Source organism: Larus michahellis, chromosome 6 (assembly GCF_964199755.1).
Source record: "Larus michahellis chromosome 6, bLarMic1.1, whole genome shotgun sequence".
NCBI lineage: Eukaryota > Metazoa > Chordata > Aves > Charadriiformes > Laridae > Larus > Larus michahellis.
The window spans coordinates 45490274-45778631 of NC_133901.1; the positions used below are offsets into that span (position 1 = coordinate 45490274).

The 288358-nt window shown below is 39.0% G+C and overlaps 2 protein-coding genes across 2 annotated transcripts; both read right to left on the reverse strand.

The window, feature by feature from the left end:
• Positions 1-815: 815 nt before the first annotated feature.
• CSGALNACT2 (chondroitin sulfate N-acetylgalactosaminyltransferase 2) lies at positions 816-35480 on the reverse strand. Its single transcript, XM_074590389.1, has 8 exons — positions 35355-35480; positions 17205-18456; positions 9575-9791; positions 8918-9019; positions 7256-7434; positions 5557-5651; positions 3978-4059; positions 816-2811 (listed from the first exon to the last, which is right to left on the reverse strand). Exons 2-8 carry the CDS (start codon positions 17866-17868, stop codon positions 2519-2521), a joined length of 1632 nt encoding a protein of 543 aa, XP_074446490.1. The 5' UTR covers positions 17869-18456; positions 35355-35480; the 3' UTR covers positions 816-2518.
• Positions 35481-49280: 13800 nt separating this feature from the next.
• On the reverse strand, positions 49281-134353 carry RET (ret proto-oncogene). The gene is made up of 20 exons (XM_074590388.1): positions 134162-134353; positions 88496-88747; positions 86550-86852; positions 85824-86065; positions 83901-84099; positions 83237-83436; positions 78651-78909; positions 77400-77525; positions 76429-76539; positions 72459-72578; positions 70263-70519; positions 68987-69134; positions 65102-65209; positions 63307-63521; positions 63083-63205; positions 60099-60169; positions 55984-56121; positions 54526-54625; positions 52722-52869; positions 49281-50802 (listed from the first exon to the last, which is right to left on the reverse strand). The coding sequence occupies exons 1-20, from the start codon at positions 134205-134207 to the stop codon at positions 50645-50647; spliced, it is 3324 nt and encodes a 1107-aa protein (XP_074446489.1). The 5' UTR covers positions 134208-134353; the 3' UTR covers positions 49281-50644.
• Between the last annotated feature and the right edge of the window lie 154005 nt (positions 134354-288358).

A 288358-nucleotide genomic window follows, 5' to 3' on the forward strand; every position in this document is an offset into this window, starting at 1 on the left:
ATTTCAAAGAGTTCTGACTTCCTTTTAACTCCAGTGTATTCGCTCCCATATTTTGGGAAGATGAACGGAAAACAGCGTTTCAAAAGTGGTTCCTGTTGACTGCATTCAGCTCCAGACTTCCCCGATTGTCTTCCAGCACCGACACCATAGGCAGTTTCTGATTGCACGGATGCGGACAGTTGACACTGTTCTCCTTCCTCACCATTGCTGATAAGCACAACCACTCAGTGGAAAATAGCAAAAGGTAAGAGATCTGGATATAAGCAGCAGCAGCCTGCTGTGTTTCCAAAACATGGAAACTAGGACAACCAGCTCCTTCTGGGGTAGTGGCTGAGTGCTCAGAGCTGAGCTGCAGCGATGCTCAACACCTCCGCACACCCTCCGTATCCATTTCTGTGCGTGCCAAGCAGTGGTGGCGTCAGCGAGAGGCGTTTTTGATGCTTATTCTCCTGCAGCAGAGCCAGGACAGCAGTAGTAGCTGAAGTTTTAAGGGCTAGAGTCTCAGCAGAAGGTCCCACTTTCATCCTTACCCCAAATCATCAATGCCAATGCATTTAATCTTTTCCTCACTGGTACCTTGTTTTTGTTAGGGGCCACCAAGATAAAATAAGACAACATCCGGTTTAAGCTTAGGTTGTCTGGGGAACTAACCGCACTTTTGTATCTGGTCTGGGGAGATACTCACTTGAAATGCAAAAATGAGCTGGTCAAACTTCTCACTGCAAATATTCTTACTTCATTCTGGCACGTCATCTGCCTCGTAAAATATCATTGTAAAAACTTATTTCAAAGAAACAGCTTAAAACAATTTCTAAAATGCAGAAATTCCATTTATTATATTGAGAACAACAATTGCAAGAAGTCTTGCAATGTGTTCTCTTCACTCTAAGTACAATACAGTACACTGTTCTCCACAATAAGTTACATAAAGGCAAATTTTATGTACATATAAAAAGGATCAGTGCCCAGAACCATTTGCACAGCATATCTGCTATTCAGAAATCAACAATTTAAATCTTTAGTTGCCTTCAGAATTCTTGAAGCAAACTGAATTCATAAACAGATCTTAATTACCTGGCTTGAGAAGGGTTTTCAACTAATTTCTAAATTCAGTGGAGACCATGCAAATGGTTTAACCACTGCATTAGCATTCTCAGCATTCATTCTATAAACAAATTATTAAAAATGAGGCATGCCATATGGTAGCATATAAGACAACATGGAGAAAAATGACCTGCCTGCATTTAAACTGCTTATGCATCCCGAAATACCCCAAAGGGAAGTAGCGACGTAGTAGTGCCATTGTACAAGGCACTAATGAGACCACAGCATAATTCTGCTTATGCATGCTCAAAAAAACCCAACCAACCAAAAAAAATGGAGGAAAAGAAAAAAAAAATCACCCTAAAACCCCTCAAACTGAAAAAGTGAAAAATAAGGCTACTAGGATAACCAGTGGAATGGAGAGCATTGTATGAAGACAGACTGTAATAGCACTTGCTTTTTCAGTCACTGAAACAGCTAAGAGTATATGACTGCCTTCCAAAAACACGTCAGGAAAATGACAGAAACAAAAAGAAAGCAGAAGGGCAATACTGGCATAACAGCAAATGGGCCTCTAATAAACTTATGTGGAAATGAAAAGATGGTTCCTCAACTTAACAGACGAGATGGACAGACAGGGCCTTTGAATATGGAGGAGTGGGGCCAAAACCTTTAAACAAACAAGTTTCATAGCACAGTTCAGTTTATAGAAGTTCTGTGATGTGGCATCTACTGTGGGAAAAAACCAGACCCAGAAATGCCCAACTGGAACGTTCCCAAATTTCTGATCCATCACCGAGATAAGATGGTGGTGCCTCTTTTGCAGTGTGAAATTACATTATATGCTCTAAAATTCCACTTTAAAAGATTTTCATTCCCGCTGCTTCACATGAATCATTCTACATTCGACCATGTGAATGTCTGTTAATAAGCAAATGTGGCACCAAGCCCTTGCTGTGAAATCAGCGACCTGAACAGTTGGCGTACCAGTCAGCACATCCCATATACCCTTCACGGTGAGATTCTTTTTCAGACCTTTCTCTTGTTTCTACAGTGGAGTGTAGGTATAGCATCCTTCTAAAGTCACAGCACGGTGAGCCATACAGACTGAAAATACTCAACCCAGAAGATGATTTAATTTAATTCTTAAAGTAATGCAAATATAAGAATTGAAATGTACCACGTGGAAAAGTGTCGAGTTGAACATTCCACTGATTTTTCCAATCGATACTGAACACATTCCTTGAACTACATACGCTTTCCAATTTATTTGAGGTGCTTAAACTTGCAAGATATGTAGGTAATAGCATATTAGTCAAAGAATTACTTGGAAAACAAATACAAGAACCGAAAACCCCCCTAAACTCTTCTTCACTGAAAAAGAGAGGCACTGCATTTTTAAGCTGAATTAAGGCTGTAAAATGATGCTGGTTCATTGTGAATTCGAAGTCATCAAATGTCACGGGGGTGACATTTAACCCACTGCTTCGCTGTTAGTCCTGTAAGCCTGCTTACGGAGGTGAGTCTCGATCTCCTCCCTGAAGACCAGCATCCCAAGGTGCGAGTGAGAGGCCTCGTTCATGGCTTTGGACTGGATACACATGCGATACTGCTCTGGAGTGAGTTCATCTGCACAATGCTTCTCGTGCCAGAGGTGAAAGAGACCAGGGACCGGTGTCCTGATGACGATAAGGTCACCATGCAAGTACTTTCTGTACAGGTGAACGTCCTCACCGCCCCAGCCTTTCACTTCCAAGTCAAACCCCCCTATAAAAACGACAGCAGAAAACATTATTTTGGCACATAAGCTAAACACAAGGCAAAAAGAGCAACGCTCCTTCTGTAACGTATTACCAAATCTGGTACAACATACCAGAAATTCTGAAGCAATTCACTTTAAGTTCTCCCTACCGAAGCATGGCAAATTGAGGGAGAGGAGCTTCAAGCGTAGCACATCCTCTGTGGTGGAAACCACCCAGGACACAGATCATGCGCTACTGGCTTCAGAGAGCCTCTTAGAACAGTGTCTCCAAATCACATTATGCATGACATCCCATGTGACAGCTGCAGAAAACTGTAGGCAAACCTCACTGGCTATGCTTTTTGGGTTATTTTTAGCAATCATAATGGATTTTAGCAGCTGGGAAATGAAGCAGTCATGCACCATATGAAAAGCCCTCTCTAAAAATGCCAGCAGTTGCTCCGTAGGTCACAACTCAAAAAGCTGGATTAAGGAAAGGAACCCGTTCCACCATTTTAAGTCCTCTTGCCTTTCCAGGACCGTAGTGAAAATCGACCCAGACTCACGCACAACTTCAAAACTCTAGAATTATGAAGTCTTCATTTAGCATATACCATACACATGGCAACGTGGCTGTTATTAGAAGTCAGCCTGCATTCAAGCCATTACACAGCACCCAGGGCTGCAGCCTTAACACCTCCTGGCAGACTATCTTCAAGATGGTCTTCCAAATTGCAGCACACCAAGCTGCTCTCAGTTTGAACAGCATGCCACAAGGGGGTGCCAAAGCGCATTTCTGAAGTCTCGCACAACTACGTTTGACTACTCAAAGTTATTTAAAAGAAAGAATTTGAATGCTTCTTGTCTACGTTACAGGTTTACTTGAGGGACGTGTTTCTTAATTTGCTTCAGACAGTCACAAAGTACAAAAAAAAAAGAAAAATTTTTTAGAAGTTCTAGAGTGGAAGTGTCGCTACTAAAATTACTGTGACTTTCAACAAACTCATCAGATGGGACATCAAAACCTAGAAAAACTAATTTATCTCATTGATCGAACTTATCAAGCAAGTCTGACTGCTGGGCTTGGGAAAATAACAAAAGAAATAAATGCATTACTTTCCCATTTTTAGATAAGAACAGAGAATCAGTTTTTAAACCACACAAAAAAAATTTTTTAACACTTCCATCTTACCAACAGTCAGAAAGTCTGTCCGATATTGACAAGTCATTCCAAAGCCAAAATCCCTCCAGAAACCTGAATCCTTCTTGTGTACCTGCAATTTTAAAACAGTATCATTCTGAAATGCAAAATACATCAAAGGAGGTGCACTGCACTTGGGTTTGTAGAAAGCTAAGCGCTTTCAACCATTCGCTCAGTGCAGGATACGGCATATAACGCTTCTAGTATGTCTGTGCCATGCACAGATGTGGGCTTCCTAATTACCTGCTGTTCACTTCACCCTTTGCCATCCATTCCAAACACTCACTCTCATTGCAGTTTCCACGTTTACCTTCTGCCACGCCACCCCTATTTTCCATTTATCTGCTCAGACCAAGCAGTAAATTTTTGGTAGTCTACTGCCAGATCATCTGTTCCTGATACTCCAATTCCTACCTGGTTTCTAAGACCACATTTGTCTCTTGTTCTGCTATGACAAGAAAAGTAAGTTTTGCGATTGAAATCAGCAACCATGAAATTGTTGGGAGTCAAAAAAGCAAACAGCAGAGCTGTCAGGCAGGAGCTTGCTCCTCCCTCAGCCATGCCCACCTGAGGCCATATGCTAAAGCTTCCCTCCTATTTTGAGTAGGATCCTTGCAAACAATGTCAGGGTGTAAGGGCTTTTATGTTTTTCTTTTCTTTTAGTAAGGCTGTGTTGCACTCTGCTTTCTCTCCTCCAAGCCTGTCTACCTCAGAAGTCCCAGCTGCAAAACCCAATTTCATTTATGCAGTCTCTTGAAAGAGTCAGGCTGGACATTAACCGTGGCCATTCCATCTACAGGCAAAGACCCAGAAATACAGTACTCCCTTCTTTCTGCTGAGTCCCAAATTATCCTTAAACCCATTCTCTTGAATGTTTGCAGGGTTTATTTGTTTATTATTTTGACTATAAGCTTCCCTGGAAGCAGTGTTTCTCATTCCAAAAGCAAGATGAAGTTAGCTGTGTAACAGCCAACGGCTCTGGCAGATGTTGGATGGCCAAGATAAAGAAACAATCTGCACAGAGCACAGCTGTCCACAGCACGGAAAAAGCAACTGATGAACCTCTCAGCCCACCTCGAGTTACATGGCACACTTGCTGCAACTGCCATTTGGCAGTTAGCAAAGACTCTCAATACTGAGGGAAGCTTATCAAGCACCATTCATAGTTTTTTTTTTTCCCTTTCACCACTTCTTTGTTTGCTGGGACATAAGACAGAAGCCGCTGCTATGTTATTACACTATCCTCCTAAAATACTGGCTTTCCAAGCCAGAATTAAACAATAGATAATTTGATTAATAGTACACTATTATTTTTTTAAAATCTCATTTGATTAATAGAACATAATTAATTTTTTTTAAATGTAGGTAGAACTCCAAGTTTACCTAAGAACAAGTCTTGTATTGTTTGATAAGCTTTTCTTCCAAGTGCTTTGCCCATAATGGAGAGAAAGTGTTTAGATATGCACTGCCAAAGGTCATAAGATATCCCAAACAGACTATAAAGTTACACTTACTTTTGTTTTAATACAAAGCACAACTAATTCTATCCAGAATAAATCACTCTGCTTACCAATTGTTGCTCCACAGGGGGTGGTATATCTTGATTGGCATAGACAATAGCAGGATTATAAAGGCTGAATACCACAGGATAAAAAACCTTTTTCCCTGCAAGTCAAAAGGTAATTGTTACTCACTGTGGGCATGCTTTCTGAAGCCAAAAGGAAACTAGAAATATTCCCTTTATGTAAAATATTAGCTATTAGCCATCTCGTGAAAACAAATAAATATAAGGTCTAACTGCTAAGATTTCCCATTTAGGTAGCCCATAACATCTAGCAGGGTAGAGCCCGCAGGATTAAAAAAAATACATATGTACACATATTTATATATACCCTATAGGTATACATTTATATGTAGTTATACATACTTATATGCATATAAAATATTATATATATCACAATATCACATTAGATGACAGTGAAAAATCCCTGCAATAATGGTATGCAGTAAAGCTAAAAAATACCAAGTCTGAGTAACACCTTGCATAGCTTGAGTTTTAGGAACTTGCCTCTCTCCATAAGCGTTTTAAAAGTGCATACATCCAGGATGTCCTGCAAGGGCGTTAAGCATCATGAGTATCCTGATTACGCTGTGACACCAATTCTATGCCTATTACAGAAGCCAGATAACTATTTTCCAAGTATCTCTTGCATTGTCAGTGCTGCAAAGGTTATCAATGACAGCCCACGAGAATAGTCAGTACCTTGATTTGGGCGTGAACTCTGAACATGTGAGACGCGTTTTCAGATCTCACTTGAAGCAAAGGTGACAAACTGTCAGTATGACTTGTCAAGCAGCCTCTCAAACTCCCTTCCTTGTGAAAGCTCACAAGACGCTTCTCTCCAAAGATTTTCCAATTATTTATAAAACTCGTTTCATGAAGTGCCAAGACAGAAATAAAAGAAAAGGCAGGAAATAGAATCCAAATATCTGGCTTATAGCAGATTTTCTTGCTTGTTTATTATGTGAAGAAAAAGTATCTATTCATTCCAAATTGACATTTGGAGAAAATGGTTTCTGGCTGCAACAAATCTGGAATAAGAGTAAGCATTAAAAAAAATAACCCAAACAAATGTTTGACAGGAGAAGGTCTTAACTAGCATGCCTGTTAACTCAAGGAAGCTTTACCCTTCTTGGCAGAAGCTTGTAGAACAAGCAAGCTTCATACAAACTTGAGAAAAATGGTCAGAAAATTTCAGATCTTGGGATGTAAATGTGGAACATTAGCCCAGTCTCTGTAAGGAGCACATCGTGTAGCTCTACTGAAAGCCATTTGTACACGATGCCTTGGCCATACAAGCATGAGAAGACATAAACCAAACTTGTTAGAGATTTCAGCAAAAATCTTCTTCCACTGTAAGTGCTACATTGAGTTTTGTTATACAAATTTACACGCAGCCTAGTTGCTAAAGCAATTAAACTGTCCATCTTTCTTTTAGACAGCCAAATCTTAAGAAACTGTGAAAGCTGTACTTACCGTGTAAGAAAGATGTGTTCTTCAAACAAGCTACACTAAGGCAAAAATTATTTCTAAGTACTATTGTCTTTTGTGCACACAGTATTTTCCGTTTTCCTAGGTGCATGACATTGAATAAGCTCCACCATTCAAGTTAGTTTTCTATATGCTCAACACAGGTCAGTTTAAACCGAATAAGACTACAAGACTCACTTACAGCAACTGTAAAGGAACATACTGTAAAAGAACATACCAGGCTCAGCATTTAAGCGACAACTGTTAAGGAACTCAGCTGTGAAATAAACATCAACATCACAGAAGAACATCAGGACCTCGCCCTTTTCCCAGGCTCTGGCGCCCATGTCAAGTCCCCGGCCTCGGTTAAATTCCTCATTGAGAGAGACGAGCGTGTAATTGTGGAAGTCAGTTTCTCTAGAAGAAAAACACAGCCAAACCCAAAATAAATCTGGAGGGTGAGGGGGCAGACGGGACCATTTATACTTTTTCAGCAGCATTCTACAGTAATTTCATTCCGGAAATTTTTTTTAAAAAAGTTATATCATCAGGATGAGAAAAAAAATAATCTTTTCCACTTAGCGCCTATTTTAAGTGTGAGAGTTTAGACATTGCAAAAAAGATGGACCTCAGTCTTACTTCATAACTTCACTTTGCCTTTAATCATTCAGACAGATTAAAAAGGCCTTTTGGCAACTGATGTGAATTAAAGTATTCTCTAAAATTACAATGCCATCTAAAATTTGTCTCCACAAACTAAGAAGTCCTGACTAATAGAGCAATATCTCCGTGGGAAGGGCAAATAGAAAGCCAGAGTCCTGGCACCACCGAACTCATGAGGCAAAGAACCACCTGTGTGGTGATGCCACCATAGCCCGGTCAGTTTGCTTCTCCTTGCTATTTCATACCAGTAGCACACATGCCTGTACTCATCCCAGGAGAGGGAAGGAGTAGCAAAGGGAGAAAGCAAATACATCCGGGGAACATCTTCAAGAAAAGTTAAGTGCCCACTTCAGAGATGCTTCAGAGGGCAATGCTCGCAGAGAACAGATTGAAGATACTCAATCGTAGCCCCACTGAGAAGATAAAGAACCAGATAAACACCCAGTGAGTTCGCAGCACTGAATCTGGCTCCACGCTGTGCGAAGAGGAGAACATCTCACAGGGAGCGAGGCAGGCGGCAGAGAGGCCTCAGAGGCAGAGAGGCGGCCGGCACCGGGCAAGCTGGATGGCAGGGAGGCTCTGCAGGAGGAAGGCAGAAGCACTCCTCCTCCCTTCCTAGGAGATGTCTGTGCACATCAGGCCAACTCGCCGTCACATGTTATATCTGCACTACTGTAGTGTTATTTGCTGAGACAGCCATGATGAAACAGTGTTTAAAGGTGTTTTATAGCAGAGGGCAAGTATGGGCCCAATTACCTAGTACCCAGAGGACAGAGGGCAAAGCTTAACTTCTCAGACTCAGCAGCCCAGCAGCCTACTTCGACTACATTTCTCTTCCTTATCATTAAATAAAACTGATTTTCTAGCGAAAGAGCTATTGAAATGTACATCCCAGCTCCAAAGAACTTTAACTCTGATCAATCTGTTAGCATGACTGAATGTTCACTGCAAAACTCACCCCTCTTGTTTTTCGGACTGTCAGAAAGAAACCTCAAAGCCACTGCTCTTAATCTTTTTTGGCCTGTAACTTGATTTTTAGTAGTCTTCAGGAGACTTTTGCAAGTTAAGCTGTAAAATGCCAACCAAAAAATGGTGCGCTGTAAATAAAGCTTACTTTCCCTATTAACCTGTAATGGACTATAAAATTATTCTTTTTATTACGTCATCCTTTTTAAAAGCCATTTTAAATGCCAATCAACATTGTTTGCATTGATTGATGTTGGATCAACGCACTTACCTTGCTACGGATTCTAAGATGCTTTTTACTTCTGACAGCCCATCTTGTCCAAAATACACCACTGTGAGGTGGACACGCTTATCCTGATGAATACACACATCCCTATAAGCACAAAGATAAGCTGATATCAATAACCACTTGCAACACAACAGAAGCTTCAGGTACTTAAAAGCTATTGCATTTAAAAGTATTCGCAGATCTAAGTATTCCAGTCAAACTTCAACTAGCTTCTAAAGAAAACAAAATAAAAAAAAAAAAAAAAAAAGGTTTTCAACTCTTCTTTCCCCATCTTTCCCATTTGAATCAGAAGGTTCCAATACTGTGTGTCTCATTCTAACACATTATTTTATAAACTGTAGCTCAAAAGCTGACACAAATACAAAAGTGATGTTCACCTGTGTCCAGGTTCACAGTGGCCCTGGCGTTCAGTCTAAAAGTTTGAGAATTTGGTCTGCAGTTTGAGAATCTCTTAAATCCTTTTAGAAGGAATATTTTCTCCATACAATTCGTTCAATTACCAACATCCCAAGGCAGTTGCACACACTGTTGGAATCATTATTTCTGTCGCAAATCCACCAGAACAGAAATTCATTTTGAAAAGGAAACAAAATACTGAAAATCAGCAATAGAGCTCACTATATAATTTCATGCACCTACCTAAAGTTTTGCATAAATTGTGCAAATGCCTCAGTTCTTCCAGCAAGAGGGACAATAATGTTAATGATTGATCTAGAAATATCGACCGTTTCACTCTTCACTTTCATGAGGGGTCCAAAAGGTCGGAACAAGGTGACATGCCTGTATTCCATGCCATCCATCTTCTTATAAAACAGCTCATACTGTGTCCCTTTATCTCTTTCTGTACGATAGTAACCTGAAGAATAAGTCACACAAGTAATTTGTAAAGTCAAAGATCTCAGCAATCATATTTCAGAAACACTGTTTTTCCTGAGAACTATAAAGAAATGAAAAAATAAAGCTTTGGGGGGAAAGCTTCTGGGTTTTTCCTAAAAATAAAAACATCCACAAACCACCGCCACCAATCACAATCACCCTCCTACCCTCTTACACCAGATCTGAAAAACCATCTCAAACAAACTCCAGCTTCTCCTACTTCTTAGATAGGTTTTATGGTCCTGCAGCAACTTCTCAGGCAGAATTAGGAGTTGAGTCTTCCCAACAAAAAGGGAATTCAACTATTCGCTATGGAAAAGGGTGGCTGAAATCTAATATTGCCTGTTCTAAAGCCCTTCAGTAAGGATCTTCCCTTGAGCTAGTCCACAGTAAAGGCTGAGATCATCTGGCCAGCGATCAACACAACACAAGCTGTGGGCAGAACAAATGACACAATAACTCGCTTGACAAAGCCCGTAACATCTGAAATTCGATATCTAAAAAAAATAATCTGTGCGATAAATGCTGGAATGCTTTAAAACTTTTCACTGCTGACCACTAGATACAGTCCTTTATCCCATAAATAAGGATAGTGGCATTTTACTGAAACTATGGTCCTCTAAAGACATAAGCAGAAGTTTTCTACATGGTTGTAACACTTTCAGAAAACAATACCAGTTCTCCATAAACAGGATTACCTATTTAGAGACATTTTACTCTTAATAGGTAAGGAAATCTATCCCCTTCAGAACAAATATTTAGGTTAGCTGATTGCTTTCATTTAAGGACCATCAAGGAAGCAAGTCAAGTCAACAGCCTCTCTTAAGTTTACACCACAAAGGAAAAGCCCAAGACTCATCTGTGGCTTTGACTGAACTGAGCTCTGTGTTGGTAACCAACCTGAGAGTATGAAATGACGACAGGAAAGATCCTCCAACAGAACTGCCCTATGTTCATCCCATCTCAGCTCTCCTCTCTCCCCCACAAGAAAAAGATATATCACAGTAAAGAAACATAAGGTTCACTATGAACCAAGTAACTTTCAGTTGAGCTGGCCACGCAGACCATTGAGAAAGTCAGCAACAGCTGCATACCCCAAAGTGCGATGCACACACCTGCCTTTACACCGCACAAGCAGTGTACTTCCCTTCACCTGGGTGGCCTGAACCACCTCTTCTCCTGCAAGCCAGGCACCGAGCAGCTACTGCAGCCCCGCTTCTGAAATCCTCTCCTGGCCTCCCACCCAGAAAGAAGATGGCGAGGGATGAGACAGATGAACTCGTCTGGTGACATAGAGGGTTGTCCTGTGCTCAGCACTGACACTGTCCTTTTTGGTACTGTTGTTTTTGCAACTGAAATCAGGAGGGCTCAAGGTATGTGAGCAGCCCTCAAAGAGCAGCTTGGTTTTGTCTAGCTCAGGAACAAGAAAGAAGTGATCTTACAGCTTGCAGGTGGGTACACCACCTTGCCCCAGATTTTTTCCTCTATATCGCAGGCTTACAAGAGAGTCCTTTCCCTGAAACTACCCAACCCCCTCCATGTTCCTTTGCTTCAGCTCCCCAAACCAAATCCAGTTTCATTCATTGATGTCCCCTCTTTTCCCTGTCCTATATCTGCGCAACGGCCTCTCTTTTACAACAAGCTCCCCGTCCCCCTCCAATATTCAGCTCTAACACACTCTTTCTTGCAGGTGCGTGGACTGGCAGACCCGACGGCAAGGGTGGATGGCCACCACCACACAGGGTCTGTGGGAGACAAGCTAGAAGTTAACAGTGACTGAATCTAACCTTTCAACTTGAATGCTTTTCACCCTTTCAACAAAGTTTTGCAATGCACTCCTTTAAGAGACAGAAATCCACATTTATTCCTTTGTGAACACAGAGATGCATAAAATATGCACCACACTTTAATGCTCGTGAAAAGCATGACAGTTTCAAATCAGTATTAATTACAAGTACTGAAAAGGATGTTAAAAATCAAACAATGGAAGTCCACAGTGCTGACTGCTAGGAGCAAAAAAAGTCTTAAATCCCTCTTGATCCTTTTCCAGTCCAACCCTTTCCGCCAAGTAGCCCAGCGCTGTAGCTTGAAAACAGCTTCTTAGTTACGGCAGCAGCTGATGCACCACAGTGCTTGCAGACCTTGCTCTCATGTGATATGCAAATACTTTGTGCTTGTACTCTTGCATAAAGTAACATTCAGTATTGTTTACTATATTCCTTTCTCTAGTATCCAATAGCTGTTTATAGATGAAATGACCGTTTACAATTTCAGTGAAGTTTCTAAAAAAACATGTCACAGTTGCCAATGGCTTATCTTTAATCAAAGGACAAGCTTAGATGTCAGTCTACAACAGAAGGTTGGCGTAGGACAGAAAAACTTACAGATTAAAGTAACTTCAAGAAAACCCCCTCTGCTGTAACTTCATAAATACCTTAATATGCAAGTCCAAATTTGAGTACTGCCTCACCAATTTTCAGTTGCTGGAATGTAAGATTCTAAACTTCTGAATCTCAACATCCTTGGGAGTTGGACTCAGTGATCCTTATAGGCCCCTTCCAACTCAAGATATTCTGTGATCCTACCAGCAAGCCACTTTTAAATATTATGTGCTCCTCCAGGTATTCTCCTTGCTATGAGCTAACCTCCACAGGAAATCTACTAATTTGAATACTTTTATGGGATTAAAACTTCTATACACAGAAGCCAGAATTGAGAACAACCAGAAAAAGAACCCACATCTGTTTTACTTCTTAGCGTATTCAGGTTTTTAACACTTGGGACTGACTCATGTAGTAAAAACCGCTATCTCACCTTCCAACTAGTGTTCACTGGCTGCCATCCAAAATAGAGCTCTCTAAGCAAAGAGGTAAAAAGCAGCAGAAATAATTTAACAGCTGTTATTCCTGGTCCATGAAGCTTTACTGCCTTTGCAGAAGTTCTGCTTCTCACCAAACAAATCAAGTCTTAGAAATTCTGGGGATCAATTACTATCAAAGCCAAAAAGTTGTTCTTCTATTGCCTCGAATACTATTACTTGTTTTACAACTACCAAGAAAGTATTTGGTCTATGGAATTTAAGACATAGGTCCCTTTTTTTTTTTTGGTGTATTAAAATTCACCATTGAAGTTCCCAGGACACTGGCCAGTTTCTAGTCCTACACAGGACATACTAAAAGGGGTGTTCGCATGGCAAACAGTCCACGCTGTTCTATACCTGGCAAGGACTCTGGAAGAGTTTTGACTTCAAGCTTGCTGCACCGGGATAAACAATTTTTACATGCCAAGGACATATTTTGGGTGGGGAGTCTTCCCTTGAGAGTCAGACCTAAAGATAGTTTATGGAGTTTGCCCAGTTCCAACTGGAAACACAGAAGCAAGAGAAGTGGACCCAAACAGCAGCACTCAAATTCCAGTAGACATTCAGGAACAAGACCTTTATTAGAGACTAGCTAATTGCTAATTAGCTGCTGAAACTGAAAATATGCTAATGCCTCTATTTTTCAAAGGTTAATTTTGAATGTCTGCCCAATGGAAGAGCTTTCAATTTCCTGATGAAATAAACCAGTTACACTGATGAAAGTAACCTAAATAAACCAGCTACACTGAGAGTAAAGTACAGATGTCCATGAAGGCTCCTCAATACATTTTGCATCACTATTCAAGATCTAATGTCTCAGGCTTCTGAAGAAAGGAGACAGACAGAGGTAATACTGCTGTGCTCTTCCCATGTTACTTATTCTCTGTCACTCAATATTATCAAACGCAGACCTCAAAGAAACCTATTTTTCATCAAGGACTATCTTAGAATGCTCAATTCAGCAGTTAGGCTCATTGTTTTTAGTCCTAGACCCCTTCATTTGTGAAAATACGTAATATTGCAACTTTTATCCTCTCTATAGGTGCTCTTCACCTATTTTTCTCATACCCTTGAGAGTTAGAAGATCTAATGGAAATCTTAAGAAAAAAAACTTCAAAGTGTTTCTCAAACAGCAACTGCAGAACAAGACTTTTTTAAGGTCAGGTTTTTGTTCTGTTTAATATTAGAGTCCTGTAAGTTTCATTTTGGGTTGCAGCAGAGCAAAAAAGGTAACAATAGAGCAAACAGAGCCCTGCAGAGCTGAGAAACTTGCTGGTTTTCTCTTCACTAGCACAGCAAGCCTTGAGAAAAAATAATTTGCAGCTTTCAGAAAGTATCTTTATAGTTGCAATACATATTTGCAAATCTTTTTTTGTAGTTTGGTGTTATCGTTCAAAGCTTGCCAATAGCCATGATGTGGCCTAATCCACCTAATCACAACTCCAAAACACATCTGGGTCACTCCTTTGTTTTGAAACACTTAAAAAAAGAGCATCAATTTGGATAACACTTGACCAGGTTGTCCCCTATCATGGCTACAGCATCCTTGCGCCACTGGTAGAAGGCAGAGTATCTTTGTGTAGAGACCACCGAGGCTGAGCACGCAGCAAAGGAGCTGCTTGAACAGTTAAATCAAGGGCAGAGAGCAAAAAACAGAGCAGCAACAATAAAGTTACCATCCACCAGCACGTATTTTGAAGTTTTTTGGCCCACGTGGTAGTAATTAGAGTAATAAAAATCAGTTGATTCAGACTACCATGTAAGAAAAAAATTCTTGGTGCTTTTACAGATCAAGACAGTGATAATCCACTGAGTGGGCAAAGACATGTGAGGTAAATGCTGGGGAAGAACTTCAGGCATTCAGTGGTGATGAAGAGATACCATTAGGTAAGGTAAAATTGTCTGTAAGAGAAAAGATTCTAAACTTATTTAAACAGCCACCTAATTCTCTAAAGATTTACTAATACAACTTAAAGTACATACCACAAAAGATTACATAGCTCAAGGTTTAGTCTGGTATTCCACAAGTCTAGAAAAAAAGCTGAAATAATTCCCAGAACCAAACATTTGCCTACATGAAAAGTTAACCTATGAGGTAGGAAGCTAGAACACTTCTAGAATAAAAATGCCTGTTTCTAGTTTAGCTCGTACTTGTGGCACAGTTCTGTGGATAAGTTTTTGTAGACAGATATGCGTTTAGTTTTAAAAAAAAAAATCCTGCATGTCAGCAAAATCAGTTCATCTATCTCAAGCATAAAATATGATGGTTATGTATTAACTAATGCAGAATCAGTTTTCTCTTTTGCCTCCCCCCAATAATCCATGCACCAAGTTTCTCAGCCCCGTTTTAATTCGGATAAAACACTAGTCTTAGTCCTAAATCACATATTAGAAAATAATCTTTAGCAATTGAAGAGGATACAGAACTTGTGACAAACTATTTGTTTTAACTCAAGCTGACTTAAACAAACTGTTTCTCTAAACAAGCAATGCTAATCCAGCAACAATTTAGTTGTGCTCTTAGGACATTTACAGGAACCGTTGTGACTCAGTAGATACACCAAGTCTGCTATGAAACTTGAACCCACCAGTTGATGATAGCTTAAGTACTTCCTAAATGGAAAGACATCAGCTTTCCAACTGCACTTGCACCAAAACAAGGACGATGCACAAGCTGCCAGCCCAGGTAGGGTGCTAGAGCCCAGTCACGGGGCTGCAGGGCGAGGGACCTGCAGGTACCACTGGAACCAGCTGGTTCCATTTCTCACCTCTAACTTTTGGAAAGACAGAAGGAAAAATAGAAGAGGTGGTATTATTCAGAAGCAGCTTTTTTGCTGGCCCAGTGTCTAAATTAGCCAGTAGTATTCTCACATACATGTAAACCAGAATACCCACACAACCCACAACTTCTGTTTGAAAGAAGACACTGCTATGTATCACTATGGCTAGTTGCTAACACGGCCATATGAGCTACAACATAAAAATACTTTCTTTTAAGTGCTGAGCATTTTTTCTACAGTTTCTACCTATGCTTGAAGAAGCTGCCTTTACAACAAAAGCAAACTAGTTCCACTTCCAAAACGAATTACCCATATACTGGTGTAAACAGAGGCAGAGGTGCAAGTACAGATCTAAGGTCCTACACCTCCTTGTTTTGTTGGAGGTCTGCAGTCATTAAAGGCAATACACTAAGAAAAATGAACAACTATTTCAGTGCTGGTAAAAAAAAAATAAATTGGTAGAGTACAAGCAGTACCTAAAACAGTAAAGGAAAAGCAGCTGCACGCTTAATATAAAAATAAAACAATTAAAAGACTGCAAGAATGACTACTTTCAGACAAAATAATATGGTTTTAAGTGAAAACTGTACCAAGAGGCTAACACTGTGCTGGCTGTGTTACACCAAGACAGTTGAATGGATTATACGCCCTGCCTCACCTTCTGGAACGAAGAAGAGTACTTGCATTAAACTTTAAGCACAGTAGCTGTTAAAAGCAGAGACTTTTTGTGCTATAGACCGATTACATCATCTTGGACTGAAAGAACTGATTATTTCAAGGCCAACGGTACCTTTCTCCAGCATGTGTTTGCTTAATAGTGCAGACATCAGTGCTGCTGAGATCCAGAATCCCTTTTACAGTAATGCTCTTACAACATGGTCCAACTTTTTTTTTTTTTTTAATGGCAGCATGAACTGTATTTAATAGTGTAAATACAAAAAAGAGGTACTAGGGCAGTTTTTGGTAATACTTATATCCATCAGCTATACCTTGAAATCCAGCTTCCATAGGAATGATCACTAATGCATCTTTTAAGGGTGTCACTAAATGTTGAAAGCATAACTGCTGTATTTGTTGTTAATAATAATGTGTCCTGTAATTAAATTTACAAGCACTGAATAGAGAACAAGAGAACAGTTCAAGGTTGCACAGCTAAGCAAACCCCATAACTAGCATACCATGAAGGGTCTATTCAGGACACCAAGTTCTTCAGCCTGACATGACCAGAACATGTTAGGACTACCAACGCTCCCTCTCCAATATAAGTATGCCAGCTCTACCGCAAGTCAAAAGCCTGAATATTAACTAAAAGTAGGACAGAGATGAACGAAGAAAAACCCTGTAGCTTCATACTGAATTGCTTAACTATGCTGGAACAAGAGAGATGAATCAGTTTCTCCCTCCCACTGCCACCAGTTTCACTGGAAGCCTTTCAGTTACTCAGTACCATAAGCAGTTGTCTCACGCTGACTTCAGCTACAATCAACTACGAATGCCTCAGTATTTTAAGCGGTTACAACTTCCCCTGTACACTTCTTGTGGTAAGCCCTTCTTCTGAAATGGATTTCTTGCTCCCTACTCAAAACACAATATAATGAAGCAGTAATACTCTCATAATTAGAAATAAAGGTTCTTACTTGGTAATTATGTTCAAGACTACATTCAAGTGGGTAAACCCCCTAAAAATACAAACACCATTAAATGCCCATTGTGACATTCTGTTAACAGGCTGGAAAGCATGTAATAGTCATACCTTCTATGAAATCATTTTCACTATACAGCTGCCTCTCTCCCACTCCATCATCTTCATCTTGTCCATCTTCTTCATCTGGATTATTGATAACTTCTAGGCCAGCCTCAATAACTTCCACCAATTCATCTCGTTTGTCTTTTCTAACAGGTTTCTCTTCTGGATGCCGAGTAAGCCCCATCTCCAACTGGAACACTTTCATGGACGTAAAGCTTTCAAAAGGAATGACGCCATATTCACTAGGCAGTTTGGCCCCCACGCTCACCTCAGCTTTGTCAATCTGGGAATGAAGAAACTCTAGGAGATCATTGGATGCTTGTTCTTTGGTGCTCTGGTAGTTCATACCATTGACCTTGGGGGTCTTTTTTTCCTGCAGGGATTTCAATTTATCACTCATTTCCTGAAGCTCTTGCTTTAACTGGGCAATCTGACGTTTCAGACTGGTAGCTCTGTTTTGATAATGCTCTTCTTGTTCCTGCAAGAGAGCTTGATAGTATTCTTTACCCATGTTTTCACCTACAACACCAGGTAGAGATCCATTCCCATCTGTTTGTGGAGCACACTCGAGCAAATACATGAGCAAGACTAAACTGAATAGTAAAGCAAGGCCCACTAACAGCCAACGAGTCCTGGCTTGAATTACTAAACTTCTTCTGGGCATTCTCATATTATTTCCGTTTCCAATCCAAAAAGATGACTTATCTGCTCATGCCTTCCAGGGAACATCACCCCAGAGTTCAAAGCTTAGAATGAAAGAGAAAGCATGACCATAATAGTTACTACAAGTTTTGATAAAGTAGATGATGAGCAGTTTTCAACCTTTGCCTTAATCGGGTGTCATTGCAGAGAGACAAATCTGAAGTTCCAATATCATCCATAACCATCAACTCTAAGTTTGGTTGACGCCATACAATTTGTTCAGGATTTCCTACCCGCCCAAAAAACCCCTGCAGAAGGGGAGGAAGATGGAAGACACCAGCAACAAGTCATATTTCCACTTCCTAATTCAACCCTAGTTGAAGGGTTTTAGCCTATCTGAAGTTCAGCGAGCAACGTCTGCAAAAGTCATTTTATAAACTTTGAATTGACAGCAATTTTTTTCCCCCACTACGTGTAAGTGAGAGCAGTCTACAGTTTAGCAACAGAAATTTTCATTGACTAGTCTGGCTTTTCCTCTGGCACTTGAGTATTTTATTCCAGTTCCCCCTCCTTTCCTCAGGATCTGCGGTTTGAGTCAGCAAAAAGATGACAGAACCTAAAATTAAAAGAAAGGTGCATATTAGAACTACAAAGCAGCCAGTCATTTGAAAAACACATGAAGAAAGCTGTAACACATGGATGCAAAGGATTGCTGGGGGAAGGGGTGGGAAAAGGAGAAAGAAAACATTATTTCTTTCCATTGCATTACCCATTAGCGATTCCCTTTGACATAGTGTCTGGAAAATAGCAGTATGGACAGTCTAATGAAATACATTTTTCACATAGCTAGCTAAAGCAGTAAGGGTTCTTCTAGTTTCATCAAGTCTTACTTGCTTTAACTCACCCATTCCTTCTTGGTTTTTTTGTTTTGTTTTCCTCTGTGGGAGGAAAAAACCACCAACAAAACCCATGCCCTTCCTACTCCTCTACAGTAAAAAAAATTCCAAGAACTATTTTGAAGCAGCAGCAGCTTGCATTTCCATTTGCTTTTACTTTAAGTAAGTATCTTTTAGGGAGTAATTATTCACTCATAAATAAAATACTGCAAATTTAAATATCAAAGGTCACAGACACAGCATTTCAGAACAGGTCAAATTCAACAGAAATTCAAACCCCAATTCTCGACTGATGAAAGGGAGCCTCAGACTATCCATTTACTAACATTTACACCTTTTGATTTGGTTCGGTGACTGTGAAGAGGCACTGACTGTTTGCATGGGTCACCCTCTCACACCATTGACCAAACCAGCTCGGAGGAGGAGACCAGGGAGAAACAGTTACGAAACAATAGTCAGCTAAACAGTTTATGGGCCTCTTCAATGACTGCACAAAGGGCTAAGCAGTAAGCTCAATGTGTGTTAGTCTACTTTCTAACAGTAATAAAATACTTTCATTTAAAACTTGTTTGTAGAAAATAAGTGAGGCTTATTAAAATTTATCCAGAGATCTATTAGCTCTACATCCATTTGGGCTTGTTGTGTACTTATTATTTGGGAGAAGTTCTGGGACTTGAGTAACTTCAGTTTAGTTTGAGTATGCTTATGTGATTAGAAAAAAAATGCCCCCTCCAATACTCCTTATTTATGGGTTGGACAGATTGTTGTCTAACGCCGCTCGCAGCCACAAACCCCATCTTCCTCCGTCTTTGCAAATAAGTGACGGTGCCACAATGCACTCCACCTGCTTACACCACCTTACAACGTTTCCCCCCCATTACATCCTTGCGACACTTCTCCTTTCCCATTTGGCTTCCAGCACCAGGATATTGCTTTAGTGAGAACCAGGTACCACGTATCAGTGGTATCATGATACTCAGCATCCTCATTTGCAAGAAAGCTCCAATAACAAGGCCTGAAAGATTAAGTAATTTATTCACACCACCACCACCAACGCCTGCGATGGCTGATCCTAAGTTTGTGTGCGTGTCATGCACATGAAGTCTTACAAGAGCTGCCCACTTTGGTGTTGTCCAGCTGAAGGCTACCGGACTGCTTGAAGCAGTTATTAGTATTTCTAGTGCCAAAGTCCCTGCCTATGACCCTGCTCATAAATAAATAATATCCATTATGTAGAAATTCTTAATACAGCAGCTTAAAGGCAGTAGATATCTGAAACTTAAGCTTTTTGAACTCATGTAAAGCTACCAGACACTTTGGTACAAAGTAAGCAACAGTTTTATCAACTGAATTCTAGATGACATTCTTTTAAGTCCAAGTAAGACAGAAATTAGTCACTCCTCGCTGCACAAACACATTATATAAATGCAAGTTAAACGCCTATAAAGAGTGATCAACACCAGATGTATCCTCAGACTATTGACCAGGGTCCAGATATGGTGAATCAAGGGAGACAGAAGAAAAAACCATCGACAGGATAAAACCATTTCACAGAAATGATGTAACATCATCCCGAACTTTCTTTAGTACAAAGTTGCCCATATGATGTTTTTGCACATTTCTCTCTGAATTCTTGTTCTGTTAGAAGGCAAGAGGTGAAGCCACAACTAATAACATAAAGAACCATATGTTTCTTTAAACCTAGATGAATGCTAGGCTGTCCTGAAGCCACTCCACACAGAAGCTGGCACATCTTAGATCAGTCAAGGCATGCTGAAGAAAGATCAATCTATCTGACTTGCATAAAATATTGACAAATCCAGTACCAAGTATTTTTCACTGCACAGACTTATTACTGCTGTCAAGAACAGCAGCAGTTTTTCATCGCTGTATACACAAACACAGCCACCATATCCCTGCAGAAATCAGGTTTTCAAGTAGAGATGCTTTTGGTACTGGGGACAGGGTAGGAAAGAAGGCTCACAGCTCAGTAGGACATGAAGAACCACGCTTTGTGTTTTTCCTTCAACTTTCTCCTCACTTTTATGGGATAACTCAAGAAAATGGAAGCATGTACTAGAAAGCAGGGGATAATATTTTTAGTTAAGACTGTCTTAAGAGATTATTTGGGCAACCAAGGTACAGCTCAGTGATGGTTTGCACAAGCGGCTACAAACCACTGCCAGATTTGGTTCATCGCTGAACCCCTAAGCTTAAAGCCACTTAAGTGGCACAACCTCCTACCACCATGGGCTTTAAACAATCACAAACTGTTAAGCGATAAATAGACACCCTGAAGCTGGGGCATTAGCCTAGTAGGCCTTTATTCAATTCTTGCTCTACCAGTAAGTTGCCTTGTGTTCAACTTTGATGAGTCACTAAGTTTCTTTAGGTCTCATTCATGCCTTAGAAGCAAGTGACAACAGATTTCCTGATGTGGTGTCAAGAGGACACAATGTACCAGGAGATTAAGGTTCCCTCAGACAATAGCAGGGGGCAATGAAAGAACAACTCTGTTCTTAATAACTTTCTTAACTGTGGCCAAGTGTACATCAGTATGGTAAGCATTGATTAAGAAAGTCAGCACGCCTCCACAGGGCCTCGCTGCTCACATTGCATCACCGATGCAAGAACAAAAGATTATGAATAACTGCAGATTTCCGAGCCTTCCTACTGGCACTTTACCTATTTACACTAGAGGGCTGTTTTCTGGAGAGCTGCCTTAAGGGGTGCTTAGAGATGAGAAACAACAGGCCGCTTCTGAAGCAATGGAAACTACAGGTGGTGGGCTGCAGAGAGCTTGCTGGTCCTTTTCCTCCCAGGCTCTAATTATTCCCTCATTAGTCAAAACCCTTTTTTAGTGAGCCAGTGACAATCCTATTAACAATGCAGCCTTTTTGCACAGAGATAGGCCTTGCTTATTTATCTTTGACAGTTTTTGTGCGACACCATAAAGAACAGGCATTTTCCACACTAGTTTCCCTGTGGCCTTTAAAGGCAAGGAATGTTTGTGCAACCAGTTATGTTAAAGAACATAAAAATTTTAAATTGCACCTGGAGAGCTGAAGAGGAAAATTAGTTTACTAAAGCAGTAGGGACTGAGCCAATTTGGACATCTCTTCCCCCCACCTTTTTTATCCCCTCCATTTTTCCCCACTTCTGATGAGAATGGTCATAATAAAGGAATCAGACACAGATTTCATCTTGTGTCCTTCACGGAGTGAGGGAAGCCACTAAGAATTTTAATTCTCATCCCATCAGAAAAGGAAGGTTTATGAGCCCTTTATTTCACCACCCTCTCTTTTCAGAAAAGTACTGGTTTCATGTATTTACAACCCAAATTTGATATGAATTAGGCCTGGCACAGCACTATTTTAGGAATTCCACTAACTACTCCCAGGCTGTAGAAGATGCGATTACAAGAGAAAGCAGGCTGTGAAACCTCAGAATTAGCAAAAGCACACAGGATCCCAACAATCACAATAGGAAAATTAATTCAGTGTCACACAATACATTCTGAAGTTTATGAAAAAGAACAGTCAGATTACCTGGAAATAAGTAATTGTGCAGACATCCCTAGGATCAGCATTTCAGTGTTTAAAGATTAAGTTCCAAATCTTCAAAGTCCACATGCTGATATTTCACTTTATTTCAATTCTTCGAAACAAGCCTATTTGCAATACTCCCTATGATCTCCAAAGAACAAGACATCTTATACAATGCTTAAAGGTTTGCAAGTTTTCCAGAAGCAACTGGTTGTTATTCTTTCTGCATTTCCAGGGCCTTATGTATATTCAACTATGGAAATGCTTCTGTTCCTTACAAAAGAGCTCATTGATTCTCTAAGCACAAGGGAACAGACCAGCATGCTAATTGAAAATGCTTTTAAATTTGTTTTTATTATATTAGCATTCTGTTTTGGTTCCTTGTTGCAAAGGATGAGTATGTCTTTCTAAAGAGGGGAAACATTCACACTTACAGCAGTGACCTAATTCCGTATGCACTTGCTTCATGCCAGACTGCACGGACATTCCTCATTTTTGCATGTTCTACTTCAGACATGTCCTTTTTGTTCAGCATGCCCTAGATGGTCATAGTTTCGCTGCTTATGAAATTCCAGCTGATTTTCATAGCTATTTTATTGTTCATAATTTCACCCAGATGCCACAGATATTCACTGTTTTAAACCCCCTCCACACACACACTTCTCTCCTTGGCAAGTTAAACAATGAAAACATAAGGTCCAATATCATCCCTTGGTTATTCCATCTTACTCTGAAGAAAAGTGTCACTGAAAACAGAACTGCTTATGAATGCCAGAGAAAGATTGCACACGGTTATTTTCTCGCTTGCTGAAACCAACACAAAGTTGGCCACTGTTGCTGTTGTCGACAATCTCTGCATAAACCCTAGAGTGAGAAATCTCAAACCATATTTTAGAGTACACAGAAACACATCAACTTGGCTTAGACAGTGTGCTGAGGTATAGCTTCAGAGAAGAGAAATACATTTGTTCAGAGCTTTATCATACAGTTCTAGCCAAAAAGAGTATCCAAGTCAGATTTTTCTGCTGTTGGGAAGGTTAATAGGGAAAAGCAAAAAAGAGAAAAAAATATCCAAGAGAAGAGTTAGAGGCCATAGTTCTCACTTTCCACAGAAAACTAATCTTTAGTCTAGTATCTCACCCTCATTGGACTGACTGTAAATAAAATGTTTTTATCACAATTCCACCATCTGATTTGCTTTCAGCTACAGCCTCCAGAGCACACAGGCACACGCATTGCTTCATGGGAGAGAAGATGAAAGCCACTGTCAATTTATGGAAACAAGATCTATTTCAATAAAACCAGCAGAAAAGCTAAAATAATCACAAGATATTTTTAGACCTTCCCGGTTTAATAATAAATCCTGAAGAATTTGAAAGTTGTGCTTATACACATTGTGACCACTAGCCATGGTAAATCAATCACATCAGGCAAAAGCAGCAGCTTATTATTTTCAACTTCTGCAAGTTTAGAGCATAACACACTTCCAGTTCATCACGACATGCAAGTTTAGCTTGTAAGCACAGAACTGCAGCTTTGCTACTCACATTATCTGACTGAGACGAAAGTGAATTTTTCTTCCACCTACCTCTTATGACTTACATCAAAATTTCCTTGTGTCCTCCTGTACCTTTGCAGCATTCCCATTGCATGGCATGCTACCTTGGCACGCTCACATGGACCAACCTGTATAGGGTAATACCCGCAAGGGCACACACCAGCACTCCTCAAACAGGACAGGGCAATTCTTACAAAAAGTTATTTTTCCACACATTGCAGACGTAAACCAGAAGTCCATGAGTTAAAAAAAAATAAAAAACCCAACAGCAAAAAAGACGGCCTCTGCCTTGGGAGACTAGGTGACAAAATCAGCTCTTCATCAGATCTAACTCAACTCCACAAAAAACCATGGTCCTTAATTCTTATAAACTTACCAGCTCAACCTGGCTGATAAATGAAAAACAGTTGAATTCAGCTTGTGTCCCTCTGTCACGCAGCAGACTCCAAGCAGTATCAGATATGCAGTCATCTGTGTTTCTGCAGCCAGCCTCACCTGGCTGCTCATCAACTAACAGCCAGGGAAAACGCTGAGCTATCAGTTTAGCACTGCTCCCATTCACTCACAGGTTGGGGGTTTTTGTCTCCCTCCACTTTCTTTGTTATAAACTCCCACTGGCAAACACTGCCAAAGCCAGAGTCCCACGGAGAGGGGCAGGGGGATGACAAGGACTGCACACTGATCACTGAGCATCTTCCCTCATTTTTAATTAAAGACACAGGGGAAAAAAAAAAAAACCAACCCACCACACAGCCAACACAAGAACTACTGCCTGCATTATACGCTCTCTACAACTACCCAAAAGGAGGTTGTGGCGAGATGGGAGTTGGTCTCTCCTCCCAGGTAACAAGTGATAGGACAAGAGGAAATGGCCTCAAGTCGTACCAGGGGAGGTTTAGATTGGATAACAGGAAAAAATTCTTCACCTAAAGGGTTATCAAGCATTGGAACAGGCTGCCCAGGGAAATGGTTGAGTTGCCACCCCTGGAGGTATTTAAAAGACATGTAGATGCAGTGCTGAGGGACATGGTTTAGTGGGTGGACTTGGCAGTGTTAGGTTTTTGTGGTTGGACTTGATGATCTTAAAGGTCTTTTCCAACCTAAATAATTCTATGCCTATGAACAGCATGTGATGAATTGTCAAATGCTTGAACACATCTGCAACAGGTAACTTCAGGCATTTGTTTAGTTCCTAAAGGGGAAGGAAGAAAATTCATGCCTCTGGCACAAGGATCATAGTAGTACTCAGAGTACAGCAGGGACTAGGAGTTCAGGCATAGGAACCTACAGGAAAAAGCTACTTCAGTGATGGGTGACAACAGTCACAGGATTTATTACTCAAAAAATAATATTCCCTATACAAATGGTTTATTTTACAAAAGTAACACTGTGTTTTTGCCAGTAGAAATGCTGTGCTCCAAAATAAAATTAAGACTACCCCTCCACAAGTTTCCACTGTCATATTAGAGATTCCAGTACACGGGGAAGATACAGGGTTTCTTATCTCCCTTGTTTCATGCAATAGATCAAACCACTCTCAATGCTAGAGAGAAACTTTATCAATAAGAAGTTCTGCCTTTTTGCAGGCTCCGATCCTGTTTGCACTAATTGCATCTTTTCAGGAGATGCAACTGAAGCGGCACACTTTATACCAACCTTCTTTAAGAAGAAAAGATCAAAAAGATTAGGTTTCATTTTAACAGTGGAGTTTAATCATCATAAGATTGAGTCTACCTATGTTTAGCCTATGAAGGTCAATCAAGCAGGTGTTGCTCTTTGCAGCCTTCCCAAACCCTCTCTTGAATTTCATCCTCAGTTTCAGCGAGTTCACTGCCATTTTTGTTTTTGTTTGTATTGTTTACAACACCAACACAGACCAGCAGGGCAGTGCGAAGGACCTGTCCTGCCCCGCACCACGTACCCCATCCCCACCCTGCGTACATGAGCAAAAGATAAATCAGATTGCCAAGCCGAAAGCACAGGAAATAATATGGGGTTTGTTGTCTCTGTCGTCAGTGCTACAGCTACCATCGCAGAGAAAGCAGGCAGCAGGTGAGATCCAACAACCTAGAAATGGTGATGGCTTTGCCAGAACAGGCCCTGGAGAAAGCAATCAATGCTGTCATCCTCAAATAAAGGAAACGTTAACTGTACTGAAACGGCTAAAATGCAATCCTTACGTAACCTACTGTGAAATGACAAGAAAAAAAAGGCCTTTTGCTGAAGTGGTTTTATCTTCCGTAAGTTAGAGAAGCAAGCAAATTATCGTCTGTCCCAGCACTTGTTGTTCCTACACAAAACTGAATCCATTACATGGTTAAGTGGATAAATGAAAGAACAACGTTATTCACAATATTTACTTTATACCTAATCCAAAGTAAGCAATGAGCTTATGAATAGGAGGCCTGCTTTGGCTTCGGTGAAGCCAGAGCAAGCCCATTTGTCTGGAAACTGCTGAATTGAAACTGGAACTTGAAACACAACCAGCTACACCTTAACTAATCTGGTCAGGATCATCCTATTTCAGATAAGGCCAGGAAATAAGAGTCAACTCATAGTCACTTTACTGTTTTTATGAAGAGACATCTGCTCGGCAAGAAAGAAGTTAGGTAAAATGTCCTCAGTAAGGCTAGCAGAAGGAGTTCTGTTTGTCTAATGGCTTGGTTTTAAATTATTATTGAGTAACTATGCCAAATGACACACTACCTTCGGCTTCCGTAAGATAAATAACTTTTCTATTTTACACATCTTTTCCTATAGTTTACGTTATTTAGCTTGCTGTAGGTACTATTCCCCTTTCTAAATTTGGCAAAAGCCCCACAAACTCCAAACTTAGAGAAGTAACTCTTCTTCCCCTTATTGTAAAGGAATGAAAGGAACAGCAGTATTATATGACTACGCTTATTTTGCCTACCCTATACATTGTTGAAGTTCAGCATAGAGATGGGAACAAAAGCACAAGTAGCTACCTCAGTTCAGTTATCAGGGAAGCACTTTCTACTAATTCCTAACATCTCATAAAAAATAAGTCACTTTTTACGTAACTAGTGATCCTAGCTCGGCTTTTATTTTCACTGATGCCATTTGCTATTCATTAAAAAAAAAAACCATACACTGAGAATGACTGAAATTGTCCATCATGGGAATGGCAGCAGACAAAAACAAAGAGCTGAAAATGATGTGGCTTTCCTGGCATTACTTCACCTAAGTACCACATCTAACTACGTTCGCAGAATCAAGTCGTCTTCTGTTTTCTCACTTCTCTCCAATTGTCATCTAATTCCCTACGCATGGAGATTGAGACAACGTAGTTACTGTACCCTGAGCATAGTGAAGATACATATGCCAATATACGTAAACTTCTGTGCTATTTTTAAAGGATAGTCATCACCCAAGTTCACACAGAGAGCCCGTGCACGATCTCCTGCTGTGGGAGGTAAGGAGAGAGGCCACGCGCCCAGCTTCCTTACACTTGTGAAGCACATCTGGAAATGCTGTAGGGCAAACCAGATCCCCTCTCAGGCTCTCAAAGGTACTAACAGGTGGGTGTCACATACAGATTTCTTATTTTACCCTATGAAAAGAAGAGATGAAAAAGGACAGTTCTTCGCCAGGGTGCTCTTTCTAACAGTTGTACAGATAATTAGCTAGCATTTTAAAAACAGTTGGAGACTTAATGCTGTGGAGGAGTTAGAATATTTTTTTTTCCTTTTCTGTAATTTTTCTATTGTAAGTGCTACACTGCTTTCAAGGAGATAAAAATCCAGGTTATGATGAAGCTGTAGCAGTTGAAGTGAAAATAGCAAGAAGCTGAATTCTGAAGTGCACCTGACTTGCTTAAAAAGACTTTCAGACTTACATTAATATCTGCCTTAAAAGCAGAAACATATAAAGGCAATTGATTTAAATTTCATAAAAAAGTTTCATTGAACAACTGTGCACCAAGTGCTACCACCGCAATGTTTTACTTAAAAGTTATGACTTATTGCCAAATTTGGGGGGGGGTACCCTGGACCAAGTAATATTTGCATAGAAATCTCTTCATCGCAAGCTTGAAGAGCAATAAAACTCCTGAAGTGACCACTGGAAGACATTTCTGTGCATTTTGTCCAACTGGTACTTTGGCTTGAGAGTTTTAAAATGCCTAAAACAAGTTTAAAATACAATTTGATACAGAAATCCTGAGAAAAATGCTGCCTTGAAAATCAATCACCCTAAAGTTTTTCTTAAATAAACTGAATAAGTTAGATTAAGTTCACATGTGGTATTCAAAACTGGGCTCACTTTGCTGTTCCTCAGCCCACAAATCTGAGATGGAAGGAGGAACAGACCCTACAAATATCTCTAGAATGGCTAAAAATCAGCATAGTAGTTTAGGTTCTGCTTTCAGCACGACGTATCAGCCATGAATGTCACCAGAAGTGAAAGCTGGATGCCAAACGATTGAGAAACATCTGGTGCATTCCAGAAGCACAGCTAGATTCACTTATGTCATCTGTAATTTTTCAATTTGACATTATAACTAAGCATTAACTTACTCTTAAAGGACTAGCAATACCAGGCTTCACTGAAAGCAGAGAAGCTAGCAGCTTGTCAGAAGTCTTTTTTTTTTTTCCTAAAGTTGCCTTGCATTGAAAAATACACCAGTATGAAAACTAGAAACCCCAAACACTCAATACTTTGCACTACCCTGCTCCATCTCTCTTAGTTTTGTTTTTCAAGTCCCTGAAGTCAGTCTTTGGACCACTCGGACCATCTTTCCTCCTCTTCTCTTCAGGAAGAGATGATCATGATTTAGGGGGGAGCCAAGCCAGGAGTTTCTGAAACCTCTGCCGAATTTTTGCAGGTTCCTTGTGCCATGCTTCCATTGTGCTCATATTGCACAATTTTATTTTATTTTTTTTCTAGCTTTGCTTCCCAGCAGGGACATAGGGGTTGTTACCACAGACACTTGTCACAAACTATTCAAAATGCCACATTTGACACACGGTCCTACGGCAGCAACTTGCATTATGCTGTTTGAACACTGGCTTCAAGTTTTGTTTGTTACCTTCTCCTCTTGTCCCTTCAGACAGTCAAAACCCCAACACACTTCCATCTAGGTAGGTGAAACTCTAATAGAAGCTCAGGACCTTGCACAACTAAGGAGCAATTCCCAAGGGTTAAACAAAAAAATAATTTCAAAGCCACTGGATTATGTCTGAAATCTGAAAAAAAAAACCCAACAAACCAAACAAAAGAAGCCATCTTAAAGAAACATGCTTAGTAGCACTTACTTAATAGCCAAATCTAATACAGCATTTTGGATGTTAAACTCAGTTCTGTTCCAAACCCTGGGAGCATTGGGGCAGAGTTTGCCCGGCCGGCACCAACCGCAACCACACGCGTCCTACTTTGCAAACTGTACATTTCTTCTTCAGAAGACTTCTATCCATATCAGGAGCTCCCAGATCACATGAAAGATGGACTAAACTCCTATTACTCAGCAGTCTTAATTTCCACTCCGCCAGAGCACCAGGAAGCCATGCAAGCCATCTGCTGCCCCTGGGGCTGTGAGTCCTATCAACAGCGCTGACAAGCCTCTTATGATTTTTGACACCGCTGCTTGGTGAAACCTTTAAGAGAAAGTGCTACCACAAGCCATCCACCCCCCAAAAAAAAGCTATCACCCAAAATGCTCTTCCAGGACAGATTTTATTAGCCCTCCACATAATTCCAAGGACTCCAAACCGTGCTTAAGACTAGCATTTTGTGCTACAGAACACATGCTTGTTTACCTCATTTCCTCCCCTTTAACGCAGCAGTGTACCCAACGAGCTTCTGTTGCTTCCTGTGCATTGCTGCTCAACTCCTGCCCTTGCAGCAGCAACACAAACGCATCCCAGAACTGTTGTTTAAGTATTATTTCTACTGTTTCTATAGAGAAGATACACATATGCAAACGCCAGACGCAGACTGGAGTAGCAGAAACTCTGCCTGGTTAGCTGCCTTGCTACAATTAACTGTCACACGTTAGATGTCACGGGATATGCCCACGCCACATGCAGACAGAACTCTCTGCAGCACCTCTGCACAGCAGCACCCTCACAGCTTCCTGCCACTACACACCTGTGAGCAGAAACTGTCCTTCCACGTCCTTCTCCTGCAACTGCCATCTGAAAAAGTATTAGGGCCCTTTTCCATAGAACAGTTTGGGTTGGAAGGGACCTTAAAAATCACCTTGTTCCAACCGCCCCTGCCATGGGCAGGGACATCTCTTCTAGACCAGGTTTCCCAAAGCCCCATCCAGCCTGGTCTTTTCCTTACAAGATTATCTGGGACTAGTCACCTTGGTTTCCAAGTCCTAGTATGTTAATACAAAACTAGCCTAGCTTTGTATCCAACTTTTTGAAGAACCTGGGTATCCTACATTTTTGATCTTTTTTGAAAGCACTGGGCTTGACAAAAACCATGATTAACAGTGCAGACACATTAACCTCCTTTTGTGGTTGATGTTCATTTGTCAAAGTTAAATACGAGAAGCAGGTATCTATACAGGGATTAAAAAAACCTAAGCTTTTTAGCAATTCTACTTGGAAATATTTAATAAGTGCAAGTATTGTATTTCTAAGTCTATCTTTAACTCCTAGCTATTCTACGTCGTATTGTTTTACCTTTGAACACGTGAGGAACAGTCTTGAGTTAAGTTCAGCTCAATAAGAGGACTGTTGCCTGTGACAGCCACTAAGTATGAGGCAGGACCCATCTCCAGAGGATTCATTAGGCATGAAAGAATTTTACTTCTGTTCTACAACTGCAATACCAGTTTCCTTTAATTGAAATTCCCTGCAGTAGGCTAGAGAAGAGTAAAATTAGTTCCCTTAGTTTTTTGGGGGAAACAAGTGCCAAATGTGCCTGCCCACCCAACCCTCTCGTGACATCAGTCCAGCCGCCCCCCAGCTGCCGCGACAGCCGTGCTGCTTCAGCTCTGCAACTTTTTTCTTTAGTCGCCTGTTGTGCACTTGCACTCAGACACCCACCGGCAAACGTTGTTACCCCTGCACCTATCCTTAGGTCATTTCTGGCCATAGTAGAGAAGCTGATGGGAAGACTCACTTTCAACACCAGGAGGACAGGTGCTGGTCTGGGCTTTCCAGACAGCTGCCCTAAAGTGACATCCCTACCAGAAAGCCCAGTACCATAAAGGAGAAGGATCCTCTTCCAGAAGCTGCTTCACCAGTGAAACAGCATGGCTTAGTACAGGGGAGGAAGAAAGGGCAAGAAAAATAGTGAGACAGACCTGCCCTTTGTCACCCACACACTCCACCGGTAAAAGACTTGTTCAATATGAAGGAGGAAGAAGGTGAAAGAAAAACACGGGCAGATCTGCCCTTTCTGCCACCCACCAACACAGCTGCCAACAGCAAGATCCTCAAATGCAGCTATTGAGCAGACATGCCCAGCCGCCACCGCAGGGCGGAGAGGCAGATGGGGTCCAGACCAAGAACTCCCCAGGACCATGGTGGGGGCAAAAGGAGGCGATTAGACCCAAGAGGAGCATGGTGCTGGAAGGCACACGTACTGCAGGCAGACACGAATGAGCAAACCGGCTAATCACGATAGTTATTTCTGATTACAGTTGGAGATGATTAAGAATGGCAGGAAATGGTTAGATTTAAAAAAAAAAAAAAACAAAAAAAAAAACTCCATGCATGATTTCCTCACACTACAGCTTCCTCGCCTCAAGTCATATTTGGATGCTCTGAACTTCGCTTTGAAACGCTGACACTCCATTGATGCTCTTTCCAAGGCTCACATTTGCACTCCCAGCACCTGTAGTGGCTTGCCAGCTTTATCAGCTCGCAAAGAGGAGTGTCAGAGCATTTGGTCTGTGAACAGGAAAAGTCTTAAAAAAAAAAACCAAAACAAAAAAAAACAGGCAAGGTAAAGCAGAGATCATTCCAAGATATTCTTCCCACCATACTCCACTCTGAAATAATTGTGGAGCGAGCGTCTCCTGGCAGCCTTACCACACACGGAAGAGAAGCAGCACGGACAGCCTCGCACCAGCATAGAAAGACTACGAGTTTCTCACACATATTTTAGAGTGCCATATTTTCATGTGCAGCAAAGTCTTCCAGGATTAGGAAAAAAGGCTCATTTTCCTTTCCCCTTGAACCTCTGATCTTTAGTGACTACATATAGCTTGCAATGATTATCTACTTACTCTTACTTTTTAAAAAAAAAAAAAAAGTAAGTGACCATCCAAGCCACCAATTTAGATGAGACACACAACAAGGTACAAGATACCCAAGAACTATTATGCTGTCTAACCCGTCTGTCTGCATTTTTAGGCATATGCAAGATACCCGCAGCTTTGCTGTAAAAATTTTTAAACAGGCTTAGATAAAAGCAGTAGCTACATGTACCTAAAAAAGGCCTCAGACAGTATCCTGTCCCACTTCTTTTGCACAAGACGACACTTAGGACAAGGAAGGCTGCAACTTGCAGTAGTGTTCTTGCCTTCAGAAAGATGTGTGTGTGTGTGTGTGTGTGTCCCCGAAAAGAGCTTCATAAAAATGAAATTAAGAGTATTAAAGTCACTGCACACTTTCAGCTATTTCTAATAAACAATAACATTAATGGAAGTGCTGGGCTTTTCTGATGATCATTCAAAATGAAACTGTTCTGGCAGACAGTGAAAAGTGCCCTTCTGCAAATTCTTCTTACAAGTTGTGGCTATAACTCAGAAGTAAAACTACATTCCCATTCCCTCACAAAGCACTACATTTCTGAACATCTTGTTGAGTTATGATTTCATTTTCCCATTTCCAGCATGAAGCTTGCAAGAACATAATTAGCTGCATAGAAAAAGCACAGCATTTTTTTTCTTTCTTATAAAAGCTATCATGCTCCTGAAACATTTTCTTTCCATTATGCCCTTTGAGAACCCTTTTTTAAAATACTTTTTTTTTTTTAAATGAAGTATTGTGCTTGAAATCCCTGTCTATTTGTGATTTTATTTTTCCAGAAACAAGATTATTATAGCCTCTTCCCATACTTTTTTTCTGTAGGGCTGGTCCTCTAAAAGGGCAGAAGACACATGAGCTAACTGAAAGCCAGGGCATTATCCGTTCCAGTGCCACCCAAATCCTTATCCAAAGCCTGAGTTTCATCCCACCTCCATGATCCTGCTTCAGCATTATTTAAAGAGAAAATACTGCCAGTCATGAAGCTTGCTTCACAATGACAGACTGTTTCAGAGCTAAGAAAAATATTGTGCAATTTGTCTTCTGCAGTCAAAAAATCCTGGCCTCATATTTCTCATACCCTCCCTCCCCCAGGTTTCGTTTTAACACTTTTAGAAGTTCAGGTCATTTCGGTGATGCTTTTTACAAAGAGGTCCACAGAACACTTCTGGCAGGCGCAAAAGTAGCAGATTGTGGTGCAGGGTAGAAATTGTTGTGCCAGATACACTTGTGGGTTTTCCTGGCAATGGACCACAGCTACTTATCGTTTAACTATGCCCTCAGATGATGTTTCTCACTGACTTGGGAAGACCCATATCCCGGGGCTGGAACTTAAAAGCAAAGAATCTAAATTCAAGAATAACTTGGTGCAACTTCAACCTTGATGCAGCAGCCTTAATGTTAGGTTTGGAGTTTTCTGTTTCTTTTGTTTTGTTTTCTTCCCCCTTTAAGCCTGAGGAAGGCACTAAAACAAAGTCATGGGACCAAGAAGGGAAAGAACTATTCACGATCAACTGATCCTAATCACACTGAAGATTTCATGAGTTTCCTCCAGGAACAGACAAGCTAAACAATTTCTATTTGTGCCGTACAGTCCTGTACTTCAAAATCATTGTTCTTCCTTCCATTATCAGCTTACTGATGGTTTAGGACAGTGGTGCTGTGCTGTAGCAACATTCAGTGTGGGTGTCCCGATCCTTACGATAAGGACTTACTGGCAAGAGTCTCCCATAAAAGCCTCAGGGTATAATTGATGCCCACAGCTAACACCCCATCCGCAAAACACATCTACCTCCATTGACAGCTACTGGGAATACTTCCAAGCCACTGTCTCTAACAGCGTTTGGGGACTCACTATTTAGGCTAATAAATAAAGGGAAGCCAGAAGTTTCCTTTAAACACACTGAAGCAGGATAGGAACTTTCAGCTAGTGCATGCTGGAAAAGAAGAAACTGTCTTACTTGCGGGCCCCAGCACTTACAGCAAAAAAAAAAAAGAGAATTTTTACTGTATGACCTTAAGCTTGAGGGATATTCACTCTGTGTTAAAACAGCCTCACTCCTTTTAGCAGCTCTTCTGTGTTACCCATCAGAGCAATAGAAGACACTTAGTGTCTTCATCCATCATCTACAAGCTTAGCAAGAAGAGATCGGTGTCTCAATTTCCGCCTGATAGAGGGATGGTGAAGAGGTGGAAAGAAAACACAAACAAACTACAAAACCACAGAATAAAGTAAACGTTCATTAAGCAGATCTGTGTTATACTTCACTGAAAACACCTAGTATTAAGTTTTTATATACTCAGCTTTAAAAACGGCCTTGTAAATTGCAACCCCCCTCCCCCCGTTTCTGCTTTGGTATTCCTCCTATACACGAGTTAGTTTTCAGGACTGGTGGTTTCCAGGACTGCTAACAATGACACAATTTTACTTTTGATGCTCACCACCAAAACGTTCCGACTGTCACAGTTCAGGACAGCACGGAATTGACTGAGCAGGAGCCCGGCTGACAAAGCGCAGCAGACGTAGGCCACTCGCCTAAATAGCCCCCTGAAAAGAATTAAGTGCCCTCTAATCATCCTTTCCTCTGTTTTCTGGGGGAGTTGGTGGCAGAACTGGGCTTTCTGGCGGTTTGCGCTATTTGGGCTGCCAGCGCCGGCCAGCCCGCGCCGCGCAGAGGGAGGTGACAGGCGGCCCGTCCCGGCCCGCTATCGCCGGTCGCGACACGACGGAGGGGGAGGCGGGAGCGGGGGGAGCAGCGGCGGTGCCTCCTGCGGGGAGACGCGGCCCCGCCGCGCCCCCAAACACGCACCTCCACCGCCTTCCCAGGCCACCCAACACAATGGAAACGCAGCCGCCAGCGGGAACAGCGATCAATTTTATTGTGGAGATAGCGCCAAGATAAAAAAAACAAAAAACAAAACAAAACCCCAAACCAAAACAATTAGGTTTGCGGGGCCCCCGCCACGAGGACGATTAGGAGCAGCTCAGATTAGCGATCCCATCCGCTTATCCCCCGGCAACGCCGCACGGCACCCCCCCTCCACGCCGCGGGCCGCCCCCGGCCCCGCAACGCTCAGCGCGGCCCGACCCGCTCCCGGCCGGCAGCCGGGGACGGACCCGCCGCGATGCCGCTGCCCGCCGGCTCCCGGAGCCGCTTCGCCCGGCGGCAGGGATGAGGCGGCGGCGCCGCCACGGCCGGGTGAGGGAAGGAGGCGGCGGGCGAGGCGCGCCGCGGGCCGGGGAGGGGAGCGGGAGGGCCGGAGGGGCGCGGCGCGGCCGTACTCACCGGGCGGGCCCCACCACCGAGCCGCGGCCCCACTTCCTGTGCGCTGCGAAACGAGCGGGCGGGCCCCTACCGCCGCCGCCACCGCCCTTAAAGGGGACGGCACCGGCCGCCCCCCACCGCCTCCGGGGCGGGACCGGCCTCCGCTACCGCCCCCCCGCCTCCGCCGCACGTGTGGCAGCCCCCGGGGGGGCCGGCGGGGCCCCGCGGCCTCCAGCACCTCGCACCCCGCCTCCCTCCGCGCGCCCTGAGGCCTGGCGCGCCCGGGGCCTCTCCGCCCGGCATCCCGCGGGTGGGCCCTGCTCGCCCTGAGGGGCTGTGGGCCCGCCGCGCTCGGCCTGTGGCGCTGCTCGGGCCCGGCAGGTGTGCGTAACCCTGGGGCGCAGCGTCCTCCTGTGCCGGGTCCTGCAGCTGGGCAGCCCCCGGCATCGGTGCGGGCTGGGGGAGAAGGGATCGAGAGCAGCCCGGACGAGAAGGGCTGGGGGGCGTTGGTGGGTGAGAAGCTGGACGTGAGCCAGCGATGTGCGCTCGCAGCCCAGAAAACCAACCGCATCCTGGGCTGCATCAAAAGCAGCGTGGCCGGCAGGGCGAGGGAGGGGATTCTGCCCCTCTGCTCCGCTCTGGGGAGACCCCACCTGGAGCACTGCGTCCAGCTCTGGGGCCCTCAGCACAGGAAAGACGTGGACCTGTTGGAACGGGTCCAGAGGAGGGACACAAAGATGATGAGAGGGCTGGAGCACCTCTGCTGTGAGGACAGGCTGAGAGAGATGGGGTTGTTCAGCCTGGAGAAAGAAGGCTCGGGGGAGACCTTGTTGCGGCCTTTCAATACCTGAAGGGGGCCTACAGGAAAGCTGGGGACAAATGTTTCAGCAGGGCCTATTGCGATAGGACAAGGGGTAATGGCTTTAAACTAAAAGAACATAGATTTAGACTAGATAGAAGGAAAACATTTTTTACAATGAGGGTGGTGAAACACTGTCACATGTTGCCCAGAGGTGGTAGATGCCCCATCCCGGGAAACATTCGAGGCCAGGTTGGACGGGGCTCTGAGCAAACTGATCTAGTGGAAGATGTCCCTGGCCATTGCAGGGGGTCGGACTAGATGGCCTTTCAGGGTCCCTCCCAACCCAAACTGTTCTATGACTCTGATTCTCTGGGTACAACCACAGCACTACACAAGTGCAGAGAGCAGCCGCTGCTGTGCCAGCCGTGGAGATGGCCAGCTAGCAGAGGTCTAGCAGCAGCGCAGTGAGGCCATTTTTTCAAATGTTAACAAAACTGTAGAATTGTGATGTAGCCCTTATGCTGGAGATGCAGGGTGTACAACAAGCGGAATTTAGTGATAATTATTTTCTTCTTACCCAAATATTTATGTACAGTTCTGTATTTCCAGAAGAATATTTCATTAGTTTTTAATTTAATTTTATTTTATTTTTCAGCAGGGCTTGACTTGAAAGGAAGCCAGGCTTAGTATCTCATGCACTTTTCAGCCATGTGCATGAGGGGTGGCCTTTAACAGCTTAAAAGGGTAAGATTAACAACAGCTTAGGAAGCGGGTGAGGTATTAATGGTCTTTCATAACTATTTATCAAATGTTTCTGGCCCTGCCCATCAAAAATGGAGTTACACGCATGCAAAAGCAAGTAAAGGCTTATTCTGTAAAAACCTGCACCCCCCACTTGACAGCACTCTGCTGATTTGCCCGTGACCACCCACCTGCCTAAAAGGTAGGCACTAAGTGCTTTACAGAGCGGACCCCCCAGTGGTTTCGGCAGCAGAGGCCATCTCCTCTGTCACGTTATTGCTCTTTCGAGGTCCGCACCCCACTCAGCACAGAGCAGCCCTTTGTCTTCAGGCAGATGGAAACCCGTTCATTCACAAATAGCTTCACCGCACAGCCTGGGAGGGGGCTGGGTGCCCAAGGGCCTGGTCTGTTCAGTCTAGATTTCAAGCCCTCAGAGAACAAAGGTCTTTCCAGGGAATACCTCAAATAAACAGTGATTTTAAATAGACAAGGTTTTTCCCTATGGACTGGGAACCCTCGTACTACTCCGCAGTCAGGCTCTGCTTTGCTGTGCTGGCCCATGAACAGGAAAAGCACACTTGGCTGGTGTGACCAGCCGTCCATGCGGGCACTATCCCGTCCTTTGAAGCTTTTCATGAGGCTGGATCATAAGAGTTAGGTATCCATCAAAAATATATTTGAAGACGCTCACGGAGAGTTACTGGAAAGTTTTAGATTTTCATGTATGCACTCCTGAAAGTAGGTAAATGTGGGTTCATTCTTTTTTTAAACCAGTATGTAAATACACTGCTATTTTAAACCTGACCTTGTGCGAAGTTTCAGTGTTGTGCATCACAGATGACTTACAGAGTACCCCTGAGCTCCTGCTTGTCTTCTGTGCTGTGGTAAATGGGTAGGTGTTTACTAGACGCCCGTGTTATTTTACTGATAGCGGAGACTGCAGTGTTCTGTAGACATAAAATTATTTGGAAGTACAAGAAGATAACAGAATGGAATTAACTGAAATTACTGATTTCATTTACTAATGCTAAAATGTAGATCTCAAACAAACTCTGACACCCACTGTTTGGTCTGTAGAGAGCAACCAGTCTCTGAATATCGTCCTTCAGGCTTCCCAGGTCCCTCTTTTCTGCACAAGAGCTCATTGCCACTGTGTGGGGAGATCTCTACAGTGCCTTACAGACTGTACACAGAATGCTTTTTCTTTTTCTTTAAGCACCAGTTTCCTCTATTTACCAGAGATCCTTCACTTCCAGAAAGATTTATTTTTTTCTTCAGATTAAGAGAAGGAAAGAAGAATAGGTTTCTTAAACTCTAGTAATAACAACTTGGGTATTCATAGTTGCCTTTGTATAAGAGGTCTACCAGGACAGGAAAAACAATGTTTTTGCAGTAATGTTGTGTATAACTTCCTGACTCTTCTGTCAGAATGAGCTATTCCCAGATTAGACATTCCTTCTTAACTCAGACCTATATTTATGCTGACAAATGTTGTAGTTCCTATTTGGTGTTAGTCTTACAGAGGAATTCCTGGGTCGTTTGTGAATAAAGCAGGCAATAAAACATTTAGCTAACGTCTGTGTTTTAAGACACAATTCATTTCAGCCTGGGGATTCTCCTTTGAGAGGTATTTGCAGACCTCCTAGCATCCAAAAGCAGTTAAGTGTGTGTATATATATATAGGTGACACAGCTTTGAATTTTATTAAAATATTATGATAGGATGATTATTTTAGAGACGGACTTTAAAAATGCTTTGCAAAACTTTGGTAAAGGCTGTTCTTAAATTGGTACAGCTAGGAGAAAGGAAGTGACTGGCAACAGCTGATTCGAAAGAGTTTTCCAGAACAGCATTAACTCCAGCCTTTAGTGGTTTTGGGGTTTTTTCTTTTCTTTTTTTTTTCTTGCCCTTTTTTTTTTTTTAAAGTGTATGTGTGGGCTGGAGGGGAAGAAACAATAGAAAAAAGAGAGAGGAGCTGATCTGAGAACATGAAGCCAAAGTGAAGGAGTAATGTAAATGAGACCAAAGGAAAAAAAAAGCAATCCTTCAACAGTGGGTATTTTTGTTCTCTTATCCTCTCGAGCTGAAATGAAATGTGTATGTGGAATAAGAAAAATGGTCTGTTATTTTGCCTGAAAATTCAGAGCTTTAATTGCCAAACAATAGTCATTAGTTTGCCTTGACACAGGGCTTTTTGTCAAATACCACAGCTCAGCCTTACCGATGGCACAATTCCAACACCATCCCATGTGAAAGCTGCTTTCTTTATCCTTGTTTTAATTGTTGCGAGTTATTTGTAACAGATATTGAACAACGCAACCAAAAGTATAAAGAATTTGCAATAGCCTGAAATAAACCATCCTACAGTATTTTAATCATCTTGTCTTGATTTATATTTTCTTTAAGCTTTTATTCTAAATTTTGAGCTTTTATTCTAAATTATATTCCATAATACTTTGTCGGTGGTCCTGTCCAAATACATCTTGTTGCTGTGGGCTATGAAATAAGGGGTCGTAGGAGCAGTGGCACGCTACAGTACAATTAACTTATGTCTGGCCTGGGAAATGCTGACCTCGGCCTCGGCTTCTGCTGACGACGCTGGAGCGTGAGCATCAGCCGGGTCACCGAAAGGCTGACCTAGGGCTGACTTTGTGTGGTACCTTTTTAATCGTTTTACCTTAATTGTTATCGTGGGGCATCTACAATGAGTATTAAAGGTGCCTGGAAGGTCGGGGTATTTTACTCCACTACTTTAGAGGCTGAAATAACCTCTTGACTTATGATAGGTTCAGGAGAGATGGTGCGTATGTAAACTCACTTTGTACCAACACACCGGAGCAAGCCCACCATGCAGTGATCTTCCTATACTTATTGTTACTGGTCCCTTTATTTTGCATTGTAGCGACATTGTTATTTTGGCAACGCTTAGACCTTTGGCCTCTACGTCTTTGAGTGTTGAAGGATTGCGTTTATTTATGTAGTGGTTTGGTATCAAATAAATACTAATTCTTTGGTATTATAACGTACTCAATTTTGGACCTAGAAGCATATAATTTGTAAAATGTTTGAGAAATGAACTGCTATAGATTGTTTTTTCCTGCTGTTTTGAGATCGCAGTTGCTAAATTACTTCCTTTCAGAAATTCCGGTTAGAAAACAGTCTGTACAGACTGTAACAACCACAGTATCAACCGACTTCAAATTTATAGAGAGTCCTTTCATACGTTAAAGCAGACTCACTAATTTTTATACTCATTCATGAAAATAGAAGACATTCCTTACTGGATAAGGTAATCAATACAATCACAGCTGTAAGTGAATGTAAATAAGATAAAATTTTATCTACTATTTGAAAAAGCTTTCTTCTAGTAACAAAAATGCTTATTATAGTCCACTCATTTTTTTTCTTTGAATAGTGATAATTTAGTTTAACTTTATCAATGGTATTGGCCTCTAGAAAAAGGTATGGAAGGATATACCAAAATTGTTCCAATATAGTCTCTTAAAATAACTTTTTCGTTTTGAAATCGATATATAGTCGCTGTTAGCAACAAGCGTTTGCTGAGCTCTTTGATGGCAGCAAATGGATCCCAGAAACACTAGTGCGCAAGAAGGGCGGGCGTCGCTTCGGTTTGTGGTGCAGAGGAAGGGGAAGGCAGATGGGGAGCTGCGTTCAGTGCCCAGGCTGGAGCAGGCAGCAGAGCCGAGAGCAGCAGGCAATATTCTGCAGCGGTACCTCATCATTTCTCCTGGCCACATGGCCTTATTTTTTCTGGCAGGCACAACGGGTCGTGTGCCCAGGGCTCCAGCGCTCACTTGCAACTGCACCAGGGTATCACATCAGACTAACCAGTAACAACACGTATGGAAAGTAATCCACCCATGTAGTGCTGGAACTCCATATTGGTTTATTTCTGACTATTCCAAGACACCTTTACTGTATAGCTTCTGTCTACTGACACCAAGAAGTGCTTTAGGCATTTTTCTAAAAAGAGAAGTCAATTTTGTCACAAATATATTGACTATAAAGCAGCTCTGAAAAAGTCCAAGTATCTGTATTCTGTACGTGGAATGGAAAACAAATTAGGAGAACTTTGACTAGAGAACTCAATATTATGTAAAACATATCAAAAATGACACATTCCTGCTTTTTTTTTTTCTTTCTCCAGTATTGCAGAACAGTAACCTGTTATAACTATAAAGTAATGTATTTAAAATCAGTCCTATTAAGTCACTTTTTAAACTGTAGATTCCACTGTCTAGGATGCAGAAAGAGAAATAAGTTAGATCATTCCATATATGAGATTTGAGCCAGACAATCTTTCATGACCACTCCTTGTCTGAGAAGATAACAGTATAAATTGTCAAGGTCTTTTGGTTGGTTATCTGGTTGTGTTCCTTTTTGTACTTGAAAACCTCATGCCCCAAAACTCAAGTTATGCAGATAAATATCTACATTAAATACAGTATCTTTATAGAGGGAAATATTTGGACTTCCGTAATCTCAGATTCTTCATGTTTTATACAAAATATTCAGTGTATCAGTATTTAATAGGCCTTAGTGCATAATCTGTTGTGCCCACTGGGCCTGTCCGGCAGTCCAAACCATGGAGAGGTACCATGTAGAGATGATCACCCCTGCTGATGAGTTAAGCAAACACTTAGTACAAAACCGTTGTTCATTTCTTTGTACAACACACAGGACCAGAGACAAACTTTGCATGTGTCCATTGCCTATACCATGTTGGCCTATTTTTGACAATATCCTTGTTCTCCACTCCAGTTTTAGGGTTTAACGTCTGTAGCGTTAGCTACAGGCTTGTCTGTAATAGCTCAAAAAAGTCTCCCTTCCTTTAAGTCCAAACTCCAGTCAGTTAGTTTATAAAATAAATTGTTTATTTTGTTTTTGGGATCACTTCCTGTTGCAAATACATCACTAAAATGCTTTTAAGTGCAATGTTTTACATATTTTAAACTATTCCTTCCATAAAATGACATGGAAATAACAATAAAATCACATTATGACTTTGATTTCATTAGTAGTACTTTACTATCAAGGACTGAAAAATTGTCGCAGTGTTGAAACAGCGTAAGACAGGGCTAAAGGGGGGTAGGATGTAAGGATGTACGCTGTTCCTTTGTCAAGAGGGAACACGCCTGGGTACCACAGAATACCAGTGGACAACCAGAAAGAAATACCATACCTCAACTGAGCAGTTGAAAATGCTGTGTTTAGTTTTCATGGAAATCGGCATCTCTTTCTGTGGTGCATAAAAACAGCAGCTGATTTTGAGAAACGTGTTAAAGCATGCTGTTGAGACTTCACTGTTATCATTATAAAACTAATTGATAAAGATGAACTGATTTGCAAAGTCAGGATCAAACATCACTGTGCTACCTATCTAACGGTCTCATAATGCTCCTCTAATTTTTTACTTGTAACAATTGTTTTATCTTTGTTAAGAAAAAGCTTTCCTAATAAGAATCTTGCAATGGCTCACATCTGTTGGTAAAATGGAGCTCCAAATCAAATTAATTCAAAGCAAGATTTTACATTAGAAATGCAATCACAGGACAGCTGAACAGCAAGACGCCTTGCAATTCACTTGAATTTGTTCCCACTTCTCCTCAAAAGCAAGGAAAATTTGTTCCTGCTTCTCCTTTCCTGCTCCTATTTTTAGAACTAGAATGACAAAGACCTGATCAGGCAGCCTGCGCCCCATTTAAATTAAGGAATATCAGGTTCAGAAGTATTTACTAGATGGAATTGAACGGTTATAAATGACATTTTTATTCCATTTTTATTGTCTTTTTAATTTAAACTTCAAGAATGTCAGTTACCTGTTCTTTGTGCTAGACAAGCAACCATTTGTGCTATTGTAAAAAATGGTTATATAAGTAATTACAAGTAATAGTATAAGTAATCTGTAGTTTAAGGCCTAGCTTTTCAAAACATTCATTTGACATTTTGTAATGTTAATAAACCATAATGGAGACTCAGTTAAGCAAGTCAAAATGATTCAATAACATTATTCCTGTTTGGTTAAAAAGTTGTCTCTGGTGACAGCTTGTTGCAACCTAATTTGATTGCGTACTTTATCTTTGTGCATGTAAAAATGGTGATGTCTTTCAGTATAAATTAAAATATCCTCAATAGTGTTTTTACAAAACGCCACATCATCTGTTTCTGCTCAGTATTTAACAACTTGTAACAGTTCATTTTAACAAATGATCCTGGAAGAGCAACACTGTGTGAGCTTTGCAACTGTAACGTTTTAAAATCAAAATCGTTGTAATCAGCATAAACTTAACTGCCTTTCTATTTGCCATGTCTGGACCAGGCCACAGTTCAGAAAGCCTCTCTGCACGGGAAAACCGGTTAAGTAAGTGTTTGAATGATTTCCTGACTCAAGGCTAAAAATCTCTCTCAATGATTTATACCCTGTAGCAGTAAGAATCATTCTTGTCTTCTGCTGTCAAATCAATCACTGACAGTCCTCACTGGACAAAAACTGTCTTGGAGAAGAGTGAACTCCGTTGGCTTCTTGCTGCAGCACTCTTGAAGCTGCATACACATTTAAAAAAAAATATCCTTTAAAGCTGGTATTTATCTCCATGGGCTTTTTCTGCATCTCACACTACAATGCTCTTCCAAACTTTTCAGTCACCCTAAGAAGATGAACCCATTACCAATTTTCTCCAGGGAGAAGAGCAGCCCTTTTGAGCAGCATCCTCGTCTCTCATATCAGCCTCTGCTTCCTTGGGATTCCACCCTTCTGCAATTTTCCTCCCCAACAGACGTAAGGTTCTAAAGAAGGTACTCCAAATCTCTTCCTTGTTCTTTTAGAATTTTTGTGAAATACTCTTGAATAAACAGGGACTATTCTTGTTATTGGCAGCAATTTGGTAAATAGGTAGGATCGGTGTATCCTACTGTTTTAGTGATTTGCATTGGGCTGTAGCTTGCTGCTTCAAAAAAATCTGAAAGAAGAGGAAGCGGAATTGTTATTTTTTCCCAAAAATAACTTTAAAATTTTGCTAAATATAGGCAAGGAAGATTCTTAGCAAACCAAATGCTTATAAGTACAGATTCATTTGATTTAGTTTTATTAAAAAATTTAAAATACTTCCATCCTTAGGCATAGTAAATTCAGACAGGAAATTGCATTGGCAGGGAGCTATGAAAATGGCACATGTTGCAAATGAAAATCAGTGCTCACATCAAACCCTTTCAACTACGATCATATCAGGAGGGAAAGCCCAGAATGGCTGAAAAATTATATAAGGGCTTTAAACAACTACTTACGTGACCTGTGGAATGCAGAAAAATCAGGCTGGAAACTGCAATGTTTGATTGATAGCCAGATCTAGGCTGAGTTTCTACAGGGATTAAAATCTGTGGCTGTATCACGGGCTAAAAAAATTCAAGTTGGGCAATCCAAAGTTTCTTGAGTTGTTCTAAATGAGCTGTGTACCAGCATAAGGCAGAAACTTGGGGAAATGCATTTGTGCTCCAACCAAACTTGCTTCGTTTGCGTCTGAACACAGACCGGATCTGTTTCGCATCTCTGAAGCCCCTAAAGATGCAGAAGGTTAATTTTGGCATCTCTAAGCCTTCCTTTTGTTGCTGGGAATTTGTTGAAATAAAAATCCAAACGTTTTTGGCTAGTGACAATTACACGTTTAGAGAGAACTGTGTAAACAGATTGGTTAACAGTGAGAACCCAGTGTTAGACGTGCCAAGGGGTTTTAACAGCTACAGCTTTCTGTGGGAGGAGATATTTCAGCTACAGCCCCACAGGATGATCTTAAAGGTCTTTTTCAACCTAAATGATTCTGTGATTCTATGACTCTATGTAAGGATAACTTTCTCTTTTCATAACAACCTCAGAGCTCTGGACATACGCAGTCACAAACCACGCTATGTGTATTAGGTACCAATCCTCTCCTAACGTCAGAGGGTACTCATACGTTAACGTCTCAGTTCAGATCAGGACTCTACCTTTGAAGTGAACCTCTGTTCCTTAATTTCAGATTGCTTTTTTTACATTGCAGGGTTTTTTACATTGCACTTCTCAGTGAGCCTCCCTGCGAGCCCTCACATGATACCTTCTGCACGGCCTGTGCCTGGGACACGGGACATTTGTCTTCTGCCTATTCTGTCTGCTCACAAGCTTCAAGACTGAGAATGTCAGGAACTCCATCCTGCAGAGTATGAATAGAAGAAGGAGCCCCATCTCGTCACCGTCTCAAATCCTTCTGTCCCTGCAGACTTCGGCATATGGCAGAGTCTCCTGTGGGGAAATCTGTGTCCCTAGCCAGATCAGATCAAACAGGGAGTAAGGGAATAGCAGGGTGACAGCAGAGAAGAAAGAGGCCACACATCTGCTCTTTGCAGTCATCTGTTGGCTCCTAGTCCAACAGATGTAGTGCTAGTGTGGCATGTAGTAACTCCACAACCACTTTTTGGCACCAGTGTTGCAAAAGATTGAAATCTTGTGTCCCTGCAGTATTCAATAATAAATTATTTTGCAAACATAATTCTAAAACTAAGGCCCTAGATGTGTTGGCTTACATTCTTTTCTGTCCTCCAGTTAGAAGAGATTATGAAATACCTAAAAACCTAGTCCCGCTACAATGGACATACTTTCCAGCAGGGGACCTCTGTTTCTCTTTTGGGACATGCCAACACATTTCTGAAGTTAAGAAATAATCATAATATCTGGTTCTGTTAATAACAATCTCTTGCAGAGAGCGTGAGAAAATGAAGCTTTTCCCCCTCAAGTGTGTAACTTTATGTTTTATTTGCATGTCATCTTGTAAATACAAGAGGAAACTTACACAAAATGCTGGGCAAACCTAACTTCCCCATGGGACTTCTGCAGGTACCGGGCTGACTGGACCTACCCCTTAACTGCAGACTAGGCAGGAACAGGGACTGCTTTTACCTTCACACCCTACTCACATTTTAAAGCACTGTATCTATGCGCAGACATATTCGGTAGTTCTGACCATGCAAATAGTGGTTCCTTCCACTACATCAATATTGTGATAAAATAAGCATCTTTTTATATTGAAATTTTGAGTCAAGATTTGCCTACTGGATATACTTTCTCTTCATTAAAATCAGTAGAGGTTTATCAGGGCCATAATGGGAGGTGACCTAGGTCAAAGCTGAGCGTCTTAGGAAAACCCAATCCATTTTTATATTCGGGAGCCAATAAAAAAAAAAGCCAAAACAAACAGAAACACCTACTGCAAACATCACTATTTATTCAAAATATGCACATTACTTGCTATCAGTGTAATGGTTTGAACGTCTACAAACTTCTGTGCTTAGATGATTAAATGGAATGCTTTTCTCATGGCAAGGTAAAAATGCACTTAAAACCAGTGATCTTATTTGTTAGTACACATTTGCTTATATTGGCAAAGATAGAATCAAACTCTCAGTCTCATACCTAATGACAATAATCATTACATTGTCATTGACTTCAGAAGTTACTGTTTTTTTTAACTACCTTCAACATTTCATTTCAGTTCTTTCCTTCTCTTTTCTAATAGAGAAACTTGGAAAGTTATTTCTTGACATGTAAAGTATAACTGCAATGCTCTTAAAATTGTTCATACCATTTCAGATTGGCCCGTAATCCATGTGAAACAGCTTCCAGATGAGATGAAGTTGCATTTTTATGAAATGTACCTTATTAGCCCGAAGTAAGGAGCTAATTATTTCAGATGAGCTTAAGAGGAGGTGAACTCGTCTGTACTCAGGTAGGCAAAACCTTTTTTCTTAATTTCAGAACGTTATCAGCAAAATGAACTTTTGTAACAGCTCAAAAAAATATGTTTTTATCAAGAAATTTGTTGTGCTGAGATACTATGCAACTCTTTATAAAAACCAGATAAAACAAAAAAATACACCATGAAAAAAGAGGAACTATTCACCTTCTCAAAATGCATTAAGAGTATATATCTGTCTATTACAACTAGAAGAGGCAGGTTGCTGTCCCGAAGAATTAAAAATGAGAAATAGATACGAAATGCAGCTTACATGAACAACTTATCTTTACTGAACAAATTGATAAATATTGAAAAATATTTAATTCACTGTCTCTTCTAGATATACATTAGAGACATATTTGTGCTTACCTGTCTTCTAGTGTCTAGTACCTGCTTCTAAATACTCCGTCTAGAAAGACAAGTTACAATATCGCGCTAGGGATGGATAGACATGGGCTATTGCTACTTTGTCCATATTTTGATATTATCTTTTGTACTGTTGCTAGCCAAGTGCTAGCAAATAAACTGCAAATGTTTATTAGTAATTTATTCATGGATGATCCCACTAATCTCAGAGGAGCTACTTAAATTGTAGGAAGTTAGATACAGTGGACCTGAAAAGCTTAGGTTTTCTTATTAAGATTTTATATACTTCTATACATCTTCAGGGAATCATAGGGTTCTTTTTGAGAAGGATAGCTTAGGCTGAGAAAGTCAAACCGTTCATCTCACTACAGACAAACTGCACCTTGTTTATGGGGAACGTTGCCTGGTGCTGCTGAACGCCGTCTCTACTATTTTGTTATAAATTTACCATTGTAGCTGCAGTGAGAGACACTGGAGTGGGCTGAGTTTTGAAACAAAGCATTTCAAAATGATAAGTAATTTTTTTTTAACTTTCAAAAGTTACAGTAGAAGGATCCTTTTTAGACAAATTTTGAGGCTTGTATTATTTATATAAGATTGATTATAAAACATCAAGGAATAGAAACTTGCTTTTAATGTACGTTTTTGAGAATTACTTAGGTCCAGTTGGGCATACCATAGAGATTTGTGCACGTTCTGCGTGACAAATTGTAGATAAAACCACATGATTTAAATATTATGTACCTCATATTCATGGGACAAGATTTTTAAAAAATTTGTGTTCTGTGAAACAGGCTTATGTCTGCAGACTAAACTGCAACCTCACAGTAGATTTTCTGAGTATCATACCTCTGGAAAAGTTTGTAGAAATTAATATTACAGTAACTTCCTTGTGCTGCTGTAATGACTGGAAGGATACATGAGATTCACCCTTCCCCCCTCTGTCACAACTCAAAGCACAGACCAGGTAAACTGTGTCATCTCTGCGGATATTCAGAAAAGGCTAGCAGATTTGGTTTAGAAAGTTATTGCCTCCAACCTGTACGTTTTGGTGAGTCATTTGTTCCCTTTGAATTCACTTTCGTGAGGGCAGCCAAGTGCGTAAGTATTTCTGGCACCGATGGAAATAATCATCTGCAGTATCACTTTTTTCCCACGTGGGAAGTACATTTACTCTCTAACGGGGCACTGAAACAAGACTGTCACCACCCTGACTAATGGCAACACAGAACAAACAGGAAACACTTCAAGGGAAATATTTGCAAAAATAGCATACCCAGAAGACATAAGAAGCTTTCGTATTATGAACAATTACTTGAAAGTAATAATCTATTTCTTACCAACATTCATGAGCAGGAAGGGAGTCAAAATTAGTTGGATTAGGAAACACTTGTTAAGAATTTGTCACTAAGCTGCACTTAATGCAGGTAGTTGTGTATGGCAACTATAATTATGAACTGTCTATTTATTTTATATGCAGAATCTATGTCTGGTAACATAGGTGACAATAACTGTTAGTGAAATTTTTCACAGGAATTAATGTCTGAAACAACATTGACTCATACTGGAAGTCTAAAATACACAGTACTTTCTGCATCCACTGGTTATTTTAGCATCACTTACTATCTCACTCACCTACTGCACAGCAACGTTGTCGCAGGGCTTTTCAGGTTAGAAACTGGGTACTTCACATCTCCCAGTTGAATATTGTTGCTGAAGATAGCTGGTGAAAAGAATTTCTTAGTTTAAGGAAGAATTAAAAAAAAAACCCAAACCAAAAATCTTGATGCCTTGATTGCTCATGGCAAATAAAGAATTCCCATTTACAGACATAAAATATGGGAAAAGGACTGGAAAAAGCAAGAAGTTACCGCAAGTTCCATTTTTCTCTTCTTTTTTCATAGTTCTCTCAATAGGAAAAAAAAGCCCATATAATGGGCTTAATTTTCAGTGCCATTTATTTTAAAGTATGCACTCTGACAGTTGTGTCGTGGCAGTGCAGATCACCATTATATCACAACTGAACCCCTTCTGTATACATAGCTGTATCTGTTTACTGCATATAAGCATTATACAACACAGCAAATGTTTGTACCAAGAAAAAGTCATTCTGTTTAGTGCTCGTCCACAACCAGGACAGGATCAGATATGATATCCAACAGTGAAGGTGTTTAAATTCCAACACAGCGCTTCATATCCCACTTTTTGTAAAATGAAAATCTGTGTTCAGGTTTTGGCAGTCTGACTCTCTTGTTTCTGAAATCACAGACTTTAATGGAAACATAAAGTTGATACACAAAACAACATCTGAAAACAGCTAAACTGGATCGTAAGTGACAGGAGCAAGCTTTGGTAGAATTGGATTATTTAGAGTAACCGTCACAACGCTAACAACGAGTCACTTGGGATTTACGTCCCAACATTTGTAGCAAACAAAAAGTTATCTTTAACCATATTAGATTACAAATAAAGACAAAAGTAGCGCTGATCATTTACTCTTCCACATAGAACACAACCCACAGTCTGATCGTTTTCCCAAATATAAGTCAGTGTTGTAAGCACAACATTTTTATATTTCACCTTAACAAATTCCGATGAGATCTTCCTTGTATAGTTTCATTACCACTAGAGTTTTGGACCAATTTTGCTGTGCAAGTGTTGTTTACTCATGACTTTCAAGGTAGTAGGTTTACTTGGAGTTATGTCATGGCAGTGTCCTGTGCATGGCAGTGTATCCAATTCAGAGCTGAGAGGAGGACTCCAACCCACTGAACATGACTGCAAACAAAATCTCTTTACTCGAATCCAATCTAAAAATGCTGTACAGTCTATTTTGAACTCAGAAGAGGAATTACAATTGTACAAGGTTGTACATTTTAAAATTAGTAAGATGTAGGTGATGGAAAGTAAATAGTGTCAGATGAACACTCTTGATTGCCATACAGCTTATCTTGTATCAAATTTATCTCCATTGTGCTAAAGGTACGAGAAGTTAAGACTAATAAGACAAACTCTCTTCTCATTAAGACAAGACAACACATTTTACAAGACTTCAAATCTTGAATCTCAAGTCCTCTCTTGAGTTAATGTTTGCTTCCAACCCAAGATACAGGCTTTGTTAGTGCCAAGATCATTGTAACACTTGTCATTTGACAGTCAGCTCAGTAACTTGGGTGCCTATTTCCCCCCTCCCTTCCATATATTGTTTGTGCTTCCTACTTAGATCAAGTGGTCGTACGCTAACAGCCACTATAAAGTAGCAGTTCAAGTACATTTTCCCATCCAAGAAAGCTGTAACACAGGATGGTTAGTCTAAAAACCAGCGAGAATGAAGTGAGAGGCCATTTGCAGTAAGAAGGTGCCAAATGGAACCATATGCAAAATGGCAATCTAGAAAGAAGTACTGGAACTACAACTCTTATCCCGCTTGACGTGTTTTCTGAAAGGGGAAATCACCAATTATAGTCTTCAGCATGAACAACACACTTTAGAAACTACCAATAAAAGGGTTTGCCAATTTAAAAGTTAGTTGTTGATTGTACAAAGAACGAGCCAATGGACTTTCCATTCTTTGCATCTCTGTTCCCCTCAGGAATCCATTACCTTTCACAAAGAAAATTCTAGCTATCAAACTTGTCCATAAATTTTGCCGCTGAGTGTGAAACCATCCAGTTAGCATATACACTATCATTTGCATATCTTGAAAACACAGAGTTAGTGCCATCGAATCTTGTGAGTGGAACGGGGCTCTCCTCAGGCCAGTTCGGGTATGACATGCCTAAAAATGAAAACAGATAATTTTTTCTGCACTGAAGAACCATAACTTCATGTGCAGACAGTAAGGCCCTTGGCAAAACTCCCTTCAATATTTTAAGCCAGTCCACTGGATTTTGTCCCAAATCAATTCATATAAATGATGTTTTGAAATCCCTGAAGCACAAATTCAGATGTAGGCAAAAACCCTGAAAAAATAAAGTGCTTACTTGATAAAAAATTGTGTGCGCGCACGCACATGTGCATAATAAAAAACTAGTAATTTTTCTTCTGATGAGCCTCCAACTTTCCATAATTTTCTTTTCTAACAATCACGTAGCAATATATTGCTTTGCAAGAGGAAGTTCTTGCTGTACAGGAAGTGCTCCAAGAATTAATAAACCTATTTGGGACAGGATCCAAAGTCCATTACAATGACTGAGAGTATTTCCATTTACTTAAATGGGCGCCTTTCCTTTGGCTTCAGTGAGGTTTTGGGGACACTCTCACACCCTCACCAGCGTTCCCTGCTTAATTTTAGGAAATCCCAGGAGCACAACTGAGTAAAGTCCAACACAGTCCTGAGCACTCTTGTCTCGATTCAGCGTTTAAACGTGTATTTCAGGCATGTAATTATTTGCATTGAGTCCAGTAACTGCTGCTCAGTTTAGGCACAAGCGAACACCAAAATGGAAGCAGAGCGCTCAGCACCATGTTGATCCAGCTGTACAAGCAGAGAATCATACCAGGGGCAAGATTTTCAAAACCAGAAATCTGATTTTGTTGCTTATTAAGCATTCGGCATCTGCCATCAACCTCGGTGGCAACTTTTTCTGTTACTGCATTCTTTTAACAATCTGGCCACTAAGTGCCCCAAAGCGAACGTGAGTTGGGGGAACCTATTAAAGAAAATGATAGCTAAGGTATAGATAAAAAAAATAGACCAAAGCCATGTTTTAATGGCAACTTTTAAGTTAAAAGATCCAACTTTTCAAAAGTCATACTGCTTGAAGAATGAAAAAAATATCTGTGATGTTAGTAAATGTCTAAAACCATGTAGAATATTTAATCAGGAGACAAAATGTAGGAGTTTTGGCAAGAACCATTTTTACTGTCCATCTCACCATCACAATATGAAAGCATATGTTCTTTTTAAAAACACTTGCTACATAATTCAATCAAGGCTTAGTACTGACATTTTTCATAATAAATCAAAGGACGTGAAAACAGCTGAGTGTATTTTCAAAATGCCCATTGTTAAGTCAATTTTCAAAGGACTTCACATGTTGATTTAGTTTGTATATAATACTTATATACAGTATTTCTACCCTCTGTATATAATACTCTGGTTTCATTCTATGATACATTAAATAGACATTTCAGCTCATGGATCCAGAATGCATTAACAGCAGCTGAAATTTAGAAATCCATCTTGACAAATGAAAAATGTTGCAGATGGGTCCTATCATTGAGCTATGGCAAAAAAACCAGTATTTAAAAAAAAAAAAGTCTATTGCTTAAATTAGAGGTGCAGAATCTAACATACTTTAAATGTTCCTAGCCTCCCCCAACAGGATAGTTAAATTAGATACTCATTAGCATTTTATATTTCCCCTGAGAATACTTCCCTGATCTTTTTTTTTTCTTTTACTGTATGATATCTAGTCATTTTACTTATTTTCACATCCTTTTAAAAACGTTTATTTTAAACACAGCTGCAAAATGACTAAAGGATGATCCTGATGCAAACTTTGACGTTTACCAAAAGAAAAAACAAACAAACAAACAAAAAAACCCAAAAGAAGCTTCCAAGCAAATTTTGATCGGCTTCATTCAGACAAGAAACACTGTAATGGGGTTACAGAGTCTGAGAACAGTGCAGAAGAAAAATCATTTTTTTTTTTTTGTGTTGCTAGAATCTAGTAAATGCATGTGAAATTCTACCATAGAGTTTGTTTTCAATCCATGTGGAAGGGAGGGTTCGAGGGAGGGGAGCATTATTACAGTCCACGAGTGGTGTCTCCTCTTCTGAGAGCCCATCATCATAAAGTAAGGAATCAGAAGGTGTGGAAGCCGCAAGATCTAAGTAGTCCTAAGAAGTGAACACAGAAAAAGCCGGGTTAACCTACATGGCAGTGTTGCTGCTTAGACATAAAGGCTAAACAAGCATCTGCTTTCTTGAAAACAAGCAACTACAGACCCCACGGCATTTGTCCTTTGATAGTACCTCTGGCACCTGAGGAGGCTCTCCCTGCCTGCCGCCATAGCATCTTGGGGAGTATCTGATTTGCCAGAACACGAGACGTGCTAGAGACATATTAATACTTCCCTTAATTCTGCACCTCAGTAAAATAACCAAGAAGTTAAAGGGCTGTGCTAACTGATTTATTTGACCTTCAATTTTTGTTATGCCTGATACATATGTATGCCTGAAATATATAGATACATAAGCGCGCTCAAAGGAGAAGGTACTCAGATCTTCTCATCATTTTACAAAAACTATTACATAAGCATGTATAAAATTAGCTGTGTAAATATTGCCAAAAAAAGCTTTTGCTGCTGCTGTTCGGCAGCTAAATATTTAGGTCAACCATAAGAATTCGTAGGTTTTCATCTACGCTGATGAACTGCTTTGATGCAAAAAACCAAATATGAAGCATTTTCAACTAGTCTAAAACATACTTTTTACTTTCAAAATGGCTTTTCCTTTGGAAATTTACTGAAATTAAACTTTAAAGAGGTAAAGTTACCCAGTTTTATATGCTGAAAAATCTTCAGAATTTTTCATTCAGAAAGGCAAGAAGAAAAATTACTAATTTCTCCAGCTCTATTTTGGATTTGCTTTGGTTTTAATTATGATGAAAATTTCAGAAAACTTGCCAACCTCTGTATGCCAAGTCTGGCACTGGACATGCAGATCATCTGCATACTGATTCCCAGCAGGTCTAAGTTAGTGGTTTAAGAGTCAGAGTGATTTAATGTACAGTCTAGACCTTTCACTTTGCCATTTTTAATTTAGAACTCATTTTTACATTCACATTCGGAATAAAATTGTTCCCATTTGTTTATTAGTCTTTTCTGCACCCAATGCAAATGCCATCACATTCTCAAATCTGGTAACAGTCGCCGTATTTCCTCTGTTTTTCATTTGTAACTGTCCCCTTCCCCTAACTAGTAGATTAAAAAACAAAAAGTTTATGTGCAAGTAGGTACGTATACATTTTATAAATATATGCAACTTGGACTTATTTTAGACCTCAGCATCCATTCTTTCAAATAAAGTCTATACGGAATTATAATAGTTTAAAAGTAACTCAGAATGGTGGAATCATATAGCTTTCGTATCTCTGTTGCTATCATGCTCTGTTGCTGATGCTAGCAGCATCATCTGCTGCTAAATCAGATTCAAGGAAATACTAGTTCTAGGCTTCCTAGGGTTATTTATTCAGGAGTGCAATTTAGGAGTAACTTTTCACAGTAATTTTTCTAATTTCTTTTTTTTTTTTAATTTAAGGCAGCTAGACAGATCTGCATTTAGGCATCTGCATTTAGGATTGAAGTGACCAAAGCCACTATGTAAAGTAGCACCGCTTTCAAAAACCTGAATGCATTTGGAAGAAATTAGATATTTAAGTGCTTCAAAATTTGATTAAAAGTAAATTACCTTTTATAAAAAAAATTTTAAAAATCATTACTTTTGTATATTCAAACTCAGATGATCACAAAACTCATGCTTTCCCACACTTACCCTACTCTTCACCATCATCTTCTCTAGTTCCTTGCTGATCTCAGCAAATGTTGGTCTTTTATCGGGTTCTTGCTTCCAACAGCGCAACATCAGGTTGTACCTGTGACCCGATGCAAGGTGAAAAAAAAAAATTATTAGAAGTGGGTCATGCTCCTGCTCAAATAATTTATAGCACTGAAGTTGAACTGTGGTATAAAGGCCATCCGCGAGTACATCAATCTCTGTTGTGTGTTCTGGTAAAATTCCCTTGAATCAACAACCGACATTAACAAAACGGGCTTTCATTTTTCTGAGTCTTTATGAGTTTAAATGATGCTGCACTTGGCTGTCCTTAAAGGACTGTAGTCTTAGGTTTCTTTCGTTATTTTCACTTTCTCAAAGGACCACCTCATGTGTAGGCAGCACACCAGATTTCTAACTGATTTTGTTTGCATATGACTTTGAATAAACTTGTATATCATCACTGATGTGCGTCTCCCAATCTGAAAAACTCTGATGTTATATCAGAAAGTAGAATTTTGTTCTTCATTTGTTTAAATTCTGAAAAGCTTCAGTAAACTTTTCTTCAAAGTAAAGCCTAACCTAAGACTACTTGCACAAACTAACATTCTTTTGATTACTTCTATTATTGTTATTTTGATTATAACTATTCTTATTTGGTCTTTAACTGCCTTCTATAGCACACAGCGTGGAAATGAAAGGGAGCAGAATTAAAAGCTTTATAGTTGAGTGAGTCTCAGACAGACATTGGCCAAGTTCTGGACGTGTAACTCTCTAACCTGCGCTGTTCATGTGAGTTTGCTAGCTCAAGTGTTCTCAGGATTAAGTAATCTAGTCACAAAAGTGCTCTAATTATGGAGATAGTTGGCTACAAGGACTACAGCGAGCTATTGAAAAGCACTGCATTTTTTTCCCTCATCCATGATCTCTCACTCTCTTACTTGAGGGGAGAATGCAATTTAAGAAAAATAGTCCTTAAAGTGGGCTCTCAAAGGTTGTCAGAAAAATTTCTGAGTAAAACAGAAAAAATCTAAACCAGTCAGAAAATCATGATGTGGCTTGAATAAGAAAAAAGAAACTCAGACATGGCCAACTTGCTTAACCTAATAATTATCAATGAAAAGTACTGAAACATTTTCTTGAATATTTCAGCAACCACTGTTTTTTATGAAATTCTCCTCCTCCCCCCACCCTCAAAAGCTTTTAATATTCAAACTTCTAATTGTTTGGCAAGTGTGTTATTCGATATCCTACAAATATTTCGGATGTAGCTGCAAGCATTCTGTTGCCAATTCTTTTCCTGCACTTTACTGTTCACTAATTTCATTACATTCTTTTGAGCGTTACAAACTTTGATTATACCTCTGAGATATACAGAATAGTATTTATGTGGTATTTATTTAAACATATTTATTCAAGAGATGTTTTTTGAATCTAATCAGATCAAGAGCTACTTACATTTCTTCACTGCAGTTTTCTGGCCTCTCCATTCTATAGCCTGTTTTTAGGAGATTAAAGAGTCTTTCGGGAGCAATACCTGGGTAGGGGTTGCCTCCCAAAGTTACAATCTCCCATAGCAAAACCCCAAATGACCACCTGAAAAAGACAAAATGAGCTTTTATTTAGAGTGGTAGGTTTCAAGACCTTAGTGTGCCCAACAAATCTCTTCCTAGTGTTTTCAGAACCCAACCAAATTCAAGACATTGCTGAGCCAGAGGGGCCGAACAGATGCATATATAGGGCCATCCTTGTTCCCAGATACTATTCACTAAAAAGATTAGCAACCAAGACAGTAGAGATAAGGGATACACCTCTTTTATCCAGAAAAGCAGAAAGAGAAAGTCCTTCCCATGGTGGCCCAGCCCAAAGGCTTGTTCCTCTTCTGTACAGTGCTCCTGGAGGTGCCTCTCTTCTTCCTTTGGCTACAGAGAGAGTCTGACCTCTCTGATTAGCCCTTATCCTCCTATTCAGAAAGGATTGTCTAAATTTACACAGCCTGGTTCAACCAGTTACCAAGGGACTGGTTTGCTGTCTTGACAGCAAAGGTTGTGTGTCTTTGTATGCAGAATGTGTTTATTTCAATCATAAGCAACACCTTTGATTTCACCTTATCTGTTGGGCCATTTCAGCAATTCAAGACTTAATTTTCGTCTTAGAGTTGATGGAAGAAGAGGAAAGAATTTACTCTGGAAATGCCAAATGCCTAAAATATAGTTTAACACAGAATGGAAGACAGAAGAAACTGTTTTCTGAAACAAACAGCAGAAATGGTGACTTTTTTAACCTACTTTCTCAACGAGCTCAAACAAAAAGACTTTGCTTAATGGGGTGGAAATATTTAGATGGATTAAATTAGTCCATTTTTGGAGGGAAGGTCAGGAGAAGAGAAGCAAAAATGTTTTTCCTTCCTTAGTGGAAAGCTTTTTTGAGACACAAAGAAGCTACAAATTACTCCGAATCTGCTCAACTGACAGAACTGCCAAAATTTAGATGATCAAAATGAAGCAAACCAGCCAACACTGTTTTACTCAAAGGGGATACTCAATGGGATGCATCTGGAAGCAAAATACATACAATTTATGACAAATGTTAGCTTTTGTGCTCTCATCATTGGGCAATTTCTGTGAAAACTCCACTTTTAAGAAGATTTTACTAAGTGTTACGCACCTAATGCCAAACCAAGCAGCAGTATCTGATTCCCTTTGAAAATTCCACCTCAAAATGTTAGCCACAAACCTCACCTCCTGTCTGACTACATTCCACCTGCGCTGCTCACATGTTAAAGAACGACTGAAACCCCCAAAATCCAGCAATAAAACTTACAAAATAGGCAGAGAAGCCAAAGTGAGTCTCATGCAGTCCTGAGTGGTATGCTGCCGTTTTGGTCCCTGATGCCATTCATTGAATTAATTTTTAATCACTCTGCACATTCTTGAAAGCTAATGAATATTTATAGCATTTTCATATACTTTATTAATATACGTCCTCATACCCTTTTTGAAGCCAATTATGCTCTGCCATCAGGTTACAATTCTGTCCATGATTAATTCAAATAAACTTCGTAGCGTGGCAGGTTTTATTTTTAAAATCCTCCTCTTCTGCTTAAGAGGAATTTATAGAATGTGAAAGGAGGGATCGGTTGAATAATTTCTTAATTAAAGTTGTTTAGTAAATGGGCATATTAGACTAGAATGCTGTAGAATGCTGCAATGCTTTCAAATCATTATACAAATGATTTGCTATGGGAGGAGAAATGGGAGGTGAAAAAATTCCCGTTGTGCTATGTTTATTGCTGAATAAAAATGTGAACAGAAAAAGCCAGGAAAGAAAAATATGTGAAGAGGAAGACAGGAGGCTAGCTTTCCACTGATGTCATCAACCTCTGAAGCAAAAAGGGATTTTGTAAACGCTGGCAAGTGGTACTGCTATTAAGCACTGCTAACCACTAACTACACAGAAAGGCTTTAGAAGGAAGAGGCTGGAAAATAGAAAACATGGAGTATCAGAAAAAAAAGAGCATATTGGAATGGTTGTTGAGTACATTAATATATATGGTCATCTAAAATATAACTGCATCACCAAAACCAACAAAGAATATTCATAAAGTAATATTTTCAGTGAGTGTAATTATCCTAAAATAACAATAAATGCTGCAAAGAAGTACTTCCTTTATCAGTTTGCTGCTGTTGGAACGGCATTCGTGGAACCTAGTGCTGGAGAGGATTTGCTTTGCAGTTCTCCATGTGTGTCTCAGTACTGTTCTAAATTAGGAGCTGCCATACACCACTCAGATTACTTCATGTATAATGACATGAACAGTGAAGGTGACCTCACCAGTGAGTCAAAGGCACTGTGTAAGCGTGCCAGATATTTAGACCTTTTATGCCGTTGTATTGAAGCGGACCTACAAAGCACAGTGCAGTGCTCTGGTAAAAATACCTGATGCATCTCCAAGAAAGCCGGTAAATCAGCATGGCTTTACACGGAGATACTAATCCAGATCTGGGAAGCAGTAAAGCTACGCACCCCCAGCGTGCCGTCCAGGGCTTGCTCGACGCCAGCTGGGCAATCTCTGCCTGGAGTTGTGTCACATGTACAAGAGACAGGCTCCTGGGCTTAATAGCAGCCCATCAGGAAAACAAACAGGGAGGAATGGTGTTGGATCCAGAAGATCAATCAACAATCAAAGAAAAGGCAGTTATATAACAAAACAATCTGTTCTGGCCCCAAACCATAGTGGCAAATCTGTTTTGCAGAAAATGAAGAAATTAAAAATACGCTAAGAAGTTTTTAAAAGAATTTTAACAATTATCTGTGAAAAGTCATTGTAGAGGAGCAGGTCAGCACAATGGATACTCTCAGGAGGATAAAAAGAGACGCAGAAAAACTTGTAGGCAAACCTTAGTAAAAGCGACATTCTCCCGAGAACTACCCCAATCTTTTTTCTTGTCTTACTCAAAGTGCAACAAAGTAAATGAAAATATTTTGGAAATTCATTTTGTAAGGAATTTCCAAGGCAAGCAAAATATTTTATTTCACTGAAACTGCTCAACCTGCAGAGAGAAGTGTAAAAAGTAAATGTAAATAATTTTAGAAGTACAAATCAAAAGGTTCCTACTTGCACATAGTGCTATTATCAAAGCGTTTGCCCCTAAAGTGAAATGTCATTGAGATTGGTATGTTTTACTCCATTTGAGTTTAATGAAATCATTACTTTAGTCAGATCCTCTTTCAGGGGCAACTTGGAAAGTATCAAATGCTAAAATGCTACCTAGCAGAAAATCAGGCATAAGTACTACTGCTTTTGCAGTCGCTTAGAGGTTTTTCTCGTAAATACATAGTACTTATTTACAGTGTCTGCCTGGTGACTAGTCACACGCATCAATCATCCCAGAGAGAAAGAAATGACAGTATCCTATTGAGTTAAATGTACACAAACACTCCTCTGCCTGGCTCCTTGCCCATCAGATGCGAAACAGCTTAGCTGTGGTAGCTTTGCCACCTTATCATCACAGGTGGGGAAAGAGCAGATCCATCTTCAAGATCTCTGTTTCCCTAATCATGCAAATGAACTTGCATCTTGGCACTGGAACTGGACTATTCCCCTAAGGTCTGAGCTGGCTGTCGTTAAAATTAATTGGAGTTTTGTCATTGATTTCAACAGGAGCGAGGCCAGGCATTAAATTTTCCTTCCCTTCTTCCCACCCCATCCCTCATCTGCCAGGAAGCGTTACAGACAATGTGATGAACACGAATTGGGAAGTTTGTACGACCATTATCTTTAGCAAAGACTAATAATTTGTGTCTATATATTCAAAGGCAACCATGTCACATGAACAGATCCAACCCTGGCTAATTTCAACAGGAATTATGTACCTAAGTACCTCTGATAATCTTTTCTTCAACACCAAAATTTTATGTATCACTGCCAGCTGGTGGTGTTATCCAGGCTGTGTTCTTCATGTCTCTCTGTAAGAGTAACACCTTTGGCTACGGTGTACCTTGTTGCGCTTCCTCCCTCATCTCCTTAAACAAGTACGTAAACCATAAAGAATGCAACAATTTACACTTACACATCACTTTGTGTTGTATAGATATGATCAAATAGGGACTCTATGGCCATCCATTTAACAGGTATCCGACCCTAGGAGGGAAAAAAAGCAACAATGCAATTACTGGTCAGAAAATTAAGTTTCCAAGTGGAAACCCAAGGTATTTGTCTTCAAAACTGTAACAGACACTCTGTCCACGCTCTAATATTTTCCAATGGTCTGAATGACAAGCATTGTCATTTCATAAGAAAAACCGTGAGAAGAGCATTTGTAAGAGTTTTTAAAAATCACTCATTCATTTCATTGCACAGACTTCAGTAATCTAATTATGTACAATAAAGTGTTGTGGGTTTTTTTTCCAGATGGTCACCAGTTTAAGTCAGATAAACTCAACTCTCCTCTTAACAAAGAGCTTCATCTAAAGAGTTATATTGCTCAAACATGAATGTCTGTCTTCTAACAGGATACATCCCATTGCTTTGGGGAAATGTGCAAATGCGAAAATGATGGGAGATGATGATTAAAGAGGAAGAGCTATCCATTTATATCAGGGATGATGCATAAATGGAAGCACCTAGATGCTAAGATACCTTTAGTTTTAGAACTGTACCTGGACAGTCATATTCAGTTACTGGTTACTAACTTGAATCTACAAGTAGCTACTTTCCACTGGCAGAAATTCACTGACAAAATCTAGAAATCTGCCCCAGATATTCATGAAAATCTAGGTTTGCAAAATTTCCAAGATGTTTCATAACCTTCACAGTATCACTAGCACTCATATGCCTTACTTCTTGTTCTCATGAAATTCATATATACATGCAACAACTGTTTCAGTAGGATTTGAAACTTATCCTTCTCTTCCTTCCTCTCAATTTTTTTTCTTTTCCCTGCTCCCCTATGCAAGCAGACAGATGCTTGTTAGGCTTTGAAGAATACTACGGCGATGAGTGTCTCAGAAGAGAAAATATCCATTCAGTACATCACCACGCCACCAAATAAAATGGAAGTGCCTTTATGTAAGTGCATCATTCTTAAAATACAGAGCAACTGGTATAGATCAATGTAAAACACGTACACCAGAAGACAGCTAAGTGAACATGGCAAAGCCCTTTTACATAAGATAATCTCTTCCAAAAGGTTTTTTTTCTTCACAACTTATTTTGACTTACAAAACGTTCACACAAACTGGCCTGAAAAAACAGGGAAAGCTAAACTGAAAATTCACAGTATTTATGGAAATCTTTTCGTTCAAATCTAAAATTTTCACACACAAAAATTTCTGTTGGCGACTCTTCCATATTAAGTCGTAGAGGGAACTGAACCAACACTACTCATCTCAGAAAGAGTCAACCGAAAAGTAGCGTTAGCGAATGTCACAGTCTGGCCTGGGACTGACTTGTAAAAGTTCTGCTGATGTCAGTGACAGGTGGACGCAAACAGGCAGAAAGCAGGAGTTGGCCTGCTGTATTTGACAGTATTTTTTACAAGAATAAGTAAACGACAAGCCTTAACTTATCTTCTTAGTCTCAAAGTTATTATGTTCAAGCATTTCTTTTCAGGGAAGTAGTGACGTGACTCAACAACTCGTCTTTCCATCAAATTCCCTTCGCACAGTCCAACAGGTGAAACGTTACCGTACGCTGAATCCTGCCACGAGCACTGCGAGCAGACAGAACTGTATCTAGGCGCCTGACAATAATTTACTGTGGCAGGCAAAATAGAATGGCTTTAAGTAACCTCTCGCAGGTAGCATTAGCTCCTAATCTACCCCGACCTCTGATGTACCATTTTGATTAAGATTTGGTATCGTTCATACGTTTGTCAGTATTTGTAGGAGGGCTTTGATTCAAATCTTGTCCATAGATGTGCTAATTTCTGAAGTTACACAGATATGCCAGTTCCTGAAATTAGGATCTTTATAGAAATTTTCTGAATTTTTTTCAACTCCTTGTGGTTTTTTGTTTATATTTTTAATTATAAATAGGAAAACAACAGAGAAAAATGATGGGGTTTTTTGTTTGTGATTTCAAGCAGCGTGATGACGAACTGGATAAATGAGAGGGCCCACATCTTTTAAAAATGGGCATCTCTCTACCTTTAAAAAGGTTAATAATTGAAAGCTTCTGCAATGAAAAAAGGTGTCATTCTTCTGTATTTACACTAACAAAACACATGGTATTTTTAAGCATCTTGTGTGAACTCTCTAGCCTTAAGAAAATGAAATAATTTATCACAGACTATTTGGCACATCGCTTTTAAAAAACAGCTGATCTCATCCTACTCTTTACACATTGTCTTGCAACTTTTCACAGGATCACAGAACCGCAGAGGGTGGGCTGGGACCTCACCCCTCTGCGCTCAGAGCAGGCTCAGCCACGGCAGGTTTCTGGAGACCATTTCCAGCCAGCCACTGAATATCTCCAGAGATGGAGATTCTCTGGGCAGCCTGTTCCAGTGTTCGATCACTGTTACAGTAAAAAAGTTTTTTCTTTTCTTTAAATGCAATTTCTCATATTTAAAATAGCACCCACTGCCTCTTGTCACTGGGCCACTCTGAGAAGAGCCTGGCTCTGTTGGCTTTATTCCCTCCCATCAGGTATTTATACACATTGATAAGATCCCCCTGAGCCCTCTTTTCTCCGGGCTAAACAAACTCAGCTCCATCAGCCTTTCCTTGCATGTCAGATGCTCTAAGGCCTTCATCATTGTAGCGACCCTTCTTCTACTTTTATTTACTTTTGCATATAAGAAATAAATCAGTTGTGTTGACAAGTCAACAAAAAGATGTGGAGGAAGTAATGGTGACTTAAATAGGATGTTGGTTTTTTTTTTAACACATAAATATATATTACTGTCCCTCTGATTAAGTTCATAATTTTGCTTCATTTTCATTTCTTTAAAATAGAATTATTCTAAGTTAATTACAAATAGCTATTATCTTTTTCTTCTGTGCCCAAGTCCTGCAGCCTAATTCCCACTACTGTTTTTAATATGCACTGTACCTTACTCCTCTTGACATATGAATCTTCTTCATATACATCACGGGAGAGGCCAAAATCGGAAATCTTCATTTTGCGCCCTTCTGCCACCAATACATTTCTGGCTGCTAAATCACGATGGACAAGCTTTTGGAAGAAACGAACAACAGTGATTATGCGTCTTGTGGAGGAACCAACTGCTGACATGTCCATCTATCACAAGGACGTGCACTGTTACACTGCCCTACCTTCATTTCTGCAAGGTACTGCATTCCCCGGGATATCTGCCACGCAAATGAGATCAGATCTCCCATTGTTAAGGCTCTCTCATCAGGGTTATCCAAATAACTTGAATTTCTGTTGCCATCACTACCCACGTAGCTGGGTCCTACTTTTCGACTTTCCCTGAGAAAACTGCGCAAGGAGCCATATTTAGCATATTCCACAATTAAATACAGCGGGCCTGAAATAAACAAACACACTGATAAGTAAGCAATTAATACATAATGATTTGATTTTATTTTTTAAAAAAAGTCTATTCTAATCAACACATTGTTTTGAACAGTCAGAGGCTCTAGGCACCTCTGGCCTTTACGTAAAAGGCACAGAACAGCCATGGAATCATAGAATATTTTTAGCTGACATCCTCTATGCAAAGTGAGTGAGTTTCAGCCTAAATCAAAGCAGAATTCAGCCTATTGTTACATTCCCTCATCTAGATAATCTGAGACTAGAAAAGAGACAACCTTCTTACATATCAGATCTGTGAAACAGGCCAACTTAGAGAAACTTAAAAAAAAATTAAAATCAAAATATTTTCGTGGAGCGTGTGATACTGAGCTCGCAAATCATCTACTAATTCCAGTGTTGTATTTAAGGTGCCTTTTCAGAGCGCTTAAAAACATTCTGACATTTCAATCCATTAGTTTCTCCTCCCCATTACCCACATGAATAATATCCACTCAGTGCTTTAATGCTAAATACACTTGTCTGCTGTATCAAAGCCCTCCCACCCCATACACTAATGAATTAACTTGATATTAATTAAAAGCCTGTGACTCAGGAACAATTCACTTCCTTTGGGATGAAAAAATACATTGTACTGAAAAGAAAAAAAAAATATATATCCCCTGCCCTGCTAGTTCATTACCTTACTAAGACTCAGAGATGACTCAGTCCTGAATTATTCTCTGTCTACAACTAAAAGTGCCACTTGCAACAGATCTGGGTGGGCAAACAAGGCAGGCCTTTGCCCAAGGTTGCAACATGCACGCTGTCATTTTAGGATGCATAATTGCAGATGCAAATGGAAGAGGATGTTGCGACGCAACTTCATTTAACATGAACAGAAATTATTCATACTAATTCCTGTGCACAACAGTGAAAATTTGCTTCATTGGCAGTTTATAATACATGCACCCAAAAATTCTCCCCCTTAAAATATAGGTTTCTAAGAGTGAGGGTTTTACCAAATATTTCACAAGAGGGAGACAACAGTTTTGTGACAGAGGAGGAGAACCAAGTATCAATCTAACTATCCAGCTACATTTTAACAAAAGGATCTGTAGCTGTCTTTTTTCTTTGGTTGGTTTTTTGGCGTTTTTTTTTTTCTCCCCAAAGGGAGATCTCCCTCCCTGGCTTAAGCCTCAAAGCATTGTTTTAGTACGGATAGCAACAACAATAATGGAATCCCCATTAAACTTTAAATATAACCCATATTTGAGAAGACTTACTGAGCATCAACATAATATAAAAATATATATCGATTGGAAGAGAACTGGTAGTAGATTTGTTAAATATAAATAGCTTCATAATCAAAATGTGTATTGAAGAAAACCACAGGAAGAATGCTTAGTTACACTGAATTAGCATTTCCCCTTCCCTTCAAACATTGGTTTTCTTATAGGTCTCTTGTTTCTTCAGCTGGCAGCAAATTTAAAAGGTGCTCAGCAATGATTAAGCAGTGGTCCAAACCCATCAAGAAACTGCTCTTTATTTCCTTGCTTGATGTTTTCATCTTAATAACGAGTTTCTAATATTTACCATCTTGACTGCACGCTCCATAAAGTTTGATGACATGAGGATGGTTCACCTGCTTCAAAAGGTTGAACTCTGAAAGTAGATCTCGCAGCTCGCTCTGGGAAGCATTTTCTGCAGAAAGTGTCCAAACACACAGTTGTGGTTAGGAAAGCATTACTCAAGAGTTCTCTACGTAAGTCTAAAGTATGAGATCAACTATTTCTCTTGGAATTAGCAACAGGTTGGAAAACTCCATACTTCCCCGCAGGAGAGAAATTCCCCCATCTCCACATTGATATCAGAACCAAGTGAATGGGACTGCTGCTGTTCTGGATCGTGACCTGCTACAGTCATCACTCTGCCCTGGTACAAATGGCTACAGAAAGAGTAGGTCAGCCAAGAATCAGGACCAGAGCCTGTAATGTCTTAAAAGATGCCCTGAAATTATTAAAAACCTTGACAAGTGTTCTAAAGCAATTTTTTAGGGTGAATCTTTGCAATCGAAGCTTCAGAAGCATATGAAAGCCAAGATTTTACGTTGATCAAACAAAAAAGACTCGCTGAGTTAACTCCCATGATATAGCCCTCCTCCTTCTGAATACATTTTCTGACAGAATAAAAATCCACTAATCTACTGGTTTACACTTGTAGCACACATCCAGGTTTAGCATTCAGAAGCTAAATGTACACTTCAGATTGATTTTACTGGGAGACTTGTATGCAGACTTCGCTGATGTCAGTGGGAATCGCATGACAATATATAGCCCCTAGAGGCTTTCTTAGCCTTTCAAGCATTTTGTTTTTGCAGAATTCTTCTAACAAACTTCCTCTTTGAACGCACTGAGGCTTGAAGGAAATCTTTAGTCATAAAGACACCATAGGTCAGAGATAACCCCTTTTCTACCTCATCCTTAATCTCTCTGACACATGGAACCTCCCTGGATAGTTCCTACGGAGTGTTATTACTGGTCAGTTGACAAGTATGTGGTCACCTTTACTTAAGGCTAATAAAAAACAAGCTCAGCTTCTGGCCTTTGGTACTGTATTGTATATTTTTCCATAAAGGCTGTAAGCACCAAAGGCTTTATTTACTTATCCATTTAAAATACGTGTGCTAATAGTTTGCCCTGGTCATGATAATTTTTTATTCTGTTCTACTATACGTTTTTATCTGCCATATATTATCTTATAGTCTGAACCTCCGCTTAGACTTCAGAGTCTTCTACCCGAGGGAGTACAAAATCGGATGGTCTCTCACCACTGATAGGGACTACAAAAAATATGCATTTATGTAAAACAAAAATGAGCAATATCAACTTAATGCCTCTGTGAAAGTCTTATTTTTCTAGCTCTGGAACCATGTAGCATGTGCAAGAACAGAACAAAGTTTGGCATGTACCATGCCTGTTTGTCTGCTGGAATAACAAACTTTGATAGGGCGCAAATGGAGACAATTAGCTCTGAAGCTTTATAGCCCTTGTTTTTTACAAATGGTGAATAATGTCTATTTACAGATTGGTTGGTATTTTCCCCTTTAATTTTATTGTAATGAGGGTATTCATATCATGCAGGAGGTCAGATTTAATTCATACAAGTAAAGCGGTAATAATGGGCTGAAAAAATTATCCCTCTGTTTCTTTAAATCTCCATCCATAGCTCCAAGATTATTTTGGCTCGGCTAATTAGTTACTGCTCCTTGTTCCCTCCCCAGTACGTGATGTTAAGTTGAGGAAGTAGGGGGAGTCCTGCCCTGATCTGTTCTTAACCAAGACTGTGCCCATCTACACAGCTCAGGCAGGAGACGTGTTTTATGCAGCAAGCAGGAGGCTTTTGCCATTAACATACTGCTATACATAACATTCCTTTTTAAAGATTAGGCAGCGTGGAGTCCCTAATACTTGGACAAATTACCCCCTTTGCATCTGTTACGGGGAAAGGACGGGTGGTGTTGGCCTAATAGCAAAATAACTGTCCTTTATGCTTTCTGACAGCATTATAGAGACCACTGTGGATTAATGCAATGTTTCTTATACTTGAGTTGTCATGTGTTAACAGTAAAGTTAAACCAGTAATGACAGATAAATATTTGCAGAATGACAGATGTTCTCCACAGCCAAGTTGGAAAATGGAATTTCAGGTGACTATCTGCAAGGTAATTTACATTACAAAGGGATTCATTAGAGCCTGAAGCATTACTGTAAATGTCAGATCAATTTATTTAAATAAGGTGCTTAAAATAAAGGGTTACTCCTTCGCATTATCAATTCTGTCAATTCTTTCTTTCATAATAGCTAGGGAAAGCTGAATATTAAATCATCTGCAAGTAAAAGCAACATTTTTTACCACTATGTCTTGGAATTTTAACTCATGTCGCATGTTGTTGAAGAAAATGTGCTAGAAAATCAGTGACATTAGGCGCACAACTAATTATGAAATGAACTGATTGCTAAGATTATTCTATTGATATGATATGCAGGTCGTTACTTGAGTATTACAAGTAATGGTTAACTAGTCTTCACTTCTGAGAAGACTTAGTTCCTAGATTTCCTCCATATGACCTGTTCTCCACTGAACCTCTTGCAATGCAGGCATGCACTTCGTAATGCATTTATTTCTCTGGTAAAATGATGGGATAATGCAGCATCTTTGCTCTCAAGCAGCAGATGATGTGTTGTTTGGGTTTTTTTAAAACCAACCTTGCGTATAATAGAAATGGTAATAAGTAGTATAACATTTTCCTATAATTGCATGTTTTTACTTATCAGCAGCAGTGAATGGATGAGGCCATTCAGCTAAGGCTGAAAGCCTTTAGCCCAGCTAAAGGAATCTTCTTGCATCCATAAGCCTTTCTGGCTGTTTCCCCTCTTTGTCTCATATATTCCTAAGCGCCTGATGTGTAGGGACTACACGCATGTATGAATTAGTACACAAGATAGTAGAGAAGGACACAATTTTCTTTTCATATCTATTTCATCTTTCGGGCTGTGGTGAATAAATAGCCTCCTGAAGGAACTGGTTTGAGCATTTCCACTGACTTCCTTCACTATCTTTGCATGTCTAGTGAAGGCTTTACTAGAAATCAGCCTCAGACATTAGTTATATAAAATCTATGCTCGTATATATAACTGTTAAGGTGGCAAAAGCCATGCATTACAACAGCATCCACTTGAAACGTACAGTAATACTGAAGACTTTCTACTACAGAGATCAAGCAAAAACATTAATTTTTTCAAGTTTTTCTTTCAGTACAATTTCTTTTTCTATATGGGAAAGAAGCAGGTATATTTGGGGCTGAAAACTACTGAACAGAGACAGGGACTCAAGGTCTCACTTTATCCTCTCAACGTTATCTAGGCATACTTTTTCTCCCCCAGCTTTAAAGTCTTGGGGAAAACTGAAGACACCAGAAGACAGCTATTCAAGCCAGTTTGGCAGAGCTCCTTGTAATTGAAAAGCAGATCAGAAAGCATAAAAATAGATGGACTTCTCAATCAGAAAAGTAACTTAAAAGGTCTATTATCTGTCTTGACACGATTATAACACATTTTATTTTAAAAGCTTTGACAAAGAAAACCGGGTAGAGAGAAAAAAAAAATAAATCAGAAAGCTTTAACAAGCCGTTGCAATATTTTCTCCAATGCCAAACAAAGTTATATATGTTTAAGTTAAGTCAGAGACTCCTTGCATATCATGAATTAGAATTTGTGGAAATTACTTTTTTGAAGAAATGTGATACTAGCTCCTAAAGTAAGAAATCTGTCAGAGTATAACAGAATGCCAGAAAAAATGGAGGCTGCGGCAATGGTCGGTTTTATCTGACCTTTTACTTTCACGCTAGCCCCTCTTAAAATCCATTCAGAGGTTACAACAATAGTTTTCAAATCATTTCAGACCCAGATGTGAATGTACCTTTCAGCATTTTCACTGCCACAGTGGTATAGCCAGCTCTTCCCTTGAGTCGGAATGCTGTTGCCTTAACGACCTTTCCAAATTCTCCTTCGCCAAGAGTCTTGCCCAGAACCAGGTTCTTCCGAGGGAATTCCCACTTTGGATCTTCCTGCAGGAGAGAAAAGGAACTGCATAAGATGAAGCAAGAAAAGGAGTGGCTAGCTGCACCCGAAGCGTTAACGTTCAATAGGAGAACATTCTTCAGGAATAGGTAGACTTGTTTGTACAATGTTTGCTTGCTCTTTTTATCAATATCAGTGTATTCCTATAAAAGCTTCTGAATATCTAGGTATTTTGAAAGTGTTTTTCCATTACCTTGAAATCCCCTAATTCAAAACAGGCTGTACATGTAGTCTATGGATAATGGATTATATTTACAGGTCTGGGAAATCGGATACAAATGAAACGTTAAGTGATACAGGATTCACTATGAATATGTGACCTTGGACTTCACAGAGAAGTAAATCGGTTTTACCCATGGAATAAGGCTTTCCCTTAAGAGTCCATCAGAGACAACAAACCTCCTCTTATGAAATTAGTATTGTTAAGCCTTACAGTTGCAAAAGGATGACAGAGGTACAAACCAGACAAGAAATTAAAGCAAACGGAGCACAAGGTCTGTGAAGACCTCAATATCTAACACCCACGTAGATTTCATGTTGCCACATACATCGTATAAAGCGGCAGTGTTTCTCTACCGTGTCGGTCCATGAAAACACACCAGCTGGCAGGCATCCTGGATGGTATGTGATTCCACACAGAAAAAACTAGATTAAAGGTACGATAGTGTGACTGGGAAAAAAATTCTTAAAACGTGGGTAAAACTCACACTCCAACTGACACCTACAGCCTGTTTTGTTTGAAACTCACCCTTATTGTGATACTGTGGTTTATCACAGAGACTACAAACCTACTGATTATTAGTATTTAATTGGACAAAGTAAAACCACAGTACTGTCAAATGTAGAGTTACAATTAGAAAAAAAAAGTTGGCTCAAATTAGTCCTAACGTTACATTATATTAAAACATAACAAAAATAGAATATATGGTTTATCCAGTTACTCATTAAGTATTTTCAGTTCCCTGCCTGTACACACAACTTCTGTTTTAGTTATTTGCGTTGCATATTTCTCTGAATAGATTGTATTTCCGTAACATTCTCTGCATGCATAAACAACATTCTTTAGAAATAAGACAGACACAGAAAAAGAGCATGCAAAATGACATCAGGCTTACTGGTATTTTAAAGGTGTCTACAGACACCTGGTTCTCCATGGAATCTAAAGAAGGCCGGCGGACGTTAGTGGAAGAATAACTGATGGGGTAGGACTGGGCTGGGCGCCGGAATGTCATTTCTGCAGAGGCAATAGGTGGCTTTGGAGAATTCTTGTGGTAACGATGGATGAAATAGGAGGAAAGCAGCACGGAGATGATGAAGGACAGCAGCACTGCCCCTGCTATCACAGTCTTGCACACCTCATCACATAGTTGCTCTGTGGACCAAGAGGAGCTTTTTAGAACTTTGCTTGTTGTCTGCTACTTCTGATTTGGCAGTGCACATGACACGCACAGGTGTGACAGAAACAGAACTCAAAATCACTTAAAAACCTAGAGGAAAACCTAATAGCTAATTCTCAATCAAATATGCTCACTGCACTTACCAATTCTTTTTTATTTTGGATACCAGCAGGTAATTTTTTGCCTAATTGCCTGTGTAAACGTAAGGATAGGTAAGCTTGACCTATATTCCTTATTTTTATAGACGTAGGCTACTTCTGACACTCTTCTTTAAGACCCAGCCAACCACATATTGATCTTCTGATACCACTTACCTCTCTGGAGACATATGACTGAATTTTGCTTGTGGAAAACAGTTTCCGTTACAGCCATTCAACCCATCAAATAAAATCTTCTTCAAATGTGAATTTAATTCATTATGTCAATTGTTAGACATTAAAGAATATTTACCTTCAACATTTTAGATTACAAGGAGACTTAGAATATTTCTGGCTTTGTATTTAACAAAATAATTATTTCTGAAAACATTGCCTAATGCTGCAACTGCTTCTTCAAGTAATATGCATTTTTTCCTCTCCGTTTACTTCCCCTTACTTCCCCTTTTGCAGAAGCACTTTTAGTGTCTTACTTTGGAAACTAAGTTTCTTTAAGCCTTTGTGCCCCTAGACAGCATACTGAGGGAGTTGCTTCCAGAAGAAACCAAGATCCAAAATACAGTCCTTGCACAATTGTTCATCAAGTAATCCTGACTTCAGATACATAGTTAACTTACATCTGCGACCTGTACCCCAGAAATAAGTGGAAATAGCACAATATCTTTCTAGAATTAAAAAGAAAAGAAAAAAAAAAAAAACAAAAGCAAGAAGCTTTATGTTTCCTCTTTTTCTTCTTATGCCTACAGAAAATTTACTCAGAAGAATAAACTGAGATATATTCCGAACAATTCAGTTTTAAAGGAGGTTGAACCTGAAAGGAGGGTATAGCAAGGTGGGGGTCGGTCTCTTCTCCCAAATAACAAGTGATAGGACAAGACGAAATGGCCTCAAGTTCACCGGGGAGGTTCAGATTGGATATTAGGAAAAATTTCTTCAATGAAAGGGTTATCAAGCATTGGAACAGGCTGCCCAGGGAAGTGGTGGAATCACCATCCCTGGAGGTATTTAAAAGATGAGTAGACGTGGTGCTGAGGGACATGGTTTAGTGGTGGTTTTGGCAGTGTTAGGTTGATGGTTGGACTCGATGATCTTAAAGGTGTTTTCCAACCTAAATGATTCTATGATTCTGTGATTCTAAAGATGCAAAATATTTCATGTTATTTTTGTTATTAGCAATGATAAAAATGTTTTCAGTTGTTTTTTTTCTTTTTGTTTTTTTTTTTTAGAAAACCCAAGCAGTATTTAATCCTTATCAATCTTTTTCAAACCATGTAGAACTTTTATGTTTAAACAAAGGCCAATGAAAAAAAAAGTAATCCATTCCTCCGCCTAAGACAATGGATGCTGGCTGGCTTTGACATTCTGAAGCTGAGATTTTCAAAAATGATTAGGAGGCTGGAGTTACTTGAAAGTAATAGAAGTTGTTATTCTAATTCTCCTAAGCTGTCTTTGCAAGTATCAGGTGAATCTCCCTGAAATGCAAATGCTGCTGGAAAACAAAGGACAACCAACCTGTTTGTCATGTAGTAATGGATAAAAAAGAATCTTTAGCCAAGGATAGAAATAACGCTCCTCTGGAAATTCTCAGGCTCCATAGTAGAAGTCAAAGTGACAGTTCTCAATTTTATATTAGCAGTCTCTGACCAAAGATATAGCTTATTAACATGCCCATAAGTTTAGATCGTTGTATATATACAGATGGTAGATACAAACAGAGGAAAAGATTAATATAAGAACAGCAGATATTGTTTAGACTTACCCGTGATATCATCTTTCTCACAATAACAGTTCTGTCTTGGGAAGCAGTAACAAATCCCGTGTCCTGACTTAATTCCAAGATTGCCAGTGCCTTTCCCATGACCACCAATAACGTTTCCACCTAATCAAATACAGACAGAAGCTAAGATTCTCACATACAGTCAAAGGAAAAAAAAAATACGGCTCAAAGTTTTCCCTGAGTTTATCCTTTGACAGGGCAGCACAGTATTGTGATAAAGACAGGGATTCCCGAGGATTTGGGAAGGGTCTAAATTCTGAAATTTCTAAGATTCTGAAATGAGAGAACCTTGGACTGCTTGAACATTAGCCCTGATTAGCAGCTATTTCCATTATGGAATTAAATTTATCTATAATAAAAATAAAATAGTTCTCTTTGCATTGCATAGTTGGGATACTTTCCTAATTTCATGTACCCCTTAAAACCTTATATAGAATCCCATTATTTAATGCCAAACATCTAGCTCAAACAATCATCTCATGGCTGTCCTGACTCAGTTCCCTCAAAAAGCATTACAGTTCTGTATCTGTGAGGTCATCTTACATTTTAAAATTCTCTCTAAAATACCTTCTCTAGTCTACTTATTTTAGTTTCTCTCCATCATTGTCTTAGGTATTTTTTTACGCATGAGATGATGTACAGTCCAGTGGTATAGGCCAGCGGTCTACAGACTTGAGTTCTGTTCCTGGTTCTGATGCCAATTTCCTCTTACCTTGGAAAAGTCAGCATACTGTTCTAGATATCATTTGTTTCATTATCAAATGGACATAACAATACTTAATCACGTCTGTGAAATGCCACGGGATAGTTTAGTGAGAGCACTAAGAGTAAGTGCCAAGTGCAAGTGATAAAAAAACTAAATCTTTCATTGTCTAAAAATGCATTGTTTAATAATAGGAAAAAAGTGCAGCAACTCATATAGAAGTACTCTTGATTTCAAGCAGGAATTCTTCATGCAGAATAACTGCAACTCTATTTTCAAGTAAATAACTTTTTTTCTGCATATATTATAAAAATGACCATTAGTTGTGACATTTTTCATTTATAAACTGCCTTTAATCACAGACAGCATCGTATAGACAGAAACCGATTGAGTTCTGCAAATTAGCTGCCTTTCAGAAAAATCATCTTGTCCTGGTCCCCATAAAGGGATTCAAATGACAAACAAGATGAAGTTGTTTTCAATATAGTCGTCTTTTTATTTCAACTAATTTTCCTCCATCCCATCTAAGTCGATAGTAGAATGAAAAACTTTCTTTTACACTTCTTTGGATGTGTAACATGAATTGAGGAAGAGGATATTTTTTGGCCACATGAAGGCAAACAGCCTTTCTTAGAAGAAGTGAAACGGGGACTTGAGTATTTAAGCGAAGTAGACAGATTTTGACCATCTTTCTAGAGAGGCCATATCTACTAAATTATATGCAGCTCAGCTGGTTAATTTTAGAAGAGACTCTGCTGAGTCAATGCTCCCTGAGCTGACACTTGTTGTTTGAAGAAGCATGGGTATTCCCAAAAATTCTTGATTAGCCAGCCAACTAATTGGCTGATTGACCAGCCAAATCTTGATTGACCAGCCAACTTTCTCTATTGTGAAAAGGCGATGAAATAAAAGTTTCCATCAGCCTCAGAAAAATCATACTTATTTATCTATATCTGCCTGTGTTTGAGGACCCAGTAGAAGGGGGGAAGCAGGGTTGAGTAAGCCCTGTTCCAAACTGTTCTTGAGCAAAGGATTTGAAGACAAAGGGTTTTGCAGAGCAAGGAAGGTTTTTACACAGCAAGGAGTACATTTTCACTGGAGGTGTACACTGGAAATGTGGAGCTTCCTATATGAATTCCAGAGACCCAAAAAAAAAAAAAATATTTTTCATCAATGCACTGCTGGTAGGGAAATTCCAAGAATTATCAATATTGTTTGAATTGTGTCATGTTTCACATGCACCTGTTTTAAATCATCAACTGCTTCCATTGCCTTGTGGTGGGAAAGAGCTTTCCCTGCTTCAAGATCATTTGGAAAAAGGAAAAACCGTGGCCCTATCCCACACGCCATGTAAAAAATACAGAAATTCAGAAAGTACAAACAGCGGTTGTTGCCCAAAACCAAAGATGACGTCCAACTATCAAAACAAAAACATGTAAAGCAAGGCAGAAACCGAAGCGCTATATATTATTTTTTTTCATTATGAGAAGGCCAAAGTTCAGAATAACCTACAAAGACCAATTATTTACAAATATTTAGCCAGATTCACACACTACAACAGCTCTGAAGCTGCTGCTTACTACAAGAAAGTCTCTTGCTTAGAATGCCATTAGGTTGCCTCTATTTGATAGGCACAGCCATGGCACCAGTTGTTTCAGCTGAGTGCCCTTGAATATAATATTCATAGTGTGAGCATGAGAAAGCAATTTTGGGACTCAAGTACGTAGCCATCATAGTGACAGATGAATTATAAAAATAAGTATTTTAGCAACTGTCTGTACTTAATGAATATCCTTATCTTAACGCATCTGGGGCTTTCTATTTATTGCTTGCCATTCCCAAAGACATGTCCCCTGCCAGTAAAAGCTGGTATAACGGTAACTCCTGCACCTCTGAGCTCCCAAAACACACTCATTTCTTTGCCTGTAAATACACTGCTTTTGGGCACCAGCCCAGGTTCTGAATTGCGTCAAATCATATATAAAATTATCCAACTCAGGCATTAAAAAGGCATACATAACATCTTGAAAGCTTGTCTTACTTGCCTGCTTCTATTATCCAATAAAACAGTATTTCTTTCAGGCTTCTGTTCAGCAAAACATTTGATGCTGCATACGTCGCACATTACATGTTTTAGCATCGTAGCCCCCGGCACAAATATTTCCACTTTTAGAATGACAACTGATTGCTGTTATTACCAATAAAGAATTCTTTTCAGATGATTAGAGAAGTTACTTGCGTTCACTTCAAGCATTTCTGCCACTTTAAGAATTGTTTATATGCACTCTAATGAAATAATTATCTTTGTGATAAAAGTAATTTACAATACACAGTCACATTCTTGCATGTAGGAAATACAAAGATGCCTCTTTATTTATTCATTTTATAGAAGAATGTAAGTCCCTGCCTGTAAGAAAACGCTACTTCCTCTAGGAATCCATTTTAACACGTAAACTCAGAGTATACAATGTCAGAGCCAGAAGAATTATTCAAAAAACATCTATGTCTTTTTTCCTGAATTAGATACTGATAGATATAAAGATCCACTTAAAAATTATCATTTCAATTGCTCAAGTGCAATACGCTGTTTTTCTAACCTTTATTTCTTCAGGGCGACTGTGAATTTGCACGTATGAGCAGATTTTGGAGTGGAATGTAGAAAGATGTGTTCAAGAAAAAACTCAAATGCATTTCAATTCTTCCTTCATAAATACTGTTTATATTAATCTCTGCCTGTATCTTTGACTAGATAAGGCATTGGATCATTTTGATGGTTATCTGTCAAATAAGGCCAGGTGCATTTAACCAAATGATCCTCCGTAAGCACATTTATTTTAAATTGAAATTTGCTTCTTCTTACTTGAACTGGAGTTCAGATAGGCATGGTTTCTATCATATTGTGCTAAAGTTTGGAAATAGGGCATTAACTTGCCTAAAACTCATACCTGTTTCAGGAAATACATCCACTGAAAAACACTACCTGTGAATTAACAAGGGGAGCAGAATGAGAATTACTGAGAAAACCTGATCTTTCCATCACTGTCAGCCAATAGGTGCTGGCTGACAGGCTTAAAAAAGAACAAGATTAGTCCCCATAACCTTAACTCCCTTGTATGATTCAAACGCAGGTATGACAATGCAGAGATGCTAAATATGTTGAGCTTGTAAAGGTATTTGGGATCGAGGAAGTGGAACCTGAACAGCAATCAGCGGTGACACAGAAAAGCCCATCCTAAAACATTTCCGTACTTGTGCAGTCCTGGGGGCACACAGCTGGATCTTTGTTCTCAATCGCATCACAGGTGCCATCCGGACAAGTCTTGATACTCGGGGTGCATGTGGAATAGTTTGTGGTGATCCCTGTAAACACAGAAACAGACAGCTGCCCAAACACGACAAGGCTTTGAAGGAAAGCTTTTTGCATCTTCTCAGCGCACATCGACACACCAAAGCCCAGGTTACTTTTCTTTTTAAAATAAACATCTATTAATATAATAAATACCATCTGCTAAAGTAACAGCTAAAAGCAATGTATATTTTTCACTACGTTTTCTGCTTCTGACAGCCCTTTGGGTATGTCACTTGCAGTTACAGTGAGCATTACTTGAAAAAGGGCTAGTTGACCATCTTGAGACTGAAGAGTGGCCTTCACAACTACGGATGTCTCTACACAATTTCACACATCTTGAAGGTTACAAGGAGTCGAAGAGAATTTGTGATATTCATGCAGTTTGAAGGGACGAGGGCAGAGAAGCACTGTTCTGGAGGTGTCAAGAGTACTGTTATCCGTCACACTGTTTTCCGTGCTACAGACCACAGAAAACAGAGACAACAGAGACACAGCTTGTGTGCTCACTGTCTGTGGGGACATACCTGCTCAGAGGCTCTTTGGTTTGTTCCAAACTCAATTCATGGTCGCAGAGATTATCTTGCGAGCCGTAAGTCACCTATTCCAGTTACACTGCTGCAAACCCAATTCACTACCTCGTGTTTCACATGTCTTGTTCAACATCACCAGGGACAAGATCAGGAATCACCATTCCAACTTTCCTTCCCAGCGCATGTTTTATTTGGGTACCATGATTAATTCTTTTAGTCCCAGCATCTCTGTAGTTTACTACACCATGTTGTCCAGCCAGAATAAATCAGTTTGTATCTATGGAAGTCAAATGCGCAATTATGACTAAACAGAAGCTTGATTTCGCACAACAGAAATGTACCTTTTCCACTCCCCTGTCTCCACTGGCATCTTCCTGTCAGCACTCCCAGACCACCACACTCTTCACATTCAGCACGGTGCTTGCTCACGGCACAAGAGTTAGGGCAGTCCTCCTCTTTTTTTAAAACTGTAGGGAAGAGTGTTTGCTGTCAGTGCAGGACAAGGGAGATGAATACATATGCAAGTCAGCTCAAATCGGAAGGAAAACTCCGTTCTTAGGAGTAGACAGGAAGGAAACAAAGATGAAGAAAAGAGAGAAAGACTGACTGACTCGACTATTGGTAAACTTAAATGAAAAGTCCAGGTGTTTCTCTTTTGTGAAATAGAAGACAAACACGATGGCACGGTTATCTTTGCTTGATAGCACACCGCCAATGCCTAGAAGTGTAGAAATGTGCTAACATACTGGTAAGAGAAAAATGGGGACCACAAGTACTTATGGCTTCATACAAAACTTAATCGAGGGGAAAAACTTAGTACTTGGGCTAATGCAGTAATAGCCCAAAGAGCAATAGCTAGGAATGCGTGATTTCAGGCAGCACAAGGCTCTTACAAAAAGAAAAGTCCACTGCAGACTTTTGGTTCTTCTGCCTCAACCTGTTCACTCTTGGCCTAGAAGTTGTGATACGATAGAAGGGAATGGAGGAAATTTTCAGGTAGAACTGTAAGGTTCTGCACAAAGTGCAATATGGTTTGGAGAGAAATGATTATTTACATTTCCCGTGTAATCCTCCTCTGCTGTGGCTGTTATAGAATATTTCTAACATTCTGCCCTTATGAAATTTTCAATAAAATGAAGTCAATACAATCGCTACATGAATGTTAAGCAAATAAATTTTTTAAAAAAGGAAAAATTGGAGTGAGAAGTGGGGGAAAGATGATTGGCTAAATATACCTAGGCCAGAGATTTGTGGTTTCATATAAACACACACTTTTTTTTTTTCCCCTTCCATAGGAATATGTGAAATACAAAATAAAGGTCACAGAGACACACAAAAAAGATTCTTCTAAATCAAATGTTATCACAAACATTAGGAATTGCATATGATATACCACGTTTCTGTGCATTAGTTCTTCAAACAAACATCTGCTACAGGCAGGTCTGATTCAGAACTCAAAAGGCAAACTTTGCAATCCGTATCTTGTAACTCAGACTCATTTTCATTGTTAACGCCATCAGTTTGGAGCTACCCTACTAATGCATCACCTAATACTCGTACCTCTTGTAAATCTAATTGACTCGAGTACTTACGAGTTCCTTCCAATACAATAGTGAGGAGGGTTTTGGTATGTTTCCTGCTCTGCTTGTCAGTAGCTTGAATAGTGTATTGTATTTCCTTGCATTCAGGTCTGCGTAGCACAGCGGAATCGTTCACATAAAGGCTTCCCCATTTGCCTTCTTGGCCTTGAACTATGCTGACAGGATAGCAGCTTCCGTTGGGGGACAGTAACTTGTAGGTGAAGTTCACACCATGGAATTTCATACAGTTTTCAATGCAGATTTTTCCTATCTAGACTCAAACACCAACAAAGAAATCACAGACAACAGAAACAAAACTATACATCAAAAATAGTCTGTGCTTACCAAAAATACGACCGTATTACACCTTGCAGAGTTCAACATTTATCTTGGGTTTATAGATTTGATATTCTGCTACCAATGCAGTATGTGAATGCTTCAAATATGGTTTATTCTCAGTAAAAACGAGAGGTAAAGTGTTACCATTGTCTTCAGACCAACAGTGGAAATACAAAAAGCCTTGACCCAGAGACTCAGCGATATTTGGTGCCTACTGCTGATGGTCAGCAGTGTTCAGTGAGAACAAGACCCTGTGATTTCGTAAAGTCTGAGTTCAGTCCCTGCTCTGTCCCAGTGAGAAAAACTTTGGTTTTGCTTGAGAAAGCAAACAGCTCAATGTGAACAAAGCTGAGACTCTTTTCAAAAAAGATAGAAATAGAAATTGCTAATACATAATTTTCCTACTATTACAGTTGAAATGTTTCTGGCCAGCAAAGTTGTCCAAAAGCATTAAAAGGAATAAGAACCTCATTGTTTCCCATTTGCAATTTTTTGAACGTTTTTATGTAAAAATTAAAATATGTTGGTTTGCCATATTTGAACTTCTGCCTGCCAGAATATCTATGCTAGAGCACTCTTCAGTGTGAAACAGTTTATCTAAGGAACATGGGAATGTAAAGCCCCGTCTCCTGTCCAGCTCCTATAGGAACTGATCCAAAGCTCACTTTGGTTTTTCCATTTACAAGAGTGGGATTCGGATCAGGTCCAGAGGCATTGGCTTTCCTTGCAGGGAAAACCACAATGTGAAGGGTGGGGTGTTATTTAAGGGAACTTGGTGACGGATTCTTTTCAAATGCTGCAGTTAAGATGTGTTTTCAAGTAACACCACTGCTGGTAAAAGCATATCTGCACATCTTGGTTTTAGCATTCTTTAATAAGAACATTAAAAAACAGAAAAAAAGTTTTTGTACTAAGACCTCTTCCTATGAACCTGGACTATCTAAAGTCATAGAGGAAGCTTTTGCAGTCCTAGAAGCATACTTTGTCATAAGATAGTCCCACGTCACCTAACTTACTCCCATTCACATCACGAACTGGTCACTTGGCACCATGGGCTGGGTTTTTTTGTGGGTTTTTGGGTGGCAGGATAACATACAAAGACTATTATAGCAATCAGAAACTAGTCCATTTCTTCCATGCTGTCTCCTCCACACAGCATGCTGGGACTGGCTGGAAGAAAAGGAAGTCAAGAAAAGACTTCAACTGTTCATAAACTGTCTAGACGCAAGGTCTACACAGATCCCTTCCAGAACCACATCATCTTAGCTTTGGTGCTGCATTGCAACTGGCAGTGTTTTGCAACTGCTTAGAGGGTGTTTCTTTGAGGCAGTAGGGGAACACAATGATGTTCTATGGCATGAACCTTTATATAGACTAAACTGTCCTTTCTGCCTACTCTGTCATAACTGCTTTTTCCAGGCACCTTTTTGATCAACAGAAATTTTCTGCAAAGGGGATGGAGAAGACCCCATAAATTCCAGGTGCCTGAAGAGCAGATTATCCTTAGAGTAGTGCACGGGCCAGTGTTGCCTTCTCTGTATAATTTGAGTAGAAACTAAAAATGCGCCCCTCAAGAAGTTTCTATGAGAAAGATGGGCTTTCTCTTTTTGCCTGCTTCCACTAGGTAAAGCCCAAGCTTGTCACTTTGCCCTGCACCGCAGGTCCTGCAGTCAGCACAGCTTTCCGATGCAGCAGAGCACAGCCCCAGGGGAAGGAGGTAGAAGCAGCCAGTTCCTCTTTCTCATGAGGAGGGTGAAAAAGAGCCTGGTAATCAGGACTGACATCAACATACAGGGGAGGAACCTACAAAGGTGCACTGGCAAGACACACAATAGTTAACACAGAAATACCATTATCAGAAATAGGAACGGAAAAATCCATCTTTTGAGCTCCAGAGTTTAATAAAGTCCGGATAAGGATAATGATAATGTTCCTCTTCACTGAATTTCAGGGACTTTTGGACATACAACCTCTCTAAAAATCTCAGCTGATGTTATTCATCATTTGTCTCAGTAAATGTCAATAGAGCTTTAAGTCCTTTGATAAGTTAAATGCCACTGGGCAAGCCTGTACCGTCAAGGCCATGCTTCTGTTATTCAATTCATTTAGCTGCTCAAATAGACAAATGGCATCAGCCCAGCAGTTAATCATTTCTTCACGCTCTTGTGTTTTCCTTAGGGCAAGAGACAGTTCAGCCTTCATATTGATTTGGCCCAGTACTTTTCCTCACTGCTCTGGCACATCACGGCTAATTACGCAGACGACTTTAATAATGTGAAGTGCTGAGGACTAAGCTGCTTCCATCGACTTGCGCTCCAACCCAAGCCCACTGTAAATTCAAACCCAGCCTCAGAAATAAGTGGATGACAGTAGCTGATCGAGACCATCTCCAGAGCCAGGATGAGTTTTGCATTTTGCTGGTCAGGAATCAGAACAAAATCTCTTTATGAATTTGTGCTTAGGCTGCACAAAGAGAGATCTCTTCCCACAGACTTGGACTCCGTCTTGCCAGAAACAGTTTTTGCTGCTACTGCTGCCACCCAGTGAAACTGCAGAGTTACTGGGAAGCACCATTGTTTCCAGAAACCCTAATATTCCCTTTCAGACGTTTGACTGTCCTGACAACATGCAAAACCAGCAGCTTTAAAAGTTAACTGGTTTTTTATTTGTTTCCTTTTTGGTTTTGCATTCTGGAACTAGATAACTATATACTCCCAAACTTCAAACAAATGTGTCCAGGCAATCAAGGGTATGCACAGATAAACATGGTTTAACCAAATTTAATTTGGAATTAATTAATTCATAAGATTATTGTATGCACCTATATGTAATATATATATATACACACACACACATAAAAATCAATTCATTCATATATATTCATTCACAAGTAACAGTTAAGTTTCCACACTTTTTAAAATCACAGTTATGTTCTGGCATACGTACAGTTGGGGCCCATTTCTAGATGCTAAGAGCTAGACTATGAGTATCTTACACATCTATGCTGTTATTTCTTTCAGGGGGAAACCCACTGATTTCATCCTATCTCCAGGCAAGAGTTTTTCCACACTGCTGAGAATAAAGCTTTCACAATCTGATGCTACGAAAAACCCAAACCTAACATCAAAAATACTGTGATCTGCACAAAAAGTACAGAATATGAAGTTTCTAATGGACTGCAATTTCAAAAGTTGCAGCACCAAGGCATCACAAAATGTCATAAAAAAGTAGCTTTTTGTAGAGAGCCCGCTGTGTGAGCACAACTTGGTATCTTTTTCTTATTTAGGATATTCAGTGCAGACTATGAGGAAAATGTCCTTTGACTAAGCAGTAGCATTTTTATTGGTCGCGTAAAGCCTGTTCCATACTCTGAAGAGCTATCAAGCCATAGTGCATTTCATCAGATAAAATATAAGAACACACAATATATCTAACTTTCGTTTTTCTTTCTTTTTACAATTAGCTAGGGGCTTAAAGATTAATAAAACTGAATACTTCCTTAGAAGTCTTCTAATGAATTGGTTTTCTCTGCAATTGGGATGATCATATTTTAGTCTCAATCCTCCTCTCTGCTACAAGTACAGCCGCAGTTTTATAGCTTTATTTAGTTATGAGGTATACTTTCCAGCAGCTCCCCCCAAATGGATCATCACTGATGTTTTTAATATTAATTTTCATAACATTAATTATATTGAACCAGTTCCTTATTAATGTACATGTTCCATAGGTATTACATTGTAATTTTCACCTGATTAATGTCAGTCTGTTCAGAAGTGTTTCTGGAAGGCATTATTAATGGCAATAGTAGTGATTAAGCTAAAATGAGGGTTAAATTAGGAAGCACATTAATTACTAACTAGCCATTATCAGGAGAAAAGCCATTAACATACTGGAATACGTAGAGCTGGGACAAATTTTGTTTTTCGCCTTTGATATTTTTCCAGTTATTTATGCCTAAGCCACTCATGGTTGCAAGGCCTTCTGTCTCTATTTCTCTCTATTAATACAATGTGTATATAATGTGTATTAATACAATGTAATATAATGTGTAGCCCCTCTTCTGCTCTGATGTGATGGGAGAGCTAGTGTCCAGTCTGCCTGCTATCTACTGCACCCAGCAACAGTCATATTGATAGGAGATTTTTCATTGATACTACTTAAAACAGCCACAACCAATGCTTTAACACATCTCGCCCCAGTGATCCGTCTACTAAGCTCCACCTCTAACACAGAGTGAGAGTAATTAACACAGTTCTTACTTGTGCAAAACGTTCAGCATTTCTGTTCACTGTGAACTGGTAAGTCATGTTTGGAAACTGAATGCTGACAGGGAGGATGGAGACATTGAAATGAAGCATCACCGATCTTTCTGGGCCATGAAATTCTGTGTCATTCACCAAAACATCCAACTGGAAGGAACGATGCTCTGTGACTGAAATGTTTTTATTCAGCACCAGTTCTACGAAAGAAAAGATTAGTCTGTTACCGACCCGCATCATCTGCAAATGTATATTTTGATACTGCAATCCCAACAAAATTATATCAAAATCATACATATCAAAGTTAAATCCTAACAGTAAACAGAAGGTAAATTAAATATGAAAGTATGCTCCTATGGAGTTACGCTCTGTGCCATTCAAGATGTTTGTAGAGGCCCTCTTCCTTTCTAACTGCCATGCTGAGAATCCTAAAGTCAGGACCTCTCGCCCAGTAATATACACGACATCATCCCGTACACTCCCTTATCCCAGAGATAAACAAACTCCATGTTTTCCATACCTGTTTAAAACGTGGCATTTGCTTAACTTGAAATTTCTCAGCTTGCTTTGGCTCAATATTTACCAAATGCTTCAAAAAGTTCAAGAGCTTATTGGTCAATTACTAACAAGCAACTTCTCCTTTATTTGAAGAAAGAGAGCTTACTGTACTCATGCCGAGTTCCCCTCACTTGGCTGCCATTTGGGCTGAAGTGGATTTCATCGAAGACGTGCTCTACTCGAAATGTTTCACTTATCCAGGGATCGTCGGTAATGATGGTTCCTGTGTATTTCTTTCTGCTTTCAGGGGGATAAACAGGTGTGGTGTCTGCATCATATACAGTTAGCGCTGCAAGGACAGTTCCCTAGAAGGAAATAACAAATGGCATTGCCGAATGACCTTGAAGCTTTCTTCCCCTGATACAAGTTAGGAGATTGAAATATGCATCAAATAAAACCTTACAACTTTCACTCAAGCCCACTTTCATTTACATTCATTTTAAACTTCAGGTCACCTATATTTCACACCTATTTGGATCTGAGTTAGAAGCTCAAAAGAACATGACACAGTGAAAAAGAACTCATCATGAAATCATTTGAGTCTATGTCTAAATGCAGCGCTAAACTTTTGAGGCAGGAAACGAGTGCACGTGCACAGCTGATTTTTTCTTTGGTTTTTGTTTTCCTTTTAAAAAAAATAAAAATCTATGTTATTCTACCATACTACTAAGAAAGCAGATAATATGTATGCTTAAAAGACAAGGCAATACATTCAGACAGGTCAAACTCATTCCTGAAGTGACAAAAGTGTCCTGGGTTGGCTGGCTTCTGCTTAGTCTACCTGGACACTGAAGCCACAAGGCCTTTAAAATTTTTATTAGCAATTCCGCTATTTCAAGTTCGATTAGTTACTAGAAAAGACTGAAAGTTTCCAAATATAATGCTTTTCTTTCCCCACTGCAAAATGACAGTGAAAATCACGATGTTCCGGACGCTTTGCAGGCACGTAATTTCAAAGAGAATATTTTACTTTATAAAACAGTTTTATGAGACCTTCACTTTCTATCATCCAGAGCTAATTCAAACTCCCAAGTTTCAAAATTTTCCAAAGTTAAAAGGAATTAGCTTATGACCAGGCAAATGTGGTGTGTTCGTAGGTGTCTTGTCAACACTTGCTCTAGTCGAGAGGTGGCAGCAAACTCCCAAAATAATTCTTTTCCCTTCAAGACACAAACGAGCAAAATATATTTCGAAGGGAAATTTGGCTGCAAAAAAAAAATGCTGCTGTTGTGAAACAGAAGTCCTCTCACAAAAAATGCATCATGTAGGCCCCAAAAGAAGTGCCGTCTCTATACCACTGACTTATAAAGGCTCCGGTGGGAAGAGCCGAAGAGCCCACCTGTGTACTTCCCTACCGTGGCAACGGCTGTACGCGTGCAGGGGACAGATACAAAAGGGGTTTGGGCCTCTTGAAAGATTGTTTTGGGGTGGTATGGGAAAAGTGGGAGGGCAACATCAAAGCAAGATCCCGGAGCTCTCACTTAACAACCTAACACTGGAAACTTTGCAAGTGCCATGTTTGTCTGCAACAGCCAGCCACTCCTCCTGCCTTTCTGTTAACTGGTACAGCATCCTCATAAATGTTCTGAATGTAGTTTTGATATCTTATATGGCTTTGCATATATGTGAAGGACACACACATACACCTGTTGTAACAACTGTCAATTTTAGTCACCTGGGAGAAGAAGCAACCCCTGTAACAAATACAGGGCAGAGCTCAGTATGGGGAGATACAGCGATCCTGGCCAGAGTCCTAGCAATGGTCCATCCACACCTCAGGAACTGCTAATGCGTCTTTACACTGTTTAAATCCTGACCCAAACTCTTCCTATGTTGGGATCTGAATGAAATATAACTCAGGGGAGAAGAACTCTACAGACTTGTCGTTTTACAATCACAGATCTGAAGAGCACGGTGTGATCACGTGCTTGATGCTGAGATCCATTGCCCAGAGCATGGCATTTCCCAATCGTCATGCCTCCCACCACTGCGCTCCCACTTCAGGGACTAGATAAAGGAGAACACTAACCTCTTTCCTGTTGAACTCCACGACAGCATCTGCAGTGTCAGTACCATTGGGAAGGAAGGGAGGAGAGTCATCTTCGTCTAACACGTTCACCAGGAAGGGCACCTCAACCTGCATTTCCCTGAGGCCCTCTCTCACGGTGCATTTGGCAATCAGCTCGTATCTCTCTCTCTCTTCTCGATCTAGGCGCTGCGTCACACTCACGCCGGTGGTGTTCTCATTGTATCGAAAGGGCATACCTTCAGCTGAAAAACATAGCCACAGTATAAATAGGGACAGTCACTTCCCATTGTAGGACTCTGGTAGCTTTCTTCTTTAATACCCTTGCAATCCAGTAAATCCATTTGGACATCATGATTGCATGATAAAAGGCGGGCTCAGAAGTGAAACAGAAGGAAATTGTGGGGCTATTTAGGGTAAGCAGAAAACACGGAATAGATGCCAAGATCCTACAGTCTAGAAGAAGCACAATTTAAAGCTCAGGATATTCCAAATCTGCTCTTAGCAGGTGCAAACTTCTAAAACCAATCTTTTTTCCTTGGGGAAGGAGATAGTCCTCCTTACCATCCTCTCTGCATATCTTAAAGGCAAAATCTTCAGGGTCAGTTCACATTTGCAATGGAATTTCCTTTATGGAATCAATCTAGAGGATCTACTACAAAAGAGATCTTAACAGTGCAGCTGCTTACATCTATTGCTGCTACGTGAGTGGCTCAGTTCCAGTTTTACCTGCCAGCAGTTTGTAGGAAATGCTGAGATTCTGACACAGATGATGAACTGAGGGTAACTGGAGCTGATGAAATGTGCCAGGTGGTTTATTCTCCTTGATGTGAAAGGAGAGATCCATTTCTGTGAAGCAAAGCTGCCTTGCTGTCAGGGAACTGCAAGCCGGTGCAGTAGCATTGATCAAGGAGAGGAAAATCGTGGGGCACTTGGGGCACGTAGCAGAGTCACATTCCTTCTCTTGGAAAGGGTGAGATGAAAGGAAGACATGCAGCCTCACCTTTGGTAATGGCATCCAGTTTCCTACAGCTTCAAAAAAACAATACCAGAAGAAATATTTTACAGAAGACATTTCTTTTACCTGTTTTGTGCTCTAGTCCATTATTCCACAAACAACCACAGTCCTATTATGTAATAAAACAATTCCTGAACCCGTCATCTGCTGGTTGGAAGACTTTAAATCTTAATCTCAACAACCCCAGTAAGACAAAATACTTCGCAGTGTGTGATACCACCAATTTTATATCGCAGAACCTCACAGAGCAGTATTGGCGTTGTGTCGCTAATACACTGACATAAAACAGGTCACTATCAGTAATCAGCTTTTTGATAGGACTGTTTTCTGGAGGGACTAGAGCAGAGTGGGGAGGCAGCAGGGAAAATGAATGTGCAAAATGGCAATAAATATTCAGGACAGTCGCACAACAACTGCTAACTCATTCGAGTCACAGTGTTCTGATAGTTTGTACCAGTTGAGGATATGCCCAAACTGTTTATGCTTAGCAGACAAATTGCTTCATCATTTTGAAATATGAAGAGCTGGTCAAAAGATAACATAGAAGTTAAAATCAACCTGTGGCATCTACTAATATAGCCTCAAGCCTTCATTATTTTGATTACCTTGCTTTGACTACAGACAGAATGATAGCAACAGATCTAACTCGCTTGAAAAGATGCTCTAGGTCACTTTGATCCACATGAACAAAACAAGACTCTCAAGTTCTGGATAGCTATTCTTCCTTTGTTCAGTTACAAAGAGCTATCTGATATTCATGAACAGTGAGTACCAAAAATGCAGCAAAAATGGGTGAGATATCAAGCACTCAGCACTTAAAAAATAAAGCAGTAAGTGTCTGAAGCTGAACATTTAAACATCAAGGCACCCAAGTCAAAGGGTAGTGTTGATATATGGCTCTTACAAACTCAAGGCAGTTACTACAGGCTCTCTCTCCAAAAGCAGAATTTCTGTAACTGATCACAGCGGTATGCCATTAACTCCTCACCCATTTCCTCCTCCACCATCTAATGATACCTAATTTCCTCATAGATCAAAATCACCAAAACCAATTTACTGCTAGAGCATAAAAGAAGGGGAAAAAACTGAGATAATTCATTTCTGTAGTTCAATAGTAAGCTTCTCTAACAAAGCCAAATCTCACGAGAGGGAGGAAGGTATACTTAACCATTTCTTCCAAGAGCTGTTTGGTGTTACACATGAATGTACTTTGTGAATCCACGTTACCAGAGTCTGAGGACCATTTAGATAAGAGTTTGAACTAATCTAAGTGCATTGGTCTGGGCACTAAGCGCCCAGCATTAACACAGTAGAATTGTCTTAATTTGCATTAGTAGATGAACAAACTGCAAATCTCAATGTAAAGCTGTGAATTATACAGCTGCAAAATGCGGAAAAAACATTTCAAGTAATGCAACTTTCCCACTGCATTGGAGTGCACGGTGTGAGCAACTGGATCTGTCCCAGGGCAGTGTTTGCTTTGGCACACGGTTCCCTGCATTTGCTGTGGGTTTCATTGCGTCTGGTTCCTCTTTTTAAAAGGGCAGATGTGTATTTTCTAAATTTGATGCTCATATACTGATGGATAAATCTCATGACCTGAATGTATTTTAACAACAGATACTTCAACAAGAAAAGCTAGTCTTCTCATACTTACACAGCATGTTAAAGTCCTCTCTATCCAGGCTTTTGCTGAGGTAGAGAAGTCCTGTTTTTTCTCTGATTTGAAACCAGTGATTTTCAAGGTGTCTTACTCGAGAAATGATGAGATTCTGGCACAGATGAAAGCGGGCCACTTCCCCGTGTGAATCCCTCAAGGCGTGGATGCGCAGGAGCGGCGTACCTGCTGGCTGATCAATGTAGACGTTCTCAAAGTACTCTTTCCTGGGGGAGTAGAGACCAAAGGCAGCTGCAAAGGAAGGCACACAAGAGGAGAGTTGCTCCCAGTTAAATGATGTTTGCACTGGCATTTTCTTAAGAGACACATTTCCAAAGAACCAAAGGCTTCATTCTCTAAGGATTAAAGAAGCATTTAAAAAGGTGTGGGAAAAGGCAGATGCTCATCTGGTGTAAATAAATATAGTTTTACTGCACTCAAGCCAGGACATGGCCACCAAAAATTTGGCCTATAGCTTATGTTCAAGTTACAAAATCATCTGCTTTTTGAAAGCAAAACTGCTTTGATGTAAACATGGCCCAGTTTAAGCAGAACGCTTAATGAAGCTCCACTGGCTGAATTTTACTTAAGTTCATATCTGGAGCTCTCAGCTGTAATTCCATTGTCTCACAGATGATATTCAAAGAAGGAAAAAGCCTTTGAGGAAATCACACACTTTAAAAGCCTAAACATGCTCTCTGTTGAGAGAAAACACAGAAATGTATCAATGGCTCGCACACTTTTCTTCTGACTCTGTAAAACCTCTCTCACATATGAGTCTTTTTGTGGCTCCCTCCCTTTCTAAACAGGCCAGCATGATACTTTCGGTAAAGAAATTGGGAGCTGTTTAAATAGAATTCACATAAAAGTCTTATAAGTATTTTAAATATCACAGATGGGAAAGCTGAGAACTGACTTGCCTGAAGCGGGGAGGGAAATGTACATTTATTTTTAATACAATGACTGCGACTGACTCATTGCTCTTCTCCGATCTTCTTCCCTGCTCTGGCATTGCAGACATGTACATTAGTAGGGCTCAACCGCCCCCTGATGCCTGTGTCTTCAGCTGATCTCATCTCACCAGGTCACTTCGCAATGGCCTCTCTACCCCTTTCCAATGCTTCCCTTCCAATTCTACTGCTTGCAAATACGATCAGAGTGAAATGCTTGACAAGCAAGGAAGGTACAAAGCGACGCTCATTGCACTCACGCGCACTGAAATACTCTGTCACTCTTGTACTTCACCTGCACTGACAGTCGATACTTACTCCATACTGCAGAATTTTGCATCATTTAATCTGATCTGATAAAGAGTGAGGCATATAAAAGGCTCATGCATCTGCTGAACAAATGAAAATAATAACAATTTCCATGTGTCACTAATACAAGACTATTTTAGCTTAAATCAAGCCAGATACAACTGGAAAGGAGGGTAATACAGCAGTAAAATTAGGGATATAATGCCAAAACATCTTCAAAATAGCATCAGGCTGTAGCACGTGTTTATTTTTTATTACTATTGGATCCATACACTGTTCTACTGAATGGAGAGGACCACAAACAAACTGTAAACAAGAGACCTCTAATTTCATTTGGAAATACCACAGAAACCACTGTACCTTGCAATGATTCACGACATCATCAGTATTCCTGGATGCAATTATATCCATGAGATTTACAGAGGCCCATTATTTTTTCTACATATACTTTGCAATATGTGAATAAAGTGGTAAAGTAATATAGTAGGTGAATTTGCTCCAAAGTAATTCATTCAAAGGGAAGCCAACAATAATCTTTTTGAGGTTTAGACAAGCATTAACTCCTGACATCCCCTGTCTGGAAAAAAATTATTACTTCTGATTCTGGTGCTATCACCATCTTTTTTGCACGTTAGATTCCTGAACATTCATAATAAATTTCAAATATTTTTCCAGTTCTTCTATCTGTCCTTTTTGAAGTGCAGGAAAACCTGGTGAATATGCACCGCTAGAAGTCCTAACAAACAGGTTCGTTAACAAGAGGGTGATATCCAAATAGCAAGTCCAGTCCCCGTGCAGCCAAGTAGATTTCCTTGAAGTATTTTCTATAAAATCCTGATTCTAGAATTATGAAAACTTCCTCACGAGAAATTCAACACTGAAAATTCACTGCTCAAGACTAAAAAAAAAAAAAAAAATGGCTTTTAACCCACTGATGCTTATAAATGAGGCCTATACAACATTAGCAATGAGACAGAGGAATATTTTACTAATTTCCTTATTTCTAAGACCGGAGTGAACAGTTCTAATGCAAGGGGTGCTGTGTGCTCAGCGTCACAAACACATCACACGGTGCAAGAACTCTGGCACCACAGCAGAGACATGAAATCACCTCCAGTAAAAGGAGTATATGGGAAGTAGAGTATACATAAACAGTGTGGATGTGTATAGTGTTAAACTGAAAAGAAAAGGGAAAAATGGAGCATTTTGAGTTGTAATTATTTATTTCCTCAGCTTAAGCAAGCGTGTTAATCTTTATATGCTTTGCTCTACAAAGCTGGGCCCACACTACATACATGCCAGCATGTACAGTCGCGTTTAACAAAGCACATGAATGATTACGACTGACATTGCCACTTAAATGTCCGAAACTTCACATGCAACTACACCTCAGCAGACGTCAGCATCCTGACCGCTCTGCATTTGAAGGAAAAAGTTAGTATTGAAGCTGCGGACTCTCTGAAATTCTTTGGCATGAGTTCACAGGAGCAGTCTTCTCCATTCTCAGAAAAAAGGGGGGGAAAATCCTGTAACATAAAAATTTGATTTCTCTGTAGATAACAGAAATGCAAACCAATGCTTTGTATTTTGAAAAGAGAGGACTCCTCCTTCATAAAATAATTCCGAACTTGTACCACTAATTAACAAGAAATATTTTTCACAAATATAAAGCCACTTGAAGAAATTATGAACAGCTGCTGTAAGAAATTTAAGTAGAAGCAAGATCTTTTACTACCTGATTCAAACCCAAAAGCTGATGAAACTAAATTCTGTCCATCAAAAGTGCGCATACTTCTATAGTAAGGGCAATACCTAAGAACAGTTTTAAGTGACACCAGTGGATCTGAAGTACGTTCATGTTTTACTTAGAAAACAAGTACTTCAAGTGAAGAGGCTTTACAACACTGTAGAAACTTAGATGGTAAAATCTAAAAAAAATAATAATAAAAAAAATATATATATATAAAAAAATTTAATTTAGCCATGTAACAAGATTCACCCAGTGCTGCTGATCTTGAAATTACTAGGATTTTGTAAAGTGGTTTGCGCCACTGTAACTCCATTTCAAGCACTGAAAGAGATGAGAGGTAGGCAACACGCTGCCCAGGTCACAACCACACTCTGCATATCAATCTTTGGAGGCTGATTTTGAAGGAGACCTTTGAAGTAGAAACGCAGCACCCACTTCTCTAAGCTGTGTTCATTCCTTTAAGCCCTAGTAAGTTAAAACCAGATTCAATAAACTTGCCATCTGGCAAGTATGCTGCAGGAGGAAGAGGTTCTAATCCTGGCCACAGTTCCTTGTGTCCTGAAAAAAAATAAAAATCAATTTTCAAGGACTTGTGCAAGCTTCCTATGGAAGCCAGATGGAGTTTTTATTGAATCTGCCATTTAAATAAAGAGGAATTGAGATGGTTACACTCAAAACTGGTGGTTAAAGTGCTTTTGCTTAGGAATTAAAAGCAAAGAAATATTTCATGTTACAACCTTGAAATACACCACGAGAAGGCTGTGTTGTGTAATATACATGAGTAACATAATATATGTGAGAAAGAAAGAGACTGAGTTATTGGAATATTTTGTAATCTCTGAATTATTTTTTTTTTAGAGGATGCTTCAGCTCTCTTCTATTCTACAATCAGTGCAGAAAACACGTCAGCCTCTGATGGATGAGCAATATTATGTGATAATAGAGTATCAGTAACATACAGAAGAGAAAAGTGATCACGTTTAAGCGGATGTAATGCTACTGACTAATAGCTCCTACAGGAAATAGATACAGTTATGACAGCAGTTTTCCAGTTCAGGGAGAGAAAGCAGATAAAATGAGAGTGGAGAAATGAGATTATATATACTTTGAAGCCTTCATGATCGCCTTTTGAAATAAGGCAATTTTTCATGCAGCTTTTTTCAGTCACGAATGATTAGGTAAATAATGCCTTTTTTGATACAAATTGCCTTTTTAGTACAAAACTTCTTGTAGAAAACTTCCTATGTTTTTAGTGCTTTTTACGCTTACCACTATAGATTTGAACAGCATTGGTGGACTACTCGTCACATACACTATTAAACCGGTTATAGCAACCATCAGCCATGGCGAGGAGAAACATAATTTAACTTTTTAGTCAGAAAACCAAGTGGTGTGAATTTTTTTTTTATGAGTGAAGAGGAAGACCTCACTGTGAAAGTCTCCCAAACAGCGTTTGCAACCGTCTTTCACGGTAAAAATCGCAGACTTCAGAAAATATGTTCTGAAGCAAATTATCCCAGTCACAAGATTTGCTCTGGGAAAGATGCACTTTGATAACTTGGAAACCACCTCAGGTCCATGCAGATGACTTGCAGAGTCTCAAAGTACACAGGAGATGGTGAGAAGAGAGGACAACCAGCACACGGCGGGGCCACTGCTCAGAAGCATCCTCTCACTCTGGTCCACAAGGCACAGGCCCCATCCACAACACCCTCTTCTAAAGAGAAGCCGGTGCAGGTTGTAGCAGCCAGAGAACGGCCGGTCAGCGAAACACAGCAACCAGCTCGCTCCTGAGCCTGGAATTGAGAACCTAAGAGCTAAACCCACAGAAACAGCGAAAGCAGGGCACTGTTCAAACTCAAGGCCCACCACCAAGCCAAACCACCTGCCCCAAGCTAAGCACGCAGGTGTCTTACATAGCTCAGAGTGAAAATCCCAAGCTTAAATGACCACTGCTTGGTTTAAGTTACACCATGTATTTGAACTAGAGGCCCGGTCTTGATTTAACAACTGAAATCTAGCATATCTCTCTAAAGTTATTTTGGGTTTCATTACTCATGTCATCCAAAAAACGTTTCTCTAACCTAAATGTTTGCTACCTTCCAGCTTCTTTTCACCAGATCATGTTTTAAGTTACGCTTTTTTCCACTAAATGAAAACCTTCGGAAATTTCATGGTGCCTGCTGGGTGACCATGCTGTAAAAACACAAGCACTGTGTTGTGTTTTTAAGAAAACATTTTAAAAAAATAATCAGCAAAATGGAAATGGAATGAGGGTTGGTTTTCATTCAGCCAGTAATACACACCTATATAACCCATGTCTCACACAAGTTAGTCAGAGCTCCCCAGATTTTGGAGGACAACACGACATTCTAGTTGAGACTAGAATGAACCTCAATGCAATCAAAATCCTTAATCAAGAACTGTCGTGCATCTCCAAGAAAAGGGGTATGCTTTTAATGCAATGATAGCACTATCATTGTAACATAGAGGATTTAACAACACAACAGATGAACATGGGAGTCTACTGTTAATAATCTCCCATTTGTTGCACAGCATCAGATTTCAACAAGCACTTATCTGGCACGGTTAGTTTTGTGTTCCCGAAATAATTATCTTTACTTTTGATGAGTAGCCATTATGTTCCATTACTAATATTAACATAGCCAATGTTTGATTCATCAGAGAATAAGAGCAGCAAGGCACTTGTATTTTTAAATTAAAGGACTTGCCCGCTTAATTCCCTTCTAGCCCCTATATAATTAAGAAATAAACTCGTCCTTATAAACCAAAAAGTCAGTAATTTAGAAAAAACAGTCACATAATGGAAAGGTAGCATGAAACAGCATAGCTGGAAACACTATGTGGACTGAACACACTGCAAGGTATTCAAGGCAATATCCACCATTTAACAGAGGCTGATCCATCCCAAAAGAATAAAGATGTTTTTGCCAGCAATTAGATGAACGTCTCTTCAGTCAGAGATAGTTTAACACAGAGAACAATCTCCACCTTACGCAGTGAATCGCTCCAACCTTTCCTTCGTAAATGAAGAATTCCTATCATTGCTATCCATCATTGCACTGGGACTCACTTAAACGGTAATCACCGAAGATGAACTATTTCCAATAGACCTGTCTGCGCATCACCAGAGATAACCACTCAGAGAACTAATATTCACCTGGTTAAAACATCACCACGGTTTAAACAAAGCACCCTGAAAAGCTATTTGAACATCTCTGAAAGGGACCCTGTCAACAAGGAACGGCTCTGGAGCTCAGCTGGTACCTGTGGTTCCCCGCAGAGCACCAGCTGACAGGTTCCTTTTTGAAGCCAGGGTGAGAGTTTCAGCGTCAGAAACGGCAGGCAGAGGACGACCTGGTGCCGGGCAGCACCGCTCACTCATCACCGCTCCCTGAGGTCCCTGGCTGACCAGGCGGTCACGGCACGAGACAGCCTGTGCCAGACAGGGACACAGCACCCAGGGGTGGTGGAGGGACCCCAGATCTGCTGTGCTCCTGCTACGCACCTGCACAGCCAGGCACCCGCCTACGCCAGCCTCCCCGGCCCTCCCGGGGATATACCCACTGCCCAGGGGAGACTGCTTCTTGCACAATCATAATTATTGGAAATTTCTCCTGGTTTTACCCAGAGAAGTCCAGTCAAATTCTGCCATCAGCTCAGTGAGCTCAGGCTGCAGCATGAGTGCCCAGGTATAACCCCCAGCGCATTCGAGAGTCACTAGAACAATGACAAATAGAAGAACTGGCAGACACTTAATTAACTAGCAAGCCATTAAAGCGGCTTAGCAGCATGACGTTACTTATTTTTAGGTGCGTTATTTTTAAGCTGATCATTACAGAAATTGTAACAGATGTGATATGAACCAGAGAACATAAAGAAACTGTACTGAAGGGAAAATGAAATTAATTTCTTTCCTATAAAGCTGCTTGTCTGGACCCCAGGATAGAGTGGATTGAGGAAAAAGATCACTGTGGAGCTTCATACCAGAATTTTCTGAAAGTATGCTCAAACTTTATGGGGCTGGATAATTGCTAAGTTTCACCTGTTGTGTACATTTAAATGTAGCACAAGTGTTAGAGAATGACGGAATGAATTTCAATAGCAGCAGTATCAGTGAAATACACGTGTTTTACAGAATATGATACTTCCAGAGGGAACAGGTCCTTACGAAGTGATGGTAAGCAGAAACAATACTTAGCTGGAATATATTCCAGACCTGTTAAACTGGTCTGCTTTAAGTTAATTGCCTCTCTTGTGATTTTCCTCACCAGATTCCCATGCTTATATTGAAAACAACTCTGAATTTAGACTGAAAACACAGAAATTAAGTAGGTACAAATACTAGATTAAAAAAAGCTCAATCACCTGTATTAACCTAGTTAGGAAAATGAGATCGAATTCCACAAGACATTAATAAGATAGACCTGGTAAAGCTGAAAGATGGATCAGACAAAAAGAAAGTTTGCTTCCTGTATCAAGCATTTTGAACATAAATTTTAAAAGCGTCAAGATCAAAGACAGACCCTAAATTTGTCAAAAAGAAAGTATTTCAATTTGATTTGTGGTAACTGTCAAGGTTTTCATTTTTGTCTCAATTCAAGAATGGAAAATCTGTACAGCACAGTATCTACCAGAGAACGGGACAACGCTTCTACTACAGCTCTACTCACTGCTTCACTGACGCCCAGTTCAGAGTGAGGGCCGCCCTGTGCCTCCACTCTCCTTTCACAGCCTGTACTTCTAGGTAGTTTTTAGAAACTCACTTTTTAACTTCAAGTGCAAAAAAATGCTGGAAGCTTCCTTTCTCTTGCTTTCTTATGGTTTGTTGGGATTTTTACTTTAGCAAGAAGGCGTTTTTGACACATCATTCTTCTAAATACCCGTGTTTACTAAAACTTAAACCATTCCTCATAGAAATTAACGTGCACAGAAAGCTTCCGCAAGAGAGTGCAGGGGTTTCTGAAAATTCTTCAGATGCTGATTCTGTCGCTCTTCCTTATTTATGTGATTAAATCACATAATTTCAGAGTTGGAAGGGACCTCTAGAGATCATCTAGTCCAACTCCCCTGCTAGAGCAGGATTGCCTAGAGCATGTTACTCAGGACTGTATCCAGGCGGGTCTTGAAAGTCTCCAGAGAAAGGGATTCCACAACCTCCCTGGGCAGCCTGTTCCAGTGCTCTGTCACCCTCACCGTAAAGAAGTTTTTCCTCATGCTCCTTTTTTAAAGTACGGTTTAATTGCTTGAGGATAACTGGATATAATTTTGCTCTGCAGGAGTACAGAGCTGAAATGTAAGACAGGGAAACTGACTGACTATGGAATTGCAGCACAAATTACATTAATAAATACTTAATAGAATTTATTTACATCTGGGTCAAATTTAGTGTATTTATAAGGCAGCATAAAAAAAATGAAGATGACATAATGTTTCATTTTTATACCACTCCAATTCAGCTCTGTACAGACACGATTGATCGTGTTCCATACTTCAGTATTTCCAACGACCTCTCCGTATTTTGCTTCCACAACTACTCCTGAGTTTACAAGCATCAGAGAAACGATCTCACACAGAGAGCCTGTGCTAAAAGCCGCAAAGCTCCAGGGTTTGTTGGGACTCCCTTACAGCACGTGACAGATAAAAATCTTCACCGGTAGAGTGTGTGTATGTACCTAGTTATGAAAGTATCAAGATTAAAATAAAATCCTAAAAAAAAAAAAATATTAGTTGGATTAAGAATTTGTGAAAATACACATGCATACGCACACAGAGCTGTATTTTCAACCTTTTATTATCTTTAAATAGTTCAGCTAGATAACCATCAGGACTACCTGGAGGTGACTCAGACTGTTTATACAGAAGCAAAAGGAGGCAGTTACACCACATTGTCTGTATAAGGGGCTCTCCATACAGCTCAGCTCAGCAGCCATCTTCAGGATCATAAAGCCCACAACTGTAAACATAAAAGAAATATCGATCCACAAATCCATAATGTCAAGACATTATTTCTTGTATTACCCGATCCTGAGGTAGCATCTATAGAAGCATCTAACAATTACACAAACAATAAAAGAAACAGGATTAACGACAGGCTCAAACCGTGTCCCCATGCATAAACTACGTAGCCTTTTCCAACTTTAATATGGAAGGCTAATTGGAAATATTTTAAACAATGATTTTTTTCATTTTTGCATGAGATAATGCAAATCATGTTTCTGTAAATAAATAGCACCTTATTCAGGATGAATCTGTCTAAAGCAAAAGGAACACTAAGAGAAATTAATTTTAAAAAATAGTATCTCAATTTTCAGAGATAGACAAAGTTTTCAGCATCAGAAAGCAGGAACCAACTCTCCTGAGACAGCTGTAAGTACTTCCCCATCACTGGAAACATCTTCTACAATCTTATGTACCACTTTTATCATTTTTTTTAAAGGTAAGTTGGAATAATAGTAGCTCATAACATGCCTTCTCTCGATATATTCCCGCCCCAGCAGGAACTGGATAGGGCTAGGGGCTAACCTAGCACTGCTGAGGACACACAAATAACAGATTCAAGTAATCAAAGCTTCATTTTGCATTTTAAATGGTCCTCCCTTCTACAGGTTTGTAGAAAGGGATGAGATTATCAAGAAGAAAGGCAAACTTGAGTGTAAATGTTGCAACATCATCTTCAAAAACCACCCAGCTCTGTCGTAGACCGGCTCTGCAGCCACTGGGTCTCCCTACTCTATCACTTTTTTTGAGTCATTTTCTTTTGCTTTCGCTAGTTTCAGTGAACTCTGACAAGCCAAAACATTCGAGGTTCATTCGTGTTGCTCATATTTCTGGCAAGTGGAATTACTGTGCATTATCTGACAAGAGATGCCTAGACAAGAAGGTGGACTCAGTCCGCTGTTTTATTTCTAATTTTTAAAATAAAGACCTGTTTTTCTATTCACCCTCTGTGTGCACTATGTGCCTTCTGGAATGTGTTTATGTATTACGTATATGCAGAGATTGCGATAATGAGAATATATACAGCGATGTATGTATCACTGTTCTGTGCTAAAACTGACACACTAGCTGTAAATCTCAAAACCATAAAATCCTCAATTAATAATGTAGTGACATACGAGTGCTCTAAACTCTTGTTACAATTTAATTAGCTTTCACATATATTCACTTCAACAGTGCTGAGCTCATATGCAAGGTAAACATCATAGCAGTGATTTGGAGAACAAGGTATTGACAGCTAAATACATTTCAATTTCACAAGAAATAAAACCAAATCACAAGACACTCTTATCTGTAGAAACTGTTCAGCATACTTAATAAGATGAAAGGATCCTTAAAGATAAAGACAAATAAGCTTAAATTCATTACCTTAGTCAAAAGGACATCAGTATCACAATGCATTTTCTACATTAAGATACAGATTTAGATCACTGTGCTGCTTCCTTAATAAATATAAAATACTAAATTTTCACAATCCCCAGTCATGAAAACGAAACAATTGACTGCTGATTTATGACAAATATTTGTATATGCACAAACTCCTGCATTCCATTACTACTTAAGCTCAAGTTTCCCCATCTCCTTTCCTCTAGCTGCACTTGATTCTGCATCATCAGAATGAACATGAGTCTTCCTGTCAATTATGACTAGATGGAGTCAGACATCAGGGATCACCTTCTGACAGCTCAGTGCAATTCCGATGCTACTGACCACAAACACCCCCAGCTATTTCCTATGCCGAAGCCATCTTCATAGGCCAAACACACTCAAGTGAAATATGTACCAATATTTCTCACAAATAGCTATTTTCCCCCCTCACCACCACTGGTTTGCAACAATGAAAAAAAGGTAACCCTTGGCCAAATGGTTAACAGTATCAGCGTGGAATAATAATTGGAGTGTCTAATTTTTCTTGATCAACAACAGCGGGCCCTCTACCCGCGTCACGGCAAGAGGGGTCTGATTTTCAGAGAAAAGGGGCACATGGCACCTTCTCGTCCTCTAGGGAGCGGACGACTTCACAGCATCTTGATCGATTATTACCTTGGATTCTCCACTGTTGTATTGCAAAACCTATTTTCTATATTTAGTGCAGACGTGTAAAAATTAGCCTGCTAGACCTTACGCAGTGACACAGGAAACAGCTCAGCCCGAGCTGTGTTTTAGTCATATCTAATATATCTAGCTTCCCTCATTTTCTCCAATTCCTGCAGCTCGTGAAAGAAAGAGAGCAGCATCATTACTGCCTTCCAGTAGGAGGCAATCAATGAAAACTTTTGCTGCTGGAGGTTGAAAATTTGCCAGAAAAATGGTAATGACATGAACGTCCACCTCTCACAAGAAAGTGCTCCGTTATTAAGAGCTGCTATTCTCTTTCCCAACACTCAAGGGAGCTATGAGCCTGCAATTCAATTTTCCAGTTCAGGAAGTGAAATCTCAGTGTAATTATGAGGTTATTTATTTATTTATTTAAAGTTTTGTTGTGAACTAACATACCATTTTGGTTTAGTTTATTATATTTTAGGCGTAGACTGTTATATTTTAGGTGATCTATGAAACAAAATGCAGAAGATAAGGTCTTGCCATTTTTAAATTTTTAATTTATATTATCTCCTTCTAAGAAATACACATATATACTTCCAACAAAAAAAGATGCAAAGACCTAAAATACTGTCATGACACGTCTGCATTTGAACCTCTAATTCCTTAAGACGCCCTGGTGGAGAATACATTTTCTTTAGTGCTTTTACAACACAAACCTGCTTTTAAAATAGTTTCATAAAAATCTATATTACATCTGCCATCTTAAAAAAAAAAAAACAAAACCTCAACCAACAAAGACAAGACATGACCCCCCACCCCGGCCCCATCCCAGCTGTGAACATCCCTGTTTAATAAAAGTGAAGAACTTTTCCTTTGGGGACTTTTAGTCATCACCGCACAGTAGCTAGTCATTATGCTGTTGTTTTAGAGCATAAGTGTTGTCAGCAAAAGGGCAGAAATTGTATTGACAAGGCTTGGAAACGGGCTGACATAACACTAATGATACACGTTTGACAACGATGGCTTTTCTAGACAGCTCTTCTCAACTAGTTTTCAGACAGACATGAACTACGCTGTATTCCTGTCAAGCTGTAGGAATGAACTAGGGAAGTCTAAAAGAAACTGTAATAAAAGCAGTAGTAAAATCTGGAATAGCAAGGGCCTTTACAGGAGTTTACAAAAGCCTTATTTTCTTTTAAGTGAACTTCTGGGCTCTAGCCCAGTCCCTTGCTACAGGGCATGTCAAACAATCCCACACTGCCAAACAAACACAGATACAAAACAATCCTCCTCTCATTATTAAAGACTGAATTTGCTTAACACATTTCATAGCTATTTCAATGCCTTTTTTACTTCAAAAACGTTTTTACTATAAAGTTAAATCTTTGCCCTATGTTTATATCCTCCATTGCCAATAGAGGAGAAGGCAATTCCTTTCTCTCTCTCACACAGTCACTTTTGATAAAGGTTTCACTAACTAGAAGGCAACAGCATTTCTGTTGGGTAACTTCTGATCACTTACTGTGTTGAATTATTAGCAGTTTCTACTACATCGAGGCCTGTACTGCGCCCTGGGTTGCACTGATGCGCACAGATAGCCCTTGATGTTGACATTTATTCCGAACTGTAAGACTTACCAGAGTAGTCATTCCGATCACACGTTTTTGATCTATCAACAAAGTGTAAGCGACAGTCCCAGAGTCAAAGAAAGTGCTGCTGTCGTTCGGCGACCAGCCCCTGGGCAACCCGACCCAAAAAGAATATTGAAGCACAAAGTTTATACATTCATATCTTTCTCAGACGCTGAAATGGATGCTTTCTCTCTGATGCTTTCTGCTCTGTTTTGAGGCTGAAAACACCTCCACTCGCAAAGCAGTAATCAGGTCTTGCTCCAGCCCAGTATTCTCCATGCATATTTTATCAAGGAATTTTGATTTTTCAACTCCTCTGCAAAGGTGCTTGCTGCACCATTTCATCAAGAGCTCAAGTTTTACATTTAAGCGTCAGCAAACCCACTCATCTCCTCTGCTTCCCCTCTTTCCTTATTGAGGCAGTAACATCCACAGGCTAAAAACTATAATGCATAACAAAAACAGAAGTTCAGATTTCAATTGAATACTACAGAAACGTAAATTCAAAGTCGCAGGTCTAGTCTCTCTGCTCAGCAATTCTTACCCGTGCCTTAAAAAACCCTCACCACAGCAAACACATCGGCATCAACACACCGAGCAGGGGTTTATGCCACGGCTAAGGCGCAAGTGCATTGACTTTTCCATGAAAGCTTTTCATGAAAAAGGGTTTCCCCGAAGCAGGAATAAATAGCTGTCTGGCTTGACGCTTTTTGTTGTAAAAACTTAACAGAGCTTAAACTTAAGGCATACACTTATTTATTCCCATTTTATCATCAATGATAACTATTACATTTCAAGCCAAAAAGAGAACAGAACATACAACCCTTTGTAACTTTCAGATTTCTTTCTACGCTTGCAGTAGGGTCTACCCTTCCTGTCACAAATCTTCTCTTCAGGACTTAAAACTGAAGCTAAACTTTCCAAAAATTTGTGAAGTCAGTGTGACAGAAAGAAAAGAAATGAAAAAAAAAAAACAACCTGCTGGGCAGAACTCTTGGGATTCTCATGCTATTCGGCATTAAAAAAATAACAGATTGTGAAATTTCAGGTAAAAAAAAATTCCAATTTGCAGTTGCAATTAAAAAAAAACCAAAAAAACGGAGAAAGGGAAGAAGGAGGAAATACAACAGGATCTCTGTAACATAATGAAATGTCCACAGCAAAATATTATCTGTATATCTTTGTATTCAAAACTTAAGCAAACCTCCAGAGATGATTCTTCTGGAAAAAGGCGTGACCTAAAGCATTGTTTGGTAACCTGAGCCTTACTGACAATACTGAAAACTCAGTTTCCGTTGTGACGTGGATCTGCACTGACTCTAAACACTATCACCATGCGTATGATGCAAAATGCACACAACAATTGACAAAGCTGGGTACCTAGGAAGTTTCTTGAACAATATTCTCCTAGTTTGGGGCTTCAGTATAAAAGGTCCACTGTATAAATCAATCTTCGTGTCTCAGAGGTTCAGCAATGAGCACTAATGCTATTTACCAGAGCATCAACTAACCACAGGTGTCAGTTTTTACATATATTTGGTACGCATTTCTTTTGCTGATGCACTAATATTTTTCGGAGTGAAGGACAGCAAAACGTACCGGACAGCTGCTCCCTTTTCTAATGAGACTTCAGCGTGAGAAACGTGACAGCAGAATTGCTTAAAACTATTTTGTGACTTTCCAATTGCTCTGCTCTGGAATGAGCATTGACAAGTTCTGCTGGCACTCGCTGGGAGTTCCCACACACCGGCTGGCAAAGATGAAAGCGGTCAGAAGGAAAATACGTAAGTGTCAGCCCCTTGCATATTTCTCCACTTTTAAAGCAATTACCAACTTAATAAACATTGATTTCAAGGGACAAGATCCTGGCTATAGGCTTGCATGAATCAGTCTGAAGGCAGTGCTGTTTCCAGTGACTATTCCCTAGTTTTTGTACGTTATTAGAAAGGGTCTGACCTCCCATATTTTTCCATGCACTGGAGCAGCTTTGCTCAGCTAGCTAATCCAATCATCTTGTGCGTTTGGAACAAAACATAGAATAAAAAACCCAAAGCCCTTGGTTTCTGATACAAAGGAACTTCCAGTGACACCTGGCACCCTCGGGCCACTCTGCCCATTCCTCTGGAGGTACTCTGTGTAGGGCCATCTCCAACTACTTCAGCATATCAGTTCCATTTAATGCTGCAAACACAGCAGTCCACTGAGAGACAGACAATTGTGGGAAGCAATTTAGATGAAAGGTATCTGATCTGCTCCAAAGGTGTCCTCCTCACTAACATTTTAACGGCGAGAATCACACATACAACATTTTAATGCTATGTAAAAAATAGAAATAAAATGTCAAGAGCACTGGAAGCACTGAGCCTGTAGCCCCATTTCCTGTAATGCAAACACAATCTCTCTCCCTTACTAACTGTGTGGCCTTCCATGTGCGCTTACGGACTTGCATATAAAACTGAGTGCTTCAGAAAGATGGAAGACAACTAATAGGTATCAGATGCTTAGTTACAGGGATCATAGTTAGCATTGAATTGAGGATGGAAATTTGGGTGACAATACAAAAGGGTAATAATCATAGGAGTAGACCTACTATTTGCCAACACTTTTGACTAATTTTCAAGCCCACGATCTCACCAGTCTTGCTGGAAGAGGAGAACCTTGAAAAGTCACTGACTGACGACTACGTCTCAGTAAAGGACACGCAGTAGGCTCAAAAGTTTACTTAAATGCTTCAAGCTTTAAGGATCAGGTGATTTTCGTCAGCAGTCTTGGCTCTTAGATTGGAAGTAGTTTGAGAAGCTGGGTAGAAGGTATAGGCTAATTGCGTGGGAGATACCACAGTTGGCACTGCTGTGCAAGCCTGTCCAAACTTCAGAAAGGAGAGCCTGGACATACAGCACTTCAGCTCTCCTCCTCAGAGCGCACAGGTTAAATGCACGTGTGAGTTCATGCTACTGTGTAAATAACACTGAGTCTTACGCTAAACTATAGACTCAGATCAACTGATAGTGCACGCATACTTTACGAAAACAGCTATTTTTAATCCAGTCACTGGTCTCATCCAAACTCACTGAGGTCAAGAACCCCACAGACTTCACCAGATTTGAGACTACAGGCAACACTTCGCAAATACTTGCAGACAGGATAAGACGACAAATTTTAGCGAATCCACAATGACAGAAATGTGTGACAGTATGGGTTACACCTAAGGAGAGAAAGATGTATGCTTGGGGACGGCTGCATAAAAATGTTTAGCCAGTGAGAAAATTAAGAATGAGAAAGTGCTACGTTTTAATAATTTATGCTAAGGAAAATATATTTAAAAGTCTCAGCTCCTACTCCCTGGGTAATGATATATGTTGTTTTAAACTTCTTTGTCCAGAGTTTAGGTTCACAATGGTATTCGGACTATTAGCACTATTCTAAGAGTATAATGTGTTGAATGCGTTTCTCCATAGCTGTAATTCAGTAATATTTTGTTTTTAAGGTTGAACAATATTCCCTTTTAAACCAAAATTAATGTAGCACATCGACTATAATTCTTCAATGATCCTCGTCCATTTGAATGAGCTCTACTTTACCAAAAAGCCCAGTGGAGTCAGTCAGTCTACATATCATTAAAACCACTATTTTTTATTGGATGCCATGAGGACTTTGTGAACCTACCCAACTCAAAGCTCTTTGGCTGACCCAGTTTTGCTAAAATACCACTTTTTACCGAAACCACATCGCTCTGATTCACAAAAGGGGAATGCCACATATATTTTTTGTTTTGTATTGTACTTTATACATTTGATTGGCAAACCTCAGAAAGGATCTTGCATGTTGCTGCAGTGATGATCAACAATGTAATTTTAAAATTAGATTTATTCATTACGGGTTTAATTCACTTTTCTCTGAATAAAGGCAGAGTAAATCAACTTATACAGCTGTATGAGCAAAATATAACTCTCTTCTGGAGCAAGAGACAGAGCGTAGAGTTATACAGCAGACCTCCATGGTCATAAAGCTAAGGTCCAAAATAGAATAGGCAACCTCTGTGGCCATATGGCTCAGATCCAGAGTAAAGTGGCTTGCTCACCTGCAGACTGTATCCATTTCCTCAGCATTACCCTAGTCACAGTAGACTGGTTCATTTTAGAGACACCTTGTCCATTTCTCAAGCACATCCAGTTATTGATATATTTCCCACTTTTGAAGGAAAACTGAGAAGGCACAAGCAGATGGCACTTGTTCAGAAACCGTTGTCTTGTACTATAGATTTTTAAAAACAGCGCATCAGAGAGTCACAGAATGCTTGAGGTTGGCAGGGACCTCTGGAGATCATCTGGTCCAACGCCCCTACTCAAGCAAGGCCACCTAGAGCCACTTGCCCTATTACTTAAGATAATCTCTTTTACCCTGAGCCCAAAATAATGCTAGCCAAAGACATTTTGATGACACATAGATGTTTACAGTCCTAATATTGTTCCCTAGATTTTTACCTTTGATTCAAGAAAATTTAAAAAGTTATACACAAGTGGAAGATGACCTTCCCTGAAACGTTTCATTTTACAAAATGAGAACCATCTGCCAAAGATGTAGCATCATGCTCAAATATTAAAAGTAGCAACTTTTTAATGCAGCTATGGATTTGATATTTATAAAAGCAAACATATATAAATAAAATCCACACTTAAAAACTATACACGCTAATAGAAATAGCACTGCATAGATCTTAATTATAGTCAGAAAAAAAAAATTAAATTGCTTCTTTAAACTGTAATCGTGTTTCTTCTGGAGCAATTTGGATTAAATCTGACTACTCTTAAGCATGCAGAACACCCTGTTTTCTAAAACAATTACTTTACCTTGGAAAGCTCATGAGTGAACCTGCTAGCTACCATTCAGCGTATCAATCACTACAGAGTCCAATGTTTAAAATACATAAACAAAGCAAAGACAAGATCAATACTGCTCATATTTCTATTCCGATTTAAACAATTCACACCTCAACACTTGAATTTCATACTGGTTACCCGCAGACTAGACTATGTACCAGCACATGCTCATTCATAAACATGAATACACACCCAGGAAAATCAAACAAAAGTAGTAACACGGATACACACAAACAGACTTTGAACCCTAACCTTTTGGCTACAATCAAGAACTGTTTAGCATAACCGCTAATATGCTATTTTCTAGATATTCATTTAGTGTGTACAGATTTTATATCCGAATGCACGGCTACATCCAGTGGACCTTACAAAATCATAATTTGTTTTTCCAATGTTAACTTTATAAAAGCCTTGTTTTTCTTATAGTTTCACACCCCTCCGAGCCTCCTGTGCAGCTTTATTTCCCAAGTTTTCTTTGAATTGGCACAAGATGGGCACCCGCAGCGCTCTGGAGCTCAGGCAAACAGAAAGCCTTCAATTTCCATCTGAACTGGGCTTCTAGCTATCGACAGATAAAAGTGAGTGAAACTGGATTGTTTCCTAAAACAATGCACCACAACGAAGCTTCCAGTTCTGCAAACACGGTTCATGTGGCTAAAGATAAGCCCGTGAGTGGTTTGCCTGAAGCGAAGGAAGTTACTCACATGCTCTGTGTTGAGCTTGTGCCTCGAGGCTCTGGGACCTCGGTGCCACAGACCTTTGCCACTATTGGCAATACCAGCAAAAGCGAGCTGGGTTTAAATCGACTCTGCCCAACAGAAAGGCTGTGTGGACAACCCCGACCTGGGGTGCCTAGCCCCATACAAAGGCACTCCAGTGCAAGTGAGAAGGGCAATTACCCATCCTTTCTCTCCTCCCTTTCTCTCCGATAGAGGCTGCCAGCCAAAGCTAGGAAAACTTCCCTGTTCTTTACAAGCTGCTGCTTGCACCCAGTCTATTACAAGAAGCCAAAATATCCTGAGTTGAAGATGATCATGGTTCCAGGGGATTTTCTGGCAGTTTTTCACTTGCCCTCAAAGTGCCACGTGTTCCCTGGGATAGGAAGGGCCAGCAGCCGGGGAAGCATGTGGAGCACTACAAGGCACTGCCAACTGCGAGTTAAAGCTTTACAGTTTCACTAGATCAAGCTCTCTGGGTATTATTTTACTGGGGCTGCAACCAAGAGACTCCAGTTCATTGGCACAACTGACAGGATTGATGAGATAGTGGCGCCGAGTTATTTGTTTGGGAGATACACGTGACTTGTCTATCTGCATGAAAAACGTATGCTAAGGTCTTTCAACGAGGACTACACGCAATGTATGATAAGAGAACAGATTGCTGTGTTACCTCTTCCACGATAATCGAGACAGATTGGCGAGCACAGACTCGGTCGATTGCACGTGTTTTTATTTTTTGCAATACCTCTGAAAACTGACAAAAGAAACACAGCAAAACCCCAATGAAAAGAGTTGATGGCTTTTGTATTTTGACATTACTTAACTATGCCTTTGGGATGATGAACTTTCTCACACATTTGATTGATGTAGCTAGCTTAACTGATTAATCAGTTTGCCTCCTAGCAGTTCCTTCCTGCTTATATCCAAGGAAACAGTCAATTAGGACTATAATTAATTCTTCCTCTCATGATGGGGTAAATTTGGAAGGTTGTGACCACATGAATGCAGGCAGTGCAGCTGGTTAATCTGCAACCCTGAGCCTCATGCTCCTAATGAACGAACTACAGCTCTTGTACTTCAAACAACAGACAAAACACCCAAATCCTCTACAGTCTGTTTGGATACCTACAAAATAGCACATGGAGGAAATGCAACATTTAATTGGGCAGTTGTACTGAAAAACTATGAATGTGCCTTTATGTCAAAGATGTATTAATGGAAAACTCAACAGAAACCATGAGAAACTACAAGACAAAACAAAATACTGGAAACTAGTAAACCAAGATGAAGCACATCCAACAGCTGGGTGCTCACAGCTAGAGAAATAGGAGTAAAACTTTTAGCTCAAAGATAACAATGGAAAACCTTATCTGGATATAACATAGATTCCCCATCATGACTTTTTTAAAATTTAAACTAGTTGTTCTAAAACAAACTCCACCGTGACAATAGACCTTGAAAAGCAGCCATTCATCCAGGGAAACTGCAACCACAGACTGTTCAAAAGTCAGGCTACGTAGCTATCACACACCTTTCTCACCTTCAAGTAGAAGTCTTCAGCAAACATCTAAGGAGGAATTCAGAGGATATTTTAGTAGGTTGAATGCGCTCTTATAATTTCCAATGATTTATCTGCATTGCAGTTCCATAACATTGACTCCAGAAAATACAGAGACCTCCTCCTCCAAGGTATCGTGAGTTTCGAGATTTTTTTAGGTAATTTTTGTGAAGTAGTTTTTGAAAACATGTTCTAAGCATCTAAAAATTATTCTGGTTGGGCAGATAATGTTAAGTTTATAATACTTCAAATAATATAATATATTGTTACATTGAGCATAATTTGCTACATAAATCTGGTAAAGGCAAGAGAGAGGCAGATTAGCAAACTAGTGGGAATAAGCTTCTGAAATTACAAGTGAGCTAAAAAGATGGCTTAATTAAAAATTTTTGGAATGAGTGAAGAGGTGATATTGAGTTCCATGTATACAAATTTGCTCTCAGAGTTACAGATCTGGATCAGACTTCAGACTGAGAGGTTTGGTTTCCTGCCCAGATCAGCTGCAGAGCAATTTCATGAAATTACCGCAATTCAAGAGAGAGACGTGAAAAATCTTAACCCCTGTTTTGCTTCAGCCTTAAAAAAAGGCTAAATTTGCATACACTTTAATTTGGGTCTGTACATCACTCCTCAGAAATTTCCAAATGGAAATATCATTATTAACTTAATCCAAGTCGGCATTACCTTCAGATGCTCAGCTCCACCCCCCTCCTTTTATTTTTTTAAATCCCAGAAAAGGAAAAATTGCTAACAAACGTACTAAGTAACGTAGTGGTTCCCTATTGCTCATCATTATTTACATGGAAACTGCAAATAGGTACTTAAAATAATGGTAATAGTGGGTTGGTAATTTGATCACAGATTCCAGATGATTTCCAATGTTTAAGGCTTTAACCACAATAAAGTTTGATTTATTATTACGTTTTCTCTATTTATTCTCCCATGAATGGAATAAAACTGTGTCACAAAGGAGCAGCTACGTAAGACAACAATGACCTTTTATTACCCTGCATGTGCATAAACATGTGCACCCAAAAAAGCACTGGATGTACTTTTAATTAAAATAATATTTTAAATAACCAATTTATTTTTTTTTTTTTTTTTTTCAAATAACCAAACAGATGTCCCAATGAAATTTGCCATTATTCTTTCCAGGAGGAGAGCAGCCCTGATTTTTCCAATAACTTTAACAGAATTCATTCCAGTTCTGCTTTCCTGGACAACGTACTAGGAAAAAACGGGAAACTGCTTTCCTGAACATTTCTTATGAGGAAAATACCATTAAATCAATCCTCATTGATACTGAGCAGGCAAGTGCCATATTCTGCATGCTGTTCTACTCAATGAATTTGGTTTTTATTTTTCTTAAAACTTTTAGGTGATTGCAAAGATTACAGTTCTAGCAGAATATCATACAAAAGATACTGTTGTACATTTCGGTGGCCACAAATACAAATCGTCAATTAGTATGCCTAAATAGGAAAGTGTCTGTGTGTCTAATCAGTATATACTACTTCAATATAACTATTCCCCAATTTTTCTATCTGTATTTTGCTATACATTCTTAAAAACATGGGAAGCATACTGCTGAACTCTTCCCCTTTTTTTTTGGTTTCAATCTCTGAAATAAATTTGTAATGACTACAAATTTGCCAGTTTTCCATGTAAGGGCAACTACTACAGCTGTTCACAGAACTGGGGAGAAAAAACACCAAAACAAAACAACAGTGAAACTGAAGTATTAAGATAACTTGTTGCTATTGGTTATATTATTAATGGGGGAAAAGAGGGTCAAAGTAAATGAATAATTTATTAGGATTTTTGTCAAGAAGATATGTGAGGTGCACTGGAGACATTCTAGTAGCAACCTAAGCACCTTAGAAAATGAAGGTATCCTACTAATACATGGCTGACAGGGACGTAAGCTGGGAGACTAGCAACTGAGTCCTGATTTTATCAGCACTTAGAAATAAAGGAAGTCTACCTCCTGTCAGGAAACACTGATCACTGTTCCAAGTCACTGAGCTAACAGAGAAGGCTTCAATAGTTTGGGAAGCAAAGCCTGGACTGGGCGCTCTAACAACTGGTTGAAAAAACACTTGCTTAGAGCAGCCTCCTGGATCATCCTGCACTGTCGTCTAGATCATTTCAGTTTCCTTTGGTTGCGTACGTTGTCAGGTGACTGGAAAAAAGGCAAATCTGAGCTTAAAAGTCATTCCTGCCCTGAGAATCCCCTCTAAGTATTCAGTAGACTACTTCTGTTCTCAAAGAAGTAACATTCTTTGAAAGACGGCTTGAAGGTTACTGAAAAATAAGGTTTCTGACAAGTGTCTGATGGGGTACTGCCACTTTGAGGATCAAAATATGCACAAAGAATCTCAGCGTCCAAGGTCTCCCAGTCCACATTTCCTCCTGCCTGAACCCCAACCGCATAAAATGATCAAATACTTTTCACGTCAACTGGATGAGTACTCCTACGGTTCAATAACATATGAACAGTAAGAAAAAAAAAAAAGTAGTCATGTTCGTTTACGCATTGATATTTGTTTGGTGGTGCAAACAAAGTTTTTAAATCCCCAGCATATGTCTTCCATCCCTTTTCACAGACCTTAAGCTCTTTTCACATCATCTGACTTAGGACAAGAAAAAGCATTTCCAATACTGTTGATAAATATTTCCTTGCCCAATCAGCAAAGCAGAGGAGAGTGAATGTGCAGTTCTACAACAGCTATAAGCTATTCTAAGATGCAAAAGGTTTCTGCCTTGCAGAAGGTTTTCATAGAATAATGCGCTCAAATTACGTGATGTGGTTTCTGTGTGGATTAGTGTTCCCGAGCCCTTAAAAACATAAACATGAAACAATATCTCCTCATTACAGAATCCCATCACTGTAGCACTAAAGTGGTTTCACCATGTTTTAATGTATTCCCACTTCCTCCTTGAGTTGTCAAGAATCTTATCCCCATTTTACACCTGGAGAACTGGGGCTTTGCTGGCAAAACTATGTCCATCAGGTAAAATCTCTAACACAGATGTGTCTTCAGTACAGACCTAATCCATCTACAATCTGTGCCTTTAAGGATATAATTTCCTTTGCAAAGAGGAGCTGGAAGTAGTAAGGGGGGTTATGATCCAAATACAAAGTTCCTCTCTAAGAGTGCTTTGCATTGACAGTCCTAATCGACTGCATACCAGCAGACCCTGGGGACTTAACCAAAACCACACACCCTGCTTTGTCACAGGCACCTCATTTAACTGAGGTCTAATAAATAATAGATTAAAGCCCTGGCCGCGATATCATCTATTCACTTGCTGTGATTCTTGTAAAATTGTACAAAAAGGATTTTCAAAAAAATAATTAAAAAAAAAGTCTCTTTATGAAAGCAGACACAAAGACTTAAAAACAACAACAAAAAAGCAAAGCATTAGAGCAGAACTTTGCTCAGATGCTATCTGCTAATGGCCAAGGCACGCTCTGCAGTGAGCGCCGCAGGCATCTCCTGAGCAGCTGGAGGAGATGCGAGCACCCTGCTCCCACGCAGCACATGGAAGTAACCCAGGGTCTGCAGGGTGCTGAGGGGCCCCAGAGGCTCTACTGGTCTAAGTGACCTGAGAGCAGGGCTGCAGCAGCGGATACTCAAGGACAAGGACTGCGGCGCATACTGCACAGCTCCCTGTCGTGCTGGGAACATCGTCCAATGCTGGCTTAAATTTCATGGATAAAGACAATGCAACCGTGGCGTTACTGAAATAGTTCTGAATTTGGCTCTTAGGTGTCCTTGAGTTCCAAGATTTTAACTAATTTTTTTGATGTTTATCCACAAAAATAAGAAGGGTCTGATACGAAATGATCATCGCAAACATCAGCAGCTGCTATGCAGAGATGCTACTGATATGGAGACAGCTGGGTACACATTTCTGCGGTCATTTCCTTGATGAATAGAGAGTGCACTGTTGCACATAAAAATGGTATTGTCAGCCTCTCTGAAAACGCTATAGGTTCAATCCTGATTTGAATGACCAAGACTTGTCTTTAAGAGACAGAAAGAGTCCAAAATCTGTCAGTCCTTGTCCTGCTGGCATTCCACTCCTAGGAAGACAACAGCTTTCACCAGCAACTCTCAAACCTTTAATACATGGATCTGATTCTGCAGAGGGGCCCAAATGACATGTCACTGGTGCACAGAGAACACGGGTTTTAAGAAGGATACCCGTTCAGCCAGCTAGGTTCTTGCTCCAGCAGGAGCCAGAAACACATGCCACAAACTAGGAAAACTGAACTGCTGTGTGCTCTGGGCAGGCGATCCAGGACAGTTGGCAAAACAACATAGGAGAGAAAGAGGAAATCTTCTCCTCAAAGGCTGACAGGAGAAGGGGCAAGACATGGGCATGCTGAAGCCTGCTCCTAAAATGTCATTATTCAAGAGGAAGTTAATGACTCTTCCCCTCATCCACAGGATGTGTGCTCCCCCCATACGCCATCATTTAAAGAATCAACTAGTACTAACTAAGCACGCTATTAGCTGTTGATATTTAATAATACAGGAACAGAAGCTACAGCCCTGGCCTTGCCAGGCCTCTTGATTAAGGGCAGCATTGTAACTAACAGTGCCTTTGGCACTTGGACAGTTTCAGGAGGTTAGTGCAAATTTCTGACAGGATTTGCACATCAGTGCTTCACTGAATCACCAACCAACCATTCTGGAACAAAAAAACTCCAAAACCCAACAAACCCTCCTCCCTGTGGTTTCAGAAATAAATAATGAAAATTATGAAACTTTCTCAGAAGGTATTGCTCCTGACCTTTAGATGTGGTAAAGAGCAGGGCAGGAGCTGCAAATCTCAGACAGTTTAATTTCTCCATTGTATCAGCAAAATTAATATTCCGTAATTGATATACTGGTGCCCCAATCAAAAGCCACCCGAGAATGATCGACACCTCACTACCCCAATGGCACAAAGAAGGAAACTATCAACACCACAGACAGCTGATGAAGAAAAACTTAGAGACACTTCTAAATTAAAGCAATCTAGGTCAGTAAATAGAAAAATCCCAGAGCAAGGAGACAGCAATTTCTTTTGGTAAAAGCTACATTTACACCCTGTACCACACTCCGAATACTTAAATCAGTTATGGATGTCTCGGCCCTCAGAAAACAAATCAAAAACAAACAAACAAAGAAATCCCCACAACCCTACAAAACCATTTCCACAAAAGTAACAATCCAAACTACAAAAATTTTGGAAGAAGATACCACCTGCATTAACCAACTACAAGCTTTTAAAGGTTGTAAAAATACAAGAGCAGATATACATGGAAATGTATAAGCAGATGCAAAACCAAGACCAAAACCTAGGAAAAGAGTTTTCCAAGCTTCCTTCGAGTGAGATGAATTAGACCGTGGAACAGTCCCGATTGCTTGGGACAGGTTGAACCAAGTTGGACAGAACACTGGAAATGCATACTACAGGGAAACTCTGAAACCAGATGCTCTCAAAGGTCCTTTCCGTCTTTAACATTTATTATTCTGCAACTAACAGGTCTAAATTGTTACACAATTACACAGTTTCCACATTTTCACTAGAACAAGGATGAGGTATTTGTCGTTGCAAAGCTGCTTCTCACAGGCAAGCCACAGTAGCTCAAAGAAATAAGATAAAACAGTCGCATGTCAGAGCTCTCCCGCTGAGTGCTTCAGTCTGAGCACTCAGTTTAGCAACATGAAGATGTTTATGCTGGCTGCAAAGAGGACTTCAAATGGCTTGTCTACAGAAATTACTTTAGAGGAATATTATACATGACATCATCCAACTACATTAAGTCAGTTCAATTACTGCTAATCAACTTAGAATATATCTGTGTAGTTATTTTTAGAGGTTTTACTGAGGTTTATTAGGAGAACATATTCTAGCATTCCCTTTATTAAGATGTCGTGATGTTCAGCTATTTTGAAAAAGGACAATTTGATTTTTATGCCTTTTGTGTAACATTTAGATTTTGCAACAGTTTTATCTTTTCTTACGCTCTGCAGGGTTAGTTTCTTCTGAGGACAAATGTCCATTGATTAACAATGGAAACACACTGGTTGCAGAGAATTTAATTAGGGGATATAGACTACAGATTGCCAGGTTTAACTATCCAGGAATTTTCTTCTCCCTTCACATTTGAAGCTCGAGGAAAACACTCAAAATCCTGAGAGCAGTTGCAGTTATGTTGCTTGTTTTCAGAGTTCAAAATAATGTTGTGCAAAGGACAGGAAAGTTCCCAGTAAATGCACGGGGACAGACAGTTTTATCTTCTGGATGCTACTGGGATGATGGGACTGCTGGTTTGTTTTTCTGAAGAGAAGCTTCAAGTTTACATCTGTGCCTTACGCAGGCAGAGTGCACACAGTGGACACAGAGCCCAGTCCTCGGGCGCTGCAATGGCTGAGGACGCTCCAGCTCTGTCCCTGCAGCGGGTGTCTCATGCGCCGGTGTCAGTCACCCGGTTGCGCGGGTGCTCCATGCCCCCCTGCCGGTGCTGCGGGGAGGGCAGCTGTGCCCAGAGCCCTGGCAGAGCAGACTCAGCACTACTATTTGCTGCTGTGTAAAAGATATTTAGCAGCACACCAGTATGGCTGACTCTTCTACTGTACAACCACTACATGGGAAAACTTCTCTTTAATTCTTTTGGGAGCAGGGAAGGGGAAACCTTTTCCAGCCTCTTCAGTCTTCTCTCTCGTACTCTTTCGAGTAAGTATATTTTAAAGTCATCTTCTGCTTACCTATTCCACATGGGTCTCGTCTCACCTTTCATGCCGTAATAAATCAGGAGTGAATCCATAAAAATAATATTAAGCTAACATTAGCAGAGTGAGGATAAGTTAAAGAGAAGGCAAGTTTAAAAAAAAAAAAAAGTCACCTACACACTCCCTACTTCCACGCTCTCTTTAGACTAGCTTTTATTACTTGACCAACATTTTTTAAGGGTCTGTTTTGCTTTCTGTACACATGTAACTCCTATTACTGTCAGTGGAAATTATGTGTGCACATCAGTAGCAAACCAGACTGTAGGATATTTAGCTCTCTAAGGTATCCATGTCCCTGTTACAGTCATGTTTCAGGAGAAAAGCCAACAAATGTATTTGGAATTCTGCCTTTAAACAAACACCATATTACAACAGGCACAACTACCGCCTGATTCTTCCGAATGGAGAAAATACCCAAGAGAGAACCCTACTTAAACCAATGAAAGAGTGAATTAACAGCATTTCTCTTTTTCCACCATTCCCACGATGCTGCAGCGTCTCACATGATGAAATTGATAAGAAATATCTCTATAAGAGAAACAAATAAAGACAAGGTTTTCCACTCAGCTCTATAATGAAACGGTTACAAATTTACAGCAATACTTGAAAATAGCAAACGAGAAAACTGTGATATTTAGTTACTAGAACTAAGAGTACTTTTTCATTCACATATGACAAAGAGCTTTTACAATATTGGAGCTCTGTCACCATAAATCGGAGGAGGACATAAAGGGTGCAATGGAAGAGATTTGGCCAAGAACTGAAACGACAAGAAAACCATTTTTCCTAACTCCTCATTTGACATTTGGTCCTCTGCAGCCTGTCAAGCGCTTCTTGACAAGCCAGTGCGATGCCCTACTTGGCATCCAGAATCCCAAGAGATCACGTAGGTTATTCTTTTCCACATAAAGAACCCTGATATGCAAAAGCTCTGACAATAACTTGTTTCTTCACAATCTTATTATTTTCCAAAGTATGAACAAACCTTCCTTCAGATACTTACACTAGTTTTCTTTCTAAGGCATTTATATTCATGTGGCTCTTAAGTGTTCCTCTACTTCTAAGGCTAAGAGTGAAAAACACACATTAGCATCATCATATTCATCATTGTATGCCTTAAAATCAGAGGAAAGCACTTGATTTCCAGTAAGAGCACGTCTTTTCATTCCACCGCTAATCATCTGACACTGCAGTGTTTTCCCTAAACCACACAATGTTTTTATTAAGAAATTAAATCTAATCACGAATGCGGGGATACGAACTACAGCGTCTTTGGGCGCAGACACTTGTCCTGCCCGGTTACATGCCATGGGACTATAAAAGCAATCATGGTTTCTAAAATTCTGTTTTTCCTCAATGAACTTACTGCTCTGTCTGCGCCAAATGAAATTCTGACAGGGTCTCAAAACCAACACAAAAGGTGAAATTGAACCTAATGAGAGTTTTGCAGCTGAAATCCACAAAGCTTGATCCTATCCAAAGTTATTTCACTTCTATCACAAGGCGAAAATTCGTAATAGACCTTAAGCTCCCTTTGAACACCTCTGTTTGTTTGAAAAAACAGACCCACATTAGCGGTATATTAGAAGTCGCAAATGCTAGTCTAGACATTACAGCTACAGCCTTCTCCTTTAATCTTTTCTGACTCATATATATCTGCATGGACCAGGTTGTGTTTGTCCACATAGTTTTCATGGTAATTTGAATATCTCAAAGACCCTGGCCCGAAAATTGCTCTATAAATATCCAGTGCATCAGTTTTACTTATAAAAGTGATTAATTGAAGAGTCTGAGCTGTTACTACCTTGAATAGGAAATAAAATGTCACTCGGCAAGCCATAAATCATGAAAGCTGCCAATAAAAAAATGCCTGAACCATACTACAAGTCAAAAGCATTCAAGCGTACTATCTGAAAAAAACAAGTACATCCTTGCAACAAAAAATATACTGATTACTTGTTTTATTAAACAGCTATAAACTTTTCAGACAGTAGCCAACTTTGTGCAAAATATCCTTCCTGGATTTATCATGGATAATAAATTTGTGGATGCAAACATTAAAAGATTTTTTAATTTTAATTTTTTTTTTTTAAGGAAGTGAGTCATAAGGATCGATCCAAGCCCTCTGAAGGCAGCAGAGCCTGTCATAATGTTTGGAAAAAACTTAAACTCTTTTTGGTGGATGGCTATCTTATTTCCTACTAGTTCATTTATTTATTTACTTTTTTTTTCTTAATCATTTAACATACTGGCATCCAAGAAGTTCTTGATTCTCAAGTAACATATTGACTTTGTAAGGAATAAGTGCAAAAAATTAATTAATTTAGTAAAATTTACTTGTAATGAAAATACATCTATCCTAACTGAAAGAGGGGAGATTTAGATTAGATACAAGGAAGAAATTCTTCACTGTGAGGGCAGTGAGACACTGGCACAGGTTGCCCAGAGAAGCTGTGGATGCCCCATCCCTGGAGGAGTTCAAGGCCAGGCTGGATGGGGCTTTGAGCAGCCTGGTCTAGTGGGAGGTGTCCCTGCCCAGGGCACAGGGGGTGGAACTGGATGATCCCTTTAAAGTCCCTTCCTACCCAAACCATTCTACGATTCTATAACGAGATTAATTTTGTCAAGCACGCTGTCAATTAGCTTGTAAAGAAATACGGGAAAATGAAAGCAGCCTTGCTGGCATATTGCATGGTTTTCCATAAGGTGTTTGTTAAACAGTGTAGCTATAGTGTGATAATGTTTTTCACTGTAAATCTGTTTATTTCATTAGTGGTTCGTTTCTCTATTTTCAATAAATCTCTTTTGCGTGTTGTAGCATAGGAAGAAAAACCACTTTAGTAAGGCAACTCCTACTCCGCTTTACAATAACTGTGGAGGGATGGCATTGAATATTTGCTTTATTTATCTTTGACAGAGCTTATATAGAGAAGTGTATAGCATGTTAAAATGTATGTTCACATTTTAACACACACAAGCTACCATGTTTCTCACTTTTTCACAGTAGGAATGATACACAACTATCATTAACAGAGTTTTCGATACATGGATCTAGCAGTTTTCTAATAAATCAAACAGCCTGATGAAGAAAGATATCTTAAGTTGCATTGTTCTCAGGAAATTAAAACTGGTTCATGGTACGTGATACGTATCAAGAGTTGTGAGTAATTATAATCATAGCCTAGCAAAAACAATCTACTTCATAATTTTTATAGTGTTCGTGACTGTCGTACCTAAATGCTGCCTAAGTAAATTACTTCGATACTCAAAGATTAAGAGTGAATGTAACAGAAGAATCTGGTCTTTGCCCCTGTCTTCAAACAGAGCCTCTCAGAACAGGTGGCTCTCTTTACATTTGTCTTGGACGCAGTGTTTTCTAAGGTTTTTAGGCGTGTTTGGAATGGTTTTGCTCCAGTCTAAAAGCAGCCTTTTCACCACTAAGTTTCCTCACGAGCAAACAGTCTGATCCTGAACTTCCATGTGCTCTATGCTCTCGCTCTTGCAAGATCTTGTTCAAGAAGAATACAGTAAATCAAGGGGTAATGCTTTTGGTCTAGACTGGGCCCTAACCTAGCAGGAATCTTTTCTTGATCCCACCCCCACATCCGCAGTAAACAACATCATTTCCCTGAAGCAGCTAATGACAACAGCAACAATCTGGCTGTCAAACAAAACAACTAGCTTTTGTGCATCAGAAGCGACCCCAGGTGATGAACAAGGAAGTATGGATGGAACTGTCACATGAAGAGAGCTAGATACAGCTTGTTTCTAAATATATTACCTCTCTGAAATATCCTTCTCTGCCTTGTTATTACATTAGATTTTCTTGCTCCTTTGCTGCAGCTGTCTTTAAAAGGAAAATTTTAAAAAAAGCAAACACAGGTGTTTACTCAAGGATCAATTCACCTGCTGTTCCACTGCTCCACCTGCCCCTGCCGCCTCAGTACCCGGCCCAGCCGTACAGCTGGGATGACTCATCTCCACAGGAGTACATTTTTAAATGATGCATTTTCTGGGGTTTGTTTCTGCAAAAGGACAAGGAAGGATAAAGACCTTTCTTTAATACCACATCACTTATGTACTTTGCATCTCTCTTTTACCTTTTCTGAAGCAGCAGAAGCACAGTGGTTGAATCCTTCAGGCATCTGAATGCCAGGCTAATGTGCAATTCGCCCCTTCGTAATGAAAGGCATCATAATTCAAGGGCATCTGCATCATCCTCCCCCAGATAACAATTTACTGAAGCAGCGAAATGGAAAGAGCTTTCAAAGTTTGTCGCAAAATTTCAGATCTGTGTTTGAATGGAGTTGATGGATTTCCAGAAGCCGAGTGGAGTGATCTGCTTTGAATTAGCCATTATCTTTTACATCCCTCCATGTTTCCTGTCATCACAAAAGAAGATGAGTTACCCTTTAACTTACTGTAGAATAATCTCTGACTACCAGCAAAGGAGTAGTTAATGCTATTGGCAAGGATGATTTAGGAGACAATTTCAAACCTCGGTTAACTATAAAAACAGAAGTCATACTAAAACAGCCTCACTCATCCTGCATACCGAGCACGAGGGAAGCAGGGTTTCATACCACAACTGTGGGGAGATGTGACAGTATGATGAGAAACAGTAGTTTCTTTTCCCACCACCTTCTCACTCGACAAACAGTCTACTATCCAGCTTTGCTGATAGGAATAGGTGTGAATCAACCGTTGCTAAAACATTATATATAAAGTATGACATCAGTGCCCAGAACTGTCCTGGCCCAGATCTGACAGGCCTAAGTGTACAAAGAGGAAATCCTCACCCTACACAGATCAATCAGATTAATCCTTACTTACAGATTTCTTATTTAAACAAATCAAGTCACCTGACAGCTGCACACAGACCAGACAAACCTTTAGTATTTGGAACAAAGCTTGATTCTAAATCATTTTCAAGCATATTTTTAAGCTTCCTATAATGAAAATGTCCATTGTTTCAGAGTTACTTTACAGTCCTCTTTATGTGCCCGAAGAACAGCAGCAAACAAATGCCCTCTAGTCAGTTAAGAGTCAGAAGGTTTTGTTTGCTTTCACTTTTTTTTTTTTTATTCCATTGGCTTGTTATTCTTACACCAATAAATATGTAATATGTACACTTAAGTTTTTTTCCCACACAAAACCAGTCCCCCCGCCCTCCCCCCCCCAAAAAAAAAAAAAGAAGAGGAGGGGCACCTGTGTGCTCAAAATTGTATAACAAAAACTTTGTTATGAAATATTGTCACCTACTATAGGGGTTCCCAGAATTTTATATTTCTCTATGTCCTTCAACCCTCATCCTCTTTTTTAGGACAATATGCATGTTTTTAATCAAGGTTTTAATTGCAAGCATTACTGAAATAGTTGTTTAATATGGCTTCTCGGATCTTTACTATGGTTGACAAGCCATCAGTCACATAAAGCTACTGATTCAAGAACCAGTGTTCAAAATGTAGCACCTTTTCCCATGGATATTCAGCAGCCACAGGCACGATACGGAAACACTGACATCAAAAGACAGACCACCATTTCTGGATCATGTATTGAACTCAACCATAATTTAAGAAGTACCACTACAGAGAGAGTAAAACCAAATAAAACTGCACATATTTATGTGTGGACTTGACAAGTTTACTCTTAATTTTATAATGAGAAATACAGACTCCTGCAAATGCAAAGAACCTCATATGCACCCAATTCTCCTCCAGCACTTACAAAATGACAGTAACATTATTTAGTAAGATAAAAATCAGCAAAACAGTCCATGTGGCGTATTTAATTTCCAGTATACTCATTTAATGTCAGTCTGCAACCTCCCACTTCATTTATTACCATACCACACCTTGTTATTGAAAAACAACCATAAATATTTAAAATAGAAGAGTCACTGCAAAATTTCTGTGTCTTACTCCGTTGGCAGGACCGCTAGATGGTCTTTGCCAAGGGCTTGAAGACCCTGTTAAATAGTCGCCTAATTCTGGCAGTGATCACGATGCCCATCACCGGCCATTTGTTTCCCACAACAATCCAAATGGGTAACTTGTTTATCCAGACAGCTCTACTAAAACGATCATCATGAGAGCGTTGCCAATGACCACATTTAAATTACTTTTGAAGACTTCAGTCCTAATGCTTCGTTGAGATAACTGGAGCAATCCCTCCTTTTTACAGCTTTTATTCCAAAATAATTTGCAAAGTCTGGAAGTTGTCACCAAATTTGGCTTTCGTTACTTGATGTTGGGAAAAGTTACAGTGGCAGAAGGAATGGAAACCAGTCTCAATGTGCTCTCCAGAAGCAAGTATAACATCTTAAAAAGAAAAAACACCGTTATTAATAATAGTGGCAATTTCATTCCTGTCTTAATTATTTTACAGTCTACAGGTTACCCGAAATCTAAAGGAAAAACCAATCTTCACTAAGTGATGCTAGAAAAGACTATGACCCCATTAAATGCACTGGTGAACCATTACATGAAAATCTTGCTCATTCTGCTTTTGACAGTACTTTCTGCATTGACAGTTTCCTGATTTCCCCTGCACTTTAATTTGTTTTCCCTCCTTAAGTAGACCTGACATTAGCAACAGAAAATAAACACGCATTTTTACACCAACTTTGCTGGAATTTCCCTAAGCAAGTAAGATAGGCACAGAAGCCAGACTCTAGTACCTGAATTAATTCATTACGTATTTTTAGTATCTTCTCTCATCAACAACTTTTTTTTAAGCTCGTTCTTTCTAAGCAGAGGTACATTTGGGGGCTTGGGTCAACCCTAGCTACATATGGGCTTTTAACAAAAAAAGGTACAGGCAAGTCTTGGCACAAAAAACTTCAGTGTTTTTAACAGTTTACGCAATATACTCCGTGATACACGGGTGTATCTGCATTTACTATCTAGTGGTCATAATAAAGTTGCTAAAAGGAAGTATTTGCTGTGAGAAGGGAAAGATGACGTGTTCTGCAGTTTCTTCAAGTCAACTCTGTGACAATAATGCTCCTTGCTATCTTTTTAATTAATGAAAAAATAGTTAAGGCTCAAGGTTTTCATTCTGTTGCCAGACTGGTGGTATTCAGAAGCTATTCAAAAGCTAGATGTGAAAAAAAATAAATATCCCAACAAAACCTTCCTCACAGACAAAAATCACACGTCTAAAAAAAAAAAAAAAAAAAAATCACGATGCTGTGACAGTGTCTGCAGTCTTTATCAGGATGTTTGGAAAGGTAATCACGAAGCCCAGTGCAATTTCATTTTCAACGGCAGTCTCACACATTTGTAAGTTTCTGTCCAAATGCCAGAAAAGGTGACAGGGTAATGATTCTGCTTTAAATCAAGACTAACTAGGATTGAATTCAGTCCTTGGAAAGGAGGAATAATAGTCTCTTTCTTCTTCATAGTGATTTCCTGCCTCTATCTTGCATTCAGAATGGCACACAACCTATTGTTATGCCATGCTGGCACATACAGAGTAAATGAAAATCTTCTCAGAAGGGGAAATAGGATAACATTATAGGATTGCACCATATTCCCCCTTAGTTTTATTTTGTAAAACACCTTATCAGTTCCTTCCATGAGACCAGTACTGCCAACCAACAGCAGTTAAATAGCTCATGCCCCAAACCCCATTTTAAATTAGACACATTTAAACGTAAACACTTAATTTTAAAATTATGCAGAATTACAATGAATGCATTATTGCAGTGAAAGGTACTAACTGCTAAACAGAACCAACAGTGAAAAAATACAAGCTGCAGGTCTTCAAAGATTAAAATCTAGCAATGTACTGCATTGATAAAAGGGAAACTAGAGAAGAATTATCAGCAGCAGAAGTCAAAGACAGATAAATGGTCCTGGCAATTGCAATTTAAGATTCAGGGTGGAAAATATTGACAGAAGAGTTATAATCCCAGCGCTGATTTTTTTCCATGGTCTTTCTGCTATCATTAAATTCTCATTTAATAAGAACTTCCTACCAAGCCATAAATCCAGTTTAACTCTTAAGAAAATGGATCCTCAAATCCTGTGTCTGCTTCGACAAACATTGTCACTCCCATGCATTTACTTCTCTGTCTGGAGAAAACAGCACTCCCTCTATTCTTCTGGGTGACAAGGTTAGGCCATACATATATAGACTTTCTCAAGGCCCTAATTGAAATGCTCAGTGCCAGCATGAAGTCCCCAACTCATTGCCTGGGATTTGAGAACGCTAAGCATAGTATTAGAACTTGATTTTTAAAAAGACAAAGACCACCACATATCAAATATATGCCTGGGGATATTCTGGAAACCAGAAACTCCAGAAGCTCATCTTGACATCAAAGGCATCTAGCTCCTGTCTATTCAGCTGTTGATGATTAACAATATAAGTATGTTGATATCAACTCTCAAATTGCGTTGACCACAGACTGAAGTTATCATGATCTCTTAAAGAGCCCTGATTGATCAAACACCAGGCATTAACTTCACCAGACGTACAAAGGTTGCATTTGTCCTATTTCTTACACCCTAAGCACAAAACCATAAGATGAAGTCAAAAGTTTCCAACAGAGCTCATCTAACTGACCCAAGGTAAGAGCGATTATACATAAGCAACATCAATACATCACTGTCCCATCTGTTCTTAAGATATCCCCAGTGACAGAAATCCCATGGTGACTGCAGACAACTGATTCCTGTAGCTCCCTGCTACCAAAATGCTTCCTGAATCTTACTGGCTATAACATAAGCCCCATGTGTCTTGTTTCCATCATTACTCCACTGTCACTATTACATCCATCTTTATAATACTTCTTCATAAACTGAAAATTTTGAAGTCTCTGCTCTCTGCTTTCTCAGTTGTCTTGTCTTTGCAAATAAATATTGCCAATCATTTCTATTTTTCTTCAAAAACAGCATTTCCTAAACTTCTTGTTATTATCCTTTGCATTCCAAGAAGTATCAAGGTCAAAACTGGATACTGCCAGGCATCATCAGAAAATAGGCCACTGGGACAGATGGACTTTTGCTGTGACTCCATGTGGTAATTCTTACATTATCACCACTACCAAGGATTAACAGAGGAAGAAAAAAAAAATCAAACATAAAAACCCCACTTTTGTCAGAGGGATTTTTTAGCAACAGAACATTTTATAAAATACAAGTCCTTGTTACCAGTCTCCTTATTACTCTGACACATGTAATACTATATTCAAGATAAACTGAGTTTGAGATTACCAACCTAAAGACTTAAATAATGTGCTTTTCCCTTATTGTCTCCTAGAATTTGTGCTGTCGACAGACAAATTCTGAAAGGCTACAGTAAAGAGTTGTATAGTTTCTTCTAATTTACTTTCTAAATGTCAGGTACTTAGGATGTCTATGCCATGATGCCAAGATTTCCCATGCAGAGACAAAGAACAGAATTTTTTGATAAAGTGAAAAATACTCACCTAACTGCATGATGCCAGGAGACAAAACTTTAATAAATTATTGTAAAAATTAGAAAAATACAAACAAAAATAGAGTCTGCGGCAGCCAGATTTAAAAAAGAAAAAGGAGGTGTGGGGAGCAAAAAAAGGCAAGAAGTAAAACCTTGAGCTTTCTATTCTTACTTATTTTCTTTAGGCATTTACTGCCCTGAAACTTTTGGTCTAGTTTTCATTAGACTAAAACCTAAGACAACAGAGAGTTAAATGAAGATCCTTTCTCCCAAAATAACAGGCTCGCTTAAATGCCTCGATATGATATAAACCAAGTAATTTTCCTTTTTTACAGAAGTTTTATGGGTGATCTATCACAATCTCTTACGATGATCCTGCTTGTTGTTGAATTTCCAGAAACTAAGTTTTAAATATTTGGGTTAGTTTCTCTCTTTCTCTCTCTTTTTTTTTCTTTAAATCCAAAAGAATCTGGAAAATGTATGTTATTATCTCTCTCTCTCCAAAAGCCCTTAGCAAAGCAATTTAGGAAAACTCTTCCAATCTTCACAGAGGCAAAAGTTTATCAAAAGCAATAAAAAAAGTTTATAAATAAAAAAGTTTATCAAAGCAATAAAAACTGTTTATAATGCTTTCTCATTCAGAGGATGTCGACAATGCTGAATTGAAATGTGCAATAAAATTTATTACAGCCATATTGTTCCCCCCTCATTACTTTAGAACTTGTATGTTCAAATCCAAAATTTAAACACTCACATTGCTTCTTTTTTTTCTTTTTTTCATAATAGGGATTGGGATGAGTCATTGCACAGAAAGCATCTTCCTCAGTCCTTTTTATTTCAATGACATCCACAGGTTCAACTAGAGAAACCTCTACCTTGAATTGCTCAGAAAGCAGTAACAGGCAATCAGAATTTCTTTATATTTGTTTCTGTACTTTTTTTCCAAAGACACTGTAACTATCAAAACCCAAATGGGCTACCCAGTACATAACTCACAGTTCAAAAGCAGCACAAGTGATCCAAAGTACCAGAGCACCAGAAATCGTTGCCAAACACCTACACTTCAAGGAAGCACCAAGCCTATAGAAAGGTTTAAGGGCAGATCTCACCTGGGCTAACTCAGTTAGACTATGAAGGCTACTCAGTAAAACTATCCAGTTAAATAAATTTACGTATACACATAACGCACAGAGAACTCTGTTCATGCTGGTCAGTGAAAAGTATCTCAAATATGTATCTTAATCACATTGAGAAAGTGGTCAGGAGCACTGTATGTAATCCTCAGATGACAAAGTAGGACAAAGATATCCCAATTAGCTCTAAACCGCTAGCCTAGATACTGTAAACTAACGCAACATGGAGCTCAGCACAAGCCAACCTCACCTACGCTCCCGAGTAATGAAATGAGCTGCTTCCAAACTAGCCCGATCTTTGTATTCTGCAGGCAGCAGCAGAAGTTTGAGATGTTACACTTACTTGTCACGCGTTACTCTCACAACAGGAAAACCTGCATTTCAGAGACATGGCAGTTGTTAGCCTAGGTACATGCAAGGAAAGGGGAACTTTACAGCAAAGGGTAGCAAAGAGAAATCTGGCAGCCGAATGTACTGCCACAGTTTTAACTTTGGGAAATTCTACGTGACTCTTTACAGGGCTTGGATTCAGCAGTCCCACTCTAAAATGCTTTGCTGATAGGGGATAAACCTAAGCATGTGCCTAAATACCCAAGTAGTTCAGAGCTGTGAGAAGGCTCTGTTAAAGTGCTTTACGAACTCATGTTCTTAATACTGGAGGTGCCAAAGCAGCACTTCGCTGTTGTTAATAATGAGCATTGGACACTTTCTCCAAAGGTCCTGTCAGAACTTCCCAGTTATCACAGCGCAATTTCACATGACAGTATCAGAACAGCCAATGCCTCTACCAAAATCCACTCTCATTCCCCTACTTACAATTTGAATTTTTAATTATTTTTTTATTCCCTGGAAAATAAACTTCTCCGTTTCCTAGTAAAATCAAAACTTTAAGCCTTTTCCTGATGAGAGTTTTTGAATCCTCTCCATTCCCCTCCCTGTTATTTAGATTTCATGAACAGCACCCTTTTGTCTTACAGTCTGCAGACCACAAAGCAATGGCAATGTAATTCAGAAATATTTTCATATAATATGCCAATGGCTGTTTTTATTCTTTGTAAAAGAAAGCCTGATTGCAGCCCTAGAATACATGCACATTTCAAACCTTCTCCTACTTTAAGATGACTGTCATAAATGTATGTATTAATCATTCTAAACTGGGCATTCACATCCAAATAGACATCATTCATTTAATAATAAAAAAAAAATTAAATCAGCTGTTTAAAGCCATGGGCTAAATTTCAGTAATCCATAGCTTTTCTTTGACCTTATGCTCCATTTTATTTGTATTAATCCAAATTCTTCCTCCCCTCCCGCCCTGTTCTGTGCAAAACAGCAGCAACACTGGTGGTCAGTATCTTCCTCCCAAACACGCAGCAGCAACACAAAGAGCCACTTTCCACGTGATGGGTAATTTCTGAGGCACATAGTGGCAGGGTGTGGTGACCATAACCAAGAGAGAATCAAATCCATTCTCACCAGTATTTTGCAAACCATTCATATTTCTTACATCTTCATTTCTCTCTGCAAATAAATACTTTTCAATGTCTACTTTTAGATAATAGGACATGGAAGGCCACCTTACCAACCAAGGCAAAAAACTCCAGAAGCCAATCAGTGTAGAAGTATCCTCTGAAGGCAGCCAAAGGGAGCTGCTCTGACCAATCTCAAAATCTCCGCTCTTGATGTAAGAAAGGTGTGGAAAAGAGCTACCTGCATTTATGCATCTACTCTTCACAAAAACAGAGAAACTTCTCTGTGTCTTTAAGCCACTGTGAGATTTAAGTCTCGCCTCAGCTTTGGAATGGCACTGACAGGACTAATGGATCCTGCTCCAATTCAGTGGCAAAACTAGTCTTTAAGGGGCTTCAGAGATATGTAAAATTCTGGTATACTGATGTCAATATGAGTTTTGCCATTTTTCACGTGAAAAGAACAGATAATGGAATCATCTATATCAAAAGACTTGGTGTCTCTGAATTAGAAGAAAAACCTAGATTTAATTTTATTATCCGAGAGTGAAATTTGTCTCACTTAGAAGAAAGCTATAATGGACACTATAAAAAACATCCATTACAGCAACACAAGCAACTTTGTTATGTCAGTTAAATATAATGTTTAATTAGTTTTCTAAATACATACACTGAAAAACCATTAGACAACCATTAGGAGTAATATACCCATTTTCTTTTTACGATCACCTGATTTAGTTAGGCAAATTCCTAAAGTAATTCAGTCAGTCAACATTTTTGGCACTCTTATCCCAGTAAAGTTTCCAATTCTCTTTTTTGACCGCAATCACAGCAATTTTCCCTTAAGCTCTAAAGCGCTGATCATCATTTCAGCAGATTTACGGAGCATCTCTTTTAGGTAAAAATGCACCTGGTATGTTTATGGTTCCATTTCAAGATCCAGAAATCTGAAATTATTCAGATATTTTTATGAAGTAATCTTTAAGAAAACAGTTTTCTGTTCCCCTTATGTGGGGGGGAAAAAAGACAAAACATCTGAAGAATAAGATGGCACTAGGTATCTTTGTGGTAGTTTTAAAAACAACTGAGCTCCAAGAGGAGCAAAATCCATCTGGCTATTCACAGCTCAGCTGACTTAATATTTTATTAACAAAAACTTTCTTAATAATGTTATTAGCTAGCAACATATCTACATGAAACTTGTCAAAAGGCTCATGATGACTTTGCCAAAACATTGTGGAAGTAGCCAACGTATCTCACTGATGAAGGACAAGATCCCATTGTAAAAATAAAGCCTCTGGACAGATTTTATTCTACAGCTACCTACAGCTTCTCTGATGCTGGTTTTTCTTGATACATCATCACTGTAGAAATTCAGTAAAGTTTTCCAGTGTATTTTCCCCACTGTGGCAGCTCCAGTATGCCCTGGGATGGGGTTTTGTGATATATAATCAACAAGGCGTATGCATATGACGTGCAAAGGAGAATGTTATCGATGGTGGTATTTTACAGAAAACTAAAAGACAGTGTGAGACAAAGAACAAATCTGTAGCACAGCTGTTAACTGAACTTGACTCCTGATCTAACCAAACTAATATGCAAACCTCAAATCTATTCTTCTCCTACAGTAATTGCTTTATTTATCCTTGCAATGCTTCAATTGTTTGCTTTCCAAAATGTAACCGAGAGATTTTTTAAAAAAATAGTAATTTAGAGAATAAACAACTCCAAAGTTTCTTTTGAATAATTTGGTGAATTTTTAAGCTCTGCTTCTGCCAAACCAAATGCAAGTAGAAAGTAAGAGCGAAGAGCAGACTCTGCACCAAGAACGTCCCTCAATCCTGAAAGAGCATACTACTAACATGCACCTTGGTCACGCAGGAATCGGCATCTGTGTTGAAGTTAAGTTTTGCAACATTACTAATACAAATGCATGCACCCAAGAAGCAGTGTCGGGCAGTTTGTCACATTTCAAAACCAAGAGACAATTCCAGTCAACCACCAGCGGGCACCACTCTCAGTTCTGCCAGAGAGCTGAAGGAAGCCAACATAGGAATAAAGCAAACCCTCTCCTCACCGCAGACAGACTCTGAGTGACCTCTACAGAAAAATACTCTCTAGAAAACACCAAGCTCCTATAGTATGGATTTTTTCCAACCCATAGCATGTTTGTGTTTGCTAGTTTGCAAACTTGCAAACTATCATGGGGGAGAGAGCAGCCCAGAAGGAGTGGAACTATGAATTCCTGTTTACTGCTAGTTTATCTCCTTAGTATGCATAAAACAGTACAGCTGCCAAATGAGGTACTGAGGAGAGAGCTGCTATTTGGTTTCCCTCAAACCAGTTACCTCAGTTCAAATCCTAAAAAGACTAGAATTAGCACTCTCCTCGTTACCAGCCTCAGCAGCGGTGCCAAGAATGCAAGTACAGCAACAAGCAAACAAATCCTTTCCCTCCTGCCAGGGGCCAAAGTCGGGGAGAGGGGAAGAAACAGAGATTAACAAAATACATGATTTCTCACCAGTTGTGTCTGTTGTTTCAATTAAAAAAAAAAAAAAAAAGGAAAAAAATTAAATACTATAATGTGACATACAGATGAAAAACAATGTGGGCATGCTACTACTGCATGCGCATCTTGTATTCAGGTGCTGAACCAACAGTCATACAAACTGACTGCTTACGTTAATACTACAAGAAATCTTGTCTGTTAATCAAAGCCTAATGAATGAGTTTCTTAGCATTAAAATGCTGGCTTTTTGTAATCTTCGTATTAATTTCCTTCATACGGTCTTTATGATAGTAACAGAAGCCACGAATGAAGCCAAAGACCAAGACTCCAACAAACTGACTGACGGAATTAATCAAGCCAGTACTGCATATTGCCCCAACGCACACCCTGAGAAGAAAGGCAGATAGGCAAATACAGGCATCCGAAGAACAGAAGGTAGAGCAAAAATAGCAATGGGAAGTAGAGGGAATTAAATATGACACAAATACGGATCCCATTAGCATGAGTTAAAAAACCCCAACACAGTACATTACTTTTTGTGAAACAGAAAATGCTGTAGGTTGTGAACTTCAGCACAAAAGCTTGTTCGTGGAGGAACCAGAAGATGGAGGACCTCGGTATAGGAATAAAGTGAGGAGAGACATTAAGCCTGGAGGGCCGCAGGGCACCCAGGCACCTTCCCTGGAACTCAGCAGGAGCGCTGGGCAGAGCCCCGTAGTCCATCCTGCGCAAGGGAAGCAGCAGCTTCACTGCGGGAGCAGGGGAGCGGAGGAGGGGGAGCGCGGCCTGGGGAACCGCCAGCATGTAAGGTACTGAATCTCTGAGCAGAGGAAAATAACAAAGTAGGAAAGAACTAAAGTGTCATAATTAATAGTCTTTTTCCCACCAAAAAGAGCAGCGAGGTTTGAAATTTCCTCATAACTTTTAGACCCTCTCCAAATAAGACACATAAGATCTAAGGAAGGGCCTTTCACTTTTCTCCACAGATTCCCTTTGCCTTTGCTCTATAGTCAGTTATAATCTAAACAAAGTAAAATGAAAATCCCGTATTGTCTGACCAGATCACTGCCAAAATGACAGGCACACAAACAAACTTATGTCTATCTTTAGGCCTAGTCCCTGACTCAAGTCAATGGTCCATGCTCCACCATTTGATGTGATCAGCACTGTTTTGATCTAAAGATGTTAGTGTACGGGTGATCTTGTTTTAGAAGAATCACATAGGTATTCTTTTCCTAGGGAAAACATCCATTTTCTACGACGAAATACAAATATTACGCAAAAATCTAAACTTTGGGGAGAAGAATGTCAATATTGGCACAGTTGGTTTCTAAAGACTGTCCTTGATCTGAAGGCATGAGTTGAGCCAGGAGTCCTTGTAAATTGTAACCAGGCAAAATAAAACATTAACAGTACCCCTAGCAGCATGAAAATACACTATAAGACTCGATCCCACACAGCACTTAAATGAATATCAGAACTAATACATTCATCAGTAGTTTCACATCACAGTCAATAAAATAGAAAAAAGTTTAAACAGCCTGTATTCAAGAGCTCATTTGTTGAAGTCGCATGTTTCCCTTCCGATTTTACAAAATACGCATAGTGTATTGCTTACAAAACTTTATTTTATTCACTGAAAGTAGATTACCTCTTCGAAAGTATTCCCTTTAATAACAAAAATTACTTTCCAGAGAAGACAACCCCACACCAAGCCTTTCCCACAGGCACTCTTTTCTACGCTTAACTGAACAAGGTCCCTCTCTTCTATCAATGAGCTGTCAGAAACAAATCAAAACTCCAGTGCCAAACAGCCATGCAGCGTACAGGTAAACACCCTGAAGCCCTACAATTAATAAGATGTAAAACTTCTGAAAAATATGTGTGCACGCTCCTTAATAAAAATCTGCATTTCTTTTAATTGATATTGATAAAAGAGACAGAAGTCTTAATTTGAAAAGAAACATTCCTTTTATTTTCTCTGTTTCTAGGCTGCCGCGTGTTAATACTGGTGCCTGCAGGAGACTCGCACAGTGCTTACGGTGCAAAAGCAGCAAGGCTGCAGCCTTTCTGCTTCACAACAAATGGTCCAGTGTGCTTTTCAAAGCCCAACAATACAAAAGAACCAGATCTAATCCTTTCAACTAACAGCACGCTCATCAGATTGATTAATGCGGCTCACTTGGTAAAAAGCAGTCTTATTCCAAGTTAGAGAAAACCTTTGGGTTAGTTGTGAGCATGTTTTAAGAACTAGTGCAGTTTAAAGCTTTCCAAAACCCCACAGAGTTAGATAAACCAAGGATGCACCAACAGGAGGCGAATGCACGGGTATCACTGGGTGGGAATCCTCTGCAGTGAGGCCTTGCGCAGGTGAGAGACATTCCTTCACAACACCCAGCGAGAGCAAAACGTGGTTGCCACTGAAGAGCCTCTGGCTTTCCCGCAGGATGGAGCCCACTGATGTTTCACTGCATTCCTCCCCCTGCAGGGACCGCAGCATCACACAGAAGACAAACATCCTGTTTCTGAACTGGAACTACACGCACACAGGGATTTTGCTAATACCTCCAAGACATAACAACTCATCTTTGCCCCTATTGTCAACTCAGCCTTTATTACATAAATAGGAATTAGCGTCACACATCTAAACAACGTGAAACAGTGGTCCTCCAGCAACAGACACCCATACAACAGTGCTAATATGCTAGACTTCTTGAAATAACTATGAATACAATTACCCTAAAGTGTGATCCTAAATGCATACAACTTTTCTTCCCCACAGTTTTAATAAAAATGAAGAGAAATCAAGTACTCTGCCTCACCAGTGAAAGCTGAGAGCATAAACAAAATTAATATTTGCAATTATAAGTATAAGCAAGTGGTATAAAAAAAAAAAAGTCTACTTGGCAGCCTATCCTACTCAAATAAATTAACTCCTATAATATTCCTCCAAGCTACGGACAGATCCAAGAGTTAACAATTTATGATCACATTTAATAATAAAAAGTCTTTCAAACTGATTTCCAGCTGCTTAGGTCTGACGCTTAAAGAAGCGTTTAGATAATCTGCCTCGAGTGGGAAGAACACACAGAGACAACTCCCTTTCCCACCCGTGACTTTCAGACTGAAATTCATATGAAATTATACAACTAGAAGTAAAAATCAAGCAATGGTCCAACTGAAAGGGGGACAATAAAGAAAAACAAGTAATCCCGTACGAGAAAGCAGCTCAGGAGTTCCCGGCACCAGTTAGTTCAGCGCGTGCAATAGCGCAATATTCTGGGGCATCACAGCATGAACAGGAGTAAGTTCATCTGTCCAGCTTAAACTGAAATCACTGAAAATCTTTTTTTGAGCAAATGCATGTGACTCATTTTGGCTAATGAAAACATACCCCTCAAACTGAAGAATTTCGGTAAATTACATTTCTCCTAATTGTGCCAAAAACATTAACGAAAATGGATTTGCCAAAGATAAAAGCAAAGTAAGCGTGATAGATCATCCATTAGCAATACAAGTATGGCTAATTCTTCCTGACAGTGAAATGACTTAGGATACAACACATTCTATTTTTTTAAGTAAGTGTTTAGACGGAGCATACTCCACGTATTTTATTCCCAAACATCCTAGGTTTGAGTACCAGCGAGTTTGTATGAACATCAGGCCTTAACAATAACGTACTAGGAAGAGAAAGAATAAGGGCAAATTGAAGTATTTTAGCATACTAAAAAAAAAAAGAAATAAAAGAGGCTTTATAATCTCTGCAAGTTAAAGAGAGTAGTTTAAGATGGTGTGAACTAATACAATTAATTTGAAACGAGAAAGAACAAGTTGCACATTTTACAGAGAATCACAAGTACAGAATTAATACTGTACTTCACTCTCTGTTATACCAACTAGTGAATTACTAGGCTGGTTTGGGGTTTGCTTTTTTTTCATAAATGCGTTTTTGGTATGCAAGGTGGTACTGCATTCTCAGGCAAACAACAACTTTGATTTCTTCACGTAAACATCAGAAATGCATTGGCAAACAAAGCCATATGGAAGAAAGAGAGATATAATGGATTTTCTGTTTGCTTTAGAAACTTGACATCTATGGATAGCATCATCTAAGTTGTGATGCAGTAACTTTTCGTATTTTGGTCATTTTCATTTATCAATCCAAACCTATTTTAATTTGATGATGCAAAAAGCTCTGTGAGGGGGACAACAGAGAAGGCATAACGTTTTATAAACTTAAAATAGGAATACACTTGAATATTCTTCCCTTTCACATCATAAATTTAAAGAACAAGGAAACTCACATCTGTTCTAACTTAGCCTAAGAGCTTAAAAAGAAGAAAAAAAAAAAGTATTAGGGTTATTTATATCTTGTTTGCATTTTGGGAGAGGTTTTCGGCGCCGGACCCAGCCGCCGGTGGCATCCATCACCTAAGCACCAGAAACTTCCCGCGGGGCCGGGCTTGGCGGTACTTACCCCCGCAGAGAAGGAGAACGCCCGCCGTCCGCCCCGCGGAGGGCATCTTCCCCCGCGCCAGGGCCGCTGCGGCCCCGCCTCGGCCGCCGGCGCTCCGGGCAGCACCGGGCGGGCTGCGGGCCGGTCCCCGCGGGCTCTCAGTCGGGCCGGCCCATGGCCCGCGGCGGCGGCAGCGGGCCGCGATGGGAGGCAGCAAACTGGACAGGGACGGGATGGACCGCGCCGGGATGCCTCCTCGGGATGCCCCTCTGCCGGCTCCTTCCCTCCGTCCTCCCGGGTCCCGCCCCGCCGCCACCGGCCGGGAAAAAGCGCCCTCGTCCCCTCAGCGGTGCCAGCGCCTCCTCGGGTTCTGCGGGGAGAAGCGAAGCCGAAGTCACGGGCGAAGCCGCGCCGCGCCTCGCCTGCCGCCCAGTCCCCCGCGCTGCCCGGGCGGCGGCACCGCCCGGCTCCGGCCAGCCCCCGGCCCCTCCTCCGCGCCCGGACGAGGCCGCCGGTCCACGATACCCGGGGCCGCCCCCGGCCGCCCCGCACTTGCCGCCCCGCCCCGCCCGCGGAGGGGGCGCGGAGGCAGCTCCGCCCCGAGCATCCCCCGCCGGCAAGGTGCGGGGGGCCGGGGCGGCTGGCAGCGGCAGCCCAGGGCCGCCCCCCGCGGGGTCCCGGGACAGCGGCCCGCCTCCCCCCGACCCCGCAGGGTGGCAGCGGGGTGCGGGCGGGAGGAGGAGGAAGCTGGGGGGGAGGAAGATACGCGAGCCGCGGAAACACACCAGGTGCGAGACAAAGCAGGGACAGGCGCTGCGGCACCAGGATGTATCCAAGTGGCCGCCTCCACCCCCCGCCCCAAACACATTAAACGTGTTGAATAATTAATCCTTGGGAGAGGAGACAATTTTTGCTTGATGGTAGGAGGATGCTGTAAGAGATGAGCGCTACCTGGCAGACAACCAAAGTAACCCGGAACGCAAGCATCCCGCTCAGCGGCCAAACGCCACTTTTAAACCGCAAGCGGGAAGGGGGGGGGAGGTAGAAATGAATCTAAGCAAGCCAAACCAAAAATACACTTTAACATTAGGTCGGGCTCGCTAAGAAAAGCGGTCCGAAAAAGCGGCCGCTAAGAAACAGCGCCCAGAGCATTTGGTGCGCCGCTGCCGGACCTGCCCCCGCCGCCGCTCGCCCCTCGCCTTCCCCCGGCCCCAGCCCCAGCAGCCACTCCGGTCCCCACGGCAGCCCCGGGACGGGGCGAGCGCAGCCCCGCAACACCCGCCGCCACCGCGCCCGCGCAGGCTCCGCGCTCCCCTGCGCCAGGCAGCAGCCCCCGCCCGCCCGGAGAGCCTGCACCGGCCCCTCGGCTTGAAGGAAAAGCCTGCCCCCTTCCCGTCACCTCTCCCCCCAGGGCACTTCAACCTGCTGGGGACATATTGTCCCGCTTCCCCACAGCTGATGTTGCCCCGACACAGCAGAGGTCTGGGAGCCAGGATTCAGACGCAGCTCAGCAGCTACAGCTCTCATCTTTGCCAGCCTTCGCACTTCGGAACGCCCAAGCAAGAGCAGGGAGACACGGTGGGATGATACCCAGTACGATCTCACCTAGCAAGAACTGCTATAGATTACTTAAATACAAATCAAATCTGAAATTCTCTCTAGTCTTAGAAGGACTCTGCTTAGAATATAACACTGTAAGAAGCAAAATAAAAGGAATTACCCAGTGGAACTGATAAAAGAACTAACCTATTTTAACTTTTCTGTTAGATCTCCATCAAACATTCCCATGTTCTTCATCAGGCTTGGGAAAACAATAAGTCAAGTGCAAGAATCTGAAGGGGTAATGATGAATTTGAGGTGAACACTAGTGACCACCATAAATTAATCACATTCGAAGCTGCCTGACAGTGTAGATCAAACTTTAGAATATTTACTCACATACACAAGTGTTTGTGGGGCTTTCACAGGTCCCTGATAATAGAGGGAACTGAGAAGCATATTTGGGATGTCTTCATAAACCAAGGGAAAGGCTATAGCAAAGAAAGGAACATGTAAAACGTTAACATTAAATCAATTCTTTGTGGAGAAATGTCTTACGTTAAGCTGAGCTTTATCTTAAATCATATTTAAAAGCTCGCACAGTATACAAATCAATATTGATGCCATCTAAAATACACCACTATCATCTGCACTGATAAATGCCAGTTTCCATCCAGGACAAAGTGACTTCTTGGAAGAATTTCAAGGACTTCCAATCTCTTCTGGCATCTCAGCAACCGAAGCCAAAGCTATACTCTTCTGCCAACTTCAGGCTCTGCTCCAGCGCATTAAAACTGGTTTTAGATGCCATCGTGTTCGTCATACAAGGAGCAGAAGGAAGGTCACCAGAATAATTTTTTCATTTGATTTCCAGGCTTTTAAGTTAAGCAGATTTATACGTTTTCAGAGGATCATAGCTTATGCACAGCACACATGGGAAAAAGTTGCCAACTTGGATGAGAAAGGAACGAAATATGAGTGTCTTTGCTGTTCCAGCTACTGTGACCACCACTCTAATGTTAATGTAGTCACCATCCTTCCTTGAGCTGTTCTCCTTTATGGTCTACAGTACACCGCAAGCCTTCAACAAGTGATGGTAGATTGAGGAAATACTGTTCATCCAGGAAACATAGCCTACCATACGGAAGACAAAAATAAATTAACTGCGCATCTCAGGAAACCCTGCAAAAGCCTAGCAAAATGGAGGCATTTTCAATTTTGACTCAGAATTCAAACTTCAGGGAGAAAAACTGAAATGCTCCCTGCCCAGCTTTGTTTCCACACCACTAAAGCAGCCCAACACAGACTGAGAGACATCTGCCCTTGAGTTACCAGAGGAATACAAGCCTACAACCACCTCCTCCTTCCAACAGCTAACTTCTGCTCCGATACGCATAAAATATACGTTCATGTCATTCACTTGATTTCTTTGCCTGAAAGCCTTTTGAAAACTGAATGAAAATCAGTGCTAGTAAATGGAGAATAAAAAACTAGGTGTCCTTAACTCTCCAGACAAGCTCAAGCTTTAGAGTCATCTGCCATCACTCTCCTAGCAAAAATACTTTGGAAATAAATTGATGCTTTCCTGTAGGCTGGTGCAATTGTGAAACTATGGCTCATACTCTTTTTTTTTTTTTTTCTGCTTTGAGTCATTCATTTGGCACAGCAGACTGAGCTATTAAATTATTATATTTTTTTCTTTTATAAAGGCACCCTGAGATGTCTTGATATGATAATGTTTCCTGAAACTGATGTTAATTAATAACTGTTTCTTGGTTTCATCAGAAGTCTTAGGTCATGCTCATTTAGCATCAGGGCAGGACTCTGTGATGTTCCACCTTTCCATGTTTACCAAACATGCAGAAACACTGAAATATTTTCATAGACAAAACTCCTCCTGGAACATTGCATTTGAGATCCAATTCTTAATTAGGTCTGGACTCAAACACTTTTTCCCTCATCCTATGAGGCTGATTGTTGTAGAGTCTGAAGTGCTATTGTTGATCATGTTAGGAAAAAAATTATAAAAATTGCTTATTAACATTTAACACTACTTTGTCATCAAACCATCAAGTCTTTTATAGTTACAGCTAGGATAGCATTGAACAGATACTCTTCCTCAGGTAGATCTAATCGTAAAAGGACAGATAAAATTTTGATCCTGACAATGATAAAGAATTTATCTGCATGGCATACGTAATTCAAGTTGTTATATACATGTTTTTCCACAATCTATGGGCTTTATCTTCTCATCCTTCTGTCTACTCCTTTCTTCACCACTTGTAACATACAGCTAACTTTTAAACTGTGCAATATCCACACCATCTATTTAATTTTTGTCCATTTGAAATCACCGATAGAGTTAAGAGCAGTGTGTTTTCCTGGAGTACTTGTCCAAAAAGTGCTATGAAATTGCCAGAAACAGCCATTACCATGAGAAAGCAGTAAACCCATGCTAAGGGATGTCTCCGTCGCAGCACCTAAAAAAGGGAACCAAGAAGAGATTTCTTTCATGTCAGGAGGAAAGAAATCATTCTTGTGGAGAAAGAATGCCACCAACTGTCCTGATCACACAAAGTTTAAGCAAGGGCTCAGCATTGTCCAATACATAGACTTCATGGCAAAAATGGGATTCTTGAGAAAACAGTGACAAGGGATTGGCATAAGTGAAGATGCTGTGTGAGGGAAAGCAGAACAGCAGATCATGAGCCTGGGCTAGACCAAGAAGAACCAAGATCCTTTGGTGACCTGACAAAGCTATCCCTCCTGTGAGCTGGCTGCCCCAGGGACTGCCCTCATCAGACTCCACTGCTGCTTCCTAGCAATAAGATTGTAAGTCCCTCCTACAAAGGGTAGTCTGTGACACTGTAAATATTATATAGAGCTTTTGAAAATACATTAATCCACAACAATGCCCAATTTCTGGCATTGGATTGTTTCACTGAAAGCATAAACATAAGTATCAAAACCATCGTGAAATCATAAATCATAGCCATCTGTTTTCTTGGGCATAACAGACCTCCATGCCTGATGCCATCAGAAGTCAGTAATAAAATAGTTCTCAAGCCATTGATTTATCTGAAATTTTCACCCGCTTGACTTTATCGCTGCAGTTTTATGTGAAGCACAGGATGACGACGCCAGAACACTTCCGTGCAAAGAGGAAACAATTTCTCCCAGTACTTCGGAACAACGGGTATTTTCTTCTTTCATTTCCACTAAGAAGCTCGTGTTGTCTTGCACCTGTCTGGTTACTTTAGCGCTCAAAACTAACAGAAAACTATATCTCAGTTCTTGTATTGTTGTTCTAAGGGTAGTCCTGGGAGGACCATGAATGATACCTATTCTATCAATTAAAAGGCATACGGCACGTATATTCACCGTGATGCATACTGACACTCAACTGTTGTACTTTCACTAACATGAGTTTCAAAACTCAGAGTCAAATCCAGATCTGCATTTTTTATACTATGGCGGACCAGCAGGATGACAAGACTGTGATTAAAACAGGATGTAAACCTCTCTGCAATGATGCGCGCTGCCCCATGCAATAGTCTGCAACATCGCAAGGCTGATGTGCACGTTTCAGGGCATCCTGCAGAGCTGCGCCGCAGTAATATCCCCCGGCCAGTATCAAGGACAGCAACAGGGCTGATGACTCATGATTATCTCATTTGCACAGACAATCCTTTTTGCCTGGAACCATACTATAACATAATCCCAACAGTTGTAACCCACAGGCACCTTGGCATTGAGGCTCAACATTTATTCCATTACTCAAGAGGCATTAATTTCCCTGAGGTATTAACAGACATTAGTATGATAAATCTCTCCACATCAGTATGAGCAGTAAAGTTCTTCCGAACTTTGAAGACCGGATTTTTCTAGCTTTTAAACAAACATTTTAAATCTGCCTGGAAACATTATGAACACGCACAAGCACATTCACACATCCCCCATCAGAATTTGAATGGTAGGGGGTAGATATTTTTCCAGAAGTTACAGTACAGCTAGTTAGAGAGATATATTGAAACTGGCAGCTGGTAAATTAAAACCAGCTAACAAAATATAAAACATCCTTTGTTGACTCTTCTCCAGGTCCGTTTCTAGTAGATAATGTACTGCCACGATCATAATGATAAAAAGGTTATTTTCATTCTTGTTTCTTAGAATTGAGTGTCAAATATAATAGCCCACCTGAGAGATGTGAAAGCTCAATTCCCTACTTATTCATAAAGAACTTACGGCCCAGTTACGGCCAAGGCAAGCTTCCTGCTCACTGCCCAGCTAAAGTACCCCCCACAGCGACCTGGGGGAGGTGAACCTGTTAGAGAGTGATTCTGTTCAATGTACAGTCAGATCCACCCACCATGGTTTACAACTTACCAAAATCATTTCTGAAGTATGTAGATGACCCTAAAAATCACTCCATTACCAACTCTAATAAAAACAGTGACAGCCAGATAAAACTGTGATAAATATTTGTGAACCTCAGCTTTGGGGTTTTTTTCTTCCTTAAATAGTACACTTGGCTGCAGAGAACTTGAAAACATGACTACAGTATACCCTACAGGTCTCAAACCGGAAGAGTAAGTCTAAGGAGTTTCAAATATGATAGTTTTAAAAATAAATAGTAGTGTAGAGAAACTAACTAAAAATATACAAATGCTTGGGGTTCAATATGAAATGTAGTTAAATCGGACTGACAAAACCATATCTTCCTTGAGCAGTATAAAATACGAGTTGCTTTAGGTTCAACAACTAAGCTCTGAAATCTTTCCAGCTTTACCTTTGCCACATTGCTAATGGGAAGAGGCGTCACTCTCCTTGCATAGACATCTCAGCGTGGGTGAGCTAAGAGACTTTCACGCCATGACACTCTTCCTGCAACCCACAGTAAGGTCTGGTACATGCCATAGTGTCACTGGCAACATCACCCATAATCACAGATGGGGTTCTGCCAGAGTCAGCAGTCTTCAGTCCTAACGGGATACCATGGTGGGAAGGAGGTGGCTGGAAAAGCACGGTAGCTGCTCACCTTAAAGAGTTCCCATACAGATCAAAAAATCCATGACGGAGCTTCTACAGGGCCAAGGGCGTGAGGCATGAAATCACAAATCATTCTGTCTCCCACAAAAGAAGCCACTGGCAGCAGAAGTGCTAGACCCTGCTGCTCCTGTGTATGATCTAGTACTGGAAAAAAAATTATGCACACACACACAAAAAGGTGCATCTTCTGTATCTTCTTCGTAACACAACAGCTTTATGGTAACAGCCGATAAAGTTCTCAGTTGTTGTAAACTTTCATAGGTTCAGAATAGAGCTATGGTAACTTCTATTACTGGGGGATTTGCCCCATTATCATAAGCAGAAACAGTGATCTGATAGTTTTCAGTCTTCTAAATCATCAGGTCAAATTCTACTAGGGAAGACCTGACAAAATCATGACCATTATTCAGTTATGAACATAAGCATGAAGGCACACTAAAGTTAATGAAGAGAAGATCACATTCAATGGAATAACAATTAATTTTGTCGCTATAGGAATTAGTATAAAAATATCAGATTCAGGACTTACAAGGGACTTCACCTCTAAGTTAACCTGTATTGGGTTAAATGATCTACATAATCTGATTTACTTTCAGCACCGTATGTTACTGAATTGTAATCATTAGAAACCAGGAAATACGATCCTGGGCTAATCCAAGAGATCTGGATTCACACTAAAATGTGTCTTTAAATATATGGTATTATGGTCATAAAAGAAAGCACTCAGTCAGGTCACACATCTTCATTCGCGCCATGGTTTATAGAGGCACGTTTTCCCCTGCATTCTATCGATCTAACAGGATGTGTTTTGCTATTACACGTGCACACAGTCTCTACATTTAAAGAACATTACATTAAAAATGAAATCAAGAGCTTGCCTGTGAGGAAATGTGAGAAGGGAGATTGCCCCATACATTTTTTATTTGCTCACTAATATGCCTTCTAAGTCTCATTCAGGAACAGCTAGAAGTCAGCGTCAGAAGTAGTGCCGGAACTTGTAAATTCCTGAAGTCCAGCCCAAAGATTTAACCTCAAAACAACATACCTGTAACAAACAGAGGACTCTGCTTTGTTCTTCCTGTGCATTCAGTAAGGCCCAAGACCTGTAAATGCAAGAATATACAATTACATATACTCTAACGAATACTCTGCACAAAGAAGGTGAACTCAAATCGTAAAGTTAAACTTTGTTCCTATTTTGAGTGCTTAATACTATACCACTGTCCTTGAATGTAAGCTTTTCCAGTTTGTCATTTCCTAAAATCTTTTTCAAAATCAAAATTTCAGGATTGCATCATATGGAGCCACCCTGAGTGCTGCAAAAGTTACCACAGGAGTTTAAATGGCTGAAAACAACCATTTCAAAGGAAAATAGCAGTCTGTTGGATCAGTTACTGTAGGTAGACTTGATATATTGTAAACATACAAGATGCTAAGCATATTAGTATAACCTGGTTTTCCTTAAAAACAAAACAAAACCAAACCCAAAACAACACCAACAACACTACCACAAAAGGAACAAAGAAGTGCCATCATTCACATCTGTCCCTTATCTTTGGAATTTGTTCATAATTTGATCTTAAAAAGGAGACTAGCTAGTTCTCAAAATCATCGTGACCAATAAAAAGAGAAGCAGATGCTAAGTCGCAGCCAGCACAGTAGAGATTCACCCCGAGACAAGAGGTCCCTGACCCTCTAAGATCCTGCACAGTCCTCAGGCTCTGTAGAGCAGAGAACACATTACAGACACATGGGCCACTCTGGGGTTTTAGCAGAAAGTCTTCAGAAAATGCTGGGTGTGCAAGTTCCTTTAGTTAGGGGCTTAACACACAGGCAGATGTGGGTTGATTTTCAAGGACATGAGAAAAATCCAGTCCTCTCTTCCCTTAGGTCCCTGTTCAAAATGCCTGGTTACGACAGGTTTTCAAAGTATACACTGAAAGAACATTTCCTACCATTTCTTTTAGAAAACACACGGTTACCTACATACAAGTGCAAAATACTGTATAAGTTGTATTTTGTGGAGAGGAGAGAGGGTCTCTGTTGCAGTTACCTATTATCTAAGCACAACAAGGCTTTGACTGCCTGTTCTCTAGTACAAACAGCAACAGCACGAGGTGACAAACTAGACTCTGCCTGTAATACACATATAAAACTAGTATAAAATTATAAGTGTTTTTTTGTCTTGGTTTTGCAAATCAAATAACCAAGGACAGTTTTATATTTATTCTTCCTGTTTTCAGATAGAAGAAACTGTATCTGTTTTAGTGAAATTACGCCTACCTTTACACACATGCATAGAAATAATATAAGCCCTTAGAAGTTCATTCTGCTATTCCTTTGTGTCTTGACTTCCATGAACTTGAAGAGTAGAAATCAGAGCCCAGGGGAGAGAGACAAGAGGAACTTTAAATGCCTAAAGCAGATAACCAAAAGTAGGTTACCATCATATTTTTAATTTATGCCTATTACAAGATGAGATGACAGTCATATATATGTCTCCTATTATCAATGGCTAGGCAGTTTCTCTTTTAAGTTAGCACAGTCAGTTCAGCTACTTAAAGTCTATTTCTATTTGTTTGGGCTGTGCACCATCCTGTATTTTAGCTCAGAGAAACTTGCCTTGCTTGGAAGGAAGGAAACAGTTTCATATTTCTGCCTCACAACTAAACGGTAACTCAGAGTAAGACAACACAGCTGTTTCAGTTTTGTCAGCAGGTACAGCAACGTTTAACACAAACTAAGAGCTCAGTGAATACAAGCAAGGCCGTACAGGTGGTGTTTGATGTGGGGCAATAGTTACGGAGCAGGCACACCACTCATTAATTGCAAGAGAAAATTTTGGAATATTGGCCTTACACTCTAACAAAACTTACGAGATACAATCTGAAATTATCTTTTTTTCTATTACACTTACTACACTAAGACATTGCTCAGTTAACACCTGGGAGAAACTGGTTTGACTGATCCAGGTAAACAGAAATCAGGTAAGTCAATGCTCTATCAACTTGCAATCAACATTTTTACAGCTCCAATATTTCTAAGTTAAACCAGACCTCTTTGGCCCTCCTATAATACATCTCATGTAAACTAGGCACAGCTGGGCTCTCCACCAATAAATCAACTGTTGAAGGAGTAACAAAATACATATAACTAAGGTACAGACAGGACAAAAGATTGCGATTGAAAGAGAAACCGTGCAGTGAACCTAAGAAGTCAATTTAGTGAGTCTTGACATGTTTCATCAACACATACCGAGGAAGTGCTCCCGTGGGGAAGGTGGTTTTGTCTTATTTTTTTTTTTATGTTGGTTCTCAGCGAATGCTTTGCATAAGGTATCTCTGAATGAAAGGGATGTCTGGTTTATTAAAAAGCTGTAATTCCTTTAACTACTGATGATGGAAACTGTAAGAAATAAAATCCTAGAGCAAAGAGCTGTAGGGATGTTGACATACAGGATGTCAGCTTCTGCAGCCAGGGAATACAGTCCCCTGTTACACTGGCAGGCTGGTTCTCCTACAGGTGCCCCAAGTTGTGGTGGGGCCACAGAAGCAGCCGGGACTGATAAGGACTTCCTATATAATATAGTGTGACTCCCTATATAATAGTTACTATCTATATATTATTTTGGAGGGAATATTAATTGCAGTCTACTGGGAAAATATTGTAGAGGTGTTGTACTTGCTTTTCTCAAGGGGTACTGTACATCTACACTGAAAAAATGCTTAATGTCAAACCAAATTAAACAAAGAATTACTTATTGATGGCACAAAAAAAATTACCTATCAGACACATAGCATACATATCTTTCTATGCCACTGGCCAGAAACACAGAAAAGTGCTGGCTAAGTGCACCTGGGACTGGTTTGATAGAGTCTTCTAAGAAGCTAGACAGGAAACTGCCTTTGTTGAATCTACCTTTGTTATTTTGCATGCCTAACACAGTAATTCTCAACAAGATTCGGCAGATAAGAGGACATGAAATTAAGCATTTTGCATTGAAGTGCAATGTTAGACATTAAGCTGACAGTCTTCAATACCCACCACCTAAGAAGCTAATAGGAAACAGTGTCAGAATAATTCACAAGATAGACATTCACAAGAAAGGGCCATAGATTAAGACTCTTTAACCTTGTTAAGTACACTAAGGAAACACTGGTTGTCACCTGCTGACATTTTGTTCAGCAGAAAACTGAAAACAAGAATGCCCGCTCTGTCAGAACTAATTTCCAAGTCACTGAGGACTTGAAGTAGTTTAAATAGACAGAAAATGACAAGAGGCTCTAGCCCAAACCAACTGGAACCACACTGTCAGAGCATGAAGTTTGTAATATTCAGTGCTGATGAGTTTCTGTTTAATAGCTTCTTCTAAGCTATTAAACAAAAATCCCAAATCACAACACAGAAATCATCTTAAAGGACTTACTGCCTTCAACATCTTCCATCTTGGATTTCAAGGCTTTAACATCACCTAACAGTGTTCCAACAGATCCTGAATTTGTTGGTGTTACCTTAGGAGTCTTGCTCTAGAATATGAATCAAACTATGCCGGATGTTTTCAGACAAAGTTATTTTGCTCTGTGCATTCATTGTGAATCCAATCCAGTCTTTCTAAATACATCCTGAAATGCCATTGTACCTGGGTTGGCAGCACATCTATCCCTTTAAACTTCCTGTGATTACCCATGAGATAGAATGCCCGAGAATAGTTTTCCCTCCAGTAAATGCCTGAAATAAGACTGAAAAGAAGTTTCTATTGATTATTGCCATAAGAAACCTGCAGTGACTTCATAAAGATGACTCAGAGCTTAGCTTAGGTAGGGTGACTTAATGTCGCTACAAAATCCTACATGAACAGGAATTCAGAATATCTCCACTATGTGATCACACTAAAAATTTGTCCTCTGAACTTTTCTTTTTTGTACTTCCAGCATCCTCCATGAACTTTGCGGTATTTTTCCTGCTTGTCTACATCTTATTGTACTTCTCTGTGTTATCCTCTCTCTGCTATATGAGTCTTCTGCTAACAACTGTTCAAGTGTTTCCCTGAAGACTGTATTCTATAGACACAAGGCCACCAAGGCTAACATGAGGCACTGGGAAGGGACCTTAACTAAGGACATGCATCATTGCATAACGAAGCAGTGAATGCCATCCAGCAGGACACCCTCAGGCAGGACATACTCAGTCCTTGTCAACGTCCTGTCCAACAGCCATCTTCCTACCACAAACATTGAGTAAAACATCAGGATTGACTTAAGGCTTCTTACCTGTATAGGGCCCACTAGGATCAGCTTCCTGATGAAGTTAGCGTCCCAGGTCCAAGTCATCTCCTAGGCTTTGGTACTGGGTGGCTGCAGACCAGCTGCAAGTCACAGAGCAGTGACAAAGTGGCTCAGAGCCTGCTGACAGAGCCCACAAGAGTGGCCTTGTTGCTCCGAGCTTCTCAGCATGCCTGGGAAAGTGGTTTGCTGCCACCCCGACCCAGTACAAATTGGCAAGGAGCTCACATATGGCTCACATCAGCCTGCAATCTACACAGTCAGCATCTAAAGCTAGCTCCAGGTGTTAGAGCCTGCAGCGTTTGGGGTAGGAGTGATGATCGAGTTTAAAGGCAAAGGGAACAGAGTCAGGAAATTCCTTTCCCAAACAGGATGTTTCACCTGTTCAAATGTTTATCCCCCAGCACAGCACGGAGACCTCAGCTCCGCAGTTAGGAGTAGAAAGGCTTTATCGGCTGCACTGGGCTTCAGCGGATAAACCCAGTGAGTTTGCCACCAGCCGGTTGAGGCTCAGAGCCTGGCTGAGGCAGCTGTGCGGCATCTCCACTGTGTGAGTAGACGTGCTCTGAAATACTGGATCTGGCAGTGACACGTTTCCCTTTTGCACATCATCTGCTTCACTGCTTTTGCATAAGGGTCATCCAAAGCTTAGCTGGAAATATTACACATGCAAAGTAATTACGGTAATACTCTCCATTTGCAGAAAGCAGATCATTCATTAGCTACCCAAAATAGCTGAATGGCTTGAGAAACCATAGCTAACAATAGGCATTTAAACCATCACATAACAAAGAAAAGAGCTACGATGCCTTAGCAGGGGTGGAGTATTTCTCATTTACATAGTTGCTGTGGCAAAAACATTACTACTATTTCCTATCTAGATGACAGAAAAAGAGCTCACTACAAGTATATAACGACGTATTTTCCTGTTGTTGCTACTTTGCAAAAAAGCTTATAATTTATCTTTCTGTAGTACAAACACAATGTTGTTCATGGAAATAACTCACATAGCCGTTGCTTCTAATGTTGCATGAACCTTAACCATATACTCTCTGTTCTCAGAATTATCCTTCCCATCTCGAAAGGGATTCACTGAAAAACACATTTACTATTAGAGAACACAAAGGTGGACTGTGAAATAAAATGAGTTGCCTAGAGTCAGTAGTACAGTTGGGAACAGAGCTCAGAATCAATATCTACAGACCTGTTCAGTGGACTACAGTATTTGGCGGGCAGGAGAAGACAAAGGAAAGTTTCACCTGACTGCTGGAAGTTGGCGGGGAGCCCCAGGTAAGCTTAGCTGTGTATGTTCCTCATTCCCTGTGACTTACAGTCCTCACAAAGCACCCACTGCTTGACATGGTTGAAAATCAGTTGCCAGGCTGCTTCGTCTTGAGTCAGTTTGATGTTTTCTCCTTTAGCCTTCATCCCTTGAAAATCGTAAAGATGTAATTCATTCGATCCTGCAGGGGTTAGTCAGATTGCTAGGCTGGTAGGTGAACTGACGACAGTCTTTGGAGGACTTCAGTCACATTACTGTGTTAATTTTCTGGGTCACTAGTCTAATCAAATGCATATTTCAAGACGGAAACAAGTAAGCATGATCATTTTCTCAATCAAGAGAAACAGCCAACATGGTCAGTGACAGACACTGGAACAAAATAAAAAGATATTCAATGCTAGAACAATATAAGCCACTGAGATGAAGAAAAATAAAAGTGAATCCTGGCCCGTATGCCAGGAGAAATTGCTTTTCTTATCTGATTTACTTAGACCCTGTTTTATTCAAGGCTCACACATTAAAGCCTAGCATCATCCAAAAGTGCTACAACCCTGCACGCAGTACAGCTCAGTCCATGCCCCTTGGAAGACTTAGTTTAACAGTTTACTTTCTAAGTGTGCATTTAGATTGCTAATATTAATGGCAGCTTAACTGCTCCATGCAAGATGGGTTGTTGCTCTTTCAGAATTTCCAGGCAGTCTGCAAACTTGTTTCTGGGATACATATATATATATATATAAAAAACATATTTGCCACTCCAGAGATATTACCACAAGATATAATGACATACATGTGTGGAGAATCAGGATCTTATGAGCCAAGTCAATGTCATCACTTGTTTACTGTGATGGGTCCTGCTAGCTGCAGCAAAGCCTGCCTCAGATTTATGATGAGCAAATTCACATGCACATAACTACCCACAATAACACAGTTTGCCTGTTCAAAGCGGAGAGAATGGATGCGTGTGTATATATAACTGTGTTTGAGTTGAGGTGCTAAGAAAACTGTAAATAGTCATTAGGTTTAGTAAATATAAGAGTATTTACGGATAATGATGCTATCAGCGTTATTACAGAGCATAGGAGAAGTGTTACAATATTAAATCCTATCCCTTTTATTACAAAAAGGTTGATTTGTGGCAAATGGCAGTAGATTTCAAAAATATATGTGTGGACCCTCACAACTATTTCACAGAGACTCCAAATAATTTTTATCAGACTAACACCGATCAGTAGTGCCTTTAATATCTTTTTTCTGACAGATGTCAGTATTCCTTCCCCTCTGCACTCTTTTACTCCTTCGCTCCCTCAGAAATGATAAAAAACCCTCTGCATTTTGATAATAAAGTATTTAGTTCAAATGAAAAATCACCTCATAATAAAGCAAGTGTTGGCCAGATCAAAAAAAATCAATTAATCAGTGAGGGTTTTTATTAGTCAATCATGTAGCTAATTAAAACCATTGATTGATAAGAGACAACACTGCAACAAAGTTATCTTACTCCTACCCCAGCAAAATGATCTGCCTGCTGCACATAGATAGTATGGGATGACCTGCTTACAGATAAGTCTGCAACTGCTGACCAATCTATTTTTACTTAGTGGTAGTATTTTCCCAGCTCAGCAGTTCTGACAGATCACAGCTTTGAGTCTGAGACATTTGTGAACCATCTCTTTGTTAGTCACAAATAGCAAAGTGCACATCGATAAATCACACCCTTTGTCTCTTTCTTTTCCCTCCCCCACACAGTTGCTGCTTTTTCTTGTCAAACCATCCCAGGCTGAACACTCCTGAATCATCTCTATTAACCTGTAAGAAATTCTAAAGAACAGATCCTATGTAATAGAAAATGACCTCGAATAATTAACATTTTTGAAGTGGTTTTTATCTGAATTTTGTCCAAGGTACATAAATCATCATTCATCTTTCCTCTTCCTGGCAGTGCACTTAGACATAGCAAGTCTTAAAATGATGACATCACCATCCCATGATCCTTCATTAGAAGTAATTAAAGCAGTAATATGGCTCTTCTCATGCACTAGTCATCAAGCAGACCTACTCATATGAAATCTCAGGCACAGTGCACCTGAGGTGAATCAAAAGAGCACAGGACTCAATGTTTTTGGTGAACTGCTGGTAGTTCTGTGTGAATTTATTGCTGCTGAGAGAGTAGTGCATGTTAACATGCAGGGAGACTAAATTCTGCTATTAATCCATGAGACAGGCATTACAGAAGTAATATTAGGTTTCCTATCCACATACAGTATCAAGGCCTTGAGAAGGAAGGAAGGAAGGATTTAGTTTAGTCTGTGCCTCTCCAGATTTTGGCCTTTCTCATAAACACACTGGCAAAGCTATCAACGTTAATGTCTGGATAATATGTTCAGTGACAGGGACAGTACCCAACAGGAACTCTGTTAGACACTCAAACACCTTTCTGCAAAGACTAATGATGATAAAAACTTTCTTATGCTGCTCAGAGAGCTTTGATCTAAAATCAGTAAGCTAGATCAGCTACCCAATAGCAGAATATCCATCCAACAATGTAGCCATTACAAGATTTTAATCTGTTATTGCACGATTTCCAGATTATTATTTTAACTAATTACAAAATTTTAAACCATGCACTACTGTTTGCTTTCTATGTAGCAAACAATAAAGCATTTGTCTTTCATTGGCAATTGCAAGACCATTAATCACATTATATTTTAATTCACATCCCACTTGGTGATCTCATGTATCTATTTCTCTTTAATAGCGACTCCAAAATACGATCCGATCTGGGGGACTCCTTGAAAAGCCCCATTCCAGCCTTAGTTGCTTCCATATATACAACAGTTTATAGTCCCACTGCCATAGCTACGTTCATACTACGGAGTGTTCTGTGTATCTCTTTTTTTCTGCCCCATTCTGGCTTCTACTGTCCTGGCATCAACACTATTTACACTACTGAGCTTAGTTAAGTGACTGCCATTGTTAGACCAAAAATTTCTTGCAAGTAGACAAGCCTGCATTGATAGTTGCAATAAGCATGATAGATACGCAAGAAAAAAAGGCATCTAGGAGAGGAGAAGACTACTGTCAAAGAATTGTTCTTTATCTATTGCTTTGCCTGTGACAAACAAATTCTGTATTACAATTAAATATTTTTATTGCTTCTGCAATTTACTGAATTAAATGATGTTCAGCATCCAAGAAATCAGGAGGACTGGCTATTCAGAACCTGATAATCTAGAATAACACCTCCTTTTTTTTTGGCTTTGGTGATTCAAACAACCCACACACCTGCCCCACACCTACTTCAGTCTTTCAAGCCCATCTCCTGCCTCCACCCATCCTGAATCCACACGATGGCACTACACCACACCCGTCATAAAAACTGCCCAAACAGCAGAGTTTAGGGCTTAGCATATAAAAGAGGAGAAGCCTCGCCAAAAATAAATGTCAGCTAGAACTTACCTTGCATCACTAAGTATAAATCTTCATTTTAACCTTCTCTCCAGCTGGGCAATGCAAATAGAGGCAAATCTGAGAGTACAGGGAGGATCCAGAGGCTGTGGTCATGGTCCTGCAGGTATCATCAGCTTCAGCAAGGTCCATCGTATGCTTTTAGGAAAACCTGTTCCATTTCAACCGGACACAATGACAAGACAGAAAAAAAAGAAAAAAAAAAGAAAAAGAAAGCTGAAACCATCCCATATGGTGAAAAATGATGAGGTGCATACTGACTTTCTCATCAATTTTTTTAAACAGGTAATGCATGATTCCTTCCACATTCTTCTACAAAGGTTACACAGTTTATCCCCTGTTCCAGAGAAAGATCAGACATGACTGTCATTCCTAACTAATATCTGTCCAACTATTTCTTTAAAAAATGGAAATTACAGAGCCTGGATAGGCTTTCTGTTCCAATGCTTCATATCCTCAATATTAGAGAATAGAAAATGTTTTTCTTTATACCAAATGTAAATTTTCCTTGCTGCAAATTAATCTGTCTTGCTTTACCAACTATGTTCCCACCTATCTGCAGTGGGTAAAAAGTATCGTTTTCCTGTCTTTGTATCTGCATTCCACTGATTAGGAGATCTGCCATTATTTTGACTTTATTTTGCAGGTAAGCAAACCAGAGAAAACATTACTACAGTATTTTAAGAGCAGAGAGAGAAGCGTTATAAGAAGAGCAAGCAAGCAAGCCAACTTATCAGCCATTTTCATATTTAAATAACCTCAACTAAAACCAACACACAGACAGCCTCCCGCCCCGCCCCCCCAAAAAAAACCCCTCCTAAAAGAATATCATAGGAATAATACTACCCAGAGAGATAACAGGTTATATCTAACTTAGGATTCAAGATACAATAATGGGGTCTTTTAAGAGCAGGTATTATCAGTCACCCTTCAGTCCCATCATCCAGTATTCAGAAAAATGTATTTCCATAGATAGCTGTATTTCAACACTACCTGCAAGAAAAGGTTGGGTAGAGAGCATTTTATATTTCTGACCGAAAAGATACACAATTGGGTTTTTGCCTTGATACAAAAAATATCTTTTTTCCCCTCCAATCGTTATAATCTCTTAATTAATCCAACACAAAGGGTTGCTTAATTAGTTAATTTTGCCATTTATTTAATCTATTTACCAAGCAACATTTTTCATTAAAAAATTTTGGACTGCAGGCCTTAAAGTGTGATCGTGTCTGTAAGATTAACATGTAATGGATATTCAAGTATGTACTGAAGCTAATAGATAATATTTAGAAAATATATATTTTCTAATTCTAATCCATCTCCTCTCCGTGTGAAGAACATTAATAAAAAAGGGGGTTATATTTCTTTGTTTGAATGAACATTCAGTTACAATTCTGGTTTATTTGTTCAGACTGCTGACATTTCCATGGTTTTTTATTAAAGACCTGATTAACCTGCAGAAAGAGCATGATGTTTGTACAAAGCTTATGTTCTCTAATCCTACTTCACACCCACATATTGCCTTCCGCTAGGGGAACTCTGGTAATGTCAGCATCCCCTATCATATGACAACACCTTCAGAGGACTGACCCCTCTGTCAATACAGCATGATTTATAGCTCCAGGAACCAGAATATGAGTAACACCAGAGTGTTAGTCTGAGCCTTTGGTCAGCCATAGCGTTGCTGCTGGGCCGTGGGCACGCAGGACGTAACTGACCACGCAGCTCTGCTGATGCCTTTATCCACTTTCTGTTCTCTGTGCTGGCATCCAGTTGCCATAATAATCAATTTTCTCACAGTAGGTTTGCTATTTCTAGACAAAAGTATTGATTTAAAATAACTGAAGTCCTCTGCATGTGGCTCTCTCAGATGTCCTGAGGACAGTATCTTCCCGAGCCGATCATTCTTTCCCTCTTTTAGGAGTCTTTGAAAGTTAAAGCACTGCCTGCATGCACCTGGCAAAAATGAATACAACCAAGAAAATTTACTACATGCATTTTGAAGTAAGCTGTCAGAAAGATCTTGCAGCAAATAAATACCCACCCACCCACCCCGTGGTGTCTAAGATGTTTAATGAAACCAAATTCTTTACAGCCTCAGTATCTGTTTTTCGGTTACCTTTTGGCTCGGGTTATGACACTCATAATCAGTAGCATAATCTAACCAACAGATCAGCAATTCCTCTTTTATCTAAGTCAAGTAGTCAACAGATAGAAATTCTAAATTCAGAGTGAAATTATTAATGTGACACAGCACCACGAAGTCCACACTTGAGGTGCAAAATTGGTAACAGGTTATCAAATGCAAGATACGATGCTACCAAAGTCATTATCAACTAATTTAAGATATGACATGGTGACACTAAAGGGAAATAAAGTAATTGTGGGGGGATGCGACAGGTAGAAAGGATCCAGAGTTATGTAATTACAGTCTCAAAGACAACAGCAAACCTGAACTGATTAAGCTTTCTCTGAACAACATCTTTTCTTTAAAATATTTATTGATCTATTTTGCACAGGTTAAACCACCACAAATATCTCATACTTTTAAAAAATGATCACAGTTAGGAGTTTCATTTTTCTGGGCTGGCTGCATGCTGTTTGCCTTTCACTTGTGTATGATGTTTATATTATTTCCAAACTTCATATTTTCTAGAAAAATGAAGCTGACTAGATACTCAGCCCAAAGAAAAAATTGCAGATGTAAAAAATATATACCTAGGTTTATATTCCTCTGTGCATCTTCTCTCAGTGCTTCCTTTGTATACACACAAGATTTAATATTCAGTAACTTATCCAGGTATTCAAGGAAGACATGGACTTGGTCACCTTGTGCAAGTTTTTTCTGTTTTAAGATTCCCCGTTGAATGTGATATTGTTTGTTGAGAAAATCTCTATGAAAATCTCCATGAAAATCTCTCTTAAGCAATGGGAATATAAACACAAAATTCTTCTTGTATATCCACGCCTACCCTTTAAGGTACACTGCAAATTCATGCTTCAGTAAACTCCAGCTCTTTTTTTGACTCAGATAAATCGACGTTATGCCTCTACTCTTGCCAGATAGCTACGGGTTCCACTAAAGGGCCTGCCAAATCTGCACAGCAAAGGCTCCACATGACAGAAACATGAGACTTGGAGGGTGAGAGGAGATTTTCATACATTTTCTGTCTCTCTGTACGTTTCCTCTTTAAACTCCTGTTACTCCTTTTTATTTCCTCTGTGTCTGTTAGCACATCAGCTCAGCCTGCTTCCTGAGTGTTAGCAGTCCCAGGAGGCAGGAGACAGCATTTTCCAACCAGCAAGGTACATATTGACAATCCAAATCTTCACAGTGTTCTGGGTGTGAAGATTATACACACTGGAAATAGCAGGGTAGAAGGAGAAGGTTTGTCTTTCAGGATCATCAGAATAGCAATCTGTGTTACCATTCAATTGTTTAAGAACTAGGGAGTGCTGGAGTAATCGGGGGCCAAATTTTAAACAATATTGTAAAAGTGTCCAACTTCCAGTGAATACATACAGCTAAAGATCTTTCAAAAGATGGATCCTAGATCTTTAAGAGTATACAATACCAAAAAAAAGTTAGTGGAAATTACATACCTTTTTTTTAAAGCATGACCCTTGAAAATGCTAGATGTAAGATATATCAGATATTAAACCAGAGCTAAACTTGATCTCAGCCAAAAGGGCACTTGCCTGTATTCAGTTTTCAGTAACATGTATATCAGATTGGCACTCATAGCCCATACGATGACCTTTTTAAAATTCATTTTTAACATTTAGTTTTATATAAGCTGGAGAAAACTTCGGCCCAGATGCTGCCTTTAAAGGAGTGCAGTTGTACTGCAGAAGGGAGGAAGATGGGAGGAAGAAACTCACAAGGCCACAGTTGTTATTCAAAAGAAAACAGAATGTCTATGTTATTTAAAAGGTATGAAAATCTCTCTAGGTTATCAAAAGCAAGTTCTTTTCACAGAGAGTTAACCTTAAAGAAAGAGCTGGATGTAAGCTAGAGCATCATGGTATGTTGCATACATGTGAAATTTGGCATAAAAAAGTAAGAGTTTAATGGAGTTGAATACTGAGAAGGTTTTTGTATTTATTATGGAAAGAACACGTGCTCCTAGTCCTGACTGGCCATTGAAAAGTAGAGAGATAGCAGAGCAGCTATCACTGATGTCTGGAATAGGGCAGAATTTGTTGTAGCATTTTGAAAAGGGTTTTCTTGCCCAGTGGGATTTAAATGACACCAAATATAAAGTCCTTTGGACTTCATTCATTCCAGCAAAGGAGAGAAGGGTTGGAAGAGTTTAATACCTAAATCTTAATCTAGTTGCTCTCTGTTCTAAGGATGCAGGGAAATGGCCATTTCAATCTAATAACTTTTCCATTTCTAAATTCTGCCTCTCAGAGCAACAAAACAACAGCGTTCTTCTGCTCAGTCACAAAACAAGACTTAAAGAAATGCAATAGCAAATCTTGGAGGGTGAATATTAAAGCTGCCTGCTTCTCTGTACAGCCAGAGCTGCAGTTGAACGTGCATGAGTTCTGCTGACAGTGCCTTCATGCTGGCTCCAAGGGGCAGCGAGCGAAATAACTTAAGAAATATCTGTAGGCTTGTCATGTGCTAATATCCTTTTGATAATGCAAACTGTTAATCCTAACCCAGGTAAAGAGAAGAAAAGAAATTGGGTTCTTATCTTAAAGAGTCCACATTGGCCAGATGAACACTTCAAGGTCATCCAGTATCACTATAAACAAAAAAAACCTATTGGCTCTATTATGTTGCTAAAATCCCATCTGGCTGACAACATTTTCACCAAACACAACCAATTTATTTTTGTTTTAAGCTTTAATTAAGTATTATAGATTGAAGTGAAGTAATTAATAACTTTAAAGTACACTGACCCACAGAGAGCAAATACCTCAATCAGGTGAAGCCTGGGGAAAGGAAATGCATGAAATAAAATAAAACAGTTTTGTCCCCTCAGTCTCTCCTAGTAAATCAAAGCGAGGAATTTTTATATTAATTGGGAATGAGTCTATGTCTAGTCTGACTGCTGACACAGTTAGCCATAATAATAAAAAACATTTCAGTGGGAAGTGAAAATGCAGTTTGAATGTTAATAATGCCTTCATTTTCTGTTCTGATAGATCAGTTTGAATACAATTCAAGCAGCAATGTCCCTGCCCCAATTGTTTATCTTGGGAAAATCATAGAAATCAAGTAACGTATGAATTAGTTGAGCATATAAGTGACTGTCTATACAGTCATTTTCATTTCAGAGACAGTTCTCAAAAAAACATAATGGTGATTAGGTAGGAAAACATTGCAGAACAAGTTTCAAATTCTGAGATTTCTCCATTCCACATTGCTTACATTTATCACAGATAGAATTTACTGAGCAAATACATTATGGAAAAGGCTATTTAGTACAATCTGGACAGTCAAATTAAAATTACTTGTCCTATATCCAAAAGAATTTAAAGTATTCAGACCACATTTTAAAAGAATGAACAGTGTAGTCTGACTCTTCCCCCCAAACCTCAACTGAGTAAGCATAAATTAGTTATATCTCAAAAATCTGACTCAGCTTACTGATATATGCAAAAGCCAATATTGGTGAACCAAGTCTATGTATTAGGTTTGCATTTCATTGTAAAACTTTGTGCACCACATCTTTTAAATATATTTAACATATTTACATTTCCATTTTCCAAACCACTGAGGAGATATGGCATTATTAAAAGCCGTATTCTTAATCTTCTGACACTGAAAACCTGAATTTCAATGTTTTCTTCATACGTTAAATGTGAATGACTGCTCCTCATGAAGTTCAGAGCATTAAACTTGTGCTTATGTATTTGTTAAAGGCTTCATAGGCCATTTGAGTTCTTATTAATATGGAATAAAAAGAGCTTAACATCATCCATAACACACTAATAATTCTTGTTACATTACCTGAATTATTGTTTTCATATAACAAATATTTTCAAACACTGAAGCCTAAGAAGCATAACAAATCATTGGGTATTTGCTGTTTATTCTCCTCTATAGAAAGAGGTAGTTCTTCAAAACGTAACTGCGTCTGACAGATGTGCCCAGCAGATTTGGAAAGAGAAGCTGAGCATGCAAGGTTTGGAAATTTCATTTCCTAGTCAAAAGGGAAGTAGATGCCCCAAAACCACAGTGTTCATACCTTAAAACTACGAAAATCAACCACTTTGTTCTTCCTTAGGATTAAATAATACTTCACATACAAGCATCATAGATGAAAAATCTGAAAGAAAAAATATCTTTAGAAATTGAAACATGAAAGGATGGCATGCAGAAATTTGTAGATAAAGCCCCATTTCCCATATAGGGAAATAAGAACTAAAAGGAAATAAATCCTTGTTGTGAAAGACATGAAAACTGATAGATTATTTAAATTTCTCTTTGCTGAAATCAGCCCTGGAAACCTAACTTTCAAACGTTTAGTCCACCCCTTCTCTTGGGGCTGAGCATCAACAGTACATTGCTGTGTAGTCGGCGTGTTGAATCATGACCTACTGCAGAAACAGTACATTTGGCATCACAACTTCATAAATTACAAATTGATATCCCTGAACAAATATACAATTAAGTAGAGTTTTTCCAAGTGTGTCCAGAGGAGATTTTGGATTAAGCAAAAATAGTGAGTGATTTATCCCTGACTTCCCTTGGAAATATACACCCTATTTTCTAAGTGGTTTGTGTTAATAAGCACTTAAAGTACATCAAAGAACAGCCTTTTCACTTATTTGGATGGATATTGTGGCATATTAGATGTGCAACAGGGGATTATTTACACAGCAGTTATTTTTCAGTCAGCCAAACTGTTCTGGAAACAAGCTTAGGGTCCTCACTGCCGAGCAACTCCTGCACAATTCCTTTACTTCAGCAACAGAGTAATGATTTAGTTTCAGCGTCCTCCCCAAGATAAATGAAAGGCTGGTCACTCTACCAGTTTCTCAAATCAACATCACATAACATTCGTCTCAGAAGGACAGAAAAGAAACAAATCACTGTAGTCAGAGAGGGCAGAGATGGGACAAACAAAAAACCTCCATCAGATTGATAGCAGAGAATGTTGATAAGCCACCACTATTTACAGTGAACATTTAAGATTTACTTTCCCCACTGCAGGAGAGAAAAGCGTGGAAAACAATCAAAGAGCACAGTAGCAATATCTTTTTACATTGGCGTTAAAAAGCTTGGCAAAATTCATGGACCTGGATCTTGGAGCAGGTCTAGCACAGCATTGCTGTGGTTAAGCAAATAGAATTTTGTTGTCTTCGCACTTGCTAAGGAGTTGTCCTTGGAGCTGAATGCTTCAGGTTTAGGAAGAAATATGTGGTTAGCTTTAACCTGTGCCATTAACAAAGACCAGTCAAGCTCTCTTATGCACGAGGCAACATAAGTACCAAAATTCAGGCAGCTAGCTGAAAACAGCAGATTTGTGGCTTACTGGCACCAAAGACAACAGAACTTAGACATATTCCATGTTAATGGGGACACCACAAGCAAAAATATTCACACAACTTTACAAGAAGCAGAAATACTGAAAATATTGTAAAATTCTCAAAAAGTGCTTAATTCAAATTTGCAAAAGAAAGGGAAATAAAGTGTTCCAAGAAAGTTTCAACAAACATCTTACGAATTTGGATGTCTGTTTCAACCATACCAACTCTTTCAGATCTTGATAAGTCCATAATTTTATAAACACTCCAAAAAAAAAAAAGCTTCAATGCGTTAAAGTTTGGATAGGCTTTAAAGTATCTAGCGAAGACAGAAGGGCAACAAGAACAGTTTGATTCTTACTGACTTTCATGCAGGATTAATGTATTTGATTCAGAAGTACCACAGCATTAGAATAATTTCCCAAAAGACATACCTGAAATTGTAGATGGTCATTTTGTAATACTGTCATTTTATCTCAAAGGTCTTATGCTGAATTATTCTGAACAATAAAAAAAAAAACCCAAACATGCCATGGGTCATTAAATGATCTGCATGGGTTCACAAAGGTGCCAAGGTGTATCCCTAGATTCGATCTTGGGCTTCTTAACAGCAACATGGCCTTTTGTTTTCCCTTGTATAATGAAGACTTCTTGCCAAGAGATTTTTTTCTTTTCTGGGTCAAGATCAATGCATGAAATCTTGCAATCTTTAGAAAGTTATAATTATCTAAAAATGAGATATTGAATTAAATTGTTCTGAACATTTAAATGAGAGTAGTCGAAATTGCTTATGCCATAACAAAGAGCCAACTTTTCATTATGTTTTTAATTAAAGCAACGTTCAATTCTATTTTTTTTCCCCGCAGTACTGCAATATCCACAATTTTACAATGCAGAAATAGATAAAGAGTAAAAACATTTAGCTGTTACATTTTCATAAAAATTAACGCAATTACTTTTTCTTCTTATAATTAATCTAGGTAACACTCAAGAAGGTACATTTTCTCTGTTAGGATCTGTAATACTTTGGGAATCAAACCAAGATGCATGCTCTCCATATCATTGCTTCCCATGCTTATAATGTTTGTTTCGTGACTCTGAATCTAACCTTTTTCCTTAGATTTTCTAGCTATCCATTTTAAACTTAAATGCTGTCATTACCAAAATGTCCAGGGCTTTCTATGATGTAAATTCATTTTTGGTATTATAAGCAGTGGCTGATTTCTCACCTGATTTTGACAGTGGATGTGAAGAGTAAGAAAGGACTAGTGTTTACTCATATATTATAAAGCATGAGGAGAATTTAGGGACAAGGAGAAATCTTGTTATTCAGAGATGGTTCCATTTTTGGACCTAAACTTTTGTGGACAGCTTTTACTAAAAATAAATACATTTTTTTAAAAAATCCTGACTGTACACATAGGGAAGGTCAAACCAACAACTCCCACAGTGCTGTCAAGACTAGCTCCAGCATGGGGTGAGAAGAGCAACATCAGGGTTCAAAGGCTTGGGTGGGCAGAGGCAGGGAAAGAGCAATCACCAACCTAACAACATCCACGCAACCCAAGTTACAGAGAAGGGGGGCAGCAGCTACAAGGACGCTTAGAGCTTTCGGATGGCAATTTCTAACAACTAGTTCAGGGAACAGTGGTTATTTTAACAACTGTTTGGACTGACCCAAAACGAGACAGTCTCCAGCATTGTATTCATCCTCAGTATGCATATTAAGAGACAGGAAAAACTCAGTAAGACAACTATCAGGAGCTCCCCAAAAATAAGGAACCAGAAGTTTGGAGACTATTAGACCTTCCAGACACGTCACACAGATGATCACCTGAAGTTCTTCAAAAGACTGCCCAAGAATTTCCTAGAGGCCAGCCTTCCCAGAAAAGCTAGAATTTTCACAGAAGCATTTATCTTTTATATCTGGAATTACCGAGTGCTTGGGAAGTCTGAAGGCTGGATCATTGTCACTACTCCATTTTAGAAAGCTGAATAAATAGCCAGGTATGCAATGACTTTTCTTAAGGCGCAAGGAGTGGGTACTTAAAACTCTTACACCTCACCACATCCTTTCTTTGCTATAACCAATAACTTATTCATGCCTTCACCACTCGTAAGTGTAATCCAGGACATGTGCCAATATAATACTTACACACTTAAGAAGCTGTGATGCACAAAATATTTCGTCTTTTACATTGAAATACTATTTATCATGTATAAAATATCTCTTTGTATAGAGATATTTAAATTCTACGCAATTAAAAAAATAAATCTATATTCTGTTGATACGTCCTGTGGAAATTAAGCCTTTCACAACATGTTAATTTTGTATCAGTAGAAGTTTGCATTTCACAGAAACGGGCCACATCAATTCCATTGCTTTTTCTCTGAAGCAGTTATTGCTAGGAATTTGTTTGCAAGGTATTTGAACACAGTAAATAACTCAAGCAGGCTCCTGTCAACATGCATTAACACCTTTTACTGCTTCATTTATAAGAGGCATTTTTCCTCTCTCCCTCCACAGCATTTGTATTGAAGTTCATTGTTCTACAAGTTGTATTGATGTTGCTGTGCAAAGTTCAGACTTAGTAAAGCTGCTTATCTGCATACTGCAATGCTTTAAGTAGCTGCCTATTGATTTTTGCGTCTCCTTTAAAACAATCATGGCTTCTTCCAATATTTTTCTTGAATACCCAATGTAAAGAACTGGAAGACAGTAGTACATAAACACACCGTTTTTCAAAGAAACTCGTAAAGCCTTAAGACTAGTTAACTCTTCCTTAAGAGAAATGCATTTTCTTGTGTTTCATGAAGAATATAAAACAAAGTCAATATCTTAAATTAAATCCCCTTTATTCATTAAAGAAATAAAAATTCAAAAGGACATTGTGAATTAATATATCATGTTCTAATCAATATCACATAAAAATAGTTGATCTTTTTTCACATTTAAGGAAATTCTAGAAGTACAGTAGCCTTACTACAATTTCTAGACATAAGCATTTTAAAAGGCACATATTAGAACCATTCAATTATGAAGACAGACAGCAGTATTTTTAGCAAAACCTATCTAGCAAGCCATTTAAGATATATTACACATAGGTGCCCAGAGTCGTGTCATATATCTTGAGCATGGACGACATGTCTGTAAGAATGCTGTAGTTTCATGACAATTTCTCAAATTCTATTCATGGGTTTAATAACTTGCCCATTTTTAAAAGATATCAGCTATTTTGGCCTTCAGAGTCCTGTCATTTGATTAAAAAGTTAATTTTTAAAAATGGCAGAATGGCTCTTAGCACACCGAAATCTTTAGAATTATGCTTTCTTTAATGCTTATCTCCATACTGATCAAAAAGGCGTGAACACTCAAGACAGGCGCACTCCAGCCTTCGTGGCTTCTGATAACTCTATACGTGAGCATTTCTCCAACACGTAACATTAACCTACTGTCTTCTTTCAGTTATCAGACAACTGCTCCTGATTTGATATCTTACAGTACATTTACTACCTTCTAGGCACCTTTTACGTTATATGTGTTGTATTTGGTAACTTTCTGAAAGCTTTTAATGTGGCTGCTTTTTTGTGTTGGTAGACTAGACAGACTGCCAAAATTCTAATCTTGAGCACCACAAGACTACTTTCTCTGTCCAAAACCAGACCAGTGGTGAACATTACTAGCATTTTTTTCCATGATCAGTAGGCAAAATTCAGGTCCTTATTATGGTGACTGCATAATTCAGTTGTGATTTCTCTTTTGGCTAGATTCTCATTTTCTTGCATGCTTTTGAAAAAGAACTGTACAAATTGTTTGCAATGAAATCCAAACCTGCTGACAGGTTTTATTATGAAACCTACATTGGGGCCCTTTAAAAACTTTCTCCATGATCCCAGGCTGAGTGACTGTGAGCGGATTTATGATTTCGGGTGGAAATGATGCTGAACTCAGAGGTTTTGTACCATTTAATGTGAAACCAGGCAAATCTCAGCAATTTTGCATGACTTTTATTCTGTACTCTTCCAAAGGATCAAACATGAAAGTCAAAGGAAGGCCAGGGAAAGTAAAGAAAGACAAAAGACTGCATGAATCTCTGAAAACAAAGTGGTATTTTTGCCTTTCTTGAAAAACAAGTAGAAGAATTTACACAGCTGGAATACTCAAGAGTTACCAATATTATGTAGTTTGCAATTTTCACAGCATTTACTCTTGATTCTGGTTAGAGGGTATTTTTGCTCATGGTCTCCTGTTCATCTGCTTCAAGCGACCAAAATAGTCACTCCAAGCTTCTGTTATTGATGTGATGCACAGACTCCTTTTGCTTAAGTGCAGCATGCTTACAGCCTAGGCAAGCACACAGAAGGATAGTACTATTTCAGATGGCTACAGAGCATTAAAGTTGTACTTTTCTCAGGGAAGATGATGGCCCCTTCACCACTGATACATAACCAGCCATGGAATTAAAATGCATGACACAGGAGATGAGATTTGTGAGGGCAGAAAGAAAATGGAGTGAACACACAGTGCAGAGGCAAACACTGAAGAGAAAGCTACGGGGCATAAAATGCAGAAGGAAGGCAACCATAAAGAGCACACGAGGCAGGAAAATGCTGGGTGTAGAAAAAGGAGTCTAACCTGAGTGGTGAGGGTGGCCACAAACGATGATCGTAAAGAGATAAGCACTGCTAGAGAAGGCAAACTAGAGGGCTCAAATAGTGATCCACAAGAACCTTGTCTTCAACATGTACTTTAGAGGAGGCTGGCAAGAAGTTGCATAGTATGTGTACAGTGCATTATGTACTTCAACTTAGAAGATCTTACCGTGACCAAGATCTTAATCTGCCACCTAATTACACGCTGGCTCTCATGAATGAGCAGTGGTTTCAAATATTTTCTGATTCTCAGCAATATTCACTTCGGTGATTCTAGATGTTTTTCTTAGCTATGTATATGTCTAGTCTTCTGCTGACATAGCTGTACCAATATTCTGTTTTGAAGGGGAAGCAATTTACCATTCCTTTCCCATCAAACAGAAAGTAATGAATCCTATAGAGAAATCTTTGAAAGATTTCTTTTTTCTCTATAAGTTCCTCCAGTGGTTTAGTGTCAAAAAATTGGAATCTGTAAATGTGTCTAACAGAGAATATTTTGATTTGTCCATAAAAAGTCTCATGACATCATTTTGAATTGTATAAGTAAAGATAAAGGAATCCATTTTTTTAAAGCTACTACTCTCTTCTGTTGGCTAGGAGCAATAATGTATTTCCCACCATTACTTCATTAACCAAATCACATCCAGTTTGATGAAGATATTTATCAATGATGACTACTATTGCTACTAGTAAAAGCACATTAATGATAAAGTAATAATAATATAATGTTTGTTAAGGACTAAAGGATGGTATTGAGGCTATTGTTAAAGGTTGATTTTTTAGACTTTTGATGGATTTCCTTGATTTCCGTGAATTGCTTGATCTCACAGGTTCATACATGTTTCTTTAGTTAAAAAGTGGATAGGAAAGCCGAACATTCTGAGTTTGACAGGAGGGGATAATTTTTGTTAGCTTCTTAGTAATGTTGAGAGAATCCATATGGAGATCAGACTTCTGGTTCAGAAGCATTTCATTTTCACTTCCTAGGCAAATCACAGTTAGGTCTGGAAGTGATGTGAGTTGTGCTAGTTTTCAACTTAAACATTAGCAGGATAAAGACAAGGAAAAAAAAAACCCAACCTGAAAAAAGACTAGACACAGCCCTGAAGGGATCTGTCAAATGCAATATCAAACCTCCATTCAACACTAATAGATACAATTTCTGGGTAAACATAATATTTTCTACAACATTTGCCCATAACTACCAACTCACATGACATGCTGCTTTGTATTTGAAAGCACCCACCAGAGATTTTTTTGACAAGAATGAATCCTTGACTTGGCATGGAGTCCGCTAGGGCAGCCAAAATAATCCCCTTACGGAGAAGAACCAGGACATGGGTGCATGACAAGCAATATCTAGTGTAGAAACCACAGAAAATAAAGAGTGAGAGAAGGCAGCAGGCTTCAGCATCCATACCAAGCTGTAAGTGTTCTTATTGATTGGATAATCAAAGGGTGAATCGCTCAATAAGAACAGCAGTTAATCTATACAGTAGTGACAGGGAACCAACTCTGATTTTCGATGTGATTCTGTTGCAACATGAGAATTACAAAAACTCTTTTTGGGGAGGAATTTTCCTAACTCAGATAAACAAACTACATTGATGTAGAAAGCAAAACTAATTTGATTGTGGCACAAATACATACATTTAGCTGTAGACATTAGGTAAAAATTATTTAGAAATAGGTACTATTAAAAAATAGGTCAGTGTAATTTAATCTTAGCTCATGATTCTGTACTACTGAAAAGTCAATGCTGTTTTTCCATGTCATCTCATCTCTACCTTTTGATTCTGAAGTTAATAAACTTCCAAAAAGTATAGGTGAGCCTCTATCTCAGTGATACTCTTTCTAATTACTTCTAATTACCCAGGTTACTTTTGAAATATTAAGATACAGTTCCTACACTTTTTGACTCTTTTTTTCCCCTAACTACCACATGATGTCTCCTTTTATGATTATCTAACACAGTAAATTATTTGGTTCTGCTTAATTTTTATTTTTTTTTCATGCTGCCTGGAATTCTAGGGTCACAATCATAATTCTAGCACTGTGGAAACGTGCCTAGTTACTGAAATAACATTTTTCCCTTTGTACTGATTTTATACAATATTGTGAAATCAGAACAGCCAACAATACAGAACATTGAAGCTTTTCAGATGAAGCACAGTTTATTTTACGGTTTTGCTACTAGTGAAAAACCATTTATTTCTGTGGTCTCAATCCATAGAAATAAGCTGGGTTTAATAAATATTCATTTATGGATAAATAAAACAACAAATACAGTTCAGAAGATTGAATGTTTTTCAGGACTATGAAAAACACAACAAGACAAATGAAAATGAAACACAGAAAATATTTCCACCATCTCTGGCTTTATAAAGCCTAGTCCATTATTTAGTAGCACACAAAAGATGCTCAGACCACTTCTATGTACATATTGTAATAAATATTCAGTCCTTTTTTACTGCTTGCATTCTGTCTTCCACTGAAAATAATTGTTTTTATTTCCTCATAAATGCGAATCACCGAATTCTTATGGCTTATAACTGCAGCATGATCAATACTGAAAAATAAGCACTATAAATGTAGATATTTTACATTGACTTAGTTAAACTGTGCTTGGTATTTTACTAAGATTTACTCAGCATAACCCTTGCCCCTGTTTTCAGCAAGCAGCAGAGAAAAATTAAGAGAAAAAGTTTTGAAACTGTGACTTCCTCTGGATTCTCAGAGTTATGTCTACCCAGCCAAGAAGCATAATTAAACATCTCTCTCTAGCTCTCTTTCTCACACGCACACACATATATATGTATATCAGAATATATTCAATGTGGAATACTTCTGTTCTATTAACTTGTCTTATCTATTTGATAGGAAGGTTTTCAGCAGAGGAATCGTGACTTCCTATGTCTGCATACAACTGCTACCAAAATTCCTGCCCTAATTTTCCTATTTCTGCATTATATGTTAGCGTAATATAAATGTACTATTATTATTGAAACCAACACCAGGAGACAGTCCCTTATTTTGGCAACCAGCATGATGCCAAATCACAAGCGTGGATTTGTATTGCTACTGATTTTATGTATTGGCACCCATAGACTTCATTGTTCCGCACAAACAAAATAGAATTAAGATCTATGCTCTTTCAAGGTGATATTCAACAAGGGTATTCAAGAAGCATATTCTTAAAATTGTTAACATCCTAAGTGACAATCTGACCACAGATACATCCATACGTCAACATGAAACATTGTGCAGATTCAAGCATCACTAGGAATGCATCAGTGTGATAGATATTTTTTTGGTGGAGAGCATATATGGCTGTTTTAACTCCAGCATCATAACACAAGGTTGAAATTACCAGTTCTGCTCCATGGCAGCACTGTTAGTTAGCAGCTTTAGGTCTGATCAGCTACTTCAAACTCGCTCTTGGCTGCTGCTTGACAAGAACAAGGGAGGACACAGTGAGAGAGAGGATACTTAAAATAAATCTTGGCTAGTGCGGTGGCTGAGGAAAGAGTTACACCGCTTTATCACATACCCTTTGTACAATGTTAAATCTAAATTAATTAAATAAATCAGTTGATGAAATCACCCTATAAATGTGACAGCACATCATAATTCACTGCAGCTGCAAGAGCAGGGAGCAGATGGAAGACGCTGGATTTTTCTTTGAGCTGAAGTGCCATTTTGCTGGACCCTTTCTATTTCTTTTAAGATTACTACAAGTGCATGTGTACAAAGGGCCTGATTCTGCAGCTGCTTCTTGCACAGTACTTCACTGTCAGGGAACTTTCCACAAAAACAAAGCAGCTGCAGAACTGTACCTTTCACATTTCGTTCACTCGTAGGAGGAAAATCCTGGCCTGTGTTACACTGGTGGAAGTGAGGACAAAAGTTGGCTTTAAGTTTAATTGTAGTTCATTAAGAAGCAAAATGATCCTCCCTGTTGTCCTCTCATTATGCACTGTACATTAAACAGAGTTCTTTTAACAAGGGTAATTGTTTCCTCTGAAGTTCAAGCTTCAGTACCAATAAGCAATCTGTATTTGGCTCATTGCAGGCAGCGCCTGAAACAGAAAGCTACACGCTTTAGGCTAGCTAGAACTGAAACGTCTTAATTCACCTTTACGCCATGCGAAGTGAACAAGGAGGGAAGGAAAATATTAAATAAAAATCATTGTGAATAGTCAATATGTCCCCAATAAAAATGGAGGTGACTTAGAAATAGTTTCAGGAACAGTTGATAGCTGTGGGTAAGGTGGAGCTGCCTGCCAGGCTCCCAGGAGCAGGGTGACCGCCTCGGCCAGGAGCCTGCACAACTAGACTTTCTGCACAGGGAACCGCGTAGGGCTTGCAGCCCCTTCGGCAGCTTGCTGGAGACTGTCATGATGCAGTGCTGTGGGAGAATGGGAAGGTGATAGGCAACTCTTTGTCTCTATTTTCATCTTCAGGTTCCCAGGGAAAAAAAAAAAAGGCACAGTGCAGAGCAATGTGCGTTATTCCTCATCAGAGGAAACCAGCCCGCTGCTGCTCCCTGTCCTGTGGGGGGACAGGAATGCTGAAGAATCAAATAAGGTTGATTTGCAGCAACATGTAGTCTCAGCCAAAAGTGTTCCAAACGCAATACAAATCCTTCCATACACTTTGCTGGATTTTAATTTATGGGTTTTTTTTTCAATTCTCTCTGAAAATTGTTATCAAGCTCTGATGAAGTAGCAAAGGTGATCTCCAAAACATGAATCAGATAAGAAAGGAAGACCCAGGAAACTGGAAAACGGTCATATCCAGGTGCCACACTCTGACAAATGGGAATGATTCCTGTAGAGTACAGGCTGAGGCCACTAGAAGATCTGGGTTCATTCTCCCCTTCTCACTTAAAGCTGGCCTTAGAAATAAGGATTAACAGTGGTAATATATTAAACATTCTCATGAATATCTGCCCAAACACTAAGTGCTAAAGACAATAAAAGACAGAGAAACCCACCCTTATTTTACTGAGAGCACTGCTTGATGGTGGTGGTATGTGTGGACAGAGCTCAAGCTGTGGCGCGAGAGATGGGCATTTCTTTTTCCACTGAGGCGTATGGACGTGATAACTCTACCGTGCCTCTCAGTTTCCCAGTCTGCATCCTCCCAGTTTATAGAAGGAAACATGCAAAGAGAGCTAATGCATCTCTCCTGAGGTGAACACTAATCATGATTAGAGTTGGTCTTAAAATTTCAGTTTCCAGAAGCCAGTCTAATAGAACAGGGTCAGTATAGAGCTGAAAAAGTTACATGATGTTACTCTACCTTCACATTTCATCATCTACTGTACTTTTAAACTTGATTTTTAAAGTTTAAGGATTCTGTACACCATTATACCTGCCACTCATTAGCTTATCATTCTTCCTTCCTACTCTGTTATTTGTTAGGCATATTTGAAAGCTTAGACTTATAAAACCAATCCTTAAACACTTAAAGATCAAGAGTGAACTTTAATTGACACCTACGTTACAACTTCAGAACTACAGACCACAGATCCAGGACATTTGCTTTAATATTAATTTTCAGGTCTCATAAACTTACTGGATAATTGCAGGCTATTTCTATTGGAAGTTGAATAGTTATTTTTTTTCTCTCTAATCGTGGTAGTCAACAGCCTATTTTTCAAGATCATAGTACATTCAAGAGAAAGAAACTGCTTAACAAAACCATCTGTTATGTGGTCTAGATAAGAGACCTTACTGATTGCTTCTATAAGAGAATTCTAAACTTTATCAGTTGCAGAAAAATACAATAAAAATTTTTTTCCTTCCAGTCTTTTTTTTTTTTTTTTATATAATGGGGTGTGGAGAATAATGATAGTTTTTATTTGCATCAATAGCCTGAAAATAAGAAAGGGTTGTGATTGAAATGGTTGATACTGACCTGTGGAAATTATACGCTTTCATGTTCTTGAGAATGGTTACAATGGTCTTAAAATCAAACCTTTAGGGTAGGATATAACTGAGAGGGAAGATGACAGGACAGGAAGATGTTCTGTAATTAGGGAATGAACAGAAACAATTTTTTCTAACGGTTCTCCATTTCAACCACAAACCTGCAAAGGCGGCACACAAGAATGGACTAAAAAGGTGACTAATTTAATGATGAGGTAAAATTACTTTTTTTGTTGCTGTTGAGTTGTTTTGGGATTTTTTTTGGCATGGTGGGGGTTTTTTTGTTTGTTTTGGTTTGGGGTTTTTTTGTTGGCTTTGTTTCTATTCTATTATTCTTTATTTTTAAATGTCAATTCAAGTAAGCTATTTTCTGTGTTGGGAACAAAAATATTTTGAAAATGCCCTTGTTCTTAGTAGAAACATGTAATATTCAAATAGGTTAAATGTGGTCCTCAATGGAATATCTTTTTAGTGTGCAGGTCACAATTTGGTTAAAAATTAAATAATTAAACTGATCTTGACTTCCTAAACTTAAACTTGAGATCACACCACTAGTACAGATTGTGGTACACATAATATGAATAGCTCAGATAGCACTGATATTGTCATTCAAAAAATTTCAATATCATGGCACAAAGCCTTAAGATGGTTGAGTGAATGAAAAAAAAAAACCAAAGAAACCTTTCTGACTTGGGCAAGTGCTGTGTGGATATGCCAACAATGAGAACACATTCAAAACAATGCAAAGTTAAGAGCTGACCTATCGATGCACCATTTCACATTGATTTGTGGGGTCAGAAGTAGAGATCATAGTAATAAAAACAAAAAGAACAGTAAAAATAATACCACATAAAATTACTATACTCATCATCTTAAAGAAAAAAAAACAAAACAGCAAAAATGGATCTGCTTCTATTAGAGGAGAGTCCAAGCAGCCTAATTTAGGTATGAGCTCAAGACTAGTCCTCAAAAAGTACCACTGCAAGAACAGGGAGATGCAGATCTAACTGTCTGGGTTATATTAACCTCTAAATTATTTAGTTACTGTTAACAACTGCCATGCAGCATGCAAGAGCAAGTTTTGAGCAGAAAAAGCAACTTTCCCATGTAGGTTTATCACCAAAAAAAAGGAGAAATTGATGGCCAGCTGTGACTGTGGGATCTCAGGAGCAGTTGCTCATTTTTAACTTTTTGTCCCTCTCTAGTCTACACTATGACATAATAATACATCCATTGAGGACAGCAGATTTCAGAAATGGATAAACTACCTTGAGGACCGGGGGGATAAATTCCCTTCATCACAGAATCATAGGGTTGGAAGGGACCTCTGGAGATCATCTAGCCCAACCCCCCTGCCAGAGCAGGGTCACCCAGAGCAGGTTGCACAGGAACGCGTCCAGGCGGGTTTTGAATGTCTCCAGAGTTGGAGACTCCACCACCTCTCTGGGCAGCCTGTTCCAGTGCTCTGCCACCCTCAAAGTAAAGAAGTTCCTCCTCACGTTTAGGTGGAACTTCCTATGCTCAAGTTTGTGTCCATTACCTCTTGTCCTGTCCCCGGACACCACTGAAAAGATCCTGGCCCCATCCTCCTGACACCCACCCTTTAAGTATTTATAAGTGTTGATAAGGTCCCCCCTCAGCCGTCTTTTTTCCAGACTGAAGAGACCCAAATCCCTCAGTCTGTCTTCATGAGAGAGGTGTTTGAGTCCCCTAATCATCTTGGTAGCCCTTTGCTGCACCCTCTCCAGCAGTTCCCTGTCCTTCTTGAGGGAACTGCTGGAGAGGGTGCAGCAGAGAGCATCATGTTTCAATGGTGATTTTATCCAAAAGTAGTAAGTGATACGAGATCTTTCCCTTTAAACCTTTCAGTGGCTTATTCTGCTGTTGTGACAGATGGCAATCATAGAGCACTCTGTCTTTATTTTACAAGAGTACTGAAAAAGTAACTGAAGTGAACTGATAAATCCCATGCATGACTCTTGTTCCAGAGCTGTCATACTGTGGTGTAGAAAAGCTTTATAGTAGGCTTCCTTCATGATCCATAAAATTGAGTTTAGGTTTTTTAAATACCTAATCCAGCAGTTTCAAATTAAGAAAAGAACACTGCACCTGATTTGTGAACTGTGTTAATATGATGAATAGCTAAAAATATCTCTATCAGCCTATTTATATAAACTCTAAGCTTTACACAATACAGCTTGAACTCTTTATCAGCTATCATTGCTAGAAATGTTAACTGTCTTATTAACATTACATACGTCTACTCATCATCATGACAGAAAAACAACACTATCATATTTACAGCAAGAGTCACAGCTGTGGGTGTCCCTGACAAAATGAAATTAGTTTTGATTTTGTGTCATGACAATGTTCATTAATGACACGTACTCTAAAAGGGCGAGATCAGACAGATCCATGAATCATTGCAACAACAAAAAATGAGTATCTTAGTGAGGGTCCACGCACCTCTCTCCTCTATCTGACTTCTCACATATATTAGAAGGTCTTAATGTAAAACTGCTGGAATTTGATACTCTCTGCCCTTCAAGGAGGAAACCCATGGAATACAAGTATGATACAATAAATACATATATTAAACCATCAGCAAAGGCTAAACAGACCCTGTGTCCACTTGAATAAAAGTGCTACCCAGATGGATAATATGATAAAACCTAAAAAAAGCAACAAAACCTGCACATGGTCCTGTGCCTCACCATTTTTTTGAACACATGCTAGAAATAATTCTGCTATCAAAAATCAGCTAGCTCTGAGAAAGCCCTTAACTGAATTTGCAAGCCGAGAAGCTTACATCTAAAAATAAAGTTACCTAAATTATAAGATATTTGAGGCAAGGAGCAGTTTTGCTCTGCATCTGCAAAATGTCTGATATATTCTTGGGAAATAGATAAATAATAAAAATTACTACCGTTTCTTAACTTCTCATTAAAATTTGAACACTTTAAAGTCCAGGAAAATCTACTTATCTATATGATACTGCAATAACAAAAATTACTTAATTTATAAATAGTATAAATTGCTATGTGAATCAGCAATACTGGAAACACCGAGATAGTAATAAAACTAATCTTTATAGGAGCATTGAAGGCTACAGGCCGGAGATGTGCACAAGTAAGTTTCAGTTTAGCTGCACATAAAAAAACCTTAGAAGATAAAGTTTAAATAAAATAATGTTTCATTTTAAATATCCTGTGCAATTGTCATTACTGACACTAAAAACGTAGTAAAGCTGTTTTATTTTCCTGGAGAGACAGACACCACTAAATAGTAGTTTGTGAAACGTATGTACATATCTATACATATAGAAACATCTATTTCTCAAATTACATACAGCTTAAAACAGAAAAGTTGTGGTTAAGACTCATTACTTCAATTTTATGCTGAGAAAGAACAAAAACGCTGAACTTTGTATGATAAAAGGCTTTGGTAGAAGAGCAGCATGTAGTACAAAAGAGAATCTCCCAAACTTGAAGAGGACTGCAAACATAAAAATGCAGCCAGTGTCCAACCAGCCACCACTTCCTCCTCCATAGATTGAGGAGAGATGGTAATATCAGTGTCTGAATAGCTAATGTTTACTTTATACCTAATAAGACAAAAAGCTTCATGCAAGAGGTAATTGCTACCGCCCAGTAGGAGTGGATGGAATAAAAAGGTATCTGTGCTGAAAGGTTGTGCTGTCCCAGCCCAGCCACCTTATTTCATATATTCTTTTGGCAAACGAGACAGAAAAATCCATTCAGAGGGTGAGAAACTGCTTCAAGCAGACACGTGCCAGCTCCAACAAACTTGTCAGAACCACTAGGAAACCTCTAGTAGGAAATATAGCACTGGCGCAGTAATAGCACTTCAAAAAGATGGAAGAATGACAGAAGAGGAATACATGACTGTCTCTGGGGCTGTTTCACATATGTGCTCATCAGAAATAATTCCACTGAAGTCAACTGATGCTTATAAGCATAATATGAAAGTAAATGGGAAGAGCATTAGATGACTTCTAAGGGTGTAATTATATGTACATTTATCTTGGTAACAATGCATGTTAAATAGTTCTCTGCACTATTTCTTATGCTGCCAAGTGTTTATTTCTACCATCCAGAATTAAATAGTTCTTAGTGCTGGCCTCTGAAAAGCATTTATGTAAACAACTACATATGTATATGTGCTTCTACATAAAGCTATACGGCATGAAAGAGAAACCGACCTACTAAAATGATTTTAAAAAGTAAAACTATGATATTTACCAGTAGGAAATAATTAAAAAAATAACCAAACCCAACCACAAAATAGTCACCAGCAAAAATACAAAGAACGTTCTCTATTGAACAATGATTAAGGGTATTTTTTTGGAAGATAACCTAAAAATATATGGCTAACTTCCTCTGACAGGCTACATTTTCAATTTCACACATTATATGAGCTTGTGGATCAATGGCTCAGAAATTTTCCTGTTCACTCTAGTCAATTGTGCCCTGCAGTCTCGTTATGCTATGGCTGGGCAGGCACCCAATTCCCAGCTTGCCACCTCCTTGACAGATATTATTTCCAGGGACGAGGATAGGTTCTAAAGAAAATGCCAAATTAAGAGCACTCAGTAGTGGCCATCTTGCCCACAAGTTTGACAGAAGGAAAAGGAAACTAAAGTGATCCAGCGGTCAATCCAGAACCAACAAAGCATGTAAGAGAAGAGAGAAATGCTTTCCCAGCAGCTGAAGCAGGCGACGGGCATCCTACAGAGCCCAGGTCCTACAAGCTGCACCACGGGAGCAGCTCCTCGCCCCTCCTCCCATGCCCCTCACCCACCCATGGATTACACACCAGTCCAAGAATTATTTAAAAGGGAGAGGGTCTCCAGGGAAAATTACAGCTTCTTTCTTGCTCCAGAGAGCTGTTCCAAAGCAGGGAGCCTTCAGCCTGGGGCCCTGAAAGCATATGAGCCTTTGAGGTAAAAGACAAGTACTTGTGATGTGCCTGACATAATCCAGGTAGGTGGACTGCTGTCACTGGTACTTCAGTGTCTTACACCACTATACTTGTAAATCACTAACGAATAAAAGCAATAAGGATAAAATAAGGTGAAAACTCTGAAAAAATAGATAACAACCAACTCATATAAAGAACCAAACAAAACTTAATCATATACCTATAACTTAAACTGCACTCATAGGCCAAACAGGTTTAGGACTTCTTTCCCTTTTGTTCAATTCACCAGGAATTAGATTTTGACTTTAAACTAACTAAGACTGTTATGGCAACTGACTGACATTCAACTGATATTTATAAATTGACACATCGATTATTTGGGTGTCCTTTCACTAGATGACCTGAAAGACACTGTCATCACTTCCCTTCTGATGAATCACGTCAAGTTCAGGAGGAAAAGCTTTCCAGGAGTTCCTCTCCTCTGTGGCACCACTGAGAAAAGGGAAGGCAATTTTCCAAAAGAGAAGGTGGAACAAAATCTCTAGCGCAGAAATGCCTGGAGGCATACAGCCATGATGGATTACATACCAAGGAGGAGCCACACTTTGTAATTTTAAATCCAGAGTCAGAAGTCCATATTCTGAAAAACTTTCTCTCTGATACCACTGTAAACCTTACTGCATTAAGCAAATCTATCAGACTGTCATTGGCAAGTCACTTCAAACACAATATACAAATGCAGCAGAGAGGTCCTGAATGGTGGCAGCAGAGACAACACAACAGCTGGTTTTGGAGACACAAGCAGAGTTACAGGCTCTTTAAAACTTCTTTCGGATTCTGCCCAGCTCTTTATAAAGGCACACCATGTGTGCAAGTTGTGTCTTTTTTTCTGCTGAGGTGAGTAGTGTGTTTGCCAGCTTGCAAAGATGCAGTGCAATTGATTTTAGTTTCATACTTAATGGCTGTAACGCAAGTGGCACCTGCACACCGCGGAGCAGAGCTCCCCCAGCACTGACCTTTGGCCACGGCACCCACGGGTCTAAATGGATCTCAGCAACCTACTATTTTATGGAATGGATTATTAGGTGATTACTGTAGAAATACAGGACACTAGCAGAATATCAGCATAATAAAATATAAGCCAATAAATACAGCAGTTGCCTGTTGAAATGTAATTTCCAGTCAAGCAACTATACAGCAATTCAAACAAAACAAAACGTAGACAGTCTTTATCCCCATTTAAATATTTAGCCTTTGAGCCTTCTGGAAAATTACATTAGGGTTTTTGGTCGGGTTTGGGGTTTTTTTTATACGGTTGGTTTTTTTCCCTAGAATATTGCCAGCTTGCTTCTCCCCCCACACACAGGCTCATAGCTCTTATTTTTCCCTGACAGTGTACTAGCTGAATATCAAACAATCGGTGTTGATTAAGTTTATAAAAATGGAGTTCCTCATCTTCTAATCAATATTTTTGTTGAATTGCAACACTATAAATTTTCTTGGCCATTTACTTTATTCCCCTTCCCATACGAACTAACCCTTCCCAACTAGTAGTTAGGAATGTAACCTATTCACGCATTAAAATGATCTATTACCCAATCACCAGTGTGCTATATTCTGTAATAGATGTTTAAGTACCATACTTTATATGCACACACAAATGCACTTGAATGGATAAATCACTGAAATCTTTCTGAGGTTCATCCCATTGAAACTACACGTATTCCTTAATCCTTTCCAAAATACTGACCTTTAATTAACCTGACCCACAAACGAACATGCAAATCAGTATTTAAATTGCTTTACTCTGAAATAAAGATGCTTTTAAAATCACCTCAACATTCCAAAACCTGGAAGAAAAACTGCGGAAGCAAAGGAATGAGTGAACATTCACGTATTGTAGCAACTATTTTCTGGTTAATATACATTACATTTTTGTCTCTATGCTGTTTCCAGTATTTTTCTATTTACGATACAGAATGAAACTTTATAAAACTTCACCCACCTTGCCGTGGTTGTATTCAGCTGTGACATGAATGGGAATGTTACAGAACAGATTGTGTTGATATTTTCCCAGAAGCATGCATCACATGAGGTACTAAAGCTTTAACTGCTCTACCTGCTCCTCCCTCCACCATATAAATGAACTCCAATCCATATTACATATCACCAAGTTTTCTTACAAACGCAGGATTTCAATTGTGCACACAGTAGCATGCCTGTGCACTGTGAAGTCCATGACAGCTAATGACATACCTAGTCTTGAATACTGTGACAAGTACATCAACAGGCCACCAGTTTTAGCACATGGTTAGCTGAACAAAGATTGATTCGCTAAATGTCTTTTGTCCTATGTTAAACCTATTTTTCAAAGGTGCTTATATTGCTGTCTTCGTTGCCGCATCTGCCCAGTGCCATGACCTCTTCGTAGCTACATCAGTCAGGAAAAGTTGTATTAACTCTTCTTCTGAATGTGCTTTAAGATCCATATATTTTTAAAAATATATAATTAAAAAAATCAGGGATTTATCTTACACAGCTACAAGATGAACAGCTTCTCACATAAGAAAAAAATTAGTGAGTAAACACTGCCTTTTATGTTGATGCAATTTGATTCAGTCACCTGTACTGTATGTGCTAAGGAACTCCCTGCTGGAGGGCAAAGAGTCAAAGTGATAAATTTAAGCTGTTGCAGAAAACGCTACCAGTGGTAAACCACTTTTTTTGACCTACAAGCGACATGTTCTCTGCTAGGATATCACTGCAGAGAAGGCTGTATGTTGTTATACTTATCAGAAACTTCATAGCTTTCCTCTATCACAGAAGTCATCTCACATCCCATCAGCAGAGTGAAAGGGAGGAAGGAGTCCAAGTATATGCAACACTATTGAAATCAGGATTAAAAGTCTAAGGCTTGAGCACTCTGGTACCTATTATTGCTTTAATTATGTGGAATACACTCATTCAGTCCTCACAGAGCCAGACCAGTATTTTGGGGGGATTTTGATAGCTTCTGATCAGTTCTGGTGTGTATACAATAAATCAACAACTGCTTAGTTGAAATACACAGACCAGTTTAAGGAATATGTTGGAAATATGCAGAATACTGTTTGCAAGGCTTAGAGAAAATAACGATCAACTTTTACAGAGTACTATCGCATGAGAAAGTGCCATATTTCATGTCTATGGATGAAGAAAATACTCTAAAATACATACATTGCTAAAATTTTTATCACAGACCTCAATCCTTAATGAATGTCCATAACACACATGATACCAGAGTAAACGTAGGCACTAGAGAACAGAAGTTATGGAAGTGAGGAATGTTTTCTGCCACATAGAGAAGTATTCTTAATTGAGAACTTTATAAAGCCTTTAAAACATTCTAAAAGGTGTCAGCAGGAGGCATGGAATCAGGTACCTCCAAATATATTGTGAAAAATATTCACATGCTTAACTATGCATACTATCTATCTGCCTGACTTCAAAGTTTGTGAAGCTTATTATATCCTCAGATGAACTCATCAAATAATTATGTCTCAGATTAAGATATCTGGGTGAAAAGACACCTGATTCTTCTTCCAGCTCCTCCGTTAACTTTTCTGTGATCATTAGCCTATAATTGAGATGGGATTTGTAACAGAGCCTAAAGGAATTCCACGGGGAAATTGCACTGAAATTCTCTGACAAAAGGGCATCTCACTTCTTTACACTTCAAAAATCTCAACCATAATATTCCAGGGCATCAGTTTCACCATCTGTAGAATAATTTAGTTCTTTGACTCACAGGACTCCGGTGACAGAATTAATATTTAAAAATTACTTCAACCTTTTATCCTAAGAAGAGTATACCACAGTTGGATAAAAATGTACATGTATTTGAATACATGTATGAATAAAATTATTCTCAACTCTAATAGATCTATTTCAGCATATATGTAGAATTCTATTACAAAAGATTATCATCTCCCTAGTGCATTTCACTGGTGTCTAAAGGAGTTTGCTCACCTAGGCTAATGAAAACACAACACCACCCTCAAAGGTTTATGATATTGGCCATGGAAAAAGATAGCAGAGGTGCACAGACCAAGGAAGAGCCACCAGAGAGGTGAAGCAGGTCAGTTTGCTGAGCTCACACATGTAGCAGTCTACTTCAAACTGAAGAGCCACCTGCAACACGTGCATTAGCAGTCAAGTACTCTCTCTATCCATGTATGGGTCTGGGATGAACAACAGAAAACTTATATTGTTGTGCCCTTATATACATACATAGTACATATAATCAATGTAAATTAGAGCTAGTCAAAATCAGACATACAAAACACAGAAAAAAATATAAACATGCTGAGTTACGTGTTAAAAAGTTAAGAAACGCCAAAACTATCGAGATTTGTAACTCAGATTTGGTCCTGTGTAGAAATATGTTGTGATCCAGTCTTTGATTACATGATTTTTCCATACATTTTGTTCCACAAGACCTGCCTAATTTATGCTGTGGGTATGTTAGATTGTAGCATCTCCTAGGAAGAAAGGGAATGGAGAAACTTTGTGATGAAAGAATTGCACATGCCTTGAAACATTTAGAAATTCTGCCTGTTTCAGTTCTGAAGCTACTTTCTCCTTTGCACTCCACAGGTGCATACTGATCGTACATAAGACTGGCATAGAAGTAAGCATAATAACATTCTGATATAGTTACTTGCACTTCAGTGCCCATTAGGGTAATGGTAATTTTGGCTTTATACTTTTAAACAGCCCTTATGATAAAGGTATTACTGAAAACTGCAGCTGACTTGAGAGGATTCACTGGAGGAAGTATGGGACTCAAAACAGACAAAATAGTCTAACAGAGCAAAAAACACGGAAATTGCATATTTAAATGACAGCACACACAAGTGTAGTTATGAGATTAGAGTCAAGGAAAGTTTGGTTGTTCTGAGTTTATATGCCCATTGCTTAGAGGAATATTTGGATGACCAGTTACGATACATAAGTAAATGGGCTAAGGATTAGAATTATTTTAAAAAGCAAAATATGGCCCTAGAGTCACATCAATTAAAATAAAACAGAATTATTTGTAAAGATGCAGTAAAAAGCCTGCCCTTGCTGACCTCTCTGTTCAAAATTACTTCCATACACAGCCAACAGAATTAAACTTCTCCCAATAATCTCCTCTTCATTGACCGCCCAAGAAAGGCTTCCAATTTATATATGCAAACATGTGCATGCATAAACAGGTGTGCAAATACCTGCCCACACACACACGTGCGTATGAAAAACTAGTGGAGGTAATCCTTCTCTGTCAGAAGCTGTCAGAAATTAGAACAGACGTTCCTGAGTCATGAAAGTTCAAACTAAAACCACGTTATCATCCGACAAAGTACATCTTACGGAAACTGCGATTGCATGATTAACCAGTGCCTAAATCCCCGCAGGGAAGCAAAACAATTATTCTTAGCCATGGCACAGTTACTGTATTTGTATTAATGGCAGGGTCTTCTAATAGGCAGCAGCAATAAAAAAATACCGCAACAACTTAAATAAGTGCATTTTTTTTTTTGCTCTCTTAGAAGCTGTGAAATCCCTGCTTTGGACACTGTAAGACATGAGAGTGAGACTGTCCAAGTATAGACTAGTTCTGTGTTTGCTTTTAGGACTGCATGTGTAAAGCAGCGATGTCGATTCCACAGGGGGAAATCAGAACGATGAGACACACACAGCTAGGTGTCTATCAGACAAACCCAGAAGAAGGACCGCAGATACTTCTAGGATGAAAAGAAACTACCAAGGAATGGGAAACAGATGCTTTGTGTCTACTTCCATGAACACTTAGTTTACTAAGTCAAAAGAAGCCAATGGAAACCATGGCACAGAGCATTGGTCCTGTCTCTGTGTTGTGACCTGAAAATTCAATGACAGTTCCAGAGCTATTTAAAGCATATAGTTCACACAAATAAAAGACAAACAGCATTTCAACATAGTAGGCGGTTCATTATCCACTCTGATGTGTAAGTGCTTCAAATGTGTTTGAAACACAGCTGCTTATTACTTATTTGTAAAGAAATATCTTATTAATAAGGATAGAATGAAAAGAATGGATACAGAGATGCATGGAAATTTAGCTTACATTGAGCTAGGTTGCTACAATTTAAAACTGTATTTGATGTAGTCTAATTAGAAATATTGATTAAAATGAAGCCAGCTCACTGGAAGGATGATGATAATAGCCTAATAATAACAATTGATTTTGCTTTGATAAATGAACCAAAATGCGATCTTAAGGTACCTAGGTTTTGACCTATTTATGGCCCACGTTCCCTTTTTTCCTTTGCTTTGCTGAGTTTCTGAGATTTGTCCAGAATATTATTAGAATGATAAATCTGAAAAACACATAATTCACAGAAGGATTTGACAACAGCCGCTTCTACGATGGCCCATTTTGAAATGCAGAGTTGTTGGGTCCCCCCCTCACTGCACTCCAGCTTTACCAAATCACATGTAGTGTGTGAGCAGCAGTAATAGTAATTAAAAATAATGAGGCCTGCTAGGTCTGCTAATTCTATTATCTTTATAGCATCAGGCTTCAAGCAACTCACCAGCAAAACAGCCCAGATGAGAAATCTCTTCAGAAGGTTTAGTGGTTGTTTACAGTGCAACAGGATAATCTTTCCAGCCTGAAAATAAATAAATAAATAAATAACATCAGAAAACAAAATCAAAAGCAAACATAAGTAGACATGGTTCAGGAAAAATCAAAGGTTAATTGGTTGATAATCAGCATAAACCTATTCTATTATTTTTTTTTCTCCCCACAAGAAAATCTGGATAACTAAATAAGGTGGTGTATCATTAATTTTATTTTTTTTTTCCTTGCAAAAACTCTTCATTTTCATGGAGTAAAATGAAGAGAATTTTGCATGCTCTGACTTTCTGTGTACCCTATTAACTCAGGGTAAAAAACCACAAAATTTTTCAGGAACCTTCTGCTACTTTCAGCTTTGGTGTAACTGACAACACCCTTCTAACTTGCAGGGTACTAATAAGTGGAACTGAGGTGTGGGTCTAAAACAGGACTATAACACAGTAGGTCCTTTGTTTCTCCAAAACTATTAAACACAGAATTTTATTTTATTGCTACTACGCTCTGATACCGCTTCTGAGTCCCACAAGCTACAAATGATCAGTAGGAGATGTTTTTTGCAGCTGACTAACACTTAATTATTTACATGACAAGTGAAACAGCAGAATTTCAGTTCCTAGGTTTAACATTTGCAAAACAACTTTCAGAAGATGATTAAACATTGTGCAATCTTCCTGTTTCTGCAGGCAACCAAAACCAATAGCCTTCTGGAAAACTATGAATAGGCACCCTCTGACTCTAAAGTCTCATTCAGCAGCTCATTTGCGTTCACTGCATCACCAGCTCTCAAGTAACGTCCTTATCCACCATGACTGGAGGCACATTTTCAGTGTTAGAGGTGAAATGTGCATGTGCGTCCATGTACACACACACAGGGGGCTGGGGGAGGGAGCTTGCAGTGTTAACATATCAATAATTTTTATATCTTGTTTCACAAGGTTTATCGAAGGAAGACAGCGTGACTCTGACTACAGCATTTGGCCTCACTACAAGCATACTCAAATCTCCTTTGAGTCACAAAGGTGACCGATGTCATTAAGAAACTAAAAAAGTAGCTATTTAAGAAGATGATCACAGTACATCACAGCTTAAGCACATGGAAACTACACATTACTATTTATAAATGTTTCCCAAAACCTTGATCCTCTTGCAGCAGAGTTTGGAAGGTAATCCAAACTGGGAGGCACTGTGGTAGCAGATATTACTTGCAGACTAAGGGTGGGGAATAAAATTCAAAATAAAAACATTCAAGAAATGGAACCTGTATTTTGCATGAAAATCTAAGTCTAAATCTTTTTTTTTAAATGGAACTGAGAATAGAAATACAAAAAGATAATAATTTCTCTGAAGGATATTTTCATGTTGCTTGAAACATTATACAAAATAATGCCATTGACATTAGATGCCATTTAATTTTGCTATTTATGGCCAAGCCAAAACCCCCAAATATACCGCAAAACAGATTTTTTTTTTTTTTTTTTTTTTTTGTGACACCACCCTCATTTATTTCAACTGTTTCAACCAGCTCCAGGTTTTTCCCCAAATTATTCTAGGATATGTTTTATTTTTTAAGGTACATATCTTAACAATCACACGAGAATCTTCACATGGTTCTCCACACATCTCTAAATGAATGTGGACTTCATTTCCATCTGCTTGGGAAAAAACAGGCTGGCCTTGGTTACCATGTGCAGAAGAGCAAAGACAACTCAGCATTGTGTGCTTCAAATACCTTAACAGAGTGAGATAAATTCAAACACAGACTTCCAAGAATAAAGATCAAAGTATTGGACATGCAAGTGTAGAAGTAGAATCCTCAATGATACTAATGGGAGTTTTGAGGAGACTCTGTAGGGAGGTCTGCTGTCTCCCTGGGGCCAAAGTTAAGGATGTCCGGAAGAAACTCCCTACCCTAGTTAAGCCTGCTGACTACTACCCTTTATTGATTTTTCAGTTAGGCAATAATGAAATTTCAGGAAGAAGCCTAAGGGCAATGAAGAAAGACTTCAGGGCCCTGGGATGGATGGTTAGGGGATCAGGAGCACAAATAGTGTTTGCTTCTATCCCAACAGTTGCAAGGATAGATGAGAAGATTAATAGGAAATGCCAGCTGTTCAATGCCTGGCTCAGAGACTGGTGTCATCGGCAGGACTTGGGGTTCTTTGATTATGGGCTGCTTTTCAGGACGCCAGGCCTGCTGGCAACAGACGGCAAAAGCCTGTCTCAGAGGGGGAAAAGGGTTTTAGGGCAAGAGTTGGCGGGGCTCATTGACAGGGCTTTAAACTAGATTTGAAGGAGGATGGGGATAGATCCATGCTTGCTAGCAAAAAGCCTGAAGGTGGCATGCTGGCACTAGACTTGGAAAAGATAGGGGGCATAACCAGGCTCCTTAGAAATAAGTCTGGGGGTGGCAGAATTTCGGCTCCCGCCAGTAAAAAGGAGAAAGGACCTGTAGCCCAGCTGAAGTGCTTATACACTAATGCATGTAGCATGGGTAACAAACAGGAGGAGCTGGAAGCCATTGTGCAGCAGGATAATTATGATGTAGTCACCATCACAGAAACGTGGTGGGATGACTCACATAGCTATAGTGCTGCCATGGATGCCTATAGGCTCTTCAGGAAGGATAGGCAAGCAAGGAGAGGCGGGGGTGTGGCCCTGTATGTTAAGGAGTGTTATGAATGCTTTGAACTTAACGATGGTGATAATGAGACTGAGTGTTTATGGGTAAGAATCAGGGGCAGGGCTAACAAGGCAGATATCGTAGTAGGAGTCTGTTATAGACCGCCCAATCAGGATGAGGAGGCAGATGAAATATTCTATAAACGGCTGGGAGAAGTCTCAAGATCGCGAGCTCTTGTCCTCGTGGGGGACTTCAATTTGCCGGACATCTGCTGGGAATACACTACAGCAGGGAGGGAACAGTCTAGAAGGTTCCTGGAATGTGCTGGGGATAACTTCCTGACACAGTTAGTGAGAGAGCCAACTAGGGAAGGTGCCCTGCTGGATCTGTTGTTTGTAAATAGGGAAGGTCTTGTGGGGGATGTGAAGGTTGGAGGCTGTCTCGGGAACAGTGACCATGAAATGATAGAGTTTTCAATTCTGCGAGAAGCAAGGAGAGGGGTCAGCAGAACTGCTACCTTGGACTTCCGGAGGGCGGACTTTGGGCTTTTCAGGAGCCTGGTTGACAAAGTCCCCTGGGAGGCAGTCCTCCAGGGCAAAGGAGCCCAGGAAGCCTGGATGATTTTCAAGAAGGAAGTCTTAAAGGCGCAGGAGCAGGCTGTCCCCATGTGCCAGAAGACAAGCTGTCGGGGAAAAAGGCCGGCCTGGCTAAACAGGGAGCTAGTGTTGCAACTTAGGGAAAAAAAGAGGATCTATGGCCTCTGGAAGGAAGGGCAGGCCACTCAAGACGACTACAAAGAGGTAGTTAAGCTATGTAGGGAAAAAATCAGGAGGGCCAAAGCCCAGCTGGAGCTAAACCTGGCTTCTGTTGTCAAGGACAACAAAAAAAGCTTCTATAAATATATTAGCAATAGGACGAGGACTAAGGATTATCTCTGTCCTCTAGTAGATAGGGCTGGCAACATAGTGACCAAGGATGAGGAAAAGGCTGAGGTACTTAATGAAGTCTTTGCCTCAGTCTTCAGCAGTAGGACCAGTTGTTCCCTGAGCACCCAGACCCCTGAACTAGAAGACAGGGATGGGGAGCAGAATGAAGCCCCTCTAATCCAAAGGGAAATGGTGAGGGACCTGCTTCAGCACCTGGAGGTGCACAAATCTATGGGGCCGGATGGGATCCACCCAAGGGTATTGAAAGAGCTGGCGGAGGTGCTCGCCAGGCCACTTGGTATCATTTATGAGCAGTCCTGGACAACCGGGGAGGTCCCAGCTGACTGGAGGTTAGCAAATGTGACACCCATCCACAAGAAGGGCCGGAAGGAGGATCCGGGGAACTACAGGCCAGTCAGTCTGACCTCGGTGCCTGGGAAGGTCATGGAACAGATCCTCCTCAGTGCCATTACACGGCACATGCAGGAGAACAGGGTGATCAGGCCCAGTCAGCATGGGTTTGTGAAGGGCAGGTCATGCCTATCAAACCTAATATCCTTCTATGATAAGGTGACCCACTTAGTGGATGAGGGAAAAGCTGTGGATGTTATCTACTTGGATTTTTGCAAAGCTTTTGACACTGTTTCCCACAGCATTCTCCTGGAGAAACTGGCTGCTCATGGCCTGGACAGGTGTACTCTTTGCTGGGTAAAAAACTGGCTGGATGGCCGTGCCCAGAGAGTGGTGGTAAATGGAGTTAAATCCAGTTGGTGTCCAGTCACAAGTGGTGTCCCCCAGGGCTCGGTGCTGGGGCCGGTTCTCTTTAATATCTTTATCAATGATCTGGATGAAGGGATCGAATGCACCCTCAGTAAGTTCGCAGATGACACTAAACTGGGCGGGCGTGTTGATCTGCTTGAGGGTAGGTTGGCTCTGCAGAGGGATCTGGACAGGCTGGACCGATGGGCTGAGACCAATGGTATGAGGTTCAACAAGGCCAAATGCTGGGTCCTGCACTTGGGACACAACAACCCCATGCAGCGCTACAGGATTGGGGCAGAGTGGCTTGAAAGCAGCTCGACAGAAAAGGACTTGGGAGTGTTGGTTGACAGCCGGCTGAATATGAGCCAGCAGTGTGCCCAGGTGGCCAAGAAGGCCAACAGCATCCTAGCCTGTATCAGGAATAGTGTGGTGAGCCGGACTAGGGAAGTGATCATCCCCCTGTACTCGGCACTGGTGAGGCCCCACCTCGAGTACTGTGTTCAGTTTTGGGCCCCTCGCTACAAGAGGGACATTGAGGTGTTGGAGCGTGTCCAGAGAAGGGCTACAAAGCTGGTGAGGGGTCTGGAGGACAAACCTTATGAAGAACGACTGAGGGAGCTGGGGTTGTTTAGCTTGGAGAAGAGGAGGCTGAGGGGAGACCTTATCACCCTCTACAACTACCTGAAAGGAGGTTGTAGAGAGATGGGGGCTGACCTCTTCTCCCTGGTGACAAGTGATAGGACGAGGGGAAACGGGTTCAAGTTACATCAGGGGAGGTTTAGATTAGATATTAGGAGACATTTTTTCACTGAAAGGGTTATTAAACATTGGAATAGGCTGCCCAGGGAGGTGGTGGATTCACCATCCCTGGAGGTGTTTAAAAAAAGGGTAGATGGGGCACTTAGGGACATGGTTTAGAAGTGGCTCTTGTCAGGGTAGGCTAAAGGTTGGACTCTATGATCTTAAAGGTCCCTTCCAACCTCAACAATTCTATGATTCTATGATTCTAAGTTCAGATCTGTTCTGCGTTTGATTTAGCAGTGGTTGTTTACCTTCTCATTTTTTTATCCTCAATACCCTCTTACAGCGATCTCATATATCACACTCATAATTGCCGTGGATTGGAGAATACCATTCTGTGGATTGAGTGGAAACAGAAAGCGCATAGGAGGGAAGTCACAGATAATTGCACTGGTTAGCATTAGTCAGAGTCCAAGGTAGCACTGGCAGAGAAATGCAAGGAAATATGAAATTGCTTTTCAGCCCAATGCTGGAGAGTTGCTGTATGGAATCACAGGCAAGGCACTCAGGGAAAAATGTATTAAAAAGCAAGCAGTATGTTCCACAGAGGCAGCCCATCCCTGCCTCCTTTCAGGGATTTGCAATGGAGCACTGGAACTCCTAAAGGAAAAATTCAGTAATTTCAGCTATAACCTCTGAACAAACATATAAACAACTTCAATGGAATATTAAAAAAAAAAAAAAAAGAAAAAAAAGAAAAAAAAAAAGAGAGCAATAAACCCTTCTGAATATGTGGATTTAAGCAACAGAAGCAATCAATCAATCTTACCAACGGGGGAAATGTACAACTCCAGCGAAACAGATCATATATTCACCCTCATTGGGAACTTTCACAGCAATCACCTGCATCATTGTTACTTTTAATTAAATGCACATTAAGACAATGGTGATAAAAGGCTTTCGTGAGATACAAGCAAAATGACATCTTACAGTACTCAACATGGTTCATTTGTAAGGAAAGCATAAAAGTAATAATTAGGAAGTTAATTATAAAATCGTCTAAATCAAACATCATTACAAGCTGCCATGTAAAGCATGGCCTTACCCTCTGTTCCCAGTTCTTGGCTCCTGCCTTGGGCTGACACTAACGATGATGCCCCTGTAACACGTGCTGGATCAGGAACCTGATTCCACTGAAAACTTATTAAGTAAAAAAGACTGGTTCTCAGGCTGGATCAGGTCTCTTGTTCTAGGTTGAGGTCGTGATCACACAGACACTTACTCAAGCACATAGGAGGAACAGGGTGAACACCTGGCAGTGATAGGGAGGGAAAATGGGACTCTTCCTTTCAACAGCACTACAGAATTATGCCAAATGGAGCTGGCTGTATAACCTCAGCCTGGGCATCTGATCTCTGAAGCTACAGTCAGACACATAGCAGTGTTAAATAGGTTCTGCTGAACAGAACATGTTCTAACATACAAGCATCAACTGTACATCCTAAAGCACTTCTGAAATCTGCAAAGACAATGACTTCTGACCCTAATAGCAGTAAAGGCAAAAGCAGTCTTTTCTAAGTTGTGAAAGAATTAGAGAGAGAGGAAATGGCTAGGCAAGAACAGTTACCACATTTCTCAACTATGCCTTGATAAAAGTTCATTCCCCCTTACACTATCTACTTACTTTCCATATGGAAATAGATTAAATTAATTGGGTTAAGCATGTTTTGTTAATGGCACTACAGAAAAGGTATCCGCAAACCTATAGTGAACAGGTACAGCAGCTGGGCAAGTGAACTACCTCAGCAAAGGACTATAGGAAGCCCCATTTTTATGTATACCAATTGCTTATAACTCCTTCATATAAAGAACAGAAAGGGAATATTTTTCTAAATAGCAACAGCTTCTATTAAGCTCCTGACTTATGCTATACCCAACGTCTTTCCGCCATTATCAGTCTTGGAAAGCCAGAATTTGTCACTTTTTTATGGAAAGTCTCAGCTTTGCAAATAGACTGCTATTATAATTGCTTTCTGGCTCTTACTAGTGGAAATTTTAATTTGCTGAGGTTACATAGGCCACAACTGGTCATTCTTCTAAAAGTAATTGTATACATGTTTCCCAAATCCTACAGTAGTAGATGGCTCAGAAATACATGCAGTTATGGGAGTCCTACTGAAGACAATGGCAGAAAGACAATGACAGCTAGATTCCAGAGTTTAGTCCCCATCATTGCTCAACAGTGTCTAATGAGGATCCTTTCAAGCGGGTCATCAGGAAACATTCATACAGTTGAAAATAAATGAAAACACCATTGACTAGTATTTCCTATTGGCTCTAAGACTAGGAACACGCTACCTCTGAACACGTGCCTAAAATGCTTTCTTTTGACGCTAAGGAGATTGAAATAGGCTTCTTTACATAGGAGTGGCATATCTACATGCCTCAGTTTGATATCTGTTAAGTAGAATCAAAGCTTATTTGTTTTGTCTGAATGACTATGTTAAGTTGAAATAGCTCTGCCACTGAGAAAAGCAGATGCTGGAGCTGGCCTTCCTAAACTCAAGGCAAAGTCTGCCATGAAATATAATTATGACTTTTATTGTCTTGTCTTTGTACCACTGTGCCCTAAAGCTATACTATTTGTAAAAACAAAACTAGTATCACAAAATACATTTTCTGTACTAGTTCCTAAAAATGATTTACTGCATCCCAGACTGAACATTTTAATCTGTCTTCAACATAAACATGGAAAACATAAAAATGAAAACTCGTACTCGTGTTCTCTACCTTAGCATGCCTTCCAAATTTTACAGAATCTTACAAGATTCAAAACCTGGAAAACGGTAGAACAAACACCACCATTAATGTATAGTGTGCTACCAGAGCAGAACTGAGATGAGAGAGCTCCCACAAAAGTCACCTTCAAAAGTGAAAAGAAATTCAGCTGTTCAGCCTGGTGAGCGTGTCCTACCGAGGGCACCGTTCTGTTCCCGGCTTGGCATCATCTGAATCCTGATCATGCCAGTCCTTTCCTCCTCCCTCCTATTCATTCCTGCTTTTCCCTTTTGCTATCATTGCCACACACACGTAGCCATGCCAAAAACTGGGTTCAGGGAACTGATTCAGCTGAAAATTAGATGAGGAGGAGGAGAAACAGGGACAATGAGGGTCAACAGGAGCAGCCTGCAATTAGATTGGCTTAAACTAATCTTGAAACAATACCCTTAGTACCCAAAGAGGCTATTCCGCTCTGTATCTATCAAGATGTGCAGAGAATCAGCTACCCCATTTAATTGCATAGGCATAGCTAAAAGCTATGAATGAGAGAGGACGGAGATAGCCTTGTCTGAAACTTTATAATGCAACCTGGTGCACTATAGACATAATAAAATTATTTGCTAAGCCAGTCCGCACATTAGAAGAGCAGCTGCCTAGTGCCTAACTACGAAATTACTCTGTAAATGAAAAGCAGGAATAAAGAGTAGCCAAATGGAAAAATACTTCCTGACCCAGCCAAAGAAAATAATTTACAACAGTTTCCCAGCACAGATTGGAAAAAAAAAAAAAAAAAAAAAAGGTGCATGCACAGCACTAAGATGGAGAAAATGAACTTCAGGGTAATCAGTAAATAATTAGATATTTGCATGGATGTTTCAAAGACAGTTATCTAGGGGGAAAAGGCAGACCTTTTCTTTTTACTACATAGTTTAATGGAGGAGGATATTCAAGATCTAAAATTTGCCAGGTAAGAACAAGCAACTGATACCATATTAATATTTATATTAATGTAAAATCATCTGCATCCCCATACCACCTTTTGTCCAGTGATCCCCAAATTCTTTACATATGGCATACAACTCTTGCAAACCAAGGTTGATTCTCAAAAGTCAATAAAGGGACTGTTTTATAAAGCTAGTCCACCCCTAAATGGAACTTACGGCGTTTTACAGGCATGGAAAAAGTAACATATTTGCCCCATCGCATGGCAAACAGAAGACAGACACTAAGGTGTCATTCCTTCCCCACTGAAATAAATGACAAAAATTGCATTAGCCTTCAATTGTGTTTGTCACCATAGTAGATTCTCAGCAAGTTTAAATTATCTTAATTTCAATTAACTTCATGGATCTATACCAATTTACTCCTACAAATGATCTGCCTTCTGATCTACCCATTTGGCTATAACGAGGGGAATTCAATTCTAATTATTACTCTCACTTTTTTTTTTCCTCCTAAAAGCTAGTTTTATACTTTTGCCTATAACAGCTGTGGGACTATGGTAAGTAAAAGTAAGTGCCTGCCTTCTTAATCTTGTCATCACATATCTAATTAAAAACATGTCTCCATTTTGGAGGCCCAGGCCTTGGAAAAACACAAGTTTTGGCAGACTTGTCCTAGTTGCTAGTTATGTTTATTCATGTTATGCAGTTTTGGATTGATAGTGTTCTGCACACAAGAAGAACAAGAGACATAATATTTTCTACAGATACACACAGAGAGAGCTGAGAGTGTAATTTGCACAGTACTGCCCACACTGTACTGGTAACAAGAAAAACGCTCTCAATATAAAAATTCTGTACCTGGCTACTGTCAGGTTTTTTTCCTTTATTTTTTTCAGCAACTCTATCAAATTAATAGAAGCCTCCTGTCTTTCAGATGAACGCTAAATACATACAGATTGAAATAAACAAATACAAGGACCACATATGGTCTGTTGACCCACTGTTTCTCTTGAATGCTGCAACCGAAATAAGTACTACTGAACATTATCCCTGAATCACCATGGGACAACAAAGAAAAAAAAGTTCTATTTTAAAATCACAGCAGAGGTAGGGATGGAAGCCAGTTCCCCCAAACTTCTAGTTTGCACCTCAAGCTTTTGAGAGCTATGTATTTTTAAAGAGAGACCTGGAGTTTCAAAGGAACAACAGATATGCTGGAAGTGGTAATTACTGCTTCAGATAAGGATCCAGCTCTCCCTAACTCCAACATCCAGTTACTGGATATATCAGGCTTTTTCATTGCTTAAGTTTCATAAGGTGTGCAAAGCTCAAGTCTTGGCCCTCTGTGTGAACACTGAAACAAGGTCATTTCAGTGACTTAGTAAGCGATAAACTTCCCTCTGCTACAACCTATGAAGAACTTCATTCACAGAAATAAAAAGCCGTCATTAACGTGTGACAAGAAAAAAAAAAAATACAAACACACTGAAGTATTAAACCCACTCCTATTTGTGTATATTTTGTCAGAGTAAGAGTGCTAGTCCCATGCAAATTATCATTTTAGAATTTGTCTGCAACAGTTACATGCCTGCCATCATTTTGCAACATAAACCAATTCAGCAGGTTATTTGGATTTCCCCTGTAACAAAAAAATCATGTCATATTGTGGCAAAATAGCCGGTATTATCAAAGATTATGACAGTACGTATGAAGGCACACGTTCCCAGGACCAGATAGAACAGACTACTGGGAAGCAACAAAAAAAACCATTTAGAAGTCAGTAATGAAAATTAGTTGATATATGCTAATACAAGGAGGTGGTATCTGTTTCCCATAGCATATGCTGTTTCTTTCCCCTCTTCCACTTATAAGCCAGGGAAAACATTGACACAAAAAAGCCATAGCAAAAAAAAGTTCAGTCAAGAAAAAATAAATTCTTTTTTTTTATATCTATATCTATCTATCTATATATATATATATCTTATTTGAGACATTCACCTTTTGACTGCTTGAGATGCTTGTCTGAAAATGTGAATGTTTGGTAACCACATCTACTGTGAAGCAGGAAACAGAGACAAAATCTTTTCCTACAGAGTGAAACGGAATGAAAACGAGTTCCCCATAACCCAAGGCTGACTCAATTTCCTTCTACAGTTAACAAATTTAATCAACACCCTGTCACGAACTGACTTTCTGAGAAGACTTCTGAGATTTAATGAGCTGAACTTAGAAGTGCCAATGGACCAATATGGACGTGGGAATTAGTCAAGACATCTGCAAAACAAAAAAATTACTGAAAACATACTGTTTGGCAGAAAATGAACTCAAATTTATCTGAGAATATGGTTCTTTCTAGGTAGAAATTAATACAGAAAGCATTACATTTTGCCAGTCCTACTGAAAAATTGCCAAGTAGAGACATTAATGTAAATAATTAATTAAATACAAGCTTTAAAAGAAAAAGAAAATATATAAATTTATTCCTCCGTGGTAATTTCTTCATATATTCTCTAAAATTCTAGGGAACACAAACAAACTTGTGGACAAGAATGGATGTTTCTTCCACTAACATCAGAGGAGAGGTAGAGGGAGGCCATATACATCTTAGCAAAGTAGTTCATAGTCCTTTTCTTAGGAACATCTTTTTACACACCAGCTATGTTCTACTTCACTTGTTTATGAATTCAAAATTTAAACTTTTCTGAAATGTTTCCAAGTACATCAGATTTTTGCAGCACTGATTCAGAATAGTAATGGCTTCTTGCTATTTTATTCAGAGACAAGACAATCTCACAAAATTTGAGAAGATTTTACTCACAAAATGATACAATTGAAAAATGCGATGTAGGATAATTCCATCAGGAAATTTTTATTGGGATACAACTGATTACGGCCCTTCAAGAGGAACAGAATTAATATTATAAATTCTAGATAAATTTAAAGAAAAGAGTCTGTAAAAACAAATTGAAGGAAAAAAACCAGCACAGAGAGAATTACTGAAATGAGGGTGGGCGATACAGTTAAGCTAAAAAAAATATCCAATTTACAAGGAAAAAAAAATTAAGAAATATGACCATATTTTGCTACCTGTTAAGCTTTAAGAGATATTTAAAACCTATTTGAGTTACCTCAGCATGTGGGAGTCCAGTCATGGAACCAGTTCTGTTATAAACTGGGCAAACTCTAAGCAAAGGAAGAGTCACCTAGCCAGACTCTCCAGTGTAAGATGATGATTGACCCAGAAGGACCAAGACATGGCTTTAAGCCATTTCAGCACTTTAATGCTTTCTGGAAGAGATGATTACAGTACTAACTGGTTGTTTTGGTTGATATTACTGGATGAAACATGGCAGTTCCTGGCTAATTTTTACTGAGCTGAGCTGCCAACCAATTGTATGGTAGTCATTCAGTATCAATTCAATTTTGGCCCAGAGTTTTCATTCCTGAATTTCTGTTTGGATAGTCTCAGATGTGGCAAGAATGTCAGTATGTGAAGGTTTCTGTTGGAAGGCTTTTTGTACATGTTTATGGAAGCTTTCATGTTTTTGACTTCAAGCAGAGTATTATTCAGTGCCACAGTGAGCATAATTAAAACATGTGACTTTAAACGTTCAGTTTGGGTTTTTTTCTGAAAAAAAAAAAAATTAGACTTAACAGTTAGTAATACAAAACATTAATAACTACATTAAATCCAGTCAGGTAAAACTACAGCATCACTCACCTCTGCCCGGCACGCAGCAACATGGCTCTTGCTGCCTACTTCCCACCATGGTGGGAACACACTGCACCAGCTTGTCACCGCGTATTGGACTCCTCTGAAGGCCAAACTCAAAATCGTCAATCAGTAGGAGCCTTTTGGCACTCTGTGAAGCTGTAGCAGGAACCAAAACAGCCGTTAGTCATTGTTTAATAGGCTTTTTAATACAACTGTGCTGAATGATAATTTTCAGCCTGCTTCTGCTTCCTCTCCCCAGATTTCCTCGTCTTCCACAGAAAATAACCAGAGGAAAAAGAGAAAAACAGTAAGGTACAGCACATGGCAGCTGATATCCCATCATTAACACTAAACTGGGACTTCAACATGGTGCCTCTGGTTATCAACTGCAAAGTCCCCACAAAACTGCTGCAGGGAGAGACCATGGCATGAAACTAATGCCAAGCTAAGGAGTGACATTTTCCCCCTCCCAGTAACTCAAACATTTTAGGTCTTTTCTTTGTCTCTTCTATGCCTTTTTCCCCATTAAGACAATCTATCCAAGAGAATGTCACATTATGTTTTTTTAGCAACAAAGCAAGTACATACTTGTAGCAATAATGTATCTGACAAAGACAACTTCATAATGTATTTCGACTAAGAATTTTTACCCACATCCAACAGCCAGCTATAAACATTTTAACATTGATTTGAAAAGCAGGCAAAATTTTTCATTCTTCCCCTATCACCACTAAGAGATACGCAGGCTAACTGTGTACTAAACTTCCCTGAGCACCTCTATCTCAAATAGGTATTGCAGATGTAAGATTTGCATGCAGTCTCATATTTGCAGTTTGTAAAATTGTTTGGGGATTCTTTTTTGTTTTGGTGTTTGGGTTGTGCTGTGTGGTTTTTTCCCCCCTTTTTTTTTTTTAATTCAAAACAACTGCTAAACAAAGCTGCACTGTAATTACTAGATCAAGCATATGCAAGCTGCATCTATATGTCAGGCAGTTTGCACTATCACAGCCAGAGAAACTGGGCATGAAAGGCAAGATTTTGACAAACACCTAGAAGTTTCCTTCAATAAAATCCAAAGGCTGTTTATTCAGATATGTAATAGCCCTGCACATTCACCTACAAGAGGAGCTTTTGTTTAGAAGGGGTCTTATTTAAAATAAATTATTATCACTTTTTGAATGTATTCTAAATTTAGGATTATTTGTTTTCTAAGAGTTTGATTACAGATTAATTCTGCTGACCTGCTTTAAACACACATTCCCAAATGCTGCCAATAAACAGGCCAATAATTTGATTCAGGAGGGCAAAACCTGTGTTTTCTATATACCAAAATTGATCCTTCCATGGAAACAAAAGGACCAGGCAGCTTTGTTTTAAACAAAAGACAACTTCATCCTGCAGGCTGTTATCTGCAGACATTAGGTAACAGATTTTCCATTTATAACTCATGATAATTTATGTCTCATCGACATTGTAACTGAAAAATCACCACAAAATTAAATCTACACCAATGGGCAGCCAGAGGAGACTGTTTTTCTCCTCCCTACATTTGTTTTTACATTGCTCTACAGTTTCTGTGCACCCTCCATATAACACTGAAAGAAATAATGAAACCCCTAGGGAAGGCTTTCACTGTTTTCCATTCCCCAAGGTGAATATGTTGGTTGAGAAAGGGATTGGAACGATTTAGAGACTTGCTCTAAACCGGGGAAGTGGTGAACAGCTAGCTGGCAGCCAGAGGCAGGTACAAACTCAGCAAGTTGGGTAGAAGCAGGCACAGCTCAGAAGTCCTGAGTTTTTAGAAGACTTGTGCCTTTCCAGGGAGGTTGCTCCACAGAGCTGCAAAGACAGGGTAAATTTTTCAATTGCATTTTTGCCAGTGTGCGTTGTAATGTAAATTACTGGTATTTCTTCCTCTTGTCAGCAATAAATGAAAATGCATTATTTACATTAAAAAAAGAGTGATAGGACACAAAAAGAGCACAGTGAGAACATAACAAAAATGTGAACAAATGCATACTACGTACAGACTTGAAGTTCATAATCTGAAACTTCAGATGACTAAAATTTTAACTGAAAACTTAATACCGTCCCTCAAAGCCTAAGAAGGGACCTTGCAAACAGATGGAATGGAATAGAAAACAGAGCCAGTCTCAATGACTTGCAGGCTAATGAAAAAACAGTTAGCAGTAAAAGTAGACAGTGATGTTAATCTATTAAACTTTCTCCTAAAAGTATCTATTTAGTCACTCAGAGGGGGGCTGGCCACTCACATGAGACTAAGCGTGGTCCCAGGGAAATGAGACACAGGCATAAAGTGCTGCTTCAGTTTAGATGGAAATCCTAAGCATGGCTTCAGCTAATGCGTTGCATACATGGAAATGTCAATAACAAATTTCAAAACAAATCCTCTGTTGGGTTGCAAAAATGCTGTGAAGACAATATACAATCAACTGTTCTTCCTACTGGAGCACCAAAATCAGTAACAGTGACTAAAGTAATTTAAAATGACACTCAACACCATCATGCTCATATATATATAACCAGAAGCATGACTTTTTTGTTTTTTACAACTGTGACTAAATAATATTAAAAGACAATTGGGGGGGGGAATACACTTTCTTAAAAATTGATCAGCAAAATAATTTACAATTAAATTAAAATTAATTTTTAAAATTCAATGTTATGTAATTAAAACATCAAATCAGTTGGTCAAATCATTTGGAATCAGTAAGTTAAAGCAACTTGTTGCAGAAACAGTTCATAATGACAAAGATTCATTAATAACGTTAATATTTTTTGTGAAAGTAATACACATTCAAAGAAGACGTTACTTAGGTAAACAAACAAGATTAGGAACAAAATGGTGAAATAAACCTTTCTTAAAAAATTGGAACAGTTAAAACTGGTCCAATTTGGCAGAATACTTCAAAATGTATTTTTAGTTAAATGGGAATCTTTGCTTATTGCAATCCCACGCTTTCTGTTTTTATAGTGATGGAAGGAAAAGTGTTTTCTTGTTCACAGGTTTTAGGAAAAGTTAGTTTGATTTCTCAAAAGAAAGAGTCGGGGCAAGAGTCTTGGGAAGAGCTGATATTGAAAGGTCAGGGACATTTTCATTAAAAACGAAGTTTGTAAAAAGTCTCTACTGATATTTAAAGTGTGGACAAACCCCATTGTATAACTTACAACTGCACTGCCCCAAGAAGCGTGACTGCAGCAGTGTAATTTTTGGTAAAAATAATAAATGAAACAAATTTCTTCATAAGTTCTTAAAAAGTTGTGAAAAAAATATGGCAGCTCCCTGTCCAGATCCAGTGATGCCACAGCATGCAGCTTAGAGACTCTAATCAAACTATCTGCTTTTCCAAATGGAGCAGATACAATTGCTTCCAGCCCAAAATAGAAGTATTCTTCCCAGTGTCCTCTACTAAAATTAATACTATACCTATTAATGAGTATGAACAGCGCTTACAAGCACCTGCATTAGGGTGTAAAGTTAGTTTTAAACGCGTGTGCCTGGGCGCTTATCAGTGAGTTGCAGAGGGCAGTTGGTGGTTAATGTCTCATCAGCAGATGAGAACTCAGGATGAACAGCATCAGAGCCACTGCAAAATGGCTTATCATTAAACCATCATGCTCCTGTCTCAGTTTACAAAATACAAGTCTTTTTCCATACAGGGAGGAGAAAAACAAGAGAAATTGACAATGCTGGTGGGTCCATCACCACACATGGATGGGAGAAAACAGTCATTTAAAATAATTTTAAAAAAAATTAATCCAGTTGGCTGAAGAAATAACATTAAAAAAGAAAAGAGTTGTAGGGAAGAGAGAGACTGCCACTAGCAAGCTCTGTCTAACTTTACTTTAAAGCTGATTTGTCCTAATAATCTTACACTGAGCATTCTCTTGCCTGTTAATGTAAATGTCTAAAGACCTAGAAAAAAGCATGAAGCCATAAATAAGTGATTTTTAACCAATAAGACGTGACACACAATTTCTGGACCATTAATGAATGTCTCAGGTGCATTGTAAAGCATGGGGCCAAAGGTCTAGATTTCCTTATTTTTCTTATAAAACAGGAATTCTGAAAAATGTGGAAAGAGGGTACCAGGAAAGAATCATACTCCCTGTGTTTCCACAGGGATGCCATGGTTAGAATGTGGCTCATAGCCAAGACGAGAACGATAATTTTGGTCAAAAAGTAATTAATTTCTTGAATATAAAAGGTGCTGTATCTTCATTTAGGTTTAAATTTAAAGGTTTACCTTTCATGAGTCACTAGATTAATGCGTAACTTCTCATGCAGTCTGGCACAGGGATTGAGAGCTTTCCACTCTCATTCGTATTTACCAACAAACCAGAGAGCAGCCTGAACTATCTGAAGAAACATCTATGGGAACTAGAAGTTGACAACCTTTTACAAAGCTATACCCAGGTACAGTTGCTCAGGGCAGCGAGGAGAAGGAAGACGCCAATCTTCAATAGCAGAACTTTCTGAAGTCCCATGAAGCATTTTGATGAAATATATAAATCACCATCCGCATCTCTTTCTCAATAGCCAAGTCTCTCACTGGGTTTTGGTAAGCTGATTCTTTTTGATCTTCTATTTACCGCAGGGGCCTTTGTGTCCTTCCCCTTCACACGCTCACTACCTGCAGGGATACCTTTCCCCCCTCTCCCTTGTGCTACATCACAAAGGTAGGGTGTTTGCAATGTCATTAAAGCACTTTGCAGCTTCAATGCTGCAATCAAAATCTAAAAGAGACCTTAACAACTATCCCTCAACTTCTAAATCTTCAGGGAGATTGATTCAACACGTACATTTATTTCAGTGGTGCAAATCAATAGTAAGGGCAGAAAAAGAAAAAAAGATTTTTGCCTTTTTACTTGGGCAATACAGTCATTTTCGCATCTCAATACCCGTATTACCAACCAGGTATGTTATACACTTTTTATTTACCCTTATGCTACGGAGGCAGATAAAAATTAGAATTAGCACATGCTTAGAATTATCAATTTGCCTTTAAAAAAAAATTTACAGTTTCTATTAATTTTTTAACAGGCGAACTAAAAAAAGGAGGAACCTTTATAGATAATTCAGCCCACAGAGCATTCAAATTTCTGAGGTGCTCTGTTACTCAGATTGCTAACATGTTCATTGTTTATAGAAGATAATATTTTTTGGCAGCAATAACATTTAGTTTCTACTAAGTGACTTATTTCTCCTAACTGTGTAGCAGTAAAGAGCTGTGAGAAAAACGTGAAAGTAAAGGATATTCTTATATATTTGTCTTTAATTTCAGCCACAACAAACTATCCAAAGGATTTTATCTGACATTTTAATCTCCATATCGATTAGGGGAGATGAAGGAGTTTGTTGAGCTTGTTGTTTTTAAACTGTGATTTTCTACAACATCGACATTATGACTCCCATTTGTTGGCTGTCTCAGATACAGATCAGCAAAGAAATACTTCGTTGTAACAAACCAACTAACCTCCACAGGCACAGGGAAATAGCCAGAAAGTTAGCCTTGGTCCTCAGCCAGTTCTCAAGGTAACATGCGAACAGAGCACTTTATTAAATAGAGGTGACTGAGGTTAGAGGTGAAAAACACTTGTTGTGATCCCTTTGTAGGTGGAAAGCCTCGTATTATCCAAACATACCCATTCCAGAAGGGAGAAAAATAAAAACCACCTAGCAAAGAACTGTGTTCTTTGAATTTCACATTTCCTTAAATTCCACATTGAAGCAATAGCTTACTACACTGACAGAGTAAGTTGGAAAAATGTTACCTAGCCCATTCATCACAGGTTTTTTGCATCTACTATATAAATATTTCATATTTCTAAACAAATGTTTGCTAGCCTTTAAAGCAACAAAATAGTTAAAAGTGCAAAGCTGACAGCAGGCTGGATTAAACAATTTCTCAGCAAATTACCCAGCAAAAGTCTGCGGGGATTTCTCGCGCACACCATGATGTCACGCAGCAGCTGTGCGGGAGGGAGCTCTGCTGAAAGGCCACTGACAACACATGAGACACGCTGGGGAGAATGTTCTTTCTGACTTGCTCGCTAATCCTCCTTCTCACAGCTGACAGTCCTGACACCTCGGACAAGGCTGAAAATTAACTGTCGTTATAAAACGAGTGAACAAGAGTCTCATAAAGTTGAACGGGCTTTGAGCTTATGAATTCTGCTGGCACCTTGTCTTTCAGCAAGGGACTCATGAAAACTTTTTTTAAAATACAACTTTTCTAAGAATTAGCATCCCTTTTTCAGAATTTTTTGACAGAGGTTACAGGTCTTTCTTTTGTTTCACATTCTCATGAAACAAGTCATCTGCTAGACAGCTTAGGTCTTAAAATGCCCGAGAGCAGAAAGAACACACACATTTTTCTTCTAAAAGCCCCAACTCAGTACATTTCAGGATTTTTCTAATTAGGGCTGAAATTCCCTATTTTGAGAAAGAAAAAAATATTTGTGACCAGTGTTCATGGGACTGAAAGTAATTGCATCTTTGTCAGAGCTGTAGAAAAGAAAAACAACAGAAACAGCAGAAGTTTGGGTAGACAAGTGGCTTGATAAGGAAGGGTTGCTGAATAGTGTTCTGCCACAGAACAAAAGCTACACGTGCTTTGTAAGAAATGTGCTTTTACAAATTGCCTGAAAGTTGTCCTGGAGGTACCAGAAGGCAGAAGAAAGAGGGTGCTGGCTAATGAACCGTGAAATTATGAAAGGTGGAAATGAAAGAGACATATTAGGTTAATATCCAATCGTGCAATAGCTGTACGTGGTTCCCTAGAGTACATTTTCCTGACATTTTTCTCAGTCTCTTTTAAATGTCTGAACCTAGCGGGCTCCTGTCTCCTCTTGAGATTCAGTTCCAATGTCTAATAAAAGTTTGTGTCAGGAAACTTTTCTTGATGTTCAGCCTAAATTTCTCCTTTCTCTAATTTTCTCTAATGAATATTCCAGGTTACAACCTCTTTGCCTTTTGCAAGAAGAGAAATTATTCTTAACTTTTAATGTTTATCCTTCACAAATAGTTATTAACAATTAAGTTCTTAACTCTGTCAATTAGCCAAGCTTTAAACATATAGATCCCATAAATCAGCTACGGTGCTAGTTTTTTCTCTGCAGTCCCTGAAATGGCATTACATTTTTTAATGCTGAGATTCTCATACAAGGGGGAAGGTAGGCAGGTGGCTTACAGACTATTTTCCCCCAAATAATCCTATTTGTTCCGTAAGAAAAAATGGATGTTTTACTGGGGAGGTGGGGGTGGAAATTCAACAGTTGCTCTGTCAGGATTCTGGTTTCTCAGTTTCTCTTTAAACCTAACAGATACACACCTTCCTTCTAGTTTATGGCAACAGTTTGGATTACAATAGCCTTTCCACTGGATGCCCATGGAACAAAAGCAACTGGCTGATAATATTTCAGTCTTCAGTCATTCTGAGCTTTCCTAGTGTCTTTAGCATAACTGAAATACAAATAGCTGTAGTGTGCTGCACGAGTATACACTGCATAAACAGTCAAAACAACTATTAGTAGTAAGTACTGTAAGTACATACACAAGTCTTGGCAGGAGACAAAAAAATCCAGCACAGAAACACACACTTAATGGAAAGTCTTTCAGAACTGATCCACCGCTGCAAGTGCAGTTTAATGGGACTAGGTTTGTGAGGATTTTTGAAACACACTTTGTATTATTATATGTTCTTTCCCAATACTCATTCAAACTCTAATTTAAATCATATTCTATCACAATATTCAATTGCCTAATTCCTGACATAATCTTGGCACACATAAAATAGGGCATAGGTTGAGACAGACCATTTTGAAGCAGCAAATAAACATGTATTTAATTTTTAATTTGCAAAGCAATTTTTCTTTACCAGCTTGGGTAATATCTTTGGAATGGTCGCCTACATAATAATCTATCATGGATGTTGATATTTTTAAGCAATAAAATGTAACATCTGCCAAAACCATGGTCTTTGTTAAAGGAAAAATATACTGTAGCGCACAAAGGAACTGTCAAACATACTAACTGAATAAAGATCCAAAAATATTTATGAAACATCGGTTTTTAAAATTTTTAATCTCTTTTTGTTTTCTTATTTATTCCTAGCGACTGCAAACTATGAATACTGGTAAACTATTTATTCCTATAAATTGTAAACTATGGACACTCAAATTTTTAAAGGTTTTCTACTTCAAACTGAAAATCGAAAAACAAATTAGAAAGCTATTCTTCTATTATAGATATCCTTTTATATTGTTTTCTTCTCATATATCCAGTGAGAGTCAAGACAAAAGAAGTATTAGGAGAAAAAAACACCTGCAAAAACTGTATGCATTTATTGTTGCTCAGTAACAGCCACACAGAAGACCAATAGACAAAAATTTGGAATAAGTCTGAACCAGCTGGAAAGGGAGGGGATCTTTGCTCAACAGGCCAGGTGCACTGCAGGCTGGCTGTCAGCTCTGTCTGTCTTTTTTTTTTTTTTTTTTTTAATGCTGCAAACAGGATACTTGGTCATCAATATTTTTCAGTATGACTCTTTCAATGACTTTTTTCCAAATCTTTACCTTATTTCCCGTTAGACTTACAGTATTAAATAGCAATTTCATATGCATATAGGACTATGAAAGTAAAGAAAGAACAAGCATCATTGCAATTACGTAAATAGACGTGACAATGAGGAAGCTAATGGTTTCATCTACCTGCCACAAAAACTGAGTTGACTCTACCTAAAACACCTCCAGGGTCAAAAGGCTCTGCGGTTTTAGGCAGTTACCACAATGAGGAAGAAAAGAGCAAATTGCTTGCATTAAGCCAACATATTGATGCACTTGCAGTGGGAATCTGAAACAATGACAAAAGAAGGCATTAGGAAATATTTAGCTCAGCCACCTTTACAAGAGAAATCCGTATACAAATTTACAATGAAAAGGGTTGAATGGAAGCTTATTTAAGGTCTCTTTCTGCTAGTGCCATTGCCTAAACAGACACTTTCTTTATTCCTCACTCTTTTCTTTCTTCTGTCCCAATTCTACTACTTTACTGGGACACATGCATATTTTAATTTACATTTAGCTAACATTAACTTTCTTGGTAGTTGGAAGCATTTGTGCAGTAGAGAGGAAACATGCAAGCATCTGAACAGTTTCCAGTTCTTTTACCTTCTGTACTTTGTGCCCCCTCTATACAAACACACACATTTAAATATCAACTTACCTTCTGTACTTCCTGCTCTCTCTCTCTACACACACACACACTTAAATATCAGCTTTTTACGTTTAATGATTTCTGGTTTAAAGACCTCATGTAATTACAAAGGCCAAATTGTTACGGCAGTAGCTAGAGCCTATTTGGATAATTAGGCTTGGGTGAATTTAGAATGAACTAGTTTTAACGATAGGTAAAAATGCCTCAAAGAGAGTCTCAATATACAATCTTATACGGCAGCGTCCAAATATATAATGGAAAAAGGCACACAATAATACAAATATATTTAAAATTTTAAGCTTAATTTTTAACTGAATGTTGGGAGAAAAGGTGGCATTATTATTTTTAATGGATGGTATCGTTCACCTACCAGGCTATGTGTACGTGATACATGATGAGACCCTGAAAATCATCAGTAGGATACTGAGGTCGTGTTTAGTATGTTTCTTCAACAGATCTGCACAGACCCATTTCCTGCCCTATTCGTGGGAGGGCTCAAGCCCAGGCTGAATGCCGGCTGTCCTAGCTGCAGCCTCAGAGGCCAGGCAGGCTGGCAGCCAGAGAGCGTTCGGAAACTCGCAGGACAGACATGGGCCAAGTTGGTCCCTCTGAGGACAAGTAAGCTCATCACTGTTGTTGGCTACTAGTATATCAGTGACTTCCCCCCCTCCCCTTTTAAATTAGAAACACGCTTACAAGAGTTATCTCAGACAAACGTCTGAAGAGCAGAGCAGGGGCCAAAAACTTAATTCTAACCATGCCTAACCCTAATGGTAATTAAGATCTAGCTCCCTTTTTCCTTCTTTTTGGCACAGTTTATTGACCAATATCCATCTTCATGGATCACTGACAGAACTCAGTAGGCTGCTGAGTAAAGCTGTAAGGCACAGACCATTCTTTGCTTTCAGTTCCGCAGGACTTAAAGTGTCATTGTATACAGTTAAAAGCTACTAACCATTATTTTTCGCTTTAGAGAACACAGTACAAAGGTCTGCTCCAAACACCATTGTACTTTCTGGATTTGTATTCATTTGACATTACACTACTTTTGAATCAGGCTTTACATTCATAAATATCAGAGAGTATTGCTGAAGAAGTAATGCATGTGAAGTGGCCTGCAATCCTTGAACAAAGCAGACCTTGCTCCCCCCGTCATCATTATTCACCAGGCATGGCAGAATGAAGGGTTGAAAGGATCAAAGAGCAGAGCAGCAGCAGTATCTACTAATAATTGACAGTGTAAGCAACACCACTAATCAAGGCCAAAATACAGGACATCGTAAAGGACAGACATGCAGGTTATATGGCTCAGCTGACATCATTTAAACCAGGACCAGTCAAGCAAAATGAAGGACAGTCCTTTAAATGAAAGGAAAGTTTTAAGCCAAATAAGTGAGAGCAAAGTTACACTTGCTAAAACTAAAACTGAACATGAAACATTTCTTCTAACATCATGCTGTACTGATATTCTCTAAACCTTCTCCTTACATAAAATATAACTGATTTCATGCATAAAAGCATGTGTAGCTCATGCAAATTAACACTGACATTCACATTGTACATTTTAAATTTTGCATTTCTGGATGTTTTCTTTAAGTCCAACATGCCAAAAGAGTCCTTTTTTTTAAAAAAAAAAAAAAAAAAGGAAAGAAAAAAATGAGAGAATGAGAGAGGTGCCAGTAGGTAGGAAGGAGATGAAAGAAGTCCACTGGTACTCTCCTTGATTGTCAAAGGAAATGGTTGAGAGTAAAGCGTTGGCTGTTGTCCTGACCAATATTTACTATCAGAATCACTTTTTCCTGAACTTAAGTGTGCTTGTCAATTCAACCATTTCTACAGAAGCAAATTAACAAATTTATATCCTAAAACAACACTGAATTTAATCTCATTGTAAGTCAGTATTCATTCTCTTTAATGTTGAACAAGGAAACCTTGTCCAAGTGACTAGAACTTTCTGATAAAGACTAGTAAAAGCAATTAACTATGGCAAATTAACTATGAAGAACTGTGTTATCCTTCTCCAAGGAACAACTGAGTCCTTTAGATTTACCAACATACTTTGAACTTGACCCAGAAAATTCATCTCTAGCACAAAAGTAATTTAGTTTCTATAGCCCATCCAAGCACTGACTTCTCTACCTGAAGTGTCAAAAATGTTTTCCAGTAATGAGAGCTCAAACAGCCAGTTATATAGTGTGAACCTTGTGCTTCTTGCCTAACTAATACACAGAGGTTAGCAGAAAACCAGCATACAATATTTTGTCTTTACTGAACTAAAGCTTTTAGCCATCAAGATATCCATATTTTGCAGTAAACCTTCTGGATAATACAGTCTATTTTCCAGGAATAAAGCCAGTGTCCCCAAAGACAGTTCTCATAGCTGCTAAATGCTTGCAGATACATTTCAAGCCTTTTTAACTAAACAAAGTAGGAATAATTTGCTATTCTAAAATACACTTAAAAGGAATTTCAGCTGAATGGACTACAACAAAATATTCCATGGTCTCAGTTTCAACCATATTATGTTATTTAATTATTTTGTACAGCTCCAAAGATAATTAAAGTTGCAAATATCTGAAGTCTTCAGACTACTATGTTTCACAGCCAGGAACAGTAGACAGAGAACAATTTGTGATTTTCACGGTTGCCCTGGAGCCATTGTAGGAAGCCATGGTATATTCCCAAACCAGTCTGAGATCATTACTTGTTTGTAATTTTTCTATGCAATATTCCTGATAGTTGAAAATACGCTGATACAGAAAAAAGGCTGAGAAATAAATGTCAGTGAAAATAGTTTAGCCAAAAGCAGGTCTGCCTGTTCCAAATGTACCTGGCAGAAATGCATTGGCCTGATGGCAACAGGAAGTTTAAGACATCAAGAGCTGTCTTACAATTAAATATTTAGAATGATAAATGAAGTATCATACTAAACACTTAGCATTCAGGTAGAAAATGACTAAGAAACCCACTTTTGCCCATTTGTGGTTATTTGAAAGAAGGTCAGTTTCATCTTCAATGTAAGCCAAAACTCATTTTTGATGTAATTCATTATCCATTGACGAAGAGGTTGCAGCAGGAATAAATGTGACCCATTTCCTTTAGAATCCCTCAGAGTCCTTTGCTTTTTTTCAGAATACAAGAGAGTAGCCTTCCAAGCAGCAAAATGCAAGTGCTATTGCTACTATTTTACCGGTTAAGGATCTATTCCAAATGAAAGAGTGTCACGAAAGTTTCTCTGAGTAAACATTACAGCCTTAGTAACACAAACATTTTTGTATTTCTACTTCTTCAACAGGAGCTGTGAAATCAAAGATGGTTTAGTCCCTTTTTTATAATTCTAAGGCTGCCCAAGTCATTGATGTATAATCAGTGTTAATTGTAGCAGTTAACGTTATAGCCTTAAGTTACTTGGACGAGAGGGTTTAGCTGAGTGAATTCCTAGAAAACTGTATTCCACATGGTAGCAGCTTTGGATCAAATGAAACAGAAATAAGCATACCTCTTCAATTCAGTTTTGCGGTCCTGGCACTATTTCTTCAGCAAAATAAGCAAAACCAATAAGAAGTTAATATTTTTATATTTGACTACTGTTCTGTTGTGGTTTAGCTCCAGCCAGCAGCTCAGAACATGTAGCCGCTCGCCCAGTTCTCCCCATTCCCTCAGAAAGGCAGGGAGAAGAGGAAGAAAAGGAGGGGAAAGGGAAAAAAAACTTGTGGGTTCAGATAAAGACAGTTTAATAGAACAATAACAGAAAAGGAAGCAGAATAATATTGATAACGGTAAAAACGTACAAGACACAAGTCACTCTCACTACACGGTAAATTGGTGAATTCCCGGTGCAGAGACCGCGAGTACCCCTGTCTCCCCGGCTAACCCCATTTATATACTGAGCACGACGTCTATTCCATTGGCCGTTCCATCGTTCTATCTATGCTCTTTATCTTCTATGGGAAGCTGAAAAAAGTCCTTGAAAAATATAAACATCACCTGGCAACAACTAAACCGACATGCATTATTGACATTCCTTTCATACCAAATATGAATCACAGCAAGCACTAGGAAAAAAATTAACTCTATCCCAGCTGAAAGGGGGATATGTTCTTTTCATGATAGTGTGCCTGACACAACTGATAAGCGAGCTAAGAATTTTTACTATGCCAACAAGACATTTCTCTCAAAATTAGAGGCAAAACAAATAACATTTTATAACACTCACAGTCAGATAATTGCTTCTACAACCAGTCACTCTTCATGTAAGGCAGTGGTAGATACCATCACCTCCTGAACAACCTGCTACTTCTCCTGCACAATGGATGTATTTTCCATCATCCTTTCACATCCCAGGTAACTTCTGTATAAATCAAACAAAATTTATTTCAGCTGCCAGGTTCCAGCTCTTAACATATTTTGTTACATCACCATACTGATATTATGGCGGGAAAAATTAAACAGAATAAGCAGCTTTGTTTCCCATTCACAGTTACTACTTAATATAATACATTACTGTTTTGTACAATACCTAGCCTGATGATAAAAGAACCAGAAAAAATCCTTTGTTTGGTTATGTTTGATCTTCCACTCAAACTGAATTTAATTTAAAAGTATAATAAGCCAACAGAAAATATTTTTCCCTAATTGAGATGTACCATCTGCTGCAGTAATCAGCAAAACACATCTTAACTCATTTGGGTGTTTGATGCACTGTTTTTGTACAACTGACAACAGGAAATATGACCGTGATTAGAATACAAATTAATTTTTATCCTAGCAGTATTTGTTTTACACATGCAGTCAGTGGAGCTGCTTCTGGTAAAGCTAGCTTGTCCTGCTTTTCTCCTACCCCAAATAGTTTTATAGGGATTTCGTCCTCAGAGAGTCTAAAATAGGGATTTCGTCTGCTAGCCACAGGAAAAAAAAAAAAAAAGAATTCAAGTGGGTTTTAGATGGGGAATTATCTGAAAATGGGTATTTTTCACTCACAATTTTCACACAGATTACCCATACTGATGACGCACAGAAAGCTCTATTCTAAATTACTTCTCTGTAGTTTGATATTTTTTAAACTTTTTTTTTTTTAAACTCAAATGCTTTTATTAAGTAAAATATTTAAAATTTGGAAGTGGATTTACTAGTTTGAAATAGGATTCACTCACTCCACATACCAAACCACATGCAGTTCGGAGGTGTGAGTTTGAGGTCCATGCTATTTTAGCTCAAATTAGCCTATCAATATCCATCAAGCCTTGAGACTATCTTGGCTTGTGTAGAGCACAGGACTTCTTCCAGAAAGACAGTCTGCACCCTGCAAAGTATAGTAGTTGTAAAACGAGGTTTTCAGAACAATCCACATCTGAGATAGACAGGGCTTCTTTTACAGAGAACCATTTTAAAACTTAAGACAAACCAGCTGAAGCAGTAACATTAAAGAATATTTTAAAGCTGTTGTACATAAATAAATCTTCCCTTGTAGGAGGATTAATTTGCAGTGGATCAATGGTATTTTGTCTTGATCTCTTTATGTACCTCTATTAGGAAAAGGATTTTGTCTTATAGAACAAGGATAAGACAGGGACATTTAAACACCATACAAATGGAATTTTCCTTTTGCTGCCTGTATTAACTGTACATGAAACAAGTCTTCCCTTCCTAAACAATTAAGGATCACTGGTGATCAAGACAATCAATACGCATTTTCTGCTTTATAAAGACAGTTATAAAGCCTGAGGTTCTCAAGGGCTACTTTTTCTGGGACATAGAAATTTATCTCAATTGAATCAATGGTTTATTTGAATTAGTTTGAGTGTAAAGTTCTTATTTTAGGTGCAACTTTTATTTTAAGTGTAACTTTTCAATAAACTTTTATTTTATGTGAGATTATTCCAGATTTACATTGAAAAAGTTTTTGGTTTTGTACAGTTAGCCATCATGTTCTTGTCATGAAAGGGGGACCAAAGGCTGGCACAGCTTCTAAGGATGAAAAATGGATGAAAAATGTTTTTTCAAGCACTGGAAAAGCTACATAATGACCAAATTTATGTTTAAATTCTTCTATAACAGAAGATAATAAAGAGAAAGATAAAAAGATTTAAGTTTCCTTTTCCTTATTTTCTAGAATCTGTGAAAAGGAAATAGGACTTCAGAGCTCTGGTCCCTTAATTCTCACTTCCCTTCTTTTTTGCCAAAACCAAGCATTCTTTTGTGTTTAAATTATCCCAGTTATAAGTAGTACATTTTTTTGGTTTATTTGAATTGAGAGATATATGTAAAAAAAATGAAGACGACTGTTAAGAGGAAGTAAGACAGTGTGAGGAGACTTGGGGAGGTTTACAAAGGCTCATCTAGTCTTGTAATATCTTAGCAGTATCTGCCAGTAATAATTCTCAGTACTTTTCCACCTCAGATCTCAAAACCCGGCGGAAATGATTTTATATGCAACAAATGCAATAAAAGCAGAGCAGTTTAATAGCAGCAGGGCTCAGAAGAGAATCAAGTTGTTCCTTTTTCTCACTGAGTAGCCCACCAAATTATTCCAATTTATATTAATCATATACAGCTACAAATTCAAACGCTGTTCAGTTCATCAACTGATAGATTTCAGAGGTTTTGTATCTTAACTGACAACACTGCTGTAAAGTTCAGCAGTCACTCAGGTAATTTTTTTCTGTTACGTTTTAGGGGTTTGTTTACATTAATATATTTCACGTTCTCAATTTTGCAGTGACGATGTACTAAAATTTCAGATTTCTGTAAATTGTCTACTCTCCTTTGTAACTATTCTTTAGCTGTGAGCATCTAGTATTTTTTACTGATTTTAGGAGAATGATAACATTGTTCATTGAACTCAAGATCAAATTCTTAACTTCAGAAACACACAATGGCCGAAAAAAGTAGAGCAAGTTTGCTATGTTTCATTTTTAATGTGTTTGCAAGAAAAATTAATCCCAACTTCACAAACTCCAAGTTCCAATGCAAACAAAGGCATACAAATAAAAGTGTATCAGAATGAAGTTTTTTGTTTCTTATTTTTTCATTGTCTGAAAGAAAGCAAAGATGCTTCCATTTAACTAGATGTTTGTATATAAGATTAATAAAAAAGGAAATTTTAATTTTTTTCAACTAGCTATGTTTACTCCTGTGTCGTGTCCTGTATTCAGGTAAATGCAGGTATAGTTACTAGAGTAATAACTTCTTAGCAACTACCCTTGTACTTTTGTTTTCACTTCCACAGCTTCCTGCCAAGTTGATTTAATTCCACTAGTGAAAAATTACAACACACGTATCTGATATTTGGACCTCTTCTGCGTCTTTCCATCAGGGAAACTATTAATATGTTGACTGCGCATAAACCCTTGAACATTGTCATCATACAAGATATTTGATTTTGCTTAAAACAAAGCTATTAATTTTCTCCCTCTATTGATGTAATTCTTTCAGAAAGCATGGGACAGCTTAATCTCCTTCATAGTCATGTAGCTCACAATGCTCACAGATTATGAACATATTTCTCTCATACTTTTGTGTTCTGCTGTTCCCAGTCTGGATTCTTTCATATTTTAACCACGGGAAGAAAAGTAAATCTTAAGTGAACATCTTATTAGAGCTTATATGTGCTCTTCTATGTCACACAAAACTCTCATACGAAAAGCAGGGTTTTTTTTGCATGAGACTCACGGAGTCAGTAACGCGGGCAAAGGAAGAGTCGGAAGAAAAAGAGAAAGAGAGAGATGCAGTAACAATGTCTCATGCAGGAGCACCAGTTCCAGCTTTAAAACTCTCTGTGGAAGCATGGAAATCTAACCACACAACAAACAATATTCCCAGAAACTGAGTTCTAGATTTATATGGGTTATATGAGTTTAAATAAAGGATGTTAGTTGAATTATACATAAACATCACATCTTCCACAGTTTTCTTATTAATCTTTGCATGTAAGTAACTAATGAGCAGGCTACAAATCTGCTGTATTTGCAACATGTTGAGCTCTCAGCTGTCTCCTCAGACAATCTGGGGATGCAAAATATGCAAAAGTCATTGTCACCCACACGGAGGTGAATGCTAGCCTTATTTTCAACATTTCAGGGTCCTAACTTGGGACCTATTAGCAAGAAGGCAGACTGTTTTATTATTTGCAAAGCTGTTCACTGTGATTTATGGCCTTGTATTAGACTCCTCATCTTGAGATATTAGACAATCATACTTTGTCGTGGACAATCTGAGGTGGGGAAAACATACAGCATTCATCTTCTCTTGCCATCTAGGACACTTCTTTTCATCTATTGTTTTTTTCCTCTGGCATATTATTTCCTTGTAATCAATTTAAATTGAAAACTTTAATGACCCTCCCTTAGTGTTACACAGCCTTTTCACGTACTCTGAGGGTTTTTCTGCAAGGAAATTAAAACCCTAAAACCTTTTATAATTTGTAGCATTTTCTCTACAAAAAGGCATGCAAGTCTCATTGGTGATTATCAAAGGGTTTTAGCTAATTACCAATTAGGCAGACCCAAAATACTTTGTGCAAATATATCCACATTTTAAGTTACAAAAAAAATCTTTTATTTGCTATAGAAGACAGGCATAATATTTTTTTAAAAGTGATAAGAATTTACCCCCCTCAAAAAAAAAAAAGGAAAAACAGAATAAAAAGAGGTTTTAGAGATCAAGGGTAAAGGTTTCTAAGACCATCGCTTCAGAAATAAAAGCTTTTCCTGTGACTCTAGGTACATTTCTAAGGGGACTATTGCCAACTGGTGGTGGGGTTGTTCATTTTTTTGGAGGTTTTTTTTGTTTGTGTGGTTTAGTTGGGGTTTTGGGGGGACTAGGGGGTGGTGTGTTTTGGTTTTGTTTGTGGGGTTTTGGGTGTTTTTTTGTGGATTTTTTGTGTTTTGTTTTTTTTTTTTGTTGTTGTTGTTTGGTATTGTTTTTTAACACCTCCATGTTAAAAAGAATGAATCAAGGATAGGTTTAGCAATTTAGGTGAAAGAAATCAGAAGTATGAACAAGATCATCAATATATTCATACAGCAAAAACGTAATTTAATCCAAGGAGCATACAGCAAAGACTGAAGGGAAAAGATTGCACCACAGACCTACACTCTCCACCTGTGTGTTTGAATGCATTCTTCTCTGGTTTAAGGGTTTAAGTGTTCTCTAGACAGATGAATTTACATGTTAGTAATACAGTGATCTGTAGAAAAATAATTACCTCTGGCAAGAAAACAGAAAATGAATGAAAAATAATAAATTGAGGAGCATGTTGGGGGAAAACAAAAGAAAAACGGAAAAAAAATCCCCAACCATTTCCCTATTGGAAATTACAGATTTTTCTAATCTGGAGCCAGCCAACGAGACTGTTGCCATCTCTGTCTATCAGAAGAAATGTCAACATTATTCTTTATTCTAAGCTAACAAACAACGACATGCAAAATAGGTGCAGAATGAAAACAGATACTGACATTTGAAACCACTGTGCCACAAAGCAACTGCACGCCTCAGGCAGAGTCTGATGCAGGTCATTTAAAATGATAAACCAAAAGGTCACATAGGATATAATAACTGATCTTTACAATTGCCTTTCTGAAGGATGTATCACCTGAGGAAACGCACAAAATTGTTGAACGGCAGTAGTGGAGTCACAGCAACGAAAACTGAATGAAAAAGTAATGTTGGAGTACAGAAGTATAAAGACATTAATGACTGGTTTTATGAAACCTTGGAAATAAAAGAGTATGGCTTTGCCATGTGTGTGGGGGTAGATGGACATAGGTTAATGTTTTATCTCCTTACCCTTAAAGTACAAGGGGCATTTCACTGGGAACCCCAATATATTCTTTCACAGTAGGAGGAGAATAGGAATCAAAAATCTGGTATTTATAGATTAAATAAATAAATCAATAAATAAAAGAAGCACTACCATAAAAACAAAGTCTCCTTGCCAATCACATTTTTCTTCTCCTCCATCCCTGGCTCTCTGCCCCCCCCTCCAAAAAAAACCCCAACCAAACAAAAACCAAAAACCACCCTGTTACAGAGACAGTCCCCAAATCAAGTGCTTTGTGATGAAAATATTCCCCCACAATAATAGGAAAGCTGCTGGGCTGCTTGCCTTGAGGAAGAGCATTCTGCCTGAACCGAGGATTCCCATTGTCATGTGAGTGTCCTAATACCAGGCCATCAAATAACTCCAAAATCCCCTCCCTTATTTTCATGAAAAAATTCTCTGTTGACAGAATATGCCAGTTTTTCCAAAAAATTTATTTTTCAAACAATATTAGCCATACTAACTCTGCACGGGATCAGGATTTAGGTTTTCACGTCTAAAATACATAATGAGCTGAATTCAGAGCAAAGGAGGGAAATAATACTGAGCATTTAAGCATCCTAGAAGCTCAAGGGCCACTTACTCAGAAAACCTGGGCATATAGGACCTGAAGTCTGAGTGAAATATCGATCGGATTTAACTCTGAATGTACCACTGATACTTTTGAAATTACACTTCCGTCTTTGCACTTAGTTTTGCCAGTTATACCAGCCTGACTTGATTCATATAACTAACACTCATCTTCAAGCTGTGTTAAGCAACAGAAAGTTGTCGAAATAATTTCAGAGACCAAAAAAGGCTAAACCAGAGGAGCATTAAAACTTAACCAGCTGATTGATAAGGCTTCCATTTGCATTACTATTATTTTGCGTTCTGACATATATGTGAAATGATTAAACCAGAAAAAATCGTCAGCAATTCTATGAGTACATTATTTTTGAAAACAAGGCTAAAACTCCTAATCCCTTTAGTCATTTTGAGACTGCTATTTCTCATCAGCCGAAAGGTGCCATGTATATTGTGCCATTATAGATGTTCTTAGGTCACCATAAATTTTTCTGCAGGCAGAGACAGATAAAAAGATTACTTGTGAGATATGCTCTTCTGTTCATGGTAAATCATTCCCACTGAAGTCCCAGATACAGAAATAGCCTTCGTCTTGTCCTGTGTGTTAACCCTTTGAACTTGTTTAAAATGTCTTTACATCAAGAAGGCTTGAGATGGCTGCCTTGTTGAAATCACGTGGTTAGAGAGCTAAGCAGTTTGAGAGAAGGAAGTGTGGATAATGTGTTCACACAAAACAGTCCTGGGCTGACAAACATAGAATCTTCATGGTTGTGAATCCAAGTTTGAAAAAAAAAAATAAAAATTTGGCCTATATTTTCAGTTGGAAAACCTTTTCAGAAAAAATAATCTCTACAACTGAAATAATAGACTTCAAACATTTTGATGATTCTTTTTGTTTCAGTTACCTTGAAAAAACCCAGTTGTTGGGCATCTTTTTGTTTTAAAAATAAAATGCTTTTGTCATGGCTCAACTGAAATATTTCATCAAGCAATAAAAGACTGAACAAAAGAAGAGGAGAAAAAAAAATCTATACGTTCTGGTTTTATGTTAGTGACGTACCTGAAATACTTGGGTGCCAGCAGGAAGAATGTCAGCCAGCCACACTGCCTGGGGAGCAGCAATGGTCAGGAGGGACGGCGTCCCTGACTGGAGCCCAGTGGCTGCCTATCAGAAAAAACACAACAAACATTATCAGAGAAACACAGTTGGAGAGGTCCATCTGGGCACTTTAGAAAGTCTTCACATGCACATCAATATTTAAAACGTTGTCTTCTTTCATACGAATCAGCAGGAAAATCTGTTTTAACCAGACTACAGACAGTCTGAGAAAGCAGCAATTAAAATCTGTTATCCACATCCTATCACTTTCACTTCAGGGATTTCTTCCCCCCCCCACTCTCCACAAAACTAACAGCAAATACAAGGTTTTGCCTTTATGATTTAACATTGCAGGGAGCAAAGAGCAGCCTGTCGATTGCCAGTGTTACAGCTAGAGTTAGGTCACAGTGACAGGTACAGACTGAGGATGTAGGGAAATAATTCCATGTTGGGACAGTTTCAAACTTGCATGTACACAGGCACGCAGCACAGTAATCAAATTTCTGCAGATGAATGGAAACCTTTAGAAGCTTGATCCTCTATCACAAAGATATTAAGGACACATCATATTGATAATTTGCTTAGTAATGGGTTTAGAGACTCTAATGACAAAACAAGGATGAACAGCAACAAGAGGAGCCAGTAAGCAAGCCAGCAGCAGTGCAAACCATCACAAAGCAAAAGGAGAAGGCTGCTGACTACCACATATTTAACCTGGAATTTACAGTTGAAGCCAAAGGACAGCCACTTTAAATCATGTCTGTATGTGGATACAACATGTAGGGTAAGATCCCACTGCCCCAGCCCAGAGCGCTGTTGACACAGTGCTGTACCTAAAGTAATATATGTGTGCTCTCAAGAAGCCACAGTTGCTTAAACAAGGAGCTGCTCTAGCACAAAGTAGGAATTAGTTTGTGCCTTATCAGGCAAACAGTCAAGAGCTGAAGACATGCCCATATAAAATATTTCCCTGCTTAATGTCCCTGCACTCAGCAGAGCTGTCTGATATCCTCCAAGAAATAGTCTGTTAAAAAATGCCAACTGCTGAGGTGTTTGAACCTCTCCAATTTGACAAACTTTCAGTAAATCAATAGCACATTTTTGAAGGATTTTAGTTAATATTTGCAGCCTTCTTCATCCTAATACTTCCATACTAATACCATAAGCACAGTACCCTAGAAAAAAAAAAGTTATTGATCCAAGTGCTTTGAGACATAACTGATTATTAACGGGAGCCAGTAAGAAATATTATCTTTTGGTTCAGTGCAGTGTAATTAAGGATATTAATCAAGTCCATGTGTTTTCTTGTGCAGATTCTTGTCTTTGCTATGAATGGCAGCTTGGGATCCAAAAGGGTAATGACTACAATAGCTAGTATAGGAATAACTATATAGAATATGGAGAAATACAGCCATCAATTATCAAACACTGGTAGGTTCAATCGTTTGATTTTCTTCAAAAAAAAATAATTAATTTATCTTTGAAAGATGACAAATTGTCAGCATTGGAAACGGTAATGATAAAAAACAAAGGATACTGGTAGCCAACAGCATTTCTACAGATGAACACAAGTTGCTAGAAACTTTTTAACAAATTACACATCTAAACAGTAAACCAACATCACACAGAAATCAAAGGCAAAAGGACACTCCCTATCCCAAATACTGTCTCCTTTGGAAAAGAAAAAAAAAAAAAATTCACTGAAAACCAGATGGCACTTCTCCGAGGAAAACAAACAAACAAACAAAAAAAAGCAGCTCTCAGACTCTGGAAGAAGTTAAGAAGTTCCCCAGCAAAGCAAAAAGGATAATTTTTTGGCCCAGCTTTGTTCCCATGTTCCCAAAACTTCACAGAAAAGCCTTTCTCCCTGATGCAGTTTCTTAGCAGCTCTCCTCAAATGCCAGAAAGTTATATCATACCTCAGTACGTCCTGGTGCTTGTCACTTCCCTGCCTGCAAATACACACCTTTTGATAAATCTTTATTGCCTAAAAGCTACCACCATTTTCAAACTACCTTCCTAGACTTTAAACAGCATACGGCGTTACATATGAGAAAGAGAACCTACGGATTAATCAACAGGGTTCATACCCTTAAGTGTTGGGCTTCATCCAGGCTGTATTGTCCACTTTGAATGAAAGTATTCCCATCAGTACATTACTGCCATTTATTCTTAATGTACTCTTAAGCTTTTGTTGTGCAAGCATAAAGGGGACAAAGACGGACGAGGATGATCTTTCGGAGCATTCTGCTCTCTGGTTTCTCCCCACACAGAAAAATCTCTGTGCATAAAGCACAGAGTAATAATGTTAAGGACACCTGACTAGCCAAGAAATATTACTTACAACAAATAACCCAGACTTCCTCTATTCTTTCCTGTGTAGCTTTTTCCTCAAGTATTCATGCAGCCATTAGAAAATTCCCTTCAGATTTCACCTGGATCATCAAGCATTAAATGAGGTTTCCAGGTGAAAAGACATGTCAGTATTTTGGTACAAAAGAAAATAAAACATCACCATTGCACATAACTTTGTTGTTCCTGTACAAGACACCAGATGTCTCAGACACAACTGATAATCTTCCAATATGTGCAGGAAGCTCCAGTTTCTCAGCATGTGATCTGTGAGGAACTGATGTCTGGTCTCCATCACACCTTACCAAGACTTCTCAAGCAGTGGCCTGCAGGCCAGGGCAGTGTGGGACCTGCTGTCAGCACCACTCGGATTCCCCTTGCACGTGACCCCTTCATAAATCTCTGCAGCTCAGGATCAAAGGTAGGTGGGCGATATGCAGCCAGCTGCAGTCTTAATTATATGTAGGTTTTATCTGATCTTGCCCACTCAGTAAAAATAAAGTGAGAAACATTCCTTTATTAATATGACCTCAGTAATTTTAAATGAAACAGAACAAAACAAACCAGATTTTTTTTGTATCTCCTAAGGTTTGAACACTTTGGGGGTTCTCTTCCCTGCAGATCATTCAGATCACAGCTTAACTTTCGTATCAGATAAAGAAGGGGGAGCAAACTTCTTCAGGAAACTCCTCTAGTTCAACACAGGTCTTTACTACAGCTCCACAATTCTCTCCCTTACTGGCTGGCCAAATAACTTCAGATGAAACTTCACAATGCTATTTCCACTTAGCTAAGTTTTTATGGACTCCCTATTAGCCTAGCGATAAATAAGAGTTATTTAGTGTAGTCGTGTGACTGAAACTATCTGAGATGCAATATTACAGCAGACCACTTTCTTGTACAAACAGAATTTAGATTCTTCTGCAGACTCCTTTTAATTGTAATTATGCAGAAGAACCAGTTAGAGTCCATGGAGAGTACAGAGCTCATACATTACAGCATCCGGATTTAACACACAAAGTATTCTGAAAAGTTATAAAATGTCTTCTTGTAGGGTAGGTCCGTCAGTTACCTACACTTGGAAAACAGAAATCATTTTACATATTTATTTCTTTCCCCAAAGAAGAAAGCGCATCTTTCTCATGGTAACATGAGCATTAAAAGTAACACTATCAACAAGCATGGCTCAGGGCATTTATTCTGTAATATATATATTCTTCAAAATAAGAAAATGAGTAATTCAGATAAATCACAGCATAAGATGACTAACTCCAATTGCATTATGAAATTTCTGTCACAATGTGTTAGGATGTCACTACATTAGCATTCATTTTGGGAACATGATACTTAACAGCCTCCCTATTAGGAACATGCTCAGGAGGAAAGTACTAGAAGTGAGACATGCTTTTTCTAATTCATCAAACTCATTTTTAACCAAATTCAGGAACCTGAGAAGAATATGTGCAAGAAATCTTGTGCCATACTCTTATGCTGTAACATTTAACACAATATTTGGTATGCTTACCTCATTTATATACTTTCCTTTTCACTAGCAGGGTTTCACCAGCTCTTCTCAATACAACTTATTTTGAGACTTGACTTTCTTTTAAGTCTACATTGGAACACTTGGCTCTTTGGCACTTAACTGGTAGAATAACGCTACTGTATCTACACATACCACCATTCACCAGGGGATCAGCACTTCATTGAGCCAAAGTATTCTAAATGACTAAATTCACCCTGATTTTCCCCAGTGGCAGCTAATGCCTACGTATCAGCTCCTGGCCAGCTGGCAGTTTACTCAGAAGAGAAAGTCTTTTCCAGGACATGCTAATAGTACAGAGGACCATAGAAACAGAGAATTGCTGGGGAAATGGAGTGCTCTCAGATCTGAAGAGCCTGTAGCAATACTTACACAGGTGTCATACGGCAAACCGTACAATAGGGTAATTCAGCATGCCTAGTCCACAGAGGCCATACACACTAACTGGCTATTGTACCAGTGAATCCATCCATGTCAGTGCTGCACCTCTGGAAAAAGGTGAAATATCCTTAATTTCCCAAGGCAAGCCTAATTCAGTCACTGTTCTAAATTACATTAACAGCACGCGAATATTAGAGCTAAGCATTTGAACTGTGCTGTGCGATACCTACCATTTGCAAATTTATAATTGTGCCAGACAACACTTTGATTTGCTTATAGCATATAGTTATACAGCTTTCCAAACTGAGTATCAAAGCTTAGACAGGAAGTGGTGAGTTAGATTAATCTGCTAGGTTTATGAAGGAGGCTACTGTATATCCTTGCTCTTTTTTTGATTCTGTAAACCAAACTGAAAAACACACAAAAGAACACATGTACTACCTCAAAACATTCATCTTCAATACCTTAAATATCAGTAAATTTAACTGAAACATCTAAAAAAGGTACAAATCAGAGTATTTATACAGTCATTTGTTTTGCCTCCGATACTGACACACATTTTCATTACTTAAAATACTTTACCTAGAAATAAATTTAGTCTTTGTTGGAATTGCAATCCAACAAAATCTAAATGTGTGTGTACTTTACCTGTATGCAATGAAGTAATATCAGGGATACTGATGCTTTTTCCTGAATCCAGTACTTCCTCCTCTCACCTGTAAGCACCATGATGCACTGTAAGGAAAAAAGTAAATTGACCAGTCTTTGGAAGTTTTTATCATCCCCGTCTCCCACAGGTGAAACAACTGGGACACGTCAAACATGAGGAAGTCCAATACAAGACGTCCTTACACGCGATTCCTACAAAAGCCTGGAATTTGCTGTTCAGACAGGGATTGTCAATACAAATTAACTGAGGCATGAAATATCTGTGCATTGCTTTGAAACCCCATTTCACACACGGTACCATTTCAAATAGACGACTCGGAGAAACACACCACACGGGGCAAAAGGTAAGGCAAGAGGAAAGGTTCATCTTGGATTACTCTTCTCTTTCCCATCTCCTTGCAGAGGAAAGGTTCAGCTTGGGTTACTCTTTCCCAGCTCCTTGCAGAGCCCACTTGCCTCAACACTTTATCTATGCTCCTTGGACACAATTAATCTAACTATTAATTAGGTCCTTTGTAATCTCACTTTGAACTAACTAGGAGTTCTTGAACCTGCCTGTACATTTGTTACCCTATCACTAACTCAAGAGATCATCCTTTCTTCCTCTGAACCTGTGCCCAACTGTTCATCCCCCATAAACAAATGTCTAAAACAAAGAATACATGCTGCCTTCTTGCATACATCTTAATAGCTGTCTTTATGCTAATCTGCCACAAAAGCTAGGCATAAAATTACTACCATCATAATGAAAAGGGGGTGAAACCTCCCGATGAAGCATATCTACTTATTATCACTGTAAGGGATTCAGAATTTTGACTATTTCACAAAGCCACATGTCTCACATCTACTGACAAATCCTCACTCTGGGTTTTGCTCTTGCTCTCTTAGATGCCACGTAGGGCGTAACAAACCTTTAAAACTGTAGTGAGGTGCAGGTCTCTTGAGGTTTATTGTAACTGAGCTTTTAGCAAAAACGTACTCAGTCACCACCTTCTTCAGCACAAGCCTAAACCACATTTGCCTGCAATTAAAGTGCCCAGTGGTAAGGTTTCATAAACCACAGTAAAAGCAAGGTTGTTGAGTATCAATGGAGTGAGAGTGATGGCACTGATTTCAATTTTCATAACATCTCAGATAAACTTCTCTCCTGAAAAGAAAATCATGGTGGAGTTTTAAAAAATTCTAACATCAGATACTTTTTCAGGTTAATTCACCCACAAGAACTAACCCAAAGTGGTTAACCAGTCACGTTAACATAGCAGGAGAAAGACCCACTGTGGGATGCCTGATTCAGAAACAAAGAGAGGAGATATGAACTCTTTCTATCACTTCGAGGCTATCAGGAAAGCCCACGTGTATGGAACAGTTAATAACCCAAAAGATTATATAGCCTTAGGGTTCATGTCTGTGCATCCCTCTCACGTAACACTTCACACAAAATATCTTTCCCTGCACACCTTGAATTAGGTCTGTATATGTTCTCAGCAAAGTCTTCTGAGGTTCTCCTGGCATTAGTAGTCCTCCGACATCTTCAGTATAAACCTCTCCTGGCAGTCAAGGTTTGTTTGCTTCCATTACCCAGAGGTACCAATACATGAACTGCAGAGAGTCCCATGGGAGCTACCCATCTCCTGGGTATCTTCATCTTCTGTTGGCTGCCTCCTCATATAAAACCAGACTGAATAAGTCACTCAGTGTGTGGTAATGAAAAGTGCCCTTCTCAGCTCGGTTGGGATTGCTATTGCAGCAGACTAGCATTGGTAGCTTGCGCAGTTGAGTACTCGCAGGACATGCACACACACACTGGCAGAAAGTCGCATATCACACAGCCAACATCTGATATGCATTGCTCTAAGGGAACTGGGATGGGACATACCTATGCCTCAGCACCAACTTGCTCTCCCTCAGAACAATCTCAAGTTGCTTTCTGAGGGACACCTAGGAAAGCTGAAGTTTTGAGACTTCCTAACAGGTTTCTTCAGATACCATCTGACACATTGCTCGGATGCTTTAGCTGTTACCTTTTCCCTCCATAGGTACCAGGTGTGACTCATGGCAAATCCTGGACATAGCTATACTCTCAACTGTAACAACCTACTACGACCTATTCATTTACGCATAGCTGCTACAAGGCCATTTGGCTCCTGTTTATGTCAGAAGCTTTATGGTTTACATCTTACTCTAGTTATGTACTTTCATTTCCTTTCCATAAAAAGAGCTGCTTTGTCTTGGCTGAACAACAGAAACTGAGCAAAACAGTGAACAAAGAAATGATTCAGTAGATAAATGAACCACTAACACTAGCAATACTATATATATTGGTTTCCCAAAACAGTTTCAACGCCTAAAGGCTTTGCCATGGGGCAGCAGAAATGATACACCATAATTGTTGTTTCTGAAAGTCTCCAGATCTGATTATTAGTACTAAAAGTATCACCATATTTTACTAAACTGAATTAGTGAGCTATTCTTGCTGGAAGCAGCAAAGTGCTAATAGCTTGTTGTTATGATGTTCACCGCACTAAATGCCTGGGTTTTCACAGACAATAACCAGCTATGTTGCTGGTAAAGGCTTCCCACTGTCCACTGCAGCATACGGCAATTCGCAGAGGAAAAATGTTGATAATGAATTTGCCTAAAAGAATGCTTAGCAAAAGGATTTTAGGAAAATATACGTATTATGTCTACAGTTAAACTTTTCCATTCCTTTAAAACATCAACATTGGTGGCCTTCCAGCAAGCAGCAGTATCTCAGCCACAATATAAAGAAAAAGAGTTTAAAGTTACTGAGAAAACCAAAACCACAGTTTACTAAAATGCAAAAGGACACGTTCTCTTGGTAAGCATGCCTACTAGGTCAAAGTTCCACAATTCTGGACTCCAGAATGGTAAGATTCCTGTGCCCAAAGAAGGCTCACAGCAAAATTGATTTGACCTAAAGGAACAGACACAAAATTACAGTCCTGATACATAAGGAAAAACATTGCCTAGACCTCCATATGTTTAATGTATGTTTTCAGTGCAACAGCAGAGTAATTTTTGATCTCTCAGTAAAACTTCCCTTCTCCTCATAGTAAGCCTCAACAAATTGCACAAAAAAAATGAAACGAAAACTATTCTTTAACAGAAAGCAACAACTTTTCCAGCTTCATAAGACACCATCATCTTAAATCTTTTCTAAACACTTTTGAATGCAAAACCACATATTGATTTGTTTTGAAAGTATTACTTCAGGTGGGTATAACAGAGATAAACTTGATACTGCAGAACCATCCCCACAGCATAAAGTCCTCAAAGAACTAACTAGAGGTTGATAGGAATGTATTTTTGTACTAACAATCTTGTTTGAGATGTTAGTTTTACCTCTTTTGCATCACATTAAAACCAAGATACTTCCAGTTTTCAGAAAAGAGTATGAAAGTGAACCCAACCCCCCAAGTGCCAAGGTCAAGGCAATTACATAAAATGAACTTTAAGAAATCAATATTAATCCAACAAAAATAGCCTGTTAAATGTTCCCAGCAAACTCAATTCACATCTCCTTTGGACAGCATAAGGTTTAAATAGGATCAGCAACATAAAAACATAAATTCCCTCCTGCACCAGCATTTCTTTTTACCATTTCAGCTCATGTCTACTCACATTCCTCTTACTGATGAACAAATCCATTCATAAGAAGAGACAAGGGAATTCAGTCATATTGAACACTCTCCAAATCTTGAAGTTTTCTATTTAAGTATAACAAACATGCACCTACAATAATTCAAACCAACCAAGATAATATAAATAAAAAAAAATATGTTTAAATCCTGGATACTGCACTAGAGAAGACCATGGCTTTGTGCTCATTCTCACCTCTCTCCTTCCAGTGCAGATAGACACAGCCACAGACTTCTGTGGCCTGAGACACAGACAAGGCACAACAGCCACCACTGCCAGGAAGCAATGTGTCCCCTGTCACCAGTGTCACTACTGTCCCCCATATCTATATACATTGGTTGGACTTCAAATCGCTTCCCTTTTGACACTGAGAGAAAGCCAGAGCCAATGAAAATTTTGTGCAGAAAACTGACTAGTGATAAAAGAAACCTGTCGGCATCAGCTAGGATGTCCCATTTGTAATGTGTTCTTTCAGTTTGGGTCGTGAACCTGAAATCTCCAAAGTGAGTCCCGTAGTATAGAATTAATTTTATTCCTCTATATGCTTTGTATTCACAATGAAACAGAAGCACTAGTGAGTGTTATTAAATTTCAGTACATCAATAAAAGAACCCCACAGGTGCGAATAGGGCATCAGTGATTAAACAATTTGTTCAGAAACCTTTTCATTTTACTATATTCTTAAACAAATACAATAAATTGTAAAGGAAGTTGTTTTCAAATAGCATCAAGTGTAGAGCAATTTAAACTTTGTACAATTCGCTTCATCTATTTTGTGCTTCAAAGCTCTAAATTCTTGCCCTGCCCCATACAAAACTGCTTTTCAAGCGACAAGTCACCTCTGTTGCTCTGAAGATGCACCTTCTTTTCCTTCTCTTGATCTTCTCTCTTCCTTTTGGGCAGATGGAAGCCATCAGCACCCCTACTTTGATTGTTTCTACAATGCCGCTAATATAGCCTTAACACTAGTGCAGCTGCATTACTATCTGCCTTGGTTAAAAATTGTCAGTAGTTCCCCTCTTGTTCTTATTTTGAATGTTGAATTTTTACAGCAGTTGAAACCATACCTGTTTAAAGGCTGACAACTACTTTTGCTGCTTCTTTTTGTTTACTTTTACTAGTGGTATAGCTTTGCACGGTTGTTCTTACCTCAGCTTGCAGAAAGATTTCTCATTTATAGCTGTATCTGCTGGCACAAGCCATTCCATCCCTGGAGAGAGATGAAGGGAAAAAGAGTATGAAAGGGATGCTTATGGAATTATGGAAAGAGAACCTGACACGTTGCCCAGGGCTTATGGTTTGGTCTGGAAGAGCCAGCCTGGCATCCAGACAGAGCAAGCAGAAGGTGAGGGATATAGTGCTTCGGAATAAGCACTAACAGAAATACAGGAAAAGGTTTTCTTCCTCCCCTTTATCACTTAAAAAAAAAAAAAAAGAAAAAAAAAAGGAAACCACAGCTTGGAAAACACATCTCTGAAACAGTGAACACATAATAATGGATTTTGTATGAAGGACTCAGTTGGGGCTTCCTGTGTGGAAGTGACTTTCCAATTCTTGCAGCTGCACAGCGTGGTCACCCTGCCTCTCCTTTTTTGCTCTCACAGATGTTATGATGGATTTGCTTGCCATGTGAATATGATCCAGCGTCTGTGACTGTGTGTCACTCACAAGTCTGGTCCTGATGGACGTCCAAATCCTCCTCAGGCAGCCAAAAAGCACATTCCATTGACATGCAGCAGCCACTGAGGAGATAAGTGAGTATTTTCTGGCAAGCGGTCAGGTCACCTGTAAATGCCATTGAGTCAGAGCAGCATCGGCAGGTAGGAATGCCAGGCAGAAATGATGGCATAAAGATTCTCCCTGTGCTTCAAAGGCTCTGTGCCAAATGTAAATAGGCCTCTAGCATAGCCTTGGTGAGCCTGGAAACGTTCAAATCACTGGCAGTACAAACCTCCACAGACCACCCCACATTAAAGGCAGAGGTACAGCAGCCTGTTCTGTGGCCAGAAGCACTACAGTACAGAAGCAATTGATCTTGCTAAAGAGCTTCTTCCAGCCTGGAGACAGGGAAAACAATGGTGACATGAACATTGTAGTACCAGCACAGCAGGGGAAGACTCTGTACATGTTCATGTTGACCCCCATGACCTGACCTAGTGCGTGTTCACTGCTTTGATGCAGGGGGGGTTCAGGCACTTCTGTAGGGCTGTTCTAGCTCAGCCTTGTCCAGTTCTTGGACCTGCTACAGAAGTCATGCAGACCACAGAGAGGGTACAAAGGTTATCATCACCAGCAAAACCTGTCAAGCTGGTACTACAGCCAGCTACTGGATAAACTCAAAGATCACGAGCAAATTAAACAGGATGCTCCCAGCACTGGTACACGAAACATTGCTGTCACTAGCTGTAATATTAACTACAGGTGAGGATGCACGGAGTGGCCTGAGTCTAGATGGAATATTAGAAACAAAGAGGAGCAGACCCACAATTGTTGCCTTCCAACTCACCTTAATCCCCAGGGACCTTGGAGGCAAACACAGCCACAGAGATTTCCCTCAGAAACATCTCATCGTAAGTGAGCTTGCATCTGAATATTTACCTAGAAATCACACAGGGAAATAAGCATAATGCAATCTGGAATATCAGACAATATACTTAAAAAGTATGTTGACATCTAGCTAAGCCAGTTGAGACAAGAAATGAGTTGATCACATAACACCCTGCATTGGATAAAATCTGATCCAGCAGATGATATAGAAACGTGTAGATCCCGCATAATTGCTCAGGAAACTAGAGCCAGAAGTCAGTCTTTCTCTCCTGCGTTACCATCTTCCTGTGATGCTACACGTTATAAAGGGCACTACAGAGTCAAACAGAATTTCCTTCCAACCTTGTGACATAAGATCCGACAGAATTTACCATAGAATTCACTAGCTAATATTCAGGCTATAATACTCAGTGACCATGAGTGGTTTTCCACACAACACGCTTATCCATCCACCTGCATTAATTTATATGACTGGCATCAGCATCCGCAATTTCATCAGCTAGGACTAAAGACAGGAGCTTTCAATACATACGTTACAGGGCGTATGCTGATCATGGATTGGTGTCAAGAAAGAACATACCCTCCTTGCACAATATTATACAATTACAGGTAAACATATTACAGGGATTTATATCTTCATTTGAAGCATCTGGTATAAATCAACATTGTGGGCAGGATACAAGATTAGAAGGGTCACTGGGTCTTCCCTGATACAGCAAATAATTTGCACCGTATCAAGCAAACCACTTTTTTTTTTTTTCCTTCCTCAATTCCAGTAACTCCATTCAACAGCTTCAATTCCCCTTGAATTGCTTTCTTGCAGCCTCCTCAGTGTGTCAATCACAAAGCAGAAGCTAATCAACCAAAAATGTCTTTTCCACTTCCCCAAACATCTACTAAATAGGATTCAGGCAGAGAGATTAAAAAGCCAAACTCAGCAACTTGTTCTGACTCTCCCCATCACATTCCAGTCACCAAGGGGGTAATTCTTTTTGCTTCAAATATAAAAAAACATTTATAATGGAGTTTATTTAGACCTTCTTGCTTTAAGTAAGCAAGTTTTTAATCTATCACATACATTCCTGTAATGTAGGTTTGATGTTAATGGGTTGTAAAGTGGGTAATAATTTTCTAACTGACCTCTTCAATCAGATTAGATCATATTATTGACCATGCTGTTTGTTTTATAACCACAATCATATTGTGGAAGAACATCTCTTGCAAGTAGCACATTTGTAAGTGCCCATTAAGGCAAAGGATGACAGGTCTGCATGTTTGGCACTTTTTTAATATTTCTTTTTACCTTGCTGGCAGTATTCCCACCAGCATCCTAAAGCTATCCATTTGTATGTTTCTGGGTTCCTACTGTCTGGGCTTTTTTGTTTGGTTTTGAAAAGATGCTGTGCTATGAAAGTGACAAAATCTAAAATGTGCAAACATCATAACTCTAAAAAAAATTTAAAAAGCACTCAAATCTACCAAGCATTTTTTTTTTAATGATTCTTTTGGTCACTGCAACATTACAACTTAAGAGTAAACCCTAGTCACTGTTTCATAGTGACACTCAGCAGGACTTTTTCAAACAAACATTTGTAAGAAAATGACTGTTCACATGCTCTTCTCAGCACTCACTTTTGTATTCAATAGCTGCACCTATCAGAGATTTTTGAGCTCCTTATACCTCCTAAACAGGAACGATAGCTCATGGTCAGGCACTGGACTGGGACAGAGACTGATCCACTAAGTCCCCAAGCCCTCAGGGGCAAACTCAGCCAAAGAGTGTTTCAAACCTCAAGTTTCTCAGGCTGTGGTTTCACGTTTCTTTATCAGAGTTTGCTGTGTCTTCTGTGGGTGCCATTGCAACTTTCTTTGAGGAGAGACTGTGATCAGACAAATAATCTGAGTACAAAATACAAATCTGAAACACAGCAGTGGAGAGAAGCAGGCGAACAAAACAGACTAGGAACTGGTTCAGCGGAAACAGAGTATCAGTTTTTGTCATCAAACCCTCTAGTGTGGCTTTGGTAAAACCACTTTTCTCCTGATGTGTCAGTTGTTCCTCCTTAAAATGAGGATAATATTTTCCCTCACTACCCTCACTTGTTGCTTTGTTCATCAAGTTTTAAGGTTTTTCAAGGCAAGATTTATATTAATGTGCTATTCAACTTAATAGGATCCCAATATTAACTGTGAATATTAAAAATGAAATTACATTCCCATAAAGATATCAGTTTCATGACATGAGGATCCCAGCTAAAACAACCACAGTATTTATGATGGGCAAGCAAAGGGAAAAAAAATTTTCATTTTATTACACTTCACTAAGTCTCCAAATTGTGTTTCAGAGTTGCAGTTGAAACGATAAGCACAGAAAAATAAAGTCAAATGCCAGAAGGAGCAGTAGTGGTGTAAGCTACACATTATTCTTTTCTAGCTGTTATTTCTAGTAATGGACCAAGCTGTTTTCCTCCAGTTCAATGAATATAAATATCCAGATATTCTTTCCCTCTCTAACTCACTTTTTTACTGAGTAAGTTCGCTATGAAATGAGTGACTGATGCCGAGTTCTTAGCTTTTAATTACAAAAGTCTTCATTCCGTATGATATAAAGATTTCTCCTACTGCAGTGGAAGTAACTTTTCCAGAATTGCCTACACAAAATGAAATTCTAACCATTGCTAAATCTAACTGTTACTAAATCCCTACTGAATTTTAACGCAGAGTAATTTGAGCAATCTTTACCCTGCGGTAACTTGTTCATTAGGCTGAGCTTTTACGCACCTACATTACCCAATATAATTTGGATTTGTGGGAAGCATTTCTTCACTATGTACACAGAGATTTTTCAGCTCTTAGTCAGAAAAACATCAACTAAGAGTTAAACTGAAGAACTGGAATTCAGCCCAACAACTGCTCACTGTTGTCAGTTTCTTTAATTTAGGCTGCAACATATTTTTTAGGAAATGCAAACATGGCACAAAATACAGATAGAAGTAAGTTCCAAAAATGTGAATTCCTAGCACGCCACAGCAGAAGTACCTGAGTAAGATCTCAGTTATATCAGTCATGGAATTGTTTAGGTTGGAAAAGATCCTTTTTTTGTTTTACAGTGATGGTGGTGAAACACTAGCACAGGTCGCCCGGAGTAGGCGGATAGATGCCCCATCCCTGGAAACATTCAAGGTCAGGTTGGACTGGGCTCTGAGCAACCTGATCTAGTTGAAGATGTCCCTGCCCATTGCAAGGTGTTGGACTAGATGACCTTTCAAAGTCCCTTCCAACCCAAATTATTCTATGATTCTATGATCATCAAGTTCAACCACAAACTTAACACTGCCAAGTCCACCACTAAACCATGTCCCTCAGCACTGCATCTACAGGTCTTTTAAATACCTCCAGGAATGGTGACTCAACCACGTTCCTGGGCAGCCTGTTCCAATGCTTGACAACCGTTTGGTGAAGAAATTTTTCCTAATATCCAATTTAAACCTCCCCTGGTGCAACTTGAGGCCACTTCCTCCCGTTCTGTTGCTTGCTACTTGAGAGAAGAGACCAACATGAACCACAGTCAGCATACATTCTAGGAGCAATATATACTACCACCATGCTACACTTAAGTGACCCATTGTTCTAGGGTGACAATACTGTTTCTGGTGCTAGCTCAAGTAGAGTCTTTTATGGGGTACCCAGAGTCCACATTACAACATTACACATTACAACATCATTCACCCCTCATGTATCAGCTTAATGGTAGATTAAAAGAAACTAAAAAGCAAAGAAAACTTTTTCTCCCCACCAAAAATCAGGTAAGTTGTCCTCGAGGACACCTCATGCTCACTTAGCACTGGACTAGAAGCAGTTAAAAAAACAAATGTCTGTGCTGCAGAGTTAATTTCAAAAGGCTTTATAGCTTAGTATAAAACAAAGCACAATTATATATTAACTATAAACATAGGAAACAGTAAGAAACTTCCACTTGAAATAAACATGCAACGATGGGAAGATAAAGAAGTGTAAAGCTGTAAAATCAAGTATCATGTCAATATTGAAACCTTCCTGCGCTACATTCTGTAAAGCTGCTTTGAGTTTTTCAGACAGAAAAAAAGGTTTCTATCAAAAGCTATTTAGCTTTACAAAGCAAATGTTTAAGCTAACTTTTTATTTGAATTTTCAATTTAAACAAAAAAGTTATTTTAAAAATTTTATGTTCAAAACTACTGATTACAAAAACATTGTTAAACATTCAGATTCCCTGTGCTTTCCCTCTTTTCCCTACGCCTTTGAATGCTGTAGAGTTGTGTAATGGTTAGAGCCTCTTTCCTCTCACTCTTTTCCAAACTCTTCTAACTCTGAAATAGCCAGATAAGATATTTCAAAACTTACAAAGTAGCTGTGACTGTTCTATTTTACCAGTCAAAATCCACTTGTGAAAGTAGCAGGATTAACCTACAAATGTATGTGGTTTTCCAAGATTAAAATATATATGTAATTACAGTGTATGTTATGAAGATGGTGGTTTATAATCAGAATAAATTGATTTGCAAGTCTGAAGTACAGCAAGAAGCAATTATCGTACTTGGCAACTGACTTACTTAACAGACAGGTCTATACCAGGAACCCTATATAACAACCTTATATGTTGCTGAGACTTTTGGTGATGGTAACTTGATCTTAAAAGCTTCTCTTTAGCTCTCACATGTCAATACATTCTTTTGAAAAGAAAAGATCAGCAAAACCGGGTGGTTACAAGCCTTGTCAAACGTAAAGGCAGTCTTCATAGACAATACACCAAGACTATAAAATTAAAGTATGAACTCCAGCTAAATAAAGTAATGGTCCTCCAGTGGAAAGACAAAACACAATTAGAATTCACATACTTATTTCAAGATCAATATTTTTCTACTGATTTGCTGAGGAGGCTTTTATGAAATTTAAGCATAGTTCACTTTTAAACACTCTTACCGCCAAAGGGTATGGTAGGCTGTATTAATTCCATTCCTTTTATAAATCAATAATTAGATTGCCGATTTGCTTAAAGTGCTTTGGAAAAAAAAAAGGAAGGGAGATGGAAGCTATATTTTACCATTCTACAGCACGTGTTGAAAGGCTCAGTAACTCATACCATCACACTTAAAGATCATGACACTCAGAGAACATGGAAAGTAATAAAAACCAAATATGAAACATTTTCCTCACAAACTTTTAACAAATAAATAAATCAAGGTTCATCACGACAGTCAGCACCCAGACCCAAATACAACTCTTGGGTTAAGTCCATCTTCCCAGTGTAACTTGTGCACCATAAGGGTGGAGATGCAACCCTGGAGACTAAAGCAAGGAGATATTAAGAGGATGACATCCTCTTGAGTGTTAAAGTGTTAGCAGTATGATTTCTGTTAGCTAGAAGAGAAATGAGGGGAGAAGTTACCCATACACCACACAGATAAAAAGTTGTGTCTTTGCATGATACTGTCCAGTACCATTCAGCCCTATGCACCATGCGGGACTCCAAACCGAAATATACCACAGGATCAGCAGGAGTGAATTTCCTTACAGAGAAGGACTGTGATTTGGAAAAAGAGTACAAATAGCGGAAATTGTCTGTATGTGTGGATGGATAACCAGAACAGTTAGGCTCATAAGAATAGCTGCAAGTTCTGTAGAAAGGATTAAAATCCTCTAGAACATTTGGAGGAATCCTTTAGGATATTTGCTAGCATTAACCCTCCTGTGATAGACTGACTTCTTGGGAAATCCCTAAGGAAAATTATATTATTTTTACCATTTTTAAAAGATTTCATGGGAGAAGGTCAGACACACTCCTTTCAGATCACTTCATTCCCTTCTGAAAGAGAGTAAGAGACAAAAGGGTATTGACAAAACTTAAAAAAAAAAAAAAACCACCAACAACCCAACACTTGTTTTTTCTTCCCATCAGTTAGCCACTGAAGTAATAGAGCATCTGTGGACAGTGAGTATCTGAGTATCTAGTTTGTCTTACAACTATCCTTAAAGACAAAATTCAAGAATCATCACATCCACTTCTACTTTTCTACCTTGTGGTAGGTACATTCATAGTGTCTTATTCTACAAGATAACTTAAGAAAAACATTTTTTTTCTTTTTTATTCTTTTACTGCAACCTTAAAGGATTTGTCAGAACTTTTTAATCATTCTTCCTGCTTCCTAAGAAGGTGTATTCAAGGCTTAGCTTGATTACAACATTCTGACTTATTTTAGCTTAAAATGAACACATCTTTACTTTCTAAAGTAAAACAAGAAAAGGCAATTCCTTCAATCTTGAAGAAGGTCCTGAGTAAAAAGAAAAAACAACCCCAAACAAAACATAAGAAAGCAGTCTATCCAAAAATATCAGAAAATTTCAGCATGAACCATACAGAAAACATTTAAATTTCGGTAGCATACATTTTACTTGAAGTTTTTGCTTCAGGAATTGAGGGTTACTGAATTAAAATGTTTTATATGGTTCAGGAAATCCCACAAAAACTATTGGAGGCTGGGAAACTATTAAAGGGAATTCAAAGAGATATTTGCCCTGATCTTCAATTCTTCCCAAGATGCATCATTTTGTCCCCAGTACATACAGGACACTAGATCAAATGAGTGTGTGATACGCTCATGGAATAAGATTGAAAATAAAAAAACAAAATCAACTTTTGTGAAAAAAAAGAGAAGAACCACAAAGGAACGCCTCAAGTTAGTGTTTTGTGTCTAAGCTAAGGTTGGCCAACCTATAGAAAAGTTCCATAGTGAAAAACTTAAAACAAGGCTATTGCCTTGGTAAGAAGGAGAAGATGACCATTGATGTTTTCCTGTGAATCACAAATTTTGCACTCCAAATTGAAAAAGAACAGTGGAATGATAAAGGAGTAATTGGTTGGAGGATGACAGGAGGAGGCAGAAAAGACCTATTTTTTGTTAATAATGATTTATATCATTAACACTTTTGCAATATCTGAATTCCATGTTAACTAATACCTAGTTAATACATGAAAATATTGGTGTATTAATACATAATAATTCAGCAAAACAATGGCATAAATTCACATACAGACAATCAATCCAATGATATTGTTCATCCTTTCACAAGCAATCAAAAAAATGAAGTAATTATAATTCACCATAAACCTAATATTCAGTGTGCCTTGTAGATCCCTATACAGCTTACTGCATCCTATATGGGTAAACATACTCTTCCTTCTGAAAGATCCTGGCACTGCAGACACTGCCTTGGGTAGGAGTCTTTTGTCCTATGTCAGTGAGTCCCATACAATTCTTAAAAATCTGAAATGGATCAAAGAAACACAAGTCAATCATAGATGGCCAGGGAAATGTCTTTTATGATACACCACTGTGTGCTCTGGCTTCTTTCCTCTATTCCACCACTTCCAAATAAGTTTTGAAGTAACAAGAATTTATGACTTTGTTTCACCTATTACTCATAGAGATTAAGCCTTCTGGGAGCATACAGGTATCTCAAAATGTCCCTAATGGGTGGGCTGGAGCAGAGTCTGATACTAGAGAGTCTCTTTTAAGTTACCCAAGAATCACAAATGCTCCTCTCCTGTATGAATGGCAGGTCCTGGCTTGTGGATCCCTGAAGCTTCCTTGCATTCTAGCAGCAATAAAGCAAATAATGCCTAACCTTTGCTGGCAGATAGCTGCATAAGCGAAAAACCAGTCAGTAATGAGCAGCAGCTTTCTGAAAGGAAAGACAGCAGTAGTTGCGGAAATTGATAATTTTGCAGGTTTTGTTTAGGAAGGAGGCACCATCCACAGCTTAGTTTTAATCTGCTTTAGAGAAAAAACTATATTGCTTTTGGCATCAGATAAATACAAAAAGGAGACTGAGGAGATTAATTAGTTTTAGTTTACTGAATGCCCTTCATTATTGTTGTTGGAAAAATGCACTTAGGCAGCTAATAAGGAAAGTATTTTAACTCTAATGGACATAAACTTTGTATTAGGTTTTGGCATTAGAAAATGGAAGCAGAGTTGTCTTAAGGCTGGCTGACATATTAAATACTATCTTCTATTCTTCCACATTAGAAATGTTAATTGAACAACGAAAGACATCAATATACCAGTGAAGTTCTCCTCAAGTATTAGCAACTTTCCCTGGTGACCTGGCAATACTGGATAGGTGAACAGCTGCTCAGCAGTGCAACCATTATGAATTTTATTCCACTTAATAGCAGATGCAGGAAATGGAAGGTTATATTACAGATCAATACACAGGCTAAGGGAACCTGACAACCTTTGGTTAGAATCAGAAGAATAAATGGCATTAATTAATTTGCAGAGTTGTTGAAAAAAAAAATACCATTTTTTTGTAACTGAGACAGACTAGAAATGCTCTGCTCTGAAATACAACACTGATTAATGTGAAAAGCAGCCTCAGTTATAAGTATCCTGACACTGCAGAACTTGTAAATTCTATTTAAGCAGCCACTTAAAGAAATCTTAACTATTTCTTTTGATCCTCAAACATTTAGGTGACGTGGTAGTACTTAGTTGTACTGAATATATTTTGTATTTTAATGATAATGACATTATTATGACAATTAATTTTTAAAATTGTATTTCATAACATTTGCAATTATGCTTATCTATTTACAGGCCCCTAACTCTGAAACTCTAACCTTGAATGTCAACAGCATGTGAGAAACTACAGTTACAGACTCCATTTATAATTGCAGGGTTTTTTAAACTTATCACTTAAGAAGAATTGTGTAACAGAAGCATGAGACACTAAAACAGCACTCAGACAGCTTTAGCCTCTGGATGCATTCATATGATATAGGAATATAAAAGGTTATTTCTATAACAAGGGTTAACACACATTAATTCCAGAGTGCTGCACAAAGGATAGCAAAAATGGGCTCACATTCACAATGGTTTATTAGCAGGGTCCATCACTGATAGCAAATGTTGAGTCTAAAAGTAAAAGTTACTTCTAGGGAAAAAGAGAGAGGGAGGGAAAGACTGGGTCTTTGATGAGGGGCAGCTGCTGCATGGCTGGTTGGCAGTAAACCCTGTACAGGCAAATTATTGGGTCCCCTACTGTAAAACAAAAGCTACAATCAAGGGGTAGAAAAAAGGGTACAATGGGGTGACTTGCACACCAGTATGAGAATCTGCCATAACAGCAATACCAGAGTTTACAGCTGCAAGGGCATGGGAGCAACAGCACAAGAACTGCAAGGGAAAAACACCGTTCTTTTGCCAGATTTGGGATTTTTGCTTTTATTTGGGAAAACAAAAAGGGAAAAGCAGAACTGTTTAGACTATACATCTAAGATAAAACATCATCTCACAACACTATCACCTTCCTTGATAGAAAAACGCTAAGTATATCTCCTTTCCTCAATATGCACCTTAATAAAGTCTAAGCTTCTCTTTCTATTGAATGTTTCTAGTGCTTTTTCCTACAGCACTGCTCAATCCTTGCCCCTAGACCTTCCCAGAGTACAGGGGAATCTTCTACATAAGTAGATTATTGCTACCAGAAAGCATGTGCTAGCAGAGGTGACTCAGGAAGACTGTTTTGCATCTCTGCACAGCATTTGACACCTACCTATCAAAAACATACCCCAAAAAAAGCATGAGCTAGGGAGGACAAGAAAGTGAAAGGGCTCACTCATCAAGCCAGTTCTTGATGAGACTCGTCCCTGAAGTTACTACTGAACAATCTTTTCAAGGTAAATGAGGACTGATCCTGTCTTCTGTGTCCTCACTGAACAGAGATAATATCACTTGTTCCTGGGGACAGGTGGCCTCTCTACCTGATCAAAGCAGTCCCAAGCTGGGGCGGTCAGCCTTAATGGATAATGACAAGACACAAACAAAGCAAAGGAAAAATAGCATGAGTCATTCTGACTTGATCTTTGTGAAGTGCTTGGGGAATCAAATGCATTATCAAAGATAGATCTAAATATGAACACCACCATTAATGCCTTACCGTTCACCAGTACAACGCTATTCTGAGAAAACCTGCAGAAATTCTGTATATACGCCTTGTACTAAAAGAAGGGACACGAAATCACTGGCTGTGTAATTCACACCCTTTACACTCAGCTTACTGGCTCTTACATTTTTCCTTTCTTGCAGCAGTGACCAAAGCTAGTTTTCATAAACTGCAGATCATATAGTCAAAAAGGGCTCTGTGAATGCACAGGAAAATCTGTGTGAGGAAAAAAAAATCTATACATGGGCTTGTTTTCTGCACCTCACTCCTCCGGCTAAGATTGCTTGACTTGATTGATTGCTGACAGGAGTCAGTTCTCCTGAACTCCTGACTGAAGTCAAAAGCTTCCCAGATCAGTGCTTCCAACTTTCCGTCTCTAGACACGCTAGGGCAGAATAGGAAACAGGCAGGCCAGAGCATCCTTCATACTTTGTCCACTTTTTTGACATTTTTTTCCTGTCTTCATATTTTTGTCCTTCTGTTCGCTTGCAGTAGCACCTATTCACAGCCTGAAAGGGACAATTTTGTAATGTCTTCTCTTCCAGGATGACAACCACTCACAGTTATTTATAATTCACTAATAACAAAGCCCGATGCATTCTGTTTTACATCATCTTCTCACTGAGCCTATCGTTTTAGCCTATTTGAGAGTCTTCAGTTCATATATTCTTTGTAGCCTTTCCCCGACAAATATAACTGGCTCACAAACTATTTATTCGTCTCTCCACTGCTTGACTCCTTGGCCTCCAAGTTTCCTTTCTCCTGCAGTCTCCTCCCTCCTGCTCATATTCCTGTGTTGTCATGGATTTATTTTTTTGTCTTAAAGGTTACTGATAATAAGAAATCATGTAGGCCTGCCCCTTACTGTGGACTTGTTCTCTGTATGTTATTTGTGCCCTATTCTTGGAGGGGGTGCATGTGTGCTTCTGTCTGCCACTACTTTTTGAAATATCGTGCGTATGTGAAGGAAACATCACACTCAGTATAAAGGTGGAGAAGGTGCCTGGTAAAGTGGAAGACTGACTTGGGAATCAGGAAAAGGAGAATGCCCTTTAAATCCTCCTGGTGAGCAGAATTATTTGCAACTGAATGTCACCTGGGAGCTCTGACCATCCTGAGCATCCAAGCCCTCATACATACTCAAAAAATAATCCAAATCTAGAAACAAAACGTGAAAGAAGTGACACTCTAGATGATGTGATTCCTGGCTGACTGTTACTATGAACTCCAGAAGCGACTGTGTTATGCTGATCTTCTCTGTATGAGCGTCGTACTAGAAAATTATTCCACCACATTCTCTTGGGGATGAGCAGCAGGATGACCACCCAATTAAAATTCATGCATAGTATTCCCAAAAGCCTGGCACATTAATCTCCTGTAACTGCTTAGCAGCAGATACTGCATCTGGAAGAAGTCATACAACTGTAAGTTTCCTGTAATTTTGTCCAGGTTTTCCAGACTTGCCTTTGATTTTATCAGAAGCCGTCTGGTAATTGTCTTTTCAAGCTGCATTTTTAGTTAGATAAGGGGGTTTTAATGTTGTTATTACTGCCTGTAGCCCAAGATGACTCATAGTCACCCTAGTAAAAGAATTCTTGTAGAAGTGGCTGTGGACTTCAAGCACTTCCACATAATTTTACCAACCACTGAAATCAGCGCCAGTTATCTTTTTGAGCTACAAATTCTACTATTTTAAGTCCATTGCTCGTTTTCTGAAGTCCTCTCCAAACAACTCCTTGTAAAGATATTCTCTTCCAGTCATGTTACATAATGGATATGGATTTGTTCTTTAGATAGTTCTAGTACAACAGCAGCAGCTACAAAATCTCAGAGAGGGTGCTAGGGGAAATTAATTCATCCAAAATAATCATCAGTAGCACCTAAATATCTCTGTCCTCAACAAGCTACAAGTTATCATTTCATATCCACGCACCACATGATTAACTCTTCAGGAGGTCAGAAATGGACTTTCCCAGCACAACAAACTCTCCTGACTGACTGTGAGACTGTGCAACTATTCCCAGGAGTTAGCAAATCAGGAATGCTCCTGGTTTGAAGGGTGCGCCTTCCTGCATAGAATTACAGTTTTCAGCGCAGTGCTCTTTTAAATCTGCAAACTAATATAGCTTAAAAAAAGCATTTTTGATACAGTAATCTCTTAGAAAGCAACAATAGTATACAGTTCAGCAAAGCCACCTTCCTCATTTTAGGGCTATGGGATTGTTTTGGTTTGGGCTTTCATGAGACCTTGAATCAGTCTACTTATGCTTGGTTTCTGATGACATTGCTAGGTATATTCTGTAATTAAAATAGGTAAAAAACCACGAGTGACTGATTGAATCCCTTAAAGTGAATCCATAAGGCAAATACACAGATTAAACACAATTCTCACGGCTTGTGTTTCTACAATGCTACATATGTCACAGTGATAAACAAGTGAGAAGTTGAAAAGCTATGTAATTAAAGTATTTTCCATCCTCTTTTTTCTTCCTTGCCTGCTTTCTGCCCTCTAAAGTATTTCCCACAGGACTCTTAAGTATTTTACACCCTTAAGCAACTTAAAACAGCTGCAGACTTTAAAGAATAATAATCAGCTAGTCCCAGAACTGTATTTCTTCAACCTACTCTCAAAAGTGATTTCCTTCCAAACACTCCCCAAGACCTTGAATGGATGAACTTCAGTCATGCAACAGTTGCATGGTTTTGTCAGCCTACAAGTTAGCCAAGCATCATATCTTAAGATACAGAAAAGTAAGCTTTGCACTTTCTTAGAGAGAATAGAGCCAATTTCCCATACTTTTGCTTTTAACCTGGAAAATCCCCAGAATAACGAGGTCAATAAACCGTAACATTTTTGGTATTTTTAAACTATAATTTGTTCCTACGTGATTCCCTGCAAGCTTTGCCCAATTAGGGTAATGAACAACTGAAGGATAAAACAGTTCCAGCTAGTCATTTATTAAAATATTTCTTCCTTCTCCAATACAATACGCATAATACATTGCACTGTAGCATTCTGCTAAACAGTTTAATGTGCTATTGACACCTATGGTTATAACTAATTTGTGCCCAGTGGCACCACAGAGCAATGCAGCATGTGTAAAATCTTCAGGACCACACTGTAATCCCCCTGCCATTAAAAAACCCAAAACAAACCACATCCTTTTTGCATACTACTGCAGAGAAACTATGAAAAGTATAACTGCGATGGTATAACCCACTCCAATATTGTTTTAATTGTTGGGAGAAAAATAACTGGAGAAAGACAGGTCCAGGCAGTAGTGATTTTTGGTGGGAATTAATAAGAAGCCCAAGTTGGAATACTCAAAGTCTGATGAGTATCTCATGCAAAGGTAGGTTAAATCTTACGGGAACGAAGATTAGAAAGGAGTGTCTCTCTCTCCCTCTCTCTCTGGCTGCTGAGACATGCAAAGCTGGTCTTAAACAGGATGTTCTAGGGAATGTTATATCCTTCTCCTCAAGCCTTTCTGTACATTTCTCCCTTCCAGAGGAAAAAATAAGTATTAGCAACAGAACATACCAATAGCACTAAATAAACTTTCAAGCTAGATTTCATCTTATAGGCTTTCAAAAGTCTCCAAATTGCTCTGATCACTGGTGTTCTTCAATGGCTTCAGACAGAAAGTCAGGTTCTTTCTTTTGGAAACTCATGAAATCAAATCATGCCATTACAGTTTATGTACCAATGAACCGGACTTTTCTAAATGCAGAATTTCTGTACTCAAAGGGGGAAAAGTACTACACAGATGGCATAACCCACTCTTTTTTCCAAGGTGAAGAAAAGACAAGTGTGGGCAAATCAAGGCTGCCAAATACTAGTATACTGCTTTGCTTTGCCAAAATACATATGTTGCAGAGCCACTATTTACTAAGTGCACAGCACAGAAAATTTTATAGAGGAATAGAAGCCTACATTTTCTTCAACTCAGCATAGTTTAACAGGAAATTACAAGGTTTCTACAAACCAATCAGGAATACCCTTGGTACAGATTTTGAGGTGGCTGTCAGATGATCCTGGTTTTACAGGCACTGCCACATCCGTATGTACTATTTAAAATGTAAGATTAAAGGATATAATTGCAACTAAATGCCCCTGACACCAGAATGAATTTTATATCAGGCATTCTCACTGCATACAATTCTTTCAGAATGATGTCCACACATTGAATAGGACCATTCAGCAATGGCTATCACAATCTGGCTTGTAAGTGATGAGAATTATATACCTAACCATTCAGGATTGATATGTTGCAGATCCATTGGTATCATTTCACCATATATGGTAAATGACATTTATTGTAACAATAAAGATAGAGTATAAGCATGCAACAATTTTATTTCAGTAGGTATGTTGCAATTTTCAATACCTAAAGATTAAACTGTGTACTAAAAGAAGAGGTTTAGCACAGTTTTATTGATTTAAACTGAATTTGTTCATTTAATCAGACTGGTAGTTCTACTAGTTGAATTCTGATTTTTTGCAATTTTCTGTCTCTATTCTCATTTTTCAGTTTTTCTTCCCCTTCAAAAACAATTTTATCATGATCTCCAGCAAATGAATACTCTGTCTCTTTTTCAAAACTATTTAACATTTTCATTTAGAAGTCCATTTTGCTAGAATTCTGTCTTATATTGTCCTTCTCTAATTCACAAGGCACATGTTGTTACATGCATGAGAAACTTAAGAATAAATATTTGCACCAGTTGTTAACTTTCTATCCTAACAGTTACGCATAGAAGGGTGATTTATTAACTAGTCTATTGAGATCAACAAGTATTTTTCATGCTTTTTGGGGCTTTTACTAGCAAAAGTCAACTTGGAGGGAACTGAGGTATTTTTCCCTTAAAATGTAATAAATATCAGAGGAGCTTATCCTCAGCAGAAAAGTGATTGCAAACGCGTATTCTGAAATAGAAGTGGGAAAAGAAGATGGCACATACCTCCTCGGTGAGGCAAGACTGCATGTAGACCATAGCGTGTGTAGGAGAAGGAACTGAATAACCCATCTGGTGCTGGGAGCCCAGAGTTACACTGGCTGAGCAGTAGGACTCAGCTATCCTTCTCCAGAGGTTTTTGACAAGTCTGGGCTTGAGACTTGGGGAAGCGAGGTCATGCAGTTTTTCCTACTTCAGCACAACTGTCTGTAGGGCCATGCTCTAACTGACTAGGCAATAACGGCAGTTAAGAGCAAGCAAGGCCAGAGACATGTCACATCACCATATCACGGTACAGCTGCAGTGCAGCTTCCCTTGGATTCTCAGGGGGAGGTGAGGATGTCTGCCCTTTTCCTGGTGTTGTTTATATCCTCTGCTGACCAGCACATCTATCTGGTCAGCACATTTTGCAACAAAAACCTGAGAGAGATGAGGAATAAGATCAGCCTTCGTTCCTCCCACTTCCTGCTTCTGGTTGCCTTTCATCTGCTTCTGTAATTGCATGTGCATGCGACATTTGCCTTTAAGTCCCTTCCCACCTATCTCTGACCCATGCTCACGTACACCACTATGCATTTCAGAACCTGCTCATCTCAAGAGGCTGCTGCTCATGAAATGGGATTCCTTCTTGCACTTCCTCCTCCTTGATTTGTAGAGATCACCTCCTCCTTCCCTGCTTTCAACTTCCCTTTCTACCCTCTATAGACAGGTGCTGGGGTGTGGTGGAAGATGGAGAAGTGGAAACTGCATTACAAAATTTACATTTTGAGAGCACTTTGTTTTATTCTCAATGTCCCTAATATAGTTTTGTTAGTCTTTCTTGTTTCAGCTTCCTAAATGTTAACATAAATTACATGTTTTTCCATAGAGATATTTTTCACATATATACATACACACACATATATAAGGTGGGAATGAGGGAATAATGGAAAGAGGAAAAGAACCCACAAAGGTCCAGAATTTATTAAAATCTTCACCATGAGATTGCAACCTTCCTCACATGATTTTCTGATATGGGGGCCTTTCACAGGTCAAGCAAGTTCGACCGTTTTGGTCAGACAGCCATCTACCATGAAGTTCAATAACTTCAAGTGCTTAAGAGTTCTAGACTTAGGGCCCAAACTTAAACGTTTTACTAAATGTTTACAATCATTTTTTTAGTTTCTTCTTTTAAAATGTTAGCTGAGTTATAGAAAATATTGTCTATAACTTTAAAAGCAACTTGTTAATACTTCAGTAATTAGTGGTCTTATAGCACTAAAAGGTTTTCAGTAAAACTACTTCATTCTTTTTTGTTAAGTCTTACCTTTTCTCATTGAAAACAAGAATAATGTAAGACTGGAGAGTAACTTAATTTTTAACAGCTTGGGATCTTAATTTTCAAGTTATATTTGGGTTAGGAATTCCGTAAAGCTGGAATAAAATTTCTTTCCAGCAATATTTTTAAACACAAAACCAAAGAATTTTTGTCATTTGTTTCATTCTATATGATACTATAAAGTCATAAATCGCACAAATTGTCAAATTAATCTGCACGAATCCAGGTACTATTAAAGGAATAAAGAAAAAGAAAATGAGCTATGTGATTAAGTTGTATGATATTTCAGACGCCTCTCTTTTCCACAGCTAAGTACTACTCATCCTGCCACTTCATTATTCTCCACAGTCTTGGCCTTTGAGTACACCAAGCATGTATAGAAAATATAGGAAAGGTAAACAAGATGCTATAGGAGGAAGACCTCAAGTGACTGAATCCTTAGCTCTTTATAGGTGATTGCACAAGCTTCAATCTACACTTCCAAGACGAGCATTTTGCACTGTCATGCTCTTTAATTACATTCTGTGTATTTTCATCTTTAAGAGCCTAAATGTTAGAGATGGATCAGGTCAGTAGGAAAGTGCACAGAGTAAAGTGCACCCTTTCTTACTTCTCAATAAGAATTGCAATTTCTTTGGACTCCAGTTCTGATTATTTTCCAACAGAGGAACAACACACTAAACATTCAATTTTATGTTCCTCTCACTGGGGGAAACAGTGCAAATCAGAATGTATAGAGTCCAAACACTATTTAAAAGACCCCATCAAATTCTACATGGGCAGCGGTGACAGGCATCACATCAAGGGCACCTATTAAGCTCTCTTCAGAGCTCTTACATCTCTTTCAGAAAAATATCCCATTTTATCATAGGGCCCAGGTTCATTATAAACCTTAAAGTTCAGCAAATGAATGAGGAAAAAAGTGGTTTTCATGTTTTTTGTCTAAAAATGCAATTCAGGATACTTTATAATGTATGATCTAATTCTTAACTCTTTGATGATTCAATATAGATTGGTGATAAGATTCCATCAAACACATTATTCAAAATCCCAGTAGAATAGCCATTGCCATTTCCAGATTATATCACAACTTATTATACATACACTGCTGCATTAATGAACTGGAATAAGTATGACATCATAAGGTTTTAGAGTCCAAACTGGAAGGGTTTGAAACGTGAAACAGTACCAGAAGATCAAATGTGAAGACTGAACTTAAAGTACGGAAGAGTCTTTTGGATATATTTTTCTAATATCACATTTTAATCTTTTAGCATCATCATACCCCAGCAATTTAAAAAAGCTTTAGGCCCTCCACTTGCTGTCTACATACACCCAGTTACAATTATGTCCATTAGTTGCCTTAGCAACGGAGGCAGAGGTTAAGTCATTTTCTAGAAGAGGCCCAGTGCAAATTATGGCATTATACCAACTTATTGCCAATCGTTTTAATTAAAACATTTCGCTTTCAACTCAGCTAACAGCAGAGATCAGTAAACAGGGCAGATCAAATTACTGATATTTAAACTCCCCTGCCATCAGAAAGGCCCGCTGTAGCTTAATTACTGTTGGGCAGGACTGATGAAGAGAGAGCAAAGAATCGAAATAATTCAGGTACAGTTCAACATAGGAAAAACACAATATCATAATTCTAAATGTGTGCGATACCAAATGAAACTGATTTAAGTTCTAGGCACTTACCACTGTGCTATGGCAGCATCCATGACGCTGGCAACAGGAATACCTTTTTCCGTAATGCTTCTCTGCTGTTTTTCCACCCTCTTTTCATGAAGCAGTTGAAGAGGCAGAAGATTTTGCCTCTGTGACAGTGAAACTAATCTTTGGCATTGCCAAAAAACTGTGACAGGGCACAGCAGACCTAGCATGCCCAGGTTTGTGTACCTTGGAACTAGGGGAATACCTTGCAGCCACAGAGGAGTAAAGAGGGGATCTTGCACAAAAAATGGATCTTGAAGACGATACAGCGTATGCAGTATAAGTCAAGAAATGGGGAAACAGGTGAGAAGACTCTGGGGCCAAGTCTCAGGGCAGGCAGAAAACAGAAAAGAGAGAGGTCCAACATGTAGTCGTTACTTTGGGATAGTCAGTACCACAACGCTTGAGAGTCAGTATGGAAGGAATCACTACGCACTCCTTCCCACTCCCCTTTTGGCATTCTGCTCCCACACATCATTATGTACCTGTAGGGAAAAAAAAAATAAATATCACCCATAGACAAAATACCCCTGCTTATCTAATGTAAGGTCTCTTTAAACCTGGATGGTAAAAAAAAACACTGCAATTTTTTGTCTGTGGCGTAACATTCTGCCACACTATTAGTGAAATACTATTACTATTTTCAAAGGATTCAGGAAGAAGGGCAAAATCCTATGAAATATATGAAGTAGCTGGTAGAGTGGGACTCATCAGACCCAACATCACCTGCCTAAAGATTTAAGTGTGCTCCATGCAAGAGTAGCGAATTACCCATATGCAAGGACTTCTCTTCTTCAACTCTAAACACAACTTCGGTCAGCTTGCTCTGGCTTATATATCTAATTAATAAAACCATTCTTATGGCAGTAAATACCATCTGTGGCTTCTGGAAAACATAACTTTCCTTTTCAAAGCTTATACAAATCCCTCCATTTGATCTAGAGAAGTAAAATATACTTTTCCCATCACTAACCATACGTCATTCAGGAAACTTTTTCTTTTTTTTTTTTTTTTTTTTTTTTTTTTTAATAAACATATAACCAGCCTTCATTCATGTAAAACCAATACAGTCTGATTAGTCAAGATGTGCAGGTTGGTAATGGAAAAGTCAGGCTGCCTGAGGAAAAGCCGGGAGGATTCCTTTTGGAACATTATTAAACCTTGAATTTCTTCATGGTAATATAGTCGGATTTATCTGACAAAAAAAAGCAAACAAGCTAAACAAGAGCAGAAACTCTGTTGAGCACATTTCATGACAGATATTTAAAACTTCTCATTGACACAGTCAAACAATACCTCTTCACACGTGAGGGAAAACAACCACATTTTTAAAGCTTAGCTTCTGTGCTTATAAGAATTAGGAGATGAAAGCTTTAGTTTAAAATGCCTGGGTTTTACACAGCACTAGCTACTTTCTTCTTTTAGCTGAGTGAAAAATTGTCTCTATAACACAGAACAGGAAAAAACAAAGGTAGAAACACTCCCTTCTCTCTAGTACGTTATACTTTCCAAGGTAAAAGCTCCAAACACTCTCAAAATCTACTTAAATACTACTATAAAAGAGAAAAGGACATTTTTCTCGTTCTTGGCAGCAAGTGAATTGCGAAAGAAATTATGCAGACAGATCACCTTCTCCTAGCTCCTAGGTAGACCAATTATTCCTTCCAAACAAAATTCTTAGAGGTCTATATTTTTATCATTAAAACACAGCTATAATAGCTATTGCTATTTTATTGAAAACTAATACACTGAGTTTTTTGCTTTCGAAGTGAATAAAATTATGAATATATAATAATAGTCACTCATTCATCTGCTCACAGACTTCTGAAATGCACTGGAATATAATACTTATGTTGCTATTTTATTATACATCCCATTTTGATGAAAAAGTAGATTCAAAAGAAGAGGGTTAAATCAGAGTAAGAAGAAAACATCCATTAAGGAAAAGCCATTATTCTTCAACTAATTGCAAAACCTAATCAGAATAATTAACCTAAGAGGAATCATAAAAAGACACCTACTCTCTAAAATATACAAATATATGTAAAACTTCCAGGACTATTTCTACAGATGACCCTCTAAGTTACCTTAGTAACTACTGTAGGACTTCAATGCAATCAGAATACTAGTAATTTGTAAAGAGAAATTTGGCAGAAAGAACATAAATCTGTCCATAAAAGCTAAGTGTCCAAGGTACTTCAAGCCATTCAATATTTCCATACTTTATTTTCACTCCCTCTGCTAATCACCTACTTAGGTCCATGCACAGTAAGATCAATTTATATGATTATTTTGAAATGCCAAGAAGTTTGCAACCTGTTTTTGAGAAATAAATGGTAGCTATGTAGAGTTTTGTCACAGATTATGAGACAGCTAAGCAGAACCCAGTGCCAGGGATAACAACAAGAAACTATGAAAACAAGACTTTATGTTTAAAGAATACAGCATTTGATATGATAAATCAATTTCTTTTTTCTCTACTAAAAAAAAATTTTGTAATACAAGCCTCATGAAAGCTTCCACTTAGCATTGCAAGTGCTTTAAAGTCTTAAATCCTGAAGCCATGTTACAAAAACTCTTGCAAGAATAGGAGCTTTTTTTTAAAAAAAAAAAAAAAAAAGGCTAATTTTTAATCTTCCTGTCCATCCAGGAAACTGAAAATGTAACTCCAATCTCTCAACTCAAAAGTCTAACATTAAAAAAAAAACAACAAAAAGAAAATAAAACCAAACACCAAAACAAAAAACCCCAACACCCTCATTTTTGTCTTTTTTACTATTATTATTTCCAGATTGATAAATTGAAATTAGAATTTGGGAAGGCTGATACAACAAAACCACAGGTTTATCATTTTATATGCTGAATTCATTAGCAATACTATTAGTTTAAGGAGAAATTCCAACTTACACCACATACTAGCAGAGTGTGTCTGCTTTATTATGTTTTTTGGTGGGAGGTTTTCTGTTTGTTCGTTTTATGATGTTTTTTCGTTCCCTTTTAATGAAGAAACTGTTTTGGTTTTGTTTTTTTTTTTTTTTTTAAGAATTAAGTATCAGCTTCTCCCAAGCTCTGCAACAACAGACCGGCAAATCAAAATTTCCCGATACCAGACTCACTTAACTCCAAGTCAAATTCTTAATTATTTTGCCAAACCAAGACCTTCCAACAATATCATTTTTTTCCAACCAATCAGTACTTTAATGTAGCCATTTAGGCCCATTCTATTCAGGTGCAATTCAGCAGAAAAGTAGGATATTTCATCCATCCAGTCCAAATGAAACCTAAAGGGCTCCTCTTATGTTCCAAATTCATGATAATATTTTGATAACTCAAATACTACTTTGTTGAGTTTTTTTAAGCCATTGATTTGATTGATTGCAAGGTTTGAAGAAATTACAGGAAAACAATCAAGTTGAGCCTGATAAGGAACAGTTCAAATTGAATTTCATCACGATAAAGATGCTCTTAAGCCTACTGCATGCTGTTCCAGACTGCGTTTGATATTTGAACTCACTCAGAGCAAATCTGTATCGCCAAAGGATTCTACTTTTAACTGACTCATAATTAAAGCTTAGCTTCTTTTAAGAAGAAAATGCAAACATCTGTGAATTCTACTGCTTTTAGCACTCTGGAAAAACACAGGGATAAACAATATTAACAAAGATTATATCCTCTCAAACCATTAATTTCTTCTACGCCTAAATTTACTAATATTTTAGTAGCTAAAAAGTACAGTTCCTCAGAAAAATCTTATTTTACTAATGAGTTAAGTGATTTACAAGAGTCAAATGGATGGATACTTAATCTCTTGAACCAAGGCAAAGCCTTTATGGGGAAAAATTGCAAAAAAAACCCTCAACCAATCAACCTCCACCCACACTCCCGCCACTGGTACTCTTCAGGGCAACAAGAGGCATTCTGTAAATTAACCTTGTTCTGCCTTCCTCATCACTAGGCATTCTGTCTTGTACTTTGTATATCGATAACATACACATACATATGTATGGACATACCCGCGCTCTAATATGGTTTCATTACATCAAGAATTTGATTGCAATAATAGAACCTCAAAAAGCCTCAGCTTTGGGCCAGCTTTCCATTGTAGAAGGAACAGAAAATACTAGTATAGGATTTCAACACAATTTCAATCAACAAGAGTATGAATGTTTAAATGTAATAGCATAATAAGAGTCAAAGTGCCAACTCTAGATAGAAAAATTGTTTGTATATTTAGACTACTGACTTTCACATGATTTTAGACCAAACATGTGGATTTAGTGTCTCCATAGAAAATGAATCTTTGCAAACAAATTCTTGTGGATTTTTTTTCAGTTCCAAAATGCCTAGTTCCCATAAATTATACTAAATTTCAACTTCAGACACCAAAATATCAGCTATCTTTTCTCTGAATTCTATTCTCTAATGGCACTTTTCTTTCAGCAACACGATATGCTGTAAGATCAAAGGTCGTCTTTTCGTCATAGCTATCTGTCTCTTGGTCAAGATACCTAACCTATGAACCACTACCTAGATACAATGATTTTGGACATTTGTACTGGACTTTTATATGGTAATATTTTACAGTCTTCATTTAGATTGGGAAATTAGTAATTTTAGTTGTTGGGTTTGTTTTGCATTTGCTTTCAACTTTCCTTCATGCAAAGCCCCTAACCCAATAAAAGAGAGGCGGGTCGTTTCATTCAACTAAAAATACTTTGGGTAAAATATTTGATCTAAACGAAGAACACCAGTCTGCACAAATACAATGCTCAGGGATGGTACACTCAGGACAAGAGTGTCTTGAAAATCCTGAGATCCTGAATCAAGCTATTAAAGAAGAAAAATCGTAATTTTAAAAATTTAAAAAAATAAAAGAGGAACATATAAAATTGCTCAAGCACTAACTGTGAAGGCAATTCACTTTCCTAAGGATTGTATTATAGGAACATAAAAGGGAAGGAAGAAACTCTGGCAGCGTAGACATATATGTTGCTGTGAACAAACACATCTTTGAGGCTACAGGTTTTACATGGGGTTTTTTTCAGTTACGCTGACAAAGAGTACCTCACTTTGGCCTCAAAACACTGCAGCGTTAGTTTTTTCACTTATTTAGAAGCCTGAAAATTCATCCAGTCACAGAGATTCTAGGTGGACCAGGAATTCTCTTGCATTTTGGAGATTTTCAGTGGCAAAGGGAAGGAATACAGAGCAAATAACCCTCCCACCTTTGGGAAAGCCCTGCACACTACTCCTCCTCTCTCACTCTCAGTCACTTAATATGTAAATGTGTATGTAAATGAGAATCACCTCAAACCCGGGACATGCAGCATGTACTGCTATCCAAACATTACATGGCTGAGAAATTGGAGACGTAAATTCACTTCTCTACCCTCAATGAGTCAGAGAGAATCTAAGCTCCTATTTCAGTAAATAAGGATGAACCAAGATTGATTAGGCTTTATTGCATTTGATTTCTCTCCACAGGGAAATAAAGACATCGGCTGCTAATACTAACGGACCACCTGCCAACAAGAAATCTTAGTAAACTACGCAACAAAGGATACGAGAAACCACCCTGAAGATCACTGAAACTCTCCACGAAGCATAAATCCTTTCACATCTCGATCAGGTGCAAGAATGAGCCATTCTCATACAGTTTCTTCCCTGAATACCTGCATACATCTATTGCTTACTTCTCCTTACTGCCCCTTTGGGAGCAATGCCTGTTAATTGAAATGGCCCCCCTTTGTAACAGTCAGCAGCTGGTTTGATTACTGTATTCCAATAAATAATACGGCTGGTATTAATTCAGACAGAGCAATTAACACACAGGCCAGACATTTTTACTGTGTCACTTTTACTGTATACTACCAATTAGGAGTTTCTATCTGAAATACTGTCCCCTATTGAAAGCCAAATAAATTCAGCTCCAGTTTGATCTTTCCAACAATTGTGTCCCCCATTAAGAAGCATCTGACAGCGCCTTTCTAACCATTCACATTGATCCTCCCTGCCCTGAACTTGCATCTGGATTCACACTCAATCCTTTGCTTTTGCCTTTTATTTTTAAGTAGCAAATAGAAATGCTGATGTTTGGATCAGATAATAAAAAAAAAAAAAAAGACATTGGCTAAATAGATCCATGTTCCACTTCCTGTTATTTAGATTCATCACAAGCGTCATTCACATAGAAAGAAAATAAAATTTACTCCCTAGAAAAATTAATATTCTCTCAAAGCAATGACAAAACCTTGCCAGATTTGGAAGGGTGGAGGAGATAAGGCATTTGTAAAGCACCACAGAATTTGCATAAGAGCATCATATCTTCTGTCAAAGGTGTTGCATGACTTCTCAGAAATTTAATTTTTAATTTTCAAGAAAACTGTAGTTATGTAAGTCGTGTTACAGCTAAAACTGAAGTGATCACAGGATAGGTTTTATTCATTGCTTACAGGTTTTCTGAATCAGAGATAAGTTTGAAAATGCTTTATCATTCTTAAGTAGGATAAATTATAGGTGTATTTACCTTTTTTTCAGTTCTTTTAACTGGTTAACATTAAGTGGGCTATATTATTATAATAGTGTTGTACACGTTTAATAAGAGTTCTTTGTACCCATATTTCTCTCATGATAAAAACGCTTTACTGTTCCTTGCTTGGACAGTGCCTTGACAATTTCTGGACAGTTTTGGCTTTTCCAAAGAGCCAGTGCTATTATCCTAATTCAGACAGATATATAGCTGTTATGAAAGTATAGCATACAGAGAAATTGAAGATGTATTTGCATGTATTTCATGCTTACCAATCTTGCATTTTCTCCAGGTTGTATCTCTAAAATGGAAATAATAGTTTCCATCATCTGTTTTTCCTGTCTCATCATGCTCACTTGAATCCTGATCTAAATGGCTTCAGGAACAATTATTTTTCTGACTGTTGATAATTACAAGAAAATCAATACTTTTAGGAATATTCTAAATACACTTTAAAGGGAATGTGAATGAAATGCATGAGAATGAGTCATTGCTCAAGAGGAGCATGTTACATTATTTTTTTTACTTTTTAGTTTGGAGTAAACCTTCCTCATACAGTCTCTTGTTTTGGCCCATCAAATAAATACTGAAATTTGTTATTAAAGCTATTAAATGGAAAAATAAGGAAGCAATAGTGATTTCATACTTCAGAGCCCCAAACAGATTACTCGTTATCCCCCTCACTCAGTTACATGACTATGAAGACCTTTAAGCATTACACAGTGCAAAGGCAATGCAGGAACCAGGCAGCATTTTACTGCGTGATTTCTCCAGAAGTAGGCTTCCCATCCTTCATTTGAATAAAAGCCAGTTTGCCAACATGCTGGATAGAAAGCATGAGATAACAATCATGGTATAAGATGTTTGATCCTGACTGCTCTCTACAATCTCTGTGATTGTGCACTACAAACTGTCCTGTTCACTAAAAACTTCCAAATTCTAGTTCATGACAGTTCAAGAAAGTGATAAACGCTTAACAGAATAAAAAAACCCAGCTGTGAAGTTACTCAGTACACTGCCTTTTCCCCTGAGCTTCTCTAATTCCTTAAAGCTTTCAACTCGTCACTACATAGCCAGATACCACCTTTCTCCCCACAGAGCCGCTGAGTACACTCCTGCAGATGGCAGCTGTGAAATGAGGCAGAGCCAGTAAGCGTAGCCGCTTTAAAATGGGCCTTATGGGCCTTAAGGAGCCCACAGCCACTAAGTGTGGTAAGTAACATAGAAGCTAAGCTACATAGCTTCTGCAACATAAAATCTGCTTCCTGGGAGCTTCACAGCAGCCAGAAAAAGCAATTTCAAGGAACAAAGAAACATGTATAAACCTACTGCTATCTTATATTTGGGTTCTCCTGTAAAGTCCTTGATAAGGCATAAGTCAATGTACAAGTTTGTTGCATTTGCTTGAGAAATGAGTGCAGTCTGCTTCACGAGTCAATTAGTCTTTATCATCTCCCTATCACCTGACTTGCTATATTCAGATGTAACTAGCCAATTGCTCATATGCAGAGAAACTAATACTGGTTTGACATATTAAGAAAAGGTGATAAGTTTGAGGTTATTTTAAAACTGGGTGGAGCTGCTGACAAACTGAATGTTGACACCTCCAAGCACAAAACTCAGGAGCACGAGGAACTTCCCAGGAGCAGGAGTTCCTGAGCTGGAGCTGGCAGGAGGGCACTGCATTCCTACTAAGCTAAAAACAAGCAACACAGCTCCTTGGGCAGAAAGTTAGAGGACAGTTCTTAAATATCTGGTTTAGGAAGCTTCTAGGACTTTCAAAACCTGTCTCTAAACTACATAGGATTACCTTCCTGTACAGCCTAGGATAGAAGAAAAACAGGGTGAAAGGAGAAGGATACAACCCCCCAAAAGCATTTTCTTCTATCTATAGCTATGGTCTTCAAGGAGTTCCCTGACCACAGTCTACCAGTGCTGCCAACACATCAGATCTGCTTGCGTGACTGGGTCCCTACCCTGCTTCTGCTAAGGTCAATACACTACCTTGGAATGTCTAGCCTATTTCTGCTAACTGAAGTAACTTGCAGCAGAGGATGCTCACTGGAGTGGCCCAGCCAGCAGGCTGGAAGAGACAGCATGAAGCAGGAGCATGTCCACGGTGGGAAACTCGCCCAAAGTCAATTTCAGAGTCAGACCGTGAAGTTTTTTCATTGTTTTAAATTCATCAGATGAAGGCTTTAAACTTTTCCTGTTAAATAATAGAAAATACCACACGATGACAGCTCATTGACTTAAATAATAGGCACTTGGATAATATTATGCACTGGAAACCATTTACAACCAGGAGGACTGAAAGCCAGCATTTGCCCAGACACACCCAGAAAAAGAGTAATAAAACACTTGAATCCTCTGCAAACCCTAAAAAGGGGAATTAAGAAGTGGGTTGTGCTAACTTCTTTTTAACCCCCACCACAAACAAAGAAAAAATTTCTTCAGACCAAAAACTTTTTTGTTTGTTTTATGAATTACAGGATCAGATCTAGACTACCCCCTCTTAGCACTACCTTCTTGCTCCTTCGCTCTTGCACACTTAGCAAATAAAAATATCTTCTCACAGGTCTTCTCAGTAGTACTGCACTCTCAGAATAGGCTTTATAATCTACTCTCATAATCATTTCAGCATTTCTGTAAAATACAAGTAAATACTCCAAGGTTTTATGCTAAGTCTATTTTTCCAGTTTACCCTGTCATCACAGACAGCACACACAAATGAAGAGCACAGCCACCTTGCCATACAGAGACATGGAGAAATAGTAACTCTCTAAGGACTATAAAAACATTCACTCACATAAAACATACATTAGTCTCAAATACATGGATGATGCCAGACTTCAATAATACCAGAAGAATTTGATGAGCAGTGTGAAATATTATAGCAAAGCTTACTTTACATTGCATAATGTCTTCATTACCTTCAACTCCTCTATAAAACACACAACAGAAATAGACAACATCAAAGAAAAAGGTTTCTAGATAGAAACTGTATTGTACTTAAAGGGTAAATAAATCCCAGTGAGCAAGTAGCAGCTATAACTGTAGAAGCAGTGGTTTCTCTTCCATTGAAAGTAAGTGCCTCATAACTGCATGATTTAGTTCAAAGATGCACAAAACCTGGGGAAGTAATTTCAGAGTTCTTGAGTCTAATATAATAAATTAGAAAAGAATATTAAAATAATTATCAGCTACATTTGACAAATTAAACTTATATTCTGACTCAGTTGCTCTTCTGTTGTCAGTACTAGAGCTGCTCATTATTAGAAGAAGCTGTGGAGTCCCTCATGTCATCTTTCTGTCCCTCTTACTGCTTTCTCTAATCTGTTTGGAGAACACCCACAATGAGAGAGGCTTCATAGGCCAGAGCTTTATTATAACCACCTTCAGGAAGCTTTTCCCAGATTTCAACCCAGATTTTCCTTGATACTTTAACTCCCTCATTTTCTGCCACCACAAATATGGAGAGAAATTACTTGTGGTAGACTTTCTACACCTCCAAGGGCTGCTATCAGCATAAGGACTTCAAATTCAGTTTTTCTCAACAGGTTTCTTATTTACACCACCACTCTTCCCTGGATTTCCAATCAGGCCACATTTTCTTGAAACCGTGGGCCACAAATATACATAGTTCTCTGCTGACGCCTTACCAATGCCGAGCAGGGCAAGACTATATCATGTCATACAGATTATATACATATGTTTATAAATCCCTGTGTTTCCCGTCTTCACAACAGCATGACATTGCTGATTCATGTTCAATTTCTAATTGACTAAAAACCTAAATCCTTTTATGCAGAAACTGTTGGTTAGCCTGTTTACATCTGTTCTTAAGTAATTATTCAACTTGGATGTTAGCAATTTTTCTTTCAGAGCAATTCTGATGAAGTAAATATGCCTACTGCAAACACATTAACCAGAAGGACCTGAATTTTTTAAGTTACACGTGGCACAACTTAATAGAGAGCTACTGGCAGCTCAGACTAGCACGTAATATTGGATGGCCTAACTCTTTTTTCATTTCCAAGAATGCTCTATTTCATAAATAGTAGCACAATAAATACAGCCATTTGTCATGTGGAAGAGAAACATAAGGGAATTGTATAGTACGTATACCACTTTCTTAATCTGACTGACCCTTTAGAAGAAAAGATGTCAATCAAGGGAAGCAGGAGCCTAGGTCTAGAACTGCTACAGCTCACTAAGTGCATATGGTTGGTTTTGGCTCTCTGTTTGCAGTGGAATTTTTATTCACCTGCAGCTCAGCACTAGAAAGTCTTTTGAACCTGTGAAGATTTTGCAATGTGGTGATAAATTTATTGAAGAACCCTAATGTACGATAAAAAAAAAATATACTATGCTTGATTTATGCATTGAGTCCAAACTTTCAGGACCAAACTTTAATCTCTGCTAGTTTAGTTTTATTGCATTATGTTATAATGCGTTATTTCATTACATTTAGTAAAATTCAAACCCATTTAGAATATCAAATACGGAGAAGAAAATTTTATTCTGTTGAGTTGAACCTACCAGCTGAATGCATTCCTAAGTGACTTAAAAAATTAACAGTCCTCCTGGACAAAGTAAGATAATACAACAGTACCTAGACAGCACTGACAAGGGAAAGATATGAAAACAGAAAAGGAGGAATCACAAAAATGAAAAGAAATAAAACAAAGTGCTAATGACTGCTTTCTTAACTTAGTGCTGATCCAGAAAAAAAAACATCAGAACACATGAGATTTTGTTTCGCTGATATTTTCTCCTACAAAACAATTTGCATCCTCGAATCAAAGCTTTTATTACCCTTGTCAGTATAGCAATATCATGAAATAAAAAACTTCACAATCAACATTGTTGCTCTCTGTATTATTAGCACAAGAAACACACACCATAAAACACTGTTTAAAAGGTGCAATAAATAGCACCCAAGAGCCGCTTTTGACGTGTAATCAGTCTTGACAAGCTTTGGACTGACTTTGCTGGCCTATTGACCCTGCCCATAGGCAATGCATGTCTCTTTGGCACAGCTAATCTTTTCTGGACACCCCTGTCGCAGTGCAACTCCATATGAAACAGCTGAAAAGGTCAAAGACTCTCTCTCCACTTTCAGACTGAATTCAAGTCAATTCATATCTAGGCATCCAAAGTACTGCTATTTGCAAGAGGACCTCTGCATGTGCACTCTGTTCTTTTTCCATTCCTTTCCCGTATGCCTCAATCCACCACTTTCTGAAAGCATCTTTAGCTTATTCATATACTTACAAAATTGTTAATTAAAGGCCTCATTCTTTCATTTCATAAAGCTGTGCATGCTCTGCACATAACCGAGTGCAAATTCAGGAAGTAGGCTCTTCTACCCACTTATTAATTGTCTTTTACCCAGACACAAAATCCAGAACTGTGAATACAGCCTCTGGACTACATTTCCCCAGCCTGGACCCTTATGGCCATTGCAGTCACTGGAGTAATTTCCAGGCGTTAGAGCAGTAGCTTGGCACCTACAGAAGTGGAAGTCAGAGGAGATCCACTGTTCAAAGAAACTCTCCTTCAAATAACTCTACTGACTGTCCCTCACAGCTGTGATAATTTCTCTCTGGTGCCCCTTCTGGGTTCCTGAAAGCCAGAGAAGCCACCGGTTATTTATTGCTGCTTCAAATCCCTTGCCACTAAGAGGAAGAGTGCAAAACCAACTATTGCTTAGACTGTAAGACCCATCCAGTAGTACAGTAGGGCCCGGCACTACAAGACAGACATTGAGGTGCTGGAGGGTGTCCAGAGAAGGGCAACAAAGCTGGTGAAAGGTCTAGAGCACATGTCTTATGAGGAGCGGCTGAGGGAACTGGGGTTGTTTAGCCTAGACAAAAGGAGGCTGAGGGGAAACCTTATTGCTCTCTCCAACCACCTGAAAAGAGGTTGTAGCGAGGCGGGGGTTGGTCTCTTCTCCCAGGTAGCAAGCAACAGAACGGGAGGAAGTGGCCTTAAGTTGCACCAGGGGAGGTTTAAATTGGATATTAGGAAAAATTTCTTCAACAAAAGGGTTGTCAAGCATTGGAACAGGCTGCCCAGGGAAGTGGTTGAGTCACCATTCCTGGAGGTATTTAAAAGACCTGTAGATGCGGTGCTGATGGACATGGTTTAGTGGTGGACTTGGCAGTGTTAGGTTTGTGGTTGAACTTGATGATCTTAAAGGCGTTTTCCAACCTAAACGATTCTATGATTCTACAGTATTCATTACATAATTGAAGTATATTAACTGCATGAAAGAACTGAAAGCTAAAAATTATCTTGAATGCTCAATTTAGAGCTAACTGGAAGAGCAAGAAGAAAAGTAATGGAAATCATGAGAACAGCATATATTTGCCAAAGTATCTAATCCATGAAGCACTATTTCAGTTAATCTTATCTCCTAGTGCAACCTTATAGGTTGGTGAGCTTTCAGTCACATTTGCCATAAAAGAACCTGTGTTTTGCCACAGAAGCAGTAGTAAAATTGTCTTTGACTTAAAAGCAGGCATAAACCATTGGAAGGATAAATGAACCTTTGATCCATATACACGAACTGTGGAAAGAGGTGATTTTTTCTCTGCTTAATCGTTGTTTATCTTTTTTTCCTCTGACATGAGAATTATAAAGTCCAAGATAGATCTTTTATTTTTTCCAAGAAGTGAGAAAAGTGTTTATTTAAGAGATCTTTAGATGCACATACTGGATTTCTAAAAAAAAACAACAAAATTAAATTAGGTAATCATCTCCAAGTCTTACCTTGATTAGAGTAGAACAAACGTTATTTTCTAGTGTGTAACTCAGTAAAACCCATTTTAAGCTCCTGTTCTTAAAAAGATAACAGGATGACTTCCAAACTCAAAAAGTGAGGTAGGCTGTTAAGCAATGTATTTTAGCATTCTAGGAGCCCTGAGAAGACACCAGGTGCAAGGAATTTAAACTTGACCACGGAAAGGATAAAGGATATCTGTCTTCTGATTTCTGTTGCTTTTCCTCCCCAAGCCCCCTGCCTAAAATTGAGTCACGCTCTGCTGCTCAGTTTTAACCCAAAGCTCACAGATGTCAATGGAAAGGCACTTGGCTTCACCATTTCTCATGGCCACTTTTATCTCTTTCATCAAAAGCAATGTACAAAGAGAGCAATATCAACACAGGGGTAAACTTTTGTTGAACACAGTGCTCCCCTCCCCCAAATATATTGAAGGAAATTTCATTTGGGAAAAAAATTATTCATTCCCTAAGATTATAATTCAATAATCAGCACAGCTCCCCCCGGAGAACTCTCCAAGAAGCTGGCTCCTGTTGCAGAGTCATTTTGAGCCTACCATATCACAAGTACATGCCAATAACTTAACTAAATGCAAGTAAGCCACACAAATATCTGTTGTCATCAGCAGAAGCAAGGTGTAACACAGTAGCGATAACGAAAGCAAGTATAGTGTTTTCATCATTCCCAGTGAGGTACCATGCAGCACTTAAGCTTCATTATTGCATTATTGTGCCATGGTAACACAGAAAGGGCTGAGTACAGATTTTGTGTCCAAGTCCAAAGCAATCAATGTTATCCACGCACATAATCAAACTATTCAAGGGTAAAATTCCCCTTTCAATTCTATGCAGTAGATTTTACTTAAAATAAGCCTTCTCTTCTCCCTGAAAATACAACACACAAAGGAAGGCAAAGAGGAAATGTGCATGGAAAAAGGAGATGTAAAAGTGAATATTTTCTTTGTGCAGATCCTGTTTTTTGAACCTGAGAGGAAAAAGAAAGAACGCCAAAGTCTCTTACACTCCAGTTGCCTTCTCTTTTCATATTCCCTAAAAATAATTTCTGAATAATTTCTGATTTTTGCCTCTCCAAAGTTTTTGAAGGAACAATCTGATAAAATAGTTGGGTTTTGGACACACACAGAATGGGCCTGATCCCAGGGCTGTTCACAGTGCTGTTGTCATACAAAGTCAGCACAGAATGACACCTATGAATAAAAGTCACTGATATCTTGCAATTTCCTGCTGTCACAAAATGATGAAGATCCTCTTTAAAATGATGGTTCTGCTCTAGTGGATATATTCCCTTCTATCTGCAGCGCACACAATATATAATAGTATAACTTGTTCTGTACACACATGACACTAAGCCTTTGGCTAACATAAAGAATTTGAACTGGCAACCTCCAGGCTTACACATCTGTCCCCTTTCAGTCTGAGTTTAGAGCCAAGCAGCTGAAAATTAGCACAGTACATATTCCCTGTAGACTTACACAAAGCAGACTTAACAACCATTCACTAGGATCACACAAAAAATTGCCTTTTACTACCAAAAAAGTGTTTATTTGATCTAGAGCCTTGGTTTCATACTTGAAAACAAATTAACACACAGATGTGAAAAAAATCTATACACTCACAGTCAGCTCCAGGTCAGGTCCATACTCTAGAGCATAGGCCTACTATTACATGGTTCTTTCAGATTGCTCTTATCTTCCAAAGATTTTATGCACCTGATTCTTCCTTTGAGATTTTTGGAAAAAAAGGACAGGACTTGGATTAATATTTGCTCTAAATTACTTTCCATAAGAGATTCTACCTTTATTAAAAATTATCTACTCTTGCCACAATTGTAAAGGGAAAGCAAGCACAATTGTGTATGATCAACTGCAGGCACTGTAGGGATACTTTATATATTCCAATTAAAGAAAAAAAAAAACAACCTAAACCCACATTAATTATTTGCAGTTGTCTGTAGTGCTGTAGGTGAAGTTCAATATGTATGCTGGCTGACAATGGGTTTCCAAAGAGTTAACATATTGCAGCCAGGACCCCCTCTGCCAGTGATTGCTTTTCTGTTTAGTTCTATAAATGAAATTTATTAAAACCATTACATGCACAGTGATGCCACAATATCCAGAGCAAAGTTACTAAATCTAAAAGAGCTTTTATTTAATCAGGAGATAGCTAACAGATGTAATGACTGAGGGATGAGGCGGAACCTGGTTTTACATTCAGACCCTGACAACGTGGTTTTATCACTTTCAATAATGTGGATTTCATATTTCTCTGAATCTATTACTTTAAATAAAAAGCGATCATTTCTAAAAATGTCCCATTTATTACACCCAAACCTTTCTGCTCATGTGCCCAACTGGAATAAAATTTTTTCTTTTCTTCCAAAAATCTACCCCAGTCATTTTTTTTTAACGAGCAGTTCTATCTCCCCATCCATCTTGTCTGCACGAAGAAGGGATAACCTGCAGCTGAATTACAGAAAGCCTATTCTCCCTGTGGGATCTGAGATAAGATAGACTACATTAACCCTAAGATTCATTTCCCAGCTAGGAATTCTCCCTAACTCTTTTAAGAAGATCACAGGAAACAGGCTGGATAATGGTGAGAGATCTATTGAGTGCACTTTCATCACCAGCTTTCATGGAGAGAGAAATGGTAATAAGGTCACATAAGCCTGAAATGCTGTGGGTGGCTAGAAGGCATTTCTCTAAGTACACCGGCATTTCAGTCGTGATATACAATGCAATATAGGCCATGACTATCCAGACATCTAAGATACTTTGTCCACATAAGATGGGTGTCAGATCAAAATTCTGATACATCCATTTAACTGTTCCTCTCCATACAGTTTGCTCTTTAAAAGGACTCATCAAACAGTTATTTCCTACATAGGATTTAATTCTACTAATCATTAACAATTGCTATTTTCATGACACAGGTATTCGAAAATTTTTAAACTTTTTTACAAGCATGATCATTCTTACTTCTCATCTAGTACAGAGCCATCCTGTAAGCCACAAACAACAATCAAGTATTTTGCACCATAGTGTAAGTGTCCAGAAGTTGACAAATATTTTCTGTGTATTAAAGAAACCACACAAGTCTCAATTTATAACAGTGTTTTCAAAAAAGTACTTTCTGTATCTGTGTGAGTTCTACCAAAGTACAGAGAAAGATAGGTACACAGAATTTTAATGCAAAATCTGCATTTTAGAAAGTTGTCCTGCTCTCCCTCTCACCTCCTAAAAAACATATATCCCTATGAGAACACAAGCCAGAAACATTTAATCCCACTATAGCCTACAAGCCAAGCGTACCGTATATTCTCTTGATTTCCTCGGCCTAACACAATATACTCTCCCACATTTCACATGACAATGAGAACATCAAACTGCAAAGACATCAAACTTCTCACTTCTGTTTCCCTGATCCAGCAGCTTGGTGAAATCTCAGAACAGATGGAAAACATTATTTTGAGAAAAGGTCTCCATTTTGAAAGTGAACAGAGGGTGAAATAATTTCCTCATTATTGTCTGTGTTGTAGTCATAATTAGCCACCATCTCCTGTAAGTGAAGCCAGTCCTGTGACACACATTTGGAAAATTCCAGCGTATTTAACTGGCTTATTTATTTCCCTTAAGCCTAGATGCTAAGATACACAAGGAAGCAGGGCTTCCAACAAATAATATCATGAGAGAGCTTTCATTTTTATTAATTTTAAAATGTAAGTAGCTATTGAAAATATAGTTAACGTAAGAAGAAATAACAGAGTTCTGATACAGCACAGAATTCAGAAAGGAATTAAAGCTCTACTTCATAAATACTGCTTGCACCTCGCTTTTACAACTGGTAACATGATGGGGTTGAGACATTGGGTTAATAGTTATCCAGAGCCATCTATTCTCTCATCTCCTCCAACTGGGACAGTCAGAATGATGGGACCAAACTTTTACTTATCTAAGTCAACCAATTGCACACTATATTCCCCTGCCCACCTTCCTGCCCAGGTCTTTCAAAAGTAACACAAACCAGATATTTAAGTTGTGCGCTCATTAGATAATTCACCTTATTTGCTCATCTGTTTGAGTACACAACAAAGTAGTTCAAATAATCTCAAGCTTAAAGCTAATGATTTTGATTATTAAAGTCCTTACATCTGCTTTGCAGCTGTCTTTTCTACAAAATCGATAGCACAGATGATTTAGTGCCCTCTAGGACAGCTTCAGAAAATTCTTCTACAGTTAATGTAGATGCAATTTTTCTCTGCTCCACTTCTGGCTGAGAACACAGGAAAGGTGCAATGTCAGGACAAATCCTCTGATTCTCAGTCACAGTCTGACCTCCATAAACTCAACATGAATTAGAGGAACCGCTCTGAGCTGCATGATCTGTGACAGTCTCTGCACAGAGGGAGTCCAGCTCCGTCACAATGCATATGTATGTAGTGCAACCCCCTCCTCTTCTGCCAAGGGAGGGTACGTCTGCAGGCCTGGATCAAAGCTGCGACAAATATTGTTTGTATGAAGGTTGCTCTCCCTCTGATGAGAAGTACTTACTGGGTATTATCTTTATGGACGGGTTCTAGCAGCACAGAGATAATAAACAGGAAATACATAGTGAACCCTGAAGAGTCCTTGCCTCAAAAATTATATCATCTATTCTCTCTTAAACCATCATACAAGTCACAGGTTTTAGCTTACTAAATACAGGAAAACAAAAGAGAGAAAAATTGACCGAGTGCTCTAGTTTTGTTCCAAACTTGCTAAAGATAAAAACAATTTTCTGGGAATTAGCCTTGCTGCAACTTGCATATACTTTTAAATCCAGGTGACCCTCCTCTTATTCACTTCACTGTCCACTTCAGTAAGTGGAAAGCATATAATCTCCGGCACTTTAAAACAAACAGCAATCTGTTTTACATCATCCCAGTAAGAGTCATTTGTCTCATGAAAGCGAGGTTATAAAATTCCAACTTTGCCCACAGTTAAATACTATCAAAAGATTAGAATATAAATAATTCTGTATGCATGCTATTAATGTGAAGTTCTGGTTTTATTTAAAGAATTTTTTTTAATAAATATGCGACAGAAAAGGTCACCAGTGAGAAAGATGTGAGCACCAGACTCTCTCCTCTCTCCTAGGAACTTTAGTTTGAAAGTAGCCCAAAATATTATGTGGAATAGATTTGGCAGGCAGACACTGATAAAACATATCATGTTCTCACCACGCAATCTGACGCACTTTACTTGGCAGTGTCTGCCTAGGAATGGACAAGAAATAAATTAGCACAGAGGCTAAATGACCCCAGTCTCGCTCAACAAATTTAATTCTTTCATATATGGGTTGAGGTTACTGGCAGAAATGTTTGCACTTGAAATCCGCATCCAACCAACTATGTATATTACGTGTGTGTGTGTGTTCTGGATATTGCAAAAGAAAACTTCCTCTCCCATAAAAAGTTAATCAGTTACTAATTCCTAAATCTTCTGCATTTGCAACAATATATGTTGATAACCCATTCTTTAATAACTACCTCACATTGCACTAAAAAAGAAACCAAACCAACAAAGTAAAACTCCCAATTTGTTTACTGCTTATTGTGTAAAATCCCGTAACATAATGTGATTTCTATGTATCCCATGAATGGTTGCAAGCACTGCTTTAAATGAAATAGTGAACTGCCATTTAAATGTGCAGGCACTTTTAAAACATAAGAGGTAACTAGGTACTATGTGTAAATATCTGTGAATAGAACTTGTCTGACAAATTGGAAGTAGTCTCTCCTTGTAGCTCTGAAACTGCCAGAGGTACCATACGTAGCATGAATAAGTTTGGATGCTAGCTAAGAGCCCCTAGCTATTGAAGGGGGGGAAGTAGCAAAATCAGGTAGTTAAACTGTAAATAGTCTAAACCTTATTACATATTTTCTTAAGCACCCTAAAGGCAAAAGGTTTGCTAGAGCTGCACGGAAGAGTACTGGGGGATTGGTAGAGGGCACGCTTTGGAAGACCACTGTCTCAAGGGTTACTTTTAGGGAGGATTTAGTGTTAAGCACCAGCAAATTTCATCTGTCTTGTCAGACTTTGCTACTCCATCCGCTCTCTAGAAGTCCTGGGACCACCCATTTATCTTAACAAACTTATGTCCTGTCTTTAAAGAGCTCCAGTGGATAAAAGCAGACCAGGACACACATACAATGCTAGTGCAGGTGACCATTTTGCTCCTCACCTTGCATAACCTCAATACTAAACATGAAAAAGGAGAATCCGTTGTACTTTGGAGCTCCTATGCACTTCTCTTCATTTCACACTGAAGCTAGACAAAAAGTAATGTGCCTTCCAACGACCCGCACAACAGACAAGAGGGCACAATTCCATGAGAGACAATCAATTACATAAAATCCTGTATTTACTTAACCTATCTCTTCTTTAGCAGCTCTAGTGAAAATCTGAATCCCTTGTAAACCATAACGGTTTTGCTAAATCCAGGAACCTTAACTCTGTACTTCCAAGTTTTCAGACAACAAAGTTATATCATAAATCTTCACTTTCCAACCGGTTAGTTCAAGATGATAGGTATGCTGATCCTCCCTTCTGCGTCTTTTCTCAAACAAAACAAATGTCATAAAAAATTAGACGTAATTTTTGCATGTTATCTCACAGCATCATTTCCGATTCCTGTGTTAAACAGTGCTAAACAAATCAGAGGGTTTGTGGGTCTACAGGCTAATATTGCACCTCACACACAGGGAGTTCAGAAAAGATAGCATCGCTTTGTAGACCTGATCTGCGGGTGTATGGCAGGTCCAATACCCTCTGAAGACAGGGCTACAGGCGGGGCCCTGACTATTCCAGTGCTGCTGTAGGTTTAACGGTACCCTGGTTTTGCTGGACTACTACTCGCAGAGTTGTAAACATTGGCAAATATACTTTTAAAATCACTTTGACGTTAGCACCCTTGTATCAACATTTACCATGCCTCATTTAAAGGATTAAAAAAACTCCATACCCAAACTACTGATGCTTATCTAGTTATTGACAAGTCTGGCACCTGCTCTCAGAACTAATTACACACAGCCCCCTTGCCACAGGAGATTCTTTAAAAGTACTGTCAGGAGGGAGGGAATGGGGGGAAGCTTATCTTTGCTACAGCCAGTCCTTTTGTTGTGAGGATTTTGACACAAATAAGGACTTTACTAGCTCTACTGGGAATTAAACAAATTGACTCTAATAGGTTTTAATGTATAATGATTAGCTCATTTATAAAAGATTCTACCCAATCCTCAATTATTCAGATATGGGTCAAGATCAAGGGAGTACATCAAAACAAATCCTGCACCTGCAGAAGAATTCAGATGTTAATTAAATGAGAAACAGATCGATGGATTCTAACCTCATACAGAGATGTACGAAGAAGCATATTAGAATTCAGGAGAATCGGGATATCACCACTCCATGTAACGCTATTTCAAGTAGTATCATCTGCTTATACACTGCTTGCTGCTTTTTTCCTTTACCAAGCTGCATTAAACAGAATCACGATCCATGATTTAAAGCCTGTCATAGGTGGGTGACATTTGACTCTCAGGAAAACATTAACATAAGCAGTTGAGCTATGGATTATAAATGCATCTTATGCAAAAAAATTGAAAGAAAAATAATCATGGCATATGTGTCACGTGACATGTCATTAGATTGAGATTCACATGCTAGATTAAACCTGAGATTCAGCCCACAAGAAACAGTTCAACAAATCAGAGTTGATTCGCCTCATATTAGTCTTTCACTCATGGTTCACTGATGCAAAGTAAAAAATCTGAAATGGAAGAAAATATATCTTCAATAGAAGAAATTTAAGCAGAAAGGATATCAATAATAAGAATATTGAGGCTCTGATCTCATTTGGTTCCTTGATAACTAAAAAAATTAACCCTGAGATGCAATTTCACCTTCTGGATAGTCTGCACTTCCTTTCCTTCAGCTATTTGTTTTGATTTGGAAAGGACCAAAGTTTTGTTTTTTCTAATAAGACACTGACTAAAGTCTGAATTGGCTTTTCATATAGAAAAAAAAAGAAACAAAATTTTCACTAATTCTGTTGTTGCCCAATACTCTTAAAATATAATAACAGAAGATTAAATAAGTTGTTAAAAAGTGTAAATAGAGCTATATGCAAATTAAAGTCAGGAATCTTATTTAAGTCCCAGGTAATCCATCTGTGGGCACTGGACCTGCTTATGGATATGCACACACTAAAAAAAAAAAACCACCCATTTAACTCCAGTGGAAGCAGTAGGGGCCGATATGTTTGATGAATAGCAAAAATTCACATAATTATGAATCTCAAAGGGCATTATCACATTCTTTAACATCTTGGTAGCAAGGTTGGGGCAGAGTAGTGATAAAAATCTTGATCAATAAGCCTCACAGTCAGGTGTGCAGCTGTTTCAGCCAGTCGCTCCCAGGGCTTCCCAGCTGTGAGTCCCCTGAACAGCCCAGCGCTCCCATGCTGAACAGCCCTGTCACACAGACACCGCTGTGCCACCCCCAATTTTCATGGCAACCCAGCTCAGTGCACTGCGGGAGTTTGTTGGCTACAAAGCACATGACCTCAGAAGCCTTCAGGCTCTCAGCAATACCAAGCTCTAGTGTAAAAAAAAAATAAAATAATAAAAAAAAAAATTGGAAGGGCTCAAGCCTCTTCTATATTTAATTTTTCAGAAAACAAGTTTAACATTTCACAATGAAGATCTATCTTGCCATAAACAAAACCAACCAACCAACCAAAACAAACCCAAAAAGCCAACATGTAAGGACTTTTTCCGATGAGGCTGAACGCTACCCTGCGGATCCGGAATATCCACCTGGAGATGTTGTGACTCAGAAGAGCATGGCCAAAGCAGCTCTCCCACTGCTTCACTGACACCTTGCACCTGGACTCAACACCAAACCTTAGAGCACCCTCCAATTCCATTAATGAGTACCATATAAGCAGTAATTTAAAAAAAATATAGTTTTAGGTTTGACATAACATAAAAAAATAAAATATCACCTAACGGCATAAAATTTATGCTTAAAAAAGTGTTTAAGTTTCCTGCAATTGGCAAATGCCATCTCCCTTTTCTGATGGATACATACCATTCCCAGAAAACATTTGTCTGTTGCCCTATTAATTTTAACCAATCCCCTAAGGCTGTACAAGGGACTTTGTCTAATCATACTGGACTACTGGCTGACATAAAGAAATAAAGGATCTCCTACCATGCATCTATGAAACAGGACTGGTTTATCAATTAGAAAATAATCCAAGCAAAATGTCAATGTAAATGCAAGTTTCTCCTATTGGCAGCACACGCTGCATTTCCCTAAGAATGGGAACATTAAGACGCCTTTGTGCCATGCCCTCAGTTACACAAAGGCCATTTATTGCACTTCAGCAAGAAAAGAGGGGAGCTGGACAGAACAGAGCACCACAAGAGTAAGAGAGAAACAACCCTCAGGCCTTGATAACTTCTGAGCCTTGTTTCATACCAAAATGAAGCTTCACAGTGAATTCTCAAATAAAGCAAAAAAGAAGAAAGTGGTTTTTATAAATACCTATCCTGTACAAATAATGGTGGTTAATCATGGTATTTCAGTCATTATAGGATAGATATATAGATAAAATACAGCTTAGGTTGCCTATGTGATCAATAGAGTTTCTAGAGAGCGATGAAGAACACGTATTGATGGTATGAGAAGAATGGATCCTAGCTCAGGTAGTTAAATAAAATGTGCCATCCCACATACGTTCATGCCCTACACCCAGCTGACACTCTCACCAAGAACCTACTCCTTGCAGGTCTTTTGAGAACCACAGAGATGTGAAGCTAAATGGAATTTCAGGAAATTATCTTTTCTTTTTTCCTAGTCATATTTCATAGCAATGAGCAGCTTTTCAAGCAATATTTTCCACAGTTTAGTTTCTCAGTTGAGTAAACGTTTACTCAGATGTTATTTTCAACTGGGATGCTACTCTAACTGTGATACATCTCAGATGTAATACTTCAGCAGTGACAGGATCAACCCTGTGCATCCTGAAGTGAAACAGAATGCTATATACGTCTCTGAAAATCCAATTAAGCCTCAGTGAGGCTCTAGACTTTCCTAAATCATGTTTTTCTCCTTCATGTTTTACAATAGAAGATCATTGTTCCTATCGAAAGCAGGCTTGTATCTCCATCGACCCAGCAGGCCTGCACAAGAAACCTAAATTGCCTCATAACCAGCTCATGACCTCAGTGTCTTTTAATTATGTGCGTTTCCCTGTAGCCTTTAGTTAACGTAGACATGTGGGGTGGAAAAGGGGGAGTCTATAACCCGTGTAGAAGAAATACAGACAGACTGTATATTTGAAAGTACGGATCTTGTACTATCTTACTTCTGAAATGTGAACCCTACATAAATTCAATAATTTCAAACTGCAGTACTCCAGTTGCTAGCCAAGAACAGCCTAATTATACCACCCCTGCTGTGACTACAGTGTTCTACACACACACCTAAGCACACTTGAGCCTAGGTAGATCACGCATCAGCAGCAGGAGGAAGAAACGCCTGAAAGGAAAATATTTGGGCAACCAGCTCACACTGAGCACTCTGGTGCTGCTGCACAGCCAGGATGCTCTGGGCACAGTCAAATCCCACGTAAGTCTTCAGAAGGTCACTTAAAGTCTCTCTAACTACTTTACTTCCTAATAGAAGGTGTTGGTATTTCTTTTCAGTCTTAGATTCATAACGAAGTAGCTTATTTAAGAGGAGTGCATGCATGGATAGGTAAACCCAAACAAAGTACTGTATTCAAATAAGAATACTTGCTAGCCACAAAGGTTTTTGCTAAATTAGGGTTGTTTATGGCAAGTTGCACCTCCGTTCTCTCATTATCCAGACATCTTCATGTGTGTTTATTTTTGCCGCTTAAAAATAATTTTTTTCCTCTGTATTTCCAAAGTAACATAGAGGCACAAACCAAATTAACATTTTCACTTTTCACAGCATTCTTCTAGTGAATTAGTGTAGTCTAGTTTCATTGAGGTACCTTTCATTCCTCTGGGAATCTTAAAGCAGAAACTTAAGAATCTGGTTTTTTGCTTTCAAATTGTCCTTACAAGGATTCTTCAAGAATAGGCCTGAAAAAAATCAAATAAGTCTACCGAAGTCTACAGGTAACTGCCTTAAAAACAGATTAATATCCCAGGGCAAAATTTCTCATGTATACCTCCTGTTTATTGTTTTACAATGGCTGAAATCATATACCTTAATATGTTCTCTCAGTTTACAATGCTGTCCTGTTGTAACAGTATTTAGCAAATATTTTGTACCAAAAAAATATTAGTAAATCTCTTTAGTGATCCAAGAGGTCAAATATTTTTTCCCCCCATTAGGTCCTAGAGAAGGGCATCCATTATACCCATCAAAAACCCTGAAATGCTTTTAGGTCATGTGTTTCTCACTTCCTTGCCCTGTGCACCATACTCACTGTTGAGAGTGACTTCAGTTCCCCTGCTGGGTTTCCTGACTGGAGGATGTTCTGCTAACCATGGACAGATAGCCCCCTCTGCCAGTGAGTGGTAGAAACTCTCCCTCATTTAAAAAAAAAAAAAAAAAAACAAACAAAAAACTATTTTAATTGCAAAATCCCCACCTGTATTTTTATTATTTTTATTTTTTAAATAAACATAAATTCTCTCAATCTTTTGTGGAGACCCTTTATTCTCAAAAAGTTCTGAAACATTTTGATTGCATCTGTTCCCTAGCTGTGGCAACTGCTGTTCTGAAAACATACTCGCAGGATTTCAGCCGTTTGTGCAATATAAGGTGGCTGTCACAGAGCACCAGTGGTGAAGGGATTCTTATAGTTTTCCCCTGTCCCAAATGCAGGCATAATATTTAAACAAAGCTGCAGACACATCAATAATGAAAATCTGGTGAACCACTTACTCTTGATTCTTATAGGAATGTTGAATGCAGAATATCCATTAGTTTCCTGACAACATGGATTATTTATAGGCAAGTCTGATAGCACCGTCTATTATTAAGGTTGCTTGATACTTCCTATTATATGACCCTTGGTTTCAGTCTCTTTATATGTTTGCCACCTGGGATGAATATTGCATACTGATGCCTGCCTTCAACAATTCTTGTTGACAGTTCAGCCCTTCCAGGAGTGATGTTATTGAGAAATACAACGTTTTTGTCCATGTTTTACAGGAATCTGGGAACCTTACTGAAATTTTATGTTATCCCTTATTCTGCAGGAACTTGAACTTTGGCAGAACAGAGCCTGCATTTTGTGTTTGCATGTGAGAAAATTCCCCAAATATGGCTAAGTTACAAGCACCTGAAGGCGGGGGAAAAAATACTACTTTTCATATGAACATCAGAAAAAACAAGAAAACACTGAGGACCTCACTGACAGTGAACACCTGTTATTTATATAAGAATCATTCCTACCTAATAGGCATACATGTTCTAACCCAAGTCTATGGGGACTGGGGGGGAAGGTTTGGGGTTTTTTTTCCTGGAATGGTTGTTCTGTGGTGTCCAGAAGAAACAAGTTAACATAGCACTGGACTTGATCACATTGCCTGAGACCGAGAGCAGTGTTGCACTACTAATGCTGCCACTGTTTTCAGTGATGATGTCGATTTATCTACTGACAGAGAAAAGCACCTCTTCGTTTGTTATCTGCTGCTTGTACCCTGAGCAGTCTTACCCTGTTACATAAGTGTTTCTTTCCAAATTGTGTCTACCTTTCTCATAACGATAAAATAAAAGGTGTTCAGATAGCAGAACAGTCCACCTCTAACTATAAATGGAAAACTTCTGGGCTTTGTGTCAATTAAGTCATTCTTCTAATCTGAGTCTTTTACAATTATTGGTTTCAATTGCAATAAGTAACGGAAGCGTCAACAGCAACCTGAGACATTTTCTGATCCTACACTGAAGATGGCTACACTAAAAGTGTTCCAGATTTAATAGCAAGGGTCATCCACCTCAAAGCTGGGCAGCGGGCTGTTGTGCGGGGGACCTATCACCCCCAATCACAATTTCTTTTAAAATACGTGCATGCTTAGAATCTACTACTGCATACAAGTCTCATTGAGCCAGATTTTCTTGTCAGATATACGTAGAAACATAAGAAGAAATAGATCCTGGCATAAACCCTACAGAATACAAAACAACTAAGAGATCTAATCCATCCAGGGAAGCAAAAGGAAATGAGCTGTGATTCCTTGTGCAGTGATTTGACAACGTGAATCACAGTTGCAGTGCAACAATGGCTCTGTTGCCTTCCGTGCCTGTGAGAAAGAAGCGTTCTCTACATATACACAACCCATAGAGTAACTGCTAGAAAATGCTAAGAGCCAAATACCACAGCACTAACATTTTCTTCAAATTGCAAAAGCAATCTCCAAAGAAAGCTCCAGCACAGAAAAAGGGTTAAACAGTTTTCTTTTTAGCTGCTATCTCTCGCTCTGTTTCCAAGAGTCAGGCAAATACACCAGAGCAAAACACTTAGATGGAATGTCAGCACAGCCCCTAGCATGCCAAACTTCTGCATAGCTTAGTCGCTACATGCCCATACAGGCATGTGCAGCACAGAAAAAAACCCTGTTGTGTTTGGTTTTTTTTTTTCTGTGGCATGGGGAACGTTTTTTATATCACACCAGAGTGATAGTAATCTTCATAGGAAAGGCCAGCCTGATGTTCCCATTCAGGAGAGTAATCAGGTCAACATTTGCAATGCGGTTGGCCTTTACTGGCCTGCTGCCTATGCTGGAGTTATCCAGCTATCAAAGCACAATGCTGCCCCTGCTGCAGCCTTTCATTGCTGACAGCTCCTGAATTACTGGAAAACTACTTGGTAAAACGGCATGTGGGTAAAAAAAGAGAATCCCAGAATTTTCCCCATCACAGATAAAAAGGAATATTCCATTGCTGTGTTCCCTACTAAAGAAATTAAATTTACCCACATTACCTCATTTGACTATCACAGTTTTTAACAGCTCTTACGTTAGATGAAAGAAGTGAAGTTGCTGAAGGCTGCCACAGGTGAACTAAAGGAATGTGAAAGTTTGCACTAAATGAATGCACTAGTATGCTAGACTTTATTGCTTGTGCTGTTCTTCCTCTGTCCAGTTTCATTCCAAGTGGAAATTCAGTTTTCAGCATTACCCAAGGATTTTGGAAACTAGCAGAGGTTAAAGTAGGGAATGGAATACATGCCTCAGGCAATATAGCCTGAACTTAGTTTTGGTGAAAAATCCCCAGAGCAAAGGTTGATTCTCAATCTAAAATGGCCCAAGGACTGAGATTTGTAGGTCACCTCAAGTTAGTTTTCAAGGCTATGTGCTGATACTGAACTTCAGTGGAAAATGAAAAATTAAATGGTGTTTCTCTTAAGAATGCACAACTCTAAATACTACCACGCTGAGATTTCAGCCAAATTATCTCCTTTTTAGAAGAAATTCACAACTTTTTTTTTTTTTTTTTTAAAGCATTTCACTCTATTATTTGTCATCATTTCCACTACATTGCTAAAGAACATTTAGGAATGTTTCTCTATCTTTCATGACTTTTTATGTCTTCATCTTTAAAACTTTGTGTAGTAAATGGAGACAAACCCAAAAGCCCTGATAAAAAGTTTTACCTTCTGAGTGGATCCACAGGAGGAAGTCATTCATATTTAGGTTTCTGTTCCTTAGATGATCGTTTACCAGATCCCCGAACTGTAACAAGAGAAACATACTACTTATTACATGCTGTCATCTTCATTGTCAAAAAATCATTGCTTAATAAAGGCTCAAAACTATTCTTCAGAAGGATTGCAATGTTTTTAACAGTTTCAACCCAGAAAACCCAACAGAGGTTAGCATCCTTTTGTGATGTGCTAGATAGATAAATGACAGACAGCTTCTACCAGATAAATGACAGACAGTTTCTACCAGAGAACTTACAATCAAGACATCAGGCATGATGCAGACAAACAAGGGTAGAAGAGAAGAGAAGCAAGGTAGGACAAAAAATAAAGCAAAATCAGATGAAGATATCCTTGGTCAGTGATGTTTTCACATGAACCATTTTAGTGGAAGTTGTTAAGTGCTCTATCCCAATAACAGTACCTCTAGCCTCTTAAATAAATACGTAGCATAAACACATTCACAATTATACCAGCACTACATGGCAGGTATGAAACAACACTCCAGGAAGAAGCATAAGTCATGGTAGAAAAGTTATGCAGTTGGGGAATTTTGAGTTTCTCCTTCATGAACACATTCGCTTACATCTTTACTGAGCATATCTCATGTACATACATGTTGCCTTTATATTTTCAAAGTACCTTATCAAGCTGGGAACATACAAAAACATTTTCTTTAAAAAATAAAAAAGCAGAATGTCTGGATAGTCTTATCACAGGCTACATTCAGGATAGTACAGAAAAAAAAATTAAGTAAGTTCCTTAGACAAAAGCATATAAACACAACAAAAATCAATGAAGTCATAAGCAGACTTTTCAGATCTTCCATGCTACTGGAAGCTCAGAGAAGTTTTTCACAAAGTCTCTGTGACACTTCTAAGTCTCTTCTCATGAATATACCTAGGCATAAGGTGGAAATTCAGCTAGGTTCTCTGGAGCGGCACAGAAATGACAAATAGAAAGGTAACTGTGGAAGCCTAAAGAGAGTGTGAAGAAGAATCCAGCAGAAGGAGAACTTCAGGTTTAGCATACCTTGATAAATAACTCCTACCATATACAATATACCTGTATATCTCTTATATACATAGGAAGTTTACATATTAATGTTTGCATGATGGTAAATCGGAGGATTGCTTCATTAGATTTGAAAGAGCACTTCTCCTTAGGCCAGGCCTCTGGTTTGACTCAGATTGAATTACAAAGCTAAACAGAACAGGAAGGATCTGTGCTTCTAATTCTGTTTGATAGATCTCTTTGTCATTTTCAGATGCCAGATTGAAGATAGCCGCCTCTTCCTTGGCAAAGAACAGCGCTTTTAAGCTCCAGGCTATCAGAGAAAGCAAGCGCCTACAGTACGTGCACAGACTGACAGTTGCATTAAGATGTTTCCTGCCGTTTCTTTAAAAAGTTACGGCAACCTGCTCATTATTAGCCTTCTGTGGTTGGAGGTAGTTAAATTGGGTGAGATGAAGTAGAAATCACAGCTGAAGGTGCTCTGGGCTGTAGCACAGCATAGTAACCATGCATTTCTGCAGATGTGCTGACTGGGGAAGTCATCCTATGGGAATTGGAGCAAGGTTTAGCAGAGATGATGCAGAATGATTGGAAAAAGTCTTCAGGAAATTAGTTTTCTCCCTTTCTTTGTAAATCCGAGGGGATTCAAAGGCACCTCATTGTCATAACTGTTTCATGTTTAGTTATGGTTATTGAAAGCCCTTCTAATTTGCTGTACGCTTCTCAAATTGCTGATTAGGGAAAAAATAGACAAAACGTGAAGACAGATCTGAGAACATGTGGAGCCCATTAACAGAACAAATTCACGGCTTATTTTCTCTTATCCATGTTTAGGGTTTGCAGGGGGCTTCTGCTTTCTGCAATTTAGCAGGTGCAAGCTGAACAGATATAAAACAGACTTAAGACAATATACGTGTGTCCACACACAAAACTATCAGTTAAAGTAAATCCAATACCATCCTCATGGAACTACTGTACCTCAGGCATGCAGCTAAAAACCCACAAATTCTCTCCCCTACATCCCATTTTCTAATATACTAAGCAACAACAAATTTGGAGTAAAAGTAACAAAGGCAGAATGTTTCAGGAGTTTTCAGGGAGTTGCTAACCAACTGCTATTCTGCTTCAGCAATAAGGGACACACAGGTCCCTGAGGCTCACTGAGATTTGATACGCTATGACAACAACAACATGTTGCTCTTGTACAGTACCTTTCCCCAGAGAGGGTACAAAGAAGAGAGGAAATATTAAACTTCATAGGCCCTCTAGAGGTAAGGTCAGTATTATTCCCATTGAACAAGATTTGTATAACCTAAAAGTTATTGAAATAATGATACATAGTCCTCACTGAGTATTTTTCAAGGATCTCAAAACACTTGAGAGATGAAGACTGGTATTCGGGTAGACAGAAAAATAGATAGATCCTATCTACCTTCCCGCTCGTCTCACTTTTTCCAAATTCTCACCATTGCAATAGCAGTTCAGAAGGCTGCTTTAAATTATGATTAGTCTTTAAGATATCACCTTGCCTTCAAGCTTGTTAACCTGAACACATTCACTATCCAAGCTGATATTGCAATGCAACTTGAGGACTTTGAGAAAAAGAAACATTTATTCTGAGGTTTCCCTTGATTTAACAGCTGAAAAGTCATCAACTATAATGAAGAATCTAGAAAGACTCAGTAAATAGCCAGGATCCCTTAACTGGGCCAGTCAGCTCCAACTGTAACTCAGTAAACAAAAAAGTTTAAACAAACATAATTAAAATGTTTATTTATTTGCTTCAAGGGGGTACTCAAAGAACAATACATAGAATGTCCACGAAGTGGTATAAGTAATGTGAATAAATAATAATGGACAAGTAACACAGACAGGGAATTCCCAAATTCACATCTGGGTGTGGCTGGAATCGCGCAGGAGCACTAGGGGGACGCGCAGCTTTGGTGACACGCAGCTGTGGTGGAGGCTCATCAGCCACAGGGTCTCAGCTGACAGAGCTCACACAGCAGCAGGGCTTTGAGGCAAAGAATGGAAGCACTGGAGAGCAAGATTGTCTGGGTGACCCCCCAAAGGAAGAAAAAGATGGCCTTGTGGTCTGCAGAGTAATTTTGTTTACTGACTTCTTAATCCCTTCTTAGACTTGGACCATTTGGGGCGGAGGTCGTTGGGGAGTTTTATGGTAAAGTGCAAAGAATGTGTTGCAAAGGAGACTGTTATTGGGAACTCGACCTTTCCTTTCTCTAAATCATTTGGTCATTTCAAATGAGGTTAGTTGTATAATCTGGAAAAAAACTGATTTAGGTGAACCAATCTGTTCTGCCCTAATCTATTTGTGGTGATTTCAACTCTTTTTAAATACACATAATTTCATCTTCAAGAAAAAAACTCAATAAGATCAATCAGCCTCCGTTACTCTGAGGATGTGATAGCACATCTCAGATAAGGCATCAAAAGTAAGTCCCAAATTTCAGCTTTACACTTAGCTAGACCACATTAAGACCCACAGTGCAGCTCAATTTTTTTTCTTAGCTTTATTTCTTTTAGTTAGTTTATCTGGATGTTTTTTGGAATCCAGTTGACCGTGTGGCCACACACATTTTTTTCTAGCAGAAAGAAGGGAATATGTAGTCAGATGCAGGGGAATGGATAAAGGCAAATAATTACTAGTTTTCAGAAAAGAAATATCTATTTATATATTCTAGAGATTTGGTTTGACTCAAAATTTGTACGGGAAATTTTTAGACATTCATTTTCCTGAGAGATCCTGGCAATTCACACAAAGAAAAAGAAAAAGGCAGTATCATTTCACAGATCATAGCTAACCTTAGCGTCTGCTGGACAAGTATATAACATTGGTCACTTGAGAAGACCAGGAAGGACTCTAACAGTTTACACAACAAGGTAAGAGACAGCAATTGTGTTTGTTTTCCTAGTCCACATATTTATTCAGCTCACATGATCCAAAGTAGGATAATTCCTACATCTCTTATTAGAAATGCTGTTCATTTATATTCAACTAAAATACCATTTTTAACAACAGAGAATATAGGGTATTATAGTATTGTGCTGTAGCTGGAGGGCCAAGAACTGAACAAGCATAATTCCTACCGTAACTGGCATGGAAATTAAGCACATGTAATAGTGTATATATATATATATATAGTGCATGGACAAGGACTAGATGAAATCATGTAACACATTACTGTTATAGTTTAAAAAGTATTAGATGTTTATGCCATTCATGTAAGTTCCTAAGAGCAGTAAAATAGCTTGCACCTTATAAAATCTTCAACTTCATTCCTTAACCTGCCTTAAACTTTCTCAATGTTTCCTCAATGACTTAATTCCACTTGCTGTGAATTTATTTATGATAAAAGCAAATAAAACTCTGCTTTTAAGTTGTGATTTTCCCATTTCTTGTTGCTGCTGAATTTGAGAGTTACCAATTTTTCATTAAGAAAGCCTATAAATTCACAGCTGAAAAGCAGATAGAAATCCATATAGTTACTTGTGGTTTATTACTCAGACATTTTTGCAGAAAAAACAGACAAGCTGTACTCCCTGAGAAAGGCAGGCTAGTGATTAGTAACCATTTTCCTTAATAAATGGCTCTTGTTTAAATTTGGCTCCACTGATTGTGACAGGAGTAACCGGGAGCCTTGTTATGGAGGAGGGAATGGCAGATGTCAGTCTCTTCTACACCAAATATTTCATTATTGTGCAGTGCACACAACTTCATTTATGATCGCATTTTCCATTATTACTTTTCCAGACTGAAATAATACATTATTTTAAATTTTAGGAACTACTCTAAATGGAATTTGAGAAGTTCAATCACTTAATATATCATGAGAAAGTGGGAATTCATTGGCTATGATACTTTCAATAATTTGGTAATCTGTTCTGCAAAGAGATTCACCAAGTACATCAGTGGAAAAGTACACATCTTTATTACAAGTTTTCTGTAATGTGCTAGTGCACTGGGACTTGGCATGCCTGCCTTTCTCATCTAATAAAAAAAGAGATGATTCATTGATAATGGAAATGATTCCTAAAGTAAATTGCAGCCTCTGTTGTGCTTTGGTATTTGTAAGCAGTAACTGGAAACTGTTGTGGTTTTGCCATGAAAGAAGGTAATAATTATGTTTTAACTCAAATCACATTATTGTTAGTGAGGGGCTTCATGATACACGAACAAGCAAACACTTCACTCAAGCGTAATTACTATCCTGTGAAAGCTGGCTGCAGTACCGCACTAGTGGATGAAAAGGCAAGAAAACGCAATGTCCTGCAAGAAGAAAGTTACCATTGGTACAGAACAAAATTCTGAGTGATCAGAAAGGTTATCTTCACCTTTCTCTATTTCGGTTTTCAAATCCGTCCCTGGGATGAATTCTGCCTTTTATCTATTGTTTATAGTACTAGTATTAAAGACTTCAAGAGAGGAATTAGAAAACCAGCTCACTGTATTAAATGGAAGACATTAATTTGACTAAGTGTAAGTGAAACGGTGCTTGCCAGCAGGAGGGAGAGAACTCCTGCGCTGTCAGATACCACAAGAGAATCCTCTGCCAAAACCCTCCAAAAAGATATTATGTTAAAAGCACGGCATCATCAAAAGCTCACACTGGCAAATCATCATTCTGCCTTGAACCATTTCTGTCCCAAGGACACCTTCTGCCCATGAAAGCAGTAGCTCTATATGTGTTAACCCTTTCACAGATGTCACTCATTAAGCAGGAAACAGAAATATCTCATAATGGGATATAGTATGCCCTTGATTTCTAGATCGTGCTTTCATTGAATGAGTTTCATTTAAAAACATAGAAAACTATGGGTTTACAATCAGTGCAATCACAAAACGTACAGTTTGCCCAGTTATTTGTGCTGAAGCTGGATCAGAATCAACACATTTACTGAGATAAAATCTGATTCAGCATCCAAGGTTTACAAGTGATATTTATTGAATTTCTTAAATAGAAGAATGAATCAAAATTCTTGACCATTCTGCATCTGGATTTGAATTTCATGCATCTGTTACAGTTTCCAAAGATAATGGATGCTGCTGTGACTCATATTAGCAATCACACCACATTAAAAAAAATGCCCTTCAAGACTAAGTGCCTGAGCTAGAGGGCAGACTGCATCCCCCATAAACTCAATTCTTTCTTCTCTTGATGAATGTTATCACTTTCTTTATTTCAGTTTTATATCATTATATCCACCTGATTGACTGAAGTCCATTTCAAACCAGATCATAAGTGTGATCCATTTTTCTTAGGGAACGGTGAGAATGAATATTATGAATTAAATTCAGGCTGCATCACACTTTAAAAATGACCTAAACACTCCCATTCTGTTGTTCTCATTACCTCTTTCTCCTTTTCTTTCCAATCAGTACTTTTCTGAAATATGATTTATCACAAACCAGAAGCATGGCATACCCAAAGTTGCCCAAAATGTGCAATACAGTAAAGCGCACCCTGAATATAATGTATTTTTGCATTACCAGGCACGCATACCAGCTGCTGAACAGCGTGAGAGATACACAAGGCCTACCTAAAACAAAAGGCTAATAATCCTGATCAAACTGAGTACTCGGGATTTTTTTGTCTGGTCTTTAGCTTTGATTTGGTGAAAAAAGCTCACACTTTAAATACTTATTATATAAATACATATAATTATGTATATGTATAAAAATGTATGGTTTTCCACTTTTACTTGAAACTATTTGCAGTGCTCAACAAATGCAGGCAGTAAGGTATCTAAGATTTCCCATGTGACCATGCTAGCACCATAAGGAGAGAAAAAGAAAAATTAATATCTTGAAAGTCAGCCATTTGAAATGCAGGATCAGAGAATAATTTAGACTGGAAGGGCCTCCTATCTAGTGGAGTTCTGAGCATCTCCATGGATGGAAACTCTACCACTTCAGTGGGCACTGTGTTAACGTCTGGCTACTTTCACTGTGATTTTTCCCCACCCCCTCCTTATTACCTCACAGGATTTTCCCTCATTGCCATCTGTGTCTGCTGCCTCTCATCTCGCTCTATCTTCCCTGCACCCTCCCGCTAGGTAGCTCCTGCCCTCCCGAGCCCACCAGTAGTGCCCCACAGCCGGACTGTCCGCGACACCTGCGCTGCTTAACCCATCCTACAGCAATGCAACAGCGGCTATGAAACATCTCATGAGTCAGACACCCTTCTGCCTCTCTGCTTTCTTTTATAGACAGTCCTCACTGTCAGCACCCAACCTGGTTACAGATATTTGAATATATTAATCTTGCAGGAATAAGAATTATTTATCTGGCACAGGCCCAGAAGTTCAAGCGTATATCAGCTTCTGAAGCTGAACCGCTCATCTGTATTGGCAACTTCTAACAAGATTTAAATTATGAGTAGTATCTCATAAGCATTTTTTTTTTCTAAAAATCAACCCCGGAACAAAGCAGTTATGATACAAATTGGTAGAATTATGCTAAAAATTAGACCTGCAAATATTTCCAAACCTTTGAGAAAACATTTTACTAAAACCTCAATTTAAAAAATTATTAAATAACGTCTTTATTTATTTATCATTCTTGTTCAGGCCAGAGGCTCTGAACTGCCTTTTCTATTTCTACCTCAAATTTCATTATATCACAAGAGGCCAAATTCAGACCAGATGTTATCAGGTAAAAATCGAGCAACTCCTTCAGTGAAGGAGTTGCGCCTGCTTCCTATAGGACTGAGTTTAGCTCCATAAGCTCTCACCAGCAAAAAAATGATGGTGCCGTCTGCCCATCGCAGCCAGACAGAACCATCCTACTGCGGAGACACCGAGGACCATCAGATTTCCCGCAGCGGGAGCAATCTGCCCTGGATCTCCACGTGGTCAGCAGCATGCCATTAGAGCCACTTAGGATAACAAGCCCTGTATAAACAGATTATCTAACAGAAAAATTTTGTCCAAATTGCTTCATCTTCTAAAATATGCAGTTCTGATGTTGTTTTAGTACTGTGGAAAGTGAATAAAAATCTATATGAAGCAGATCTAAAATATTTGAAAAAATAACATTTATTTATGTAAAATAATATTCCAATACATAACTCAGCCTTTGTAACTGTCACAGTATTTTATAGGCCTGGTATTTGATAGTAATGGAAGTACTAAGAACATGAGAACATCAGCATAGCCTAAGTGAGGGTTTTGTACGACAGGAATTCCTATGAATTATTCCAGCGGAGAGAAGGAAGTTACAGCTTTCCATATGGTCCACTTGAACTGGAACAAACCTTACAATGTGCATTCCTGAAAGTGAATTTGATTGCTAAAACAGCTGTACTCCGGCTTTCATTAATACAATTACCTAAGTCAGTTGTACTATACTATTTATCAGCATCTGCACAATACCTCAGTGGAAAATATACATCTATCCACATTTGTTAAAACACACCAGTCTTTCCATGCAGCAACGGGGAAAGCTCTCTCCTGGCAGACTGTGGGGTTCACCTTGGCCCCACCACTGCTCCCGCGCCACCTCCGATGCCCTCAATGGGGCAAGTGGCAACACCGCTTCCCTGTTGGCCAAACCTCACCTGTCCCTCTGCTAACCCCACCTGCACCAATACAGCTATTTCTGGGGCTACAAAGGGCTACAAAGCTAACAAAATAATGCAGTTTGAAAATAAACAGCTCAAGAGGGCTGTGAACTGCAGACTGTCAGCAGAAAAAGTGTCTGGGAAGCAGGAGAGTGGGATTTTTCCTTTTGCACCTGAGAAGATGTAAGCAAATCAATGCCTTTGTGCGCTCTAAGTAAACCAAGCCCAGCTCATCAGAAATGGGTTAAAGAACACTCGTATTATCAACACCCCGGAGAAGAAATCTATCTGCAGCTCTAGTGAAAAGCACATAAACCAAGCATACTCACAGTTCAACAAGCAACATATCTGAACTAAAGCCTTAAAATCCTGAAAGCCATAAAATTAAAAAATAAGTTAAAAACATAATCCCAGAATTAAAATTCTGAGTTAGATATAAGTATATTTAGAATTGTGGCTTACACATACATTGTAATGTTAATTACAGGCTGTAAAGTAATATCATTAGAAGGTTTTTTGAAGCACTTGAGATCCTCAAACAAATGCAGATGGATTTTTCATTAGCCAAAAAAAAAAAAAAAATCAACTTTTGACCAGCATTTTTCAAATTTGCATCCACTTTGGCAAATTATTTTGATTCAAAATAGAGAAAAAAAAAAGGGGGATGATATAAAAGTTCTGCTGCAGTATTTTCAAAATGAAAAACCGAAGCGTTGTTTCAAGGCCAAAATTTACTTCATGATAAACACTTGAATATTAAAAAATAGTATAAAGTATTCAGGTTTTGATTAAATATTTGAAATAAATATCTTACTAGTTTACGTGACACCTTGCGTTTTAAATCCTTTCATGTCAGTGTAGAAAATGTTTTATTAACATGTTTTACTGGCAAGGAGGGAAGTTCCCAAATGATTATCTTCTACATATAAGGGGGGGGTTATTTGCAGTACACTTGGCCAAAACTTATTCTTATCCTTCTCCCCCCCCCACCTCCCACCATCCAACCCAAATTTTCAACTTCCTGCATACTCAGACAATTTCTCATAAACACATCACCAAAAATACAGAAACCACCTTAATTTCAGGTGTTGATACAAATACAATCTGGGTCTTAAAGCATAACAAAACTGGCTAACAGAAACAGAGGAAGCATAAAGAACTCACAGATGTATTCAGTGCTTTTATTTCTCTACAGAATGAAAGTAAGACCCGGGTCTACAAACACTTATCCAGATGATGTTCTCAAATCAAGGGCAATTTTTTTCTTTAATTTCAACAAGAACAAGCCTAGAGCTGAACAGAATTAGAATTATGGACATGATGTAGATAAAGGTATCTGGCAACTGTTACGTGGAAAATTATAACAGATTATTGCAGTGGTACCCAGTGGCCTTAAAATCCTTGAATTTATTAAAACATTATGAAGAGATAAGAATTGCAGTCAAAGCCTTGGAAATTAAATTTAGACACAGCAAACATTCAGTTGTTTGAGTCCCTACCATATGTTTCCCACTCCTTTTCAAAATGGAACGAAAAAAAAAACAACAAAGATTTACATCCACTTATTGGATGGCCCATATGGCCAAAGCTCCACAGAAGCCAACGAAACCATGCTGACACATGCAGCCAGCATATACACTGGAAACGCTCTATTTTCTGAATGTTTCATTTTTAGTAAAAGCTACAGTACAAGGCACCATGTTCTGTGAGCTCTCTTAAAAGAACCAAATTTAGCCCTGTATTATTTTTTCAGTATGGAGATGAAATGTGATATAAAATAAAAAAATTGAATTTGGAAAAAAAAAATATTAGAGCAGAGTTCATACGTGTCCTACTAATAAAAATATGGGACAGACAGAGAGCTCTTGTACTGCTCTCACTTCCGTACATAGCTTATAAGGAGTCCTCAGACAAAATATTTGTGTGCTCCACCACTCCAAGTAGAAAAATCCCATTTTGCCATCCAGGCTACTGTGTGGTATTCACCCATATGGCAGACAGCTGGGGAGGGTAACATCTTAAACCACTGCTGCTGAATTCACTAAACCTGACAGTCCTGTGTTCACAGTACGTAAAACATGGAAGATAATTCTTTCTTTCCTTTGACTGTCTGTATGGATTATAAAACCTTCATGGCAGCTTTTCACTCAGAGTGTCTCTCTATTGAAAAAAAAAACAACACAAAACCAAACAAAACTGCTCACATAGTAGGATAAGGCCTGCAGGATCATTCAGGGCTTCTGGGCATCACACTCCAACTACTGCTGCAAGTCCCCATGAGCTGAACACAGTTCTTTGACAAAAACCTTTAGGAAACAAAATCAAGCATGTACAAAGTAAACATAAAAGACGGACAACACCTAATGGAAAATTTGCCAGAAACACCAGAGAGAAAAGTGCCCAGAATCTACTTAATCCAAACAGAAGTCTTTGCTAGGATTAGTCTAGGCCCTTATTATCTTACATAGTTTCCCTGTCACCTGCCCTATTTCTGTTACCATCAATAGCAGAAGCCATATGGCACCATTCTCATTGCCACATCATTATCTGTTGCAGCAGAAATACAGCACTAAGCAAACAAACAAAAAACCACCCTACTTTTTTTTTTTGTTTTTCTGACAACACCTCTACAGACAGAGGCAAAAAACCACAGAAGAGCCCCAAAGCAAGTTAGTCAATGAATATGACTGCTATCAGTTACTGCATGGGAAGTGCTGTGGGAAGTTTCCTGGCCTGTTTGTAGATGAGTGTGTTTGCTTTTTACAAGGTTCTCCTCCAAGAACAAAACACCAGCAAACCTTGTGTGTCTCTGTAGAGTTGATTATATTAGATCATTTTATCTTACTGACGGAGGGGAGAGACAGGCTGGGCGTGATGAATGGCTATTGTTATACCCTACCTGACCACCCTGGCGCCCACCCAGGCACGCAGCCTGATGGCAATCAGGTAGCCTGACTCACATGATATTTGACAAAGGATAGGTCAAGATCCTCCCCATCTGTTATCAGGAAAAGCCTTCTGTCTACTTGCAGCAATACTACTGCAGTGTTAAATTTACCACTGAAAAAGTGCGTGGAAATAAGACATGCAGTTTTATAGGTTTCCCTGCTATTTTATTTACATGATTAAAGAAGAAAAGGAATCACTTGCACTGAAATAAATGGCAGCTCTCTTCTGTACAGCACAGCGCAGAGAACGCATGTTTAAATAGTTGAATGCGAACACCTAGAGTTTAGCCACCCATATCTATGCTTAGCTGCCTAAATTATGAGCCTGCTATAAAACTTTTGTAGAACTAACCCATGAGGAAAATTTTAGAAGATACCACAGGATTTAATAACACAAATCCCAGTATTTGGCTCCATATGATATATGTAGCTGCTGCTTGAAAACTCAGAAATAGGAGCATTTCTGTTGTGAGAGAGAAATTACAGGAACTGAAATATGGAACTGCACATAGGGAATTACTAATACATTAAGTAAAAACCTTCTCCTACCTCTAATGACATGAAAAAAAAAATACAGAATGATAAGCAGTAAGTGCATCTGTAAGATCAAGCAATATTTCAGCTTTGGATTTTCTAACCTGGATATCCAGGGACATCTAAGTTTTCCAACTGCAACAATAACCCTGTGCCCTTGTAGAAAAAATATTGAAGTGCTAGACTAGATTTTCAAGCAGTCTAGATGATGCATTCCCATTTATTCACATAACCTGTGATTTAAACAAATTATAAAAAGAACACTTTCCACATTCAGAGGTAGAGTCACATCTAGCTGATATGTGTTTCGGCAGTATCAATCCTACTCAATATGGGAACTACATGCTTCCAGGCAATTTTTCTTGCCTTCCTTAGAAAATAAGGTAAACTTTTTACTAGTCCCCCTTACATGCGTCATCATTTGTCAAATTACCAATTTTAGCAGAAAGCAATTTATTACAATAATTAATATCCATTAAGAATTTATTACTAGGGATTATAATTATTTCTTTTTCTGTAGAGAGTTATTCTTGATAGATTAGGCAGGCATGTACTTTCCTACTCTTAAAGCCGGCCTTGTTGCTAGGCAGCAAACAAGAACACCACCACACACTTTGGAAGATCTCACCAAATAAATTATCATCTAATTTTTTTTGACCTGAGCCCAATACTGCTATTTCTCTTTAAGAGTTTTGTGGGTTTTCATTTATAAATTGAGGGTCTCGTTTTCTTAATATTCCGTAAAGCCATATGCAACTGTTTCCTGTCTCTGCAGGCTGAGGACAAAGCTGATCAGCTGCAGAGTTTTATGGCTAGTGAGCTCAGCCAATAAGCAATGTCCATCAATGAATGTGAGGCATGGTATCACCTCTGAATACTGGACAATGGTAGGTTTTTTGCGTTGCAGCAATTTTTGCCAATTGGGGCAATTTGCATTTTTGCCAAGTACACCAGAGATACAAACATCTAGGTAGGAATGTTCTACGTTTACTTTGCACTTTGTAGATGAACACATTGTCCCTAAGACAATGGAGAAGTGCAAACGCGTCCAGCCAGTAAACATCAAGACCGAAGAAACTTAAATATGTAGAGAACCACAAGAAAATGGGTAAAAACTGCTCTTGTAAATCCAAATTACATAATAGCAGAAAGTATTTTTGTTATACAATTAAAATTCATACACAATCCATAAATCTGCCCTTAATTACCATAATCTCATGAAAAGACAATAAAGACCGATTATACAAACCTTTCTCCTAACAGTTTCTACTATAACAAAAAACTAAGGCCCATTTTATGTATTATAAATCATATAGGTCACTTTACAAACATCCTCACAATTTTACTGCATTCAGTATGGCAATTTCTGAGTTAGGGAAAGAAAATCACCGTTTTTCAAATTACAAACTGAGGTAACATGATTTCATACCCATGATTACGTAGAAAATAGGTAATTATAACATAGCAGGGAACCAAACATTAGTCCCTTAACATCTAGATTTTTAACATCAAAATCGTCAAGTCTAGAACATAGAATACGGCAACAAAAGGGAAAAAAAGGCTTAAGACTAAGCACCCTCTGATCTGTCCCTGGCAAAACACTCCCATCAGATGCAACTAGGTTTCACTCAGCCACCATCATCTAACTGAAAAGATTGCTGCAAAATTCTGCATGTTTTTGCATTTGCAAAATGATCTGCATTTCAGAGCAGATCAATTTGGAGAAAGTAAGATTTATGAGAAGTGCAGATTCTTTTAAGTGAAAGACCTAAACAGATTGTTTCCTAAGGTTCATAAAAATGATAGCCAAAGCTGTCATCATCATCTGCTCTGGCTCTAGAAACAGCAACAATTCTATGAAAAAGTCTACTGACAAATTCCAGTATTCAGATAGAATAGAAATCCTAACACAGTTAGCTAGAACATCTGACAGCAATCAAATTAATATATGTGAGGTCACACTTTGCCGTTAGGCTCGATCTGGGGCATCTGCAGACCACTGCAGAAAGAGGCTGGACTCCTCTTTTTCTGACCTCTCACTTCTGCTGCTTCTCTTGCATCGGGTTTGACAATCAAGTAGCCAGGAGGGTGAATCCGTTCAACAGAAAGTTGATCTATCAGGTACTAGCCCACCAAAAAATAACAATGAAAGAACAGTTTTCTCTCAGTAGAAGGCCTCCTTAAAGCTAGACTTAACTGCTCCAGCTTTAGAGTTGGTGAAGGAGACTGCAGGAGTACGCTCGGACTCAGCAAATGGCATTCCAACACAGTGGTCCAGCTGAACTCCACTCAGTGCCAAAATTAAGTCACACCATGGATGTACGGCCACTAAATCTGACACAAGAAGGACAACAGGAATGAGTAACAGGAAAAAATACTGCTTGGCAGAAGGCCACAGTTATACCAGATACCAATAGAAAACTCTCTTCTGAATTTACATCTGTCCAGTGTTACAGCAATTCCTACAGCCAGCCTTGGCTGACTATTTCTTTGGTAACAGCAAAAAGAAATTTCTGAATCAATGCTTATGAAGGCAGGCTTAGCAAAGAGTAAAATTGTAGCCCCCAGTTCTGCAAATACCATTCTATTATTTCATGTTTTGATTAATAGTAGGACTATATTCTTATTAAAGTAAATGTTTATAGCTATTGCCAATGTTTTTTGAAAGGCTTTAATTCTCCTTCACTTATCCTTTGCATGAGATGTGAGATTTTATGGCCACCAAGGTAACTAATCATGCCCAGCTAGTTGGGCAGTAATGCAGTTTTCATGTCATTCATGCTCCCTTTTGCTCAATTCAGATGGGAACAAATCCATGACTTGAGATAAGGCAGCACTGGCCTGGCTAATACTTGGTACAGATCCCAGACTTCAGCTGCCCCAAGAAGACATGCTGTGAAAATCTGCAACAAAACACTTTCAGAAGGAAAGAACTGCATCTGAAGCTCTGATAAAATATGGAAATAAGAACAGATGTATGCCTCTAATATAGAGAGCTTCTGTACTCATACAAAGGTTGTGGTAGCACAGCTGAGTAAATCATACAGTACTTGTACTTGGAATAGTGTCCGTATGGAACAGTGCAAAGCAGCTATTGTGGACAACAGCACTGCATACGGGCAGGTATGGTAGGCAGCTTATTAAACTGTGTGAGCCTCACAGTAAGGATAAGCCTCCAAAGCAAGCATTGGGCTTAAATAGCAAGTCCTGCACAACTTCACTGTTTTTTGGTGGTGTGCTTTTTTTTTTTTTCTTTACAGAAAATAATTGTTGATGGCTTATTTCTAGAATTGAGTTGCATTCACATAAACGTAAAGTAAGGAAATTAAATGTTCACATTTATTTCTGTTCAAAATCATATTTATTACAATGTGAGTCTTGATCTGGGATTCAGAAAATGCTGAAGTCAAATACAAAGCTCCACTATCAGGTTTATATTTAAAGTTTACTACTGTTTCTTGGGGCACTTCCCACCAGATAAAAAGGTTTCTAATTATGCTCTCAACCGAGGCTCACGCATCCTCTGCTTCTGGAGTGCTTTTGGCTTTGCATTGACAGTCTGAGTCCCCAAGGGAGAATCACAGATAACTATTCCATCATGCACAGCCAAACACTCAGCAAACATCAAATTACGATGCAGCCCAACCAAAGCAAGGGTTGTGAGGCAGCTCATATGACATAGAAATATACATAGGCATAGCCAATGACAATGTAGGCAAACATATAACCCCTTATTCTTAACTAATAAACATATGTCCAAATATATATCTGCGCTGATATATTTATACTTAGCTATTGAGGAAGCATATGATAATCTTGCTATTTATTTAAAGTACTAATTTATACATATTCTACGCATATAGAGCAGACCAAAACCTGCATGTCACTAGAAATGCATATTTACAATGAGCTTTGAAGACATTAATAACTAAATTACCACACCTCCCTCACAGCACACCCCCCAAGGCCCCCCAAAAAAATTAATTAAAAAAAAAAGACTACTTCAAAATCTCCTCTCCAAACAGGTTGTTTCGAGTTTATGTTACTCACTGCAGATGAAAAATATTATTATTCATTTATGGTCCTGACTCACACCATAAAATTTTAAATCTGAGATAATCCAACAGGCCCAAAATCTTCTGTTTTAGCAAATTGATGTACTGGTTAAATCCTTCAGTGGATGCCTATATGCTAATGCAAACAATGCTATGACAAATTAGTAATGTAACGTCAAAAGAAAATTGCCCAGTGACAGAAATAAATGCATGTGCAAGTGTCTAGTTTGCTTAGAAATTAGCCTGGGTATGCAGTGTCTATTTCACAGCTCATAATCAAGGTTTTTACCCCTTTGGTTGACATTACTCTTACTAATGCCTAAAAGCATACTTCCTACTTCATCTATAGAATTTAATTTGCAAGGTGTTTGATAACATAAGGCACAGGAAAAGTTGAATATACTATTCATATATTTTTTTCTGGATATTAAAGCTTACTAAGTTTCAACAAACCCAGCTGTCTATAATTTCTACCAGCTTAAAAAAAAACAAACCCCAAGGATCTTTATATCTCATATATCTCATTTTGTCCTTTACTTGTTTTAAGCAGGGTCTATTTGTTTATTATTTATTTATGTTTATTTATATTTATATTTATTATTTATTTATAATTCTTAGTTCTGAACTGTCTAGAGTAGAAAGCTGTCACAAGGTCTTCAGATTATTAATTTAGACTAATATGCCCAAAATTTAGTTCTGAATGAATGTTTGCAGAACATGGAAACTTTAAAAAGATTAAAATGCATCCAAATTAATCATTCTTGTCCTTTGAATTATTTCTATGGCCAAAACGTTTTATGTTCCATTCCTGTGTATTTCCTGATCCTTCATGATCTATTTTGTCCCAGTGGAGTACAGATGTTTTGCTGAGATCTAACGCAAATAGATCTCACAAAATATGACTAAACCATGAATTAGTAATTCAACATAACAAGAAAATGCAGACAACATATTATAAAACATATTGCAAAAAATATTCAATCACAGCTTTAACCTTTTGTATGAAGAGAATACAGCTACTCTATACTTTAATGGGAAGTACACTTTAACCTCAAAATAAGTATCCTTAACTTGTCCACCTGCTCTCTTTGTCTCACTCTGCAAATAGCAGTTCCTGATAAAAATGAAGACGTGCTTTTGCTACTTCCACGAGTATCTCTAGATCAATTAGCATTTGCATTATCATTTCAGGAAGTGATATATAACCCTGGCCAGATTTTGAGCTATCTCTTGGAGAGCCTGCTTTCAGACCTTTTATCCCTGTGTCAACTCAAATTTGTCTGCTTGCGAAGTTACTGGAAAGGATGACTCAACATTAATTTCAATTACAGCAGAGTGAAAGTCCATTCATAAATATTGCCTCTGACAGACTTCACTTTGCTTCTTGAAGCTGACCTTGATTAA

What these genes read in the sequence shown, in the direction of transcription:
- CSGALNACT2 (XM_074590389.1), bottom strand. Translation starts at nt 17,868, where the DNA reads ATGAGAATGCCCAGAAGAAGTTTAGTAATTCAAGCCAGGACTCGTTGG. An exon ending in TGAAAATGATTTCATAGAAG is followed by an intron (nt 9,792 to 17,204) that starts GTATGACTATTA and finishes CTTATTCTTCAG; the next exon opens with GTTACTATCGTACAGAAAGA. An exon ending in CCCCTGTGGAGCAACAATTG is followed by an intron (nt 4,060 to 5,556) that starts GTAAGCAGAGTG and finishes TTAAAATTGCAG; the next exon opens with GTACACAAGAAGGATTCAGG.
- RET (XM_074590388.1), bottom strand. Translation starts at nt 134,207, where the DNA reads ATGCCCTCCGCGGGGCGGACGGCGGGCGTTCTCCTTCTCTGCGGGG. An exon ending in GAGACAGGGGAGTGGAAAAG is followed by an intron (nt 76,540 to 77,399) that starts GTACATTTCTGT and finishes CTGTGTTTACAG; the next exon opens with GGATCACCACAAACTATTCC. An exon ending in AGATGATGGTGAAGAGTAGG is followed by an intron (nt 52,870 to 54,525) that starts GTAAGTGTGGGA and finishes TTCACTTCTTAG; the next exon opens with GACTACTTAGATCTTGCGGC.